The 288358-nt window shown below is 38.2% G+C and overlaps 6 protein-coding genes across 6 annotated transcripts; 3 read left to right on the top strand and 3 right to left on the bottom strand.

Moving 5' to 3' along the window:
- Positions 1 to 13120: 13120 nt before the first annotated feature.
- Positions 13121 to 77550, bottom strand: LOC130914340 (semaphorin-7A-like). The gene is made up of 14 exons (XM_057833418.1): positions 77283 to 77550; positions 66651 to 66790; positions 63304 to 63366; positions 59092 to 59187; positions 56254 to 56359; positions 51535 to 51642; positions 47670 to 47809; positions 47427 to 47605; positions 47233 to 47341; positions 46867 to 47074; positions 33965 to 34080; positions 28299 to 28471; positions 23980 to 24035; positions 13121 to 14633 (listed from the first exon to the last, which is right to left on the bottom strand). The coding sequence occupies exons 1-14, from the start codon at positions 77380 to 77382 to the stop codon at positions 14299 to 14301; spliced, it is 1929 nt and encodes a 642-aa protein (XP_057689401.1). The 5' UTR covers positions 77383 to 77550; the 3' UTR covers positions 13121 to 14298.
- A 16714-nt stretch (positions 77551 to 94264) lies between these two features.
- Positions 94265 to 139383, bottom strand: LOC130914341 (leucine-rich repeat and immunoglobulin-like domain-containing nogo receptor-interacting protein 1). Its single transcript, XM_057833420.1, has 3 exons — positions 139197 to 139383; positions 98265 to 98381; positions 94265 to 98193 (listed from the first exon to the last, which is right to left on the bottom strand). The coding sequence occupies exon 3, from the start codon at positions 98179 to 98181 to the stop codon at positions 96370 to 96372; it is 1812 nt and encodes a 603-aa protein (XP_057689403.1). The 5' UTR covers positions 98182 to 98193; positions 98265 to 98381; positions 139197 to 139383; the 3' UTR covers positions 94265 to 96369.
- Positions 139384 to 143847: 4464 nt separating this feature from the next.
- On the top strand, positions 143848 to 180171 carry LOC130915257 (cathepsin K-like). Its single transcript, XM_057835163.1, has 9 exons — positions 143848 to 143933; positions 166215 to 166351; positions 166471 to 166597; positions 173259 to 173381; positions 173453 to 173605; positions 176987 to 177205; positions 177277 to 177442; positions 179549 to 179657; positions 179727 to 180171. Exons 3-9 carry the CDS (start codon positions 166472 to 166474, stop codon positions 179824 to 179826), a joined length of 996 nt encoding a protein of 331 aa, XP_057691146.1. The 5' UTR covers positions 143848 to 143933; positions 166215 to 166351; position 166471; the 3' UTR covers positions 179827 to 180171.
- An 81-nt stretch (positions 180172 to 180252) lies between these two features.
- Positions 180253 to 197288, top strand: LOC130915130 (procathepsin L-like). The gene is made up of 8 exons (XM_057834916.1): positions 180253 to 180457; positions 185545 to 185666; positions 185730 to 185852; positions 185919 to 186071; positions 186142 to 186366; positions 186476 to 186641; positions 194494 to 194596; positions 194668 to 197288. Exons 1-8 carry the CDS (start codon positions 180445 to 180447, stop codon positions 194765 to 194767), a joined length of 1005 nt encoding a protein of 334 aa, XP_057690899.1. The 5' UTR covers positions 180253 to 180444; the 3' UTR covers positions 194768 to 197288.
- Positions 197289 to 202186: 4898 nt separating this feature from the next.
- Positions 202187 to 211063, top strand: LOC130915101 (uncharacterized protein C1orf232-like). The gene is made up of 4 exons (XM_057834834.1): positions 202187 to 202410; positions 204007 to 204087; positions 204175 to 204281; positions 209961 to 211063. The coding sequence occupies exons 1-4, from the start codon at positions 202330 to 202332 to the stop codon at positions 210334 to 210336; spliced, it is 645 nt and encodes a 214-aa protein (XP_057690817.1). The 5' UTR covers positions 202187 to 202329; the 3' UTR covers positions 210337 to 211063.
- A 35766-nt stretch (positions 211064 to 246829) lies between these two features.
- Positions 246830 to 286976, bottom strand: LOC130915021 (protein FAM110C-like). Its single transcript, XM_057834689.1, has 2 exons — positions 286829 to 286976; positions 246830 to 255128 (listed from the first exon to the last, which is right to left on the bottom strand). The coding sequence occupies exon 2, from the start codon at positions 254692 to 254694 to the stop codon at positions 253420 to 253422; it is 1275 nt and encodes a 424-aa protein (XP_057690672.1). The 5' UTR covers positions 254695 to 255128; positions 286829 to 286976; the 3' UTR covers positions 246830 to 253419.
- Positions 286977 to 288358: the final 1382 nt, after the last annotated feature.

Below are 288358 nucleotides of genomic sequence, written 5' to 3'. Positions count from 1 at the left end.
AGTCATGTGTCGTGGTAAGCCAATCAGAGCCGGTGATTTCACAAGCAAACCGGAACAGCGCGTGCGGCAAACACACACACGCAAAACAGATGCACAGGGTCTGGATGGCAGAGCATTCAGAAGAAAAATTGTCCTTTAAGAGGTGGAGATATAGACACTATTTCAGGTTTGTCGAAATTAAAGAAAAGAACCTGCATGTAATGCGTAATTTATGTCCCGGGGCAAAGCTTTTGTCGACATCTGTTGTAAGCAATTCAAATCTGCTGAAGCACCTAACAAGTTAACTACCTGTCTGTTCTTCTCTTTTCTACTGACTCGAATACTGCTCAGAAAATTTCAAATTCTTTGACATACAACAAGTTCTTTTTAAAGTAACGGAAAAAGTTACTTTCCCTGGTAACTAGTTACTTTTACTATAGAGTAATTCAGTTACTAACTCAGTTACTTTTTGGAAGAAGTAGTGAGTAATGTGACTAATTACTTTTTTAAAGTACCGTGCCCAACACTGCTCATGAGGTAAAGGACTTCTTTTTTTTTTAAGGTAGACCGACAACTCTGAGTGTCATAATTGTTGCAGATTCTCAGGGGTGCAAATACTTCTTAACTCCAGTAAATTACAAATAAATAATTGAAAAATCATACAATGTGAGTTTCAGATTTTTTTTTTTTTAGATTGTCTCGATAAGTGAAAATGCATCTATGATTGAAACTTCAGACCTCTACCTATTTTCTAAGTGGGTGAACTTTCAAAATCACAAGTGGTGCAAATACTTCAGCTCCTCACAGTAAATTTATATTTTTTATTAAAAAACCCGATCCTTTTCGACCAATTCCAATCCTCTGAAAAATGGCGTGGTGATCTGATCGGGACATCCCTAATAACAACCCCTTGACTCACTGGCTGTCGTTGACGTGATTGACGTTCAATCAAAATGATCGTGAATGATCACTGCCCTCCCAGTCAAAATGAATAAGACAGCCATTGCCAGCAATTGCAGCTTATGATTAAAAAAAAACAACAACAAAAAAACATTAGCACTTGGAGTTAATGCATTTACAGTAATAAGGTGGATACCCAGGTATTACCCAAAAACAACAGTAGCCTTTATTTGTAGTCATACTTTATTGGTTTCCACCGCACATCTCAATAAGGATTTGTTACATGAATATCTATTGCACCAGATAGATGACCTTTTTAAAAATAATGGCATTATTAATATATAATGAATAATATGAATACTGCAGTAAGTGTTTGACACAAAAAACAAGACACTATGTTGGTGGGCACACATCATGTACATCACTCAAGACCTCAGAGCAACACAACAACGAGTGGTCCAACTAAACACGTCTCCAAAGTCAACATGAAAAAGATGGCTGGCCGGCGGCAGTCGATAGGAGTTCCAATAAAGCGGCTGTTAAAATACACGCCAGGATTTCGATTCGAACGCAGTAACAGAATCAACAGCGGGGAAATTCGATCGAGCTAATGTGTCTGTCGAGCAGATGTTTGTTTTGAAACCACATGCAGGTTGTGATGCGACTACTTCAGGGTTGCTTAGTTGCGATATGCTGGAAAAGAGCCCTGAGGCTTCGTAACTATAAAGGAGCTCGTATCAAAAAGCTTTTGTTTTCGTATATGAAGTTAGTCGACAGGCGGAAACGTGATGTTGGCGGGGGGTCGGTATGATGTCAGAGGTGGGAGGTCATATAAAGGAGGAAGTCACATACAGTATTCAGTTACTGTGACTAAAGTCAAGTCCTCACTAAATTTCAAATAATAACTTGTCACTGCTGTAACCACTGACGTCCAATCCATTTTGACAAGGGGTAGTAAATTTAATGAGAATTTGTTAAAAAATGAATCGCATTAATTGATTAACGAACCAGCCACAACTAATCGAGACTAATTTCTGAAAAGTTGCCATTTAAAAAAATCTCTTAACAGCACTTTTCACTGTAACTCTTTCTATATTCAGAAAAGCCCCCCAAAAATAATTGCAATGTTTTTACTCAGGTGAATATTTTCTTTGGTCAGAAATGAAAAGATTAATCGCATGAATTCACTAACAACACAACTGCAATTAGTCGTGATTATTCAAAGGGCATGTTGAAATTAATAATTCGTATTTAAAAAAATAAATAAATAAAATAGAACCAAGTAGAGCTGCAGCTATCGAATATTTTAGTAGTCGATTAATCGATGAACTAGTTTGTTCGAATAATCGAGTAATCGGATAAGGAACATAAAAAAATTAAAATACCTAAGCTGAGCCTCAAACAGTATAAAAAAATAAATAAAAAATGAGGATCTATGTACAACAAAAGAACAATAGGCTAACTTACATAGCAACAATCCGGTATCTTAAATGCTATCAAACGCTGACTATTTCTTTAAAATGCTCTAAACAAATGGTTCAGACACATATTCACACAAAAAAACGGCTAAATATACTTCTAAACTACTTTACGAATGCATTAAAAAACCATTAGCTCAAACAAAAATTTTGCTTATGTTGGTCTTAACAGGGAGCAGCTGGATTCAGACATGTGAAATGAAGCAGAATAGAGGGCAGTGTATCCACCCAAATCAATAAAACTATATGCAAAGACTTTCAAAACAAACCATTACAACGCCACTTTAATTAAACGAATACTCGAAGCAGCAAAATTTCATTCGAATCTTTTTTTCTAATCGAATTCTCGAGTGGATCAATTAATCGTTGCCTAAAACAGTATTTAAAAAAGATTAAATGATCTATGTACAACAAAAGAACAATTGGCTCACTTAAACAGAAAAAGTCCGTTAGCTTGAATGCTATAAAATGCTAAAGTTTTTTTATTTTTTTTATTTTTATTTTTATTTTATTTTTTTTTTTTTTACAATGCTCTTAACAAACAGTTCGGACACATATTCCCACAAAAAAAAAATAAAATGGTTGAATAAACCTATAAACTAAATCATGAATGCATTAAAAAAACATTTGCTCAAACAAAAGCTTGGCTAATGCTGGTCTTAACAGGGAGCAGCTGGTTTCAGCCATGAGAAATGAGTTATATCATATGCATTGTTGCCACCCAAATCAATAAAACTACACGCAAACAGTTTCAAAATAAACCAATACAATGCCAATTTAATTAAACGAATACTCGAAGCAACACAATTTAATTCGAATATTTTTTTCTAATCGAATACTCGAGTTAATCGATTAATCGTTGCAGCACTACTATATACTGTATACTGTTTTTTTATTGCTTTTTCATCACCTCCAGCCTGTTTCCTCTAGGTTGCAGGTTAGCATGTGCACGTAACAGCTTTAGGTTAGGAGTTAGTAAAGGGCATGCTCGCAAAGCCTGTAGCCTGTTGTGTGCTGGGCAGTGTTGTTAATCTTACTTTAAAAAAGTAATTAATTAGTTACAAATTACTTCTCCCAAAAAGTAATTGCATTAGTAACTCAGTTACCTGAATGTTAAAATAATTAATTACTCGGTTAGTAACTAGTGATAATTTTCTTGTATTTTTTTTCTCATGATTTTTTTTTCTCTCTCCAAAAAAAAAACAATGTTCTGAATTTATTGTATTAGTTCCCTTCTGTCTACTTTCGACATGTGTAAGTTTGAAAACTGTTTCATCATTTAAAGATAGATTTAACTCAAGAGTTTACTGATTTAGGAGCATTTTAGATAAAAAGTTACTTAGCTTCGCTAGGAAGGTTCTCTACAACAGAGCCTTCCTGAGAGGTCTACTGCTTTAAGATGGCGGCTGTTTACTAACGCATCTAGTTCAATACATATATATCTTGCTAATGCCATCGTGTCTGTCATTTGCATCTAGTTCTATAGTATGTGATATCTAACGTAGCATCGTGTGGGCAAGGCCGGCCCAGCCTATACACAGACTATGCAGCTGCTTAGGGCCCCTGACCAATAGGGGGCCCCCAATCTGGCAACCTCATTTTATACGTTGTTAATAGAGCATCGCGAATAAGGTGGCGCGCATTGCCGTTTATCCATGCAAACATCCATTTTCTTGTCATTACATGTCATTTGGGGTGAGAGGTTTGAAGTATGCAGTGCAACAAAATATGATTTAATATACAAAATATGGACGTATGGGTTGGATTGCATCTATGGGTTTCACAGTACACTGTGACGAAATGTTTGGCCAAAAATATGGGCCCCTTGACATTAATTTGCTTAGGGCCCCCAAATGGCCTGGGCCGGCCCTGCGTGTGGGAATAGTTTGTAGGCTATCGGCTACAATCAGGTATTATTGGAGCCACCTAGCATCGCGTTTGCAACGGCTTCCCCACTCCTGCTCTGCTCTCTCGTCTCCGTGAGTCCGTCTCTCTGACTTTTCTTGCGCATAGTAGCGCTTAGTAACGGACGCCTTTCCCGCATAATCACAGATTATGAATGAATCAAAATGGATTGGACTGCAATCACAATGGCACTGAATGGGTTAAATTCGTAACTGATGTGGATTGCGTTTGAGTCTCCCACCTCTGAGCGTGGTTGTCGTATTCATGCTGTAAAAGGCATAAAAAATGAAATTGGCTCAACGCAGCTTTTGTTTTTGGACGTTTTTTTGCTAGTCTTAGCCTCGCCGCGAGCAACGAGCGAGAGAAACCGTCTCAATCCGCACCGCTCGTAAAATGAAATTAATGTAGAGCGCAGCGAGCCGGTTCCTAATTAGCTATTAATGACAGCCGGGCCGCAGCGGACAGCCCGACACGACCGGATGATAATTTGTCGGCGCTCAGGAGAACATTCTAATCCGCTACACGACTCTCCTAGTTATGTTCTTTTTAAGCTAAACGTGAAATTACAGCATTCTTTCATTAGCCGGTTACTGCCGATAGTAGGCGAAGCACCCTTTCAGCGATTGGCAAGTCGGTTTGTATCACAGCTTTAAGACTCGGTAGGAAAAACAAACAGTTACGGATCACATTCCAGCTATGGCGTTTATAAAAAACAACAACGAAAGCATCGAGACAAATGTTCACGTAAAGAGGCAGCAATGGTAGGAATCAGCACTGGCAGCAAGAAAATACAGAACATCACAAATCTAAATACAAGCCTTTTTTTAACTCTCCTGGTAAAAATGTTTGCCCTTATGACGAGGTCAGCGAAAAGTTACTATGGTGACATCTTGTTCACAGATTTACGCTCCTTTGGACGCTATGCTAGCATGATAGATTGGAAGTTCTACGTCGTGAATTTTATGGCACTCATTGAACTCATTGGCTTCCATTGACGGCGATAGACGTCCAATTCATTTGAACTAGATTTTTTGATAATGAAAAGCGTGGCGGCCCGCCAGGCTCATAAAGCACTTTTATGAAGCAGTTTTTCGACATTAGCAAGCTAAGATTAGCTTTTTGTTCTCTTTTCCAATTGGGATTGACTTTACTTCTCATGATACCAAGCAGTTCTTCCCTAGAATGTTTAATAATTAATAATTTTCTTCCGTTGACAGCAATCGAGGTCCAATCCATTTGAACTGGGACTGCTGCCAATGGCATTAAGTCAACAACATGTACAAAGTATGTAATGTTTTAAAATACGGCAAGGATCAGTGTTGTTTTGTTCAACGATGACTATAATGAAAATATTTCGTCAATGTACAATTTTTTCATGACAATGATGAGATGATAAAATGTTTTTGGGGAAACTAAAACATAACGAGGCGAATGCCAGCTTTTGTTTGACAAGACGAAAATGCACAATAGTTTCCGTCACATGTTCACATTTTGTGAAATTTTATGTGTAGTTAGCTTGCATCGTTCGTAGCAGTGTCTGGTTGTGTCACTCATGTAACATGCTGCTGCTCTCCAGTCTCCAAGCTTGTACACATGGTAACATTTGTTTTCTTATCTTTGCCAGAGAGAATCTGTAATGTTGCATTTGCATTTAAAGGTTTGTGCTGAGTGATCATCACACACTAAATGTAACTCGTAGCGTTAGCATAACGTTCGCGTTAGCATTTGGCTAATGCTAATGGCGAGCGTCCTCCTAAACTCTCGGACAACTTTTTTAACGTACAGTTCGTGGCGTCCAGGCGGGTATAATTAATTGAAATGAATTGAATTGAAGTACTGTTTTCATAGATGCTACAATATGTGCTCATCCGTCAGTGTTCATTCAAAATAGTTGGAAGCCTTTGTTTATTTATTTTTGAAAATGAAGTGAAATTTTTACATTTTTAAAGACAAAAACATTGTTTATAAATGTCGACTACAACGACTTTCATTAACAAAAACTAAACGAAGACAAACATTTTGAGATGACTAAAATATGACTGTCTAATAAGTATTATTGTCCAAATGACTGACACTAAAACAAAAATTAAAAATAAAAACAACCCTGCCAAGGATCAAGATTTAAATCATTTTGATGTCTTATTTTTAGCCTCTCAAAAAGTAAAGGAAGTACATGAATAAAATAAGGCCTCCACAATAAAAGATTTGACAGTCGAATAATCGTTTAGACATTGTTGACATAGAAATTTGAGCCTTTAAGAGTAAATACTATTTTATTTTATATTTTATTTTTTAATTATGTAATTGAAAAAAATAAGTAATTTTCGGACTATACGCCGCTACTTGTTTCCCCTCATTTTGCATCCTGCGCCTTGTAGTCCAGTGCAGTTTATTTGTGGATTTATTTGGGTTAATTGGTAACACTTTATAGGACTGTCATAAAACTGTCATAATTATGACATGACACTATCATGGGCATTACTGAATGCTTATAACAGATGTCATTCAGTGTTATCCGGCAAATTATGTCACTAACTCAATTTATGTCTGGCTCGGATCGTTACATTCATTCAAAAGCGAGATAATATGCCGGATGACACTAATTAACATCTGTTATAAGCATTCATTTATGCTCATGACAATGTCATGTAATAATTTTGATTGTCCTAATGCGCCACTATCAAATAAAATGTTACCAAATACCATAAGTAGTAATTAAGGAAACAACTGGAACAGTAACTGAAGAAATAATTATCAGAGAACAGTAGCGCTGCAGTGCATGTTAGGAGGCATGTTGGACCTCAACAGTGTTGACAGCAGGAGGTTGACAAGGGAGCAGCGATGGCCAAATGAAGCTCCATGAAGCTTTGCTGCCAATTGGTTCAAAGCTTCGTGGTGGTTCATTTGGTCTTATGACAGTCTTATGAGGCAGCTGTCAAATAAAGTGTTACCGGTTAATATCTTTTGATGTAAATATCCCATAATACAGTTAGGACAGCTGCGGCTTATAGTCCAGTGGGGCTTATCAATGAACAAATGCCGTTTTCGTGTCAAATTTGGTGGGTGGCGCCTTATAGTCTGAAAATTACGGTAATACATTCCTTTTAGGGCTGTCAAAATTATCGTGTTAAGGAGCGGTAATTAATTTTTTAAATTAATCCCGTTAAAATATTTGACGCAATTAACGCACAAATGCCCTGCTCAAACAGATTAAAATGACAGCACAGTGAAAGCTGTACTTGTTGTGTTTTTCGGAGTTTTGCCGCCCTCTGCTGGCACTTGGGTGCGACTGATTTTATAGGCTTCAGCACCCATGAGCGTTGTGTAAGTAATTATTGACATCAACAATGGCGGGCTACTAGTTTATTTTTTGATAGAAAATTTTATTAAAACGAAAACATGAAGAGGGGTTTTAATATAAAATTTCTATAACTTGTACTAAAATTTATCTTTTAAGAACTACAAGACTTTCTGTCCATGGATCGCTGTAACAGAATGTTAATAATGGTAATGCCATCTTGTTGATTTATTGTTATAATAAAGAAATACAGTACTTATTTACCGTATGTTGAATGTATATATATCCATCTTGTGTCTTATCTTTCCATTCCAACAATAATTTACAGAAAAATATGGCATATTTTATAGATGGTTTGAATTGCGATTAATTGCGATTAATTACGATTACTTAATTTTTAAGCTGTAATTAACTCGATTAAAAATTTTAATCGTTTGACACCCCAAATTCCTTTATCAATTTTGAATGAACATTTTTCAAGTTTCCATTTTTCAATTTTCTATATTTTTTTTCCTTTTAGTTTTCCATTAATCTTTTCCATCAGAGTTCAAATGGACTTTATTTCTATCACTGTCAATGGCAATGAACGTGTTAATTTGCCCTTTCCTGATCGGGCTAACCTTCCAAAATCGCTGAGCTCAAAAAAATTGACCTTTAAAAGACCGACAGGAGGTGGCAGAGCCGTGAACAAGATGTCATGGCGTCTTGTTAAAAAGATGCAAGAAAAAAACGCCCTTGTTTGAGGAGGAGGCGCTGAGACACAGTGATGGTCGGCAACGAGCTCTCGCTCATCCTCGTGACTTCCTGCCGGAAGACAGATGACTTCCTCCCAGCCATGTTGCCCAAGTCCCAGCCAACGCGCGCTATTCTGCATGAACTGCAAAATTGTGCTTAGGAGTTGATGTCCCAGAAGTATTAAGGCTTTGATTTTTTTTTTTTTTTTTTTTGTCAAAACTACCAATGAGATATAAGAAGTGATGCAAGATGTCTGATGTAAGAGCAGTAGTAAAACTTCACATATCCACAAAGAAGCACAATCTAAGTCAGAATATCCAAAGAAATTGTCATAAAATACCGGCCTGGTATTGATGTTTGTTTTCAACCCATTGGATATGTTTAGCTTTTAACAGTGCGAGAGGAATGGTTCACTCGGAATCCTCATCATTGGTGATTGTAACGTACTATCAAACCCCTGATTTTCGCCTGTGTTACATTTTGTTCAGACAGGACGTGTTTTTTTTGTTGTTTTTTTTTAATTCTCTTTGCGTGATGGGTTCCCGTACAAAGTCAATTTAATCGCACATTGAAGCGCGACAGATGGTGTGACGCCTTGTCGCCAATTTGATCAGATAGGCCGCGCCCCACGTTGAAATTTGCGCCGCAGAGAACATGGCTGAGTTGATCTTTCTGTGACAGAGGAAGCAGCCAGTTAAATATGTTTTTACATTCACGCGACTTAAGTAGCAAAATCCTGAAGCTGGAGCTTCTCGTCATCAAAAGTCCCAAAAAAATAAAGAATAAAATAAAACTAGGACTACAAGAATAGTCTAAATATTTGGAATTAAAAGCTGCAATACGACTAGAATAATGTTATACATTGTACCGTATTGGCCCAAATATAAGACGGTGTTTTTTGCATTGAAATATCCTGGAAAAAGTGGGGGTCGTCTTATATTCGCGGTCTAGACATTATACCCGTTCACGACTCTAGATGGCGCCGGATATCATTGAAGCGTATGATGAACTTGAGGAGAAATGTTCTGTTATGACAGATCTCAGCTTCTCTCAAGTTTAACCAGTTTGCATTGTTTTATTGCAATGTTTTTTTCTTATTCAGATTTGTTTCAAGACTACAGTTACAGTTAGACCTCACTTTGATGGTTATTGCAATTTTGTTGTATTATCACAATAGATTGGTTTATTTACATTTCAAAAACCAGAAGCCATTCATTTACGAATGTGATTGCACTGTAGTTTACATATTTAAATGTTCAGATATTAAGATTTGAGTGAGGCAAAATAACATGCTCTTTCTCTCAAATATATTGTCATAATCATTTGTTTCAGATGTACTGTAATTATTTAATGTATAAAAATTGATTTGGTGTTCAAAAATGATTTTTTCAAACTTGAGTCTTGAAAAAGAGAGGGTCGTCTTCTAATCAGGGCCGTCTTATATTCGGGCCAATACGGTAATATTGCGAGAGAAAAGTCGTAATATTACGACATTAAATTCATGTTATCAATAGAAAAAAAGGACTACAAGAATAGTCAAAATATGAGGAAATAAAAGTCACAATACTACATGACCTTAATGTCGTTGTAATATTAAGAGACAAAAGTAATATTACGAGATTAAATTCGTAATATTATGATATTATAGCAACACTTGGTAACTTTTCAGTTTTGGTCGATTTTAGATACGCCGGTGGACAAAAGCCATAAGGAAGTCTGCGTTTCCCATGAGGACCAGCGCACACCCACACAGTGTCGTAAAATCATCAATCAATCAAAAATCAATCTCCCAGTCACCTGCAGATGGATTTAACCAGGGGTCTCCAAACCGGTCCTTGAGGGCCGCTGTGGGTCCTGGTTTTTGTTCATACCGATCAAGCACAGACCTTTTAACCAATGAGGTTTCTACTAAAACAAGCAGCACCTGGCTGCAATCAACTGATTACACTTATAAATCACCAGATTGGTGAAAAGATGTGGTCTTGTTGCGTTAGAGTGAAATCCTGCACCCACTGCGGCCCTATGTGGAATAGTTTGGAGACCACAGGATTAAACAATATTTTTGTTTCCAGCGGCTATATGAAGGATTAATAGTAATAAGGTAATTAATCCAGTTGTGGCTAAACAATAGCATATGATTTTTAGCAACCGTGTGGCAACCCCCCCACCCCAGCCAAACTCGTCAGTAATGATGAGTTCGGTTGGGAGGGGGGGCTGTCAAGCCAGCAAGTGAAAGCCGGGCCAATGTAAATTCTATATGTCCAGGTCGTCTGTTTTTTTTCCTCCTCAGACAAAACTTTTTGTCTCTTTTGTTGCTCTGCCATCTTTGCAGAATTCATGCGAAAGCGTTCGCATCAACTTCTGTCTTTATAAAGAATGGGGAAAGGGGGAAGTGACGTATGATGTAAAGCAGTCAGCATATTTGTAATTTTTTTGTGTGTGTGTGTGTGTGTGTGTGTGTGTTCCAGGCTTCCTACCACCCTCCTAAAAGTTAGTGCCGGTGAAAACGATACATACCCCCTTAAGATATAAAAGAGGTGTCATTCAACTAGTTGTCAGTTGATATATAATCACAAACGTTAAGAAAATATTTTATAAAGGTTGAAAAGTTACCTAGTATTTCTTGAAATTCCTAATATTGTGAGAATTAAGTCATATATATATATATTTTAATATTAACCCTTGCTCTCCCGTTGGTGTAATGCAGTAAAAATCGCAGTTGGTCTAGGAATCGTAGCAATTTTATTTGATTTATATAATTCTTATGTAATTGGAATTTATATCTATTTTTTTTTATTTAAAAAAAAAAAAAAAAAGGAATCGGTAGTGAAAGGGTTAATGGATTAATATTGTAATATTATGAGATTAAAGTCATTCCGTTGCTACATTTTGTATTGGAATCCATCGCACGAAGAGGAAGAAAATAAAAACGGCCGGTCTGAACGCAGCATTACGGACCAAGTACCACGAAGTGAAAAGGGGGGGATAGCCTATATTCATTGTTTTAAAACGAAATACAAGCACGATATGAGACCAAACGCTATCATTTAGTAGTAGTAATTGTAATCAAGTAGTAATTGTTACGAAATATATTGAAGTGTTTAAGAGTATGGCTTGTTTTTCATTCATGATTTAAAATAGTTTAAACTCTGGCTGGGCGATATGGTCTAAAAATCTCAGGGTTTTTTTCACCCAAAATTTGGTTTTACGACCCCCCCCCCCCCCCCCCCCGTTTAAAAAAAAAAAAAATCTAAAATTTTAGGGAGACAAGAACAAAAGACAAAGCTAAAAAATAATAAAGTGCAAAACTTCTGTCATAAATGTTTTTTCACCCCATATTTGTGCTGTCAACTCCCAAATACAAAGTAATAATTTCTGATTGTTTGACTTCCGAGCCGAGATGTTTCACCCAATGCCAATCCGATACCCATATTTTTAGACCAGAAAAAAAAAATGCAAATAGCATTGTCAGTAAACGACAAATCACATTTCTTGTATTAAAGTGAGCCCTGCTGCTGCTGTTACTTACTTTCTAAAGAGAAGTAGTAAAAACACGTGAATACTGGATTGGATGCGATTTTATGACCAAATCTGATACTCCCAAAAATACTAATATACAATAATAATAATAATAATATTGACTAATATATTTCTAGGTTTCCTTTTTGGGAAAAAAACAACAACACAAACTTAATATTTTTCTTAGCTTTTGCAGTAAAAAAAAAAACGAATCGATTCATAAAATTTATTATCGTCCAGGTCTACTAGGAACAAAGTTCACTCACTGGCTGCCTTTGACTCCAATTTTCATCTTTTTATCCAATGAAATTCAATTTATATTAATACATAATATTGATTATAAATCACATGTACTGTAAATGCCATACGAATTGTTGTAAACTGTAATTTTAGTATGTTGTGAATTTTCTTTGCCTGACAAGATCTGTCAAGGGACTACCGATGAAAACTAGCTTTTTGGCTAATTCAGATACATTTACAGTATGTTTCCTCAGAAAACTAACAAAATAAAAAATAATAATTGCCAATTTCCAATAGAAAAGACTTCTTATAATGGAAAATAAAAGACATTCTTGGAGGTGTCACTGTTTAAAAATATAATCCATCTAGTCCCCAGGTTACAAACGAGTTCCGTTTCTACGTTGGCGACTTAACCCGAATTTCCACATAAATCAGAATTAACCCTTCAAAAATAACTATCCAAAAAGTCCAAAAGTATTTTATTTTGTTTAATGATGGAGGATACACTGCCCTCTGGTGGCATCGTAACGTGTTGCTGGACTGTCGCCTTGGCTTCTATGACTGAGTAGGAGACTCGTCTGACATGGATATAGGACAGCTGCCTCCTAGTATGGCCTCTATAAGTTTTTTAAGCTAATATATGTTTGTGTATTCATTTGTAATAAAGTTTAGAGCTACAGTTTGTTGAGTTATGTGTGAGCGATTTGCTATGAAAACTGTAGCTGCGTTAGCATTTGTAGCATTTAGGCTGGCGGACTTTTGCTAGGCAAATTAGTCTAATTTAATCTACTAAATTTACATTTTTATCAGACGTTTAAACACCAATTGTTTTGTGTTTTTTTTTTTTGTTAAAATGCTTGTCGTTTTGAACATAAGTGTACATATGTGTGCTACAGCTTTACAAATTCTCAAAAGTGAAGGACGGAAAAAGCCCAAAAACCACAATTGCCTTAATTGCTGTCCGTCAAGCTGAACAACTTCACGTTTAGTCAAGTTAATAAAATTAAAAATAAGATACTGTATGGTACAATTAGGTACTCTTTACGTAGCTTAAAAAAAAAAAAAAAAAGACTGGAAACAATGGCGGACGAGACTCCGACGTCGTAAAGTCGAAATAGCGTAAGTCGAGTCCGTCGTAACCCGGGACTATCTGTAATAAAAATATACATAAATCTTCCATTAGAATACAGGTAGTCCCCGGGTCACAACATACTTGATTTACGCGATTTTAACTTTACGATGCCGGAGTCTCTTCCACCATTTTGTCTTCAGTCTTTTTTTTTTTTTTTTTGTCGCACAGTCATTACCTAATTGTACCTCACAGTATCATATTTTCTACTTTACTCTGATCAATATGTAAATTTAGTCAATTAAATTACCCTAATTTGCCCCACAAAAGTCCGCTAGTTTAAATGCTACGAATGCTAACGTATTTACAATTCTCATCGCAAATCGCTCACACGTACCTCTACAAACTGTAGCTCTAAGCTTAATTAAAAATGCATACACAAACATATATTAGCTGAAACAACTTAGTCTAATGTAGGCCAAACCGGAGCGCAGCCATCCTTTATCCATGTGAGATGGCTGAGTGCTCCTGTATGGAAGCATTAATGAACGACAGTCCAGCCAGACCCAACAATGCCACCAGATGGCAGTGTATCCTCCACTATTAAAAAAAAAAAAAAAAAATCCTTTTGGAATTTTTCGATTGTTTTTTAGAATTTTTAAAGGGTTAATTCCGCTATATGCGGAAATTCGGGTTACATCGCCTGCGTAGGAATGGAAGTAGTTTGTAACCAGGGGACTACCTGTAGTGTCTACGTTAGCTCACTGACTGCCATTGACGGCGGTAGACGTCCAATTCATTTTGACTAGATTGGACGTCTAGCGCCGTCAATAGCACTGACACCAGAGCTTTTGTGGGCATTTACATGTCACTTACAGTTGATTTAAGGGCATTTACAGGTTGCTTCCTATTGATTTTGAGTGATTTGGGGACGTTCTTGAGTCCCATCCTGTTCAGTAAACCAAAATTAACAGGAAGTGACCTAGCCAATGGCAGCCAATGAATTCAGAATGAAAGGTTATTTGGTATGTTGTTTTTTCAAACTAGGGACTTCAATTTGCGAATCACCCTTTTTTAAACGGTACCTCATTACCAAATGCCCTGTGAACCAAACCTCCCGCGGATTTCCTGTTAAGTGGGAGTCATTAAGGATACGTGGTTAGTGCTAGTTGCAGCTAATGAAGCCAGAGAGCGGCCGCGGCGAGCAGCAGTGACAGCCCTACGACGGAGGCCGGCGGCCGGCCGCCGTTGACCAGCTTGAAGGACACCACCTCCACCTTGAAGCCGTCCTCGGTGGCCATACAGCGGAAGATGCCCTCCTTCAGGGGCGTGTCTACCGCCGGGCCCAGGACGCAGAAGTCGCCGGAGAATAGGCAGGGGTAGTTCTTGATGCAGTTGTCCTTCTCCCAGCGATAGCTGGCGTGGAAGGAGCGCACCCGGCAGGGCAGGAAGACGGAGGTGTTGAACGGCACCACCACCTCTTTAGGGGAGGTGCGGCGTAGCTTAAGGGCTGGAAGAGATAAACAAATGGTTGTGTACTTCCCCGTAAATACACTGTACTAAGTAGGTGTACTTGAAAATCTATTTATATATATATATATATATATATATATATATATATATATTAGGGCTGTCAAACGATTACAATTTTTAATCGAGTTAATCACAGCTTAAAAATGAATTAATCGTAATTAATCGCAATTCAAACCATCTATAAAATATGCCATATTTTTCTGTAAACTATTGTTGGAATGGAAAGATAAGACACAAGACGGATATATACATTCAACATACTGTACATAAGTACTATATTTGTTTATTATAACAAATCAACAAGATGGCATTAACATTAACATTCTGTTAAAGCGATCCATGGATAGAAAGATTTGTAGTTCTTAAAAGATAAATGTTAATACAAGTAAGCCTGTCGCAATATAATTCCATTTATCGCGCGGTATATAAAAATGAAGATGGTAATTTTCCCGCTGCGATTTATCGCCTCGCGTGCACGTGCTTGCGGCAGATGTGTGGCAGACGTGCTTGACAGCGCTGTTTAAAGTTCAGCTTCCTTGTTGCCAACTACGCAACATGCTGCGACGAGGACTCTGTTTTATTGACTTCTGGGTATGTTCGTTTTACATATTTGAGTTTGAGTGACCGTCATTCAATGGAGGGAGGCAGGGCCGAGTGCACTGTCGGCGCACAGCAATGAGTGAGCGGAGTGAGGAAGAGGACGAACCAGTCTGCAAAACGGGTCTGGAGGTTGTTTCAACAAAGATGGCCAACAGAAAAAATCTACATGCTCATTTGAAACACTATCACCCTCTCCAGTTTTCACTGCTTAGTAGGAAAACTGCATCGCAACAAGCGGAGCCTCCTCGTCACGTTAATTGACAATTAGAGTGTTCGCCTGATGTGAGAAATACAGACGACACCGCGCAAAATAGGTTCCCTCACGGAAAGTGAAGTCTGCTACATTGCTGAAGTAATTTGGGAAAAGGACACAGACACTCGAAGGCGAAGGATGCATTTTATTATGAAATCTGAATGTCAAAAATTTGACATTTTTACAACCTTTATGGTATACTGGGGACGGGTTTCAATAAGCTTCGGCTTCTCCCGTCAGCCCTTTTCTTTTCGGGTTGAATTAATTGTAAACACATATAAATGCTGTATGTTTGTTTGGATTTGTCATGCCTGAAGGGAAAATAAATAAATAATGAGACCGTTTTACCTCTGTTTAGTGTTATTTGATACCTTTTGGAGCCAAATTTTTGTTACTGCAACTTAGTCTATTTTTCTCTGTTGTAGTTGAAGTGCAATTACTGTTACTGCAACTTTAGACCTGAGTGCCTAAATGCTTCAGTTATTAAGTGCAATTTTATTTTTTCTTGAAAAAAGACATTTTATTATGTGTTTCTGTGCGGTTTTAATATTGTTGAATTTTACTTGAAAGAGGCATGGTCTATTGTTTTTAGTTGTGATTTCTTAAAAGGTATTTTTGAATTTAAAAGAAAACATTTATTGTGTTTAAAGGGGAACTTTGAAGTAAGGTTGGCCAACCATGTTTTTGAATAATATCAATGGCTAAACAATTATAAGCATATTTTCATTATTTTTTTTAACGCAACCCTTCCAGATTCTTTGTTTAACCCATAGCAACACCCTTGACAACGAAAATGCTTTTCTTCGGCAATCTTCGGAAATCTTCGGAAATTACGTCACACCTAGACATGCGAGGGAAGTCCACCAAAGAACAGTATTGTTTGTTGCATTGCTTCTCGGTAAGATGCCACAGCGGTGTGTGGCGATGTTTTGTTCTCGCTCAAACGAAAAGTTGTATGAGTGGCCAAAGGATAGCAGGGCACGTAAATGGACATCTTTCGTTCGCACGAAGCGAATTAATTTCACGCCATCATCGAGTAGTGTTCTCTGCTGCAAACACTTCGAAGATGCCTGCTTCCTTAACCGGTCTGCTTATGATCAAGGATTTGCCAAAAAGTAAGTGTGATTTTTGGATAGATGACTGATGACTTTGTCAAAGCATAGCTGCCTACTGTTGTGGAATTGAACAGTATAAGCTAGCGACGTTAGCCGAAAGTTAACTCGTGGAAATCCCCGATCATAGTTGTTGTTGCGTTCGCTAGGTTAAGCGTGTTTAAATTGTGCGTCATCTACGATCATGTCCGAAAGGGTTAATCCACTGTCAATCGGGAAACGGGTGTGGATGTGCATATAAACGGGTCGGCGTCGCGGTAATTCACGGTCACGTTGCTGTAAGAGACGCACACCGCCGGTTAGTTTGTGCACATTTATTTGTATTTGTATTATGTATTTCCACCTTCATGCTTCAAGCATTGCATTGCTTATGGACGGTTCAGCGTTCACGGTGATCGCATGATAGGCTTCTAGTTTGTGTTTTATGAGAGCCGCTGACAGGTGACAGCTGAAAAATAGCGTGTTTGTTTAGTGTAGCCATTGAGTCAATCTCGCAGCGAATCAGCGAGCGCGCAGGTCACGCAGTGAATCATGGGAAATGTAGTCTCGGGACAACACTGAAGTGGTGCTTTGTAATCTGTTCGCTTGTGTGAAAAAACTACATTTCCTCACGCCATTAGACGCCAATTCCTGCCGAGAGCTGTGCCGAGCTGTGTTCTAACTTTTCCATAAGAACTGTTCCATGTGTTAAAAAAGAGACAAGGTTGTCAGCGCGTCGTGTGTTCGATACTTTTGTAAACAAAAAGCTCATAACAAGATACTTTGCACAATCCGTTTAAGAGACGCTGGAGTGGGAGGCGAAGAGATCGGCGAGAAGCAAAACTTTGCGGTCGAATGTGGCGGCAGTCCGCTATTATTTTGTTTTCTTATTGTTGCCACAATAAAGTGGAGAAAGCCATCGAAGACTCATCTCCTTCTTTCCCCCCAACATTTTTATATTATTATTTTATATGCAGGAGAGCTGCCGGATCTGCCAAAATGAACATGAAGTCTGATTATTATTTTTTTTAACGATGTCATCAGATAGACAAAAATATAACATTATGTGCAAATGCCTGCATCTTCAAATCATAAAAATAATAACAGTCTATATCTTACCAATGTTGTAATCTCGATGGGTCTTGTATCTATTCCATGTCAGGTAGTCTAGGCACACTGTTTGCATTCTGATTAGCGTCTGGCTAATACATGTTAGATCCAACATAAAATTCCAAGCTCCTCTTCTTCCTCCAACTCTTCAAAAACTTGGATCTCCTCCCTTGCGCTCGGTCTATCGCCTATATCGCTGTTTGAATCATTGTTTGAAGGGCTTTGTATGGCGGCCGTATGTATGGAGCTGCCAACGCTGTTCCCGGTGTGACGTATCACTTCCGGGTTCGTCCCCTTTCAGGCTCGAACTTCGGAAACGCGATTATTTTGTCAAATATACAACATATAAATTATTTTTTTCATGCTTTATTTGGTGGACAATGTTTAATTACTTTACTTGTGACCCTATTTGGCATGTGAAGAAATTAGTTCACACTACAGTGTAAATGTGTGTTGTTGGTCTATTAAAATATACTGTATTCTCACTGCGTTATTGTAAATCGTTTTTTTTTTTTGAGGGGGGGGGGCAATAATATCGCATATCGCAATAATTTATGAGATAATTTATCGCCCACTAAAATTTGTTATCGCAACAGGACTAAGTACAAGTTATAGAAATTTTATATTACAACCCCTCTTAATGTTTTCGTTTGATTAAAATTTGTAAAATTTTCAATCAAAAACTAAACTAGTAGCTCGGCATTGTTGATGTCAATAATTACACAATTCTGAGGGTGCTGTACTCATCAAGCGCCAGCAGAGGGCGGCAAACACCAAAAAACAAGTAACAAGCGGACCTTACACTGCTGTCATTTGAATCTGTCTGAGCGGGACATGTGCGTTAATTGCGTCAAATATTTTAACGTGATTAATTTTCAAAAATAATTGGTAATTAATTTTTTTAATTAATCACGTTAAAATATTTGACGCAATTAACGCACATGTCCCGCTCAGACAGTATTCTGCCTTTTGGTAAGTTTTACAGCAAGGCTTTTTGTGCTGTCTAACAGCGAACTCTTGTGATCGCTTTGCGACATGGTTTATTGTTTTCTTGCTTGTTCAATATGGCTGCACGACGTCTCGGGCTGACGCCTACGTTGCAATGTTGTACTTATATGATCCTTAGACAAGATTTGTCCGTAAGTATGGTTGTTGTAAAGAATGTACATATTATGTTAGTAAGCAAAATGTTATATTTTTTGTATGAGACGCGTTTTGTTTTTGTTTAGTGAACCTGTGTAGCGTGCTAAGCTAACGTTGTTGCTAATGCAATGCTTGTGTACTTTTATTTTGTAGTTTTACGACGGTCTAAAGAGGACAATGGTTTGAGGCCATTTTATTAATAAATCAGATGAAAAAGGAAGAAGTCTGATTATTAAGGCGTCGTTCACTAGCTGTCTAGCTTTGGAAAAAGTAGACGCTTCGGAGTGAGGACAGCATAGACAGATTTAAATGACAGTAGAGTGAAATGCCCACTACAGTCCTTATGTACCGAATGTTGAATGTATATATCCATCTTGTGTCTTATCTTTCTATTCCAACAATTTATTTTACAGAATATATATATAATTTACAGAAAAATATGGGATATTTTATAGATGGTTTGAATTGCGATTAATTGCGATAATTACGATTAATTAATTTTTAAGCTGTAATTAACTCGATTAAAAATTTTAATCATTTGACAGCCCTAATATATATATATATATATATATATATATATATATATATACTTATAGAGAGGTTTCTGAGGTACTACGGCAGATACTACTGCTTTACTTCCACATTTCTGCTCGTGACTTCCATTTTACACGTTCTCTAACCCAGTGTTTTTCAACCTCTTTTGAGTCACGGCACATTTTTACATTGGAAAAAAATCTTGCGGCACACCACAAGCCAAAAATGTTCCTAAATTATTTTCTGTACAGTATATTTATAAATTAATCTTTCAGTATGTATACTTACTCAGTGTGAAACTTGAGCCTGTTTAGATTCACACAAAGTTTATATCCTTCGTCAACAGCTCTCAATATTTCTCTGTTTTTATTTTTATTTTATAGCAGTTAGGGTTGAAAAAGCTCAGAATTAACAGACGGGGACTTGAGCAATGTCTTTAACCACATCAGAGTTGAGCATCTCGCAGACAATGGCTTTGCAGGCGGGTAGTATTAATGTCTTTTTCGTGGTTTGGGACGTTTTGGATTTAGCAACAAGTTCAGCAACATGGTAACTGGCTTTCTTATTTACCTTTGTAGTTTTTATCCAAAAAGTTGCCTGTATGTCTTTGTTTTCACGAAGGCGAACAAAATAGTCCATCGACTTGTTTTGAAGTGACGGGTGTTTCGTTTGAAGATGACGTTTTAACTTGCTTGGTACCATGGCAATGCTAAATTGCTGCACGTGTGCTGCTTGTTTAGCGTTCAAAAACTGCTCGGATTTCTATCCATTAGCCACCTTGCGCTCCTCAACAATGTGTTGGAATAAAACACAGGGGGGCGGTCGTCACATATGGATAAAATAGAAAGGACACTGTCGAGTATATCGACACATGACGAGTCTAACCATATGATGTGCAGTAGACGTGCTGGGGTCCACATTGTCGCGGACAGCAAGGTCGCTGATGGCTAGAAATCCGAGCCGTTCTTGAACGCGACACAAGCAATACCTCGCTCATCTGCACACGACGGAGAACTTTCTACCTACTCCTTCCTTCCTACTGCAACTCCGCCCGACGATTCGGGAAAAAAAAACAAAAGCAACATTGGATAATTTCTCGCGGCACACCTGACGATCTCTCACGGCACACTAGTGTACCGCAGCACACCGGTTGAAAAACACTGCTCTAACGAATATGACAATGGAGCTGGAGTGGCATTACTCATCAAAATCCCTCAAAAAAAGACTATTTGAAAATGCTGCATAAATTATAAAAAAAAAGATAAAATAACTTAAAATGGAAATAAAAAAAAAGACCTTTAAAAGAATCACTTATAGACGTCCAATCTATTTCAACCAGGAGCCTGGCAGCGAATGAACGAATCTATCGCACTCAATGGCGGCCATTGAGTCAAGACACTTGGGACCTGTATTGAATTGTTAAAAATAATGAATACATTCAGCTTTTGTATGACTAATGGCAAAAATTTTCCGGTGCTTCAACTAAATGCATTTCTCTCTTTTTTATGACTTATCACCTAAAAACAGAGGCAATATTTTCCCTTTAGCTTGAACAATAGTCTGCTATTTGTACAGACAGCTCTTTAATTGCTTTTCCTGCTCCGAACAGGCTTTACGGGCAGAAAAGAGTCATTGAGTTGAAGAAAAAGCAGTAGAGCAAATAAAGCGCCTTCGCTGTTTTAAAATACATTGACTTTAGCTGTCACAGCAACTGCAGTGCGTCAATATACAACGGGAGGACTGAACGCTGTCAATGAAATGTCTTGTTCAACTATAAAATAAAGACTATAAATATGAACGCGGAGTAGGGCTGGCTGACTCAAACGATTATTTCAATAGTTGATTAATTGCTGACCGTTTCCTTGATATTCGCTAATTGGTTCGTGAAAAATTAGTTCAAATCAGTTTTGTAATTGTGGGCTTTACAATTCGGCTAGAAAGGTGAATTGGAGCCCCAAATTTTTTTTTAAATTAGAAAATAAATTGATTCGGGGAAAAAAAAAAGAAGTTAAAAATATAAAGAAAAATTACTGTACTTGTGCGCTTTTTATTATTGCATTATTACATAAAAACATTTAAAATATGACTAAAAAGAGAATATAGAGTTTTTTTAAATTAAAAATGTTTAAAAATGCAATTAAATCAATATTAATATTAATTAATTAATATTAATTTCATATGAGATAAAATATATAAATATAAAAAAACATTGATAAAATAGATTTTAAAAAATACTATTTTCATTTAAATTATTCTAAAAAAAAGAAAAACTAAATATGTCAAAAAAAGTACAGGTAGTCCCTGAGTCATTAACAAGTTCAGTTCCAAGCTGGTGACATAAACGGAATTTCCGCGTAAATTGAAATTAAACCTTTAAGTTCCCCAAAATAACTATCCAAAAGGTAAAAAAAAAAAAAAATGTTTCATGATAAAAGATGCACTGCCATCTAGTGGTAGTGTTGAGTCTGGCTCGACTGTCACCTTATGACTGAGGAGCACTCTCGTCTAAAATGAAAAACAGACAGCTGTGCTCTGGTTTGGCCCACATTAGGCTGTAAGTTGTTTCAGCTAATTGAAGTTTTTGCATGCATTTGTAATTTAAAAAATTACAGCTACAGTTTGTAGAATTGAGTGTGAGCGATTTGCTATGAAAATTGTAAATACGTTAGCATTCTTAGCATTTAAACTAGTGGACTTTTGTGAGGCTAATTAGGCTAATTTAATCTAAGAGATGACTAGATGGACGTTTGAACACCAATTGTTTTGTGTCAAGTGTTTTATTGTTAAAATGTGTGTTATTTTGAACATAAGTGTACATACTGTGTGTGTTACAGCTTTACAAATTGTCAAAAGTGAGAGAAGTAAAAAGATTACAAAAGCCCAATTGTTTATGTCTGTAATGATGAACAATTTCACGTTTAGTGAGGACAGAACACGTCATTTTAATAAAGTGAAGTAAAATAAAATAAGATACTGTGAGGTACAATAAGGTACTGTTTATGCGACTTAAAATGAAAAAAGAAAAAAAAAAACGATTGGAGACAAAATGGCAGAATCCGGCGTTGTAAAGTTAAAATTGCAGAAGTCAAGTATGCCGTAACCTGGTACCTACCTGTACTGTTCATTTTCATATTAATTTCATAAAAGCATTCATGTTTTATTATTTTTTTTTATTAAGAGAATATTTACTGTTATTTCAATATTTTTTTAAATTAATAAAATAAAAGCAATAAAAATTAAGAAATAAATATGTACTATTTTGCCTTGTAGTTTTTTCTATTTTAAAAATAATGACTAGATTATTACAAATAGACAAAATTAAAAAATATATTCACAATCAGAAGTATAATGAAAAAATGTGGACTATTTTTATTATCTCAAAAGTTCAACCATCAGCAATATACAGTGGTACCTCTACATACGATCGCTTCGACACACGAACTTTTCGACATCCGACGTAAAATTTGACTCGCCATTTGTTTCTACATCCGACGACATGCTCGAAATACGACGACAATGGCAGCACCGCAGACGAATGCACGGCGGATTTTCTTGTGTGACAAATCAACACTGGTTTCAGAAAAGGTTGGTACAGGTGGTGAAACAAGGAAAAAGTTGACGCTTACCTTCTAAATGAAGATGCAAATGACAGAAAAATATGAGCGTAGGGTAGGCATCCGTGAAATGGCTCAAAAATACATCTCCACGGTCCTCCTATGACCATCGTTCGCCAGTCTTTATAAATTAAGCTGACAATTCCTTTTGTGGTAACATCTCCAGAGAAATCGCCAACTTCGCCACGTTTTTATCATTTATTTCACAACTTATTCAAAACAAAAACACCTTCTGTCTGCCGCAATTGAGGTGTTCTCAAGAAAACATTCAAAGTGAAAGTGAAACTCAAGCTCACCGGTCTGTCTCTGGCACGTGAGCCCCGCGGTGCGTTCAGGGTCAGCAAAAAACGTCCGCCACATTAGAACCCGATTCGTTACATTAATACAGGAATTATTATTATTATTATTATTATTATTCCGATTTTGATTTATAATTTATTTGTTTTGCTATGTGTAATTGCCATTTGTAATAGTACCAGCAGTATTTTTTAAGGATTTAGTGAAGGTTTTTGGGCTGTGGAACGAATTAATGGAATTATAATGTATTCCTATGGGAAAATCCTGCTCGACATACGACCATTTCGACTTACAAACAAGGTCCTGGAACGGATTAACTTCGTATGTAGAGGTACCACTGTAGTTGTCGATTAATTTAATAATTATTTTTAGATTTATCGATTAATCGTGGCTGCCCTAATGCGGCGTTCATGCAACAACTAAAAAAATATGATTCCTCTGAAGTAAGACGAGATATTACAGTAAAAGATTTGTTATATATATGTATATACATATAGATACAGTAGATTGCATATCGCCACCATTGAAGATTACAATTCTAGTCTCTGAAGTTAGCTTCTATGCAAGAAAATAAAATATCCCGCCTGCAGCTGTTTAGGACTCAATTAAGTGATAGTCATCTTTGGACCGCGTGGTTTAATTAAGATACAGAGAGCAGCAGAGAGCAGATAAAGGGCTCACCAGCAGCCTCCCCGCAAACCGACGAGTTGGATTGGTCCAAATTCTGAATAAGCGTCCTGTTGAAAGAGAACACACAGAGGACAAATAGCTCTTAAACACTCTCAGCAAGCAATTAGGTACCTGCAAGTACTCTGTAAAGCATGCAAATGAAACAAAAATGGGCATATTAGTGTCTCTTATAGCAGGAAAAATGCTTTTTAAGTGCTGCAAGTATACAGTACTTGTACTATTTGATATGTGGTGCACTAATACAATGAAACCCTCGGGGCTTGTTTGATTTTAATACCACTCAGATCTTTTCAGGCCAGAGTAAATTCCGATTTATTTTTTTTAACTGTTCTTTTAAGACTGGCAGTCAAAATCTGATTTTTAGCCTATTTAGATTGAAACTGGATGTCTCTTTTGTTGTCTGAAGAGTCATAAAGCACAGAAATCTGATTTTTGCAAGACTGATTGAAACCACATACGCGAGGTAGTTTCATATCTGAGATGGATAAGCTGTTTCTCAGTTTGATTTTGACTTTTCATGACATCTACACTAGATGACGCCCTTGTTGCCACGGCGGCCTGTCAGGTGGGTCAATAATGTGGCCCAGTCTGAATAGGACCAGATCTGATTTGGCCACTTACTAAAAAATAGTGTGAACAGACAGCCGTAGAAATCTGATTTGAGGAGGAATTCGATTGGAACCAGATATGCCTGCAGTCTAAAAGTGGAAGTTTTTTTACATGAGGCTTAATTTTCGAGTTAGCGGAGGTTTGATTGATCGGTGGAGTTGATTTCAACAAATTCGGTGCAGTTTGTTTGTTGCAGGGCTCTGGAGTGGCTAAAGTAGTGCGAGTCAATGGTGCTTGCTAGTGCCAAAAAAACAACATATGCACAAATGAGAATCACCGATGGATAAAAGTTATTAAAACTTACCATTGCATGTCAATTAGGGTTGTTCCGATCATGTTTTTTGCTCCCGATCCGATCCCGATCGTTTTAGTTTGAGTATCTGCCAATCCCGATATTTCCCGATCCGATTGCTTTTTTTTGCTCCCAATTCAATTCCAATCATTCCCGATAATTTTTCCCGATCATATACATTTTGGCAATGCATTAAGAAAAAAATGAATAAAACTCGGACGACTACATTCAGCATACAGTACATAAGTACTGTATTTGTTTATTATGACAGTAAATCCTCAAGATGGCATTTACATTATTAACATTCTTTCTAGTGTATTTGTTGAGCTTTCAGTAAATGATACTGCAGCCATTCAACCCAAATGTATGATGGGAAGTGGAACCATGACTGTGTGTAGTGCTACCAATTCATATATCTTCTCTGCGTTGGGAAATAACATAAGGTGTTAAGAAAAAGATCAATTGCTACCTTGCTTCCCCACATTGCTTCCCATGATACTTCTAATCGTAGGGAGAGGTATTGTAAGGCTTTAGCCTATTAAAAAGAGGCTCCAAAGGCTGCCAAAATTCACTCTACTCATTTTACGCTGCCTTTTAGCTCTATATATAGGTAAAACGGCGCCATTATAGATTGAAGGCGACAATGCGTGAGTGGGTCGTGCAACGTATGCATTAATTGCATTAAATATTTTAACGTGATACATTTCAAAAAAATTAATTACCGCCGTTATCGGGATAAATTTGATAACTACCTTACCTTAAGCCTAAACTAAAGACTCTGGATGAGTGTAACATATTATGTCTGTAACGTTAAATACAATTAGAAAACGATTTAATTAAAATATATATATATATTAAAAAAAGGCATGTCCGATATTTTTTTGCCGATTCCGATACTTTGAAAATGACATGATCGGACCAGATTGATCGGGATGCCGATCGATTGGGACATCTCTAATTGTTATATCATTTCCCATGTTATGTTAATCTCTAATGTCAATCATCATTGTATGAACAATAGCATTTGTAATCCAGCAGCTCTGCAGGGAACAGGCTGTCTAGGCAAGAAGGGCGAAGTGGTATCACATCGTTTTTTTTTTTCACTGCTAAGCATTGTTGTTTTCGTCGACCATGATGATTATGAAAATATTTTGTCAAAGAACACTTTTTTTCCTGACTATGATGAGACGCTAACGAGCCAAAAATGTACTTTGGGAGACTAAAACATAACTAGCCGAATGCAAAAAATGCGCATTAGTTTGAGTCAAATGTTCACATTGTGTAACATTTTATGTGTAGTTAGCCTGCATCGTAGCAATATCTGGTTGTGTCACTCATGTGACATGCTACCACCCCTCATCAGTGCAGTGTCCTCTCCAGTCTCAAGGCTGTGCCAATGTTGCTTTAGCCTTTAAAAGCCTGTGCTGATCGATCATCACACACTAAATATAACTCATAGCATTAGCATAGGGTTCGCGTTGGCATTATGCTAATTCTAACTGTGAACGTCCTCTTAAACCAGGGGTGTTGTTTGAACAGTTACAACTGTTAATGTCGTTTTTTATTGGCATGCTAGCAAGCACCATTGACTCGCGCTAGCTTAGCTAATCGGGTGTCCTGCAACTAACAAATAACTAACAAAGTGCCCGGAATTTGTTGAAATCAATTCCACCGACTAATTAAACTCCAGCCAACTTGAAAATTAAGCCATTAAATTATTGTGAAAAAATTGTGAACTTCCCCTGTAGCACAGCCTTAGTAGTATGAAGATTCCATTCACTTTTCTTTGAAAAATAAAATTGCCTTATTTCTTTGCTTCATAATCATCAATCATGTTCCAGCACCACTGACGGCGACTGACGATAGAAAAAGCTAATTTAGCTTGTGAATGCAGTAGAAAAGCCGCTTTATAAGCTTAGCGGGCCGCCAAGCTTTATTAAATACTGTAAGTGACTACAAACTAATAATAAATAAGAGATTTTTTAAATGGTTTTTAATAGGGCTATCAAAATTATCGCGTTAACGGGCGGTAATTATTTTTTAAAAATTAATCATGTTAAAATTAGGGCTTTCAAAAGATTAAAATTTTTAATCGAGTTAATTACAGCTTTAAAATTAATAAATCGTAATTAATCGCAATTCACACCATCTGTATAATATGCCATATTTTTCTGTAAATTATTGTTGGAATGAAAAGATAAGATACAACACGGATATATACATTCAACATAGGGTACATAAGTACTGTATTTGTTTATTATAACAATAAATCAACAAGATGGCATTAACATTATTAACATTCTCTTAAAGCGATCCATGGATAGAAAAAATTGTAGTTCTTAAAAGATAAATGATAGTACAAGTTATAGAAATTTTATATTAAACCCCTCTTAATGTTTTCGTTTTATTAGAATTTGTAAAATTTTCAATAGAAAAATAAATTAGTAGCTCGCCATTGTTGATGTCATTACACCATGCTCAAACCCATAAAATCATTTGGACCCAAGCGCCAGCAGAGGGCGCCGAACAACAAAAAACAAGTAACAAGTAACAACATTACACTGCTGTCATTTTAATCTGTTTGAGCGGGGCATGTGCATTAATTGCGTCAAATATTTTAACGTGATTAATTTAAAAAATTAATTACCGCCCGTTAACACGACAATTTTGACAGCCCTAGTTAAAATATTTGACGCAATTAACGCGCATAAAACGTGTGGGTTTTTTTTGTGTTTTTTTGCCCTCTGCTGGCGGTTGGGTGCGACTGATTTTGTAATTATTGACATCAACAATGGCGAGCTACTAGATTATTTTTTTGATTGAAAATTTTACAAATCTTATGAAAAACGAAAACATTAAGAGAGGCTTTAATATAAAATTTCTATAACTTGTACTAACATTTATCTTTTAAGAACTACAAGTCTTTCTATCCATGGATCGCTTTAACAGAATGTGAATGTTAATGCCATCTTGTTGATTTATTGTTATAATAAACAAATACAGTACTTATGTACAGTATGTTGAATGTTTATATCCGTCTTGTCTTTCCATTTCAACAGTAATTTACAGAAAAATATGACATATTTTATAGATGGTTTGAATTGCGATGAATTACGATTAGTTAATTTTTAAGCTGTGATTAAAAATTTTAATCGTTTGACAGCCCTAGTTTTTAATCAATACATTGAAATGATGGAAACATTAAATGAAAACTGAATATTTCATAAGATATGTGACTTAAAACCTGTATGAAAAACATCTATCTCGTAAATACATTGATACCTGTGCAAGCCCCCTCACTTAACCTTGAAACGTTATTTCTGGACCGTCGCACAACAAAATTTCAAAGAAATGAACCTTGTTTCCAATGATTGTGACTGAAAATCAATGACGATGTGTGCCAACATACCCAGACGTGACGTTATATCCTGGCGGAATGGCGATGCACCTCCTCCTGGCCTTGTCCCAACCGCAGTACGGATCCCGCGAGAGGATGCACTCGCGACACGTGTCGCCATAGCGACCGCAGTCGGCCAACGGCAGCCGCTGGACCTCCATCGCCGTGGCAACGTACAGATGCCCCTACGGCATAAAGGAAGCTTCTTACAGGGAGCATCAATCTCTTTGGAATAAATTAGATTTCCAATCAGGATAAGAGCTGTCTTTTTTTAGATTGTGTTTGTCTTGAAGCCTAGCCTAGATTAAAATGGGTACTTTTGTGGGGTCTTTAACCCTTTTAACATATATAGGCAGTGTTGGGAGTAACGCCGTTATAAATAACGCCGTTACGTAACGGCGTTATTTTTTCAGTAACGGGGTAATCTAACTAATTTTTCCGCCGTTACAATGCCGTTAGCTTTACTGACGGTCAAAAGCGGTGCGTTACTTACTCTGAATAAATTGAAGAAACTACCAGCCGCGTCGAGTCGACTCTCTGCTCTATTGATTTGTCATCCAAGACTTGGGGTGCGTTCAGGTTCGAGAATAGCGCACGTACTTTTGACTCCAAGCTGTTTGTCCCTGCTCATTCAATTAGACAATGCTTTCCAAAGTTTGGTTGTTTGCTACACCTGATGCTAGCCTCGTTCCCATCTCCGACTGTCAGCCAGCAATAATTCTGCTTCCATCTTGAGGACGGCAGACGCTTTGAAGGTAACGTGAATTGTCGGGAAACGAGCCTACCTGAATGCTGCCCCTCGAGGGATGTGATGGAAGTGATTGTGATTGGCTGAGGGTTGGAGTCATGTGTCGTGGTAAGCCAATGAGGACGGCAGACGCTTTGAAGGTGACGTAAATTGTCGGGAAACAAGCCTACCTGAATGCTGCCCCTCGAGAGATGTGATGGAAGTGATTGTGATTGGCTGAGGGTTAGAGTCATGTGTCGTGGTAAGCCAATCAGAGCCGGTGATTTCACAACCGGAACAGCGCGTGCGGCAAACACACACACGCAAAACAGATGCACAGGGTCGGGATGGCAGAGCATTCAGAAGAAGAATTGTCCTTTAAGAGGTGGAGATATAGACACTATTTCAAGTTTGTCGAAATTAAAGGAAAGAAACTGCATGTAATGTGTAATTTATGTCCCGGGGCAAAGCTTTTGTCGACATCCGTGGTAAGCAATTCAAATCTGCTGAAGCACCTAACAAGTTAACTACCCGTCTGTTCTTCTCTATTCCACTGACTCGAATACTGCTCAGAAAATTTCAAATTCTTTGACATACAACAAGTTCTTTTTAAAGTAACGGAAATAGTTACTTTCCCTGGTAACTAGTTACTTTTACTATAGAGTAATTCAGTTACTAACTCAGTTACTTTTTGGAAGAAGTAGTGAGTAATGTAACTAATTACTTTTTTAAAGTAACGTGCCCAACACTGTATATAGGTGATCATTTTTAGGCCAAAGAAGGAAAGCTCAAAGATCAGCCAGCACCTTGGCACAATGTCATTCTCAGCTAAAAATTAAGTCAGAAATCTTGGCGTAATTATTGACCCAGACCTAAAATTTGGCAGCCATCTAAAGTATTACTACCTAAAAAAAAATATAGCCAGAATAAGGGGATTTTGAATAAACATGAAATTGAAAAGCTTATTCATGCATTCATTTTTCTTAGATTGGACTATTGTACAGTGCCCTCCATAATTATTGGCACCCCTGGTTAAGATGTGTTTTTTAGCTTCTAATATATATTTTTAAATTCAAATAATATGGGACCTTAATGGAAAAAAAGAGAAAAATCCAACCTTCAATACAAGTGCATTTATTCAGTGGGGAAAAAATCCCACATAAAGAAATAATTATTTGACATCAAATAATGTGTGTCACAATGGCGTACCGCACGCATAATATTTTTAGACTGTGACGTCGCATCGTAAAGCGGAAGTAGAGTAGAAGTGGGACATTTTAGACCCGCCCTCGCATAGAAGCAATGGAAAATCTGCTACTTTTCTCCGGTAATCTTTCAAAAACAAGCATGCTGATCACACATTGCTTTTTTGGAACTTGTAGAAACGACTCTAGACATTACGACATATGAAGGATGTTTTCTTCATACGTTTCCCGAAACTAAAAACTCAGAGCAGAAAATGTGAAGACTGAATCAACTTGCGCGGACTTTTAACGCCAGCTCGGCAGTAAACATTTATGCAGTAAACACTTCGTTGGGTTGGCATTGTCTTTCAGAGGACAAAGAGGTAAGCCATTTTGATATTTTTAACTTATTTTTTGGCGTGACATGCCGGGCGCTGCTTCTGTCTGACAATGAATGACCTAAGAAGAATTAAAATGGTATCTGACTGCCACTGTGACATTTTCTGTTGTAAAAAAAAAACTAATTTAGTAAGGAAGAAGTGTAAATAAGTTAAAGAATTAAGATTTGTTAACAATGGAAAAAATTAAAAGTGTTCGATGGCTGTCACCGAGTAGCATTTGCGATCGCTACACAAAGCTAACTAAATTACCCCCAAGAACGGTAAGAGACGTAGGACAACCAGAGGATATATATAAGAAAGACAGGGCTGATGGTAAAGGATAGCTTGTTGAAACAGGAAAATGTCATTGTCAGTCGCGTCGATAAAAAAGCGAAGGCTATCCTTAGGTCGGCTCGTTCTTTTAGTCTTTTTCAGCCTTCAACACTCAAGCCATCTCTTTAACTGAACATTTTTATGTTCGACCACATCATCATTGCCAGTGAATTAGGAACCAGGCACATCATTTTCGGAGAGAATTGGTAGGTTTAGCTCTGTAAACATCTCCTTCGTACACGATTCCCATTCATTTCCTATTAGGGACAAACGGTTGAATGTCCCTACTTAGCAACAGTAGCTAATGTCATGAATATTAATGAGCGGAAGTGACGTGTTGCTTGCGGTACGCCATTATTAGCACCCCTGGTTAAGATGTGTTTTTTAGCTTCTAATATTTTTTTGTTATTCAAATAATACGGGACCTTAATGGAATAAAAGAGAAAAATCCGACCTTCAATACAAGTGCATTTATTCAGTGGGGAAAAAAATCCCACATAAAGAAATAATTTTTTGACATCAAATAATGTGTGTCAAAATTATTAGCACCCCTGGTGTTAATACTTTGTACAACCCCCTTTTGCCAACAAAACAGCACCTAATCTTCTATAATGTTTCACAAGCTTGATTTTGTGTCTGGTGAACCATTTCTGTGTAGATTTGGCCATATGTTTAGGGTCATTGTCTTGCTGAAAGACCCAGTGACGACCCATCTTCAGCTTTCGGGCAACAGATTTTGATTGAAAATGTCCTGGTATTTCAAAGCATTCATGATGCCATGCACCCTAACAAGGTTCCTAGGGCCTTTGGAAGCGAAACAGCCCCACAGCATCACTGACCCACCCCCATACTTCACAGTGGGTATGAGGTGCTTTTCAGCATGCGCATTTTTCGTGGCACGCCAGACCCACTTAGTGTGTTGTTGGATTGATTATTTATCATTTAACATATCGGGGAAAATGCGACAGAAACAAAAAAAATACAATTAAGCGATAGTTGTGAGGTAGATATCCGTGACTTTTTTACAGACGCCAACTTTTTCATTGTGACGTAATTAATTTAAAAGTTTAAAATATGCGAGTGAATAATTTTTTAAAGTCGTTTTTTTTTTTAAACTAAAATTTAGACATCAATTAATGATTCTAAGCTAAAAATGACAGACATTTTGAATAATAAATATAATTACTTAATTTACTTACCTTCTTTTTACGGCTAGGTTGAAACAAAAGCGGTTGCGCGACGTCTGTAAACGGGGGTTTTCAGGGTAAAACGGACAAATTAAAAATAGTTCGAAGGCTTAGTGCGCCATGAATCTGCTATGGCAGCATATGGACATATTGTTCTATCAAGCACAACAGTTCTTCTGGCTTAAAATACAGCAGTTTATTTTAAAGAGGGTTGCAAGAGCAGGTTGTTTTCCATTTCTCCCTCCTCCAAGACACCTGACTCAAATAATCAGGATCATTATCAGGCTCCTGCAGAGCTTGCTGATGAGCTGATAATTTGATTCAGGTGTGTTCAAGGAGGGAGACATGGAAAACAAGCTGGATAGGGGATCTCGAGGACTGGACTTGGGCACCCCTGGTTTAGAGACGCGAACGCGTCATGTCCTTCAGCAGCATGCTTAGGTCTGAAGGGGTTAAAAAATAAAGATTTACTAGTTTTTACCTTGTTTTTTGTTTTATTTTTTTTTTTAATTCAATTTATTTTAAGTAAAAAAATTATATTTACATATTTTTTTCTTTTTCCTGTTTTTTTTTTTTTTTATTTAATTTAGAAATTTTACAAAGTTTAATTAAATGGGAAAATGCTGACACGTAACTATTTAAATCACATTTACTTTTTCTTAAAGTTTTTTTTTTTCTTCAAAAAGGATTAGGATCAGTGTTGTTAATAACGGCGTTACAATATAACGGCGTTACTAACGGCGTTTTTTTTTTAGTAGTGGGTAATCTAATTAATTGCTTTTCTCATCTTGGCAACGCCGTTACCGTTACTGAGGACGGAAAGGCATGCGTTACTATGCGTTACTATATTGGTCGAAAAGTCTGAGGGAGACGGACTCACCGATACGAAAGAGCAGAGCAGGAGCGGGGAGGAGGCAAGAAAGTTGTGACGCCGAGCAAACGCGATGCTAGGTAGCTCCAATAATACATTTTGTAGCCGATAGCCTACAAACTACGCCCGCATGTTATGGTAGATATGGTAGAAATGGTAGATATCTCATGTACTGTACATAGATATAACTAGATGCAAAATGACAGACATGGCACTAAATGAGTTAGTAAACAGCCGCCATCTTCAAGGAGTAGACTTTTTAGGACGGCTCTGTTGTAGAGAACCTTCCTAGCGAACCTAAGTAACTTTTAATCTAAAATACTTCAAAATCGGCAAAATCTTGACTTGAATCTATCTTTAAATGATGAAACAGTTTTAAAACTTTCATATGTCGAAAGTAGAGAGAAGGGAACTAATGCAATAATGGGAGCAATTTTAACAACTTTTAACAGTTGATTCAGGGTAAAGGGTAAATTAGGGTAAAGAATTGGGCTCGGGCCAATTGTACCAAAAACCTTCACAAAAAACTTCCCATCGTGTGGCCAATGTTTTTTTTTTTTTTTTGTTCCCCTCAAAAAAAAAAAAAAAAAAAAAAAGTTATGATCACCAATTACTTTGCCAAGTAACTAATTACTCTTACATTCAGGTAATTGAGTTACTAACGCAATTACTTTTTGGGAGAAGTAATTTGTAACTATAATTAATTACTTTTTTTCAGTAAGATTAACAACACTGATTAGGATACTGTTTTTTTTTTCTTCCTTTTTTTGTTTTATGTTTTGTAAAACATACATTTTCCTTTGTTTGTGTTTTAACTTTGGAAAAAAAAAAAATAAAAGAATAGATTTCAAAATGCGATAACTGTTTACGAATAAACAAATGTTTATTCGCCTTTCCCATTTAAAATCAGTGGCCTGTAAAGGGTTAATGGACTAGCAAGTAGTATCATTCATTTGAAAGAAAAAAACAACAACTGATCAATGATTCCCTGCGTACCTTTTGGGGGTTGATAGCCATGTTCAGGACGGGCCCCTCGTTGCGGAACATAGAGTACTGGGAGATGATGAAAACCCCTTCGCTGCTGTGAAGAACTTTCAAGACTTTTCCTTGTTCTGTTAGGACAAAGATGACAAAATCTTCAAGAATGAACAAACAAGCTAGAAAGTGATCTGCGTCCTGCGCTTTCTCACATTTACCATCACTGAGCTAAACCTGCCTGGCAGAGACGGAAACTGACCCAGTTTCTCATGGTGCCGTTGCCGAGAATAAAGATTAGTGGCGGAGCAGTTGATTTTCCCTTTGCAGATGTGTTGCAGGCTGGAAAATAATCCCTGAGGGAATATTTGTGTAGGCCTTTTATCACATCCCTAGCACGGTTCCCTTTACTTTTGCTGCCACAACTTCTTTTCCTCAAACTTCAAACCCTCTTTCGTCAAAGATGGCGATTCTTTTCATCTGGTTTATTTGATGAAATAGTCTATTTTCAGCTGGGCTATCGAGAGAGCGGATCAGCAGCAAGATGGCAGCAGCAGGCGGCACTGCGGGGTGAAAATGGGTGACAGTGCAGAACCTCAGCTGCTGAGTGGGCACGTTGGTTTTTCTCTGACAATGGTCTTTATTTGAAAGCTTGAGCAAAAAAGTTGTGCTGCTGGGGCAGGAACTTCAGAAATAGTTGTGTAGTAGGACATTAAACAGTCAATTTTCACAACATGGCCCCTGTCAAATCTACTTAGTTTAATTTAGGGCTGTCAAACGATTAAAATTTTTAATCGAGTTAATTACAGCTTAAAAATTAATTAATCGTAATTAATCGCAAATCAAACCATCTATAAAATATGCCATATTTTTCTGTAAATTATTTTTGGAATGGAAAGATAAGACACAAGACGGATATATACATTCAACATACGGTACATAAGTACTGTATTTGTTTATTATAACAATAAATCAACAAGATGGCATTAACATTATTAACATTCTCTTAAAGCGATCCATGGATAGAAAAACAGGTAGTTCTTAAAAGATAAATGTTAGTACAAGTTATAGAAATTTTATATTACAACCCCTCTTAATGTTTTCGTTTTATTAAAATGTGTAAAATTTTCAATCAAAAAATAAACTAGTAGCTCGCCATTGTTGATGTCAATAATTACACATGCTCACTAATGGTACTAAGTATCTGCCGATCTCGATATTTCCCGATCCGATTGCTTTTTTTTTTTTTTTGCTACCGATTCAATTCCAATCATTCCCGATAATTTTTCCCGATCATATACATTTTGGCAATGCATTAAGAAAAAAAATGAATAAAACTCGGACGAATATATACATTCAACATACAGTACATAAGTACTGTACAGTGGTACCTCTACATACGATCGCTTCGACACACGAACTTTTCGACATCCGACGTAAAATTTGACTCGCCATTTGTTTCTACATCCGACGACATGCTCGAAATACGACGACAATGGCAGCACCGCAGACGAATGCACGGCGGATTTTCTTGTGTGACAAATCAACACAGGTTTCAGAAAAGGTTGGTACAGGTGGTGAAACAAGGAAAAAGTTGATGCTTACCTTCGAAATGAAGATGCAAATGACAGAAAAATATGAGCGTGGGGTGGGCATCCGTGAAATGGCTCAACAATACATCTCCACGGTCCTCCTCCGACCATCGTTCGCCAGTCTTTATAAATTAAGCTGACAATTCTTATTGTCTCCAAAGAAATCGCCAGCTTCGCCACGTTTTCATCATTTCTTTTACAACTTATTCAACACAAAACGCCTGCTGTCTGCCTCAAATGATGGTGTTCTCAAGAGAACATTCAAAGTGAAAGTGAAACTCAAGCTCACCGGTCTGTTTCTGGCACGTGAGCCCCGCGGTGCGTTCAGGTACACAAAAAAACGTCCGCCTTATTAGAACCCGATTCGTTACACTATTACAGGAATTATTATTATTCTTTTTATTACATTATTCCAATTTTGATTTATAATTTATTTGTTTTGCTACGTGTAATTGCCATTTGTAATAGCACCAGCAGTATTTTTTAAGGATTTAGTGCAGGTTTTTGGGCTGTGGAACGAATTAATGGAATTATAATGTATTCCTATGGGAAAATCCTGCTCGACATACGACCATTTCGACTTACAAACAAGGTCCTGGAACGGATTAACTTCGTATGTAGAGGTACCACTGTATTTGTTTATTATGACAATAAATCTTCAAGATTGCATTTACATTCTTTCTGTGAGAGGGATCCACGGATAGAAAGACTTGTAATTCTTAAAGGATAAATGTGACTTTGTATATTGTGACTAAATATTGCCATCTACTGTATTTGTTGAGCTTTCAGTAAATGATACTGTAGCAATTTAACTGTTCTGCCCAAATGCATGATGGGAAGTGCAACCATGACTGTGCGTAGTGGCACCAATTGATATATCTTCTCTGCGTTGGGAAATAACATAGGGTGTTAAGAAAAAGATCAACTACTACCTTTCTTCCCCACATTGCTTCCCACAATATTTCTAATTGTTGAGAGAGTGATTTTAAGGCTTTTGCCAACTAAAAAAAGGCTCCAAAGACTGCCAAAATTCACTCTACTCATTTTACGCTGCCTTTTAACTCTATATATAGGTAAAACGGCGCCATTATAGATTGGACGCGATAATGCGTGAGTGTTGCCTGGTACACCAGACTCAACGCTGTTCCAGCTATTGAGTCTGGCCACCATTCCCACGGATACAATTTCCAGGGCGGAGCAAGCCACAGCAAACAGACAGCGGAGTGGACCAATCAGCGACGGGCAGACGTGACGTTATTAACTGACGACAGAAGGACGAGGGACTTGCGCGCAGAAGTAAACATACGAAGAGAGCGGAGTTTATGCAACATGGCTAGCGCGAGACAGACTATTGTCAATGACTCCTGTCGCTGTGTTTTTGGTAATTTAAAACAGAATTTACCGCGGATTGCAACATGTTCTCGGTTATCCCGTTGACCATCTGTGTTGTGGAGACGACTTTCGGCGCGCAAGAGTGACGTTGCTCGAGAAGAACACGTCACGCAAATAAACAAATCTGATTTGTCGATTGATTTTGTACCTGCTCGAAAAGGCCGTTAATGGGATGGTTCCCAGACTATTTCTCTCAGTGTTTGAAAAATACAGGGAGAATAGTCTGGCAGAGCCAGGCAAGCGTGAGTGGGTCGTGCAGCACATGCGTTAATTGCGTTAAATATTTTAACGTGATTACTTTAAAAAAAATTAATTACCGCCATTAACGCGATAAATTTGATAGCCGTACTTTAAGCCAAAACTAAAGACTCTGGATGAGTGTAAGACATTTTGTCTGTAACGTTAAATACGATTAGAAAACGATTTAATTAAAAAAATATATACTGTATATATTAAAAAAAAAGGCATGTCCGATATTTTTTTGCCGATTCCGATACTTTAAAAATGACGTGATCGGACCCGATCCCGATCGATCGGGACATCTTTAGTTGTGTACTAAGACATTAAAAAGTCGCTTTTCAAGATATGGCCCCTGTCGAATCGACTTAGTTTAATTTTAAGATTTTCAGGATTCCAAACGACAAACTACAATGCATGTTTTCCACCCACATAGTCTGAAATAGTGCGGTATGATATGACTATACAGTTGTACCTCTTCTAATGAAATTAATTAGTTCTGGAAGTGGAAATTCCGTAAGTAGAGATGTGTTTTACATGTAAATTCCCTAATCCTTTGCAAGCCCCCCGAAATTTAGACATAAATCTTTTATAAAGCATAAAAATGCAACGTGCTTCTCTCACCCTGCGGCCAGAAGTTCTGGATGTTCGGGAGAAGCTTGATTGTATGTACAGTGGGGAGAACAAGTATTTGATACACTGTCTTGGCAGTGTATCAAATACTTGTTCTCCCCACTGTATATACTTTTGATAAGGTGATGAGTGCAATACCTAACCTCACAAAGAGATATCCTCTAAACCCTTTTTGTGTTAGATGACATATACAGTCATGTGAAAGGACACTCCATTAAATATTCAGTTTAACTCATTTGCTCCCAAAAATGTATAAATATGTGCTATTTTTAATTGTTTCAGTGTCCCAAAAACGTAAAAAAAAAAAAATGGTAAAAGACGTATAAATAAAACGTAAAAGATGTATAAATATGTTTTTTTTTTTTCAAAAGAGACATCTCTCGGTTCTGATTCAATTTAGCTCCAAAGCACAAAGCTGAAAATCCATTTTAAAGCAATAAAACTGGCCACTGGAGGGCAGTAGCGCATTTGGTAAGACCCGCAACCCGATTCAACAGCAACGAACGGCCAAGTCGCACGGCTGGGGCGCCGGCGGAAGACGACCGAATAGATGCCAGGCAGCGGACGACCGAGCAGAACGACCGGGACCACTAGCGTAGCGGACGATGCCTTTGAGTCCGTGCTGCTCGCAAGCAGAGCCCGCAGAGACTCAAAAAAAATTCATCTTAATAAGACAGGCGGCGATGAGGGAGAAGTTTAACCGGCTGTCGCAGCCGGAACAGCGTCATCTTTCAGTTAGTTATGTGTAAATAAATTGTTACTTTGCTATTAAAAGTAGAGATGGCCGATCGATCGGGTCCGATCACGTCATTTTCAAAGTATCGGAATCGGCAAAAAAATATCGGACATGCCTTTTTTGAATATGTATATATTTTAATTAAATCGTTTTCTAATTGTATTTAACGTTACAGACATAATATGTTAAACTCATCCAGAGTCTTTAGTTTAGGCTTAAGATAGGGTTATCAAATTTATCCCGATAACGGCGGTAATTAATTTTTTAAATAATGTATCACGTTAAAATATTTAATGCAATTAATGCATGCACTGCACGACCCACTCACGCATTGTCGCGCACAATCTGTAATGGCGCCGTTTTACCTATTTAGAGAGCTAAAAGGCGGCGTAAAATGAGTAGAGTGAATTTTGGCAGCCTTAGGAGCCTTTTTTTAATTGACTAAAGCCTTACAGTCCCTCTCCCTATGATTAGAAATATCGTGGGAAGCAATGTGGGGAAACAAGGTAGCAATTGATCTTTTTCTTAACACCCTATGTGATTTCCCAACGCAGAGAAGATATATCAATTGGTAGCACTACGCACAGTCATCGTTGCTAAAGGCGTGTTACATCCACCCATCATGCATTTGGGCATGGCCACAGTATCATTTACTGAAAGCTCAACAAATACACTAGATGGCAATATTTAGTCACAATATACAAAGTCACAAGTCTTTCTATCCGTGGATCCCTCTCACAGAAAGAATGTTAATAATGTAAATGCCATCTTGAGGATTTATTGTCATAATAAACAAATACAGTACTTATGTACTGTATGTTGAATGTATATATTCGTCCGAGTTTTATTCATTTTTTTCTTAATGCATTGCCAAAATGTATATGATCGGGAAAAATTATCGTGAATGATTGGAATTGAATCGGGAGCAAAAAAAAGCAATCGGATCGGGAAATATCGGGATCGGCAGATACTCAAACTAAAACGATCGGGATCGGATCGGGAGCAAAAAAAACATGATCGGAACAACCCTAATTAAAAGCTCTATTTGTCTTGTTTATCTTATTTTGTAAAGGGAAAACATTATTCAGATGTTTGGGATGTAACTAAAGCAAAAAATTGCTGTGTTAAAGTCAAAGTTATGTTTGAAAAGTATGCTTTCACAAAAAGCTCAATTTCTCAGTTTTTTCATCAGAAATAGGAAAATTGCTCAAACTAAGCTATTTTCTAATGCTGATTTCTAAAGAATGGAAAAAGATATGATCTAACTTTTTTTCTGCTGAAAGAAGAGAGAGTCCAATCTTTCTTTTGGTGGGTTCCATGTTTACATAGCAATAGAATAGAATTTTCTGTGGGCCTTGCAAAATCAGTCAAAATCCAGTAAAACGGCCGGGAGTGAAGGGTCTTGCTCTGGTGAAAATGGCTGGGAGTGAATGAGTTTAGAAATGTTCACTCTGATCTTGCTTTTCTTTATCTCTGGAAAAGAAAGTGATGTAATTGCAGGTCAACCACAAAATATAACATTGTTTTACTCATTAAACCAAATATATGAACAAAAATGCATATTCTAACTGAGGAAAAAGTTTGGACAACCTACCACCTAGTGGCTAGTGTTACCCACTTTGGCTGAAATAACTTCAGTGAGACGCTTTTTGTAGCCATCTACCAGTCTTTGACATCGGTCTGAAGAAAGTTTGTCCCACTTTTCAACGCAGAATACTTTCAGCTGTGAGATGTTTGCGGGGTTTCTTGCATGTAATAGCCTGTTTCAAGTCACCCCACAGTATCTCAATGGGATTAAGATCTGGGCTTTGACTCTGCCATTCCAGAACTCTCCATTTCTTCCTTTTCCGCCAGTCCTTGGTGGATCTTTTGGGTCATAGTCACGTTGCAGGGTCTAGTTTCGCTTCAGCTTTAAATTTTTCACATATGATCTCACCTGTTCCTCAAGCACCCTCTGATACGCGATAGAATTCATGGTGAATTCTATGATGGTGAGCTGGCCAGGTCCGGCTGCATCAAAGCATCCCCAAACCATGACACTTCCACCTCCATGCTTCACAGTTGGTATGAGGTTCTTTTCCTATAATGCTGTACAGCAAACATACCAGCAATCATAAAGAAAGCTCAGCAGCGTCTGCACTTCCTGCGAGTCCTCGGGAAGAACAAGCTAGATAGGATGCTGCTGCTGGCCTTCTACCACTCATCCATTGAGAGCCTGCTAACATACTGCATTTCCACCTGGTACGGGAGCTGCACTGCTGCAGACAGGGAGAGGCTTCAGAGGAAAGTCAATTATTGAGGATCATTGGCTGTCCTCTCCCCTCCCTGATGGACATCTAGTCCTCCTGGTGCCTCAGCAGAGCTCTCAACATCCTCAAGGACAGCTCACATCCTGGTTTCCAGCTGTTTGAACTGCTCCACTCTGGGAGACACTATTGGTGTTTAAAAGCAAGAACAAACAGACCCAGGAACAATTTGTTTTCTAAAGCCATCTCCACCCTGAAAAGCCATATGTAACACCACATCACCCAATGTCTAATATTCATTTACATGCAATATACTATGTGCAATACTTACTATGTGCAATATTCAATGACTCACTGTCAACATCTGCTACTTAACTTCTATTCACACATATTCTATGTGCAATACTTATTTACGTGCAATATTCAATGCCTTCACTGTCAACTGCTGCTACTTCACATCAATTATTTGCACTGCCTGAACATAGGACTACCTCAAACACATTTTATATTTATTTAGATTTTATACTTTTATTCTTGCAAGTCACTCTTGAGATTATTACTTGTCCTGCACTGTAAAGGGAGATGCTCCACAATTTCATTGTACGACTGTATAACGAAAATATCAGGGCTATTCTATTCTATTCTATTCTATTCTATTCTATTCTATTCTATTCTATTCTATTCTATTCTATTCTGAATTGGGTTTAGGCCAAATATCCTCTGTTCTGGTGTCCAAAAAATTCAATTTTAGATTCATCTGTCCAAAAAACATTATTCCAGGAGTCCTGGTCTTTGTGTACATTCACCCTGGCAAACCTCAGTCTGGCCTTCATGTTCTTCTTGGAGAGCAAAGGTTTCCTCCTTGCACACCTCCCATGAAGGTTCAACTTGTGAAGTCTCTTTCTGATTGTAGAGGCATGCAGTTTCACATCAACAGTAGCAAGAGCCTGCTGTTGGTCCTGTGATGACATTTTAGGGTTTTTGGAGATTTCTTTTAGCATCTTGTGGTCTGCTCTCGGAGTGAACTTGCTTAGATGGCCAGACCTGGGCATGTTGGCAGATGTTTTGAATGTCCTCCACCTGTAAACTATTTTCCGGACAGTGGGATGGCTGATTTTATATTCTTTTGAGATCTTTTGAAATCCCTTTCCAGACTCATAAGCGTCCACAATGTTCTTTCTGAAGGCCTCAGACAGTTCTTTGATCTCAGCATGGTGTTTTCTCTCACTTCAACAGTCAGGGGCACACCAAACTGAATGTGAGGTTTAAATAAGGCAAGCCAATTTTCACTTTTTCACCATAGCAACACTGGTCCATACTGTGTGATAAATCCATCCAGCGTACTTAAAAAAAAAAAATCATAGAGAAGCCCTGATTTTGAGGTTTATGTCTAACAAACCTTGGCCCCAACAACTCGGCACAAGTTTTATGCCCAGCAACACCAGGCTTTACTGCAAGTTTCCAAATAAAAGCCATTGATTGATTTTCCCAATGTTGGCCCAATCTTAAAATGATCTATTGTTAGTGATCACTTTTTAACAACTGCATCCAAATGGTCGTACATTTGAGGATTGCACGAAGGGACAAGCTTTGGGTTAAAACTGCTTCGTGGAGTTCACTGATTAGCCTCATTATTGCGACCGAATTCTGAGCGATTAAAATAGTCCCCCCGCTGGTTCCCTGTTTACGACAATCTAACAGCCTGCTGCTTTTTCAGTTTTTTTAGCCATCTCGAGCTGCTGTGAAAGATGAAGCGATTTCATCTGTGCCGAGAGTCACGAAGGGCGACGGGGGAGCACTTTTATCCTCCTTCAGACGTCAACGTGCTCCAATTTCTTTTCAGACCATCACGTCGTGTCCCTCCTGTTGGTGACGACAAAGAGAGTCCATCCCATTGTTCTCTCTCAATGGTTTTCTGCCGCTATTTATAGCTTTAACCAAGTCAATCATATTGGACTGAATCCAGTCGCGGAGACTCTTAAGTCAATAGATGTGACATCTCCTGTGAACATGGGAGAGTGAGAGAGTCGTGTGCACATATGACTTGTGACGGTTGCCATGGAGATCTCCCTTAGGCACTAGGCAATTTTTGGAGGTGCTCCTTGAAGCCGCGGCAGCTGCGCGGCGTGCATAGTTGATCACAAAACGGCTATGTGTGGACAGACTAGTAACGATGTCATTTGAAACATTAATTATTCATCAAAAGAATGGCATTGTTCTTCGCACTCGTAAAAACGTGAACGTAATGTAATTTTTGTTCTTCGTTTCACACAAAAGCCATTCAGTGCCAGATACAGTGAGAAAAATAAGTATTTGAACACCCTGCGATTTTGCAAGTTTTCCCACTTAGAAATGATGGGTGGGTTTGAACTTGTCCACTGTGAGAGACAATCTAAAAGTAAATCCAGAATTTTTAACAATGTATTTGTATTATAATGCTACAAATAAGTATTTGAACAATTGAGATCATCAGTGTTAATACATGGTACAGTGGCCTTTGATGACAATTATTGAGGTCAAATGTTTCCTGTAACTTTTCACTAGTTTGCACAGAGTACAGCAGGGATTTTGCACCACTTCTCCACACAGATCCTCTCTTGATCAATCAGGTTTCTAGGCTGTCACTGAGAAACATGGAATTTGAGCTTCCTCCAAAGATTTTCTATTGGGTTTTGGTCTGGAGACTGCCTAGACCCCACCAGAACCTTGCTTTTCACGAAGCCACTCCTTGGTTATTCTTGCTGTCTGCTTCGGGACATTTTCATGTTAGAAGACCCAGTCACAACCAATTTCTAATTCTGTAACTAAGGGAAGGGGATTATTCTCCAATGTCTCACAATACATGGCCCTGGTCATCCTCTCCTTAATACAGTTGAGTCGTCTAGTCCATGCAGATATGCAGAAAAACACCTCCAAAGCATGATGCTACCACCCCCATGCTTCACAGTAGGGATGGTGTTCTTGGGATGGTACTCGTCATTCTTCTTCCTCCAAACACTGAGTGGGATTAAGACCAAAAAGTTCCATTTTGATCTCATATGACCACGACTTTCTCCCATGACTCCTCGGGATCATCCAAATGGTCTTTGGCAAACTTAAAACGGGCCTGGACATGTGCTGGTTTAAGCAGGGGAACCTTATGTGCCATGCAGGATTTTAAACCATGATGTCTAAGTGTATTACCAACAGTAATCTTAGAAATGAAGGTCCCAGCTCCTTTCAGGTCATTGACCAGGTCCTCCTGTGTAGCTCTTGGCTGATTCCCTACCATTCTTAGGATCATTGAGACGCTACGAGGTAGATCTTGCATGGAGCTCCAGTCCGAGGGAGATTGACAGTCATGTTTGGCTTTTTTCATTTTCTAATAATTGCTCCAACGGTGGATCTTATATAACCAAGCTGCTTGGCATTTGCCCCGTAACCCTGTCCAGCCTTGAAGAGGTCTACAATTCTGTCTCTGGTGTCTTTGGACAGCTTTTTGGTCTTGACCATATTAGGAATTGGAGTTTTCCGTATTGTATAGGGTGGACAGGTGTTTATATGAAGCTAACCATCTCAAATGGGTCAAAAAAGTCCACCCCCAGTCCACTTTTTTTATTGGACTTTTTAAAGTTGACTAACAGGTCTTTGAGGCTTACAATTCTAGATAGTAGACAGGTGTTCAAATAATAAAATTGTTTGCCTGGTATACCAGACTCACCGCTGTTCCAGCGATTGAGTCTGGCGACCGTCCGGCGGATCAAATTCCGAGGGCGGAGCAAGCCACAGCAGACAGACAGCGGAGTGGACCAATCAGTGACGGGCAGACGTGACGTTGTTAAAGCGACAAGTAATTAGCGTGAGCGGAGAATGGAGAGCTTTATTCAACATGGCTAGCGCGAGCCATGTTGACTGTTCTCAATGACTTTTTTTCAATGTGTTTTTGGTAATTTAAAACTGGTTTTACCGCGGATTGGAACATATTCTTGGCTCGCCCATTCGCCATCTGTGTTATCGTAGAGACGACTTTTGGCACGCAAGAGTGACGTTACTCGTTCAGAACACGTCACGCAAATAAACGAATCTGATTGGACGGTTGCTTTTGTACCTTGCTCGAGAGGCCGTTAATGGGCTGGGTCCCAGACTATTTCTCACAGTGTTTAAAAAATACAGGGAGAATAGTCTGGCTGTTCCAGGCAACCTATTTGTAGCAGTATAATACAAATAAATTGCTTTATTTTTTTAATTTATTTTTTTAAATCAGACACTATGATTTCTGGATTTTTTTTTAGTTTGTTTCTCCCAGTGGACACGCACCTACCATGAAAATTTCAAACCCATCCATCATTTCTAAGTGGGAGGACTTGCAAAATCGCGGGGTGTTCAAATACTTATTTTCCTCACTATATCAGGGTACCCGCGGGTTATTAAAAGTATTTTAAAAAGCATTGAATTTAGTTGTCCATTATTAAAGGTATTAAAAGTATTAAATTAGCTGTCGTAAGTCTGGAATTTTTTCACCGTGGTTTTAATTTTGAAGAACATCTCAGTGCAACCTAAATTATATCCGTGACGAAGTTTTTTTTTTTTTTTTTAAATCCATAACGAAGATGACGCGTAGAATTTTTACGATGCACTGCACTACAAATCATAATGCACCTCATGCGTGCGCGCTGTTAGCATCATTAGCATCAACATCACAACAGCAAGCAATCACACAGTACTGTGTGCTAACGTAAGGAACTGCTTAGATGCTTTAGTTGTTATGTTCGACGAAAGCCTCAACAAGACAACCAAGTCCAAACAGTTGGACCAGCATGTGAGGTATTGGATTGGCGACCAAGTCGCATCCAGATACTTTGGGTCGCAGTTTCTGGGTCATGCGAAGGCAGTGGACCTGCTTAACATTTCAAAGTAAGTTGCCAATTTCTCCAATTAAAATGTGTTCGATGCAATAATGTATTTCTGCATGGTTTGCCTTTCGAATGAATGTGAATTTCGTAGTTTTAACTCAAGAGTTAGCCATGTTCAATGGGGTATTGGCAGGTGCACTAGCCTTAGCATGGATAAACCGGAGTCATAGATCCACCAACACCCTCAGATACACAACACGGTTGACACTATTATTGGAACGAGTGCGGGGTAACGTTGATCTGAATAACATGGCATGGTGATAGGCAAATTATAATGTAGGTGATACTAAAACACCTCCTGGTATATTTAAATGTTTTTCTTGATTGAATAAATGTATGGATTTTCTCTATCTGATTAGAAGAAATGTCTTCAATAGCTAACAAAGGATTAACATGTGTTTTGTATACTTCTTGTAATGTGATTAGAAAAAAACAATTACCAAGGGAAATGGTCATGTGTAGCTTTTTTATTTTGTGGTAATTAATGGTAAACTACTGCCATTTAGTGGCTGTTTTTTAAAGTTTCATTACCAATTGCAAGATTTTCCCAAGCACTTTACAGTTAAGGTGACCAATTTGACAATCACCAACCTACCACCTTGACTCGATCCTCTTAAAAGGGAAACCTGTTGTATTGCAAATGTAATTTCTGAAGTTGCTTTACAAAAATAGTGTAAAATCCATTTTATCCTGGGAAAAAAAATCTGAAAGACCTTATATTTAAATGTTTTAATTGTATCTTCAGTAAATGTGCATTCTTTTGTCAAACGCACTTAGTAATTGAGGTTAAATTTGATGTTCAGTGCTTTATCTTTTTAATATGATTCAATATTATCTAAATAATGGGTGCGAGAAAAGTATTAATTTTCAGTTGAAATGGCATTAAAAAAGGTCTTAAAAGTATTGAATTTAGATTTATCAATCCTGGGGGGACCCTGTATATGTACCGTTCGGTTTGTCCCAGTGCCCAGTATATTTAGGTTTGGCCTGAAAATGGAAGGAAGCAAATCAGGGACTGGAGTGTGCTGGGTTTTTTCGTAAAATGGTGGTTAAATAGCGTTAGTGCTGGTCTGGCACCGGTTTTGCTCGTTTCAACTGAGAACTGCTAAAACGGCATCTAATGGTTGTGCTCATGAACATGAGGACACTGCACTTGTCTTCCCTTCTGAATCATCAAAGAGTTTCAGAATCTTACCTGTTCCGAGGTAGAGAACGCTGTAGTGCTCATCGTTGACGGCCAAAACGATGTCTGCAACCGTGTGCGTGATCTGGTCATCCGTCGGCAAGTCCAGCGGGGCTACGCCCACCGGCCGGATCACGTCCTCAATTTCCGGGTGGTATCGAATCACGCCCAGGTTTTTAATGTCGTTGTGACCCGAAGCTGTGGAATTCTTTCGAACGCACTGCGGGAAGAAACAACAGAATGAGAAACGACTGAAATGGAAGGACACCAGTTAGAACTAGACTAGAACTCGTCCTGGCTTGGAATTCTGTCAACTGCACCGTGAGTTAAAGAGGCTTAACCAGAAATTGTAGAGGACATTTTGCCATGTATGCTTACCATTCCTGGTCGATTCCCGGCGAATGAGCTGCTATAGCCTTTCAGCTTGGACGTTGAGAAAGCCTGGTCGATGTCCTCTATGGAGTACGCACAGATAACAGTTCTGCCCCTGATAAAAGGTCCACAAGACAAATTAACCCTCCGGCGGAAGGACCATAAAGCACGGAAGACATCAAGGTCGCAATCCAGCTCACCACGCGTTGGAAAACAGGCCATACAATACACCGGCCCGTTTGTCTTGCGCCGTCAGAACCACCGCCTGTTTCATGTTGTTGTACTGCTGCTGGGTATTTCCGGCACCGCACATGACACGCGCCTTCATGAAGGTGGTCCACGAGTCAGCCAACAGGGCTTTGATCCCGCCCTCGTCCACCTGAGGATGGAGAATAAGTGACTTGTGACCAACGGCACATCCTAGAAGCGATTTGCGTCATTACCGTGCAGATCCGGCCGATGCGGGCCCTGTACGGCTCTTCGTCCACGCGAGCTGTCTTGTTGATCTCACTGAAGAAGAAGTAGATCTCCTCCTTGTACTTAAGAGTAGACGGGATGATGGCGGCTCCAGCAAACTGAGGATCTGAGTTACAAGATGATAAAAATTGCCAAAACATTTTACATGTTTATTTTCATTATCGCCTCAAGTAGACCTGTTCCTGTAATACACATTTTGGCCAGCAGCTGACGCCCAATTTCCAGTGACTTGCTACATTATTTGAATTCCATATGTAATAGTAGTACTTCCAAGCAGCACACGGACAGCACAATTCGTTCCAGTAGCAATATGAATTTATTATTAATGATATGATAGTATGCAATAGTCATACATGGTTGGTAGAAATAGTGCAATTATTTTAAACACTGCAATACTACCGTAATTTTCGGACTATAAGCCGCTACTTTTTTCCTTCATTTTGATACCTGTGGCATATAGTCCAGTGCGGCTTATTTGTTGATTTTTTTTAGGTAACACTTTATTTGACAGCTGTGTCATAAGACTGTCATAAGATCATCAAAATTATGACATGACACCATCATGGACATTACTGAATGCTTATGTCATTAAGTGTCATTTGGCAAATTATATCACTAACTCAATTTTTGTCCATCTTGGATCTTTTGCATCCATTCAAAAGTGAGATCATTTGCCGAATAACACTTAATGGCGTCTGTTATAAGCATTCATGAATGCTCAGGACAGAGCCGTCATAATTATGATTGTGTAATGACAGTCTTATGGCCCCACTGTCAAATAAAGTGTGAGCAAATACCATAACTAGCAATTGATGAAACAATTGGAACAGTAACTGAAGAAATATTTAGCACAGAACATGATTTTTGATGTGGCAGCAGAGGTTGACTGTCTCCCCCAAGGGAGCAGTGTCAGCCAAATGAAGCTTCTTGAAGCAATAAAGCTTTGCACTAATTAGTTCAAAGTTTAATGATGGTTCATTTGGTCTTATGACAGTTTTGGTGTAAATATCCCATGATACAGTGAGGACAGCTGCGGCTTATAGTCCACTTCGGCTTATCTGTGAACAAATGCCGTTTTCGTGCCAAATTTGGTTGGCTGCGGCTTATAGTCAGATGCGCCTTATAGTGCGAAAATTAGGGTATTCATATCTTTACATAAATGCATATTTTTTGTATAAAGCACCTTACTATACATATTTATTTATTACTACTTTGGTTAAGTCTACTGTTTCTGCACTTTTAGCTTGCTGTTTCTCCTTTTGCAGCAAGATTGAGTCCAGTAAAAAGTTCCTCATGGGGAAAATAGATATCTTAAGCTAACTTAATATACAGCACTACTAATCACCTGTATTCAGTATATTTTAGGGGTGTAACGGTACACAAAAATCTCGGTTCAGTTCGTACCTCGGTTTTGAGGTCACGGTTCGGTTCGTTTTCGGTACAGTAAGAAAACAAAATGCAAAATATACTGTAAATGTGCTAGTTGTTTATTACGCACCTTTCAACAATAGGAACATTAGCCTATACAAAGGTATAATTATGCCAAAAAGTAGCGGGTATTTAAAGATAATAATCCAACAACAATTTGCTTTCCAGACCCCGCGTATTGGTCAGCTTTCTTTCTGAAAGAAAGAAGAAAAAAGAAGTCCTGTGCTAAAAAGAAAAGACATCCCAATGACAAAGATTTTAAAATGTACAGTGCCCTCCATAATTATTGGCACCCCTGGTTAAGATGTTTTTTTTTAGCTTCTAATCATTTTTTTTTTTAATTCAAATAATATGGGACCTTAATGGAAAAAAAGAAAAATCCAACATTCAATACAAGTGCATTGATTCAGTGGGGAAAAAATCCTACATAAAGAAATAATTATTTGACATCAAATAATGTGTGTCACAATTATTAGCACCCCTGGTGTTAATACTGTGTACAACCCCCTTTTGGCAACAAAACAAGGTCTGGGGACTGAGATCTTGCTGAAAGACCCAGTGACGACCCATCTTCAGCTTTCGGGCAAACACTCTAAGTGGGTCTGGCGTGCCATGAAAGATGCGCATGCTGAAAAGCACCTCATACCCACTGTGAAGTATGGGGGTGGGTCAATGATGGTGTGGGGCTGTTTCGCATCCAAAGGCCCTGGGAACCTTGGGGTGCATGGCATCATGAATGCTTTGAAATACCAGGACATTTTAAATCAAAATCTGAAGATGGGTCGTCACTGGGTCTCTCAGCAAGACAATGACCCTAAACATATGGCCAAATCTACACAGAAATGGTTCACCAGACACAAAATCAAGCTCCTCCCATGGCCATCTCAGTCCCCAGACCTTGTTTTGTTAGCAAAAGGGGGTTGTACAAAGTATTAACACCAGGGGTGCTAATAATTGTGACACACATTATTTGATGTCAAATAATTATTTCTTTATGTGGGATTTTTTCCCCCCTGATTAAATGCACTTGTATTGAAGGTTGGATTTTTCTCTTTTTTTCCATTAAGGTCCCACATTATTTGAATTAAAAAATATATATATTAGAAGCTAAAAAACACATCTTAATCAGGAGTGCCAATAATTATGGAGGGCACTGTATTTTACAAATGAAATGTCTCAATGAATCTTTTTTTTTTCTCATGAATAGTTTTCAAAAGCTGTATTGGTAGATTTTCTCAAGTTAAAGCGCTACACAGAAATTAATATATTTAATTGTGTAAGCAGGATCTGTGTATTATTCTTATTACTTAATTGCAGGTGTTTTAGCTCATTTCAATTTATTTTATTTAAATGGGCTATTATTTATTATATTACGTGTTTATATTTTACAAATGTGATGCAGTATTCATTTATATTGTATATTTTTAGTTCCTATGTGAATATTAGTTCCTACTTGTTGTGTTGTGGTAGGAGGGTTTTGTATTGAACACGGGGCCGTGTTGGTGATTATTATAGCAGAGAAGACAGCAGTAAATCAACAAAGACAAGTCAACTGTGCCCGGATCTACCACTCGAGATCTCATGGACTCAGAAAGTGGGTTACGATTGCATATTAGTTTGAAAATCGACCGGATCCACCGTATTTTTACACGAGTGACTTCCGGTCTGCCGGATCTTAGCTAGTAGTATTTACGCAGGAGGGCCGCGTCTCGCGTCAAATAATAAACTCTGCCATTCTTTTCACGTGTGTCGCGTTGAGTCGCTTCTGGGATGTGTCTAACACGCAGCCGCACTCCGACTGGTGTGCATTGGCTGATTGACTTTAACGCCCGCGTTTCACTGCGTTCTCACGGCGGCCAAGTTATCGCGCCGTTGACGTTTCTGGGTTATACTGTCCTACCGTGTTTGTCCTGTTTATAGTAGAGAAGACGCAGTAAATATAATCTACACAAAGAAACTGTAACCCGATCGACTCACAGCCTCGAAAAGTAAGGGTTACATTACGTCAGAAACTCGTTCGGTACGCCTCCGTTCCGAACCGAGCACCCCGTACCGAAACGGTTTAATACAAATACATGTACCGTTACACCCTTAGTATATTTACATCTGAGCAAAAATATGTATGCTACTGTTCTGTTTCTGTTACACTGGCTTATTTTAGGTTGTTGCACTACTGAGAACATTAAACATTTGTGGCAGGTCAGCTTAATGTTCATTTACAAATAAAGTGAATAAGGTTAAAGCTGTAATAACTGTGTATTTTTTTCACCTAATAATTAATGATATAAAGTGACTGGATAATTCTCCCATATCGTGTGGTACTTTCATATATATTCCTCTTAAAGGCTGACTAAAATTGGACCCAAAATGAGGTTTTGTTTCTGCGTGACTTTTCCCACTTACTAAGCAGCCAAATGTTTTCCGTCTTCAGGAGCTTTTGAGGCCCGAACGTGCGGCGGATGGAACCGGCGTGACCGCTCACTGCCGACATGGCCGAATACAGACTCCCATCTGGAGGGGGAAACAACAATGGTAAGAACAAAGGCCAAAATGGAAGCTGATGACTGATTGAGGGAGTATGATGATGCAGTGCAAGAACATTAAACACAGAACCAAGCTAGAAACCCTGGGGGTTTAATGCAATAAAGCTGAGGAAGAGGCAAAAAAGAGCCAGGATGAAAGCAGGCGCCTGCCAGCGACAAATATATCAGCCTCCTTTTCACTTGTTTCCATAGTGATCGTCGTTAAACCTGGAGTAATTAAGACCTCGTCAATTCAGGGTGAAGTACAGGATGATGATGTCATAAATCATATTTTTCAGGAGTAAGGAAAGCTTAAATGATCACAATCAGTTAGTTGAATGCCACGTATTTTTACTCTTTACATATTACATTTGACTTCTTTTTCAGGGTACCCGCGGGTTATTAAAAGTATTTTAAAAAGCATTGAATTTAGTTTTCCATTATTAAAGGTATTAAAAGCATTAAATTAGCTGTCGTAAGTCTGGAATTTTTTCACCGTGGTTTTAATTTTCAAGAACATTTCAGTGCAACCTAAATTATATCTGTGATGATGTTTTTTTTTTGTTTTTTTTTAATCCAAGATGACACGTAGAATTTTTACGATGTGCTGCACCTAGTGCGTGCGCGCTGTTAGCATCATTAGCATCAACAGCAGGTAATCGCACAGTACTGTGTGCTAACGCAAGGAACTGCTAGTTGTTATGTTCGACGAAAGCCTCAACAAGACAACCAAGTCCAAACAGTTGGACCAGCATGTGAGGTATTGGATCGGCGACCAAGTCACATCCAGATACTTTGGGTCGCAGTTAATGGGTCATGCGAAGGCAGTGGACCTGCTTAACATTTCAAAGTAAGTTTCCAATTTCTCCAATTAAAATGTGTTCGATGCAATAATGTATTTCTGCACGGTTTGCCTTTCGAACGAATGAGAATTTCGCAGTTTTAACTCAAGAGTTAGCCATGTTCAATGGGGTATTGGCAGGTGCACTAGCCTTAGCATGGATAAACCGGAGTTGTAGATTCACCATCACTCTCAGATACACAACACGGTTGACACTGTCTATTATTGGAACGAGTGCGGGGTAACGTTTATCTGAATAACATGGCATGATGATAGGCAAATTATAATGTAGGTGATAGTAAAACACCTCCTGGTATATTTAAATGTTTTTCTTGATTAAATAAGAGTATGGATTTTCTCTATCTGATGAAAAGAAATGTCTTCAATAGCTAACAAAGGATTAACATGTGTTTTGTATACTTCTTGTAATGTGATTAGAAAAAACAATTACCAAGGGAAATGGTCATGTGTAGCTTCTTTATTTTGTGGTATTTAATGGTAAACTACTGCCATTTAGTGGCTGTTTTTTAAAGTTTCATTGCCAATTGCAAGATTTTCCCAAGCACTTTACAGTTAAGGTGACTAAGTTGACAATCACCAACCTACCACCTTGACTAGGTCCTCTTAAAAGGGAAACCTGTTGTATTGCAAATGTAATTTCTGAAGTTGCTTTACAATAATAGTGTAAAATCCATTTTATCCTGGGGAAAAAAATTCTGAAAGACCTTATATTTAAATGTGTTTTAATTGTATCTTCAATAAATGTCAAACACACTTAGTAATTGAGGTTAAATTTGATGTTCAGTGCTTTATTTTTTTTAATATAATTCAATATTATCTAAGTAATGGGTGCGGAAAAGTATTAATTTTCAGTTGAAATGGCATTAAAAAAGTTCTTAAAAGTCTTGAATTTAGATTTATCAATCCTGGGGGGACCCTGTTTTTGCCAGTTTCACCCACTAAACGTCTTAACAATAATCACATAACTCCATTATACCAATCAGACGTAACAATAGTCACATGACCATACACAAGCTTGTAGTCAGAAGTCCTGTGATCACATCGACCTGTTCAATCGTGTAAAATTAACTATACCACATCGTCAACATGACTCAAAAGCGTAATGTTTATTAGTAATATTGTACAGTGATCCCTTGGTACTTCACGCTTCAAACTTCACGCCCTCAGTCCATTGTGGATTTTTTTTTTCAATAATAAAAAATAAATAAATAAATAAATAGAGCATTATAAAGAGATGTCCCGATCCTATCACGTACAGCCTCTCACCTCTCCCTTCTGCTGCTTTTCTTGTTCACCAAGCAGCTGCTTCTTAAAGTTAACAATGAGTGACAGCTCTGAAGCTTTGATCTTGCCAGAGAAGCTTAGGAGTGCTTACCTTGAAAGGTGCCGAATGAGCTTGTCGAGTTTGGTAAACACTAGCGATGGTGTGTTGTGGCGACACATCATATGTGTGTAAGTCAGCAGCCTGAGCGGATTTGAGTGGACTCACTCAATGAAGCATTTACCGTATTGGCCCGAATATAAGACGGCCCTGATTATAAGACGACCCCCTCTTTTTCAAGACTCAAGTTTGAAAAAAAAACTTTTTGAACACCAAATTAATTTTTATACAGAAAATAATTACAGTACATCCGAAACAAATGATCATAACAATATATTTGAGAGAAAAAGCATTTTTATTTTGCCTCATTCAAATCTTAATATTTAAATATATAAACTAAAGTGCAATCACATTCATAAATGAATGGCTTCTGGTTTTTGAAATGTAAATAAACCAATCTATTGTGATAAAACAACAAAATAGCAATAACTGCATTAACCATCAAAGTGAAGTCTTAACTGTAACTGTAGTCTTGAAACAAATCTGAATAAGGAAAACATTGCAATATAATAATGCTAACTGGTTAAACTTCAGAATAGCTGAGATCTGTCATGACAGAACATCGCTTCAATGATATCTGGCGCCATCTAGCGTTGTGAATGGGTATAATGTCTAGACCGCGAATATAAGACGACCCCCTCTTTTTCAGTCTTATTCAATGCAAAAAGCACTGTCTTATATTCAGGCCAATACGGTATTTTATTTTAAATTAATAATTTCAACAATCTTGCAACTAGCCTTTGTGGCGTTCTCTTTCGACTGTCGGGCCCTTTTGAAATACTGCTGCTGTAAAATTAAACTAGCTTCAATTTCTCGCTACGTACCTTCCCTGTAATCTTGTCTTACATGTCAACGTGTCTTGTTTGGTAATATCGCCTCACATTGAACTCTTTAAAAACAGCGACTGTCTCTTTGCAAATGAGGCAGACACAGTTTTTGCGTATTTTAGTGAAGTAATCGTCCAATTTCTACCTATTTTTTTAGCGCCGGCCGTCGCAGTCAACTTTTTTATTGTTGATTGTCGCCATTTTAGTAAACTGGGAGTAACGGGTCACACGGGGTACTGTTGCTTAGTGCTGCTGCCTAGTGGGTAAATGAGGAGCAGCATTTAGTGTGTAAGCTACTTCATGTGTTGTTAGCAGTACTGCTGACCAATTTATTAAGTCTGTGTGCGGGCCAGACGTTATTGATTTTATGACATAGGCTGGGGGCCGGATGAAATTTGACCACGGGCCGCATTTGGCCCCCGGGCCGGACTTTGGACATGTCTGCTCTAAAACATAGGCAACAGAATATGTGTAAATGTTTTCTCCATGAGCTTTTGAAAAATAAACATCTTTGTGAAAGTGCACTCCTGTGGAAAGAAACTTTTATCATATTCAAGTGCAAAGAATGATATTTATATACAAGTTAAAAAATAGCCCTGTGAGAAATTCATAGCAAAGTTAATTGAAAGTTCATAAAACTTAAAAAATAATCGAGAAGTTAAGAAATTAATATAAACGATGCAATTTTTTTGACCCTGCCTATTAAAAGAATCGGAATTGAGAATCGTTTGGAACAGGAATTGAAATGTAGAATCGGAACCGCAACCAATCAAATTCAAAAGATGCCCAACCCTGCATACAAATAGCAAGCAATTGTAAGCGTTGTTTTATATTACTAGCAAGTAGTTGACCAATTAGTGTCGAAGGAATTGAATAAATGTTAAAACCATTTAGCAAAAGTGCTACTTAGTTGTTCAGTCCCTTTCACGCTGCTCAATGAAGATGTCTCTGTTCACCACCATAGCGTCTTAATCAGCCCATCGTTACGGGACGTCCTGATTAGAAGCTCGGCAGCACGCTCGCGCATCGATCGCCTATTTACCAAGTCTCCGGCAGTGCAAACTAACTTGACTTGGTTCATTTGTGTGAGAGGGGGAAAATGTCTCTCTGAAGGTTGAACAAACTCTGAACTTATTTACCGCGATGGACAGCGCTGAATGTCCAATCACTTTTGACCAGTCTAAAAGGATGGTACGTCTAACGCGGTCCGTCAAACTGAAATATGATCATTTGCTGCTAGTCCTTCCAGTTGAAATGACATTGGTGTCTACCGCAGTGAGTGTCAGGCAATGAATTTAACAGCATCTTTCTAAGACCGTTTAAAAAATCTTGTCGCATGATATTGTTCAGTTAATGTGTGGGAAATGACTCGACAAACAAAAATGCTTTGACCTTGTGAGACTGGTAAGGAACAAATGCTCTTTATTCGCTCCGCTGGTGAAACATTAGCGCTTTTATACGAGGCTACGCAGCCCAACTGTGACGGCGTTGATGGCGCTCAGTGCTAGTACGGCGCACATGCTGGTTTACCTGTGGGCAAGCTGATGGACTTCTGCGAGGGGTACGGCGGGGAGATGTCGGAAGGTGACGCGATCTGTCCCACGCCCTGGACATCGGTCAGGACCGTGTCGTTAACCTATAGGGATATACACTTGGCATGTGGTCAGGAGTTCATTTTACACTTGAAGCTGTCTTCAAACTGGTAATAGGGACGATTCAATAGCTGTATTAGGTTCCGATACAGGTTAATTTCACAGATCCAATTCTAATTCGGATCCATGAGCCTTATCCCAGTCGGAAGTTGATTTGGTTTTTGTTTTCTAGCGTAAAACATGTAAGGGAACTTAACAATTATTCAGCTCCGGGAAATCCACCTCTCAGGGCTCCATTTTGGTAATTTTATGCTCAAGAAAATGAGTTTCGCTGAAGAACCAGGATTTGACAAAGACCCTTTGTCATGCCATGCCATTTCCTGTTTTATTTTGAAGGCTTCACCCTCCTCATGTCTGTGTACTTGCCCTTCCTCTTGTCACCTAATCGCCAATTGTTTCCACCTGTTCCCCATTACCTCGTGTGTACGTATATGTTGCCTGAGTTGCCCTTGTGTTGTGCAGAAATGTCTTACGACCCATGTTGGTCACGTCAGCTTTGTTTCATAGCAATCGTAGTTGTCTAGATTTTCTCCTCCATTTGGAGTGCTTTTTCTTTGAACTTTTGATCATAGTTATCTTGGCTTTTTCCTCCGTTTTGAGCGTTTTATATGTTTGTACTTTTCCTCCTTTTGGAGTGCTTTTGTTTGAACTTTTGATCGTGGTTGTCCTGGCTTATTCCTGCGTTTGGAGCGCATTATGTTGGTACTTTTTCCTCATCCCCGCATGCCATCGGAAGAACCTTTGTTTTATTAAATAAACTTTATTGCCAGAACTCCACAGCTGAGTTCGCCTCGTTATCACAGCCCTTACGTTGAGCTAAGCCTAAAATGGGGTGCGCTTGGTGACCCCGAAAGTGGGCATAGGAGCTGGAAGTCCCGAAATAAATTATTTTCCAAAATTAACTACATGACCCGGTGGGTTAGCGTCAGTCAGTCCAGCTCTCAGGGTTCCATTTTGGTCATTTTTAGCTCAAAATATGAGTTTCGATCAAGAATCAGGATTTGATACCGACCCTGAGCTGGAGCTAAGCACAAAATGGGGAGCCTTCAGCAGCTATAAAAGTGAGAAGTAGCAGGTTGAAAGTCCAAAATGCTTTTTTCTATTTGTTTTTTCCCCCAAAAAATGACAACTGGGTTAGCATCAGTCAATCCACTTCTCAGCTCCATATTTGGTAATTTTTAGCTCAAAATATGAGTTTAGCTCAAGAACCAGGCAGTGTTGTTTTTGGAAGCCCATTTAATTTTTGTCTTAGTGTTAGTCTTTTGGACGATAATACTTATTAGTCTTAGTCATATTTTTGTCATTTCAAAATGCGTTTGTCTTCGTCCAGTTTTTGTTGACGTTTACTCCAAATTTTCGTCTGTAAAATTGGAAAGTTTCACTCTAAAAATAAATAAAAGAAGAAAAAGGTTTCCAAATGTTTGGAATGAACATTGACATACGAACACATATTGTAGCATCTACAAGCATCTACAAATCTATCACCTGATAATACACACTCAGCCGGAAAACAGTACATCATTTTCAATTAATTATACCCACCTGGAGGCCACGAACTGTTTGTCAAAAAAAAAGTTTACCGAGAGTTTAAAAGGATGCTCGCCGTTAGCAATAGCCTAATGCTAACATGAACGTGAATGCTACGCTAATGCTACGAGTTACATTTGGTGTGTGAGAATCACTTAGCACAGACCTTTAAAGGCTAAAGCAACATTGCATATTCTCTCTTGCCAACATAAGACAGTTCTTACCGTGTGTGTCTCAAAACAAGCAATGGGGAGACTGGAGAGGACACTATTGGGTGAGTTGGGGGGGTGCAGCACATCACATGAGTGACACAACCAGACACTGCTACGATGCTTGCTAACTACACATTAAATGTCAGTCATTGTGAACATGTGACAGAACCTGGCGCATTTTTGTCTCGTTTTAGTCTCGTCAGATGAAAACTGGCATTCGTGTCCTTATGTTTTAGTCTCCCAACACACGTTTTTAGCTCGTTATGGTCTCGTCATTGTCATGATCGTCAAAATATTTTCATTGTAGTGATTGTTAACAAAAACAACACTGGAACCGGGATTTGACATCGGCCCTTAGCTATGTAAGCCCAAAATGGGGTGCCCTTGACATCCACCAGAGCTGGAGGAGGTGGAATACCAGACAAAAATTTCTTTCAAAAATGAGCAAAAACCTAATGGGTCACGCCGATCAAAATGTCATGTTAGCGGTACTCAATTCACCTCGTAGGGTACATTGTTAGGTCTTAAAAATGAGTTTCGCCTAAGAACTAGTATTTGACACTGACCATTTGCGTTAGCTAAGCCCAAAATGAATTGCCCTTGGCGGCCAAGAGAGCGGACGTAGGAAGTAGAAGTCCTGAAATGAGTGTTCCTCCAAAAATGACCACAAACAATTTTAATGTGTCACGCCTGGCATGTTAGCACCAGTCATTTTGCCTCGGGGGGTGCCATTTTGAGCTTGAAATTGCGTTTTGCCCAAAAACCAGTAGGCCTATTTGACACCAACTCTTTGCGGGTGGAAGTCCAGCGGGTGGAAGTCCAGATACAGTATGTTTTTTCTTCCAAAAATGACTACAAACAATTTTTTCCGAGAGACCTAGCGGGTTTGCGCATCAAGATTGAATCAGAAGTAAACATAAAAACAATAGACAGGTTTGAAATTGTTATAACCAATGTGTTTCGGTTGTCTCTCTTACCAGCATCCAACAACGAGGGCTGCCGGCATTGGTGCCGCACACGATGAAGGTGTCATTGACTTTCTCAATGACTGTGATGAAGTTGTCACACTCCAACTGCGAGACAAAGAGGCAGCGCCGGTGAGACGCCAACATGATGACGCCACTGATGCGATGATGCAAAGGTGAGGATGAGATTCACACCCACATGAATTGGAGTGAGATGCTGGTGTACATTGTAGCTACTGTTGATGCAAAGAAACACCTGAATGAATCATCACTAACAGATTTTTTTCATAACCCAGATCAGAGTAAATCCCCAACTGTGGCTACGTTTATATGGACACATTTATTCGGATTAATAGCCTGATGGGAATAAAAATGCTTCATATACACACCTTATTCCAGTGGGTCGCCGATCCCCACGAGTTTCAAATGTGCATTCAACAAACGCCTTGGAATTTTATGATTTTCAAATTCAAAACCGTTGTAGCTAAGCTAACGAGCTAATATCTACTAGAAGTCAACCAATATGAGTTTTCAAATGCCGATGCTAACACAAATATCCCAAATTAATTTCAGCCGATTGCCGGTATCCAAAGCCGATTTTGAGGCTGATGTATAGTTTTTAAAAAAAATGTAGATATGAAAGGCAATAAAAAAAATGCTTCAATAGCTTTCAATCTACAATGATGACCTGGGACTGAAAGGGTTAATTCGGTCTAATGCTTCCACACCAACCAACACAGAACTTTTTATGATTTTACACACTAAGCAACAACAGTATATTATTTTCAAATAATTAAACCCATCAGGACATCACGGCGTGATGTAAACAAGTGAGAGTGAGAGTTTAAGAGGATGCTCACCATGCTAAAGCTAATGCTAACATGAATACTAGGCTAACGCTACGATTTACATTTAGATTCAGTGATTCTTAACCTTGCTAAAGGTACCGAACCCCACAAGTTTACCTTGTGGATTCACCGAACCCTTCGGAATTAGATAATAAAATTCAAAACCGCTATATCTAAGCTAGCAGCTAATAATTTAGCAAATTCCCGTTCAAAATTCTTCTCATTTTGCTAGCATGTTTTTATAAACCTGAGACCGAACTGGTACATACAGTATATTAGAGACAAACACTTTGCCGGAGATTTTTTATTGTCTTAAAATTGTTGAAAAACTTGACGATAGAAAACCGGGATTTGAAAATAACGCTGACGTTTAAAGTAGAAATGCGATGTTATGTTGACATAATCTGTTCTACTACTATTTTCGGTATGTTTGAACAATCTGCCCACGTCAAAATAATTTGTTTCAACCGATCTAGTGCTGATTAGAGAAAAGCTTCGAATAAAATTTTGCTGCTCGAGTATTGGTTTAAGTTAAATGGCATTATAATGGTTTGTTTTGAAAGTGTTTGCATTTAGTTTTATTGATATGGGTGGATACACTGCGCACTAGTGGCAACAGTGAATATGACATAACTCTTTAACTTGGCTGAATCAAGCTGCTTCCTGTTCAGGCCAACATAAGCTAATATGTTTTTTTATGTATTAGTAAGTTAGTTTATTGTTAAATTTAGCTGATTTTGTGGGATCATTTGGGAGCATGTGTTTGAACTATTTTTAAAGAGTATTGTAGGAAAAATAAGTAAAATTAGCATTTTGTAGCATTTAAACTAGCGGACTTTTGCTATGCAAGTTAGCCAAGTGTTCTTCTGTTGTACTTAGATCCTCATTTACTTTTTTTCCTTTTTTTTTTTTTTAATACCATTCAAGGCTAAACTCTGGTGTTAGTATACAATGCCTTGGAAAAGTATCTGAACCTTTTAGAATTTCTCACATTTCTGCATAAAATCACCATCAAATGTGATCTGATCTTTGTCAAAATCACACAGATGTAAAAACAATGTCTGCTTGAACCAAAACCACCCAAACATTTATAAGTTTTCCATTTTTTTATGAGGATAGCATGCAAACAATGACAAAGGGGGGGAAAACAAGTAAGTGACCTTCTGCCTAAGGAGACTGAAAGAGCTATTAAAACCAATTTTTACCAAACAATTTTAGTCAGGTGTGTGCCCAATCACTGATGAGTGGTTGAAAGCTGCCCTGCCCACTATAAAACGCACACCTGGTAAGAACTGTCTTGATGAAAAGCATTGTCTAATGTGCATCATGGCTCGGTCAAAAGAGCTATCTGAAGACCTGCGAGCAAGGTTCATTTGTATAAAGCTGGGAAAGGATACAAAACCATCTCTAAAAGTCTGGAAGTTCATCAGTCGACAATCAGAGAAGTTGTCCACAAATAGAGAGAGTCTGGCACTGTTGCTTCTCTCCCAAGGAGTGGCCGTCCACCGAAGATGACGCCAAGAGTTCAGCGCAGAATACTCAGAGAGGTAAAAAACAACCCTAGAGTGTCTGCTAAAGACTTACAGAAATCACTGGCACAGTCCAATATCTCTGTGCACACATCAACTATATGTCAAACTATGGCCAAGAACGGTGTTCATGGGAGGATTCCACGGAAGAAGCCACTGCTGTCTAAAAAAAATATTGTTGCTCGTTTAATATCCACAAAAAGGCTCTTGGACACTCCACAGATGTTTTGGCAAAATATTTTGTCGAGTGATGAAACCAAAGTTTAAATGTTTGGGAGTAACACACTACACCATGTGTGGAGGAAAAATGGAACAGGTCACCAACATCAACACCTCATCGCCAACGTGAAGCATGGTAGAGGTAGCATAATGATTTGGGGCTGTTTTGCTGCCTTAGGGCAATGACAACTTGCAATCATTAATTGAAGAATGAATTCAAGAGTTTATCAGAATGTTTTGCAGGAAAACCTGAGGCCTTCTGTCAGACAGTTGAAGCTAAAAAGAGGTTGGACAATGATCCAACAAGACAAATGATCCAAAACACAGAAGTAACTCAACTTCAGAATGGTTTCAGAAGAACAAACAACACGTTCTGGAGTGGCCAAGTCAAAGTCCAGACTTGAACCCCATTGAGATGCTGTGGCATGGCCTAAAAACAGCGATTCATGCCGGACATCCCAGGAATCTGACTGAACTTCAGCAGTTTTTCATAGAAGAATGGGCCAAGATTAGTTCTGATCTATGCGCCAGACTGATCTGCAGCTACAGGAAATATGTGGTTGAAGTTATTGCTGCCAAAGGGGGGCCACAAAATATTAAATGTGATGATTCACTTACTTATTTTTTCCCCCATCTGTAATGTTTTTGAATACTATCCTAATGAAAATATGAAAACCGATAAATGTTTGGGTGGTTTTAGTGAAAGCACTGTTTTTTCATCTGTGTGATTTTGACAAAGACCAGCTCACATTTGATGGTGATTTATGCAGAAATGTGAGAAATTCCAAAAGGTTCAGATACTTTTTCATACCACTGTAGCTGCAGCCATAGACCGAAAGAGTGACGTTTGTACACGCAAATCCTAATCGGGTAAATATTTCCTTGATGTCCGTTTTGTTTTAGTTAAAACAAAGTTTTTTCATCTGTGTGATTTTGACAAAGATCAGATCGCATTTGATGGTGATTTATGCAGAAATGTGAGAAATTCCAAAATTTTCAGATACTTTTTCATACCACTTTAGCTGCAGCCCTAGACCGAAAGAGTGACGTTTGAACACGCAAATCCTAATCGGGTGAATATTTCCTTAATGTCCTTGAAACAGTGCATCCGATCATAATTTTCATCTGAATTTTGATCGGATTGTAGGAATTTTGTCCTTGTAAACGTAGCCAGTAAGCGCTTTTAAATTCCATGTGATTTACTTCAGTCGAGGAAATTTTATCAGGTTGCCCAACCCCTGACTCACTCATACAATCACAGACTCGCAAATCTCACTCCGACACCTTCACTGCTTAACAGACGGTTGGAATTTATAGAACTCCAAGAATTCACATAGCACGGTCAGTAGCAGGGTCACGGCAATACTTTATTGCAAAGCAGTATTTTCCTCTTGTGATTTATTTTTTAAGAGGCGTCGAAGGTATCTGCGTGTGATTGGATGAGTGAGTGAATAACAAACCGTGCTGATAACATCTCCTTGGCGGAGGTCATCGCATTCCAAACGCGACTGATGACATTGTTTCGTAATCATTTCCCATCTAAAAGCGCAGCACCAACCTCACGCGGACAACGATTATGATGATGATGATGATGAAGATGCACTTTTTAGGCTGGACAATGCTTCTACCTCGAGAGGCGCCGCCTTGGCTTTGCAGGTGTCAATGGCGGTCTGGTCCGACGGTGCTGGGATCTGCGAGAGGAACGTGGGAATTAGCCAAGTGCGCTAGTGAAGCGCTAGAAGTTCATTAGGAAGTACTCTCTTGCTTGCAAGGCTATTATTGAAGTATTGTTATTGAAATACATTTACCCTGAAAAATGCATTATAAATTTCCATTTTATTAATTTGCGTAATTTCCGCACTATAAGCTGCAATGGGCTATAAGCCACAGCTGTCTTGACTGTATTATGGGATATTTACAACAAACCATATTAACTAGTAACACTTTATTTGACAGCCGCATCATACGACCGTCATAAGACCAAATGAACCACCATGAAGCTTTAAACCAATTGGCTGCAAAGCTTCATTGCTTCAAGAAGCTTAATCTGGCCATCACTGCTCCCTTGGGGGGGGTGGCAGTCAACCTCTGCTGGAGCCTGCTGTCAACACTGTTGTCGTCCAACATGCCTCCTCGCATGCACTGCAGCGCTACAGATGTATATAACTATCAAAATTCATGTTTTATGCTAATTATTTCTTCAGTTACTGTTCCAGTTGTTTCATTAATTGCTAGTTATGGTATTTGGTAACACATTTTTGACAGTGGCGCCATAAGACTGTCATGACACTGTCATGAGGATTAATGAATAAGGGTGTAACGGTACATGTATTTGTATTGAGCCGTTTCGGTACTTGGTGCTCGGTTCAGAACGGAGGCTGACGTAATGAAACCCTTACTTTTCGAGGCTGTGAGTCGATTGGGTTACAGTTGCTTTGTGTAGATTATATTTACTCCGTCTTCTCTACTATAATGAGGACCAACACGGTAGGACAGTATAACCCAGAAACGTCAACGGCGCTACAACGTGGCCGCCGCCAGAACGCAGTGAAACGCAGGCGTCAATCAGCCAATGCACACCAGTCGCAGTGCGGCCGCGTGTTAGACGTGTCCCAGAAGCGGCTCAACATGACGCACACGATAAGAACGGCAGAGTTTATTATTTGACACGAGACGCAACCCTCCTACGTCAATGCTACTACCGGTAGCTAGGATCGGGCAGACCGGTCACTCGTGTAAAAATACGGTGGATCCGGTCGATTTTCAAACTAATATGTAATCGTAACCCACTTTTTGAGTCCATCAGATCTCTTGAGTGGTAGAGCGGGGCACAGTTGACTTATCTTTGTTGATATACTGCTTTCTTTTCTGATATAATTATAACCAACATGGCCTCGTGTTCAATATGAAACCCTCCTACCACAACAAAACGAGTAGGAACTAATATTCACATAGGAACTACAGTTATACAACATAAAATATAAATGAATACTACATCACATTTGTAAAATATAAACACATACCCTAATTTTCCCACTATAAGGCGCACCTGACTATAAGCCGCCACCCACTAAATATGGCACGAAAAGGGCATTTGTTCAGAGATAAGCCGCACTGGACTATAAGCAGTGGCTGTCCTCACGGTGTTATGGGATATTTACACCAAAATATATTAACCGGTAACACTTCGATTGACAGTGGCATCATACGACTGTCACAAGACCAAATGAACCACCATGAAGCTATGAACCAATTGGCTGCAAAGCTTCCTTGCTTCAAGAAGCTTCATTTGGGCATTGCTGCTCCCTTGGGATAGACAGTCAATCTCTGCTACCACCTGCTGTCAACACTGTCAACCAACATGCCTCCTAGCATGCATTGCACCGCTACAGAAGCAAATAACAATCAAAATTCATGTTGTGTGCTAATTATTTTTTCAGTTACTTTTCGAGTTGTTTCACTAATTGCTAGTTATGGTATTTGTTAACACTTTATTTGACAGTGGCGCCATAAGGCTGTCATTAGATAAGATAATTTTGACATTACACTGTCATGAGCATGAGTGAATGCTTTTACCAGATGTCATTTAGTGTTATCTGGCAAATTATTTCACTTTTGAATAGATGTAAAAGATCCAAGATTGACATAAATGGAGTTAGTGACACAATTTGCCAGATGACACTTAATGACGTAAGCATTCACCATTCATGATAGTGGCATGTTATAATTATCACGGTCTTATGACAGTCTTATGACGCAGCTGCCAAATAAAGTGCTACCTATTAACCCATATAAATCAATAAATAAGCCGCACTGGACTCTAAACCGCATGATTCAAACTGACGGAAAAAAGTAGCGGCTTATAGTCCGAAATTTACGGTAATAAGTTAAATAATAGCCCATTTAAATAAAATACATTGAAATGAGCTAAAACACCTGTAATTACATAATAAGAATAATACACAGATAATGCTTAAACAATTAAATTTATTCATTTCTGTGTGGCACTTGAGAAAATCCACCAATAAAGCTTTTGAAAACCATTCATAAGAAAAAAAAAAATCATTGAGGCATTTCATTTGTAAAATACGTGTTAAAATCTTTGTCATTGGGATTGCTTTTCTCTTTAGCACAGGACTTCTTTTTTCGTCTTTCTTTCAGAAAGAAAGCTCACCAATATGCGGGGTCTGAAATGCAAATTGTTGTTGGATTATCTTTAAATACCCGCTACTTTTTGATCAGAATTCTAGCTTTGTATAGGCTAATGTTCCTATTGTTGAAAGCACAAAAGTGTGTAATAAACAACTAGCACATTTATATTTTGCATTTTGTTTTCTTACTGTACCGAAAATGAACCGAACCGTGACCTCAAAACCGAGGTACGTACCGAACCGAGATTTTTTGTGTACCGTTACACCCCTATTAATGAACGCTTATAACAGATGTCATTTAGTGTTATCCGGCAAATGATCTCACTTTTGAATGGATGTAAAAGATCCAAGGTGGACATAAATTGAATTGGTGACATAATTTGCTGGTTGACACTTAAACATCTGTCATAAGCATTCAGTTATGCCCATGATAGTGTCATGTCATAATTATGATGGTCTTATGATAGTCTTATGACGCCACTGTCAAATAAAGTGTTACCTATTAACCAAAATAAATCAACAAATAAGCCACAGGATTCAAATTGAGGGAAAAAAGTAGCGTCTTGTAGTCCGAAAATTATGGTAAACACCTCGAAAAACAACTCGACAATATTGTCGCACGCCAATGTTAAGTCTTTTTTTTTTTCCCACTTTTACCCTTGAGAGCTGCTCTGCCTCCTCAACCAAATTCTTGTGTACGTCCCTACATCCTCCGCACCAATGCTCATTTAGTCGTAGGCGGCGCTGAAAAAAATTCTCTCCAAGGTTCTGAAGCAAGAAATGTCCATGCACTGTCCACTTTAATTATAAATTTCAGTTCCTACCAGCACATCGCGTACGCCTCGGTTGGTGAAGGTGAGCACGTAGATGACGGCCTGCCCGCCCACGTAGAGGGTGTTGCTGCCTTCCTGGTGGTACATGCTGATGTAGTTCTCGGGTTTGTCAAAGTGAAAGCGAGACGGTTCTGGGGAGGTCGAGAGAACAAGTGCGTCAGACGGAAGCTTGTGTTCGGGTGTGATGTTATGTAAGGGTGATTGTACTGGTGTAGTAAAATATAACACTCTGATAATATCATAATGTCATTTATTTGTTGAGAACGATAGACATTTATTTGAACTGGAAAGAATGGTTGTAAATGCTCATCAGTTGGATGTTTAGCGCCGTCAATGGCAGCCAAAAAGTCCATTTTTTTTCCAAACACATCAAGTGCCACTTCATATCAAAACTAGGGCTGTCAAACGATTAAAATTTTTAATCGAGTTAATTACAGCTTAAAAATTAATTAATCGCAATTCAAACCATTTATAAAATATGCCATATTTTTCTGTAAATTATTGTTGGAATGGAAAGATAAGACACAAGATGGATATATACATTCAACATACGGTACATAAGGACTGTATTTGTTTATTATAACAATAAATCAACAAGATGCCATTAACATTATTAACATTCTGATCCATGGATAGAAAGACTTGTAGTTCTTAAAAGAAAAATGTTAGTACAATTTATAGAAATTTTATATTAAAACCTCTATTAATGTTTTCGTTTTAATGAAATTTGTAAAATTTTCAATCAAAAAATAAACTAGTAGCCCGCCATTGTTGATGTCAATAATTACTTACACAATGCTCATGGGTGCTGAAGCCTATAAAATAAGTCGCAGCCAAGCGCCAGTCATTGTTTCTGTCTCTTTACTTCAATATTTTTACAGCATATTCTTTTTATCCAAGTATTTTCCCCAATTGCTAAATAAATGGCATGGTCATGACAAATAACAGTCTTGTACTGAATGGAATATGAAATAATAAAAATGCATTTATTCAGGACGACGTGGCAAAATTACTCCATAATGGTCAAAACTGTTGACTTCACCTTTACTGTCGCACCTCCCGAACGATATTTTATGACACCTAAATCGGACATATGTCATTTCCCTTTCCCGGCTTCGGAGAATGTAAACAAACCAGGAGGCGTGACAGCTAGCCGACATGCTAACCCGAACTGAGTGATGTTTCAAAGTCTTCGAAGCGGAAAATCACACATAACTAGCCTGGATTATTTGACATGACGACCCGGTTGTCGATTGTCTTCGCGGATCGGCAAACCGCCCGGCGGAGAGCAATTTACAGTCCGTTCCCCGGAGGAGGGCGGCTGGAGTTGTTGTGCAGCTAACATGCTGCTAATGAGCATGGGGAGAGCTTTTTACATGCCTGTCAATGATCAAACGTAAGTAGTCCTTTATTTAAAGGAAGTTTGAAGTGTTTACTTTGTAATCGATGTATTCGTATTTGACATAATACAAAACAAGATGTTTACTCACTTCCTCGTAAGTCCATTGGTCCCACAGTAAATATCCACGGTGAATGGGAACCTTTTGAAACTCCAAAAAGGCGCATACGCCTCTCCCTCATACAGAATGATTTTTCTGCAGCCATTTGGCTGGCGTGATGCGAAAAATAAACGTATTAATCTGCAAAATCAGCTGAATCCTTCGTCCTCATACACATCAGTACGCTGTATAGTGAAGAGGACGTCTTCTACCGTACACGTCACAGCGCCCTCCTACTCAATGCAAGACCGAAGCCGGAAGTCACTCATTTTCATGGCGAGGGATTCAAAAGACTAAATAAATATAGCGATCGCTTCCACACACATCCAAGCGGTCCATATCATTCAGGGGCATAAAACACCGCGTGTATTATGAAATAAACATGCTTTTTCGTGTCACATGCACTTTAAAGTGCTATTTCTAACATTTTGTGATAGATCAGCGCTAAAAAGAAAATTTACTCGCTCGCCAGTGCTCCACTTGACCCCAGTATTGTATCAGATCTAGTGATGCCCTTGTCCCCGAGGCATCATGGTAACAAAAAACCGACTCGCCATCGGCCTTGTAAGTGACGCAGGATGAGCGGTGGCTCACTCGCATGTGAAAAAAACAGTGGGTGGAAACAAGTCATTCATCACGTTGAAAGACCAGCCCCAAAAACGTATGGTGTTTTTGCTAGACATCATCTAATAAAACACATTTTAAAACAAATCCAATTGCAAGCCTTCTAAAAGATTACAAATGAGATATTTTATGATTTATGCGCTGAATAATTTCAAGCCTTGCAAATTAACACTTCAGAGTTAAGAGGTGGAAATGAATGTCCTGCTTGTCGGCTTGTTCTACTCATTAAAAACGTACAATGGTACTCGGTCTTAGCAGGAGCAAGTCTGCTGTTAATGAGATTCTCAAGAAAAAGTCCTAATTAGGCTGCGAGCGCAGCAAAGAAATCAAAGAAATGTTCTGGTTATGATCAGAAGTAATATCATTAAATGTGTGCTTGTAATGCTTCAAGGCTGACTGTAATAAATATACTGTATGGTATTGAGACATGGTCCAATATCGATCGTGTTTCAAAGAAAACTAAAAGCGCAGTACATATGCTTTATTTCAGTGACAGACTCCCATCGACCAGAATGTGTGAAGTCCTTATGACTCACCTACAGAGCTCTCAATAGCCAGACAACTGTTTATGGATTATTTCATTGTGTGTACGCCACATTGTGTGTCTTTCAGTGTCATTGAGTGTCTTCAGTGTCAATGATGAGAGTGGGAGGGTTGGCAGCTAATGGGGGCACAACATGTTGATGACCCCGAAACGCAGTGTCAGCAATAAAATTTATACGTTGACAATGAGCGTTTTTTGTTTCCTATCCTTTTAGAGGGGAATTCTAAATCAGGCTGCTTAGGTTCATCCATTAAATATGGTACGCCCGCCGGCGTCATGCCAATGTAGTTACCCCAGTCAAAAATTGTATCGCCTGGGCGGAGCCATATGGAGGTAGATTTGTGTCTTTATTATTCAATCCAAAAAAGTTGATTCTAGGGTTGTTCCAATCATGTTTTTTTGCTCCCGATCCGATCCCGATCGTTTTAGTTTGAGTATCCCGATCCGATTGCTTTTTTTTTTTTGCTCCCGATTCAAATCATTCCCGATAATTTTTCCCGATCATATACATTTTGGCAATGCATTAAGAAAAAAATGAATAAAACTCGGACGAATATACACATTCAACATACAGGTCATAAGTAATGTATTTGTTTATTATGACAACAAATCCTCAAGATGGCATTTACATTATTAACATTCTTTCTGTGAGAGGGATCCACGGATAGAAAGATTTGTGACTTTGTATATTGTGACTAAATATTGCCATCTAATGCCATGCCCAAATGCATGATGGGTGGATGTAACACGCCTTTAGCAACCATGACTGTGCGTAGTGCTACCAATTGATATATCTTCTCTGCGTTGGGAAATAATATAGGGTGTTAAGAAAAAGATCAATTGCTACCTTGCTTCTCCACATTGCTTCCCGCGACATTTTTAATCGTAGGGAGAGGGACTGTAAGGCTTTAGCCAATTAAAAAAGGACTCCTAAGGCTGCCAAAATTCACTCTTCTCATTTTACGCTGCCTTTTAGCTCTCTAAATAGGTAAAACGGCGCCATTACAGATTGTGCGCGACAATGCGTGAGTGGGTCGTACAGCGCGTGCATTAATTGCATTAAATATTTTAACGTGATACATTATTTAAAAAAATTAAATACCGCCTTTATCGGGATAAATTTGATAACCCTATCTTAAGCCTAAACTAAAGACTCTGGATGAGTGTAACATATTATGTCTGTAACGTTAAATACAATTACAAAACGATTTAATTAAAATATATATATATTTAAAAAAAAAGGCGAATATATACATTCAACATACAGTACATAAGTACTGTATTTGTTTATTATGACAATAAATCCTCAAGATGGCATTTACATTATTAACATTCTTTCTGTGAGAGGGATCCACGGATAGAAAGACTTGTAATTCGTAAAGGATAAATGTGACTTTGTAAATTGTGACTAAATATTGCCATCTAGTGTATTTGTTGAGCTTTCAGTAAATGATACTGCAGCCATTCAACCCAAATGTATGATGGGAAGTGCAACCATGACTGTGCGTAGGGGCACCAATTGATATATCTTCTCTGCGTTGGGAAGGAATATAGGGTGTTAAGAAAATGATCAACTACTACTTTTCTTCCCCACGTTAATTTTAATTGCTGAGAGAGGGAATGTAAGACTTTAGCCAAATAAAAAAAGGCTCTAAAGGCTATCAAAATTCTCTCTATTCATTATATGCTGCGTTTAGCTCTATAAATTGATAAAACGGCGCCTTTATAGATTGAACGCGACAATGCGTGAGTGGGTCGTGCAGCGCATGCGTTAATTATTTAACGTGATTAATTACCGCCATTAACGCAATAAATTTGATAGCCCTACTTTAAGCCAAAACTACTTTGGGTGAGTGTAAGACATTTTGTAACGTTATATACAATTAGAAAACGATTTAAAAAAAAAAATATATATATATATATATATATATATATATATATATATATATATATATACAGTGCCTTGCAAAAGTATTCGGCCCCCTTGAACCTTGCAACCTTTCGCCACATTTCAGGCTTCAAATATAAAGATATAAAATTTTAATTTTTTGTCAAGAATCAACAACAAGTGGGACACAATCGTGAAGTGGAACAACATTTATTGGATAATTTAAACTTTTTTAACAAATAAAAAACTGAAAAGTGGGGTGTGCAATATTATTCGGCCCCCTTGCGTTAATACTTTGTAGCGCCACCTTTTGCTCCAATTACAGCTGCAAGTCGCTTGGGGTATGTTTCTATCAGTTTTGCACATCGAGAGACTGACATTCTTGCCCATTCTTCCTTGCAAAACAGCTCGAGCTCAGTGAGGTTGGATGGAGAGTGTTTGTGAACAGCAGTCTTCAGCTCTTTCCACAGATTCTCGATTGGATTCAGGTCTGGACTTTGACTTGGCCATTCTAACACCTGGATACGTTTATTTTTGAACCATTCCATTGTAGATTTGGCTTTATGTTTTGGATCATTGTCCTGTTGGAAGATAAATCTCCGTCCCAGTCTCAGGTCTTGTGCAGATACCAACAGGTTTTCTTCCAGAATGTTCCTGTATTTGGCTGCATCCATCTTCCCGTCAATTTTAACCATCTTCCCTGTCCCTGCTGATGAAAAGCAGGCCCAAACCATGATGCTGCCACCACCATGTTTGACAGTGGGGATGGTGTGTTCAGGGTGATGAGCTGTGTTGCTTATACGCCAAACATATCGTTTTGCATTGTGGCCAAAAAGTTCAATTTTGGTTTCATCTGACCAGAGCACCTTCTTCCACATGTTTGGTGTGTCTCCCAGGTGGCTTGTGGCAAACTTTAAACGAGACTTTTTATGGATATCTTTGAGAAATGGCTTTCTTCTTGCCACTCTTCCATAAAGGCCAGATTTGTGCAGTGTACGACTGATTGTTGTCCTATGGACAGACTCTCCCACCTCAGCTGTAGATCTCTGCAGTTCATCCAGAGTGATCATGGGCCTCTTGGCTGCATCTCTGATCAGTTTTCTCCTTGTTTGAGAAGAAAGTTTGGAAGGACGGCCGTGTCTTGGTAGATTTGCAGTGGTCTGATGCTCCTTCCATTTCAATATGATGGCTTGCACAGTGCTCCTTGAGATGTTTAAAGCTTGGGAAATCTTTTTGTATCCAAATCCGGCTTTAAACTTCTCCACAACAGTATCTCGGACCTGCCTGGTGTGTTCCTTGGTTTTCATAATGCTCTCTGCACTTTAAACAGAACCCTGAGACTATCACAGAGCAGGTGCATTTATACGGAGACTTGATTACACACCGGTGGATTCTATTTATCATCATCGGTCAATTAGGACAACATTGGATCATTCAGAGATCCTCCCTGAACTTCTGGAGTGAGTTTGCTGCACTGAAAGTAAAGGGGCCGAATAATATTGCACGCCCCACTTTTCAGTTTTTTATTTGTTAAAAAAGTTTAAATTATCCAATAAATGTTGTTCCACTTCACGATTGTGTCCCACTTGTATTTGATTCTTGACAAAAAAATTAAATTTCATATCTTTATGTTTGAAGCCTGAAATGTGGCAAAAGGTTGCAAGATTCAAGGGGGCCGAATACTTTTGCAAGGCACTGTATATATATATATATATATATATATATATATATATATATATATATATATATATATATATATATATATATATATATGTATATATATATATAAAAGGCATGTCCGATATTTTTGCCGATTCCGATACTTTGAAAATGACGTGATTAGACCCGATCATCTTTAGTTGATTCGATTAAAAAAAAGTTGCTTCAATCAAAATATATATATTTTCAATTTTTTTAAAAAGTCACTTCAATTTTTAAAAAAATGTGTTTGAATGCAAAAATAAATCTGAAACTCAAAAAAAATGCATGTGAAAGCTATTTTTGATTTGTTTTTTAAATTTTTTTTATTTTTATTGAAGCAACTTTTTTGATTGAAGTCATGTTGATATGTGTTCGGGCCACATTTAGGCTAGGACGTTTTTGTCTTTATTATTCAATCAAAAAATAAGTTGCTTCAACAAATATATATATTTTCAAAAAACAAAATCAATCAAAAAAATAAAAAAAATCAATCACAGAAAATGTTATTGAATGCAAAAAAATATTTGAGATTGAAAAATTTGCATTTGAACACTTGATTAAAGCAAACATTTCACTGTTTGGGCCATATTATGGGTAGAATATTTGTTTTTTCTAAATCATTCAATCCCCCAAAAATATTTTCAATCAAAGAAAAAAATCATTTGAAAAATAAAATTGCCCTCACCTAATTTATTTATTTATTTATTTTAATAATATGCAAAGAAAATGACCATCTAAGGTGCTCGTCACATGATCTCTTCAAAAAAATAATTTTTAGCCATTATAAAAATACATGTCTTTGTTCATTTCATTCATTTTTGTTTGTTGCAGTTTTATTGCTTTACAACCTCTATATACAGTGCCCTCCATAATTATTGGCACCCCTGAAAAAGATGTATTTTTTTAGCTTCTAATATTTATTTTTTTATTCAAATAATATGGGACCTTAATGGAAAAAAAGAGAAAAATCCAACCTTCAATACAAGTGCATTCATCCAGTGGGGAAAAAATCCCACATAAAGAAAAAACATATTTGACATCAAATAATGTGTGTCACAATTATTAGCACCCCTGGTGTTAATACTTTGTACAACCCCTTTTTGCCAACAAAACAAGGTCTGGGGACTGAGATGGCCATGGGAGGAGCTTGATTTTGTGTCTTGTGAACCATTTCTGTGTAGATTTGGCCATATGTTTAGGGTCATTGTCTTGCTGAAAGACCCAGTGACGACCCATCTTCAGCTTTCGGGCAGAAGGGCAACAGATTTTGATTGAAAATGTCATGGTATTTCAAAGCATTCATGATACAATGCACCCTAACAAGGTTCCCAGGGCCTTTGGAAGCGAAACAGCCCCACAGCATCACTGACCCACCCCCATACTTCACAGTGGGTATTAGGTGCTTTTCAGCATGCGTATCTTTCGTGGCACGCCAGACCCACTTAGAGTGTTTGTTGTCAAAAAGCTCAATCTTGGTCTCACACAAAAATACACACGGTCCCAGGCTTCAACTGAGACCGTGTGTATTTTTGTACCCACTGTCTAGTATGGGGGTGGGTCAGTGATGCTGTGGGGCTGTTTCGCTTCCAAAGGCCCTGGGAACCTTGTTAGGGTGCATTGCATCATGAATGCTTTGAAATACCAGGACATTTTAAATCAAAATCTGTTGCCCTCTGCCCAAAAGCTGAAGATGGGTCATCACTGGGTTTTTCAGCAAGACAATGACCCTAAACATATGGCCAAATCTACGCAGAAATGGTTCACCAGACACAAAATCAAGCTCCTCCCATGGCCATCTCAGTCCCCAGACCTTGTTTTTGTCACATTCTGTTGCTGGTTAGATTGTGTTTTGTTGCAGAGCTGATTGTGGGGGCGTTCCCGACGTCGCACCTGCAGCCGATGCAGGCTCATAAACACTGCATTTAAGCACGGGAGATCTCAAAGACAGCTGTCGAGATATTTGCTTTGCTGATCGCTATTTGACATCTCGCACTATAGTCTCTCGTCTTTATATTACGTATCCGCTGCCTAGGATTTTTGTTCGTCTGCTGCCTCCTTTTGAATCTCTACCTTGTGCAGGTATTCGAGTATTGTATTTTTTGCCTTTTTCGGCTCCGTGCCTATTGTCTTAGTTTACCCTCAAGTTTGTATTTGAGCCCCGTCGACCTACCGTCACGGCCCCTTTTTGTTTTTTCTACCTTTCCGCTATCGCGTGTTGTTTTTCGTTGTGATTAATAAACCTTTGTACGCCATCCCCGCTGCATGCATGGTCCAACCTTGCTTCCGCATTTGCGGACCTAACAGTTTTGTTGGCAAAAGGGGGTTATACAAAGTATTAACACCTGGGGTGCTAATAATTTTGACACATTATTTAATGTCAAATAATTTTTTTCTTTATGTGGGATTTTTTTCCCCACTGAATCAATGCACTTGTATTGAAGGTTGGATTTTTCTCTTTTTTTCCATTAAGGTCCCATATGATTTGAATTTAAAAAAAAATTGAAGCTAAAAAACACATCTTTTTCAGGGGTGCCAATAATTATGGAGGGCACTGTATGTTAAATATTGCTATAGATCTTGAAAATATGGGTGATTATTTCTGCATTTGGTGATTTTTTTTTTTTTTTTTTTTGTGCATTTAGCATAAAATCTGAGAATTTTATAGCCATTTTAATTTTTTTTTTATACTTATATGAAAAAATGATTAATCAGGATTTTAGTATGGAACGACTTTGATTTTTTTTCAGGAGACTCATTTGCCTAAGGGAGGTGCCTGTTTTGGTTTGGGGTCGCTAGTGGCTTTGAATTTTACGTTTTTTAAAAATAGGCCCCCTATGGATCGGCCCCGAACGTCGTGTCCCATCAACTGATAGTAAAGTCTATGGATTAACCTATTTTTGGCTTGGCTATGATTAAATGTATGATTGCACATATAACTGATCAGTTTTTGTTAGCTGTTTGTGAAGTTTTGTGTTTGTACGCTACGTTCGCTTGCATCATGTGTAACACCTGGGGGCTAAGCCCCCCTGTTCTTAAAACCTAGTGACGCCCCTGGTAGGGTCCAAATCAGGGTTTGTGTTAACGGCGTGGGTCCGCCATCCCTGCAACGCAGAAGCATAAATGAGCCTTTACACTCCAATTTGATGTCAAATTAGGGGCCGCACATTATTATCCCGTGGGACCCAATTGCCTACCCAGACTGCAAATTTGAGACCAATGCTTACCATTCTCATCTGGGTTTTTTCTACTTACTTAATTATTCATGTTATACATGCACCACTGATGCTACAAAATAGTTACATTAAATTCCACACTGAATATATTCTCTTGTGTCCTCTTTCTCTTTCTAATCTAATTCTTAGAGTATTCCTCAACCGCCTCATGACCTCCTCCTCAACCGGTCAACCACTGAGGACATGCGAGGACATGAATCAGGACCTCACACCTCCCGCTTTAAGGCTTTCACCTTGTTGTCTGCCTGTCTGCTGAAATCCGTGCGGCGCGATGCGTGAGTGTGCTCTGCATCACAATGACGTGATACGTCATCTTTAGTACCGTGTTTGTTCAGGCCATTTTTTGTTTTTTTTTAATCCGACACACACGTACGTCACCTCTCTATTACGCACCCCCGCCTACATTACAAGGATGTGTGAGGTTTAAAAAATGTGAGTGGAATAAATAATGACTCAGGGAGGGAATTTTCCACGCAATCCCTCCTCTTTTTCGTGCACGCTTGCGTTATTCGACGGACGGTTGCTGCAGCCTCGCCGGTCCCCGCATTGCAGCCCCGCAAGGACGCGGGCAGCTGCGCGCCGCCTCCGCTCGGCCATATTTCACGTCAAGGGTGCAGTTTGTATGTGGAGGATGCGAGTGTGACTGACAGGAAAAGCGCTCACGCTCCGGACTGGAGTAAATCATCAGAACCAGATGGGTTTCTTGTTTAATTTTTTTTTTTTTTTATTACTTTGACTGCATGTTAACTTTGACATTTTAACATGAAAACTGAGACAACACATGTACAACCTTCCTACTATTAAAACAGCTTTAATTCTATTTCAGCAATTAAAATTGGCTGCCATTGACGGCAATGAACGTCCAATCCTTTATGACTGGGAGTGCTAGCAGTGATCCTAGCCCATCCCATTCAAAAGTATTGGACATCTATCACCGTCAAAGGCAGGAATCATAATGTGTCAGTCAGGGGAGTGAATGAGTTAATTTAATTGACTTCAGCAGCAGCGGGGGAGGGGACGTTTTAAGGACTAATCCATTCATGCGCTTTCTAAGCATCCAAATTAGCAGGAATCTGGCTTAAAAAGTGGTCTTAATATTCTTATTATGATGAATCAAAACCAAGCTGTGCTTACCGTGCACCACAAATTTCAGTCTGGCCGGTTTTGCCGTCACGGCAGCGGCGAAAAGCCCCACGAGGAGGAGGAGGTGATGGAGGAGCGCGTTGGTCTTCATGCTCGTGATAAAAAGACCCCTAAAATTTGGAGATATTTTCCCAAAAGGAAAAACAAAGAATTTTATATTTGAGTCTGCTAATTGCTTGCTTCCTCAGTGGCCGACGCTCGTTCGCTGCTGGCTGGCTGATGACTTGGATGAGTGGCGCCGGGAAGAAGATGAAGAAGAAGCTCCTCCTCGCAGCAACCAGGCAACAATTGGCTGCAACACACACATGCATACACGCACGCAGACACACACCACCTGTTGGGGAGTTTTTTTAAAGTCAAATCGGGGACGGCGGGTTTGCAAAAAAAAAAAAAATTGGGTTTTTAAAAATTTGTGGGCAGGAACAAATTTTGTGCACTTGCAAAAAAACATGCATAATATTGTAATCTATGTGCTTGCAAAAATATTTTTTACACTTGCAAATTACGGTACTTTTTTTTGTGAGCGCAAACATTTATTTTTTTATATGGAGTTTTTTTTCAAAACCCATTTTACAACTAAAAAAGATTCATATTTAATAAAAAATAAATAAATACACATATTTTTTTGTCTGAGTATTAGAGCCACTAAAAGGGCCAAATTTTTAAAAAATAAAAAATTGTGTTTTTTAAAAAGTTGTGCGCGGAAACAAATTTTGTGCACTTGCAAAAAAAAAACCATGCATAATATTGTAATTATGTGTTTTTTGTTTTGTTGCAAACCCATTTTTTCTACAACTACAAAAAAATATTAATATTTGTTTTTAAAAAAGGAAATTAATACATATTTTTTTGTCCGAAAATATATTTTTAGTGTGAGTATTAGAGGCACAAAACGGCCAAATTTCTAAAAAATGAAAAATTATGTTTTTAAAAAATTGTGCACAGAAACAAGTTTTGTGCACTTGCCCCAAAAAACATGCATAACATTGTAATTTATGTGCTTGCGAAAAGATTTTTTACACTCGCAAATTAGTTGGGTTTTTTTTTGTGTGAGCGCAAGAATTATTTCTTTTTATGTCTTTTTTTTTTTTTTTTTTTTTTTTTTTTACAAACCCATTTTTTTCTGCAACTACAAAAGATATTTATATTTAAGAAAAAAAATAAATAAATACACATATTTTTTGTCCGAAAATATATTTTAGTTTGAGTATTAGAGCCACAAAAAGGGCCAAATTTTAAAAATTGTATTTTTTTTAAAAAATTGTGCGCAAAAACAAATTTTGTGCACTTGCAAAAAAACATGCATAATATTGTAATTTATGTGCTCGCAAAAATATTTCTACACTTGCAATTTGTTGTTGGGTTTTTTTGTGTGTGTGTGTGAGTGCAAATTTTTTTGATGTGGGTGTTTTTTGCAAACCCATTTTTCTTCAACTACAAAAAAATATTGATATTTGATAAAAAAATGACTAAATAAAGAAATACACATTTTTTTTATTCGAAAATATATTTATAGTCTGAGTATTAGAGCCACAAAAGGGCCATATTTCTAAAAAAAAAAAAAAAAAAAAAATTGTGTTTTTAAAAAAATTGTGCGCAGAAACAAATTTTGTGCAATCGCAAAAAAACATGCATAATATTGTAATTTATGTGCTTGCAAAATTTTTTTACACTCGCAAATTAGTTGTTTTTTTTTGAGTGAGCCCAAAAACAATTTTTTGTGTGTGTTTTTTTTTTTTTTACAAGCCATTTTTTCTGCAACTATAAAAATATTAATATTTAATAAAACATAGATAAATAAATGCACATATTTTTTTGTCCGAAAATATATTTTTAGTCTGAGTATTAGACACACACACACACACACACATGCACTGACCTGACGAAGACCCGACGAAGATGTCATGTCGCCAACATGCCTCCTCATCCGCCCCCTTCAAAGAGGTGGGATATTAGAAGTTTTTTTTCAGCCAGTAGCAGCCAGTGTAAGTAATGTAAAAAGACAACAATGTTATGGAGGTGGGGAGCACACCACTAAATTTGCTACTGAAATTTTGCTACAACCTGCATCAGAGTTCGCATAACATTAAACTGTGTGAATTTGCTAACCTGCAAAACTTGAGTAGGAAGCTGCTTAGAGAGAAGTGTCCTCAACTTTTGTATGTATTTTCTGCTGTTAACCTTAATTAAACTGTGAGAAATGTAGTGAAGAGAGGTTTACCCCCTTCTACCCAATTTTTATTTTTGTTTTGTTCATGTGGACTTAAAGCAACACTTTTCAGTTTTGGTCGATTTTCGCGACGCTGGTGGACAAAAGTGGTAGTTTTTTGAAGACTGCGTTTCCCATGAGAACCATAGTATGGTGTCTTCCTATGAGGGGCGTAACAGAAAATAATTGAGAAGCACTGGTATAACTCAATTCTAGGGCTGTCAAACGATTAAAAATTTTAATCGAGTTAATTACAGCTTAAAAATTAATCGTAATTAATCGCAATTCAAACCATCTATAAAATATGCCATATTTTTCTGTAAATTATTGTTGGAATGGAAAGATAAGACGGATATATACATTCAACATACGGTACATAAGTACTGTATTTGTTTATTATAACAATAAATCAACAAGATGGCATTAATATTATTAACATTCTCTTAAAGCATCCATGGATAAAAAGACTTGTAGTTCTTAAAAGATAAATGTTAGTACAAATTATAGAAATTTTATATTAAAACCCTTCTTAATGTTTTCGTTTTATTAAAATTTGTAAAATTTTCCATCAAAAAATAAACTAGTAGCTCGCCATTGTTGATGTCAATAATTACACCATGCTCACTCATGGTACTAACCCATAAAAGAAGTTGGACCCAAACGCTAGCAGAAGGCGCCAAACACCAATAAACAAGTAACAAGCGTACATTACACTGTACTGTCATTTTAGCCTGTTTGAGCGGGGCATGTGCGTTAATTGCGTCAAATATTTTAACGTGATTAATTTAAAAAATTAATTACCTGCCCGTTAACGCGATAATTTTGACAGCCCTACTCAATACAGATTTATCTTGCAATGATCACTTAGTCCAGGGGTCCCCAAACTACGGCCCGCCTCCACATACGGTCCGGCCCCCTGAACAATTTTTTTTTTTTTTTTAACTTGTGTTATTTATTTTCTGGCTTTTTTTGGAAAGAACCCAGAGGGTTATTTGGTTATTATGTATTTAATTGTGTGATATTATATTATATTATATTATATTATATTATATTATATTATATTATATTATATTATATTATATTATATTATATTATATTATATTATATTATAATTGTATTGTGCAAGTTTTGTGCACTTGCAAAAAACACGCATAATATTGTAATTTATGTGCTTGCAAAAATATTTTTACACTCGCAAATTAGTTGTTTTTTTTGTGTGTGTGAGAAAAATGTACTTTTTGTGTGCGTGTTTTTTTTTGCAAACCCTGAGATTGTACTTTCAAAAGAGCGTTATATGTGAACACAAAATAAGTGTTTCTTCAAACCATGCAGAATTGCTTTTTCATTTAAAAATGAATTAGAATACTTAATCTTAGCCTCAAATGGTATTTAAAAATAAATAAATGAGGATCTAAGTACAATAAAAGAACAATTGGCTAACTTTCATAGCAAGAGTCTGCTAGCTTAAATGCTATAAAATGCTAAAGTTTTTGTTACAATGCGCTTAACAAATCATTCAAACACATATTCGCAGAAAAACGTCTAAATACCCCTATAAACTAAATTAGGAATGCATAAGAAAACATATTAGCTCAAACAAAAACTTACCTTATGTTGGTCTTAACAGGGAGCACCAGGATTCCGCCATGTTAATAGAGTTGTGTCATATTCACTGTTGCCACTAGAGGGCAGTATATCCACCTAAAGTAATAAAACTAAATTCAAACACTTTCAAAACAAACCGTCACAACGCCACTTTAATTAAAAGAATACTTGAAGCAGTAAAATTTAATTCGAAGCTTTTTTCTAATCGAATTACTTGATTAATCGTTGCAGCACTAATATTTTGAATGAAGAGGAAAAACGTAAAGACTTGTTATATTATATTATATTATATTATATTATATTATATTATATTATATTATATTATATTATATTATAATTGTATTGTGCTAGTTTTGTGCAGTTGCAAAAAACATGCATAATATTGTAATTTATGTGCTTGCAAAAATATATTTACACTCGCAAATTAGTTGGGTTTTTTTTTGTGTGTGTGAGAGCAAAAATGTATTTTTTGTGTGAGTGTTTTTTTTTTCTTTGCAAACCCTGAGATTGCACTTTCAAAAGAGCGTTATATGCGAATCCAAAATAAGTGTTTCTTTAAACCATGCAGAATTGCTTTTTCATTTAAAAATGAATTAAAATACTTAGCCTCAAATGGTATTTAAAAATAAATAAATGAGGATCTAAGTACAATAAAAGAACAATCGGCTAACTTTCATAGCAAGAGTCCGCTAGTTTAAATGCTATAAAATGCTAAAGTTTTTGTTACAATGCGCTTAACAAATCATTCAAACACATATTCTCAAAAAAAGTCTAAATACCCCTATAAACTAAATAAGGAATGCATAAGAAAACATATTAGCTCAAACAAAAACTTACCTTATATTGTCTTGACAGGGAGCAACAGGATTCAGCCATGTTAATAGAGTTATGTCATATTCGCTGTTGCCACTAGGGTGCAGTATATCCACCTAAATTAATAAAACTAAATTTAAACACTTTCAAAACAAACCGTCACAACGCCACTTTAATTAAAAGAATACTTGAAGCAGGAAAATTTAATTCGAAGCTTTTTTCTAATCGAATTACTTGATTAATCGTTGCAGCACTAATATTTAGAATGAAGAGGGAAAACGTAAAGACTTGTTATATCATATTATATTATATTATATTATATTATATTATATTATATTATATTATATTATATTATATTATATTATAAGAATCCAGAAAGGGTTATTTGATTGGGGCTTTCTGAAAATCAATAAATTTTTACATTTCGGCACTCCTGCAACCGTCACACTTTTTCTGTTACAAACTGACCCCGGCCCCTCATCAAAGAAGGGAAAAATTATGTGGCCCTCACAGGATAAAGTTTGAGGACCCCTGACTTAGCCTATCAATAAATTAGGTTCATATTCATGAGAAATGTAGCCCTGACTCCCGTTTACCCAATCTGTTTGGTTTTATTAATCCCGTCCCCAGCAAAAAATGTACATGAATCTTATGCAGTTACATCGTCCCTACCAATGTTGAACCTTGTCACGCGGTACTACCCACCTCTGACATCACACCCTTGTAGTTGCTTCCTGGTCACGTTTCTAGCTCCCTCTCGTGATTGGTTTGGTCATTAGATGGCTGCGAAGTGATTAGACCAGACATGTCCAAAGTCCGGCCCGGGGGCCAAATGCGGCCCGTGGTCAAATTTCATCCGGCCCCCAGCCTCTGTCATAAAATCATTAACATCTGGCCTGCACACAGACTTAATATATTGGTCAGCAGTACTTCTACCAGCATATGAGGTAGCTTACACACTAAATGCTGATCCTCATTTACCCACTAAAAGGCAGCAGCACTCTAAGCAACATTACCCCGTGTGACCCTTTAGTCCCAATTTTCTAAAATGGCAACAGTCACAAAAAAAAAAAAAGAAGAAGCAAGAAATTGAAGCAACAGTTAATTGCAAGATTGTTGAAATGATTAATTTTTAAATAAATTAGTGCTGCAGCTAGCGATTATTTTAGTAGTTGATTAATCAATGAACTAGTTAGTTCGAATAATTAAGTAATCGGATAAGCAACATGAAAAATTAAAATACCTGAGTTGAGCCTCAAAAGGTATAAAAAATAAATAAGGATCAACAAAAAAAACCCAGCAACTTACATAGCAAAAGTCTGCTAGCTTAAATGTTCTACAACGCTAACGCTTTTTTTGTTACAATGCTCTTGACAAATGGTTAAGACACATATTCCCACAAAAAAACAAAAAACTGCTAAATATACCGATAAACTAAATAATTACGAATGCATTATATATATATAAAAAAAAACATTAGCTCAAACAAAAACTTGGCTTATGTTGGTCTTAACATGGAGCAGCTGGATTCAGCCATGTGAAATGAGGCAGACTAGAGGGCAATGTATCACTTTAATTAAACGAATACTTGAAGCAGCAAAATTTAATTCAAATCTTTTTTCTTTCATCGAATACTTGAGTTAATCGATTAATCGTTTCAGCACTAAAAAAATAATAAAACAAATGTGACACACAGAATGACTTGCTAAAATTTGCTTAAATATATTGTTCTACGTAAAGTCAGCCAAGGTCGGCCCCCCTCATTTTTACCACACCAAATCTGGCCCCCTTGGCAAAAAGTTTGGACACCCCTGGATTAGACACTTGAGCTTTGCAAGACAGTACTGCATGATGACTGACTGAATCAGGCAGGACCTTTTCGCTTGCAAAACTGTGCAGTTTGTATTTGCAAAACAAAGTGTACCCTTTTTTGAGTGATATATTTCATTTGAAAAATTCTTTCTTCATATTTAGTTTTGGATGATTCAACCTCCATATCATAGTTCCACAGTTCACCATTAAGACACATCAGTGACGTCATTTAGGCTCATAATTGCACGTGAGTTTTTTAGCCACCAGATGGCGGCAGCGCCAAGTTTTTGTAACCTCCACACGAGTCCACCTTCTGCCTCCTCTGATTGGCTGCTGAACTGACTGTTCCAAACTGTTAATTGAATATCCTGACAGTGAATGCTCATGTCTTTGGGATAGTCAGCCCTCCCAGTCAAAATGGGTTGGCCATCCATCTCCACCAATAGCAGTCAATGGGTTTATTTGTGTCTGTCCTCCTCTTTTTGAAAAAAGAAAAATCACTCTCTTGACCCGTGAATAACCCGGCAGGGACACCACGAAGCCGTAACGTGACGAGCGAAGCCGAGGCCACTCTAATCCGACCTTCGGGTGTAGCGTCCAATGAAATCGAGAGGTCGTCTTAAAAATAGGCGATATGCGGGCTGGCAGACAGACCTATATAGCAGATTGAGACGGTTGCGAGGTAATCCAAAAGGCTTTAATTCTGCATTTGTGCATGTGATCATGCAATGCTTTTCTTTTTATGGCTCATTCTAGACAAAAAGAAACAAGTAGAATAGTCATAATATTGCTCGATTAAAATCGTATTATTACGAGAATAGTCATAAGCCTACATAGAAATACGACTGTGTGTTATTGGAAAAATTCCAAACGTTAGGAGATTAAAGTCCTAATATTATGAGAAAAAAGTTGTAATATTACGAAAAAAATTTGTAATATTCCGAGATTGAGCTCGTAAAAATTTGTAATTGTACGTAATATTACGAGAAAAAAGTTGTAATAATCCGAGATTAAATTCGCAATAATTTGTAATAGTACGTAATATTATGAGAAACTCCATCAGCTGATAAAGAGATGCGTCACACCAACACCAGTGACTCTCTGATGAAGTCGGAAGTGTCTATAACTATTGTCTGGGATAAAAGAAAAATTCAAGTAATTATGAGAAAAAGTTGTAATCTTACATAACATTATGTAATATTAAGAGATTAAAGTTGACATATTATGAGATTGAATTTATTATATAGTCTTTGTCGCATGTTTTGATGCAGTGTGACTAATTTAGCTAAATTGATTATGATGTATTTTATGTAGTGTTTCACCGCCTCTGGTACAAACTGGTCAACATTAGCATTATAAAGCATTTAAGCTAGCAGATTTTTGCTATACAAGTTAGCCAATTGTTGCAATAGCGTACAGCACGTAAGACGTCGCCTCGTTAATATTGTTAATATTGAGGACATTAGCAACTGTTGCTAGGGGGTTGTCAAGTTCAAAAATAGATCCTTAGGTAGACATTATAAAATTACCCAAAAATAAGGAGAGAAGACACTCAATTTTCTTGGCCAAAGAGAGCAAAAGAGTGACTAGTGACAGTCACCAAAATTGATCTAAATTAAAAATCCTCCTTGGTATTTTATTTAGGGGTTTGTCCTAATACAAAATGGATGCCGCCCTGAGGGAGGGGGAAAGCAAGCTGGAGACACCCATGTGATTTTTATTGGATATGTGTGTGCATGTAGGCGGAACTAAGTGAGTACACGTGTGTAAGCAAAGGCTCATGTAAACAATCCTAAACAGTCAAAATGACCCAGACACTTCAGTTATGCAACGCTGCGGCCATGGAAGGTGTCCTCGGATGGAAAATTGTTCCTCGAAGGTCTAGACGGAAGTCCAGACACCAGGTGCTGAAGATGTCTCGGAAGGTCTAGTTACGCAATGATGCGGCCATGAAGCAAGGCAGTTGTCACCCCGACCCTCTTTTACTCTTTGTAACACTTAAGCATTATACTACAACCTGGTATAGCAAGCAATAATCATTTACTGGTTATATTAATAAGAAAAATATGGCAAAATGTATTATTTATGGCACATGTGAGCACAAGCAAATATTCAATCAATCAATCAAGCAAGCAAATACTTAATCAATCAAACATCGATAATTACCTCAACAGGGGTCAAACTCACGTTTGTCCCTCATACTAGATGCATATAACTAGTGTACGAACAAGATGTTTACTGAGCAAAACCTACCAATTCTGTCTGAAAATGATGTCCCTGGTGCCAAATTCACTAGTAAAGATGTAGAAAAACATACAAATGTTCAGTTAAAGAGATGGCTTGAGTGTCGAGGGCTGGAAAAGAGCCAACCTGATCCAGAGGTAGTTTTTACAGTGCCTTGCAAAAGTATTCGGCCCCCTTGAACCTTGCAACCTTTCGCCACATTTCAGGCTTCAAATATAAAGATATAAAATTTTAATTTTTTGTCAAGAATCAACAACAAGTGGGACACAATCGTGAAGTGGAACAAAATTTATTGGATAATTTAAACTTTTTTAACAAATAAAAAACTGAAAAGTGGGGCGTGCAATATTATTCGGACCCCTTGCGTTAATACTTTGTAGCGCCACCTTTTGCTCCAATTACAGCTGCAAGTCGCTTGGGGTATGTTTCTATCAGTTTTGCACATCGAGAGACTGACATTCTTGCCCATTCTTCCTTGCAAAACAGCTCGAGCTCAGTGAGGTTGGATGGAAAGTGTTTGTGAACAGCAGTCTTCAGCTCTTTCCACAGATTCTCGATTGGATTCAGGTCTGGACTTTGACTTGGCCATTCTAACACCTGGATACGTTTATTTTTGAACCATTCCATTGTAGATTTGGCTTTATGTTTTGGATCATTGTCCTGTTGGAAGATAAATCTCCGTCCCAGTCTCAGGTCTTGTGCAGATACCAACAGGTTTTCTTCCAGAATGTTCCTGTATTTGGCTGCATCCATCTTCCCGTCAATTTTAACCATCTTCTCTGTCCCTGCTGAAGAAAAGAAGGCCCAAACCATGATGCTGCCACCACCATGTTTGACAGTGGGGATGGTGTGTTCAGGGTGTTGAGCTGTGTTGCTTTTACGCCAAACATATCGTTTTGCATTGTGGCCAAAAAGTTCCATTTTGGTTTCAGCTGACCAGAGCACCTTCTTCCACATGTTTGGTGTGTCTCCCAGGTGGCTTGTGGCAAACTTTAAACAAGACTTTTTATGGATATCTTTGAGAAATGGCTTTCTTCTTGCCACTCTTCCATAAAGGCCAGATTTGTGCAGTGTACGACTGATTGTTGTCCTATGGACAGACTCTCCCACCTCAGCTGTAGATCTCTGCAGTTCATCCAGAGTGATCATGGGCCTCTTGGCTGCATGTCTGATCAGTTTTCTCCTTGTTTGAGAAGAAAGTTTGGAAGGGCGGCCGGGTCTTGGTAGATTTGCAGTGGTCTGATGCTCCTTCCATTTCAATATGATGGCTTGCACAGTGCTCCTTGAGATGTTTAAAGCTTGGGAAATCTTTTTGTATCCAAATCCGGCTTTAAACTTCTCCACAACAGTATCTCGGACCTGCCTGGTGTGTTCCTTGGTTTTCATAATGCTCTCTGCACTTTAAACAGAACCCTGAGACTATCACAGAGCAGGTGCATTTATACGGAGACTTGATGACACACAGGTGGATTCTATTTATCATCATCGGTCATTTAGGACAACATTGGATCATTCAGAGATCCTCACTGAACTTCTGGAGTGAGTTTGCTGCACTGAAAGTAAAGGGGCCGAATAATATTGCACGCCCCACTTTTCAGTTTTTTAATCTTTATGTTTGAAGCCTGAAATGTGGCGAAAGGTTGCAAGATTCAAGGGGGCCGAATACTTTTGCAAGGCACTGTATATCGACACCTTTTTCCTGTGTGCATTGCCTAACGCCACTGACAAAGACATTACCACCATATACCCTGTCTTTCTTATATATTATATCCTCTGGTTGTCTTATGTCTCTGACCATTCTTGGGGGTTATTTATATTACTATTTTTGTGTAGCAATCGCAAATGATCCTCAGCGACAGCCAACGAACACTTTGAATTTTTTTTATTAATAACAAATCTCAATTCTATTAATTTATTCACACTTCACACTGGCTAATTTATTTAAATATTCGTATTTTAGAAAAATAGGCCAACATGACTGTTGTGATATAAATAAATAAATAAATATATATATATATATATATTAGGGCTGTCAAAATTATCGTGTTAACAGGCGGTATTTAATTTTTTAAATTAATCACGTTAAAATATTTGACGCAATTAACGCACATGCCCCGCTCAAACAGATTAAAATGACAGTGTCATGTCCATTTGTTACTTGGGTTTTTTTGTGTTTTGTCGCCCTCTGCTGGTGCTTGGGTGCGGCTGATTTTATGGGTTTGAGCACCATTCATGAGCATTATGTAATTATTGACATCAACAATGGCAAGCTACTAGTTTATTTTTTGTTTGAAAATTTTACAAATTTTATTAAAATGAAAACATTAAGAGGGTTTTTAATATAAAATGTATATAACTTGTACTAACATTTATCTTTTAAGAACTACAAGTCTTTCCATCCATGGATCGCTTTAACAGAATGTCAATAATGTTAATACCATCTTGTTGATTTATTGTTATGATAAAAAAATACAGTACTTATGTACAGTATGTTGAATGTATATATCCGTCTTGTGTCTTAACTTAATATGGCATATTTTGGAGATGGTTTGAATTGTGATTCATTACGATTAATTAATTTTTAAGCTGTGATTAACTCGATTAAAAATTTTATCATTTGACAGCCCTCATATATATATATATATATATATATATATATATATATATATATATATATATATATATATATATATAATGGGAAAACCCATTGGCAGTGTATCAAATACTTGTTCTCCCCACTGTATATATATATATATATTTTTTTTTTCCCCAGTTATTCATTGTCACACAGAAGCAGCACGGCAAAAGCCACGCTAAAAAATAAGTAAAAACATCGAAATGGCTTACCTCTTTGAAGCAGGCTGTGGCAGACAATGGATCAATCCCAACAAAATGTTCACTGCATATGAAGGTGAATGGCTTCACCTTGCTGGCGTTAAACTGGTGTTTTGGACGTCTGCACAAGTTGCTCCATATTTTACATTTTTTCCCTCTTGAGTTTTTGGCTTCGGGAAACGTATGAAGAAAACATCCTTCATATGTGGACGGTCGTAATGTCTAGAGTCGTTTCTACAAGTACCATAGCAGCAGTGTTTACTTGGCGTGTTCTTTTTTGAAAGATTACTGGCAGAAAACAAGCAGTACTAGCATGGGTTGTATGCGAGCGGGCTTCTATGTTGGCCCCCTTCTGGTTTACGATAGTGACGACACGCAGTCTTGCGGTCCAAAAATAGCATTTTGCGGTACGCTATTGAACTATCTTTAAACATTGGCATTATAAAGCATTTAAGATAGCGTACTTTTGCTATGCAAGCTAGCCAATTGTTGTAAACATTAGCATTATATAGCATTTAAGATAGCGTACTTTTGCTATGCAAGTTAGCCAATTGTTGTAAACAATAGCATTAGATAACATTTAAGATAGCGGAGATTGTTTATGGTCCGCGCCAGATTGCTTGAATTTATTTTACTATTGTTGCAATTGGCTAACTTGCATAGCAAATGTCCGTGAGCTTAAATGCTATATAATGCTAATGTTTATAACAGTTGGCTAACTTGCATAGCAAACTTCCGCTATCTTAAATGCTACATAACGCTAATGTTTATAAAAATTGTTTAACTTGCATAGCGAAAGTCCGTTAGCCTAAATGCTATCTAAATCTAATGTCTACCAGATAGTTTGCTCAATTTTATTTTATTTCTGTCTATGTCCCTTTAGAGGCTCTGTTAACATATGACCAAGACTAAAAAGTATTTTCTTCCAGAAGACTTAAGACAAAAATTAAAAGGGCTGCAAAAACAACACTGATTACAATGTATGAATTCATTCTTATAATTACACAAAATTATGTTGTATTCTGACTTTGTTTCGTGATATTATAACTTTTTTCTTGAAATATTGTCATTTGTCGTAGTAGTATAACATGTGACTTATAATATTACGACTAAGATCTAAATTCTCGTAGACCTATTTTTTTCTTTCTTTGTTCGACCTTAATACTTCATCAGACAGACAAGTCCGTGAATGTGTTGACATACAAAGGCACCTTTTGATGCAATAGAAGTGCAGAAAGTCTCACTCAGAGATTAAAACGTCAATTTTACGTAATATCTCCCCTTTAAAGTGCATTTGTGTGAAGAAATGTTACAGAAACACCTACTAAAGCATTTGCAGGTGCGCATGTAATCCACACAGTTGCATTGTCTTCCAAGCAGGCCACTTTGTGTCTCGATTGCAAGTCCTGGGAGTGCAGATTAAGTGCTTTGGTTATGTAAGCTTGTGCGCTTCTTCTCTTTGTCGCTAACAACACAAACATCATACTGCGTGAAGATTTGCTTTTAAGATGATTAGATGTGATTCTTTGTTTCGTTTTTGGATCTGTTGTTGGATAACAACAAGAAGCCAAGGCAGGAAACACTGGTGGGAGACTCAAGAATCAGCTTATAATCATATTTTAAAAAATAAAGTGAGGCTTTTCTACATTTTCACTTATTTTCTGGACTATAAATCGAACTGGAGTATAAATCGAAAGTCTGAAATTGAACAGTAAATATTTTGTTACACAATTATCCTTGAAAATATTTTCATACACTTGGGTTAATTTACTTTTAGCCTACTGTCATGGAGGACCAAATTTAAAAATTAAATAAATAAAAGTAGGAATCCGGCTATAAATAAAAAAAAAAGATTAAAAATAATTACAAAATAAGTAAGAAAGTTAATTGGGGAAAAAAAGAAATATATGTAGCCCGTAAACCGACATCCACAGGAATATAATCAATTGAAGCAATCTGGTAAACATAAGCATTATATAGCTTTTCAGATAGCGGATTACCATTATACAGTGCCTTGCAAAAGTATTCGGCCCCCTTGAACCTTGCAACCTTTCGCCACATTTCAGGCTTCAAACATAAAGATATAAAATTTTAATTTTTTTGTCAAGAATCAACAACAAGTGGGACACAATCGTGAAGTGGAACAAAATTTATTGGATAATTTAAACTTTTTTAAAAAATAAAAAACTGAAAAGTGGGGCGTGCAATATTATTCGGCCCCCTTGCGTTAATACTTTGTAGCGCCACCTTATGCTCCAATTATAGCTGCAAGTCGCTTGGGGTATGTTTCTATCAGTTTTGCACATCGAGAGACTGACATTCTTGCCCATTCTTCCTTGCAAAACAGCTCGAGCTCAGTGAGGTTGGATGGAGAGTGTTTGTGAACAGCAGTCTTCAGCTCTTTCCACAGATTCTCGATTGGATTCAGGTCTGGACTTTGACTTGGCCATTCTAACACCTGGATACGTCTATTTTTGAACCATTCCATTGTAGATTTGGCTTTATGTTTTGGATCATTGTCCTGTTGGAACAGATACCAACAGGTTTTCTTCCAGAATGTTCCTGTATTTGGCTGCATCCATCTTCCCGTCAATTTTAACCATCTTCCCTGTCCCTGCTGAAGAAAAGCAGCCCCAAACCATGATGCTGCCACCACCATGTTTGACAGTGGTGATGGTGTGTTCAGGGTGATGAGCTGTGTTGCTTTTACGCCAAACATATCGTTTTGCATTGTGGCCAAAAAGTTCCATTTTGGTTTCATCTGACCAGAGCACCTTCTTCCACATGTTTGGTGTGTCTCCCAGGTGGCTTGTGGCAAACTTTAAACGATACTTTTTATGGATATCTTTGAGAAATGGCTTTCTTCTTGCCACTCTTCCATAAAGGCCAGATTTGTGCAGTGTACGACTGAGTGTTGTCCTATGGACAGACTCTCCCACCTCAGCTGTAGATCTTTGCAGTTCATCCAGAGTGATCATGGGCCTCTTGGCTGCATCTCTGATCAGTTTTCTCCTTGTTTGAGAAGAAAGTTTGGAGGGACGGCCAGGTCTTGGTAGATTTGCAGTGGTCTGATGCGCCTTCCATTTCAATATGATGGCTTGCACAGTGCTCCTTGAGATGTTTAAAGCTTGGGAAATCTTTTTGTATCTAAATCCGGCTTTAAACTTCTCCACAACAGTATCTCAGACCTGCCTGGTGTATTCCTTGGTTTTCATAATGCTCTCTGCACTTTAAACAGAACCCTGAGAGTATCACAGAGCAGGTGCATTTATACGGCGACTTGATTACACACAGGTGGATTCTATTTATCATCATCGGTCATTTAGGACAACATTGGATCATTCAGAGATCCTCCCTGAATTTCTGGAGTGAGTTTGCACGCTCCACTTTTCAGTTTTTTATTTGTTAAAAAAGTTTAAATTATCCAATAAATGTTGTTCCACTTCACGAGTATGTCCCACTTGTTGTTGATTCTTGACAAAAAAATTAAATTTCATATCTTTATGTTTGAAGCCTGAAATGTGGCGAAAGGTTGCAAGATTCAAGGGGACCGAATACTTTTGCAAGGCACTGTATAGCATTTCAGCTAGCAGACTTTTGCTATGCAAGTAAGCCTATTGTTGTAAACATTAGCATTATATAGCATTCAAGCTAGCATACTTTTGCTATGCAAGTTAGCTTATTGTTGTAAACATCAGAATGATCTATTGTGATAAAACAACAAAATTGCAATAACTGCATTAACCAAGTGAAGTCTAACTGTAACTGTAGTCATGAAAAAATCTGAATAAGGAAAAACAGCAATAAAATAATGCAAACTGGTTAAACTTGAGAGTAGCTGAGATCTGTCATGACAGAACATCGCTTCAATGATATCTGGCACCATCTAGCGTCGTGAATGGGGAGAGTAGCTGAGATCTGTCATGACAGAACATCACTTCAATGATATCTGGCGCCATCTAGCATCGTGAATGGGTATAATGTCTAGACCATGAATATAAGACGGCCCCCTCTTTTTCAGTCTTATTTCAATGCAAAAAACACCGTCTTATATTCGGGCCAATACGGTATTTATTTATCCATTTATTTATTATTTTATTTATTTTTTATTTTTTGGGCAGCGTTGGTCCTTTATACACTGTGATGTCACAATTTAGCTGAATCCAAGTTATTTCTAGCACAGTGTGGCAATTGCCAGTTTACAAGGATGTCAAGGAGCTTTTTTATATTAGTGTGGGATTCTTCAAATTTGAAATAATTTCACGATCATGTAAAAATAAAAGAGAATAAGGAAAAAACAACAGCACTTGTTCAATTTTAAAGCATTTATTAGTTGTCACACATCAAAAGTAATTGTGAGACTAATGAGAAAATGTTAGCTTAATAGCATAATTGCTCAAGTTGTTTTTGAAAATGGTTATTTGCCTGAATCAACACCAACATCTAGAAAACACATTTTAAGCTAGCATATTGGCATTTCTATTGATATATATCCAGTAATGTAAAAACAACTTCAGTAATTATGCTATTAGGCCCACAAAAATAACCTAGCATCCACTTTCAAACGTTCTTGACCTACATATTTACAACAATGTGACACTCAGGAGCTTATTCTCATCCCAAAAGAAGAAAGTGAGGCACATATTCACCAGTGTGACGCAGGTACAAAATCAAAAGTAATGCATGGTTTCTTGCTTATAAAAACAAAAAGAGTGTCATAACAAAATAAGAAAAGACCTGGTTAAGCATCAAATGGTAAAGGGCACATTCCTATGTACATGAAGCGTCCGAGCTGCTACCGATAGCTAATTGTTGCTACCTATTTATTGCGTTTATCTGACTAGCGTTCACAGTGAGCGAGTCTACTCGTGTTGGCAATGAAAATCTTACAAAATAGAAGCTGAAGCAAGCACTTTTTTTGTTAATCGTAACTGGATGTTGATGACAAGCAGCTAAGTTACACATGTTGAGCATGGTGTAATGTTCGATGGATTAAAATAAGCAGCGGTTCTCAAACTGGAGTCCATTATTTCTCATCAATTCTGTTGATGCCGCAAGATGGCCGATCCACAGAATGTAATGATAGGCTTCCAATCATTCTCTGATGTGAATTTCAATGTTTATTTCTAGTGGACATCCAACCCATATGAAGTGGGAGGGTGGCAGCGAATGAACGTTCGTTCATTCGCTGCCAACCCTCCCACAAAAATGTTTTATTAGTTCATTAATTAATTAATATATTATGCATAGTACAATACTATAAATATTATTTTCATTATTATTATTATAGTTACAGGCAGAAGGGACTGTCAAGTCACCACTCTTTTTTGTTGTTGGTGTGTACACTAGGGCTGTCGAACGATTAAAATTTTTAATCGAGTTAATTACAGCTTAAAAACTAATTAATCGTAATTAATCTCAATTCAAACCATCTATAAAATATGCCAAATTTTTCTGTAAATGATTGTTGGAATGGAAAGACACAAGACGGAAATATACATTCAACATATAGTAGATAAGTACTGTATTTGTTTATTATAACAATAAATCAACAAGATGGCTTTAACATTATTAACATTCTCTTAAAGCGATCCATGGATAGAAAGATAAATGTTAGTACAAGTTATAGAAATGTTATATTAAAACTAGGGTTGTTCCGATCATGTTTTTTTGCTCCCGATCCGATCCCAATCATTTTAGTTGGAGTATCTGCCGATCCCGATATTTCCCGATCCGATTGTTTTTTTTTTTGCTCACGATTCAATTCCAATCATTCCCGATAATTTTTCCCGATCATATACATTTTGGCAATGCATTAAGAAAAAAAAGACTAAAACTCGGACAAATATATACATTCAACATACAGTACATAAGTAATGTATTTATTATGACAATAAATCCTCAAGATGGCATTTACATTATTAACATTCTTTCTGTGAGAGGGATCCACGGATAGAAAGACTTGTGACTTTGTATATTGTGACTAAATATTCCCATCTAGTGTATTTGTTGAGCTTTCAGTAAATGATACTGAAGGCCATGCCCAATGCATGATGGGAAGTGGAACCATGACAAGTGAAACCACGACTGTGGGTAGTGCTACCAATTCATATATCTTCTCTGCGCTGAGATATAATTCAAGGTGTCAAGAAAAAGATCAATTGCTACCTTGATTCCCTACATTGCTTCCTATGATATTTCTAATCATAGGGAGAGGGATTGTAAGGCTTTAGCCAATTAAAATAAGGCTCCTAATGCTGCCAAAATTCACGCTACTCATGTTACGCTGCCTTTTAGCTCTCTATATTGGCAAAACGGCGCCATTACAGATGGAGCGTCACAATGCGTGAGTCGGTCGTGCAGCGCATGCATTAAATGCTTTAAATATTTTAATGTGATACATTTATTAAAAAAATAATTACCGCCGTTATTGGGATAAATTTGATAACCCTACCTTAAGCCTAAACTAAAGACCGGATAAGTGTAACATATTATGTCTGTAACGTTAAATACAATTAGAAAATGATTTAATTAACAAATATTTATATATTAAAAAAAGGCATGGCCGATATTTTTTTGCCGATTCCGATACTTTGAAAATGAAGTGATCGGACCCGATCGACATCTCTAATTATAACCCCTCTTAGTGTTTTCGTTTTATTAAAATTTGTAAAATTTTCAATCAAAAAATATACTAATAGCTCGCCATTTTTGATGTCAATCAGTTGGACCCAAGCGCCAGCAGAGGGCGCTAAACACCAAAAAACAAGTAACAAGCAGACGTTACACTCTGCTGTCATTTTAATCTGTTTGAGCGGGGCATGTGCGTTAATTGCGTCAAATATTTTAACGTGATTAATTTAAAAAATTAATTACCGCCCGTTAACGCGATAATTATGACAGCCCTAGTGCACACCATCATTTTGGGTCATTCCGTTCTCATTAGTGGACAGATCACAATGAAATTTGGTAGGTATATTCTACGGGTGTATGTATACGCACCGGTCCTCGAAGCTTAATTTTTTATTTTATTTTTTGTATCAGGGCTGATTCACTAATTGCGGAATTGGAGTTAGAAGCCAAAACCAGTAGAGGGCAGCCTTCTGTAGGTTAAGAATTTGCCAAAAGAAGGCAAGCACACACATCACATGGGTTTATTGGTGCCTGTGTTGCCTCTAGGTTCTGACTTAGCCATTAGAGGGCAGCCTTTATCCTGTAGTACCATATACTGGATACTACAATACTACATGTATTGGCCCAAATATAAGACGACCTCCCTCTTTTTCAGTCTAATTTCAATGCAAAAAACACTGTCTTATATTCGGGCCAATACGGTAAGTGCTTTTTTGAATAGATTAAAATGTGTATTTTCTCAGATAATACATCTTATTTTGTGAATTGAATAGAATTTTTCAGTTTACTTTGACTTCCAATTCCATAATATTACAGCTTAAGCCTAGCACTGTCAATGGCAGTCAATGAGTTTGAGAACCCCTGCTTTTAAGTTGGAGGAAGTCCAAGAAACTGTCTCTGAAAATGTTTCTATAGTAGCAGTTGACTTTAGATAAGTTTCATGGTGAACCTGCTGCCATCCCCGCCGTCCCCTCCACCACCCATGGAGGAGCGAGGAACAAAGTCGATGGTGGCTGTGTGTTTGATTTGGCCTTTGCTTTGGCTCCAGAAGAACATGAAAATAAAGCAAATGGCCACCGAGCTGAGGAAGGATAGGAAACCCATGGTGGTGGCGATGATCAGCGTCTTTGCGTCAAAGGGGTATGGCTTGGCCATTTGGGCTGAAGAGTTAGTAGCTTGGGGGATCGGAGGCTCCGACCAGTCCTCTTCGGTGAAGAACGGGATGGTCCGGTTGCGCGAGCCTCCCTTCACATAGAGGCCAACTGATATGCTGTCATTCCCAGCAGCGTTGCTGGCCTGACACTGATAGATGCCGCTGTCGTGGACCTGCGCAAACCGCACCTCTAGAGTACCGTTGGGTAGGACTCTGATTCTTCCCACCGGCGTAACCACATTCTTGTGGGAGGAGATCCAGGTAATGGATGGAGCGGGATCCCCTTCGGCCTTGCAGGAGAAGAGAACCGTGGTTCCGTCCTCCACTCTGGCCTCCTGGGGCCTACGGTCCAGGATCCGAGCGGGCCGGCAAGTGAACAGTCTTGGCAGCTCTTTTTCGGAAAAGTCTCTAAATTCTCGCTGCCTTACCGTCTCGGGGGATGAGCACGTGGGCTGACGTCCGTCAAAGTTCAAGCGTAATCGCCGACGGACCACCCAGAGCAGACGGCAGTCACAGGAAAGAGGGTTTCCGTCTAACCTCAGCACCTGGAGGTTCCCCACCGAATGCAACGTGTTTTCCTCGAAAGTGGTGAGCTGGTTGGATGTCAAGTTGAGCATGCGGAGTGAGGCGAGGCCCTTGAAGGCTCCAGGATCTATCCGCAGCAGGTTCCCCCCAGCTAAGTGCAACTCCTGGAGTCTGACAAGGTCCCGCAATAGATTACCTTGAATAACGGTGATTGGGTTGTAGGACAGATCCAGGAAGCGCAGGTAAACCAAGTGCCGCAAAGCCGAGTACGGCACCGTGCTGAGGTTGCACCCGCTGATGACCAAAGCGGTCAGGTTGAGTCCGACCAGGCTGTTGCTAGCCACCGTGTCCAATGATGGCCAGTTCGCCAAGATGAGGGTGCGTAGCCGGTGCAGGCGGCGGAAAGCGTTGTTGGGCAGTGCGGAAATGGTCAGTCGGAGCATGCGGAGATACGTGAGGCTCTGGAGCTGAGACAGCGCCTCAGTAGGAATGGAAGTCAAATTACTGCGATCGATGTGGAGCTCCTGCAAACTCTGCAGACCGTAAAAAGCTCGCTGCGAGACAAACACCAAGTCGTTCTCGTCGGCATCCAGCGTCTGCAGGTTCACCGTTTCTCTGAAGGTGTAGTCTAAGAAGACGAGGAGCTCATTCTGGCTCAGATCCAAAAACCGTAGATCGGACAGGCCGGAGAAAACTCCAACAGGGAGGATTTTCAGTCGATTGTTCTTAATCCGAAGCGTCCTGAGATTCTGGAGTCCTTGGAAAGCTTCCACCTCGATCATAGAGATCATATTCTCACTCAGGTCCAGATCTTGAAGTTCATGGAGGTTATAGAACTGGCGGCGTCCCACGGTCCGAATCTTGTTGTAGGATAAATCCACACGTCTCGCATCGCCAGAAAAGCCGTCTGGGATGGAGGTGAAATGTTTGCCGGAGCAGATGACTTCCTTCGTTTCTGGCCGACACGAACAGCGAGGAGGACAACCTCCTGCGGTGACGCCCAGTCCCGTCTGGATCAGGATGCCCCACGCCGCCCATCGAACCACAGACTCCACAAACATCTTGCCCCCTTTCTGAAAAAGACACTACAAATCAGTCGAACACTCCAAGAAAAATTTCACTGACTTCTTCTGAACATAATTACCGTGTAAGTGCGTGAGTGCACAGGATCATAACCAGCTGTAGTGGAGTTTGAGTCAATCTCGTGTCTGGTGGTCTCGTGCTAGTCCGGTCCAGTTCGTATCTCCTTTGTCATAGTCTGCTGTAAATAAAAAAAGCATATCTTCAATAATTTCACCAAAAACTGAACAACTGACAAAACTAACACTTATTTTGAGCTTTCATGAATAGTGATTAGGAGAGATATACCATATTGGCCGGAATATAAGACAGCCCTGATTATAAGATGACCCCCTCTTTTTCAAGACTCAAGTTTGAAAAAAGACCTTTTGAACACCAATTTTTACACAGAAAGTAATTACAGTACATTTGAAAGAAATGATTATAACAATATATTTGAGGGAATGTTATTTTGCCTCATTCAAACCTTAATATCTGAACATTTAAATATGTAAACTAAAGTGCAATCCCATTCGTAAATGATTGGCTTCTGGTTTTTGAAATGTAAATAAACCAATCTATTGTGGTAAAACAACAAAATTGCAATAACTGCATTAACCATCAAAGTGAGGTCTAACTGTAACTGTAGTCTTGAAACAAATCTGAATAAAGAAAAACATTGCAATAAAATAATGCTAACTGGTTAAACTACAAAGAGTAGCTGAGATCTGTCATGACAGAACATCGCTTCAATGATATCTGGCGCCATCTAGCGTCGTGAAAGGGTATAATGTCTAGACCCCAAATATAAGACGACCCCCACTTTTTCAGTCTTATTTCAATGCAAAAAACACTGTCTTATATTCGGGCCTATACGGTAATATTAATCAGGCATTTTGTGTTATTCCAAAACACATTTAAGCAACAATTTTACCTTGTTTATTTGTTAAAGCTATATATTTCATTCATTAGGGCTCCAAGGAGGGTCAGGACGTTCCCATCTCCTGTGCATTGAGCCGACCATATACAGTGGGGCAAATAAGTATTTCGTCAACCACTAATTGTGCAAGTTCACCCACTTGAAAATATTAAAGAGTCCTGTAATTGTCAACATGGGTAAACCTCAACCATAAGAGACAGAATGTGAAAAAAGAAAAACAGAAGATCACATTGTTTGATTCTTAAAGAATTTATTTGCAAATCATGGTGGAAAATAAGTATTTGGTCTACACCAAAAGTTCATCTCAATACTTTGTTATGTACCCTTTGTTGGCAATAACGGAGGCCAAGCGTTTTCTGTAACTCTTCAGAAGTTTTTCACACACTGTTGCTGGTATTTTGGCCCATTCCTCCATGCAGATCTCCTCTAGAGCAGTGATGTTTTGGGGCTGTCGTTGGGCAACACGGACTTTCAACTCCATGCACAGATTGTTTATGGGGTTGAGACCTGGAGACTGGCTAGGCCACTCCAGGACCTTGAAATGCTTCTTATGAAGCCACTCCTTTGTTGCCCCGGCTGTGTGTTTGGGATCATTGTCATGCTGAAAGACCCAGCCACGTCTCATCTTCAATGCCCTCGCTGATTTAAGGAGATTTTCACTCAAAATCTCTCGATACATGGCCCCATTCATTCTTTACTTTACACGGATCAGTCATCTTGGTCCCTTTGCAGAAAAACAGCCCAAAAGCATGATGTTTCCACCCCCATGCTTCACAGTGGGTATGGTGCAATTGAGTATTCTTTCTCCTCCAAACACGAGAACCTGTGTTTCTACCAAAAACTTCTAGTTTGGTTTCATCTGACCATAAGACATTCTCCCAGTCCTCTTCTGGTTCATCTAAATGCTCTCTAGCGAACCGCAGACGGGCCTGGACGTGTACTTTCTTCAGCAGGGGGACACGTCTGGCAGTGCAGGATTTGAGTCCCTGGCGGCGCATTGTGTTACTGATAGTAGCCTTTGTTACTGTGGTCCCAGCTCTCTGTCGGTCATTCACTAGGTCCCCCCGTGTGGTTCTGGGATTTTTGCTCACCGTTCTTGTTATCATTTTGACGCCACGGGGTGAGGAGGGAGTTGAAAGTCCGTGTTGCCCAACGACAGCCCCAAAACATCACTGCTATAGAGAAGATCTGCATGGAGGAATGGGCCAAAATACCAGCAACAGTGTGTGAAAAGCTTGTGAAGAGTTACGGAAAACCTTTGGCCTCCGTTTTTGCCAACAAAGGGTACATAACAAGGTATTGAGATGAACTTTTGGTATTGACCAAATACTTATTTTCCACCATGATTTGCAAATAAATTCTTTAAAAATCAAACAATTTGATTTTCTGGTTTTTTTTTTCACATTCTGTCTCTCATGTTTGAGGTTTCCCCATGTTGACAATTACAGGCCTCTCTAATATTTTCAAGTGGGAGAACTTGCACAAATAGTGTTTGACTAAATACTTATTTGCCCCACTGTAAGTCCGTCTCTCTCAGACTTTTCTCGCGTCATTCAACCAACATAGTAACGCATAGTAATGCACGCCTTTCAGTAACGGTACCAGCGTTGCCAAGATGAGAAAAGTAATTAATTAGATTACTCACTACTGAAAAAAATAACGCCGTTGTACTCTAACGTCATTATTAACAACACTGTTAAAACCAAAAAGTGAAATTTGCATGCAACCTTTTCATTTATGGCTTTAATCAGCCACAAGATGAACTACAAAACGTCAGAGTGGCCTCCTTTTGAATGCAGACAAATGTGATATTTACTGTTTAATGTCTCCGCTCAGTTGATGATAATATTAGTTGTTTGATTATGCAAATTTCAAGCGTTCTGCTGATTAAATGTCAAAGTCAGCAAACAGCGGGTAGAATCCAAATGTTGAGTGAATGACATTCTCTTATTTAACTCTTCGCAGGACAAGGGTTCAAATGTGGACACTAAAGACATTTAAGCCTTAATAGGGCAAAAAAAATATTTTTGCTTATTAAAAAATATATATTGGCAATCATTATTATATATTTTTAATATTTAATCATTCATATATTGTTTTTAATAATTAAAATTTTTAGTTTTATATACACATACTGTAGAGTCAACATTCACAGACCTCTTAATGTGCTTGGCTTATTAAACATTAAACCACATCATTTTAACTATAAACCAACGATAGTGAACATTTACACGCTATATCCCTTCAGAACAATGCATTCACTCACATTAATTTTTTTTTTTATATGGTTTCCAACAGTCGTAGCCGATTAAAAAAAAAAACAAGCTAACAACTACAAAATTACGAGTGTTTTGATATGATGCTAACAATCGTAGCCGATAAAAAACAAGCTAACCACCGAGCACTGTGAGGAATGTTCATGATATATGTGCTGCTCCTTTAATTCACATTACAAGGCAAACTCACATCATCAATGAATGAGCCGACGCATGAACCGGGAAACACAGAACTGGAAATAAAAACACGATCCTCTGATGAAGGCGGAAGTAGTTGCTGAAACATGTCAGGTAAATAAAACAACCTAAAACACATTGTCTGAGATAAAAGAAAAAAAAATCAACTAAAAAATCGAGCAGTTTCCAAAATAAGAGTCGCTCTAAATAGAAAGTATATTCATGAAACGGCTAAACTGTTAAAGGACTTGAAGAATTCTTAACAGACCCTAATTGAGTGACACTGTTAAATAGAGGTGGGAATCTTTGGGCACCTAACGATTTGATTACGATTCAGAGGCTCCGATTCGATTATAAATCGATTATTGATGCTGCCCCTCTTTTAATGTTTTGTACATTAGTTCCAAAATTGTTAAAAAATCCTCTCTGGTTAAACCAAACTACTATTTTAGTATCAAATTAACAGTTCAAAACAGTAAATAAAATATTCAAGTCTCCATTCTGTATCAGCAGCTTTAAACTACATTCAATTAATTTAATGTTGTGAATCAACCGTTAACGTTAAAATTGCTCCCGTTCTTCCATAATTTGCCTTCTTTCTACTTTTGACATAACAAAGTTTTAAAAATGTTTCATCATTTAAAGATAGATTCCAGTCAAGATTTTGCAGATTTAGGAGGTTTTTTTTTTTTTACATAAGAAGTTAATTAGGTTAGCTAAAACAGAGCCTTCTCGAGAAGTCTACTGCTCTAAGATGGCGGCTCTTTACTAATTGTGGCCGAGTCTGTCATTTCGCATCTAGTTCTCTTATACATGTTCTAACAACGCCGTTGTCTGTCATTTTGCATCTAGTTTTACATATATGTGATATCTACAATAGCCGTATGTTTGTAGCAACTAGCAACTGGGCGTTGTTTTTTAGTGGCTGTTGGCCGCAGTCAGGTATGATTGTTTTTTTTTTATCTAGCGGCATGAATTGAACATGATATTTACTCTCGGTCCGTTCCTCATTGCGTCCCGAAGACCGCGCCGACTGTGTTTTAGTTCCGCTTTACCTGGTATAATTCAATAATCGGAATTTGGATGTTTGTGAATCGTCCTCGAATCTTCCACGGCCGAATCACGAATAATCTAAGAATCGTAAATTTCGCACGCCTCTCCTGTTAACTGATCCAATCACCGCTCCCACCTCCTTCTCCTTGTGGTGTTACGTGTAGACGGTAACTGCAGTCTGCAGGGGGCGTCGTTGCAATGCTAGGGGCGACAATTATAATAGTAGACACTTACTCGCATGTACATAATGCACGCGCCCCTAGCAATTTGCCACCATGGGCGACCGCCCAACCGCACCGTGCCAGAAACCGCCATTGTATTTAAGTGTTGATATGCTCAACAAATCAGAGCGCAGCATCATTCTCTGCTGGCCCCGCCTTCTTTAACACACAGCATCTACCAAGTCAGTCAAACCACCATTCATTCATTTGAATCATCTATAGTCTGAATGTTTCCGTCGGAGTCTAAACGCCGTTTAAGCCAGAGGAAGTAAATAAAGGTAAATTTTACTTGGATGAGGTTCTGTAATGTTCAACAATTCATCAGGTCCGGGTTCGGCAACCTAAAATGTTGAAAGAGCCATATTGGAGCAAACAAACAAATATGTCTGGAGCCGCAAAAAATTTAAAGCCTCATAATGAATGCAACACATACTGTATGTATCGATCTTAGCTATATTAGCCTACTATCAAAATGACTAAGTTGGATACTAATTACGGTTGTTCCGATCATGTTTTTTTGCTCCCGATCCGATCCTGATCGTTTGAGTTTGAGTATCTGCCGATCCCGATATTTCCCGATCCGATAGCTTTTTTTTTTGCTCCCGATTCAATTCCAATCATTCCCGATAATTTTTCCCGATCATATACATTTGGCAATGCATTAAGAAAAAAATGAATAAAACTCGGACGAATATATACATTCAACATACAGTACATAAGTACTGTATTTGTTTATTATGACAATAAATCCTCAAGATGGCATTTACATTATTAACATTCTTTCTGTGAGAGGAGGGATCCACGGATAGAAAGACTTGTGACTTTGTATATTGTGACTAAATATTGCCATCTAGTGTATGCGTTGAGCTTTCAGTAAATGATACTGTAGCCATGCCCAAATGCATGATGGGAAGTGGAACCATGACTGTGCGTAGTGCTACCAATTGATATATCTTCTCTGCGTTGGGAAATAAAATAAAGTCTTAAGAAAAAGATCAATTGCTACCTTGCTTCCCCACATTGCTTCCCATGATACTTCTAATCGTAGGGAGAGGGATTGTAAGGCTTTAGCCAAATTCAAAAAAGGCTCCAAAGGCTGTCAAAATTCACTCTACTCATTTTACGCTGCCTTTTATCTCTCTGTGTAGGTAAAACGGCGCCATTACAGATTGAGCGCGACAATGCGTGAGTGGGTCGTGCAGTGCATGCAATAATTGCGTTAAATATTTTAACGTGATACATTTTTGGAAAAATTAATTACCGCTGTTATCGGCAGTGTTGTTAATAATGGCGTTAGAATATAACGGCGTTACTAACGGTGTTATTTTTTTCAGTAATGAGTAATCTAATTAATTACTTTTCTCATCTTGGCAACGCCGTTACCGTTACTGAGGCGGGAAAGGCGTGCGTTACTATGCGTTACTGAGTTGGTTGAATAAAAAAAGTCTGAGACAGACGGATTTACGGAGACGAGAGAGCAGAGCAGGATTGGGGAAGACGCCGTTGCAAACGCGATGCTAAGTAGCTCCTGACTGTAGCCATAGCCTACAAACTACGCCCACATGATACGGTAGATATCACATATTATAGAACTAGATGCAAATGACCGACACGGCTGCATTGGCAACATGTTTTAAGGGCTACATGCGTTAGTAAACAGCCGCCATCTTAAAGCAGTACACCTCTCAGGAAGGCTCTGTTGTAGAGATCCTTCCTAGCGAACCTAAGTAACTTTTTTTTTTTTTTTATCTAAAATGCTTCCAAATCGGCAAAATCTTGACTTAAATCTATCTTTAAACGATGAAACAGTTTTAAAACTTACACATGTTGAAAGTAGACAGAAGGGAACTAATGCAATAACGGGAGCAATTTTAACAACTTTAACGGTTGATTCACTACTTTAAATGACTTCCACACATAGCAAAGTTTACAAATCTAGTTATCGCAATACCCTTGTGTCTAGTTAAGTGGAGGGTAAAGGATTGGGCTAGGGCCAATTGTCCCTGCTTATCGGGATAAATTTGATAACCCTACCTTAAGCCTAAACTAAAAACTCTGGATGAGTGTAACATATTATGTCTGTAACGTTAAATACAATTAGAAAACGATTTCATTAAAAAAAAATATATATATATATATTAAAAAAAGGCATGGCCGATATTTTTTTGCAGATTCCGATACTTTGAAAATGACGTGATCGGACCCAATCGATCTGGATACCAATCGATCGGGACATCTCTACTACTAATACATAATGAGCCTTCATAATTACCATATTTTCCATACTATTTGGTGCACCTGAAAGCCTTCAAATATCTCAAAAGCCGATAGTGCACATGATAATCCGATGCGCCTTATATAGAGATCAATATTGCTGAATCATGGCATGACATTCCATTTAGCTCAGCTCCATCTTGTGGATGCATCACGCAATGCACCCAATGCCAACCTCTACTATTACTGAGCCTTATACGCTTTTAGTATGCTGTTTCTTTGTGTTAGCTTGCCATGTGTGTTTTTCCTGTTAATCCGGTCAGTATTTCCCTTTTGAGAATACATGCACATAATTTTCCCACGTGACTCCCCCACCTGTCAAAACCCACTTTAACCGCTGCCCACAATACACCAGTGCGTTTGAATGAGAGGCACATTTGCTATTTAGTCTTTGCAAATTCATCTCTGACACTCTGCGTGTAAGCTGACTCTCAAGAGTTTTCCATGCAAGTTCTTGAGCTAAAACCCATTAGAGTGTTGCCTCCAACTGTGCACATGAGGCCTCCAATGGGCCCCTTGAGGCAGGCATCTGGAGAGCGCCATGTGCCATACATTTGCCGTAATTTTTGCACTATAAGCCACTACTATTTCCCTTAACTTTGAACTGAATAAGATGTATGTCATGAGTAGGATTGTCAAAAGAATCCAAGTATCGATATTGAGATGCTGTATCCAGATAACTCAGTGTAACTGAGGATATTTTATCATTTTCATTGTTAAAGCAACACTATGTAATTTTTCAGTTTTGCTTTTTTTTTTGCCTTATGGAAGACTGTGTTTCCCATGAAGACCAGGGCTGCGTTTCCCATCAGGACCGACGCACACCCGCAGTGTCATAAAATCATCAATCGATCAAAAATCAATCTCCCGGTCGATTGCAGATGGATTAAACAATATTTCTGTTTCCAGCGGCTGTGTGAAGGATGAATAGTAATAAAGTAATGAATCTAGTTGTGGCTAAACGATAGCTATGACGGTTAGCAATTTGTGGCTTAGTGTGGCTAACGCCTTCACCCCACCTCATTTGGGGGGGGGGTCATGCCAGCGAGTGAAAGCCGGGCAAAGGTTTATTCTGTACACCCTGGTAGCCCTAACCTTTTTTTTCCTCCTCAGACAAAACTTTTTGCCTCTTGTTGCTCTGCCATCTTTGCAGAATTCGCGCGAAAGTGTACGCATCGACTTCCGTCTTTATAATAAATGGAGAAAGGGAGAAGTGACGTTGGCCGTAAAGCAGTCAGCACATTTGTAGTTTTTTTGTGTGGCAGGGTTCCTGCCACCCTCCCCAAAGTTAATTAGTGCCAGTGAAAGCAATTTTGGTGGGTGCAGCTTATAGTCCACATTTGTAAACCTTTTTATAACGTTAGTTACACATTTGTTCCACTCATGGTAAGCAGTTTAAGAATTTGTCCGAGAGTCATCTTAATCTGTGTATTTAAAGGGAACCTTGGACTTAAAGGGTATGAAAACGCAAAGGGGGTGTGAGACATCAATAGACCCGTTATGTGCCAAGATAACAAAAATTGATAAAGTTAACAAAAAAATCAATCACATTAATGAGCAATTATCGAAAATGACGAACATTTCTGAAAGTGTTCCGGAAACAGCCAAATGGGGCGGGGACGTCACTACAAGTGAATGGAAGTCGAGGCGGAGCCAGGTGGCATTGTTTTTTATCGACGAGAGAGTAGCGTTCGGGTTTGTTTGACCAAAACATCACTAAAATGGTTCAAAACTGCTGTGCTATGTGGTGTACAAATAGCTATTTATCGGAATATAGTATCCATGAGTTCCCGAACGCGAAAAAAAAAGCTGGACTATGCAGACAATGGTTAAAGTTCGTCCGTGCAAAGAGGGCTAATTTTCTAGACCCAGCCTCCGGCACGGTTTTCTGTGGTGCGCATTTTCCACCTGAAAGCTTCTCGAACTATGGACAAGTGAAATCGGGTTTTGCTAAAAGATTGCTGCGCAAAGCAGATGCGGTGCCCACCATACACGCGCAGCCACCTAAATGTCCCGAGATATCAAGAAAGAGGACGATGACTGGCAAAGGAGGCTAAGGCTAAGCAAAGGAGGGGAGCAGCCAAGCTCGAAATGGCCAGAGTGAGTACTCTTTTATAATAAAAAATATCACGCATTGGATACAGGACTGGACACATGTATAAATTATCGCTCGTAAAATATATAGAACAAATCCTCTGATCCCATTCATATTTGTGTCTGTTGGCAGAGTGAAAAGCTATGATAGCGCAATAAATGATAATTATTCTAAACATTACTTTATTTTGCGGTCACGGTGTATCAGCTTCACAAAAAGAAATGCAAAACAAATCATTCGGTGTTTCCCACACGATATGCTGCCAATGTTTCATCAGTGTCATTGCTCCCCTCAATGACCGTTTCATTACGCTGCATTGGCGTTCGTTTGGGCTCAAATTGGTGACCTAAAACACCAGTTAAAACTTCGTAACTCTCCTCGTCACCATTAGATGAACATTCGTTACGTCCTTCTACGTCGGATTCGTCGCTGAAACTAGAAACGAAATTGTGTGCCATCATCGCCGCCATTCAGTATTAAAGCACTGAGCCTTTTTCTTGTTGAAGAAGCACCCCTCACTGTCAATTCTGAATTCTCTTTTATTGACAACGAGGGGTATTTCTTCATGAGGGAACCTGGAATATGTGCAGAGCAGGACGAACACAATGCAACAGCATAAACAGCTCAAAACACCCCTAATTCTCCCCTCACTATAAGGAATTATATTGATGCAGACAGGCGCTGCCCCCCTAGTGGCCGGTGGCGCTCTCTTCACTTGTAATGACGTCACGTACACAATCTGCCAGATCTCGGGCACTGGTCGTTTTCGCTTGACAATCGAGCCAAATTTCTCTCATTTTCTTGTGTGTAATTACACGAAGTGGCATGATATGAATACAAAAGGCATGCGTTTATGGATAAATGATGGAATATTAACATTTCCCCAGGGGTTGACATACCCTTTAAAGACTTGTAGGCGCTAATGAGCCGCAATTGTTCTCTTTTACTAAAATATGTGGTTAGAAACACTTATATTATTGCCATAGATTTAAAAATCTATAATATTTAGTACATGTTTTGACCTACGGAGGGCGCCATGTTTTACACTCGCAATGCACGCTGCGGTTGATGACACGGTTGGCCAAGACTGGTAGAATAGCTGTGCTAACCAGCTAGCGAAGCTAGTATGACAATGGCATGATTTTGTGACATTCTGCTACTGGTCAGATTGTTTTCTATTTTTTAATTTATTTTATTAATTAATTATTATTATTTTTTTTTTAAACCTGTCCTGTTCAGCTGTATGACACGGAGAATGGACGTCTAAGTGCCCGGTTGGTCTGAACAGTTTCAATGATTCACAATGAGAGTATGACATACTCCCATTGTGATCATTCAACATACCTCTTTTATTATGACAAAGCAGCGAATGGGAAGGGGTTTTGGGGAAACAGAAGAAAAGAAACACAAGAGAAGAAAGAAAAGAAACACAAACAACAACAAAAAAATACATTGAACGTCTACATTAACTACTAATATGTTGGTGGTATCGTCAGCTAGATTTATTTCCGGTTGACACCGTGTGGGGGGCTTGTTGACCAGGGAAAGAGGGGACGGGGGTGGGGGAGTCTATCAGCTAAGTGATTGAAAGGGGTAGAGTGTACACAAATCAGCTCTGTGATCTAGAACCCAGTAATCGTGTGAATCCGTTGTGAGTGTAAGCCCTTTGGCGACCGACCCTACGCCGCCCCATCGCCAGTCCCGGTCAGATTGTTTTCTTACAGAGCTGTGAAATGACTTCCCAATGTCGTACCTGCATCCAATTCCATCTTATCATCATTGTCTTTAAACCAATCCTAGGCGGCTTGCCGAGATGAAGACTTGCTGGCATTTGATAGTTCGTATGTCCTTTCGTTCTGCCTCTGCGTTTTTTTTGTTTGTTTGTTTTGTTTTTTTTAATGAATGAATGTTTCCATTTTCGCAATTGCGTGGTTTTTTTGTGTGTGTGTGTTCATTAAACCCCTTTTACGCAATCCCTATGTTATCGTTGACTACTTGCTGTCTGAAGTGAGCCGCGGTAATTCCGTGGTCAAGCTAGCCGCACTTTATTTTCAGTTGCATTTCCCTTTAGGTTTTACCGCAAAGAAACAGATGACGCATGTGAGTTGCGATTGCTTTATAAGAAAAATCACAATTCCAGCGTCCCGCGAAGGTACTGTACTTTGGTCTGCGCGCTCGTCTATCTCACAGCTAATGCAGGTTCAAATCCCGCTGGAGATCTTCATTTAATTGCTTTTGCTGCTCGTTTTGTGAAATATCAACAGTGCTGTCCTGCTCATCACTTTTCCGCTCGGGTTCTTATTGGAATGGCATAACCAACGGCATGTTTATGTAGCTAAAGACTGACACTGTGATAGCTCGACAGCGACCCCCAGTGACGTCACCGCCCAGAGGGCATTGCGTCGTCAACAACAATGGTGACCTACTAGTTAAACGAATTCTACAAATGTATTAAAACGAAAACATGAAGAGAGGTTTTAATATCAAACTATTATAGCTCATACTAACATTTACCATTTAAGAATTTCATGTCTTACTATCAGTGGTATCCTTTTAAGTTTTCAAATAAAATCTAAATTGGCTTTGGTTTGACAGTGTCGGGTTGTAAAGCTGCCACAATGACGAACGGGCCAAGTGGATCACACGTCTAGCATTGCACATAAAGCGCTAACGTCGTTGTTAAATTAGTTTTAAGGACGTATTTATTCCTTGTGTTCTATTTTAAATTATTACATGATGTCATTCGATGTGTTACAGTATTACATGCACTTTAAAAATATTGTCAGGCTTGTTCTATTGTTAGGTGAACTTTCGATACCAGCCATAACACGTTTTGGTTTAACTCATTGGCTGCTATTGACAGCGATAGGCATCCAATCCATTTAAAGTTGGAGGGCTGGCAGCGCTGCCAGCCTCCTAATTGGACGTCTGTCATCATCAGTAGCAGTAAGAGAGGTAAATTAATGTGACAAAGTCGTTCGACTTACTAAATAAACTTAAATTACATTATTTGAGATGTTACTAATGTTTAATAAACCACAGCGAATCCATCTAACCCTGATTTAAACTAGGAGGACTGGCACATATTTCAATGCTATTCCCCTATTACAGGGAGGGGCAGAGAAACTTGCTTATTTAAATTTGGCGCCCTGAAGCGATGGTTTCTCTGAGGATGGTAGGGATGGACTTATTTGAGAGGGTGGGGCTTAAAGTTTGGTTCAAAGTTAAAGTCAGGAACCCCAGTGAGCAACATGGAGTGGACGAAGTTGGAACGCGCTTTCGCTGTTGGGGCATTTTTTTCAAGCGGTCGCTCAGTCGTCGCAACCAACGTGCATTCGGTAGACATTTCAGTATTGCCTCGCGTGGTCATGTTCCTCGCCGGCAGTAGATTGTTTCATTGGTAAACAACTTTAGGGAAACGGATGGGACAAAATTGAAATGTCTACGGAATCCAAGTTGTGTCACGACAATTGAGTGACCGCTTGAACAAAATGCTTTAACAGCGAACGCGTGTTCCAACTTCGTCCACTCCATGATGCTCACTTGGGTTCCTGAAAAATGAACACAAAATAATGCACATTAAGAACCAAACATTAAGCCCCACCTTCTCAAATTTGTCCATCCCTACCATCCTCAGAGCAACCCTCGCGTCAGGGCGCCAAATTTAAATGGTGTTATGGTGTTATACTTATATATAAGCAAGTTGCTCTGCCCCATCCTGTATCATTGATTTTCAAATTCATTTTCCCGTTTATTATTTATTTTATTTTAAAAAAAATATGTATATTGATTCATATAGTTTAATTTACACTACATTTTCACTAAGGGCTGCAGAAATCTTTTTCAAATTTTATTTTAGCGAGAAAAATGAAGTCGGTACGAACATTGTAAAGTTGTGGGCCACACAAAATGGACGTGGCGTCCCGGATTTGGCCCCCGGGGCACCTGTTTAACACCAGCGATATCACAGAAACAAAGGTAAACATTGAACTGTTCAAAAAAAGTGGAAATACATGACATTACGTCGTTAGATATATTGTCAGAAACAAGGATGTTCTATTAAAAAGATATATATTTTTATCCTTACTATTTTGTGTTTTAACCTGAATTAAGAATCACTTTCGTCATTTATATAACAGTGCCTCCTTCAGGACAAACTTTTAGACACCACATTTTTTTCGTCCGCGTCCAACTCTGAGACGGACATTCCCAGATTCCCGCGGTCCGAAGCGGTGATTCCGTCTGATCCGAGCTGGTGAGAGACACCAACTGACAGGTGTGCGACGTCCCAAGCGCGTCCAATCAGAGATCCCCGGCGGATCAACCCCCACTAGCTATAGGTCACGACCCGGGGTGTGCCACCCCGTGTCGACTGAGCTCATCCATCAAATTGGAAATCCCTCGCATGCGTTGCATTCGCGTCGCGTCTTCATGACATGAGAGCTATTTGGGATTACGCGTGTAAGCAATAGGCCGCCTGGTCGACACTTAAAATGATTCCCGAGTTTACATAATGTATCAAATCATCCTGACGTGTTATTTAAAATGATTTCGAGAGCACATTGATTAGCCCTATATTGGACACTCATTGGCTGCCATTGACGGCCCTAGACGTCCAATCCCTTTTGACTGGGAGGGGCGAATGAACGAACATTCTAGTGCCTTCAATGCATTTTACTATTGCATGTAATTCTTCTTTTACTAGTTACCACAACACATAGTCTATGAATGCTTTACATCAGGGGTCCCCAAACTACGGCCCGCTAGGGTTTCGCTGTTTAAATTTTTTTTTTCCAAATGCCCTCCTGTTCAAAATTTTTCTTCCGCCAGAAAATTGATATTTTAAGCTTTCCAATAATGTATCACACATGCATAAAGGACAATTTTGAAATATGGCAAAATTGGGGGTCTTAGAGTGGATCTTCAAGTCACCTGAGTGTTTTCCACCATATATATATTAACCCATTAACCGCGAAAAACAAGGGATCGCTGTACAACTAGTTCGTGCGTCAAAAGGCCATATGGCAGATAAAATGCAACTTTGCAAACCGTGTGATACGACAACAACTAGGGCTATCAAATTTATCGCGTTAATGGGCGGTAATTGATTTTTTAAATTAATCATGTTAAAATATTTAACGCATGCGCGGAACGACCCACTCACGCATCACCACAAACAGACTACAACGGCGTCGTTTTATGTATATTGAGAGCTAAGAGGCAGAGACAAGCGAGTGGAGTGGACACAGGCATTCATTAGAGCGGCGCTATTTATTGGCAAAAGCTTTGGCATCTTTTCCACAATAATTATAACTATTGTGACGAGCGACGTTGGGACGAATTACAGGATATTATCATTTTCTTAACACCCTGTATTGAACACAAGGCAGAGAAGATATATCATTTGCAGCCACCACTGAGAGTCATGGTTGCCCAACTTCCCATCATGCATTTGGGCAGAACAGTTAAGTCGCTACAGTATCATTTACTGAAAGCACAACAAAAATAATATTCCTATCTATCAAAAAATATAATGTTCACAAAAAAGAAAAGCGCTCAATGTAAAGAGAACTGGCAATCCCAATCAAAATAGCGATGCAAAATGATACTCAAACTCTATTCAAACATTTCGTTTAGCTCAACAAATACCCTGGATGGCGATATTTAGTCACAATATACAAATTCACATTTAGCTTTTAAGAATTACAAGTCTTTCTATCCGTGGATCCCTTTCACAGAAAGAATGTTAATAAAGTTAATGCCATCTTGTGGATTTATTGTTATGATAAACAAATACAGTACTTATGTACATTATGTCGAATGTATATATCCGTCTTGTCTTATCTTTTCATTCCAACAATAATTTACAGAAAAATATGGCATATTTTAGAGAAGGTTTGAATTGCGAATAATTATGATTAGGGCTGTCAAACGATTAAAATTTTTAATCGAGTTAATTACTGCTTAAAAATTAATTAATCGTAATTAATCGCAATTCAAACCATCTATAAAATATGCCATATTTTTCTGTTAGTTATTGTTGGAATGGAAAGATAAGACACAAGATGGATATATACATTCAACATACGGTACATACTGTAAGTCCTGTATTTGTTTATTATAACAATAAATCAACAAGATGGCATTAACATTGTTAACATTCTGTTAACGTGATCCATGGATAGAAAGACTTGTAGTTCTTAAAAGATAAATGTTAGTACAAGTTATAGAAACTTTATATTAAAACCCCTCTTAATGTTTTCGTTTTAATAAAATTTGTTAAATTTTCAATCAAAAAATAAACTAGTCGCCCGCCATTGTTCATGTCAATAATTACACAATGCTGATGGGTGCTTAAACCCATAAAATCAGTCGCACCCAAGCACCAGCAGAGGGCGACAAAACTCCCAAAAACATAAGTAACAAGTAACATTGCACTATGCTGTCATTTTAATCTGTTTGGGCATGTGCGTTTATTGCGTCAAATATTTTAACGTGATTAATTTTTTAAAAATTGATTACCGCACATTAACGCGATAATTTTAACAGCCCTAATTATGATTACTTAATTTTTAAGCTGTGATTAACTCAATTAAAAATTTTAATCGTTTGACAACCCTAACAACAACACATGACTGTGGAAACTTTGGCTTGTAGCACCTCACAAGGGGGATGCAGACAATAATAATAATAATAATAAACAGTAATCCAGAAATACAATGGCATTTCCATAAGAAACAAAAAAATATACATTTTATCCTCTGCAACGTTCTCAGTAAAAGAGAAACAGGAAATACAGTACTGTAACATGTTTGGAAATGGGTTTATTATCTACAAGGTGTTAACTTTTGAAAAGCTGTCCACTTTAATGACCAATCTCCCTGAAAAGGTTAGTCATATCCATATATGCAAATAAACTAGGGCTCTCTAAATTATCGCGTTAAGGGTGGTATTTAATGTTTTAAATCAATCACGTTAAAATATTTGATGCAATTAACGCACATGCCCCGCTCACACAGATTAAAATGAGAGCAAAGTGCAATGTCCACATGTTACTTGTGTTTTTTGGAGTTTTGTCGCTCTCTGCTGGCGCTTGGGTGCGACTGATTTTATGGGCTTAAGCACCCATGAGCATTGTGTAATTATTGACTTCAACAATGGCGGGTTACTAGTTTATTTTTTGATTGAAAATTTTACAAATTTTATTAAAACGAAAACATTAAGAGGGGTTTTAATATAAAATTCTATAACTTGTACTAACATTTATCTTTTAAGAACTGCAAGTTTTTCTATCCATGGATGCTTAAAGAGAATGTTAATAATGTTACTGGCATCTTGTTGATTTATTGTTATAATAAACAAATACAGTATTTATGTACAGTATGTGAAATGTATGTATCCGTCTTATCTTTCCATTCCAACAATAATTTATAGAAAAATATGGCATATTTTATAGATGGTTTGGATTGCGATTAATTACCATTAATTTTTAAGCTGTAATTAACTCGATTAAAAATTTTAATCATTTGACAGCCCTAAAATAAACATATATGACGTTTTATATACAAACAGTACTGGAACTGTCTCTAAAAACTACATTTCTAGGCCATAACACACAAACACACAAACATCCACGTTCAAGTGGCCATAGTTTTATACCTCTTTTGGTCTCTGTGCCGTCTCACTCCTCTGTCCGATCGTCATCTTGCTCAAAAAAACAATAACAACCATTCCCACTCCTCCGCTCTTCGACTTCCTCTGCTGTCGTCGCCGAGCTGCGGCGCGATGAAGCCTCGCCGGCAACAGGTGCCGCGCGTATCGCCGTAACCGAGCGGCCGTCCTTCAGGCCCGGCGTACGTCCCAGTTCTGTTCCGCGACACTTGTCGCCGCCGGAATATTTTTAGCAAATCGCGGCGAGAAGGACAAGAGCCTCAAATCCCCAATTAAAGTGGCTGAAACACTCTGCGTGCGTGCGCGTTTGTGTTGGCGTGCCTGTTTTTATGAGCCCGTGGCACCTGCCGCAGTATGGCGGCCCCCCAAGGCCCGGTGCGTGCAAGCGGCAAATATTCAGAAAGGTTTGCCTGCAGAACACAAGCACAAGTGAACAGCTGCTTTATAAGCGACACAAAAAAATCTTTTCCCTGAGGTCTGACTTTTACCAGCCTGCTGCTTGATGTTACAAAACAGCAACAAAGACTTTTCAACCCCCGCGTCCCCGTAAAAAGCTTAAGAGTTTGCAACGGCAGGATGACAGCGACCCAAACATTAGCTTTCTTCAATGGCACCGCTAGTAAACAAACCCTTCTATGGAACGGTCGACCGATATACAATGGTGGGTCGTGATGCATTACAATTCTTCCATTACTTGAGTAACTTTTTTGACAAAAATGTCTTCCTACGAGTACATTTACTGGAGTAGATTTGTGAAGGAGAAACGCTACTCCTACTCAGTGGCGCCACCAGGGGGTGGCCAGGGGTGGCCACGGCCACCCCTATAAATTGGTTGGCCACCCCACTGGCCACCCCGCTTGCCAGTATATCGTTAGATTGTTATGGCATCAGTTATGGATTTCATCCAAAATAAATGCATTTATTTTGTTTTGTTAAATGTAGGGCTGTCAAATTTATCGCGTTAACGGGCGATAATTAATTTTTAAAAAATTAATCACGTGAAAATATTTAGCGCAATTAACGCATTCGCGGTACGACTCATTCACGCATTGCCGCAAACAGCCTACACGTTTTACTTATATACAGAGATAAGAGGCAGTGTCAAGTGAGTGGAGTAGATACAAGCATTCATTGGGGCCGTGCTTTTAATTGGCAAAAGCTTTGTCATCTCTCCCACAGCAACTATAAATATTGTGGGAAGCGACGTGGGGAAGAATGACAGGAGTTTCTTTTTCTTAACACCCTGTAGTGTACCCAACGCAGAGAAGATATAGCATTTGCAGCCACCACACACAGTAATGGTTGCACCACTTCCCATCATGCATTTGGGCAGAACAGTTAAGTCGCTACAGTATCATTTACTGAAAGCTCAACAAATACACTAGATGGCAATATTTAATCACAATATACAAACTAACGTTCATCCTTTAAGAATCTATCCATGGATCCCTTTCACAGAAAGAATGTTAATAATGTTAATGCCATCTTGTGGATTTATTGTTAAACAAATACAGTACTTATGTACAGTATGTTGAATGTATACATCCGTCTTATCTTTCCATTCTAACAATAATTTACAGAAAAATATGGCATATTTTAGAGATGGTTTGAATTGCGATTAATTACGATTAATTAATTTTTAAGCTCTGATTAACTCGATGAAAAATTTTAATCGTTTGACAGCCCTAGTTAAATGTACACCTTATGCCTAATACAGCATATACAATAGGGAGAACAAGTATTTGATACACTGCCAATGGGTTTTCCCATTGGCAGTGTATCAAATACTTGTTCTCAAAATGTTGACTGTACAGTTATGGACAATAAATTATTAGTAAAATCAAATATTACTCAACACACCAAAGTATATCAGTAGCCGTGTCCTTAAGTCTTTCTGATAGTTTTCCCTGACCTTTTTACTGCAATAATATAATGAAAACCTGAAATTATGGCTTTTAGTTTTGGTGTGCCACCCAAGATTTTAGGTGACCCCATCTGGCCACCCCTATGAAAAATTTCTGGAGGCGCCACTGCTCCTACTCCCAGACTGAAATTTTCATCGTAGGTTAGGGTGACCATATTTTGATTTCTAAAAAAGAGGACACTCAGCCCGGCCTCAAGATACTTGAATTTTACTCAAAGTTCACTCAAAGATGCCTATATCACTTTAATATATTTAAAGTGTGCCCCCTCACTCTGGATGGAAAAATGCAGTTTGGAAAAAAAATAAATAATGACTTTAAAAATATATATATAAATATAAAATGCAGACCCATAGAAATGTAGTCCAGTCAATACACATACACACAGTAGGCTATGTGCCAACTAAACATTTTTATAAATTACTATCACGACAATTGTCCTTGACAAATTGTTATTCCCATTCAATTGATGTTCTCATTCAATGTTCTAGATTGCACACAAACAAAAACCGAAATAAACTGACAAACTATTCAATCAGCATGTTTCTAAACGTAGCAGTTCAAAACTACGTTTCCCATAATGCCTTGCGCGGTTTAGCTTACTGATAGCTAGCTGAGGCAAAAATCAAACTTTGCTATAAAAGTTAACAATCATCGGCAGCGCGCCGATGCGACACCAAACGGGATTTTACAGTCAAAGCTCTGACAGAAGTCAACAGTTGCCATTATATACGTATTTATCATTAAGAAAAAAAAAACTTCAGGCATTGTGGCCAAATCGTCAACCCAGTAGATGGCGGTAATGCCTCATGATAGGGCTAAACTGCCAACAAAAACAAGAAGAACTACTTTACTTCCCTCCATTCTCATAGGAGCCATGTCAACTGCTGCCACCCAGCGGTCAGAGGGATTCTCTTCAAATTGGTCCCGTGAAAAATCCTTAAAAAATCATAAAAACCGGACATTTTTATGAATTTATAAAACTCGCCCGGACCACGAGGACGCTACGTGAAAGTAGGACTTGTCCGGGCAAAAGAGGACGTTTGGTCACCCTATCGTAGGTGCATGTCCACTGTGAGAGAGATAATCGAGAAAGAAAAATCCAGAAATCACAATGTATGATTTTTTTTTAGCAATTTATTTGTGTGATACAGCTGCAAATAAGTATTTGAACACCTGAGAAAACGATTGTTAAAATTTGGTACAGTAGCCTTTGTTTGCAATTTAAGAGGTCAAATGTTTCTTGTAGTTTTTCACCAGATTTGCACACACTGCCACTCAAAAAAATGGGGTGTTGAACTGACATTAAAAAAAATTATGGAAAGAATTTGCACCTGATAATATTGCTTTCCTTCAGCATTTAGCAATTGTGTCCTTTTAACATAAAGCACACATGTCTAGCCAATATTAGGCACTCATGTTCACCCTAAAATACATGTTGAACCGACAGACACAATTTGCACCTGATAATATTGCTTTCCTTCTACTACTACTCTTTGGAAGCGCGTTCACATTTACAAAACGAAGCGGACTATCTGAGGAAAAAAACTCTGGTCTGGTGTGAAAGCACCTTAAGAGAACAACTTCAAATGAAGTTATGGAAAACGTGCCTATATTGCACCACTAGTCCATATAGTGTATTATCAATCAGTTATTCCCAAGAGGCATTTTGTAGGGCTTTTTCACAGATTTTTATAGTTTCAGTAGGGCTGTCAAAATTATCGCGTTAACGGGCGTTAATTAATTTTTAAAAATTAATCACGTTAAAATATTTGACGCAATTAACGCACATGGCCCGCTCAGACAGATTTAAATGACAGTACAGTGAATGCTCACTTGTTAATTGTGTTTCATGGAGTTTTGCCGCCCTTTGCCGGCGCTTGGGTGCGACTGATTTTATAGGTTTCAGAACCCATGAGCATTGTATAAGTAATTATTGACATCAACAATGGCGGGCTACTAGTTTATTTTTTGGTTGAAAATTTTACAAATTTTATTCAAATGAAAACATTAAGAGGGGTTTTGATTAGGGCTGTCAAAATTATCGCGTTAACGCACGGTAATTAATTTTTTTAATTAATCACGTTAAAATATTTGACGCAATTAACGCACATGTCCCGTTCAGAAAGTAATTGTATTTAACGTTACAGACAAAATGTCTTACACTCATCCAGAGTCTTTTAGTTTTGGCTTATAGTAGGGCTATCAAATTTATCGCGTTAACGGTGGTAATTATTTTTTAAAAAATTAATCACATTAAAATATTTAACGCAATTAACGCATGCGCTGCTCGACCCACTCACGCATTGTCGCGTTTAATCTATAATGGCGCCGTTTTATATACAGTGGTACCTCTACATACGATCGCTTCGACACACGAACTTTTCGACATCCGACGTAAAATTTGACTCGCCATTTGTTTCTATATCCGACGACATGCTCGAAATACGACGACAATGGCAGCACCGCAGATGAATGCACGGCGGATTTTCTTGTGTGACAAATCAACACTGGTTTCAGAAAAGGTTGGTACAGGTGGTGAAACAAGGAAAAAGTTGACGCTTACCTTCTAAATGAAGATGCAAATGACAGAAAAATATGAGCGTAGGGTGGGCATCCGTGAAATGGCTCAACAATACATCTCCACGGTCCTCCTCCGACCATCGTTCGCCAGTCTTTATAAGTTAAGCTGACAATTCTTATTGTGGTAACATCTCCAGAGAAATCGCCAGCTTCGCCACGTTTTCATCATTTCTTTCACAACTTATTCAACACAAAACGCCTGCTGTCTGCCGCAATTGACGATGTTCTCAAGAAAGCATTGAAAGCGAAAGTAAACTTTCACCCGCTCCCCTCCCTCTTTGTCACGTCAGCGCCGCGGTGCCTTCAGGTACAGAAAAAAACGTCCGCCTTATTAGAACCCGTTTCGTTACACTATTACAGGAATTATTATTATTATTATATTATTAATCCGATTTTTATTTATTATTTATTTGTTTTGCTATATGTAATTGCCATTTGTAATAGTACCAGCAATATTTTTTAAGGATTTAGTGCAGGTTTTTGGGCTGTGGAACGAATTAATGGAATTATAATGTATTCCTATGGGAAAATCCTGCTCGACATACGACCATTTCGACTTACAAACAAGCTCCTGGAACGGATTAACTTCGTATGTAGAGGTACCACTGTATATATATATATTAGGGCTGTCAAAATTAACGCGTTAACGCGCGGTAATTAATTTTTTAAATTAATCACGTTAAAATATTTGACGCAATTAACGCACATGTCCCGCTCAGACAGTATTCTGCCTTTTGGTAAGTTTCACAGCAAGGCATTTTGTGCTGTCCAACAGCGAACTCTTGCGGTCGCTTTGCGACATGGTTTATTGTTTTCTTGCCAGTTCATTATGGCTGCATGACATCTCGGGCTGATAATGTTGTGCTTATATGATCCTTGGACAAGATTTGTCCGTAAGTATGGTTGTTGTAAAGAATGTCCATATTATGTTAGTAAGCGAAATGTTATATTTTTTGTATGAGACGCTTTTTCTTTATGTTTAGTGAACCTGTATAGCGTGCTAAGCTAACGTTGTTGCTAATGCAATGCTTGTGTACTTTTATTTTGTAGTTTTACGACAGTCTAAAGAGGACAATGGTTTGAGGCCATTTTATTAATAAATCAGATGAAAAAGGAAGAAGTCTAATTATTAAGGCGTCATTCACTAGCTGTCTAGCTTTGGAAAAAGTAGACGCTTCGGAGTGAGGACAGCATAGACAGATTTAAATGACAATAGAGTGAAATGCCCACTACAGTCCTTATGTACCGTATGTTGAATGTATATATCCATCTTGTGTCTTATCTTTCCATTCCAACAATTTATTTTACAGAATATATATATAATTTACAGAAAAAGATGGCATATTTTTTAGATGGTTTGAATTGCGATAATTGCGATTAATTACGATTAATTAATTTTTAAGCTGTAATTAACTCGATTAAAAATTTTAATCGTTTGACAGCCCTAGTTTTAATATAAAATTTCTATAACTTGTACTAACATTTTTCTTTTAAGAACTACAAGTCTTTCTATCCATGGATTGCTTTAACAGAATGTTAATAATGTTAATGCCATCTTGTTGATTTATTGTTATAATAAACAAATACAGTCCTTATGTACCGTATTTTGAATGTATATATCCATCTTGTGTCTTATCTTTCCATTCCAGCAATAATTTACAGAAAAATATGGCATATTATATAGATTGTTTTGAATTGCGATTAATTGCGATTAATTACGATTAATTAATTTTTAAGCTGTAATTAACTCGATTAAAAATTTTAATCGTTTGACAGCCCTAATTTACAGTATTTGCCCAAATATAAGACGGTGTTTTTTTGCATTGAAACATGACTGAAAAAGAGGGGGTCGTCTTATATTCGTGGTCTAAACATTATACCCATTCACGACGCTGGATGGCGCCAAATATCATTGAAGCGATGTTCTGTCATGACAGATCTCAGCTACTCTCCCCATTCACGACGCTAGATGGCGCCAGATATCATTGAAGCGATGTTCAGTCATGACAGATCTCACCTTCTCTCAAGTTTAACCAGTTTGCAATTTTTTTTATCGCAATAGTTTTTCCTTATTCAGATTTGTCTCAAGACTACAGTTACAGTTAGACTTCACTTTGATGGTTAATGCAGTTATTGCAATTTTGTTGTTTTATCACAATAGATTGGTTTATTTACATTTCAAAAAGCAGAAGCCATTCATTTACGAATGTGATTGCACTTTAGTTACATATTTAAGTGTTCATATTTTAAGATTTGAATGAGGCAAAATAACATGCTTTTTCTCTCAAATATATTTTTATAATCATTTGTTTCAGATGTAATTATTTTCTGTATAAAAATTAATTTGGTGTTCAAAAAGTCTTTTTTCAAACTTGAGTCTTGAAAAAGAGGGGGTCGTCTTATAATCAGGGCCGTCTTATATTCGTGCCAATACGGTATTTCTTTTCTTGGTGACTATTTCTGTCTAATAGTGGTTCATTTAGGGCAGGGGTGGGCAAACCGGTCCTCAAGGGGCATAGTGGGTTCTGGTCTTTGTTCCAACTGATCCAGCACAGACAGTTTAACCAATGAGGTTTCTGCTGAAACAAGAAGCTTCTGACTTTGATCAACTTATAGCACTTGCAAGTCACCAGATTGGTGAAAAGGTTTCCTCTTGATGGGTTTGAACAGAAACCCGAACACACTGCGGCCCTCTGTGGAATACTTTGCCCACCCCTGATTTAGGGGGTGCTTTTGCAGTGTGTTGTTCAAGACCATGACGAAAACCGGATCAGAATTAATCAGAAATAACTTAGACAACGTCAAGATCAAGACTTGGAATCAAAGACAAAACCAAAACAAGATCAAGAAACCAAGGATTCTTTAGGGAATCAAGTGTGAAACCAGACCAAAATTAAGGAAAATTTCTTGTGGTTTTGCTACGATCAAGAATTCCAGTTCTTTAAATGAAGGTTTCTAGCAGTTCTTGAAGATTTGATACAATACAATTTTCCACAATTTCAGTGTTCCTCTTGGTTTCTAATAGTGGTTCTTTGAGGGAGAGCTTTTGCAGTGTTTTGCTCAAGACCACGACCAAAACCAGACCAGAATTGACCAGAAACCACAAAAAACTTAGACCACCTCAAGATCAAGACTTTGGAATCAAAACCAAAACAAGATCAAGAAACCAAGACTGTCTTTAGGGAATCAAGTGTGAAACCAGACCAAAACAAGGAAAATTTCTTGTGGTTTCGCTACGATCAAGAATACCAGTTCTTTAAATATAGTTCTCTAGCAGTTCTTGAAGATTTCATACTATACAATTTTCCACAATCTCAGTGTTTGTAGAGGTTCTGATCAAATCAAGTTTCTAGTGCATCAATGAAAGCGTGTTTGTTGACAAAGGTTTCTGAAGGTAGGACTAGCTTTCCAAGCCACACTAAATGCCACGTCGGCAATTTTAATAATAGCCGCCATAAATGAGGCAAGGGAATTGGTCTCGGCGCAGCGCCACCTCGCAAATTAGGTCGACGCTGAGTGTCCGTTGGGAGGGGGCGGCTTGATGCTAATTGACAGGAGAACCCAGGCTCTTAACCCTGCAAGGGTTGGAATTTCAAGGGCAATTCGATATGAAGTCAAGTGTTGGCGTTTGTTCTCCCTGGTAGAAGGTTTTAAAAGATTCTCCTTTAAAGTGTCTGTGACACAAAAAAACATGTTTATTTCATATTACACGCGGTATTTTATGCTCCTGAATGAAATTAACTGCTTGGATCTGTGTAGAAGCGATCCATATACAGTGGGGCAAATAAGTATTTAGTCAACCACTAATTTTGCAAGTTCTCCCACTTGAAAATATTAGAGAGGCCTGTAATTGTCAACATGGGTAAACCTCAACCATGAGAGACAGAATGTGAAGAAAAAAAAAACGGAAAATCACATTGTTTGATTTTTAAAGAATTTATTTGCAAATCATGGTGGAAAGTAAGTATTTGGTCTATACCAAAAGTTCATCTCAATACTTTTTTTATATACCCTTTGTTGGCAATAACGGAGGCCAAACAGTTTCTGTAACTCTTCACAAGCTTTTCACACACTGTTGCTGGTATTTTGGCCCATTCCTCCATGCAGATCTCCTCTAGAGCAGTGATGTTTTGGGGCCTTCGTTGGGCAACACAGAATTTCAACTCCCTCCCCACCCTGTGGTGTCAAAATGATAATAAGAACGAGGAGCAAAAATCCCAGAACCACCAAGGGGGACCTAGTGAATGACCTACAGAGAGCTGGGACCACAGTAGGAAAGGCTACTATCAGTAACACAATGCGCCGCCAGGGACTCAAATCCTGCACTGCCAGACATGTCCCCCTGCTGAAGAAAGTACACGTCCAGGCCCGTCTGCGGTTTGGGTGATCCAGAAGAGGACTGGGAAAATGTGTTATGGTGAGATGAAACCAAAATAGAACTTTTTGGTAGAAACACAGGTTCTCTTGTTTGGAGGAAAAAGAATACTGAATTGCACCATACCCACTGTGAAGCATGGGGGTGGAAACATCATGCTTTGGTGCTGTTTCTCTGCAAAGGGACCAGGATGACTGATCTGTGTAAAGGAAAGAATGAATGGGGCAATGTATTGAGAGATTTTGAGTGAAAATCTCCTTCCATCAGCAAGGGCTTGAAGATGAGACGTGGCTGGGTCTTTCAGCATGACAATGATCCCAAACACACAGCCAGGGCAACAAAGGAGTGGCTTCGTAAGAAGCATTTCAAGGTCCTGGAGTGGCCTAGCCAGTCTCCAGGTTTCAACCCCATAGAAAATCTGCGGAGGGAATTGAAAGTCCGTGTTGCCCAACGACAGCCCCAAAACATCACTGCTCTAGAGGGGATCTGCATGGAGGAATGGGCCAAAATACCAGCAACAGTGTGTGAAAAGCTTGTGAAGAGTTACAGAAAACGTTTGGCCTCTGTTATTGCCAGCAAAGGGTACATAACAAAGTATTGAGATGAACTTTTGGTATCGACCAAATACTTATTTTCCACCATGATTTGCAGATAAATTCTTCAAAAATCAAACAATGTGATTTTCTGGGTTTTTTTCCTCATTCTGTCTCTCATGGTTGAGGTTTAATCATGTTGAAAATGACAGGCCTCTCTAATATTTTCTAGTGGGAGAACTTGCACAATTAGTGGTTGACTAAATACTTATTTACCCCACTGTATTTATTCAATTTTTTAAATCCTCCACCATGAAAATGAGTGACTTCGTGCTCGAGTTGAGGAAAAAAGCGAATGTGACGTCAGCGGTAGAGATTATCCTCACAATACAGCCATTACTATAGCATGTGGAAGGACTGTGGATTCAGCTGATTTTGCAGATTATTGTTTTTATTTTTTTGGGCGTCACAACAGCCTAATGTGCTGCATGCTTTTGTTGCTACACCATGGAGAGTGGTGTGAGGCTTTTTGGATTTCCAAAAGAGCGGGTTCATCGCGAAGAATGGGCAAAACAAGTCTGACAATCTAGAGACCATTGGACGGATTACGAAGTGAGAAAATTACGTGTTTTATGTAGGACGTCTGCTATCGAATATTTTCGTCGTCGATTAATCGACGGACTAGTTAGTTCGAATAATCGAGTAATCAGATACAGAACATGAAAAATTCAAATACATGAGCTGAGCCTCAAACGGTATGAATTTTTTAAAAAATGAGGGTCTATGTACAAGAAAAAAACAATTGGCTAACTTACATAGAAAAAGTTCACTAGCTTAAATGCTATAAAATGCTAAAGTTTTTTTTTATTTCTCTTAACAAATTTTTCAGACACATATTCCCACAAAAACGGTTCAATATACCTATAAACTAAATTATGAATGCAATAAAAAAACATTAGCTCAAACAAAGACTTTGCTTACTTTGGTCTTAACAGGGAGCAGTTGTCTCATTTGTTCAGCCATGTAAAAAGAGGCTGACCAGAGGGCAGTGTATCCACCCTAATCAATAAAACTGAATGCAAACATTTTCAAAATAAACCATTACAACGCCACTTTAATGAAACGAATACTCGAAGCAACAAAATTTAATTCGAATATTTGTTTCTAATCGAATACTCGAGTGAAATCGATTAATCGTTGCAGCACTAGTTTTATGTTTTGTCAAATACTCGGATCATGGCAAACGTTTTAATAAGAAGGTGCCTTACATTTTGTGGGTGACAATACTCCCTGTCCACCAAGAAGGCCACTCGGGCAACGACCGGCGGTTTGTCACACACCATGGTCGCCAGCCGATAAAGGCGTGCCTGCCTGCAGAGCGCTTTTCTTGGTTTGGCCCCGAGCAGCCCCCCGCTCTGGTCTCCAGTTCTCGATTGTGTAAACTTCCACCCACCCTCGGTCCTCTTTGCGTGCCCGCCTCTAGAGCGCTTTCCTTGGAGAAGCCCCGAGCAGCACCCTCTCTGACGTCAGCCGTTTTTTTTCACTGAAAATGTGCTATTTTCAGCGTTCATTCCACTCAGCGTCCTCGCCTGCCTGCCTGTCGGGGCTGCAGCAGAATGACGAGCTGTAACTTGCTTGCCGTCAGGGGCTGGCCGATCGGTGAGGACAATCACCCCCACCGCAGTGTGTGACATGCGCCGGTGTACTTTTGTGGGATTTTTCGTTTTTGAAAGACGAGAAAGAGACTTGGAAGAGGCGCTCGGTTCGGGTTAGCATGTCGACTCCTGTTTTGTTTATACCCTTTCAGTCTCCAAAGCCGGGGCAAGGAAATGACAAAAGCCAGTGGCATAAAATAACGTTCGGGGTTTTAAGAAGTCCAGTTTTGATCATTATGCAGTAATTTAGCCCTGTCATACTGAATAAATGCATTTTTAATATTTCCTCTTCCACAAGACTGTTTGACATGACCATACAAATTATTTATCAATTGGGGAAAAATAATTTGATAAGAATATCCCGTACAAATATTGGAGTAGAGAGATTAAAACCAATGATGACATTTTGCTGCTCTCGGTCGCATTTTCCTCCTTCTGAAGCTTCCCTCTCAATGGGCTGAATTCTAAATCAGCTGAAATCGTTACTTTGCTGACGTCATCACCCAGATGGAGGCGCTAAAGCGCTATAATGGCAAGCAGGGCTAAACGGCAGATTAAAAGACACATTTCTCGTCATCTCCGCTTTGCCCAATTATTGTATAATCGAATCGTCTCAAAGTATGATTTTAATTCACATAATAATGCTATTTAAGATTGTTTTTATCGTGTCATGGGCACTTTAAGGCTGTGTTCTTCAGTCAGGAAGGTTTTTGCATTGTTTTTTGGGAGGTTGTTCCTCTTTGAATGTTTCATTAACTCCGTTAGGGGGTGAAATCTACCAAATGCGGAGGTTATGTACATACTTGGTTTGTATGGAATAATCAATCTTGCGTGCCTGAATATAAAAGTGCTGACTCTACCAAATTCAGTGGGGCAAATAAGTATTTAGTCAACCAACAATTGTGCAAGTACTCCTACTTGAAAAGATTAGAGAGGCCTATAATTGTCAACATGGGTAAACCTCAACCATGAGAGACAATGTGGAAAAAAACACAGAAAATCACATTGTTTGATTTTTAAAGAATGTATTTCCAAATTAGAGTGGAAAATAAGTATTTGGTCACCTACAAACAAGCAAGATTTCTGGCTGTCAAAGAGGTCTAACTTCTTCTAACGAGGTATAACGAGGCTCCACTCGTTACCTGTATTAATGGCACCTGTTTTAACTCATTATTGGTATAAAAGACACCTGTCCACAATCTCCGTCAGTAACACTCCAAACTCCACTATGGCCAAGACCAAAGACATACAAGACCACTGATAATCTCCCTATATCTGGGGCTCCATGCAAGATCTCACCCCATGGCGTCAAAATGATTACAAGAACGGTGAGCAAAAATCCCAGAACCACACGGGGGTACCTCACGAATGACCTACAGAGAGCTGGGACCACAGTAACAAAGGCTACTATCAGTAACGCAATGCGCCGTCAGGGACTCAAATCCTGCACTGCCAGACGTGTCCGCCTGCTGAAGCCAGTACACGTCCAGGCCCGTCTGCGGTTAGCTAGAGAGCATTTGGATGATCCAGAAGAGGACTGGGAGAATGTGTTATGGTCAGATGAAACCAAAATAGATCTTTTTGGTAGAAACACAGGTTCTCGTGTTTGGAGGAGAAAGAATACTGAATTGCATCCGAAGAACACCATACCCACTGTGAAGCATGGGGGTGGAAACATCATGCTTTGGGGCTGTTTATCTGCAAAGGGACCAGGACGACTGATCTGTGTAAAGAAAAGAATGAATGGGGAATGTATCGAGAGATTTTGAGTGAAAATCTCTTTCCATCAGCAAGGGCATTGAAGATGAGACGTGGCTGGGTCTTTCATAATGACAATGATTCCAAACACACAGCCAGGGCAACAAAGGAGTGGCTTCGTAAGAAGCATTTCAAGGTCCTGGAGTGGCCTACCCCGTCTCCAGATCTCAACCCCATAGAAAAATGTGGAGGGAGTTGAAAGTCCGTGTTGCCCAACGACAGCCCCAAAACCTCACTGCTCTAGAGATCTGCATGGAGGAATGGGCCAAAATACTAGCAACAGTGTGTGAAAAGCTTGTGAAGAGTTACAGAAAACGTTTGGCCTCCGTTATTGCCAACAAAGGGTACTAAAGGGGAAAAGATATCGTCATCGCACACACCATACATACACACAACACATATTTAGTCTAACACATACATATGGTACAGGTTGGCACCGTCTAACTGTTTGCATTACTCTAACACACGTAATATAATTAATCAGGAAATAGTATCAGTTTCATATTTACGGTAGGACTACACTACTAATATAAAATAAATAGCACACCATAGTTTAATGAGAAGAAAATAGAAGAGATACACAATGCCGTCTTATCACAAGATTGACGCACCAACTCATGCAATTAGCTCTCCCAGCAAACTCCAAGGACAAAGCGCTTTGTCCTAAAACAAGAACAACCAGCCCGGACAGCAAAGTTGATAGCGGGCGTCTCAATCCGCGCACGAACCTAAGCCGCCTAAAACCGGCCACCAAGGGGAGTACCCAAAAGCAACGCCCAGACCCACCTTCGGACACGCCTTCAACATGACCCGCGTCAGCAAAGACTTTAAAAAGACTGGACACTGAGATAAGACAGATTTTTTTCTGCTCGGAAACGTATAGCCTTGTTTTGGATCCAGAATTGTCCCTCCGTCGTCTGTTTTTGCCTTGTTTTTACCATTGTCGACGAATAAATTGTCAACCTGTTTTCGGTGAGTGTTCTTCAAGCTTTTGAAACATGGAGTCAGCACAAAGGGTTAAAATAAGAGGACGCGCGAGATTCGCCCTTCACGGCGGGCGCACGCGGGGCAGCGTCAGCCGAGCGGCACTTGTTTTGGTTGGTGCTGTCCGTGGGTGCGTCTGGGCCGGGGGTGGGGGGCGAATTTCAACAGTACATAACAAAGTATTGAGATGAACTTTTAGTGTTGACCAAATACTTATTTTTCACCATGATTTGCAAATAAATTCTTTAAAATTCAAACAATGTGATTTTCTATTTTTTTTCCACATTCTGTCTCTCATGGTTGAGGTTTACCCATGTTGACAATTACAGGCCTCGCTGATATTTTCAAGTGGGAGAACTTGCACAATTAGTGGTTGACTAAATACTTATTTGCCTCACTGTATGGGTCTAATTGTAACTTTTCTATCCTGGTTTTTGTCGTTTCTGATTTTCTGATGGTTCTCTTTGCTCTTTTTTAAGAACTGTTTCTTACAGTTCTTGAGGGAAAATAACTCCATCTGATTTATAAGGGGATAAAACTGACTTCTGATTAACATCGCTGTTTTGACGCTGTCAATCACAGCAGAAGCGTCTGGTGGTCACCACACCGACACGATTGGCAGCTCCAATCCCTTTTAAAAAACGGATTACTGTAACGTGCTTTTGCCAGGATCTTTTATAATCTATTGTTTAATCATTTCAGCGTATTGCTTTTTAGAGAGCCCTTCATAATCCTCTTAGTTCATCGTTATTTTTGTGCCTCCTGTGCGAGAATGCCCTCCGTATCCCGATGACATCATTGCATAGTGATTAAGTATGAATATTTGTTGAACGCAAGTAGATTTTTCTGAAGATTGTGTTACAGATACACGTTTTGAAACAGATATCTTGACGTCTCAAATTTTGGGGACTGTTTTATCCTCATAATTTGTTTTATACAGCTAACAGCGGAGAACACTTGGTCATCTTCATCATCTCCTGAGTCCCAAGGCTCTGTCGTCATGCCTGGGAGCCAGCCAAACGTTCCATTTAATCAGAGAGCTTTTTATGAGCGGGAAGTGTTAGCAATTCGTCGGGAGCATTAAGGTGTACATGGGGTGTATGCGCGCTAACAGCTTCCTGAGTGCTAACGCCGTTCTTCGATCCGCCGCTTACAAATGGCGAGAACTTTGACTCCTTTCCCAGCTCGCGTGCGTCACAGAAACAAGGTGACATCGGTGAATGTATCACTCATTGGCTGCCGTTGACGGTGCGTCAATGGCATAGAAACTTGATCATTCACAGCTAGTCTGCAAACTACAGTTCTTGTCAGCTTCACATATTCCGAAACGAATCACAAAATCAAGGAGCAAAATATCAGCTAGTTTTTGGCAAAAAACTAAAAAAAATTAAAGATGTCCCGATTGATCGGTATGATCAGGTCCGATCACGTCATTTTCAAAGTATCGGAATCGGCAAAAAAATATCGGACATGCCTTTTTTTTAATATATATATGGCGGAAAACACTCAGGTGACTTGGAGTTCTGCTCTGAGACCCTCAATTTGGCCAACTTTCAAAATTGTCCGAAATGCATGTGTGATACATCATTGGAAAGCTTAAAATCTCAATTTTCTGGGGGAACAAAAATTTTGAACAGGAAGGTTTTTTTTTTTTTTAAGTTTTTTAAACAGCAAAACCCTAATTGGAGGCGAGAACACACAAGAGCAGAATTAAAGACGCCACAATTTTAACGAGATATTATTGCGTATTTACCTTGTATCGATCCAAAAACTCCATGTAGCATGTATCAAAGAGTGTCAAGACACAGCTGTGAATGGCCACAGCCGGATATTTTTTTAATTTTATGGGTGAAACATGGTGATATAACAACGGTCGCGATGCAGAAATCGCAGACAACAAGGAGTGGCTGAGATTTTCTTTTTCATATAGTTACCCTTTTAAAAGTTATTTTACATTTTTTTTTTTTTTGTTTGGATCAATTATTTATCATCTAACATACCAGGGGAAATGCAACAGTAACAAAAAATATATAATTAAACGATAGTTATGAGGTAGATATCCGTGATTTTTTTACAGACGACAAATTTTTCATTGTGACGTAATTTGTTTAAAAGTTTAAAATATGCGAGTAAATAATTTTTTAAGTGGTTTTTATTTTTTAAACTAAAATTTAGACGTCAATTAATGATTCTAAGATAAAAATGACAGACATTTTCAATAATAAATATAATTACCTTCTTTTTCTGGCTAGGTTGAAACAAAAGCAGTTGCGCGACTTCTGTAAATGGGGGTCTTCAGGGTAAAACGGACAAATTAGAAATAGTTCGGAGGCTTAGTGCGCCATGAATCTGCTATAGCAGCATATAGACATATTGTTCTATCAAGCACAACTGTTTTTTTGGCTTAAAATACAGCAGTTTATTTTAAAGAGGGGTGCAAGAGCCGAAACTGCTTTTTCAGTCTCATCTGTGTTTTCCGCCATATATTTTTTAAATTAAATCGTGTTCTAATTGTATGTGACGTTACAGACAAAATGTCTTACACTCATCCAGAGTCTTTAGTTTTGGCTTAAAGTAGGGCTATCAAATTTATCGCGTTAACGGTGGTAATTCATTTTTTAAAAATTAATTTTAAAATTAGGGCTGTCAAACGATTAAAATTTTTAATCAAGTTAATTACAGCTTAAAAATTAATTAATCGTAATTAATCGCAATTAATTGCAGTTCAAATGATCTATAAAATATGCCATATTTTTCTGTAAATTATTGTTGGGATGAAAAGATAAGACACAAGATGGATATATACATTCAACATACGGTACATAAGGACTGTATTTGTTTATTATAACAATAAATCCACAAGATGGCATTATTAACATTCTGTTAAAGCGATCCATGGATAGAAAGACTTGTAGTTCTTAAAAGAAAAATGTTAGTACAATTTATAGAAATTCTATATTAAAACCCCTCTTAATGTTTTCGTTTTAATGAAATTTGTAAAATTTTCAAGCAAAAAATAAACTAGTAGCCCGCCATTGTTTATGTCAATAATTACTTAAACAATGCTCATAGGTGCTGAAGCTTATAAAATCAGTCGCACCCAAGCGCCAGCAGAGGGCGGCAAAACTCCATAAAACACAATTAACATGTGAGCGTTTCACTGTACCGTCATTTAAATCTGTCTGAGCGGCATCTGCATTAATTGTGTCAAATATTTTAACGTAATTTAAAAAATTAATTAACGCCCGTTAACGCGATAATTTTGACAGCCCTAATGTATATGTATTTTTTTAATTAAATCGTTTTCTAATTGTATTTAACGTTACAGACAAAATGTCTTACATTCAGTCTTTAGTTTAGTTTTGGCTTAAAGTAGGGCTATCAAATTTATCGCGTTAACGGTGGTAATTTTTTTTTTTTTTTAATTAATCACATTAAAATATTTAACGCAATTAACGCATGCGCTGCTCGACCCACTCACGCATTGTCACGTTTAATCTATAATGGCGCCGTTTTATATATATATATATTAGGGCTGTCAAAATTAACGCGTTAACGCGCGGTAATTAATTTTTGTGCAGTCACCTATTGACATGTGCGAGGGAAGGTTGATCTATATGCGTCCATAAATGAACGTGAGTATTTTTCCTTCATTCTGGAGGCTTCCAGCAATAGGTTGGAACTGCTACATGGCCGTTTCGTAGCTTCATCAGCGAGCATTGTTTACATCATGTTCGTGTAGCACACTGTGACGTGTTCGTTTAGCCTCTTTGGGATGTGTTGTAAGTTCGATTGAGTGTAAAGTGCTTAGTTGCCGCCACGTTTTGTGGCCAAACTGACCGCCTGTGTGTACGCCGTACTTCCGGTTTGTGTGCGCGCGTTCGCGCCTGCCTCAACCTTTGCGTTTATTGCACAATTTGTTTGTGTGTTGTTGATTATTGTGCAGTCAATTTGCATTGTTTTACATTGGCACTGATATGCTGACCCTAACCCGAAGTTTAATTAGTCAGTGGAGTTGATTTCAACAAATTCCATGCAGTTTGTCAGTTATTTTTTATTTTATTCTTTATTTTTTTTATTTTAACCTGTCCTGTTCAGCTGTTTAACACGGAGAATGGAAGTCTAAGTGCCCGGATAGTCTGAGCAGTTTTAATGTTTCACATTGAGAGTCTGACATACTCTCTTTGTGATCATTCAACATACCTCATTTATTATTGCAAAACAGCAAACAGGAAAGGGTTATGAGGGAACAAAAGAAAAGAAACACAAGAGAAGAAAGAGAAAAAACACAGACAACAACAAGAAATACATTGAACTACACTAACTACTAATATGTTGGTGCTATCATCAGCTAAATGTATTTCCGGTTGACACCATGTGGGGGCCTGTTGACCAGGGAAAGAGGGGGAGGAAGGTGGGGGAGTCTATAAGCTAAGTGATAGAAAGGGGTAAAGTGAACACAAATCATTGCTGTGATCTAGAACCCAGTAATCGTGTGAATCCCTTGTGAGTGTAAGCCTGTTGGCGACCGACCCTACGCCGTCCCATCGCCAATCCCGGCACCAGGACCCCCCACCCGAGCAGGGCCAATAATATCCAGCCTTACGCGAACCCATCCGGGCACGAAGCAGCCACACAGACGAGCGGAGACGCCACGCGGGCGCCGACACGGGGCCACGGCCCCCGCCCAGCCAGCCCGGAGAGGGAGGGCAGTCCCGGGGGAGTTTTTCAGTTATTTGATAGGTTCAGGGCTCCGGGGTGGCTAAGCTAGTGCGAGTCAATGGGGGTTGAAATCAACTCCATCGACTAATTAAACCCCCGCTAAAATTTGAATATTAAGCCTTATATGAAAAATTCTGATCTTCCTCTTTAAATTCAATTCCCTGGAAGTTGATTACTTCCGATGGCATTTTTCTATTGTCATTTTTACTATGTTGAGACAGCAAAGGGAGAAAAATTGCGCTAAATTACTTTTAAAGTAACTTACTTACTTTGATAAAATAATCAATAGTGTAACTAGATTACTTTTTTTAAGGCGTAATCAGTAATTAAATGTATTTTTCAAGTAATCTGTGACAACACTGCCTGTAAATTGTAATCTGTGACAACACTGCCTGTAAATACCACCAAATTTAAAAAGTGACCCAAAATCAACAGGAATTGACCCAGAATTGCCCCAAAATCGCCAGGAAGTGATGCATAAATAAACATACAGTAACCTATAAATGCTTCAATCAACAAGAAGTGACCCATAATTCGCCAAAATGTGCAGAAAGTGACCTGGAAATACCCCCAAATTAACAAAGTGACCTAGAACCAACATCAAGTGACCCAAAAATATCCAGTAAATAATAGTGAGTTACCCAATTGCCGGTCATTATTTTTGACCCCCCCCCCTAAAAAAAGAAAACTTTCTTAAATAATCCCCAAATCAAGAGTAAATGACTTACATTGCCTCAAAATCATAAGACACCCAAAATCAACAAGAATTGATGCAAAAATGTCCCGATCTCAAAAGGAAGTGATGCAGGAATAAACAGAAAGTGACCTGCAAATGCTCCAAACAATAGGAAGTGACCTGGGTGGCCCAGAATATACGGGAAGAGACCTTTAAATAACCCCAAATTAGTGAGAAATTGACCCAAAATCAACAAGAAGTCACCTGTAAATGCCCCAAAATTTGTAGAAGGGACCCAGAATTGCCCCACATCACAAGAGGAGACCCGAAATCAACAGTGATGCAGAAATGCTCCAATAACAACAGGAAGTAACCCTAAAATGCCACAAAATAAGTAGGAAGTGGCCAATTGGCTTTCATTATTTTTGACATTAAAAACCAAACCAAAATCAACAGGAAGTGTGCCAGATTGGCATCCAAAATCATTAGGTGACCCCAAAATCGACTGGAAGTGATGTAAAAATGCCCCTAGATCAACAGGAAGTGGCATGAATCAAAATCAATGTGACCTGGAAATGCTCCAATCGACAAGAAGTGACCCAGAATGCCACAAAATGTATGGGAAGTCACCTTAAAATTCCGCAAAATTAGCAAGAAAGTGACCCAAATCAATGAGAAGTCATCTGAAAATGCCCCCAAAATTTGTGACCCAATTGGCGATTGGCAATTTTGACCCAAAAAAATTTCCTAGGAAGTGATCCAGAATTGCCCTCACATCATTAGAAGAAACCCTAGATCAACAGGAAGTGATTCAGAAATGCTCCAATAACAACAGAAAGTGACCCAAAATGCCCTAAAAGTTACTTGCAAATACCCCAAAGTGGCCAAAAACGTACAGGAAGTGATCCCAAAATTATTAGGAAGTGACCCAATTGGCAGTCATTATTTTTGACAAAAAAGTTTTCTCGAATTGTCCCAAAATCAACAAGAAGTGGTGCAGAAATGCCCCAATGTCAATAAGACGAGACTTGAAATAAATAAAAAGTGACCTTTACATACCCCCAATTTAACAATTAAGTGACTCAAAATCAATAGGAAGTGACCCCAAAATTATGTGAGCTTGGGCTGCAAATAACCATTATTTTGATCATTGATTAATCAGATAAATGTACATTTTTTTCCAATTACCTTCACAATTCAACTTGAAGTTGTGTAAGGGATGTTGTAAAAAACAATGAAGACAAAATGGAAGACTATTTCCTGAAATAATATCTTATGGCACTGCCCCCCGGTGGCCGAAAAGTGTCATTGCATGTAGTTGACTTTCCTATATATGATTTTAAAATTAAGAGTTTTCCGGTAAAATATTGTCTATAAAAGTTGTAAAGCAATAAAACAACAAAAATAAATGAAATGAACAAAAAAAAGATATTTTTATAATGGGTCAAAATTATTTTACGTAATTTTTTTTCAAACCTAAGCTTTCAAAAGCGACAACAACTACTGAGCAAGAACCAAGGATTGTAAATGTGGACCATGAAACGCCAGAAAGCACGGCCAAAATGGAGGAGGGTAATTCAATTTACCCCACTAAAGACGCTAATTGTACAACAGAGCCACCACCGGTGTCTTGCCAATGTAGTTACCCCCATCGAAAATGGTATCCCCTGGCCGCGGGAGCGCGCACACACACACACACACACACACACACACACACACTAGTTATGAGTTATGGCAACTTAAACAATTAATTGAAGCCAGAAAAGAACCACAGTTATGTATTTTTGACATTGACTCTTATTGGAGAAACTCCATACAGGACTTGAATTACAGTAATAACAGTTATAGGTCATTCTAAGAGTTAAACATTGCCTTTTTTTACATTCAGTACTTTTGTTACGTTATACAACAGGGGGAAAAAGTTTTTTTTTTTTTTTTTTTGATGGGACGGAAATTAAAATCAGCACAGTGGCTCCGCCCAGGGGATACAAATTTTGACAAGGGTAACTACTAGGGTTGTTCCGATCATGTTTTTTTGCCCCATCCGTTCCCGATCGTTTTAGTTTGAGTATCTGCAGATCCCGATATTTCCCGATCCGATTGCTTATTTTTGCTCCCGATTCAATTACAATAATTCCCGATAATTTTTCCCGATCATATACATTTTGGCAATGCATTAAGAAAAAAATGAATAAAACTCGGACCAATATATACATTCAACATACAGTACATAAGTACTGTATTTGTTTATTATGACAATAAATCCTCCAGATGGCATTTACATTATTAACATTCTTTCTGTGAGAGGGATCCACGGATAGAAAGACTTGTGACTTTGTATATTGTGACTAAATATTGCCATCTAGTGTGTTTGTTGAGCTTTCACTAAATGATACTGTAGCCATGCCCAAATGCATGATGGGATGTGGAACCATGACTGTGCGTAGTGCTACCAATTGATATATCTTCTTTGCGTTGGGAAATAACATAAGGTGTTAAGAAAAAGATCAATTGCTACCTTGCTTCACCACATTGCTTCCCATGATATTTCTAATCGAAGGGAGAGGGATTGTAAGGCTTTAGCCAATTAAAAAACGGCTTCAAAGGCTGCCAAAATTCACTCTACTCACTTTACGCTGCCTTTTATCTCTCTATATAGGTAAATCGGCGCCATTACAGATTGAGCGTGACAATGCGTGAGTGGGTCGTGCAGTGCATGCATTAATTGCGTTAAAAATTTTCCCACCGTTATCGGGATAAATTTGAAAACTCTACCTTAAGGCTAAACTAAAGACTCTGGATGAGTGTAACATATTATGTTTGTAACGTTAAATACAATTCGAAAACAATTTAATTAAAAAAAAATATATACATATATATATATATATATATATGTGTGTGTTAAAAAAAGGCATGGCCGATATTTTTTTGCCGATTCCGATACTTTGAAAATGACGTGATCGGACCCGATCGATCGGGACACCTCTAGTAACTACATTAGCACAGTGACACCAGCGGGCGTACCATATTCAATAGATCACGATCTTGGCAAAAACTATAGCTGTCCTAAGCAGCCTGATTTAGAATTCAAGAATGATGGGACACAAAAAAAACTCTCATTTTCAACTTATTATTGTAAATATTCTTCTAAGTAAATTGTATTGCTGCAAAGCGTCTTCCCCAAAAGTCACACCCTATGTTCTAATTGCATAAAACGTGTTAGTTTTATGCAAGTTTTTAATAAAGGCTCTGTGTATAAAACATAAAAATAATTTCTCAGTACACAAATCAGGCAAAAGTCTGTACATTCAAATTAAAAATGTGCTACTGATTGACATTTTTTTTTCTTGTGGGCATAGCGCTGATATCAATTGTGTCAATGACATGGTGTAATTATTGACATCAACAATGGCGAGCTATTAGTTTATTTTTTGATTGAAAATTTTACAAATTTTAATAAAACGAAAACATTAAGAGGGGTTTTAATATAAAATTTCTATAACTTGTACTAACATTTATCTTTTAAGAACTACAAGTCTTTCTATCCATGGATTGCTTTAAGAGAATGTTAATAATGCTAATGCCATCTTGTTGATTTATTGTTATAATAAACAAATACAGTACTTATGTACCGTATGTTGAATGTGTATATCTGTCTTATGTCTTATATTTCCATTCCAACTATAATTTACAGAAAAATATGGCATATTTTAGAGATGGTTTGAATTGCGATTAATTACGATTTATTAATTTTTAAGCTGTAATTAACTTGATTAATAATTTTAATCTTTTGACTAAATTTTATAGACAAATGATACTTTTTACAGTGGCGGCAGTGAGTTGGGGGGGACGTTTTAGTCTTCTTGGGGGCGCGTAACTTAAAATAATGGAGAAGCACTGCGGTACAAGAATCAGGAAACATGTATATATATGTATATATATATATATATATATATTTTTTTTTTAATGAATTGCTATTACTTCTTCTGTTTTCTAAATATACTATAACTTTAATATAAATTGAGGAAAACAGTGCATTAAAATACAATATTTTTTGGACAACAAAATTTGAAAATGAAAAAAAAATTACCAATTTTGAAATGAAAATATTTTTTTTTAATAGAAAAAAAAATGTGTTTAATTTAGAGAATGTCATTTATCATTTTAAATTAGAAAATGTAAAAATAAAAAACTAATTATTGATGACTTCCTCCATTTTTGTTTTTGAACATTATATACTTATATATTATTTTTATTTAATTTTAATTTTTGTTCTATTTTAATGTTTTCTTTGTAAACACGAAAAATGTTTTAATATTTTTCTGTATTTTCAAATATGTTTTAATATTTTTTCTGTATTTTCAATGAAATTTTCTATATATGTATGACTACTATTCTTTTTAGGTATTTTGTATGAGTACAATTTTTTTTTAGATAATTTTACTTTTCCTTTTTAGTCTTTTTTACTATTACGATATTCTTTATATCTTGCTTTTTCAATAAAATTTTTACATTTAGTATTTTTTTTAAACTATTATACGATATTTTTCATTAATTTATCTTTTATTTTTTAAAAATCTTTTTTAAACATTGTTTTTTGATTTTCGTATGTTTTGCTGCATTTTAAAATTTCTGTATTTTGTGTGTTTTTTAGTATTATTTTTGGATATTTTTTAAATTAATTTTACTTTGTTTTTTTTATAAACATTTTTTATAATTTTAAGATTTTCTAATATTTTGCTGTATTTTCAATTAAAAAAAATATCAATACAAATGCTTTTTTTCCAATGTTTTATGCGTATTTATTAAATCTAAATCCATGCACCTTTTAACTACCTAAATTCAAACCTGAACGACAACTTGAGTCCAACGCGACCGACGCTTTTATTGTTCATTCAACCTTGAGAACTATTTGGATTAAACGCAAAGTAGATCAAGTACTGTCCCAGTTTCGACTCAATCAAGCGTAACACGGCCACGCCGTCCATAAAGCTGATTTAGTAGAAACTCAAAACAACACGACGGAAAGCTGTCTGCCCTGCCAGGTGCATTAAAACAACAGCAACAATAGATTCTCTGTCATAAAGAGTGAGTAAACATACCGGTTTTGACAAGCTTCCATGGCGACTTTTCATTCCGGTCTGAGTGCTGTAAACACACGCTTCCGTCCCGTCCTTTTTTCTTACAACCTCAGAGAGTTGGCATGATGGGACCGTCCGCAAGAATTCAGGTTGACTTTGTGCGCGCGTGTGAGCGAGAAAGTTGCTGCTGATGCTGCATCTTCAGTTCTCCTCCCACCCTCCCGTCCGTTCCTGGCGGGAAGCACGTGATCCCTTGGGGACAGCCATAATAATGTATCGCACACAACAACGCAGTGCATACAGCGAGAAGGAACATTTTAGGTACAAAAAGCCACTAGAAAGCTACTATTTCTATTTATTATTATTATTATTATTATTATTATCTTTTTATTATTATTATTGTATTAGACAAGGGCGTAGGTTTGGTCTCAACATTGGTAGGGATGATATAACAGCATATGAATATATAATATATATGTGTGTATTCTGTGTTGCATATTTGACTACTTTTAGTAGGCTGTGCGCCTGTGAATAGGTGCACTCTCTGAGTTGTAACCTTGGCTTTACATAGTTGGTGAATTCATGAGCTGCATGAGTGAACTATGTAAGGTCGCGATTCCTATTCAGAAAGTGTACCCACAAGTCGGTGCGCCTGTGAATGGTGCAAAGACTTGGGGGTGCACCTTCCAAGTGGCAATCGTAACTTTACATAAATGGTCAATTCATATGTGAGTCTTGTTAACAAACACACAAAACAGTGAGCCTGTCCTGATTTGCCTACGAGAAGGAAGTTCTTCTTACTTAAATCTTGCAAGTGGCCAAAATAAACTTGAAACGAATAATAATTTATTCAATATAATATTGAGCCGCATTAGAGGGCTGAAAGAGACCCCTGGGCTAGGTGATCAATGCAAAATAAATCTTATTTTAGTTACATTTATATATATGATTTTTTTTTTTTTTTTTTTTTTTTAGAAAACACAAAAAAAAAATCAAAAAATATTTTCTTATTTTTCTTTCATAGAAATGTTTACTATTTAAATTTTTTAAAATTAATTCTTATTGTTTAATTTAATAATTAATTGATTGGTAAATTAATTTAAACTATATATTAAATCTGTAAATGTTGTAAATATATGTATGTATGTATATATAATATGAAAAAATATTAAGTAAAATGATTTGGTAAAATATTACACTGATATATATATATTTGGTATTTTATAAATGATAAATTTTAATTATTATAATAATTATTTTTCTAAATTTGAACAAACACTAAAAGGAAACAAAAAGAAATATTTTCTCATTTTCATTTAATAAATTTTTTTTCATTTCCTAAATCTAAAATATATATATTTTTTAATTTACTAATTGAATTAATTAAAGTTAAATATTTAATTTTTAATTGTTAAATGTTTTTCATATTTTTTGTATTTTATAAATCTTTTTTTTTTTTAAACAAACACTGAAAACAAACAACAGCAAATATTCTCTTATTTTTAATTTAATAAAAGTGTTCGTTAATATAATTTTTTTTCATAAGGGAAAAAATATGTATGTATATATAAAAAAAAAAAAAAAAAAACTCCGGAAAAAAGCAGTGCACACTATTTTTTAATTTTATACCTTTGTTCATTTATTAGAAAAACTAATTTAATGTCATTGTTAATTTTTCTTTTAATTAAAAATTAAACAATAGGAAACATTCTCTTTTTAGTTTTATATATTTTAATTTTTGTATTTACAGTAAAAAAAAAATTAAAGGGAAAATACTTGTAAATACACACACACAAAAAAAACCAACTGGTGATATTTCCTTTTTAAAAAAAAAAAAAAAATTAATTTCAAATATACAGTATATACATATTCTATATACTCCACAATTTTTCATGAACAAATACAGAAAGTTATTTTAACTTTTATAGAACTCATTGGCTGCCATGCGATGGACGTCCAGTCCATTTTGACAGCGATCGAATGATGATCAATGAATATAGTCAATGCACATAATTTACCGTTGCTGGCCTCGCAAAATGATGTGAGGAGCCAAATCTGGCCCCCGGGCTTTAAATTTGACACCCGTGTTGTAGAGAAAGATGCCAGATTTAGCTCTCGTAGCAGTATCACTCTGAGCAAGCTTCTCTGATCCTCCGACACGTCCGTGATGGTGGTGGAGATAATCAGAATATGGACGGAAAAATCCCCAAGCTGTTAGCTCTGAGAGGATTTGAGACTTTTTTTTTCCGGATGTTTTTGTTTCTGCGCGTTGGCGAGCCGCCCAGACGCTATATTACCGCCCGGCGGCGAGAGTCGGGACGGCCAAGTCTCGGGATCGGACCACGGTGGCCGTGCCATCTAGAGTGACGTGTCCTGCCGGGAATATTGCTCTGGCAGGGAAAGCTCCTCTGTTAAAAACAAGGATCATTGGAAGTTCTCTCACATTAATTCATCAAAGTAAGCCTTGGAATTTATCCAAAATGGCTGAACAAAGTTTAAGATTTATGAATTCTTAAACGTTTTTGTTGCTTCTCAATACTAGATGATGATACTACCAATGCCTGCATTGTAGGGCTGCAGCTATCGAATATTTTAGTAATCGAGTAATCGACTGAAAATTCTATCGATTAATCGAGTAATCGGATAAAACAAATATATTTTTAGGTGAAGAGCAATTATAGATATACATGAGAAAACAAGACATTTTATCATTTTCCGTCAATCAATGTCTCTATTTTTTATGTATATTGTTGAAAACAGCCAACAATTGCATCTCAGACGTAACTAGAATTAGGAAAAAAAAAAGACTAATTCACTGCTTTCACTCAAAAAACCTTTAGATCTTATTTTTAAAAAGTATATTACATATATATATATATATATATATATATATATATATATATATATATATATATATATACACCTAAAAATGCCTTTACGCTTGATAACACTCATCACTTAAAAGTTAGGATTTTTTCCCACGTTTTTCAATTGAATTTCTATTTGTGTCAAGCCATTTTTAAGTTCTAGTTAAGTTTTAAGTTAGTCTAAACTGTAAGTCCTGATAGGATTTTGAGTTTTTGCACTGTTCAAAATAAACGTATGATACAGGCTGTATTGGAGCCCATTAGGGACCAGTGCTACTTGGTGTTTTATCCAGCAATGACTACTAAGCTAAAATTGATAGTTAGCATTATTGAGTTTTTATTTTACACCCTCATCACTCACAAAGCTATGTTATGTTAAAGCCTGTACGTAAGACACGTTAGCCACGCATCGAAAGTGGTCATAATTAATAGAAACCTAGCCCTCCGCAGGGGTAACGTTACGTGAGCTAGTGACTCAGACAGTTACGTTAATCTTAGTTATTAGCGTTTAGCGCTTTTTATTAGCGCTTAGCGCTCTACTGCTTTAAGATGGCGGCTGTTTGCTAACGCTGCCCAGACGCGGCCTAGTCTGTCAATGCGCATCTAGTTCAACATACATGTGATCTCTATGAGACTCATCAGACGCTAGCTGCAACTAACGTAGCATGTGCTAGCTGCAACTAACGTAGCATGTGCGGGATAGTATTTAGCAACGTCGGCGTCGTTTGTAGCAGTTGTCGGCTGCAGTAAGTTTTTTTTTTTTGCTTCTTCCTCTACGCACGTGACATCAGCGCGTTGTCCCGCATTAAAAGTAGTCTGAGCAAAACGTGATGCTTAGAGCTGTCAAAATAAACCATTACTCGAGGTGAATAAAATTACTCGGATCAGTTTTTAAACTCGAGTTACTCGAGTTGCTTGAGTATTTGTTTCAGCTCTACTGCATTGTAATGCTTTTTCAGGCCTCCTTCCAATACTAGTATCAGTGTTGGTGCGACACTATAAAATACGCTTAGACAACATTTATATGACAACGATATTACACAATAACGCAAAAGAGGCGTTTTGCCGTTATTTTAATTCCACGTTCACACGACCATTTTGCATGGGGAAAATCGCATGTACACGGAAGTGCCAAAGTGCATGAAGCCTCCAATTTGCCGATGTAGTATGCATTCCCAATGTTTAGGTGGCGCACCACCAAAACTTGATTCCTGTGTGTAACAGTGCCCTTCTGCTGTTTCCTTTTTCATCCTGGTCATCACCAGTGTTGTCTCTAATGCGTTACTGAGTGACATGTTATTGCAATCTGATTACTTTCTTTCAGTAACGAGCAATCTAACTCATTCATTTTTCCAAACCAGGAACCTTTTTGACCGAGAGAGCCAAAACACCCAACATATTTTAAAATATGATTCCATGAGAGCCATACAGTCTCTGTGTGTCTATACACTGCATACATAAACAGTGGGGCAAATAAGTATTTAGTCAACCAACAATTGTGCAAGTTCTCCTACTTGAAAAGATTAGAGGCCTGTAATTGTCAAAATGGGCAAACCTCAACCATGAGAGACAGAATGTGGGGAAAAAAAAAATCACATTGTGTGATTTTTAAAGAATTTATTTCTAAATCAGAGTGGAAAATAAGTATTTGGTCACCCACAAACAAGCAAGATTTCTGGCTGTCAAAGAGGTCTAACTTCTAACGAGGCTCCACTCGTTACCTGTATTAATGGCACCTGTTTTAACTCATTATCAGTATAAAAGACACCTGTCCACAACTCAGTCACTCACACTCCAAACTCCACTATGGCCAAGACCAAAGAGCTGTCGAAGGACACAAGAGACAAAATTGTGGACCTGCACCAGGCTGGGAAGACTGAATCTGCAATAGGTAAAACGCTTGGTGTAAAGAAATCAACTGTGGGAGCAATTATTAGAAAATGGAAGACCACTGATAATCTCCCTCGATCTGGGGCTCCATGCAAGATCTCACCCCGCGGCGTGAAAATGATCACAAGAACGGCAGTGTTGGGCACGTTACTTTAAAAAACGTAATTAGTTACATTACTCACTACTTCTTCCAAAAAGTAACTGAGTTAGTAACTGAATTACTCTATAGTAAAAGTGACTAGTTACCAGGGAAAGTAGCTATTTCCATTACTTTAAAATGAACTTGTTGTATGTCAAAGAATTTGAAATTTTCTGAGCAGTATTCGAGTCAGTGAAATAGAGAAGAACAGACAGGTAGTTAACTTGTTAGGTGATTCAGCAGATTTGAATTGCTTACCACAGATGTCGACAAAAGCTTTGCCCCGGGACATAAATTCCACATTACATGCAGGTTCCTTCCTTTAATTTCGACAAACTTGAAATAGTGTCTATATTTCCACCTCTTAACGGACAGATTTTCTTCTGAATGCTTTGCCATCCCGACCCTGTGCATCTGTTTTGCGTGTGTGTTTGCCGCACGCGCTGTTCCGGTTTGCTTGTGAAATCACCGGCTCTGATTGGCTTTCCACGACACATGACTCTAACCCTCAGCCAATCACAATCACTTCCATCGCATCTCTCGAGGGGCTGCATTCAGGTAGGTCGTTTCCCGACAATTCATGTCACCTTCAAAGCGTCTGCCGTCCTCAAGATGGAAGCAGAATTATTGCTGGCTGACAGTGGGAGATGGGAACGAGGCTAGCATCAGGTGTAGCAAACACAGAAACGTTACCAAACTTTGGAAAGCATAGTCTAATATAATGAGCAGGGACAAACAGCTTGGAGTCAGAAGTACGTGCGCTATTCTCGAACCTGAACGCACCCCAAGTCTTGGATGACAAATCAACAGGGCAGAGAGTCGACTCAACACGGCTGGTAGTTTCTTCAATTTATTCACAGTATGTAATGCACCGCTTTTGACCGTCAGTAACGGTAACGGCGTTGTAACGGCGGAAAAAGTAATTAGTTAGATTACCCATTACTGAAAAAATAACGCCGTTACGTAACGGCGTTATTGATTACGGCGTTACACCCAACACTGAAGAACGGTGAGTAAAAATCCCAGAACCACATGGGGGCCCTAATGAATGACCTACAGAGAGCTGAGACCACAGTAACAAAGGCTACTATCAGTAACAATGCACCGCCAGGGACTCAAGTCCTGCACTGCCAGACGTGTCCCCTGCTGAAGAAAGTACACGTCCAGGCCTGTCTGCGGTTCACGAGAGAGCATTAGTGTTGAGGTAATTTTTCTGATCCAGAAGAGGACTGGGAGAATGTGTTATGGTCAGATGAAACCAAAATAGAACTTTTTGGTAGAAACACAGGTTCTCGTGTTTGGAGGACAACGAATACTGAATTGCATCCGAAGAACACCATACCCACTGTGAAGTTGAGAGAGAAATTGAGCATTATCTTAAAGAATTGCAGGGGTGCCAATACTTTTGGCCTTTGGTCATCGTACTTGATGACCCCGAAACGCAGCATCAGCGATAAAATTAACTTACAAGAATATTTATAATAATTTGAAAATGAGCGTTTTTTTTTTTTTTTGTTTCCCATCATTCTTGAGGGGGATACTAAATCAGGCTGCTGGCAGGACAGCTATACTTTTCGCCAAGAACATCATCCATTGAATATGATACGCCCGCTGGTGTCGTGCCAATGTAGTTACCTCCGTCAAAAATTGTATTCCCTGGGCGGAGCAATATGGGGGTAGATTTGTGTCTTCATTATTCGATTTAAAAAAAAAAAAAAAAAAAAAGTCACTTCAATCAAAAAAAGCGTTTGAATGCAAAAATAAATTTGAAATAAAAAAATTTTTTATTTGATTTTTTTTTTTTATTGAAGCAACTTTTTTTGATTGAAGTAATATTGTTTTGTGTTTGGGCCACATTTTGGCTAGGACATTTGTGCCTTTATTATTCGATCAAAAAATAAGTTGCTTCATACAAAAAAATATATTTAAAAAAAAAAAAAAAAATCACCTCAATCACAAAAAATGAAAAATTTCAAACATAGACAAAAAAGTTTTTGAATGTGAAAAAATATTTAAGACTCAAAAATTTGCCTTTGAACACATAATTTTTCATTAAAAAAGTTTTCTTTAATTTTAGCAATCCTTTTTGTGTTTGGGCCATATTATGGGTTGGGTATTTGTGTCTAAATCGATCAATTCCCCAAAAAGTTGCTTATCATATATTTTCAATCAAAGAAAAAAATAATTTGAAAAATAAAATTGGCCTCCTTTTTTTTCTTTTTTTCTTTTTTTTCTTTTTTAAATAATACGTAAAGCAAATTACCGTCTAAGGTGCTAGTCACATGATCTGTTCGAAAAATAAATTTAACCCATTATAAAAATATCTTTTTTTGTTCATTTAATTCATTTTTGTTGTTTGTTTTCTTGCTTTACAACTTTTATATATATAGGAAAGTCAATTACATGCAATGATACTGTTCGGACACCAGGGGGGGCCTGGCTCCCCCTAGCCCCCCCTCAAACTCCACTTATGCCCTTAACACTAACCGAAGTTCAGAATTTTTTACTTTAGGCTTAACCTTCGAGTTAGCGGGGGTTTAATTAGTCGGTGGAGATGATTTCAACATATTCCATGCAGTTTGTCAGTTAGTGTACCCGAAGGATTTAGTGAAAGTTTATGAGCTGTAGAAGGAATTAATCGAATTATAATGTATTCTTTTGGGAAAATCCTGCTCGACATGCGATTATTTCGACTTACAAACCCTTGTTATACATCTTGATTATTTCACAAATAAACAATTAGGTCCTACATGTTCTTCTAATAAAAATTAAACATGTTGTTTCATCCAGGGCGAGTCCAAACGCTCTCCGGTGGTTTTCCCATTTTATCAAGCGCAAATCCAGCGGGGCTCAATTAGACTGGCCGGATTAAGAGTGAGCGTTAGAATAGTGAACTTTCACCTTTTCTGTCAGGATCTTCAAACAAACAGCAGTCAGCTAAAGACACGACAACTCAATAGGGAGCCAATTAGACGGAAAGCGAAACACGCAACGCGTGCTCGTGTCAGCGTTGTGCTCCGGTGTTTTAGCCTCAGGACCGGTGGAAGAGTTGTTCCGTCAAGAATTTACATTATTAACCCTTTCATGCACTAATTATGATGTTTTTTTTCCCTGTTAAATGTTTTTAGTAGGGTTGTTCCGATCATGTTTTTTTGCTCCCGATCCGATCGTTTTAGTTTGAGTATCTGCCGATCCCGATACTTCCCGATCCGATTGCTTTTTTTTTTTTGCTCCCGATTCAATTCCAATCATTCCCGATAATTTTTCCCTTTTGGCAATGCATTAAGAAAAAAATGAATAAAACTCGGACGAATATGACAATAAATCCTCAAGATGGCATTTACATTATTAACATTCTTTCTGTGAGAGGGATTCACGGATAGAAAGACTTTATTTTTTAAAAAATATTTATTTAGTATTTCATTTTTAGTTGTATTTTTCAAATGAATCTTCTTTATATACACTATTATTATTACTTATTATTATTAGTAGTAGTAGTATTGTTGTATACATTTTGATTAGGGTTGTTCTGATCATGTTTTTTTTTTTTGCTCCCGATCCGATCCCGATCGTTTTAGTTTGAGTATCTGCCGATCCCGATATTTCCCGATCCGATTGCTTTTTTTTTTTTTTTTTTGTGCTCCCGATTCAATTCCAATCATTCCCGATAATTTTTCCCGATCATATACATTTTGGCAATGCATTAAGAAAAAAATGAATAAAACTCGGACGAATATATGACAATAAATCCTCAAGATGGCATTTACATTATTAACATTCTTTCTGTGAGAGGGATTCACGGATAGAAAGACTATCATTTTGAAAAAAATCTTTATTTAGTATTTTATTTTTAGTTGTATTTTTCAAATGATGATAATGATAATTTTTCCCGATCATATACATTTTGGCAATGCATTAAGAAAAAAATGAATAAAACTCTGACAAATATTCAACATACAGTACATAAGTACTGTATTTGTTTATTTATTTATTATTTGTTTATTATTTATTATGACAATAAATTCTCAAGATGGCATTTACATTATTAACATTCTTTCTGTGAGAGGGATCCACGGATAGAAAGACTTGGTTGTTCCGATCATTTTTTTTTTTGCTCCCGATCCGATCCCGAGCGTTTTAGTTTGAGTATCTGCCGATCCCGATATTTCCCGATCTGATTGCTTTTTTTTGTTTTTTTTTTTTGCATTTGATTCAATTCCAACCATTCCTGATAATTTTTCCCGATCATATACATTTTGGCAATGCATTAAGAGAAAGATGAATAAAACTCGGACAAATATGTACATTCAACATACAGTTCATAAGTACTGTATTTATTTATTATGACAATAAATCCTCAAGATGGCATTTACATCATTAACATTCTTTCTGTGAGAGGGATCCACAGATAGAAAGACTTGTAATTCTTAAAGGAAAAATGTGACTTTGTATATTGTGACTAAATATTTCCATCTAGTGTATTTGTTGAGCTTTCAGTAAATGATACTGTAGCCATTTAACTGTTCTGCCCAAATGCATGATGGGAAGTGCAACCATGACTGTGCGTAGTGGTACCAATTGATATATTTTCTCTGTGTTGGGAAAAAACATAGGGTGTTAAGAAAAAGATCAATTACTACCTTTCTTCCCCACATTGCTTCCCACGATATTTCTAATTGTAGGGAGAGGGATTTTAAGGCTTTAGCCAATTAAAAAAAGGCTCCAAAGGCTGCCAAAATTCACTCTACCCATTTTACGCTGCCTTTTAGCTCTATATATATGTAAAACGGCGCCATTACAGATTGAACGCGACAATGCGTGAGTGGGTCGTGCAGCGTATGCGTTAATTGCGTTAAATATTTTAACGTGATAAAAATTTTTTTTTTTTTAATTACCGCCGTTCACGGGATAAATTTGATAACCCTACCTTAAGCCTAAACTAGACTCTGGATGAGTGTAACATATTATGTCTGTAACGTTAAATACAATTAGTAAACGATGTAATTAAAAAATAAATATATATTAAAAAAAGACATGTCTGATATGTTTTTGCCGATTCCGATACTTTGAAAATGACGTGATCAGACCCGATCGATCGCCATCTCTAGTTTTTATTACATTCGTATAGGGCGAGGGTCTCGAAGTGGCTGACCGAGGGCCAATTGAGGCCCACGGGACAATATTTTGGAGCCCCAGTTTGACATCCAATTGTATGACTAATGTTGCCCACTCATTTATTTATTTATTTTTTTTTTTTTTTTTTTGCGACGGTCAATTTAAAAAAAAATTAAAATACAATAATTTTAAATGAAATGAATAAATTAATGGAGGAGAACTTTTTTTAAAAAAATCATCAATTATTAGTTAATTATTTTAAATAAAAACATTTCGATAAATTATAAATAAATATTTTTTCAAACAATATTTAAATACTAAAAAATTACAATATTTTTTTTTAAAAACTCATATTACAAAAAAAAAAGTTATGGCTAATGAAAAAATAGAAATAAATAAAAAAAAAAACTCCTTTAGAATAGAAATCATTCTTAAATGATAGAATCCAATAAAAAAATAATAATAATCCAAATTTGAAAAATAAATTAACCCCTTGTTAGGTATCGACTTTTGCCCACTGTTGTGACCACAGTTACGAAAAGGGTTAAAAAATAAATTTTAATAATTTTTGGGGGAAATTTTTTTTCAAACCATTAAATAATTGTGGCCTTTGTGTATTTTGCTGTAGGAATTTTGTTGATTGTTTACATTCGATTGGAACGTTTTGAAGTCACAACTTGTAGTGTAAAGCGCTTTGAGTACCTTGAGAGGTAGAAAAGCGCTATACAAGTATAACACCATTTACACCATTTACCCTCCAAGCGGCAGATTTCCGACTTCCAACCTTCCACAAATGCAGCGTGAGCACAAGTGGCTGAAGCACTCCTCTCTATTCTGGTCGTATTACGCATCTAAAAAAAATAGTCCTGCAGAATAAAATGAATTATGGCAGTCTTTTTGTGACATTGTTTTGCCTGCATGTGTGTTTTGGAACAATGATCTGCATGTTCAATTTATTTGACTATTTTGGATCTGTTCGTAGATCTGTATCATTTTTTTATTGGCATGCTAAGTTGGTCCCAATCACTCGCGCTAGCTTAGCCACTCCTGAGCCCTGAAACGATCAAATAACTCACTAACTGCACAGAATTTGTTGAAATCAACTCCAACACCTAATTAAACCCCGGATGATGTGAAGACCAAGCCAAAAATTCTGAATTTCAGCTCTAACCGTCGAAAGTATGATGTGCTCGTCAACGCATTTGCAGTGGGGCAAATAAGTATTTAGTCAACCATCAATTGTGCAAGTTCTACCAGGACCAGGACGACTGATCTGTGTAAAGGAAAGAATGAATGGGGCCATGTATTGAGAGATTTGAGGGAAAATCTTCCATCAGCAAGGGCATTGAAGATGAGACGTGGTTGGGTCTTTCAGCATGACAATGATCCCAAACACTCAGCCAGGGAACAAAGGAGTGGCTTAGTGAGAAGCATTTCAAGGTCCAGGAGTGGCCTAGCCAGTCTCCAGATCTCAACCCCATAGAAAATCTGTGGAGGAAGTTGAAAGTCCGTGTTGCCCTACGGCAGCCCCAAAACATCACTGCTCTTGAGGAGATCTGCATGGAGGAATGGGCCAAAATACCAGCAACAGTTTGTGAAAAGCTTGTGAAGAGTTACAGAAAACGTTTGGCCTCCGTTATTTCCAACAAAGGGTACATAACAAAGATGTTGAGATGAACTTTTGGTATTGACCAAATACTTATTTTCCATCATGATTTGCAAATAAATTCTTTAAAAATCAAACTGTGATTTTCTGGGGATTTTTTCCACATTGTCTCTCATGGTTGAGGTTTACCCATGTTGACAATTACAGGCTTCTCTAATATTTTTAAGTGGGAGAACTTGCACAATTAGTGGTTGACTAAATACTTATTTGCCCCAATGTACATCATCGATGATATTGACTACGTCGACTAGTCGGGACAACTCTATTTACCATAAACTTTGAATTCACAGAATAACTGTTTGCTTAGCTAAATGAGAAGCAGTGAGTACTACTATGTTAAGTGTAAGGATGGTGAGAGGTGAGGCAATGGGGGTTGCGCGCAAGGAAGTAACATCTGGCCGTCCTGCTGCCATCCGCAGGCTCCGCCTCCCTAAAGAAAGATGAATTATACGTGGGGATTAGCTTCTGGTTTGTCCTTCGATGTCTCATTGCAGAAAAAAATGGAGGATGCATAAGGTCACTTGTTCTACTATTCTGTTATGTTTTTTGTTTTTTTGTTTTTTAAATGTTGATAGATAGATAGATAGATAGATAGATAGATAGAATCAAATACAGTGAAACCAAATGTCATTTTGTAAATTACTGTCACACAGGCGTTGGTTTCCAGAAGACGTAAAAAAATTATATATGTTAACCTCTTGATGCCAGAAACAAATAACAACAACAAAAAAAATCATATTGTATATAACAATACTAATGATATAAATAATAATAGAAGTATATATTAGGGTTGTTCCGATCATGTTTTTTTTGCTCCCGATCCGATCCCGATCGTTTTAGTTTGAGTATCTGCCGATCCCGATATTTCCCGATCCGATTGCTTTTTTTTTTTTTTTTTGCTCCCAATTCAATTCCAATCATTCCCGATAATTTTTCCATTTCATATACGTTTTGGCAATGCATTTAGAAAAAAATGAATAAAACTTGGACGAATATATACATTCAACATACAGTACATAAGTACTGTATTTGTTTATTATGATAATAAATCCTCAAGATGGCATTTACATAATTAACATTCTTTCTGTGAGAGGGATCCACGGATAGAAAGACTTGTAATTCTTAAAGGATAAATGTGACTTTGTATTTTATGACTAAATATTGCCATCTAGTGTATTTGTTGAGCTTTCAGTAAATGATACTGTAGCCATTTAACTTTTCTGCCCAAATGCATGATGGGAAGTGCAACCATGACTGTGCGTAGTGGTACCAATTGATATATCTTCTCTGCGTTGGGAAATAACATAGGATGTTAAGAAAAAGATCAACTACTACCTTTCTCCCTCACATTGCTTTCCCACGATATTTCTAATTGTTGAGAGAGGGATTTAAAGGCTTTAGCCAACTGAAAAAAGGCTCCGAAGTCTGCTGTAATTCAGTCTACTCATTTTACGCTGCCTTTTAGCTCTTTATATAGGTAAAACGTCGCCGTTATTGATTGAAGGCGACAATGCATGAGTGGGTCGTGCAACGCATGCCTTAATTGCGTTAAATATTTTAACTTGATTAATTTTTAAAAATTTAATTACCGCCATTAACGCGATAAATTTGATAGCCCTACTTTAAGCCAAAACTAAAGACTCTGGATGAGTGTAAGACATTTTGTCTGTAACATTAAATCCAATTAGAAAACGATTTAATTAAAAAAAAAATATATATATATATATATATATATATATATATTGAAATCATGTTCGATATTTTTTTTGCCAATTCCGATACTTTGAAAATGACGTGATCGGACCCAAACGATCGGCGCCAATGTCAAAATAAAAGCATGTCATTCTCTATGTACGGTATGAATGAGCTACAAGAAAGACGGAACAACCCCGCGGGCCGCATTGGACCCCCTAGCGGGTCGCTAGAATGTTCATTCTACACCCAACCAAGTTACTTTTTCACCCTGTCGTCTAATCACTTCATGTCAACGAGCACATGTGCCATCGTATTTACCGGGATTACTTGGGTTCGGGGGCGGTTGAGAGAGAAACCCCCCCGCAATCACGCGCGGTTAAGTCAAACAACAAGCTGCCGACACACATTCATAATTTCCCCGACTCTTGATCCGCCTCATGCTCATCCGCCTCGGACCGGGTTCTGCGGGGAGGGATTAGCAGCTGGCGTGCCCTGGCTACGCTACACTCCTGGCCTTTAATTCATATTTTTAGATCTGAGAAAGCGCTGACGTGCGCGAATTATACACGTGTGGGAGTGCATGTGTATGCACGGGGGTCTCCGTTATGCCCACCCTCATTAGAAAAGGCAGCAGCTGCGATCGTGGATTTAGTATTTGAAAGGTCCATTTCTTGCCGTATTAGCGCCACTTCTCTCCAGAGCCACTGGGCTTCATTCATGAAGGCAAGATTAACATTAGGGTTGCACCGATACCATGTTTTGCCCGCCAATGCCGGTTAGATTTGTGACAAAATATCGTTCAAAAGTGGTACAGTGGTATGAAAACTAGCTGAACCTTTTGGAATTTCTCACATTTTTGCAAAAAATCAATATCAAATGTTATCTGATCTTTGTCAAAATCACACAGATGAAAATACAGTATCTGCTTTAATTATAACCACCCAAATATTTATAGGTTTTCATATTTTAATGAGGATAGTATGAAAACAATAACAAAAGGGGGAAAAATAAGTGGTGAACCCTCACATTTAATATTTTGTTGCCCCCCACCCCTTTGGCAGCAATAACTTCAACCAGACGCTTCCTGTAGCTGCAGATCAGTCTGGCACACCGATCAGGACTAATTTTGGCCTATTCTTCTCTACAAAACTGCTGTAGTTTAGTCAGATTCCTGGGATGTCTGGCATGAATCGCTGTCTTTAGGTCATGCCACAGCATCTCAATAGAATTCAAGACTGGACTTTGACTTGGCCACTCCAGAACGTGTATTTTGTTCTTCTGAAACCATTCTGAAGTTGCTTAGTTCTGTGTTTTGGATCATTGTCTTGTTGCAGCATCCATCTTCTTTTTAGCTTCAACTGTTCTGACAGACGGCCTCAAGTTTTCCTGCAAAACATCCGAATAAACTTCTGAATTCATTTCCATTAATGATTCCATGTTGTCCAGGCCCTGAGGCAGCAAAACTGCCCCAAATCATGTTGGTGAGCTGTTCCATTTCTTTTCCACACGTGACGTTGTGTTTTACTCCCAATTCAACTTTGGTTTCACCAGTCCACAAAATATTTTGCCAAAACTTCTGTGGAGTGTCTAAGTGCCTTTTCGCAAACATTAAACGAGCAACAATGTTTTTTGTTGTTGTTTTTTTTAAAAAAAATTTAAGACAGCAGTGGCTTACTCCGTGGAGTCCTCCCATGAGCACCATTTTTGGCCATAGTTTTACATATACGTAGTTGATGTGTGCACAGAGATATTGGACTGTACCACTGATTTCTTTAAGTCTTTAGCAGACACTCTATGGTTCTTTTTTACCTCTCTGAGTGTGTCGTCATCAAATTTTATGATGGTGTTTGATGAGTGGACAGGTGTACAGTCATGAGTATACAAGGAATAGAGAAGCGGGCTCAGCACGCAGCCTTGAGGGGCTCCGGTGCATATCGACATGCATTGTGTCGTGAGTTATCCCTTATAGCGATGCTTTTTTTTGTTTTGTTTTTTTTTTAATATATGTATTAGGGCTGTCAAAATCATCGCGTTAACGGGCGTTAATTCATTTTTTAAATTAATCCCGTTAAAAAATTTGACGCAATTAACGCACTTGGCCCAGCTCAGACAGATTTAAATGACAGAGGAGTGAAAGGCCCACTTGTTAATTGTGTTTTGCGGAGTTTTGCTGCCCTCTGCTGGCGCTTGGGTGCGACTGATTTTATAGTGTAAGTAATTATTGCCATCAACAATGGCGGGCTACAAGTTTATTTTTTGATTGAAAATTTTACAAATTTTATTAAAACGAAAACATTAAGAGGGGTTTTAATATAAAATTTCTATAACTTGTACTAACATTTTTCATAAAGAACTACAAGTCTTTCTATCCATGGATCACTTTAACAGAATGTTAATAATGTTAATGCCATCTTGTTGATTTATTGTTATAATAAACAAATACAGTCCTTAAGTACCGCATGCTGAAGATATATATATATCCATCTTGCGTCTTATCTTTCCATTCCAACAATAATTTACAGAAAAATATGGCATATTATATAGATGGTTTAAATTGCAATTAATTGCGATTAATTAATTTTTAAGCTGTAATTAACTCGATTAAAATTTTTAATCGTTTGACAGCCCTAATATGTATAATAAAATTATTGTAATACTAAATTACTGCCTGATCACTTCAATAATAAACTCATCAACGGGAGGGTGCAGGCCAAGGGAAGAACAAATTTTGTTTTTGAACTCAATAACTGATATTGACGGCGTTAGATGTCCAATCCATTTGAAGCAGGAGGGATGGCAGCAAATACACGAATGTAGACCACGTCTACTTGTGATAAACTCATTTCAATTCACAGAAGGATCATTTACACCATGGAAACCAATCATTGTCTAGGGCCCGAGTCAAATGGATTGGATGTCTATCGCTGTCAAAGGCAGACAAGTAGTGAACATAGCAACTCTACAATAAAAACACATACCTTTCAGTCGAATCACAGACGTCCCGAGATGCTCCCGACACCAGACCCATTTGGAACGCTGCCGAAGACTGAAACGGGTTTGCTGATGAACTCTCAAGGGCGATACCTCACTCGCAGCCTGCCTCGCTGGCTTCAAAACGCCAATTAAAAAGCTCCTTTTGGGAAATAAAACTTTCCCAAATATTCTGAAAATGAGTCGCTTTGTTCCTCTCGTGAAACAGGAGAGAGACGTTTAGAAAAGCTCAAACAGGAGCGTTTGGATGATGTTTAAAAAAAATTTGAACTCCGCCGGGAACCGCGGCGGAATGATTAATTTGTTCTGGGACTTGTTGACGTCCCTCAAAGCTGTGAAATACCAAAGCATTTTTCATTGTTTTCATCATGAATCAAAGAAAGAACCGCCATGTTGACCTGGGCAATCCCACTTTTGAGAAGTTCCAACAGGACTCTGAGGGATTCTTAAACTTTATGGAGCTGTTTAGGTTCTAAGAATTCTTAATTGACCTTTTGCAAACTCCGTCCCTCAAAGGGCAATTAACCAATCATACATCCTAGCAACGTCGTTGAGCGAGCATGATCCGTCAAACTCTCGGATGATCCATTGTCTACAGTGCCCTCCATAATTATTGGCACCCCTGAAAAAGATGTGTTTATTAGCTTCTAATATTTCTTTTTATTGAAATAATATGTAACCTTAATAGAAATATGGGAATTACGCTGGCCCAGGTCGTTGGAATTGTTGTCCTTTTAGTCTTTAGACTAGTTTTAGTCTTGTTTTATGGCAGTTAGTGATCTCAAAACCACCAAATGAATCAGAGACCTAATGAATGAGACCTAGACCTTGTTATGTTGGCAAAAGGGGGTTGTACAAAGTATTAACACCAGGGGTGCTAATAATTGTGACACACATTATTTGATGTCAAATAATTTTTTCTTCATGTGGGATTTTTTCCCCACTGAATGAATGCACTTGTACTGAAGGTTAGATTTTTCTTTTTTTTCCATTAAGGTCCCATATTATTTGAATTAAAAAAAAAAATATTAGAAGCTAAAAAACACATCTTTTCCAGGGGTGCCAATATTTATGGAGGGCACTGTAAGTGAATGTTTTGGCTACTCTAGTGCTCTTTTTTGGCTTTGTGCCGCTCTCCCGACATTAAAAAAAAAATTCTCTCGCCCCCCCCCCCTCCAAAAAATTTCTCCTCGGATCTACACAATTCATGTAGGTCACCCTTTTTGACTTCAAAATGGCAAATTTCGCCGACAGGTGAGTGATTTTAATGCCTGGTTAGAGTAATACAAACAGTCAAACAGTAAATACGAGAAACGATACTATTCCTTTTAATAGCATTTATAATTTATAATAGCAATAGGACTTTTGCTATGCAAGTTAGCCAATTGGCTAACTTGCATAGCAAAAGTCCTCTAGCTTAAAGTGTATGTGACACGAAAAAACATGTTTATTCTATATTACACGCGGTATTTTATGCTCCTGAATGATATGGACCGCTTGGATGTGTGTGGAAGTGATCGCTATATTTATTTAGTTTTTTTGAATCCCGCGCCATGAAAATGAGTGACTTCTGGCTTCGGTCTTGCATTGAGGAGGAGGGCCCTGTGGCGTGTACAGGTGAAGGCGTCCTCTTCACTAAACAGCCGTAATGTTGTGTATGAGGACTAAGGTTTCAGCTGATTTTGCGGATTAATACATTTATTTTTCGCATCACGCCAGCCAAACGGCTGCAGAAAAGTCTTGCTTTATGAGGGGAAGGCGTGTGGGCCTTTTTGGAGTTTCAAAAGGTTCCCATTCACCGTGGATATTGTCCAAAACAAGCCCTACTACTGTGGGACCATTGGACTTAAGAGGAAGTGAGTAAACATCTTGTTTTGTATTATGTCAAATACGAATACAGCGATTACAAAGTAAACACTACAAACTTTCTTTAAATAAAGGACTACTTACGTTTGATCACTGGTAGGCATGTAAAAAGCTCTCCTCATGCACATTAGCTGCACGTTAGCAGCACAACAACTGCAGCTGCCCTCCTCCGGGGAACGAGCTGTAAATTGCTCTCCGCCGGGCGGTTTGCCGATCCGCAAAGACAATCGACAACCCAGTTGTCATGTCAAATAATCCGGGCTAGTTGTGTGTGATTTTCCGCTTCGAAGACTTTGAAACATCACTCAGTTCGGGTTAGCATATCGGCTAGCTGTCACGCCTCTTGTTTGTTTACATTCTCCAAAGCCGGGGAAGGGAAATGACATATGTCCGATTTAGGTGTCATAAAATATCGTTCGGGAGGTACGACAGTAAAGGTGAAGTCGACAGTTTTGACCATTATGGAGTAATTTTGCCATGTCGTCCTGAATAAGTGCATTTTTATTATTTCATATTCCATTTAGCACAAGACTGTTATTTGTAATGACCGTGCCATTTATTTATCAATTGGGGAAAATACTTGGATAAAAAGAATATCCTGTAAAAATATTGAAGAGACAGAAACAATGACATTTTGCAGTTCTCTTCGTCGCGTTTTCCTCGTTCTGAATAATTCCCCCTCAATGTGCTGAATAGTAAAACCGATGAGCCCAGTCACCCGCTGACATCATCCACCTGTTGGGTACGCTAGAGCCCTGTAATGGTAGGCGTGGCTAATAAAAGACTAATTTCTTGTCATCTGCGCTTTGCTAAATTGTTGTATATAGTCAAATCGTCTCAAAATACGATTCTAATTCACATAATAATGCTATTTAAGACTTTTCTCTCTCCTGTCGTATGCTCTTTAAATGCTATATAATACAAATGTTAACAACAATTGGCTAGTATCGGTACAGATACGGCGCAAAATTATGTCATCGGTATTGCCGACTACCAATAAACAACTGCGCAATATGTATTTTCAAGATCTACTGTATTTTCTGTCCATTAGTTGGCCTACCCAAGATGGCTGCCAACTTGGCACGCCACTTTAAAAACAGGAGTACTTGTCGCCCTTGCCAAGACATTGCAATCGCAACACACGCGTCTTTCGCTCAAAAGACAGCGCTGTCGTCTCCACAATCAGGGATTTTTTTAATGCTAATTTTTGGAGTTTAGAATTACTGTAATTTTCCGCACTAAATGGAGAAGAACACTCCCTGAAACATAAAATATAACTGTGAAATTTTGTCTAAATCCGCCAAGCCGTTTCAGAGTCCATAAGGAACAAACACACACAAAGTTCTAGTCTTAAATAAGTATAGATAGATATATAGATTCTCAACAATTCCTGATTTTGGCCATTTCTCGGTTGGGTCGTGGCTCAGAAGACATTTTCTAGTCACGTTTTGTTTTCTTTACCCTTCTTGTGACTCTTTGTCCGAGAACAAAATGTTTTCAACGACACGAGGAAAAAAAACATGTTTTCAAGTAGCGGGAAAATGAACTTGATCTTCTTAGCATTTTAATCCAGACAGTGAGTCTGCAAGTGAACAAAAAGTACAGTTAGTACGGTATTAAGCAGATTTAATCGTTGGGCCATGATGCCGCCATGTTTTGGGTCACAACCCCGTTTATTCTCATCATTGTGCTCCCCAAATTGTCTTTTTTTCTCGATTATGTCTCAAATTTTTTACGGTGTTCAAAAATGTATTTTTAATTTCCTCAATTATTCCTGAGTGATGCATTCATTGCCTAGACTGTTGGTGCGGGGAACTTCCCATGATGCATCTCTTGCTTCCTTTCCATCAGGCGCTACTTTATCATTTTTGTAGTATAAATGTCCATCAGTGAAACATGAGTCATTTGGGATGTTTTTCCCGAATCTGAGGTCAAGGGGGCAAAAAGGCGAGCGGCCGTAATCCGCCCGAGTCCGAACAAGCCTTAAACCCTCTTTGGTGTCTGCGGCCGTCGTTAATCTGGCTGCCGGGGAAAAGCGCCGTCGGTAAAGCTTACGTAAAGTCCCCGGCGACCGCTCCTATGGATCGAGATGGTATATGGATGACTTTTGAGTGATGTAAGAGGGATCCCGGTACTCGGAGAGAGGGAGTCCGGCACGGCTCGGCCTCTCGCTTAGGAACAGGAAGCAGATTGCAAAGTAAGGAAGATGAGGAAATTGCACCTGATCTTTCCATCTGGATAAGACAGTCACAGGGTCAGAACAGGAAGTAGTTTTTGGGACATGATAAAAAGAATAACATGAATGAACCCTGTTTTTTCACCTCTTTTATCAACACCGTCGTTTTGGGGCTTTTTGAAGAAACTTCGGACACTCAGTTGCCTTGACATTTTTCAGAGTAAGGCCAACGACGTCATGCATCTGTTATGAACGGCAAGCCGTTAATGTGGATCCAAAACACAAACCAGGAGATCAGTAGAGTAAATGTTTGTATTTAATAAGTACAACAAAGGGAGCACGCTAACAAACGCGAGTTTAACAAGAACAACTAAGAGAGCACGCTAACAAACGCGAGTTTAACAAGAACAACTAAGAGAGCACGCTAACAAACGCGAGTTTAACAAGAACAACTAAGAGAGCACGTTAACAAACGCGAGTTTAACAAGTGCAACCAAGAGAGCACGCTAGAATGCATGAATATAACAGAGTACAAGAATCTAACTACAATGCCCAAAAGAGCACTAACGTAAAGATGACCAAACCAAAATACAACCGTAGAACGTCGGGAAACTCGAAGGCTGACGATGAACACACAGGCGGTAAGCAAGGCAAGTAGCAAGCAATAATCCGACACTTGCAGATGGTGACAGGCTTCCTTAAATATTGAGCCTTCCTAATGCAGCACAGGTGTGTCACGTTACCCCGCCCAGCTGGCTCAATCAGGTGCTGAATACAGGAAAATGAACTGAGAATACAAACAATCATGACAGCATCAAGAGAGACAATAGCTAATTAATATGCTCACTCGCCACCCTGTGGTCTGGGGTATGAATTGCGTCCTGTCAAAATGACAGATGGACTTCAGTTTTTTCCATCACCGTTTTAAAAAATCGGTCAACGACGGAAAATATTCGGTTAATGCGACCCCTGGTAAGAGCAAACCCTCATGAATGCCTGCTCCTGATTATCATTTTTGGGCCAGCCAGACTTTCTATGCTTTGCCTCTGAGTTGTTCTGGAACTGTAGTTGTGGTAATTTCCCAGTCCGGAAATTAATACTGCATGTGTGATGGTAAACACTATCCGGAGCATGTAGATCACGGGCATAAAATTCAATTCTGCCCTTGACGGTGATGGCCCATTCATCGGAGCGACTCTCACAATACTCAAGAATGTACTTGACGAATGTATCTGTCTTAACATAGCTGAAGTCTGCACTTCCATGTGTCACTGTAACCCAGTGCTTCTCAATTATTTTCTGTAATGCCCCCCCCAATGGAAGACGTAAATGTTTTGCGCCCCCCTAACTCTCTGCCTCCACTGTAAATGTCGTATCATTTTTCAATAAGATTGTTATTATAATCACTACACCTCTGAATAACATTGTGTCCTTTTTAATATTAAAGAAAAAACTTAATATAGATCAACTTACAATAAAATACAATATGACTTTACTAACATTGTTTTGTTTTTAACAGAAAAGACTTCAAGCACATCAATTTGCCTATATTAAACAAACAAAATCACTTCCAAACTGTAAAAAATACACTCAAGGCACATTTGTTGACCGTTTGATACTGAAAAATAAAATTGAGTAAAATAAAAAAAATATTATAAATTCAAATTGATTAGCAACATTAACTCTTGAGGAGTAAATTATTACTTAATACTTAATTAAATACTTAATTATTGATAATAAATCATCCATATATGTGTTTTTTAATATAGACCAAAAATGGCTAAGATTACAACAAGAAATGAGAAAATGTGAACAATTTTTAAATATTTAAAAAATAAAAAAAATATTGTAAATGGAGAAAAAAAGGGAATCATTAAAAATAAAACTGGAATTTATTCTTTTTAAAAATTCTTTAAATTTTTCAAGTTTTTTATTCTAATTTTTTTAATGTCCAATTTTCTATATATATATATTTTTTTACATCTCACACCTGTTTTTTTTTTTTGTTTTTTTTTTTTTTTAAATTTAATTTAGACCTATTTTTTTTTAAATTGGACAATTTTCATCCATAATAATTTCTGATTCATATTCATTTTTTTCCCATTTAATTTTATTTTAATTAAATTGAGATGTCTAATGTCTTTATGTGACCCCACCATTTGAGAAGTACTGCTGTAACCCCACAAAATAAACAGTCGGTTTGGCTGTTGAAGGGACCAGTTGTTACTCTGGCACTTCTCGTTGGGGGCTCTACTTTGGTTTTGTTTTGCCTTTGAATGTTTTTGGGATTTACATACTGTTGTCGACATTTTGAGTGTACTTTTTCACCAGCCGAAATGACTATTATCCCCTCTTTGGACACTTGCACTACTGATTCCATCAGCTCCCTTCTGACGTACTTCAACCATATCTGAAGCATCTTTTTTTTCTTCATGGCAGATTTTGCAAGCCTTTTTCCATCAAGAAAGAATAATAATAAAAAGGATGGACATTTTTTTATCATTAGTTTATATACCTTAAAATTGGTTATCATTTTAAAGGTTTCGTGAAATTAATATAGCAAAATATATAATTTCCATATTAACTAATTGTAAATCAGAGTCCTTGGTCCCAAAGATATAGGGTTAGACACAAAAAGTTAGGCTATTTTAATGTTTTTTTGACCATCTTGGATGCCATCTTGAAAATAACATCTTTCCAGTGGTCATATTTTGGTAAACTTTTGATATGTTATTAAGTACACCTAATACTACAAAAAACAGTTGAGAACCTTTTGTTGCAATATTTTTAGGGTTAGGTGCCTTTTTTTCATAACTGCGCCCGTCTAAAATAAACATGCTTTTTCGTGTCACTTTTTCGTGTGATAACATACTTTTGCTATACAGTACTTTTATTACGGTCTTTAAAAAAATGCATTAACACGTATACCTGATCAACTGTCCACTAGCCCAGTTTTGCGTGTTGGTTGATGTGTCAGCACACACATGACCAAAGCAGGCCATTTTTCTTGTATATTTAGACATGATCATATACAAATGACTCATGTTGTGAGGAAGTGCCAACCATAGCTTGCGGTCTCCATTTTGTCTTCCTTCTATAAATGTGTTTCCTTTACGTGATGACCACCTGAGGACATGAATCGGCTGACATTGTCGCATATACGTTTAATGGATGACCAATTGCGTACGCCATTAATTGAGATCCGATGTGAAGTTAATATTTCACCGATCCGCGCACAATTATGTGATTATTTCTATTCATCTATCTATACAAGGGGCACAAAAACAAAAAAGTCTTGAGGGATGGAAGGTTACCATGAGAAAAACTATGAGAAAAATCCCAGGCTCGGAAGGAAATCTGCTGCATTTTAAAGGTTGTTTTTTTCACCTCAGAAGTTCTTGCGACTAGCTGGGATAGGCACCAGCACCCCCACGACTTTCGCTCTTCATAACATCATTGAAAAAATATATGTGGGTCAGTCACTTCCTAAAATTTCGATTCATTTTTTAATTAAAAAATACTATATTTTAATTGAGGCAGTGGGTTTTGACTTAAAAACAAAACATAAAACCCGATATTAGGAGAATTTTACATACACAATGTTGTATTGCTTTCACTCTGTTGTGTAATTAGCTGATAAAAAAAATGCCTTCCTAGTGTGCCATATTGTACGATGACGTGTTATAGCAGAACAATTAAAATATATAGCTATGAGAATAAAGTAGTTATATTTACAAGATTAAAGTTGCAATACTGTTATATTAACAAAGTTATAACGTCATGTCAATTTACGTAATATTACAAGAAACAATTGTACGTAATATTACGAGATTAAAGTCGCAATACTACGTTACCTTTATGTAATATTATTAAGAGACCAAAGTTGTAATGTTAGTCATTTTACGTAATATTATGATATTAAAGTCGCAATACTACGTTCACGTAATATTATTACGAGACCAGAGTTGTCATGTTATGTCATTTTACGTAATTGTATGAAAATAAAGTCGTAATTTTACAAGATTGAAGTCGCAATACTACGTTAATTTAACGTAATATTATGAGATTAAAGTGGCAATACTACGTTCACGTATTATCATTACGAGACCAGAGTTGTCATGTTATGTCATTTTACATAATTATATGAAAATGAAGTCGTAATTTTACAAGATTAAAGTCGCAATACTATGTAATATGTAATATTAACCAAGTCATAACGTCATGTCAATTTACGTAATCTTACGAGAAACAATTTTATGTAATATTATGAGATTAAAGTCGCAATACTACGTTAACTTTACGTAATATTATTACGAGACCAGAGTTGTCATGTTATGCCATTCACGTAATTTTATGAGCTTTGAATTGTAATAAAGTTGTTACAATTATATGTAACTTTACGAGGAGAAAAAGTCATATTACGAGGTTAAAGTCACAATACTACGTTAATTAAACGTAATATTATGAGATTAAAGTCGCAATACTACGTTCACGTAATATTATTACGAGACCAGAGTTGTCATGTTATGTCATTTTACGTAATTATATGAAAATAAAGTCGTAATTTTACAAGATTAAAGTCGCAATACTATGTAATATGTAATATTAACAAAGTCATAACGTCATGTCAATTTACGTAATATTACGAGAAACAATTTTACGTAACATTATGAGCTTAAAGTCACAATACTACGTTAACTATATGTAATATTATTACGAGACCAGAGTTGTCATGTTATGCCATTTCACGTAATTTTATGAGATTTAAATCGTAATAAAGTTGTTATAATTTTACGTAACGTTACGAGGAGAAAGTCATATTACGAAATTAATGTCACAATATTACGTTAATTTTACATAATATTATTACGAGACCGAGTTGCAGTATTATGTCATTTTACCTAATATTAAGAGATTAAAGCTGTAATACTTCATAACATTACAGGACTAAAGTCATATCAAGAGATTAAAGTCGTAATACTACGTTAACTTTACGTAATTATTATTACAAAAACAAAGTTGTAATGTTATGTCATTTTACTTAATATTACAAGATTAAAGTCGTAATACTTCGTAACATAACAACAATAAAGTTGTAATTTTACGTCATATAACAAGCAAAATATCACGAGATTAAAGTCGCAATATTATGTTAACGTTACATAATATTAGTACGCGACCAAAATCGTCATGTTATGTCATTGTACGTAATATTATGACATTAGTCGTAATACTTCGTAAATTTACAAGAATAAACTTGTAATTTTACGTAACATTACGAGGAGAAAGTCATAATATTACGAGATTAAAGTCACAATACTACGTTAACGTTTTGTAATATTATCACGGGACAAAATTCGTCATGTTATGTCATTTTACGTAATATCATGACATAAAAGTCGTAATACTTCGTAACATTACAAGAATAAAGTTGTAATTTTACATAACATCACAAGAAGAAAAAGTCATAATTGCACGAGATTAAAGTCGCAATACTACGTAAACATTATATAATATTATTACGAGACCAAAGTCGTCATGTTATGTCATTGTACGTAATATTATGACATTAGTCGTAATACTTCGTAAATTTACAAGAATAAACTTGTAATTTTACGTAACATTACGAGGAGAAAGTCATAATATTACGAGATTAAAGTCACAATACTACGTTAACGTTTTGTAATATTATCACGGGACAAAATTCGTCATGTTATGTCATTTTATTATGACATTAAAGTCGTAATACTTCGTAACGTTACTAGGATAAAGTTGTAATTTTACGTAACGTTACGAGGAGAAAAAGTCATAGTATTAAGAGATTAAAGTCTCAATACTACGTTAACGCTACATAATATAAATACAAGACCAAAGTCATCATGTTATGTCATTTTACGTAGTCATTTTACGTAATATTATGACATTCATGTCGTAATACTTCGTAATATTACAAGTATAAAGTTGTAATTTTACTTAACGTTACGTGGAGAAAAAGTCATAATATTATGAGATTAAAGTCGCAATACAACGTTAACGCAATATTATTGCGAGACCAAAGTCATTTATGTCATTTTACGTATTATTACGAGAAAAAACTTGCATTGCCACGTAACATTAGAATAAAGCGTAATTTTTGCATAATATTATGAGATTAAAGTCCTTATATTACATATATTTACCTAATATAGATTGACGCAGTGCCGCTAATTTAGCTAAATTAGCAATTGCATACTTTACGTAGTAATATTACTTTTTTCTCTTAGTATTAGAATGTCTGGTTTAATTCTCTGAGTAATGCAACTTTAATTTCGTAATATTATAGAGTTATCTCGTAATATGACTCCATTTTCATAGTCCTTTTTTTCCCCTTAAGCCCTAATGCTTCGTCGCAGTTGTACTTCAAGCAAATTCAGTTTTATATTTAATTGCAAAGTACTGCATGTTCTTCAGTCGGAGCCATCAAAAATCCGGCAACAGACCAAAGTAGGAAGAGGAAATCACGATGCGTTCTTAATTCAATCCTGCTTGTGTTTTTCCAGCCGTGTCAGGAGACTTCCTGAATAATGAAGTGACATCACGCCGGTTCTCCGAGTGAAACCAGATGTCTCTCAGTCTTTTTTGTTCCTCTGCACAGCTCCTCCCCAGACCCTCAACCACTTTTTGGACTTCCCCAAAATTCCAGTATATATAAACCACACGCTGACCTACTTGTGCATTGGATCCGCCTGGCGTCAAAACAACACTATTCGAGCAAACCTCTAAACTTTTAAGGTACAGAAACCTTTTACCCTGTAATTCTGACTTTAAAGTTCTTTTTCTGATCGACAAGAGTTGTTTTTTGTACTACTAGGATGAAGATTCTACTTTGTTTTGATGTGGGTTTTTTGCAGAATGTGGCTGAGTTTTGTTAGCGTGTCGCTGCTGGCCGTTTCGGCCTTGGCCCATCTGGATCAGGTGACCTTGGACAGCCAATGGGAGCAGTGGAAGATCACACATAGGCGGGAATACAACGGCATGGTCAGTGTTTCCAGACAGATGTGTGTCGCCAAATTACCAAGTAATACTTTCTTATGACATTTTTGACCATAACGGCTAATAATGGTGTTAGAGTATAAAGGCATTTCTCACGGCGTTATTTTTTTCAGTAGTGAGTCATTTAATAAATTACTTTTCCCATCTTCCCAACGTAGTTACCGTTACCGAGGATGTGAAGGTGCGCATTAGTGCATTACTACAATTTGGTTGAATGATGCGCAAGTTGTCTGATTTTGTCACAAATCCGCCTGCATGCCTTCCCTGGAAAGTGCAGAACGGGAGTGGGGTGTAGGGAAAGGGGTGGTGACGCCGTTGCGAATGCGATGATGTTTGGCTAGGTGGCTCGGAGTGTTAGCATAGCATTCGCGTTCTCGTTAGCATTAACATTTAACATGGCGAACGTCATCTAAAACTCTCGGGCAACTTTTTTTTTTTTTTTAACATACAATTCGTGGCTTCCAGGTGGGTACAATTCAGTGTGTAGTTTTCCTGCTGAGTGTGCATTATCATCAGCAAGTTGGCGTTGTCCTTGTAGATGCTACAATATGTGCTCGCCTGTCAATGTTCAGTTCAAACAGTTGGAAACCTTTATTTATTGATTTATTTATGGACTAAAACTTTTTAATTTTTCTGGTGAAAACATTTTGAGTATGCGTCAACTAAACCTAGACGAAGACGAACACATTTTGAAATACAGTGGTATGAAAAAGTATCTGAACCTTTTGGAATTTCTCACATTTCTGCATAAAATCACCATCAAATGTGATCTGATCTTTGTCAAAATCACACAGATGACAAAACAGTGTCTACTTTAACTAAAACCACACAAAAATGTATAGGTTTTCATATTTGAATGAGGATAGTATGCAAACAATGACAGAAGAGGGAAAATTTGTAAGTGAACCATCACATTTAATATTTTTTGGCACCCCCCCTTTGGCAGCAATAACTTCAACCAGACGCTGCCTGTAGCTGCAGATCAGTCTGGGACATCAATCAGGACAAATCTTGGCCCATTTTTCTCTCTAAAACTGCTAGAGTTCAGTCAGATTCCTGGGATGTCTGGCATGAATCGCTGTCTTTAGGTCATGCCACAGCATCTCATTGGGGTTCAAGTCTGGACTTTGACTTGGCCACTCCAGAACGTGTATTTTGTTCTTCTGAAACCATTCTGAAGTTGAGTTACTTCTGTGTTTCGGATCATTGTCTTGTTGCAGCATCTATCTTCTTTTTAGCTTCAACTGTCTGACAGACGGCATCAAGTTTTCCTGCAAAACATCCTGATAAACTTTTGAATTCTTCTTACATTAATGATTGCAAGTTGTCCATGCCCCGAGGGAGCAAAACAGCCCCAAATCATGATAATCCCTCCACCATCCTTGACGATGGGGATGAGATGTTGATGTTGGTGAGATGTTCCATTTTTCCTCCACACAAGACGTTGTGTGTTACTCCCAAACAATTCAACTTTGGTTTCATCAGACCACAAAATATTATGCCAAAACTTCTGTGGAGTGTCCAAGTGCCTTTTTGCGAACATTAAACGAGCAACAATGTTGTTTTTTTTTCTTCTAGACAGCAGTAGAGTGGAGTCCTCCCATGAACACAATTTCTGGCCACGATTTTACATATAGTTGATGTGTGCACGGAGATATTGGACTGTGCCAGCATTTCTGTAAGTCTTTAGCAGACACTCTAGGGTTGTTTTTTTACCTCTCTGAGTATTCTGCGCTGAACTCTTGGCGTCATCTTTGGTGGACGGCCACTCTTTGGGAGAGAAGCAACAGTCCCAAACTCTCTCCATTTGTAGACAACTTCTCTGACTGTCAATTGATGAACATCTAGACTTTTAGAGATGGTTTTGTATCCTTTCCCAGCTTTATACAAATCAACAATCCTTGATCGCAGGACTTCAGACAGCTTTTTTGAACGACCTATGATGCCCATCAGACAATGCTTCTCATCAAGACATTACTTACCAGAGGTGTGTTTTATAGTGGGTAGGGCATATTTAAACCACTCGTCAGTGATTGGGCACACACCTGACTTAAATTGTTTAGTAAAAAAAAATTCAGTTGCTCTTTGAGTCTCCTTAGGCAGAGGGTTCACTAAGGCTACGTTCATACTACAGGTCTTAATGCACGAATCCGATTTTTTGTCATATCCGTTTTTTTGGCGTGCCCGTTTAGACTGCCTTTATCCATTGAGACCGTTCAAGTATTACGCATGCGCACTAATTCGCGGTCCGACACGCGCTGAGCAAGACGACCCGCATGCGCAGAAGCATCAAAACAAATGACACACGTCATCCGTCATTCCAGGGATATCATATTTTGCTTTTCAAAAGGAGGACACAAATAACAGACATAAATAATCCCCGTTTAGGCTTATATTCAAAGTTTATATGGATCGATAGCATGCACGCACGGTCCGTGCACGTCACACACACAAACGGGCAGTTTGCCCCGACCTCGGCCGTGTAGGCGATGTTGAAATATTGCTCACTTGGAGCAGAGAGAAAACTGAGCATTCTCAGGCTTATCCTCAACCCATTTTTATTTTTTATGACTGTTGTCAAGCTCAGCCCTTCCCCAAAAGCCATGTTCACTGCAAGCTAGGCGCTAATAACGCACAGCGGCACCGCTACGGTAAGCGTCTCTCTCGCTATTTGATGACGTAATTGCTGCATGAAATCCGATTTGGGAGAGTGGACAGTACAGACCGCCGCGACAGTCTGGAAAAATGTGGCCCAGATCGGATTTGAAGCACATACGAAAGTGACCCAGATCGGATTTGAATTGGTCCAGTTCTATGCGACTTGTCACGTTCAGACCGTCAAGTTAATGCCTGACTCGAGTCGGAAAAACGCGAAAAAATCGGATTCGTGCATTAAGACCTGTAGTATGTACGTAGCCTTATTTATTTTCCCCTTTCTGTCATTGTTTGCATGCTATCTTCATTAAAATATGAAAACCTATAAATGTTTGGGTGGTTTTGGTTAAAGCGGACACTGTTTTTTTCATCTGTGTGATTTTGACAAAGATCAGATCACATTTGATGGTGACTTTATGCAGAAATGTGAGAAATTCTAAAAGGTTTAGTTACTTTTTCATACCACTGTAACTAAAATTGCACCGATAAGTGATTTAAAACAAAAGACTAATACGAAAATAAGAAGCAATGCAAAAAAACCCACTTATGTTGATAATGACTTTGAAAGTGGAACGTTAGCAGCGAAACGTCAAATTGATTGGATGTCTACTAGTGACTATTTGGGTTACTTAGTAGGAAGTGACCCGGGAATTTCCACAACTGAATAGGAAGTTACTTAGGCCCTAAAATAAACATGAAGTGACCTATAAATACCCCACAAAACCGGGAAAATTGGCTGCAAATGCTCTGTTTCAGTGCCATTGACAGCACTAGACGTCCAAACTGTTTTTGCCAAACTGTTTTTGACCCTCTCAGTCAAAATAGATGCATTGATTTGGCACCGATAGACAACGGAAAACCAGAGATATGATAGTTTTCATTTCATATTTTCTCCAATAAAGGGCACTCATGCTCTTTGGTTAGATGATGTTTCATTTCTGTAGATTTTTGAAGGCGGAATTTGATGATTTTTGTAAATTTTGGGGTGGCGAATATGGTCATCTGATAGGTTAAGTACGGTTCAACAGTTCATGTGCGAATACTTTTTTAATTGTACTTGAGTGAATTTTTTTATGACTACTTTTCCTCTTACTTTGAAGTAACAGTACTCTTACTTAAGTAAACGTTTTGGCTACTCTACCCACTTCTGTGCAGTTGTATACTGTACATATTATCTCAAAATTAAAGTCATAATGTTACCAACGTTCATTCAGACCGAGCGGTCAAAATGGATTGGATGTCTAGCACTGCCAATGGCAAATAATGTGTTCAATGAGTATACTTGTACATGAGTGAAATTTGTAGTTTAGTTTTGTGTCAATGTCACACATTTGGCGAGTTTTGTGGCACTGAAGAGGGTGGATGTCCCGAGACCGCAAAGTGATCTGCTTTTAATCGTCCTGATTAAAGAAACCAGGCTGCGCCGTCGAAGAGCCGTTTGTGGCTAATTAAAATGGCAGTTTGACCTATTTGCACAGATGGATGACTTTCAATTTGTCGGATTTACTTTCTCTGCTCTGCTTAAGTTATCTGTGACTTTTTTTTTCATCAATATGTTAAGACAAGTTTACTTTATTAGGTACAGTACATAAGTTAATTATTGAAGAATGATATGAGATACTACTTCAAACCAAAATGGCTGATTTCCTGTTCAATTTAGAGCTTGGGTCCTTGAGACTTTTTCGAGAGTCTTGCTATGGTAGACATGATCGTCCAATTTTGTGTTGATTGGTGCAACAGGAGTCAGGTTCTGATTTTTTTTTTTTTTTTCAAAAGTGGTATTTGCCATGTGGCAAAACGGATTTTGCCATGTGGCTTTTTTTTTTTGCCATGTGGCAAAAGGAATTTTGCCATGTGGCATTTTATTGCCATGTGGCAAAATGGGTTTTGTCCTATGGCATTTTCGTTTTTGCCATGTGGCAAAAAGGATTTTGCCAAATGGCATTTTTTTGCCATGTGGCAAATTTGATTTTGCCATGTGGCATTTTTTGTTGTAATCTGACAAAATGGATTTTGCCAAATGGCATTTTTTTGCCATGTGGCAAAATTGATTTTGCCATGTGGCATTTTCTGTTGCAATGTGACAAAATGGATTTTGCCATGTGGCAAAATTTTTTTGCCCTGTAGCAAAATGGGTTTTGCCATATGGCATTTTTTTTTGTTGCAATGTGGCAAAAAGTATTTTGCCATGTGGCATTTTTTTTGCCATGTGGAAAAATGAATTTTGCCATTTGGCATTTGTATGCTATATGTACATGCTATATGCCATTTTTTTGGCCATGTGGCAAAATGGATTTTGCCATGTGGCATTTTTTGTTGCATTGAGACAAAATGGATTTTGCCATGTGGCAAAAAAAAAATTGCCTGTAGCAAAATGGGTTTTGCCATAAAGCATTTTTTTGCCATGCGGCAAAATGAATTTTGCCAAATGGCATTTTTTGCCATGTGGCAAAATAGATTTTGCCATGTTACACTTTTTGTTGCACTTAGGCAAAAAGGATTTTGCCATGTGGCATTTTTTTTTTTGCCTTGTGGCAAAATGGGTTTTGCCATTTGGCATTTTTTTTTGCCATGCGGCAAAATGGATTTTGCCAAATGGCATTTTTTGCCATGTGGCAAAATAGGTTTTGCCATGTGGTACTTTTTGTTGCAATTTGGCAAAAAGGATTTTGCCATGTGGCAAAAAAATTTGTGGCAAAATGGGTTTTGCCAAATTGATTTTTAGTTTGTGGCATTTTTTGAGGGGTATATGGTAGTTTTGCAGGCCATGCACATCCATGCCATTGACGGCCATGCACATCCAAATTTTCCATTCATTTTAAATGACAGAAAAACATTTTGCTGTGATTTTTGGCCATCCACTTACCATTATAGCGCATTGACATTCAACGGTCACCCAAGTCAGGCTATGCCATTGATGGCTATGCACGTCCAAATTTTCCATTCATATAAAATGGCAGAAAAACATCTGGTTGTGATTTATGACCATACATTTTACATTAGAGCGCATTGACATTCGACTGGCAACCAAGTCGGGGTATTTTGCCACTTGGCAAAAAGAATTCCACATGGCAAAATCCATTAAATAATCCACTTTTGGTTCTCAGCCCTGCTAGAGAGAATGGCCATAAATTATTTGCTTCAATTCAAAATGACTGACTTCCTGCCAAATTTAGGGCAAGGGTCCTTACGACTTTTAGACATGATCACGCAATTTTTTTTTTTTTTTTCGTGAATTACCAAAAGGACTTTTAAGTTAGCTGCTTTCAACCAAAATGGCTGAAATCCTGTCCAATTTAGGGCATGGGTCTTTGAGACTTTTTCGTGTGTCTTTAACTTTGTGTGTTTAACTATGTAACTATTTTTTTTTTTTTTTTGATTGAATGGTCCAACTGGAGTCGGGGGCTGATTATATTTTCTTTCTAATTTGCATGAATGATGAAAATGGCCCTAAATTGACTGCTTCAAACCAAACTGGATAACCTCCAGTTTCATCTTGAGACTTTGCATTCGATCATTTGGGCTACACTTTTTCGTATATATTAAATTTTATATTATTTTTGCCAGAGATGCCCACAGTGGCTCTGGCAGTTTCACCAAAAAGACGTTGCAAACAATAATAACATGACTCCGTGATACGGTCACATAACCACACAAGCTTGTTTTTGGCAGTCCTATGATCACGCTGGCGTGTTCAATCGTGCGGCGTCTTAAAGCGCTGAAAATAAAAAATAAACTACTTGACATAGAGCCGAGCGCTACCATCACCATTATTGGAATGCGCGGAGTTTTTTTTTAGAGTTAAGCTTTACTTTTTTTTTCAGCAATGTGAGATGGGGAACCCACTCTTTTGTCATGATAGCATAGATTTTCTTGAGAATATGAAACCACATTTGCAAAGGCATAGCAACCATATCAAATAGACACCGTTTGACGAGTGGGTGCCGCATACCAGCTGTGAATCACTCCGTGTCCTTTGACTACGTGTCAGGATGAAGAGAGCATCCGGCGGGCCATCTGGGAGAAGAACGCGCTGATGATCGAGGCCCACAACCAGGAAGCAGCGTTGGGCATGCACTCGTATGAGCTGGGCATGAACCACTTGGGCGACATGGTGAGGGAAACAGGAACATGTTAACAGACGTCATCCGAGTCAGGGGTTGAGACATTTTACTGTGTGTGCAGACGTCTGAAGAAGTAATGGAGAAGATGACGGGGTTGGAGATGCCCATGACGCGGGAACGCGGCTTCACCATGAGTCCCGAGGAGAAGGCCTACCCGTTGCCTAAGTCGGTGGACTACCGCAAGATGGGCATGGTGACGTCGGTCAAAGATCAGGTGTGTCATCAGCGACGCGTGATACCATGAATAGATTAATGACGTGAAGATTGCACAAACTAGCTTGATTGTGTTCTTCAAGATTATGTAATTTTTTAATAGATTTTTATTACTTTTAAATTTCAAGTTCACCCCCCCCCCCCAATAATCCATTTAAAAAATCAAATGTTTTGATATCTCAGGTTTTAAAATGCATTTGAATCAGGCAAAAAAAAAAAAAGTTTAATCAAATAGCAATGGGTGAATACATAAGTACTGTACATGAGAATACAAAAAAAAAAATTGGAAAATTCTCAGTTGAAATAATAAAGAAGTGGAATTTATTCATGCATTTTTATTTTCAATTTTTTTTTAACTCACTTTTAATTTGTATATTATATATTTGAATGAATTTTCCGTATTTTTGCTTCATTTTTTAATTATAGCATTTGCCAAAGTTGAGCTGTATTTCCTAATTTAATTTTCTATATTTAGATTTTTTTTTAATTAATACTAATTTTGTCTACTTATGTATTTTTCTTTAATACTTAATGTATATTTTTTAAATGTAAATTAGAGAACAAACTAATAGTAGTAAAATTCTGCCATCAAGTGGACAAATAAAGAACTCACATTGATGTTCTTGCAACTATATTTCGACTATTTATTTTTTAGTTGATCGGAATTGATTTAAAATTCGTTCTAACTAATAATTATTATTTTATAAATATAAATTCATCATTTGTCCAAATAATTTTAACGGTATTTCTGCAAGGTTTGTAAAAATGAATAAAAACCTAAGAAACATGAGTAAAATACAGTGTTTTTCAAGTTGGTGAAACTCTTCCACTCAGTGGTCAAACAGAAGAATGCATCATAATAAGGTTGACTCGTTTGAGAGAAGCAGTTGTAGATTTATTTGATGGTATCTTTCAATGCAATCCAAAAAGCTAACCAAAACGACCGGAATTCTCGCGGGCTCTCTTTCTTTTGACACCCTACAAAATACCGTTCACCCAAAAACACATTTTTTTAATTTATTTTTTTTGACAAAAAAAAAAAAGCGGAATTTTCGAAACGCTACTCGTCCTACAATTTTTGTCAGTCTCATTATTTATACATTTTTTTTTTTTTTAATCAGGATGCTCCGGGGCACAAATGTTCTGGTCAGTTTTTTGCAAAAAAACGTATGGTTCGGCCAAAACTTGCCAAAAACACAAGCATTCATTTCTATTGGCCCAAATTTCCCATTGATTTTCCAATGGCCTTATTCGCGATTCAAATGTCCATTCACTCCTACTGATTTCCAAACCAAGTGACCCGATATCAACAGGTAGTGACCCTGAAATGCTCCCAAATAAATAGAAACTTCACTTCCTGTACATATTGGATCACTTCCTGTTGATTTAGAGGTATTCGGGGTCACTTCCTGTTGAATTTGAGGCATTCCAGGTTCACTTACTGTAGGAATCGGGTCTTATCAGGTCTTTTGAGTTGGAAATTAATAGGAGTGAATTGTGCATTGAAATGAATGACAGGCAAATAGGTCCATTGGAAATCAATGGGAAATTTTGGCCATTAGGAATGAATGGGTATGTTTTTGGTTTAGCCAATTTTTTTTTTTTTTTTTTTTGCCAAAATTTGTTTTGGGCAAATGAATGGGTATATTTTTGGTTTGGCCACATTTTTGTCCGAACCAAAACATACTTATTCATTTGCCAAAATTGCCTGAGTAAGTTTTTGGTTTGACCAAAATTTGTTTTTGGCCAAAATATGCTTTTTGCAAAACTTGCCCAAACCAAAAACATACCCATTTATCCCCCCCCCCCCCCCCCCAAAAATGTGGGTGTGTTTTGTCCAAACCAAAAACATACCCATGCCCAAAATTTGTTTTTAGCAAATTTTGTCCAAACCAAAAACATACCCATTCATTTGCCAAAAACAAATTTTGACCCAAAAAATTTTGGCCAAACCAAAAACATACCCTTAGCCAGAATTTGTTTTTTTGGGGAAAATTTTGGTAGATCCAAAAACATACCCATTCATTTTTAATGGCCATAATTTCCCATTGACTTCCAATGGCCCTATTTGCCTGCTATTCATTTTACTAGCACAATTCACTCCTATTAATTTCCAACTCAAAAGACCTGATATGAACTGGTAGTTGAAGATATTCCCCCAAATCAATAGGAAGTGACCCTGATTTTTCGGGTTCACTTCCAGTTCATATTGGATTAATTCCTGGTGATTTTGAGGCAATGCAGGGTCACATCTTGTAGATATTGGGTTACTTCCTGTTCATTTGGGGGCATATCTGTATCACTACCCGTCTTTGAGTTGGAAATCAATAGGAGTGAATTGGGCTATTGAAATGAATGGCGCATAGGGCTATTAGAAATGAATGGAAATTTTTGGCCATTAGACGTGAATTGGTATGTTTTTGGTTCGGAACAAAATTGCCAAAAACATTCCTATTCATTTCTAATGGCCAAAATTTTCCATTCATTTCCAATGGCCCTATTTGCATGCCGTTCATTTCAATGTTTTTGGTCATTTTTTTTGACAAACCAAAAACATACCCATTCATGTCTAATGGCCAAAATTTCCCATTGATTTCAAATGGCCCTATTTGCCTGACATTCATTTCAAGTTCGCCATGCATTTCAGTAGCACAAAAATGTCCATTCACTCCTAATCATTTCCAACTCAAGTGGCCTGAAATCAACAGGAAGTTTTCAGGGTCACTTCCAGTTCATATTTGATCACTTCCTGTTGATTTGCGGGCATTTCTGAGTCACCACCTGTTTATATCAGGTCTTTTGGGTTGGAAAAAAATAGGAGTGAATTGCACTATTGAAATAAATAGCGAATAGGGCCATTGGAAATGAATGTGAAATTTTGGCTATTAGAAATGAATGAGTATGGTTTTGGTTGGCCGAAATTTGCCAAAAATATACCTATTCATTTCCAATGGCCCTATTTGTCTACCATTCCAATAGCACAAAAACTTCCATTCAGTCCTATTGATTTCCAAATCAACAGGAAGTCACCTGATATCAATGGAAAATGATCTGATATCAAAAGAAAGTGACCCCAAAATGCCTCCAAATCAACAGGAAATGACCAGATATAAACAGGAAGTGGCTCTGAAATGCCCCCAATCAACAGGAAGTGACCTCAAGGGGTTTACTTGCCAAAGCAATTTGCATTTTCAAGTCCCATTTATATTTCTTTATTGCACTTGGTTGATTCATTTTCATATAATTATGCATAACCATACATATTAATCCATTGCTGTTCTGTTACTCAAATATATGATAGTGGGGGACATAGGAAGGTATTGTTTACACTTTGTATTTTTTTTTAACGTGTATGAATGTGTTTGTATGTTTTGTTGTTTAGGGTTCGTGCGGTTCATGCTGGGCCTTCAGCTCGGCGGGAGCTCTGGAGGGTCAGCTGGCTAAGACTACGGGGGAGCTGCGGGACCTTAGTCCTCAGAACCTGGTGGACTGTGTGACGGAGAACAGCGGCTGCGGCGGCGGGTACATGACCAACGCCTTCAAATACGTCAGGGACAATGGCGGAATTGATTCGGACGAGGCCTATCCCTACGTGGCCCAGGTAGAAAACGTGATCTGACGACTTCTCCCGCTGAATTTCTTGAATTTTTATTTTTGTACCGCCCCCCGTAGGCACAGATGTGTCGTTACAACTCTTCGGGCTCGGCGGCCGAGTGCCGTAGCTACAAAGAAATTCCGGAAGGCGACGAGCACGCGCTAGCCGTGGCGCTCTCCAAGGTCGGCCCCATCTCTATCGGCATCGACGCATCCCAAGGGACCTTCCAGTTCTACCAGAGAGGTCAGCGAACGCAGCACGACACTTCACGCCGTTTCGCCACGCATTGTGCTAAATCAGTGCAAAACATTACGTCACGGCCATATCATACCACTTCACATCATGTCATCTTATCGTTGAAGTATCCAAACTAAAGGCTCGGGGGCCAGGTCTGGCCCGCCACATTATTTCTAGCGGTCCGCAAATGTGAATGAAAAATTTAAATAATTCCCCACCCTTTTTTTAATGAATAGACATTTTTTTAAAAATAAGTTTTAGTTTGTTTCGTAATTTTTTCAAATATGTATATTTTTAAACATAACTAATAAAAATATGTATATAATAATTAGGGCTGTCAAAATTATCGCGTTAACGGGCGGTAATTAATTTTTTAAATTAATCACATTAAAATATTTGACGCAATTATGCATGCCCCGCTCAGACAGATTTAAATGACAGTACAGTCAAATTCCCACTTGTTAATTGTGTTTTGTGGAGTTTTGCTGCCCTCTGCTGGCGCTTGGGTGCGACTGATTTTATAGGCTTCAGCACCCATGAGCATTGTGTAAGTAATTATTGACATCAACAATGGCGGGCTACTAGTTTATTTTTTATTGAAAATTTTACAAATTTTATTAAAACGAAAACATCAAGAGGGGTTTTAATATAAAATTTCTATAACTTGTACTAACATTTATCTTTTAAGAACTACAAGTCTTTCTAGCCATTGGATCACTTTAACAGAATGTTAACAATGTTAATGCCGTCTTGTTGATTTATTGTTATAATAAACAAATACAGTCCTTATGTACCGCATGTTGAATATATATATATCCATCTTGTCTTATCTTTCCATTCCAACAATAATTTACAGAAAAATATGGCATAATTTATAGATGGTTTGAATTGCGATTAATTGCGATTAATTGCGATTAATTACGATTAATTAACTCGATTAAAAATTTATATATATAAATATATATATATAAAGATAAAAAGAAATTTGTCCACGAGAGTAAAGCATGAAGTTCATATTTCTCGCCAAAATAAAATGTAAATATTTTTATTTTATTTTAATTCTTAAATGATGACGACAGATTTAAGAGAATGTTTACCTTTTTTTAAGCTAACGTTTTTAACAATAACAAAAAGTATAAATTGAATATTTAAAATAAAAAAAATTAAACAATGAATTTTTAATAATATCAATATTAATATATTATTTATTAATATTAATATTATTTCATGATTATTATTTTATCATTTTTTTTACTGTTTTGCAAAAAATAAACCCCCCCTTTTTTTTTTTTTGTTCAATAAACGTTTTGTTTTTTGTTTTTTTTTTTAAATAAATTTTTGGTCTGTTTTGCAATTTTTTTTTTAACATTAATTACAAAAATATGTATGTAATAATATCCCCCCTTCATTTGTTTTTTTTAAATAAAAAATTGAAAATTTACGTTTCAAAATGTTCCTCTTTTAAAAAAAATATATATTAATAATATATTTTATATATTAATATATATTAACAATGAAATATTTACTGAATAATATTAATAATTATTTCATTATTATTATTTTATCTTTTTTACTGTTTTGCAGAAAAGGAAAAACTGAAAAAAAATTGTATTTTAAAACTTGAATTTAAAGAATATTCTCCTTTAGGAATTTTTTTTTTTTTTTTTTTTAAAGAAGCCGACATAAACTAAAATTTCTGTAGTCCTCTATAAAAAAAAAAGAACAACAAATTTCACTGAATATTGACTACTTTTCTTTTCTGATTTGTTTTTAAATATATTTTCCAACAATAACATATTTTTTTTAAATAAATAAATATAAAATAAAAATATATAGTGTATATATAATAGTATTTAGTTGTATGAATTTTAACTATTTTTAAATTACCAAAAATTAGTCACTAGCTCTATAAAGGATTAAAAGTCTTAATAAAAAGAATCTGGTGTATTTTCAGGTCCAAAATGTCTCTGAAGAATTAAGCGACTAGCTAAATAGTTATTGGTTCCTTTGACCATCGATTCATTTTGATTAGTCGATTAATCGTGACCTGCGAAAATCATGTGTTTGACACCCCTGTCACTTCACACCCCTCGCCCTCCATCACATAACCAGGCATCTACTACGACCCCAACTGCAACAAAGACGATGTCAACCACGCCGTGCTACTGGTCGGCTACGGGGTAACCGCCAGGGGCAAGAAGTACTGGCTCATCAAGAACAGGTGCGACATCTTAGTCACCCTTGTGACATCATCAAAAGGTGACGTTTTTTAACTGTGTGTTTTTTCCAGCTGGAGCGAGAGCTGGGGCAACAAAGGCTTCGCCAAGATGGCGCGTAACCGCGGAAACCTGTGCGGCATCGCTAACTTGGCTAGCTACCCCGTCGTGTGAGCCGTTTCCGTGGCGACCGAGTTTCTATTTTTACTGTCTTTGTGGTTGTTAGCTGCTGTTAGCTAAAATGTTTTGGACTTGAAAGCAAGCGCGTCGTGGCGTCGCTGGACGACGCAGTTTCACGGAAGCCCAAACATGATATAGAAATATTAACAGTGTATTTTTAGGCGATAGACGTCCAATTCATTTCTGGTCGAAATATATTGGATGTCTATAGCTGTCAATGGCACAGAATAAGTTAATAGTGGAATGTCATGTCTGTCTTCCGTAACATTCAGCACTTTTATTCTGATCATTCTTGTGTAAAAATAAAGTTTTGTATGACATGAAATTAAATAAAGTTGTCAAGGCAAGTTTTATGATTTGAATGTAATTCACTTTATGGCCGCTGAAGGCCGCTGTTGTTCGTCTATTCAACAAACTTGACCGTGAGCTGGTCTTGAACTTCTTTTGCACGTTTTTGCTGGCTTTGTGTTGTGGTTTTTGTTTTCACGACTGTTTTATTACTATTTTAAAAACATATTGTAAGTAGCTATACTCGGTTGGTACAAGAGGAAATTGAGCAACACTTTCAACACCGTCTTGAAGAATCAGGAAAACACCTACACAACCTCTCAGATGTTTCATGCAGGCAAGTTTGAACAACTTTACATTATCATTCTGTTTTAAAAGCATTATATCGTTAAAAGAAATTTGTGGAGAGGACAGTTTTGTCATTTTAGTTGAAATGTGTTAACTTTCCAAAAATTTTTTACGTCATTCCAAAGTCCTCAATGCAGGAAATGACCCAAATTTACTTTCATTTTTGTCGTGATGATGAATAACTGCCGTTGACAAACTAGAGTTGCTTTAAAAATGAGCTGTTTTTACATTAACCACGCGGTGACTTTTTCATATTAATACTTAAACACTGAAACTAAGGAAACATCAACAACCTTCCTTCTCTTTCTAACGGCTTTTATGTTATTCCCTAATCATTGGGTCCCACTGACGACGGTAGAGGTCCTGTCTATTTTGACCTATGGAGGGTCCTTTCAGTGCCTTCAGAGCGGGACTAAAAGCTGGGCCATTGAAAAATGTAGTAAACATAATACGAGTAATACATTTTTTAAAAATGAGTGGCTCAGCGGTAAAGTCGTTGTTCAACTTTTATGTTGTCAAAATTGTTCAACAACTTTGTGGGACTGATTCCCTGCCCTGGTGAACTCCACGTTGCTGCGTCATTAGTAGGTAAATGAGGATATAACGTCAAATCTTGTTGACTGCCTGAAAAAATGGAAAGGTAAGGTGCAATAAAGGTGTAACTCCATTTACCATTTAATCCTTTTCGTAATACCAAGTACATCAACGCACTGCCTCCTATCTCTGAGCTAAGATAAGATAATTCTTTATTGATTCACCATAGGGGAAATTCAGGGATACAGTCAAAAAGTATATTAATAAATAACCCCTATATTTAAAAAAAAGGTATGTACAACTAAAATCAGTACAAGTGCAATCTAAATTGGTATAGCCATGTGAACTAGTCAGGTTTACAGGTGACGCCTCATTGTTTACGGTTAATGGGGACCAGAAACCGCCGCGAAGTAGCGCCCCCCACCCCATTTTAATTTTTTTTTTTTTTTTTTTTAAATTATTCATTGTATTTATTCAGGTTTATCATTGAAAAGAGATACATACAGTGGGGAGAACAAGTATTTGATACACTGCCAATGTATCAAATACTTGTTCTCCCCACTGTATAAGATGTTTTTTTCTCTCTTTTTTCCCCCAAAGTATAATTTTAAAAGTCTATACAGTGATCCCTCACTACTTCGAGCATCAAACTTTGCGCCCTCAGTCCATCGAGGATTTTTTTTCAATTAAAAAATAAAAGCAGATGAGCTGTCCCAAGCCGATCGCGTAGTCTCTTCCTCCCTCCCTCTCCCCGCTCGTTATTGGTCAGGCAGTGAGTCCACTGGAGTTGCTTATTAAAGTTAACAATGATTGATAGACGTTGATGTTTGATGTTGCCAGACGTCTAGGTTTCAAGTGCCGCATGCGTCAATCATCATTTAACTTGTTGCTGTGGCTTATTGTAACTTATTGTGTGTAGTGAGCAGCTCTGAATTTGAGTGGACTCACTCAATGAAGTATTTAATAAAGCCAAGCATTTTTCTGCTTTATTCCTGTTTAACCGTAATTCGGTGGGACAGTAACATGTTTAAAAGTTTTCATAGTTTTTACATTTGAAGTGCTTAAAAACCATATATTTACATTAGGGCTGTCAAAATTATCGCGTTAACGGGTGTTAATTAATTTTTTAAATTAATCACGTTAAAATATTTGACGCAATTAACGCAGATGCCCGGCTCAGAGAGTTTTAAATGACAGTACACATTGAAACGCTCACTTGTTATGTTTTATGGAGTTTTGCCGCCCTCTGCTGGCGCTTGGGTGCGACTGATTTTATAGGCATCCATGAGCATTGAGTAAGTAATTATTGACATCAACGATGGCGGGCTACTAGTTTATTTTTTGATTGAAAATTTTACAAATTTTATTAAAACGAAAACATTAAGAGGGGTTTTAATATGAAATTTCTCTAACTTGTACAACATTTTTCTATTAAGAACTACAAGTCTTTCTATCCATGGATCGCTTTAACAGGATGTTAATAATGTTAATGCCATCTTGTTGATTTATTGTTACAATCAACAAATAGTCCTTATGTACCGTATGTTGAATGTATATATCCATCTTGTCTTATCTTTCCATTCCAACAATAATTTACAGAAAAATATGGCATATTTTATAGATGGTTTGAATTGCGATTAATTGCGATTAATTACGATTAATTAATTTTTAAGCTGTAATTAACTCAAAAATTTTAATCGTTTGACAGCCCTAATTTACATATATATGCATAAATAAGGTTTTTTTATATATATATACTTTGGTGGGAATATATATATCTTTCCAATGCTAAATCTGAATAAATACATTGAACACACACACACACATACACACACACAAAATACATATATATATATATATATATATATATATATATATATATTTTTTTTTTTTTTGGGGGGGGGGGTACTTTGAGGTTTTTCACTTATTGCGCGGGATCAGGTCCCCATTAACCCATAAGCGGATTTTAAGGGGGGGCCAGGCCCCCCTGGTGGCCGAAAAGTGTCATTGTATGTAATTGACTTTGCTTTATGTATAAAAGTTGCAAAGCAATAAAACTGCAACAAAAATGAATGAAATGAACAAGAAAATTTTTTTTATAATGGGTCAAAATTATTTTTCAAACAGATAATATGACTAGTAACTTAGATGATCATTTGCCTTGCATATAATTTTCAAAAAAAAAAAAAAAAAATAGGGGAGGGCAATTTTATTTTTCAAATGATTTTTTTTCTTGAAAATATTGTTTTGATTGAACTTTTTTTGGGATTGAATGATTTAGACACAAATGTCCTACCCATAATATGGCCCGAACACAAAATGGATTGTTTCAATGAAAGAAAACTTTTTCAATGAAAAATTAAGTGTTTAAATGCAAATTTTTTTTATCTCAGATATTTTCGCATTCAACAACTTTTTCTATGATTGAAATTTTTCTTTTTTTGATTGAAGTGATTTTTCTTTTTGAAAATATATATTTTTTGAAGCAAATACTAAAATAATAAAGACAAAAATATCCTAGCTACAATGTGGCCCAAACACAAATCAACATTACTAGTGATGCACGATAATGCATTTTTCAACCGATACTGATAATTACCTCCTCGTTCCAACCGATAACTGATAATGTCAAGCAGATAATTCTATTAAAAGTCACATGCCCCGTAGTTTAGCTTATTTTATGTGTGTTTAGCTTTAGCATTAGCGCTAGCAGCAGTCTCGTATTCGTTCCAAAAATCTTTGTGATGCAGTTTTAAATGGCTGATCGGGTTAGTGGTCTTGAATGAGGATGCTTTCTTTCCGCCTCGTGGAACATCTGCAATGCATGTTTGCAGATGGCGAGAGCGTCGTTTGTTTCAGACTCGGAAAAAAAATCAACCCACGCTAGTAACAGAGGTGCCATGATATCACCTCAACCCTGTAGTGTGACGCCGCCTCATCTATGACGCCATACTCCTCAACCCCTCCTCCATCAGGAGCTTCAGAGAGAGGAGGGGTTGAGGAGGCGTTAGTGGAGAAGTGGACAAAACTGCTTCGGATGCGCACATTTGGAGGCTAAATCAAGATATAATTATCGGATTGCATTATCGGTTGATTTTTTTCAAAATCTGGATTATCTGTGTGACGTCATAATTGCCATTTTCGGCCGATAATTATCGGTAACCGATATTATCGTGCATCTTTAAATGTTACTTCAATCAAAAAAGTAGTTTCAATCAAAAAAAGCTTTCACATGCATTTTTTTGAGTTTCAAATTTATTTTTGCATTCAAACACATTTTTTTTTTTTTTTTATTGAAGCGACTTTTCTTTATTTGGCTGAAAATATGTATTTTGATTGAGGCAACTTTTTTTTTTTTTTGGGAAGCGACTTTTTTTTATTGAATAATAAAGACACAAATCTACCTCCATATGGCTCGGCCCAGGGGATACAATTTTTGACTGGGATAACTACATTAGCACGACACCGGTGGGCGTACCATATTCAGTGGGTGACGATCTTGGCGAAAACTATTGCCTACGCAACCTGATTTAGAATTCCCCTCAAGAATAATGGGAAACAAAAAACGCTCGTTGTCAACTTGTAATTATAAATATTCTTGTAAGTTATTTTTATTGCTGGCACTGCGTTTCGTGGTCATCAACATGTTGTGCCCCCCCTACCCCAAAAGTCAAACTCTGCCTATGCATTAACCGCGAAAAACGAGGGATCACTGTAACGCTCTTTTGAAAGTGCAATTTTAGCAAGACTTTTTTTTACATCTCCTAAAATTTATCCTGCAACACATTAAATGTTCCTGTGTCGATTACTTGATTATTTGAGCTAGCTAGTTAACGGATTAATCGACTACTAAAATAATCGATAGCTGCAGCCCTACTTCCCAAAAACAATAACGTCATTTTTTGTACAGTATCGGTACCGATACTATCAATGTCAATTAGCGCTGCAACGATTAATCGATTAACTCGAGTATTCGATTACAAAAAAATAAATGTTGAATTAAATTTTGTTGCTTCGAGTATTCGTTTGATTAAAGTGGTGTTTTAATGGTTTATTTTGAAAGTGTTTGCAATTACTTTTATTGATGAGGGTGGATACACTACCCTCCGGTCTGCTGCTTTTCACATGGCTGAATCCAACTGCTCCCTGTTAAGACCAACGTAAGTTAGGTTTTTATTTGAGCTTTGTTTTTTTATGCATTCTTAATTGAGTTTATAGGTATATTTAGTCGTTTTTTTGTGGGAATATGTGTCTGAACCACTTTAGCATTTTTTTAGCATTTAAGCTAGCGGAGTTTTTCTATGTAAGTTAGCCAGTTGTTCTTTTTTTGTACGTAGATCCTCATTTTAAAAAAAACGTGATACCGTTTGAGGCTCAGGCTCAATTTTTCATGTTCCTTATCCGATTACTCGATTATTCCAACTAAGTAGTCCATCGATTAATCAACTACTAAAATTTTCGATAGCTGCAGCCCTAGTCCATGGCTTTCAGCCCAAAATGTGGCACTTTGCAGCAGTTTGACCTTCGGAATCTCGTTCGCAGGGTTGACTCTAACGAGCTTGCTGCTCGTCTCGCTGGCCTTGGCGGCTGCCACTTTGGACATTGATCTGGACAAGCATTGGACGATGTGGAAGAAGACTCACAAGAAGTGGTACAGCAGCCAGGTTAGTTGTGGTTTTTGAAGTATTTTGTCACCTAGGTGTGACGCGTGACATCTTTACATCTAGCTGGAAGACCTTCACCGGCGAGGATTGTGGGAAAAGAACCTGATGCTCATCACGCTGCACAATTTAGAAGCTTCCATGGGCCTCCACAGCTATCAACTCAGCATGAACGTTCTGGGAGATCTGGTGAGGCGCAATTTGATTGGACTACGCCGTTTTCCAGCATTTCTGACAAATTCATCTTTTGTTTAGACGCCAGAAGAAATCCGTCAGTCTTTCGCTAACTTAACTCATCCCACCGACTTCCACAAGCTGTCCTCTGATTGGTCGGGCGGCCAAATGGCGGACATTCCAGAGTCAATCGACTGGAGGGATCAGGGATACGTGACAAGCGTGAAATTTCAGGTTAAGAGAAGACCTGGAGAAACTCTATTCAACAGTTGGAGATGTCGTCTTGACTTTGGTGTTCGCACAGGGCTCCTGTGGTTCTTGCTGGGCCTTCAGTGCGGCGGGAGCTCTTGAGGGCCAGCTAGCCCGGACCACGGGCCGCCTTGTGGATCTCAGCCCCCAGAATCTGGTGGACTGTTCGGGCAAGTACGGCAACCGCGGATGCTACGGCGGTTTTCTCGACGGAGCCTTCCGCTACGTGATCGACAATGGCGGTATCGAGTCTGAAAAATCTTACCCGTACACGGGACGCGTGAGTACAGTAGAATCCCTCGACTATGTTATTGTTGGGAACATGTTCCATGTGCAATTCTACTATATTGAGCAGAATACTAACATTTTTTTTAAATGATATTTTGTAGGCTGGACCATGCCTCTACAATGCTGCCCATCGCGCCGCCAACTGCTCAAGCTACCGCTCTGTGGCGCAGGGCGACGAGGGCGCCCTCAAGCGAGCGATCGCCCTGGTGGGACCCGTCTCGGTCGGCATCGACGCCTCCAAGCCCAGCTTCGCGTTCTACAGCAGCGGTACGTTGGCTTACTTGCAAAATGTTGAGTTACATACAGTGGTACCTCAAGATAGGGCAACTTCAGTACGCGAAAAATTCATTTCACGAAGTTTTTTGATTCATCATTTGTAACGTAATTAGGGCTGTCAAACCATTACATTTTTTTAATGGAGTTAATTACAGCTTAAAAATTAATTCATTGTAATTAATTGCAATTAATCACAATTCAAACCATCTGTAAAGTATGCCATATTTTTCTGTAAATTATTGTTGGAATGGAAAGATAAGACACAAGATAGATATATATATTCAACATGCGGTACAGAAGGACTGTATTTGTTTATTATAACAATAAATCAACAAGACGGCATTAACATTATAAACATTCTGTTAAAGCGATCCATGGATAGAAAGACTTGTAGTTCTTAAAAGATAAATGTTAGTACAAGCTATAGAAATTTTATATTAAAACCCCTCTTAATGTTTTCGTTCTAATAAAATTTGTAAAATTTTCAATCAAAAAATAAACTAGTAGCCCGCCATTGTTGATGTCAATAATTACTTACACAATGCTCATGGGTGCTGAAGCCTATAAAATCAGTCGCACCCAAGTGCCAGCAGAGGGCGGCAAAACTCCACAAAACACAATTAACAAGAGGGCATTTAACTGTACTGTTATTTAAATCTGTGTGAGCGGGGCATGTGTGTTAATTGCGTCAAGTATTTTAATGTGATTCATTTAAAAAATTAATTACTGCCCGTTAACGTGATCATTTTGACAGCCCTAAATGTAATAGATAATTCCAGCTCACAGCTATGCAAGTATGTAACAACTCTTAGCAATTGACCTCTTATCCACTGACTCCAAGAACACAAACTTTGATAATCTGACGAAAAACTCTTAACTTTCCAGAAGGTAGACAATTTATTCAGTCAGTTAGCAAGTTACCAAGAACCAAACAACGAAAAACTGCAGGGAACAGTGAGAAAAACTGGGCCCAGGGTCCCATTCTATCAGTATTCCCATACAGAGAACTAATGGCCTCTGACAGAAATGTTAAGTCTTTTTGAAGGTTCTGGGAGGCGGGGAGATGGATCTGAGAGGCTGTCGGGGTGTTGTTCAGGGGTGGCATCAGTCTTGGATTTGGCAAAAAAATTTGTGGTCACTATTGTCGGGGTGAGGCTGTTTTTCTTCTGTCAGCGTCAGCCGGGAGTGGGCGGCCTGGCTGATTGGGCGCACGACATCTTCTAGTGTAGTCTAGTGTCCATCAATTAGAGATGTCCCGATCCGATATTCGGATCGGATCGGACGCCGATATGGGCAAAAAAATGCGCATCGGATCGGATCACGGAAAAATTCCATTCCAGATTTCCGATCCAGTCTTTTTTTTTAAATCCGGTCCGGGTTTTCCAGCGCACCGATTTACATAATCCATTCCAGTTTTTGCTTCGGTTTCCCTAAAATCCGGTCCGCATTTTACGGCACACCTTCAACACACTACATTTACATTACCGTCACCCAATTTACAGAGAGACTTTATCGGTAAAAATGTCAGCTGTGTGGGATCATTTCACCTTAAAGGACGACAAAGACGAAGAGGCAGAGTGCAACATATGCCACAATAAAGTCAAGCGTAGTGGTAAAGCTGTAAGAAGTTTTAATTAGGGCTGTCAAACGATTAAAATTTTTAATCGAGTTAATTACATCTTAAAAATTAATTAATCGTAATTAATCGCAATTAATCGCAATTCAAACCATCTATAAAATATGCCATATTTTTCTGTAAATTATATATATATTCTGTAAAATAAATTGTTGGACTGGAAAGATAAGACACAAGATGGATATATATACATTCAACATACGGTACATGAGGACTGTAGTGGGCATTTCACTCTACTGTCATTTAAATCCGTCTATGCTGTCCTCACTCCCAAGCGTCTACTTTTTCCAAAGCTAGACAGCTAGTGAACGACGCCTTAATAATTAGTAAAAACTTTTACTGGAGATATCATATGTATATAGAACTAGATGCTAAACGACAGACTCGACTGCGTTAGCAACATTGAAGTATTGAAAACCAGATGCGTTAGAAAACAGCCGCCATCTTAAAGCTGAAGACTTCCCTAGTAGGCTGTTGTGAACCTTCCAAGCGAACCTAATTAACTTTTTATCTAAAATACTCCTAAATAGGAAACATCTTGACTTGAATCTATCTTCAAAACAGTTTTAAAACTTTCACATGTCGAAAGTATACAGAAGGGAAATTATGGAATAACGGGAGCAATTTTAACAACTTTAACAGTTGATTCGCAAAATTAAATGAATTGAATGTAGTTTAAAGCTGCTGATACACAATGGGGACTTGAGTATTTTATTTACGGTTTTAAAATGTTAACTTGATACTGAAATAGTGATTTATTTAAACCTGAGAGGCTTTTTATACAATTTTTGTAACTAATGCACGAAACATTAAAAGCATCTAATAGCTTGGGGGATTTGTGGGATTTTCCGCTGAGGTTGTTGGTGTGTTTTGCTTTTTTAAGACAGTTTACAATATTATTTGCACGTTTTACTGACTGACTATGCCATTTATAATGTTTTGTGTTTGTCACTGAATAAACAGGTCACTTCCTTGTTACCAACCGTTGTGTGTTATTCAAACTCACCTAATTCAGCTGGCTAGTTGTTATCAAGCGTACTAAAACCTTTTTCAACATGAGTCTGACAACTAAGTAAGGAGGCTAAATAACGTTAAACTTTCACACATGCTCAGATAGGTCGGTATCGGCCAGGATCTGTATCGGATCGGAAGTGCAAAACAATATCGGTATCTGATCGGAAGTGCAAAAACCTGGATCAGGACATCCCTACCATCAGTTATCATACGGCTAGGGAAATGGTTCTTAACCTGGGTTCGATCGAATCCCAGGGGTTCAGTGAGTCAGTCTAAGGCAGGGGTGGGCAATTAATTCCACAAAGGGCCGCAGTGGGTGCGGGTTTTTGTTGTAACCCATTAAGAGGACACCTTTTCACCAATCTGCTGTTTTACAAGTGCAATCAGTCGATTGCAGTCAGGTGCTTCTCATTTCTGCTGAAACCGCATTGGTTAAACTACCTGTGCTGGGTCAGTTGGAACAAAGACCAGGACCCACTGCGGCCCTCGAAGACCGGTTTGCCCACCCCTGGTCTAAGGGGTTCGGTGAAGGTTAAGACATGCCGGGGCCTATTTTTGGACACTGAAATCTAGGTAAAGTGGTGTTTTAGACCAGGTTTTAGACTGTTTAGTCCCCAATTTACATGTTTTATTCCAATTCTTTCAACTACTAGTCCTCTATCTGATGGGAGAAGAAACTGGTTAGCTCAGTGGAAGGTTGAATTTTAAAAAGTGCAACAGACCTATGGGTAACGTGTACTGTATTTACATGAAAAAAACATTTAGGTCACATTTTACGACATGAAAATAGTATGTTAGGCTAAATTATTTGTTGTAAATTCACATTGTTTATTGGATTTCCGAGAAGATTCATGTTTATTTATTTATTTATTTTTAACATGACTGTGTACAAATTTGGTGATCATTTTGTGCAAGGTTTTTCATTACATTTGAGATGTAAACATGACAGAAACTGCACAGTCAAGGTTAATGCAACCAAGCAGGTATAATGTTGAACAATATAAAATATATTCCTCTAAATTTGAATGAAAAATTCAAGAAATGTGCATTGGGCCAGTGTTGGTTTAGTGGTCTGATGATGCATAAAGATAAAAACATACATTTTGGCCTGTTTAAAAACAATTTGTCTAAATGAGAAGAAGATTGAATGAAAATTCACTTGGGTTTTACCTTGCTAGCTTAGATTTATCGATTTTGAATTTGAAAAAAAAGAAAAAGATTTTTCTAATTCCTAGGCGTTTGGTTAATGCGCGTGTGAAACTCAGGGGGTTCGGTACCTTTAGCAAGGTTAAGAACCACTGGGTTACGGTGTGACGTGGTTCGTCAACTGTTAGCATACTGGCCTTTTCTTATCACATACACCCTTTGAAAAATTGTGATGCTTCTCTAATTTGTGTAATTAACAGCACCTGTTACTTAGCTGTGGCACATAACAGGTGGTGGCAATAACTAAATCACACTTGCAGCCAGTTAAAATGGAATAAATTTGACTCAACCTCTGTCCTGTGTCCTTGTGTGTACCACATTGAGCATGGAGAAAAGAAAGAAGACCAAAAAAGCCTTGAAGGACTTGAGAAGCAAAATTGTGAGGAAGCATGGGCAATCTCAAGGCTACAAGTCCATCTACAAAGACCTGAATGTTCCTGTGTCTTCTGTGCGCAGTGTCATCAATAAGTGTAAAGCGCATGGCAATGTGGCTAAGCTCCCTAGATGTGGACGGAAAAGAAAAATTGACGAGAGATTTCAATGAAAGATTGTGCGGATGGTGAATAAAGAACCTCAACTAACATCCAAACAAGTTCAAGTTGTCTTGCAGTCCAAGGGTACAACAGTGTCAACCCATACTATCCGTCGGTGTCTGAATGAAAAGGGACTCTTTGGAAGGATACTTAGTAAGACCCCACTTCTGCCCACAGACATAAAAAAGCCAGGCTGGAGTTTGCTAAAACTTCCCGGAGAAAGCCAAAAACTTTCTGGAAGAATGTTCTACTGTATGGTCAGATGGGACAAAAGCATAAACATTGAGTTTACATGAGAAAAAAAACGAGGCCTTCAAAGAAAAGAACACGGTCCCCACAGTCAAACATGGCGGAGGTTCCCTGATGTTTTGGGGTAGCTTTGCTGCCTCTGGCACTGGACTGCTTGACCGTGTGCATGGCATTATGAAGTCTGAAGACTACCAACAAATTTTGCAGCATAATGTAGGGTCCAGTGTAAGAAAGCTGGGTCTCTTTCAGAAGTCATGGGTCTTCCAGCAGGGCAATTACCCAAAACACACTTCAAAAAGCACAAGGAAATAGTTTGAGAGAAAGCACTGGAGACTTCTAAAGTGGCCAGCAATGAGTCCAGACCTGAATCCCATAGAACGCCTGTGGAGAGATCTGAAAATGGCAGTTTGGAGAAGGCACCCTTCAAATCTCAGAGACCTGGAGCAGTTGGCCAAAGAAGAATGGTCCAAAATTCCAGCTGAGGATTGTAAGAAACTCGTTGATGGATACCGGAAGCGGTTGTTCGCAGTTATTTTGTCTAAAGGTTGTGCTACCAAGTATTAGGCTGAGGGTGCCAATACTTTTGTCCATCCCATTTTTGGAGTTTTGTGTAAAAAGATAATGATTAAAAAATTTTCACAGTCTCTTTTGTGTTTTTCATTGCAAGCAAAATCAATGAAGGTATTACTACCAAAGCATTTGTAGTTTCACTCATTTTCTGGGAGAAATTGAGCATTATCAGGGGTGTCAATACTTTTGGTCAGCAGTTTAATCACTCATTTTTTTTGCATACAATGCTCTTTTGTCTGCCCACTAAAATCCTTTCTGAAGCGCTCATATTTTAGATGTATTTTATTTTGGTTACACTTGTTTTAATACCTTCATTTTATAATGTACTAAAACAATAGAAGCAGACATGTGTACGATTATTGATTAGCATGTTAACAAAAAAACTGTTTTCCTTCACAAAGTTTGATTATAAATGTAAACGAACAAAATATGTGTGCTACACAATGCACATGTATATGACATAAAAGAATATAACTGGCAAGGGATGCTTTTTCAAGGCACAAACAGCGAGATGAACTAGTTAGCAAGCAATGGCTGCCGAAGCTAGCTCTTCTTTTAGCACTCCGTGTTTGCTGTGAGCGCAAGTAGTCATGCAATAACATCTGTAGATTGTCTAAATGCAATAGCTGCTGAAGTTAGCTCGTCTTTTAGCACTCCATGTTTGCTATTAGCTCAAGTAGTCATACAATAACATCTGTAGATCGACTGAGACAGGCAATCAGAGGACATGACAGCACATTTAATGTGGTGTTTAAGTGGAGCTTGGAACAAATTTGGTGATTTTCATACATGGAAACAAAATATGATATGAAAGGCACTCCGGAACAAATTATTTTCGTATCTTGAGGTACCACTGTTGAGAGATGTTTCAAAATTGGAGCTTTGCTAGGGAATGTACATTCACCATCTCCCAGTCCAAACGGATTTAACTTCTAGCACTGCTTATGGCAGTGAATGAGTTATTTGTGCAAAGTATATATTCTATTAACTGTAGTCTGAAATTAGATAAAACAAACATGAAATACTCATTTGTGTTGAAGTAGCGAAACTGATTAAACTAATGTACTACATGGGGGCAGGGCCAGTCCAGGCCATTTGGAGACCCTAAGCAAAATAATGCAAAGAGGCCCATATTTTTGGCCCACCATTTCCTCACAGTGTACTGTGAAACCCATACATGCAATCCAAGCCATAAGTCCATATTTTGTAAATTAATCAGATTGTGTTGCACTGCATACTTCAAACTTCTCACCCCAAATGGTTGTAAGTACTTACAGTAGATAGCGCCAAACCTTTTTCTAAAAGAGGAAAGAAAGAAGTTAAGGAAGAACTTATAATTTTTTAAGCTAGTAATCAAGTATCAAAACTCACAAAAGTCAAATAATGCAAACTGTAGTAAACAAAATAGAATATAAATTAAACAATTGCCAGATTGGGGGCCCCCTACTGGTCAGGGGCCCTAAGCAGCTGCATAGTCTGCGTATAGGCTGGGCCAGCCCTGCATGGGGCCCACATGGCCTAGAACAAAGGAAAGGCTGACTAGACAGAAGTTATCCTATCTGGTGAGTCGGTGGTGACTTATTATAATAAGGAAAGCATAAATGTTAACTGTGAGCACAATAATTTTAACAGGATACTATACAGTGCTGCTCGAAAGTTTGTGAACCCCACAGCGATGGTCAGATTTTTTGTAAAAAAAACTAAAATAACCTTATTAAATGTTAAGTTATACCCAAATCCACAATACTGACATTCCAAATAATGGACTGAAACAAAAGAAATAGTTATATTGTCATTCTTTATTTAACAAAAGTGGTTGATTTAAGAAAAACTCAGATATCATGTGTGCAAAAGTATGTGAACCCCTTCAGTTAATAGGATATTGCGCCTCCTTTTGCAGAGATTACCTCAACCAAACGGTTTCTGTAGTGACTAATCAGCCTCTCACATCTACTTTGGGGGATTTTTGCCCATTCTTCCTTGCAGAACGCAGTCAGTTGAGAGAGGTTTGATGGGCGTCTGGCATGAACTGCTCGCTTCAGGTCCCGCCACAGCATTTCAATGGGATTTAGGTCAGGACTTTGACTGGGCCAGTCCAGAACACGAATCTTCTTCTTTTTCAGCCATTCCTTGGTTGTATTGCTGGAATGCTTTGGATCATTATCATGTTGCATGATCCACCTTCTGCCAAGCTTTAACTTCAAAACAGATGGCGTCAGGTTATGTTCTAGGATTTGACAATATTCCTCAGAATTCATGATTCCCTGGACTATGTGGAGTTGTCCAGGTCCTGAGGATGAAAAGCAAGCCCAGATCTTGACATTCCCACCTCCATGCTTCACTGTTGGGAGAAGGTTCTTTTGGTGGTATGCAGTGTTGACTTTTCGCCAGACATGGCGGTTTTGGTTGTGACCAAACAGTTCAATTTTGCACCTACATCAGTTGATGAAAACTCTTTTTAATTTAGTCTCGACAACACAACTGTTAAAAAAACAAAAAAAAAACTACTGAATTGATTGATTAGGAAATCAGGTTGAAATAATAGAAAATTCCAAAATGTTGAGGGGGTTCACAAACTTTTGAGCAACACTGTAGGATACTTTTTGCGGTATTTTAAGCTTCTGTTTTCATCCAGGAGTGTATGACGACGCATCTTGCTCTCAGAGAGTGAACCACGCCATGTTAGTGGTGGGCTACGGAACCCTAAATGGAAAGCAATACTGGCTGGTCAAGAACAGGTTCTCAATTCTCAAACATTTTATTTGGTAAATCATCTAACTAAATGCTAATGAGGGTCTCTCTGCTTCAGCTGGGGTCTTTCATATGGAGAAAAAGGCTACATCCGGATGGTCCGCAACAAAAACAACCAGTGCGGGATCGCCAGTTTTGCCTGCTATCCTGTCATGTAGAGCCCTCAAACCCCACAGCATTGAAAATGGCTTCAGTGTAGTACTTTGATTAGAATATACTAGTATAACTCTGAGTATTGATAATTTTCTCGAAATGTTGTAGAAGGGATCATTTAAGTGTTATGCATTGATATTTAAATCAGTACCCTAATCATTATTACTACAACTGGGCAATGGTTATTCATTTTAATCGCGATGAATTGCATGAGATTAATTGCAATGAATCTGTATAATAATGAATTCAAAAGTAGTAATTAGCACACTTACATTAAATCTATTGCCGTATTAATGCATAATCGATATTGAATCATGGATTTCCATTGATAACAATAGATGTCCAATCCAATGGAACTGGGACGGTTTTCGTTCATGATCGCAGTCTGGATTGTATTGATTGAAATGTAGTATTTAGAACTATTTTATTTTGAATGTACAGTGGTATTAATGAAATATTAATCTATAATAACTTGGGCTGTCAAAATTATCGCGTTAACAGGCGTTAATTAATTTTTAAAATTAATCACGTTAAAATATTTGACACATTTAATGCACATGCCCCGCTCAAAGAGATTAAAATGACAGCACAGTGTCATGTCTATTTGTTACTTGTGTTTTTTGGTGTTTTGTCACCCTCTGCTGGCACTTGGGTGCGACTGATTTTATGGGTTTCAGCACCATGAGCATTGTGTAATTATTGACATCAACAATAGCGAGCTACTAGTTTATTTTTGCTTGAAAATTTTACAAATTTTATTAAAACGAAAACAATAATATAATTTTTTTAAAATATAAAATTTCTATAACTTGTAATAACATTTATCTTTTAAGAACTACAAGTCCTTCTATCCATGGATCGCTTTAACGGAATGTTAATAATGTTAATGCCATCTTGTTGATGTTTTGTTATAATAAACAAATACAGTACTTATGTCCAGTATGTTGAATGTATATATCCGTCTTGTGTCTTATCTTTCCATTCCAACAATAATTTACAGAAAAAATTAATATTAATCGGTTGTTTTCAAAGAGGCCATTTAGCTAATTTTGCTCAGACTCCAGGTTATTGTGATTGTCATTTTACAGTCGACCACTAGATGACAGCACATTTTCCTACCATCACAAATTTGACTGTAGACAAAAAAATAACCCCCAAAAAAACAAGAATTTCTGCTAACCCTAGCAATAGCTAAAGATACCAGTAGTAACGTTCAACTAAGGGCGGTTTGCATAGGGACGGTAGGGACATAACTCTACCAACTTTTCAGGATGCTCAAATTGTCACCACCAACTTTTAAGCAACCTTATATACAATATATAATGAGTTCAGTTATATAGGTAATTTAGACTGTCTTTCCATATTTGTATGTATAGAATTGACCCTACCATTATTAAGTGAATTATTTTTATTATGTTAAAACTTTTACCCCTTTTCACTTGCTGAATGTGCCAGTCCATTTTCCCCCTGCCCCTCAAACGCATATTTGATTGGCTGATGACTTAACCCACCTCCGACACACACGCACGCTCAAACTCACACAGACCCTGCACAATTACATTTGGACAAAATTGAAGTTTTTTTTCGGCCAGCAACAGCCATAGTAAGTAATTAAAAAAGATGCCAATGTTGTAAAGGTGGGAAACACACCACTATTTTTGCTACTGAAAGTCCGACCTGCATCAGAGTTAGCATAACATTAAACTGTGAATTTGCTAACCCGCAAAACCCGAGTATGAAGCTGCTGTTATATCGTCCCTACCAATGTTGAGACCAAAGCTACGCCCTTGCGTTCAACCATACGTACTATGTAAGCCAAAAACAAAAGGTAGCGACTGTAAGTTGATTTCATGATTAACATCTTTGGGAATTACGATTTATCTATATTTTCAGATGATTTGTTAACTTTTTTTGAAAACAGACTTCTTGTTTGAATCAATTTGACAAACTCAACCTAGATTTTGCTAACGGTTATTGAATGTCAATCATTTTCAATCTTGATTTTTATGAGAGCTGTGTTAATTTCCCACTTAGCATATTCTGTTATGATTATTGATGTATAATGTCTGCTCATAATAAATTTGTTTGGGAAAGAAAAGGCCTTGTTTATGTATTGTAGGTTTAACAACTCAACACAAAAGGATCAGTACACCCAAGGGTTAAAGCTGTAATGTGAAGTAATTTCATAACATGCCAAATAGGGTCACAATTAAAGTAATTAAACATTGTCCAACAAATAAAGCATGAAAAAAATAATTTATATGTTGTATATTTGACAAAATAATCGCGTTTCCGAAGTTCGAGCCTGAAAGGGGACGAACCCGGAAGTGATACGTCACACCAAGAACATCGATGGCAGCGCTCCATACGGCCGCCATACAAAGCCCTTCAAACAATGATTCAAACAGCGATATAAGCGATAGATCTAGCGCAAGGGAGGAGATCCAAGTTTTTGAAGAGTTGGAGGAAGAAGAGGAGCTTGGAATTTTATGTTGGACCTAACATGTATTAGCCAGACGCTAATCAGGATGCAAACAATGTGCCTAGATTACCTGACATGGAATGGAGACAAGACCCATCGAGATTACAAGATTGGTAAGATATAGGCTGTTATTATTTTCATGATTTGAAGATGCAGGCATTTGCACAAAATTTTATGTTTTTGTCTTTCTGATGACATTGTTTAAAAAAAATAATAATCAGACTGCATGTTCATTTTGGCAGATCCTGCAGCTCTCGTGCATATAAAATAATAATATAGAAACGTTGGGGGGAAAGAAGGAGATGAGTCGTTGATGGCTTTCTCCACTTTATTGTGGCAACAATAAGAAAACAAAATAATCGCGGACTGCCGCCAGATTCGACTACGAAGTTTTGCTTGTCGCTCATCTCCGCCTCGCCTCGTACTACCAGCTACTACTACTTCATGGGGCTATCGGCAGGAAGTGGCGTCTAATGGCGTGAGGAAATGTAGTTTTTTCACACAAGCGAACAGATTACAAAGCACCACTTCAGTGTTGTCCTGAGACTACATTTCCCATGATTCACTGCGGGACTTGAGCTGTCAACGTTCACATTTGACAGCATTCTGCCGCGGTCCTCCTCGCCAGCTGTTAGCTCGCCATTCACGCTCGTTTGCATTTGATCGCTAGTCTGATACACTCCCGCTTTTTTGGTGAGGTCTTTTGTGTTTATTCGTTATTGGATCGTTTTTGTTCACCACTGTAAATAAGAGCACTGAAGCAAGAAGGGGTAAGTCGCCATTTCTGTTCAACCCGTTTTCTCCTGGTTTTTTTTAGCGTAAGAAGCTAGGTTAGTGGCTATCTTTTCGTCGTTCTTTTTCATGATCAGGGTTTAGTTAGCGGTTGGGGTTCAAGTGTAGATTCCTTATGTTTGTTGTTTTGGCCTGGACTTACCCTGAAGGCGTGCTTCATCTACATTTTGTACATATTGCCTTGAAAGGTGGAAAAGCGCTATACAAGTATAAGACCATTTACCATATTCAGTGCGAGTTTGTTGTGTAAATTTTGTGCCACTTGTGAAATTGTGTGGCTCAATTTATGTTACGCCCTTCGCGAGCCGTCCTTGGGACGTAACACTAGCGAACACAACAACAACTATGCCACGACTATTGCCACGAGTTGGCTTTCGGCTAACGTCGCTAGCTTCTACTGTACATTCCACAACAGTTGGCAGCTCTGCTTTGACAAAGTCATCAGTCATCTACCCAAAAATCACACTTACTTTTTGGCAAATCCTTGATCATAAGTAGACCGGTTAAAGAAGCAGGCATCTTCGAAGTGTTTGCAGCAGAGAACACTACTCGATGATGGCGTGAAATTCATTCGCTTCGTGCGAACGAAAGATGTCCATTTACGTGCCCTGCTATCCTTTGGCCATAATTGTTTAGCCATTGATATTATTCAAAAACATGGTTGGTCAACCTTAGTTTACATTTCCCCTTTAAAGTCCTCCGGCTTTATGACGGAAAGCTGTCAGATGGGGGAGCTAGAAGTCAATCACGAGACAGTTTTACAGTTGTTGTTGAATCTTGTCTTGTAATATTTTTTTGCATATTTATAAAAGTTTGTTGTGCTCAAAACAAATACGTACAAAAACAAAGGATTTGGGCCAGCGTGTGCGTGTGTAAAACGGGGGTGTCATTTCCATTGAGAAAGCTGAGCTTCTCTTTGTGCGTGCATGTGCATTCATAATTCATGTTCACCTTAAACATCCTCACAGTAGCTCAGGATTAAACATCAAGGCGATGCGAATATAGCTACACACAACGTAATAGTATTGACTTCCACAGAGCAATACTTCTCAAAGTTATTTTTAACGTCATCGTTAACCATTCTTAAAGATTAAAGTGTATACGACACCTAAAATTAAATCAGACGTAGAATTATTATTAGAATCAAAATTCATATATTGAGACGATTCAACTATATACAACAATTGGAAATAGTGCCATTCCTCTGCTGCCGCCTTATTTAAACTCGTTTTCTTTCTCAAAAAATCCCAAAAGTATTGTACAGTATTATGTTTAATGATGGTGGGTTGGCAGCGTTGGGTCTGGCTGGACTGTCGCCTTGTATGACAAAGAAGCAGACTCAGACATCTGACATGGATAAAGGAAAGCTGCGCTCTTGTTTGGCCCACATAAGCCTGTAAGTTGTTTCAGCTAATATATGTTTGTCTACAGCTACAGTTTGTGGAGTTACGCGTGAGTGATTTGCTCTGACAATTGTAAATTCGTTAGCATTTGTAGCATTTAAGCTAGGAGACTTTTGTTAGGCAAATTGGTCTAATCTACGAAATTCACATATTGATCAGACTAGAAGGATGTTTGAACATTTGTTTTTTATTGTTAAATTTGTGTCGTTTTCAACGAAGGTCTTCATATGTGTGTTACAGCTTTACAAATTGTCAAAAGTGAAGGAAGTAAAAAGCTTGAAAAAGCACAATTGCCTTGTTTGTTGTCTGTCAAGCTGAATAACCACGTTTAGTGAGGACAGAACACGTCATATTGATAAAGTAAAGTAAAAAATAAGATACTGTGAGGTACAATAAGGTACTGTTTATTGTGACAAAAACAAAACAAAACAAAACAAAAAAAAAACGAAAGACGGGAGACAAAATGGCGGACGAGACTCCGGTGTTGTAAAGACGAATTCGCGTAAGTCGAGTACGTCATACCCCTGGGACTACCTGTATAGGGCGCACCGCATTATAAGTCGCAGTATTAGTTGTACTGTAATTTCTGGACTATAAAGTGCACCTGATTATAAGCCGCAACAACCAAATTTCATCTTAAAATTGGATATTTACATAGATGTTAGCCAGAAATATTTCATAGATCAAACATTTTTAACCAGATAAACACATCAACATCACCAACACATGTTATCTGAATGCTTAAAAACAAACTTTAAAAAACAGGTCACTACATTTGCAACCTTGCCTTCTAAACTTGAAGTGGATGAAATCCTCTTAAAAACGATTAACAGCTAGTGCTAAACCTTATATAGCAGCTATGTGGTAGCATACCATGGCAATAAAGTCCTCCGAATGCCAGTTGAAAACGGCTAATCAATGCTAGCATCGCATTTTCTTGTCGTAGCAAATAGTGGATGCCCTTCTATTTAAAATGGTTCGTTTGTAGCAGCATACAGTATCAGATGGAGCCATATTGATTAGGGTTGTTCCGATCATGTTTTTTTGATCCCGATCCAATCCCGATCGTTTTAGCTTGAGTATCTGCCGATCCCGATATTTCCCGATCCGATTGCTTTTTTTTTGCTCCCGATTCAATTCCAATCATTCCCGATATTTTTTCACGATCATATACATTTTGGCAATGCATTAAGAAAAAAAATGAATAAAACTCGGACGAATATATACATTCAACATACAGTACATAAGTACTGTATTTGTTTATTATGACAATGAATCCTCAAGATGGCATTTACATTATTAACATTCTTTCTGTGAGAGGGATCCACGGATAGAAAGACTTTTAATTCTTAAAGGATAAATGTGACTTTATATATTGTGACTAAATATTGCCATCTAGTGTATTTGTTGAGCTTTCAGTAAATGATACTGTAGCCATTTAACTGTTCTGCCCAAATACATGATGGGAAGTGCAACCATGACTGTGCGTAGTGGTACCAATTGATATATCTTCTCTGCGTTGGGACATAACATAGGGTGTTAAGAAAAAGTTAAACTACTACCTTTCTTCCCCACATTGCTTCCCACGATATTTCTAATCGCTGGGAGAGGGATTGTAAGGCTTTAGCCAATTAAAAAAAGGCTCCAAAGGCTGCCAAAATTCACTCTACTCATTTAACGCTGCCTTTTAGCTCTATATACTGTATGGGTAAAACAGCGCTATTATAGATTGAACGCGACAATGCATGAGTGGGTCGTGCAGCGCATGCGTTAATTGCGTTAAATATTGTAACGTGATAAATGTAAAAAATATTAATTCTCGCCGTTAACGCGATAAATTTTGTAACCCTACCTTAAGCTTAAACTAAAGACTCTGGATAAGTGTAACCTAATATGTCTGTAACGTTAAATACAATTAGAAAACGATTTAATTAAGAAATATATATATATATATATGTAAAAAAGGCATGTACGATATTTTTTTGCCGATTCCGATACTTTGAAAATAACGTGATCGGGACATCTCTAATATTGATCTATAAAATCCTGAGTTTTTGAGTAAATCTGACGAGCTTCTAGCAAGCTTTATCGGTGCTAGTTTGGCGGCTGAGAGCTATGTCATGGCAAAATTTGGAAATCCATTCTTTTAAAATGTATGGAATTATCCAATTTTATCATTTTTAACAGGAAAAACAAATCTCCACAAATAAGCCGCTTCCTTATAAATGCGCAGGGTAGAAACGACGAGCAAAAAGTAGCAGCTTATAGTCCAAAAAAATACTGTCGTAGTGGTTGGGGTTGCGTTATGCATCCACTAGATGGTGCTGGGCTAAAGGGAATGTCATGCCATGATTAACCAATATTTATCCATATATAACGTGCATGTAATTATAAGCTGCTTTTGATAAAATTAAAGGCTTTTAGGTGCGCCTTATAGTGCGGAAAATACGGTACTCCAAAAATAAGTTAGTCAGAAAAACAAAGACTTGGGAAAAATGTTTTAGGATGTGTCGTTTGTGAGACAGTAAATTAAATAAAAAAAAATTTTTATATATATTTTTTTGAATTAAAAATACTGTATTTGCTTGAGTCACTGTCACTGGAGCCAATGTTGACTTACAATGGACTGAGGCCGACTGTGTGAAATATGCATGATGAAATCCACACTTGTTTCCAGGTAACCCAGGCAGGCGTCCTCAAGCGTGACTCTTCCCTCCCTCCTCACAGGTAGTGCCACGCTTCACCTCCACAGGCTCTTCCGACGCTCGGATGTTGACGCCACGTCCGATCCTGCCCTCGGCTGCCGCTGACCGCTTGATGACGGCCAAAGAGGAAGAAAAAGTAGCCGAGTGAAGTCCGAGCACGAGCGTCACCACAGCAGCATCCGTCCATGAATCACACGTGGAGGCTTTATAAGAGCAAAGTCATGAAGACGCTCGATCCGGAGTACGTGGACGACTCGGCGGATGAGGTATTCGGTCAATGATCATGTTTCAGTCGTCAATAGCAGTCGATGAAGTAAAATGAGGGCCGCCGCGATTAATCGACGAACTGATTATTAAATAAGTATATAAATAAAGTTATTGTTTAGCTACTATTGACCTAAATTTTTTTAAATAGTCATTTCACCATTTTTTAAATAGAAAATAATTATAAAACAGTTCATATTTTTTATTTATTTAAAAATATATATTCAAATCGATCTTAAAAATATTGAAATAATGTGATTACTCAATTTAATAATTTTAGATATTCTCTTTTATATACATGTTGATTCTATATTTTTTTAATTGATTTTAAATCAATTCCCCTATTTTTTATAAATGGGGAAAATAGAAACAAAAGGGAAATAGAAAATAAATATAAAAAGGTTCATATTACTTTTTATTTTAAAAAATAAAATAAAATTATATAATTATTCAGTTTAACGATTTGATTTAGGATATTCTCTTTTTGTAAAATTTAAATCATATATTACAATTTTATTTTAAATCTGCTTTTTTCATTTTTATTCATTTTTTTAAATGGAAAATAAGTGTTCATAAAAAAATCTTTAAATTATGAAATTATTCAATTTAATAAGTTAATTATAGATATTCTCTTGTTTTATTTTTAATTATCTTTTAATTTTAGCCAAAATTCTATTTTCCGATTTTATTCATTTTTTAAATAGAAAATATGTATTTATTGAAAAAAATAATTTATGAAAATCTTTAAATAATTAATTATTCAATTTAATAAGTTAATTACAGACATTTTCTTATTTTATTCTTAATTATATCTTTTAATTTTATTTAAAATTCTACTTTCTGATTTTATTCATTTTTAAATAGAAAATAAGTATTTGTTCAAAAAATATTTTTTCAATCTTTAAATGTAATTATTCAATTTAATAATTTAATTATAGATATTCACTTTTTAAAATTTTTAATTGTTTTCATTTTATTTAAAATTCTCACCAATTTTATTCACTTTTTAAATAGATATTTATTTTAAAAAAAATACTTTTATTATTTTAAAAAAATGTTTAAATAACGCAATTATTCAATTTAATAATTTTGTTACATGTATTCTCTTTTTAGTTATTTTTAATTACATATATTTTGATTTTTTTTTTTTTTTTTTAATTAAAACAAACAAAAAAGTCCTCAATTTTCTTTGAAAAGCATCATTTTTAGCTCCAGTACACATTTGCAGCTAAAATGTAAAGACCAGAGGAATATAAGTCATAAAATTGATTCATAATTTAGCTGATTCACCGACCAATTGCAAAAACAGTCAATGTTTAATCGACCATCGATATAACGGTTTGCGGCAGTCCTAATAAAATCAATTTTAAATGCGAACTTCCGTGATTTAAAAATTTAAAGTTGAATACAACTGAACTTCACTTGAGCAGCTATTAATTCGCAAGGGGAGCCGCAAACTTTGCTTTCGAACAAAATTTTAAGTGACCTACATTTTTAAATGACAGGTAAGAAACACAATCTGGCAGCGAAGCACAATAAAGGGATCAGTTGCCACTGCTTAAGACTGACACGCATCATGTGTGTGGTTATGTATTCAGGTGAGTGAAGTGGAAGAAGACATGATGAGTCCAGTCCAGCAAGACGAAAGCCAAAACGCTGTCTTCCAGCTGGCCCGAAAAGTACGCCGTATGTCATCTCATTTCAACCTGTCTTTATTTTATTTATTTGGTTAATCTTTGACCCCTTTTGTACATTTTTGTGTTCAGATGCAAGGAGCAGGAGCCAAGAGCTGGAACAGACTATCAGCCCTCTTCAACAAAGATGATCAACACCAACTACTGCAAGAGCCAGAAAGTCCTCCAGTTGCAGACCAGTGAGTCTGTCTTTGTGTTTGTTTGCAATGTATGACCACAAGAGGAAGCAATTGTATTTCATTTTTTCTCAATTGCTTTGGTACGTTTCTCAGATCAGAATTGAAATTCCCAAAATTACTTGTTCAACCCTCAAAAGTAGCAAAACAACATGGATTTACCATTTTACCGTTTTTTTTGCTACATACTTAGTCTATTGCTCAAAATTTAATTTCTGGATTTTGGCATGAGGCATTTTTTTTTTTCCCCCGTATGTTTGGCATGAGGCATTTTTTTTTTCCGTATGTGGCAAAAACTGATTTTGCGATGTGGTATTTTTTTGGGAATGTGGCACAATTGATTTTTGCATGTGGCATTTTTTTGGGGTATGTGGCATTTTGGCACCGTATGTGGACATTCATAGCCGTCAATGGCATAGCCTTACTTGGGTGCCAGTTGCATGTCGGTGCGCTGTAATGGTAAATGTACGGTCAAAAATCAGAGCCACATGTTTTTCTGCCATTTAAAATGAATGGAAAATTTGGACGTTCATAGGTGTCAATGGCATAGCCTTATTTGGGTGCCAGTTGAATGTCAATGTGCTGTAATGGAAAGTGTATGGTCAAAAATCACAGCCACACGTTTTTCTGCCTTTCAAAATGAATGGAAAATTTGGGTGTGCATAGCCGTCGATGGCATGGACGTGTATGGCCTTGAAAAATGCCATACATTTTTATTTTTTTTAAATGCCACATACCAAAATACATTTGCCACATACCCAAAAAAATGCCACATACAAAATCCATTTTGCTACATACCAAAAGTGAGTCCGTCTTTGCGTTTGTTTGCAATGTATGGCCACAAGAGGGAGCAATTGCAGTTTTTTTTTCTCAACTGCTTTGTAATGTTTCTCAGATTAGAATGGACATTCTCAAAACTACCTGTTCAACCCTCACAAGTAGCAAAAAAACATGGATTTAGCTACAAAAGCCATTTTTTTGCGTAAAATACTTAATCTATCGCTCAAATTTTAATTTCTGTATTTTGGCATATGGCATTTTTTTTTTGTATGTGGCAAAATGGATTTTTGCACCAGGCATTTTTTTGGTAAGTGGCAAAATGGATTTTTGCATGAGGCATTTTTTTGAGTTATGCGGCATTTTGGCAACGTATGTGGACGTTCATAGCCGTCAATAGCATAGCCTGAGTTGGGTGCCAGTTTCAAGTCAATGCACTGTAATGGTAAGTGTATGGTCAAAAATCACAGCCATGCATGTTTTTCTGCCATTTAAAATGAATGGAAAATTTGAACGTTCATAGCCGTCAATGGTATAGCCTGACTTGGGTGCCAGTTGCATGTCAATGCGCTGTAATGGTAAGTGTATGGTCAAAAATCACAACCACACGTTTTTCTGTCCTTCAAAATTAATGCAACATTTGGACGTCCATAGCCGACAATGGCATGGACGTGCATGGCCTTGAAAAATGCCACATACCAAAATACATTTGTCACATACCCCAAAAAATGCCACATACAAAATCCATTTTGCTACATACCAAAAGTGAGTGTCTTTGCGTTTGTTTGCAATGTATGGCCACAAAAGGAGGCAATTGCAGTTTTTTTCTCAACTGCTTGTGTACGTTTTTCAGATCAGAATTGAAATTCTGAAAACTACTTGTTCAACCCTCACAAGTAGCAAAAAAACAAACAAACACGGATTTACCTGCAAAAGCCAGTTTTTTGTGCAAAAATACTTAGTCTATTGCTCAAAATCTGATTTCTGGATTTTCTGTATTCTGGCATATGGCATTTTTTTTGTATGTGGCAAAATGGATTGTTGCATGAGGCATTTTTTGGGGTTATGTGGCATTTTGGCAACGTATGTGGACGTTCATAGCCGTCAATGGTATAGCCTGACTTGGGTGCCAGTTGCATGTCAATGCGCTGTAATGGTAAGTGTATGGTCAAAAATCACAGCCACACGTTTTTCTGCCATTTAAAATGAATGGAAAATTTGGACGTTCATAGCCGTCAATGGCATAGCCCTATTTGGGCGGCAGTTGAATGTCAATGCGCTGCAATGTACAGTGCCTTGCAAAAGTATTCGGCCCCCTTGAACCTTGCAACCTTTCGCCACATTTCAGGCTTCAAACATAAAGATTTAAAATTTTAATTTTTTGTCAAGAATCAACAACAAGTGGGACACAATCATGAAGTGGAACAAAATTTATTGGATAATTTAAACTTTTTTAACAAATAAAAAACTGAAAAGTGGGGCGTGCAATATTATTCGGCCCCCTTGCGTTAATACTTTGTAGCGCCACCTTTTGCTCCAATTACAGCTGCAAGTCGCTTGGGGTATGTTTCTATCAGTTTTGCACATCGAGAGACTGACATTCTTGCCCATTCGTCCTTGCAAAACAGCTCGAGCTCAGTGAGGTTGGATGGAGAGTGTTTGTGAACAGCAGTCTTCAGCTCTTTCCACAGATTCTCGATTGGATTCAGGTCTGGACTTTGACTTGGCCATTCTAACACCTGGATACGTTTATTTTTGAACCATTCCATTGTAGATTTGGCTTTATGTTTTGGATCATTGTCCTGTTGGAAGATAAATCTCCGTCCCAGTCTCAGGTCTTGTGCAGATACCAACAGGTTTTCTTCCAGAATGTTCCTGTATTTGGCTGCATCCATCTTCCCGTCAATTTTAACCATCTTCCCTGTCCCTGCTGATGAAAAGCAGGCCCAAACCATGATGCTGCCACCACCATGTTTGACAGTGGGGATGGTGTGTTCAGGGTGATGAGCTATGTTGCTTATACGCCAAACATATCGTTTTGCATTGTGGCCAAAAAGTTCAATTTTGGTTTCATCTGACCAGAGCACCTTCTTCCACATGTTTGGTGTGTCTCCCAGGTGGCTTGTAGCAAACTTTAAACGAGACTTTTTATGCATATCTTTGAGAAATGGCTTTCTTCTTGCCACTCTTCCATAAAGGCCAGATTTGTGCAGTGTACGACTGATTGTTGTCCTATGGACAGACTCTCCCACCTCAGCTGTAGATCTCTGCAGTTCATCCAGAGTGATCATGGGCCTCTTGGCTGCATCTCTGATCAGTTTTCTCCTTGTTTGAGAAGAAAGTTTGGAAGGACGGCCGGGTCTTGGTAGATTTGCAGTGGTCTGATGCTCCTTCCATTTCAATATGATGGCTTGCACAGTGCTCCTTGAGATGTTTATAGCTTGGGAAATCTTTTTGTATCCAAATCCGGCTTTAAACTTCTCCACAACAGTATCTCGGACCTGCCTGGTGTGTTCCTTGGTTTTCATAATGCTCTCTGCACTTTAAACAGAACCCTGAGACTATCACAGAGCAGGTGCATTTATACGGAGACTTGATTACACACAGGTGGATTCTATTTATCATCATCGGTCATTTAGGACAACATTGGATCATTCAGAGATCCTCATTGAACTTCTGGAGTGAGTTTGCTTCACTGAAAGTAAAGGGGCCGAATAATATTGCACGCCCCACTTTTCAGTTTTTTATTTGTTAAAAAAGTTGAAATTATCCAATAAATGTTGTTCCACTTCACGATTGTGTCCCACTTGTTGTTGATTCTTGACAAAAAAATTAAATTTCATATCTTTATGTTTGAAGCCTGAAATGTGGCGAAAGGTTGCAAGATTCAAGGGGGCCGAATACTTTTGCAAGGCACTGTAAATTGTATGGTCAAAAATCACAACCACAAGTTTTTCTGTCATTCAAAATTAATGGAAAATTTGGCCGTGCATAGCCGTCAATGGCATGGGCGTGCATGGCCTTGAAAAATGCTACATACAAAAAATAAATAAATAAATGAAAAATGTCACATACCAAAATCCATTTTGCTACTTACCAAAAGTGAGTGTCTTTGCGTTTGTATGCAATGTATGGCCACAAGAGGGAGCAATTGTGTTACAGTTTTTCTTAACTGCTTTGGTACGTTTCTCGGATCAGAACTGAAATTCTCAAAACTACTTGTTCAACGCTCACATGTAGCACAAGTAGCAAAACAACATGGATTACCTGCAAGAGCCATTTTTTTTTGTACAGAAATACTTAGTCTATCGCTCCAAATTTAACTTCTGTGTCAATAAACGTGAGTGCTGTCAGATTGACAAGCCCTTGTTTCATTGTGTACAGACAAGACAGTCAAATTGCTTAGTGATGCTCTCAATTGAACAGTTACTCTAGGGGAAGGCTCTGATGCTGATGTGTGTGGGAGAGACTGGACAAGATTCACTTTACACTTTTACTGTTTTTACAATTTCCTGACTATGTCACTGCGATACAGAAAGCAAAAGACAGTACTGACTATTACAAACGGGGAAAAAAACAAAAGCAAAATTAGAAATGTGAACATAAGACAATCGGCACAACCAAACTTTGAATGCTACATGTCGGGACCTCACGATTCTCTCTACACATCTTGACATTCCTCCCTGTGGGGCCACAAATTTTCATCCATGTCAAAATGGAAATACTCTCTTGCTATACAGTCTTGAATGCCTTATCCAGGGAACGTACCAAAGCAATTGATAAAATCGGTAATATGACGTGTTCTGTCCTCACTAAATGTGAAGTCGAAACAAGGCAATTGTGCTTTTTTAAGGTTTTTACTTCCTTCACTTTTGACAATTTGTAAAGCTGTAACACACATACTGTAGGTACACGTCTGTTCAAAACGACACACATTTTAACAATAAAACACTTGACACAAAAAAATTTGTGTTGAAATGTCCTTCTAGTCTGATCAATATGTAAATTTAGTAAATTAAATTAGCCTAATTTGCCTCACAAAAGTCAGCTAGCTTAAATTCTACGGATTCTAACATATTTACAATTCTAAGCTGTAGCTCTTAACTTAATTACAGATGCATACACAAACATATATAAGCTGAAACAACTTACAGTCTTATGTGGGCCAAACCAGAGCGCAGCTGTGCTTTATCCATGACAGACAAGTCTGCAAGGCGACAGTCCAGTCAGACCCAACGCTGCCACGAGAGGGCAGTGTATCCATTATTAAACAAAATACAATACTTCTGGACTTTTTGGAAAGGTATTTTGAAAGGGTTAATTCCGACTTTCGCAGAAACTCGGGTTATGTCGCCAGCGTAGGAAGATTATCACATATAATGATAACAATCGTTTTAACTACAAAAATAACAAAACATAGCTAGACCGTGCTGACGCAGTTCATGAGAAATTGACAGAGTGTAAAATATTGTGTATGCATTTTTTTAAGAACGAACACATGCTATTTCAAAAGAGGTAATAATTGCTGTCTTACACAGAACTTATTATATAAAAATATATAATATTATATAATTATACCATATATTACAGAGTAGACTTTAACAGAGTTGACAAAATAGGATGTTTTGTTTCTCTCTGCAGAAGAAAAAACTAGCTGGCTTGTTTTGTGTGACCTTTGGCCTGTGACCTTTGACCTCACTACCTCAAAATTTAATCATTGATATTACAAGCATATCCTGCTATTTTAATAATTCCTTAATTTGTTCTTTCATAATCTAGAGGACATATTTTGAACCATGTGACCTTTGACCTCATGACCCCAAAATTTTATCACATTTTCTGTTTCATATGAAAAATGTTATTACATATTATCATTTTTCTTTTTAATGTATGCACGCATTTCAGTCCCCTTGCAGTAAAGCCTGAGGTACCTCCCCGTCCCACCAAAGCCCGCAGTGGATTCTGGGACAGCTTTGCCGCCAACTGGGCAGCCAGGAAGCAAGCGGAGGCTGACGCCGCCGCTCAAAAGGCGACAGAGGAAACGGAAGCGGGGACAGTGGTGACCAAAGAGGATGACGAGGAGAAGGCATCTCCAGGGCCTTCCGAGGAAGCCGAAACAGACGGCATGGAGGCGGCGGAGGAAGACGAGCGGCGGGAGAGCAGCAACGACGGCTTCTCTAAATACGTCACGCTGGGCGGCCAGGACGCTTCCTTCAAGTGGAACTTTGTCACCAGCAAACTGGCCGAGTTGAGGAGAGCCAGCCCAGCCGACACCGACTAACGCGGAAAATTCAGGTATCACAATCGATGTTACTGCCGTTAGCCGCTAGCTGAAACTGGAATGTAAACCAACTACGCTACTAGTTGGTGTTTTTGTCGGCTTTTGATATGTCATTCTGCATCAATCACAGAAAATTTACAGTTAATGCAAATTTACTTTGTTTTTTTGGTCTTTCTTTGGCGTGTTGTTGAACATTTCAGGACTAAATTTCCACTCTAAATTACTAGCTAACTCACAGGCCGACATTCATAATCTCGCTGGCTTCCATTGAAGGCGCTAAACGTCCGATCCATTTTAAGTAAGAGTTTAGCAGCAAATGAACATTCAGTTATTCACTGCCAACCCGCCCACTTCAAATGGATTGGACGTCTACTAGCGATGAAGTCATTTGACGTCTATTGCTGTCAATGGCAGCTGGCATTTTTGAGATGTCACATGACAAGTGTCGTATTCGTACTCAGGAATGTAAGCTCCAATAATGCAAAATTAGTAAATACTGGTAGTAAAGTGCTTCATCACTTGTGTGCTGCCAGTGATGGCAATAGACGTCCAATCCATTTCAACTTAGAGGGACAAAATGGACGTTTATTGCTGTCAATGGCAGTAAATGCGGAAAGGGAAATTACACTACTAATGATTTTTTTTTTCTTTGTGTATGTTGAACTGGGTTTCATTTTTATGTTATGCTGCAATAAAAAATGGATTTACTTGATGTTTACTGTAAAAGATGAACGAGTAAATAATTATATGATGATATAATAAAGACAATCATCTCATGTTTTCTCATGTTTTTTAATGAATACATCACACGCTTAACTACTTTATGTTTTGGGGTGATAGAGCTTTATTTTTTAGATTTTAAAAATCATTATTTTTTTATCATTCAATACTTTTTAAATGTGAGGATATTCCGATAGACATTTAAAAAATATATATATATACCTGTATATATTTTTAGGAGGGCTGTCAAACGTTAATTACAGCTTAAAAATTAATTAATCGTAATTAATGGCTATTCAAACCATCTGTAAAATGTGCCATACTTTTTTGTAAATTATTGTTGGAATGGAAAGATAAGACACAAGACGGATATATACGTTCAACACACGGTACATAAGTACTGTATTTGTTTATTATAACAATAAATCAACAAGATGGCATTAACATTATAAACATTCTCTTAAAGCGAACCATGGATAGAAAAACTTGTAGTTCTTAAAAGATAAATGTTAGTACAAGTTATAGAAATTTTATATTAAAACTCCTCTTGATGTTTTCATTTTATTAAGATTTGTAAATTTTCAATCAAAAAATGAACTAGTAGCTCGCCACTGTTGATGTAAATAATTACACCATGCTCACTCATGGTACTAACCCATAAAATCAGTTGGACCCAAGCACCAGCAGAAGGCGCCAAACACCCAAAAAAAACAAGTAACAAGCAGACATTACACTGTACTGTCATTTTAATCTGTTTGAGCGGGGCATGTGCGTTAATTGCGTCAAATATTTTAACGTGATTAATTTAAAAAATTAATTACCGCCCGTTAACGCGATCATTTTGACAGCCCTCATTTTTAGTTATTTATACATTTTTATTGTGTTTTGGGGGCTCTGCTTTCAAATATTAATTATTTTTTGTCTGTTGACAATCTGGTTCAATATTTTTTTTCCACCTGAGGGCGCTACTTACCTTTGCAGTGCGGTCACAAGTTGTCAAATGTCACTACAGATAGTGGTTACAAACGAGTTCCGTTCCTAGGCTGGTGACATAACCCGAATTTCCGTGTAAATTGGAAATAACCCTTTCAGTACCCCCAAATACCCCCTAAATCTCAAAATAACTATTCAAAAAGATGTATTATACGTCATATTAATAAAATAATGTAAAACAACGGATGGACGGCCAGATAGATAGATAGAATTTCCCTCTGGTAACACCGATCATGCCATAGTTCTTCTTACAACTGACATTTATTAACTTGTCACCGTCAAACTACGCACACACTATTAGAAAAATAAAATACAATAATGACAAAGAGTGTACAATAATGCTATAAAGTAAATCAATAGAGACATACTGTATTCGCTTACAAAAGCATACCTCAATGGCTGCACAATAATACCGAGGGAAATAAGGTCCAAATAAGATATGCATTGCAATTACTGTAGAGATCAACCATTTAGATTAATTTGACTGAATAAATAACAAAATTGAATGACAAATTATATACTGTAATTACCATCAATGCTGAGAGGTGGCAGACAAGATGCTGTTACGTGACCATAATAAAAAAAAAAAGACTGGAGAAAAAACTGCGGACGAGACACGCGTCGTAAAGTTGAAATCGCGCAAGTCAGGTACGTCGTTACCCGGGGAATCCCTGGACTGTATTTCATAACGCATCTCTGTCAGGCCCGGGGGCGGAACATAGGGGGGTGCTGGAGGTGTGACCGCATTTCTTCCGGTTTGCGGGCGTAAAGTGGGCATGGTTGGGCGAGGGTCAAACAGAAAGGTAAAATCATTCGCAGAGCTGAGGGGCCCGCAAAAGTGTAAAGGGGCCTGAGAATAATTGTCAAGTAGCACCCCCCAACCCTGGGGCCTGTTCACATTTGTTCCGCCACTGGTCAGGCCTATTTTTCTTCCGGAGTGACTGATCTCAGTCATTCTCGTCCTCATTGATGAAACCCACAAGACCGGATCTAACATACAAAAGTATTGTTTTTGACTCCACATCCTGTACAGTCATCATACTGTACTTCAAAACAATACTTCCTGTGCACGCTCACATCGTTTTAAATGTTTGACAACATCATCAACAAAATAAAAATTATTTTCCTGATTCTTGTACAGCAGTGCTTCTCCATTATTTTAAGATACGCGCCCCCAAGAAGACTAAAACGTCCCCCCCAACTCACTGCCGCCACTGTAAAAAGTATCATTTGTCTATAAAATTATTAATTTTTTAAGTGTACCTTTGCAAAACATTGTGTGATTATTTATATTTTAAAAAGTTCATACATACACAACATTATTTGAAAGCCAATTTTTCTGGATTTAGGTGAAAAATGACCATCTTTAGAGGTATTAGCTTAATGAAAACAAAGAGTAATATTTAATTCAAGTGGAATAATCTGACATATTAATACCCCCCAACTCACTGCCACCACCACTGTAAAAAGTATCATTTGTCTATAGAATTATTATTATTATTATTATTATATAATATTTATTATTATTATTAAGTATAGCTCTGCATTGTGTCATTTTTATATTAAAAGTCATACATATAACTCACATTAAAGTACAACTTTATTAACATTGTTTTGTTTGTAACAGAAAAGACCTAAAACGCATCAATTTGGAGTGACAGCGAGAACAAAAAGTGGTATTTTGTATGTGGCAAAACTGATTTTGCCAGGTGGCAAAATGTATTTTGGCCTGGAGCATTTTTTTTTTTTGCCATGTGGATTTTTTTCTGGTACGTGGCAGAAGGGATTTTGGCATGTGGCATTTTTTTTTTGTTTGTGGCAAAATTGATTTTTGCATGTGGCATTTTTTTTAGGTATGTGGCATTTTGGCAAAGTATGTGGACGTGCATAGCCGTCAATGGCACAACCTGACTTGGGTGCCAGTTGACTGTCAATGTGCTGTAATGGTAAGTCTATGGTCAAAAATAACAGCCACACGTTTTTCTGCCATTCAAAATGAATGGAAATTTTGGACGTTTACAGCTGTCAATGGCATAGCCTGACTTAGGTGCCAATTGCATGTCAATGCGCTGTAATGGTAAGTGTAAGGTAAAAAAATAATAGCCACACCTTTTCCTGTTATTTAAAGTGAATGGAAAATTTGGACGTTCATAGCCGTCAATGGCATAGCCTGACTTGGGTGCCAGTTGAATGTCAATGCGCTGTAATGGTAAGTGTATGGTCAAAAATCACAGCCATACGTTTTTCTGCCATTTAAAATGAATGGAAATTTTGGATCTGCATAGCCGTCAATGGCATGGACGTGCATGGCCTGCAAAAACCCATATACCATAAAATGCAACATACCAAAAAAAAAAATGCCACATACCAAAATCAATTTTACCACATACCAAAAAAAAAAAATGCCACATACCAAAAAAAAAAAAAAAAAATGCCACATGCCAAAATACATTTTGCCACATGGCAAAAAAAATGCCACATACCAAAATCCATTTTACCACATACCAAAAAAAAAAAAAAAAGCCACATACCAAAATCCATTTTACCACATACCAAAAAAAAAAAAAAAAATGCCACATACCAAAATAAATGCCACATACTAAAATCAATTTTGCCACACACCCATAAAAAATGCCACATGCCAAAATACATTTCGCCACATGGCATAAAAATGCTACATGCCAAAATCCATTTTGCCACATACCAATAAAATGCCACGTGCCAAAATCCATTTTGCCACACACCCCAAAAAAATGCCACATACCAAAATGCATTTTGCCACATACCAAAAAAATGCCACATACCAAAATCAATTTTGCCACACACCAAAAAAAAAAAAAACGCCACATGCCAAAAAACAGTACATTTTGCCACATGGCAAAAAAATGCTACATGCCAAAATCAATTTTGCCACATTCCAAAAAAAATGCGACATACAAAAAAAATTTGCCACATGCCAAAAAATGTCACATGCAAAAAAATGCCCCTTGCCAAAATCCATTATACCACATACAAAAAAAAAGCCACATGGCAAAATACATTTTGCCACATACCAAATACCATTTTTCGTTCTCGTCCCTGCTGTCAATCTGCCTGAATTAAAAACAAAAAAAGTCACATCCAAACTGTAAAAATATACCCAATGTTAATTTTTGACCATTTCATACTGAAAAACAAAATTTTATAAAATCAATAAGTAATAATAATTTCAAATTGATTAGCAACAATAACACATGCGCAGCACGTCACATGAGTGACATGCAAGGCAAGGCAAGGCAAATTTATTTATATAGCACAATTCAACACACGGCAATTCAAAGTGCTTTACATCACATGAAGACCATAAAAATCACATTTAAATCAACACAACGTAAAAACCAAGACAAAAGATCGCATTTAATCACAGAATAAAAATAAATAAATAAAAATAAAACAACAATAAAAATAAAGCAAAAACTACTACTAATAATAATCAGTGAAATCAGCAATGGAGATAAGCACAGGAGGAATAGAAGGCAGGTAGGTTGAAATATATAGACAGTTATGAATATGCAGTGCCAAACAAAAGCGTTTTTAGCCCTGATTTAAAGGAGCTAACAGTTTGAGCATACTTCAGACGTTCGGGTAACTTGTTCCAGAGGTGAGAAGCATAATAACTAAATGCTGCCTCACCCTGCTTGGTTCTTGTTCTTGGAACATGCAGAAGACCCGTTCCAGACGACCTTAGGGGTCTAGATGTCTCATAGGAATCTAACAAGTCAAGCATGTATTTTGGTCCAAAGCCATTAAGTGTTTTGTAGGCCAGCAGTAGTATTTTATAGTCTATCCTTTGACTCACTGGAAGCCAGTGTAGTGATTTCAAAACCGGTGTAATGTGGTCCAGCTTCCTTGTATTTGTGAGGACTCTGGCTGCTGCATTCTGTACTAGCTGCAGCTTCCTGACTGATTTTTTATCAAGACCTGTAAATATACCGTTGCAGTAGTCCAATCTACTGAAAATGAATGCATGCATAAGTTTTTCCATGTCTTGTTGAGTCAGAAGCCCCTTAATTCTGGTTATATTTTTTAGGTGGTAATAAGCGGATTTAGTGACGGACTTTAGATGGCTATCAAATTTTAGGTCTGAGTCAATAATTACGCCAAGGTTTCTGACTTGATTTGTAGCTGTAAGGGACATTGTGCTAAGTTGGCTGCTTATCTTTGACCTTTCCTTTTTTGGCCAAAAAATGATCACCTCTGTCTTTCCACATTTAACATGACTAAACACTGCTACGATGTGTGCTAAATATGCATACGATAAAAAAATGTCACACATTGTAAACTTACGACGGCAGCTACGGCCAATTTTTATCTCGTCTCGTCTGACGAAAACTGGCATCCGTCTCGTTATGTTCTCGTCTCCCAAGACACGGTTTTTAGCTCGTTATCACCATGAAAAAAATTTTGTTGATGAAATATTTTCGTCAACGTCATTGTAGACCATAACAACACTGGTAGTGTGTGTTGTATAATTAAACAGTGATACTTTTTAAAATATTATATCAATTCTTGGTGGGAGCATATCGATAACCTTCTAAGCTACAAAGTATCGCAATATATCACCATTTCGATACGTTGCCACACCCCTAATCCTGACACAGCTCTTTTGTCAAAACCTGCTAATTTTGGCATGTCATATCACTTTCCAAAGTGAGACACCTTTTACGGCGCTTTTGTGTTGAGCATGTCAACGTGATGTCTTTGTGTGCTTGTTAAATTAGTCACCGGGGAGAAAGGTGTGCTAAAAATCAGCCTGCGGCTGTTTTCGTTTTTTCCTGTCTTGTTTTGTCTAACTAAATGTCAGATTACAAGCAAAGGCGGGAGGGCAGATGCTCACACACGCGCACATAAACAGACTCGTATAGACAGAGATGTCTAGTGGCGTTCAGGTATAACCCTTGTGGGCGTCTCCGCGGTCATGAGTCACATCACATCTGGAAATTTCACACACACCAACTCACACCTAAAATGAGCTATGAGGGTAATTTTTTTTTATAGGGTGCTATCTGGACGTAACAGTGTAGACACTAACTAATGCTAAGGTTAGCTGTCAGCTTAGCTTTGCTAGCATATTAGCTAACATGACTATGGGTACTTGATGAGAAATCAATAATTTTACAAATAAAGCTTCTGAAATGATTCAATTAATTATAGCTTTGACAGAGTGGACATATTATGGTAAACCACACTAGATGTACTTTCTAAAATGGCAAAATATGATTTTTAAAGAAGGTGAAAAATAAAATTGCTTACCACAGTTGAGTTTCCCTCCACTGGTGTAATGTTTTTGCAGAAGAGTGATGTCATTGTTAAATGGGGAATTTTCTTAAAGAGACACAAACACAACCTAACAGAATAGACTAACCATGGGGATTATCATTAATTAATTAAATAATATTATTTTAATTTAAAAACAACACATGATTAAAGATAATTTATCCAGGACAATAAAATAATAATTATTTTTTATTTGCTGCTTATTTAACTTCTTTTATAGACTCAATTTGAATGAAACATTGTGGGGACATAGCAAAACTGCATCACAACCTTTAACCTTTAAATAATAATAATTTAGAAGCCTATACCCTTGAATTTATAATAGATGGCTATTGATAATACATAAAAAAATATTGTATGACTGGTATGTGTATTTGTCCAACTTTAGTGAAAATACATTGGGGACACAAATGGAACCCTTAAAAAAAAAAAAAAAGACCTATGCACGTCTGGCCAAAAGTATTGGCACCCCTGCAACTCTTTTACATAATGCTCAATTTCTCCCAGAAAATAATTGCAATTACAAATGCTTTGATAGTAATATTTTCATTTATTTTGCTTGCAATGAAAAAACACAAAAGATAATGAGAAAAAAATTAAATGATTATCATTTCACACAAAATTCCAAAAATGGGCCAGACAAAAGTATTGGCAAACTTTGAAAAATCATGTGATGCTTCTCTAATTTTTGAAATCAACAGCACCTGTTATTTACCTGTGGCACATAACAGGTGGTGGCAATAACTAAATCATACTTGCAGCCAGTTAAAATGGATTAAAGTTGACTCAACCTGTGTCCTTGTGTGTACCACATTCGCATGGCGAAAAGAAAGAAGACAACAACAACAAAAATTTAAACAGCGAAACCCTATCTGGAGGTGAGAGCATGAAAGAGCAGAATTACAGACACCATCACTTTAACGAGATATTATCGCGTACTTAGAGTGGGGCATATAAGTATTTAGTCAACCACTAATTGTGCAAGTTCTCCCACTTGAAAATATTTGAGAGGCCTGTAATTGTCAACCGGGGTAAACCTCAACTATGAGAGACAGAATGTGGGGAAAAAAACAGAAAACCACATTGTTTGATTTTTAAAGAATTTATTTGCAAATCATAGAGGAAAATAAGTATTTGGTCAATACCAAAAGTTCATCTCAATACTTTGTTTTGTACCCTTTGTTGGCAATAACGGAGGGCAAACGTTTTCTGTAACTCTTCACAAGCTTTTCACACACTGTTGCTGGTATTTTGGCCCATTCCTCCATGCAGATCTCCTCTAGAGCAGTGATGTTTTGGGGGTGTCGTTGGGAAACACGGACTTTCAACTCCCTCCACAGATTTTCTATGGGGTTGAGATCAGGAGACTGGCTAGGCCACTCCAGAACCTTGAAATGCTTCTTATGAAGCCACTCTTTTATTGCCCGTGCTGTGTGTTTGGGATCATTGTCATGCTGAAAGACCGAGCCACGTCTCATCTTCAATTCCCCTGCTGATGGAAGGAGATTTTCACTCAAAATCTCTAGATACATGGCCCCATTCATTCTTTCCTTTACACAGATCAGTCGTCCTGGTCCCTTTGCAGAAAAACAGCCCCAAAGCATGATGTTTCCACCCCCATGCTTCACAGTGGGTATGGTGTTCTTCGGATGCAATTCAGTATTCTTTTTCCTCCAAACACGAGAACCTGTGTTTCGTCCAAAAAGTTCTATTTTGGTTTCATCTGACCATAACACATTCTTCCAGTCCTCTTCTGGATCATCCAAATGCTCTCTAGCGAACCGCAGACGGGCCTGGACGTGTACTGGCTTCAGCAGCGGCACACATCTGGCAGTGCAGGATTTGAGTCCCTGGCGGTGCATTGTGTTACTGATAGTAGCCTTTGTTACTGTGGTCCCAGCTCTCTGTAGGTCCTTCACTAGGTCCCCCCGTGTGGTTATGGGATTTTTGCTCACCGTTCTTGTTATCATTTTGACGCCACGGGGTGAGATCTTGCATGGAGCACCAGATCGAGGGAGATTATCAGTGGCCTCTTATGTCTTCCATTGTCTAATAATTGCTCCCACAGTTGATTTCTTTACACCAAGCGTTTTACCTATTGCAGATTCAGTCTTCCCAGCCTGGTGCAGGTCTACAATTATGTCTCGGGTGTCCTTCGACAGCTCTTTGGTCTTAGCCATAGTGGAGTTTGGAGTGTGACTGACTGAGATTGTGGACAGTTGTATTTTATACCGATAATGAGTTAAAACAGGTGCCATTAATACAGGTAATGAGTGGAGCCTCGTTAGACCTCGTCAGAAGAAATTAGCCAGAAATCTTGCTTGTTTTTCGGTGACCAAATACTTATTTTCCCCTGTAATTTGGAAATAAATTCTTTAAAAATCAAACAATGTGATTTTGAGTTTTTTTTCCCACATTCTGTCTCTCAAGGTTGAGGTTTACGCATGTTGACAATTACTGGCCTCTCTAATCTTTTCAAGTAGGAGAACTTGCACAATTGGTGGTTGACTAAATACTTATTTGCCCCACTCTACCTAGTTTCGATCCAGAATCTCCATGTAGCATGTATCACCGAGTGTCAAGACACAGCTGTGAATGGCCACAGCTGGATTTTTGGGGGATTTTATGGGTGAAACATGGTTATATAACAAAGGTGGCGATGCAGAAATCGCAGATATCAAGGAACGATCGAGATTTTCTTTTTTGCATATTTAGTCTTTTTTTTTTTTTTTTTCTTTGTTTGGATCGATTATTTATCATCTAAAATAATGGAGAAAATGCGACAGTAACAAAAAAAATACAATTAAGCGATAGTTTTGAGGACGATATCTGTGACTTTTTTACAGACACCATTTTTTTCATTGTGACGTAATTTGTTTAAAAGTTAAGAATATGCGAGTGAATAATTTTTCAAAGTTTTTTGTTTTTTAAACGAAATGTTAGACATCAATGAATGATTCTAAGCTATAAATGACAAACATTTTGAATAATAGATATAATTAATTTCATTCGTTTTATGGCTGGGTTGAAACAAAAGCGGTTACGCGACATCTGTAAACGGGGGTTTCCAGGGTAAAAAGGACAAATTAAAGATAGTTCGGGGGCTTAATGCGCCATGAATCTGCTATGGTAGCTTATAGACATATTGTTCTATCAAACACAACAGTTGTTTTGGCTTAAAATACAGCAGTTTATTTTAAAAAGGAGTGCAAGAGCAGAAACTGCTTTTTCAGTCTTGTCTGTGTTTTACGCCATATATATTTGGCAACTGCTCAGGACTTAGTGCGTCCTGTCTTGCTTGGGTTACTGTTGCAACAGCTGCTTCTTTCCCTACATGTTGTTCTTTGCTTCTGCTCGTGCGCACACACACGCAGTGTGAAAAGCAGTAAAATGCAATGAGAATAGAAATAGTCCGTGTCAGGGTCAAACGGCAGCCGTTCTGGGGAAACCGCTCTTGACAGAAGAGGAAACGAGCGTAAAAAGAAGTGAAGAACTTTGAGTGTTAGGAAAAGTGGCACAGAATACCAATCATTTATAGTAGGTAAGGAGTTTTTTTTTTTTTTTGTACATTATTAAAAAAAAAACTTCTTGGTGGTCCGTGGCTAAGGTCATTAAATTGTCACATATTTCCCATATTTCCTTCCCTTTTCCAAGCTAGTTTTACCCTATGAGGCCTAATTGTTCCCGTTCCAGCAACATTTTTAGACTCACCTCAGAAATTGTACAGCGACACGCCTGGAGTTGGTCATCGTCATGCTTTACACACGTCACAGACTGTTGCGTAGTTTCCTGTTTCTTTTGCAGCCTATGTCTGGTTTTAACCAAATAATAGTTTTAGGGTTGTCAAGCTAAGAAGATGTTGAGAATCTTTATGTTATAATTTAAGGACTAATTGGCAAGATTATGATAGATCCAGAAACTCCTCATCATGGCTAGTAATATGACGTATTATTTGGTAGGGTTTGTTGTAATACTTTTTTCCCCGATAAGAATCGCTATTAGCATCAATAATGACAAATTTGTTTTTTGTCATTGTGCTGTCATTTGAAGACATTTCAACACAATTAAGTTAGATTCAGAATGCCCTTCGAAAGGCATTTAATATGAGGTATTACTCGGTAGGGTTTGTTGTAATATTTTTTCCCCCGATAGGAATCGCTATTAGCGTTAATAATGACAATCATGTTTTTAGTCATTGTGTTGTCATTTGAAGACATTTCAACAAAATTGAGTTAGACTCAGAATGACCTTACAAAAGCATTTAAAATGAGGTATTACTTGGTAGCATTTGTTGAAATATTTTTTCCCCCGATAGAAATCACTATTAGCTTTAATCATGACAATCATGTTTTTGGTCATTGTGTTGTCGTTTGAAGACATTTCAACACAATTAAGTTAGACTCAGAATGTCCTTACAAAGTTATTTAATATAAAGTATGACTTGGTATGGTTCATTGTAATATTATTTCTTTCAATAAGAATCGCTATTAGCATTAATAATGACAATCATGTTTTTAGTCATTGTGCTGTCATTCGGAGACATTTTAACACAATTAAGTTAGATTCAGAATGCCCTTAGAAAGGCACTTAATATGAGGTATTACTTGGTAGGGTTTGTTGTAATATTTTATCCCCCAATAGGAATCGCTATTAGCTTTAATGATGACAATCATGTCTTTAGTCATTGTGTTTTCGTTTGAAGACATTTCAACACAATTAAGTTAGATTTAGAATGCCCTTACAAAGTCATTTAATATGAGGTATGACTTGGTATGGTTCATTGTAATATCATTTCTTCCGGTAAGAATTGATATTAGCATTAATAATGACAATCATGTTTTTAGTCATTGTGCTGTCGTTTGAAGACATTTCAATACAATTAAGTTAGATTCAGAATGACCTCCGAAAGGCATTTAATATGAAGTATTACTTGGTAGGGTTTGTTGTAATATTTTTTCCCCGATAGGAATCGCGCTTAGCGTTTATAATGACAATCATGTTTTTAGTCATTGTGGTGTCATTTGAAGACATCCATCCATCCATCCATCCATTATCTTCCGCTTGTTCCGGGGTCGGGTCGCGGGGGCAGCAGCTTTAACAGGGAAGCCCAGACTTCCCTCTCCCCAGCCACTTCAACCAGCTCCTCCGGCGGGATCCCAAGGCGTTCCCAGGCCAGCCGAGAGACATAGTCTCTCCAGCGTGTCCTGGGTCGTCCCCGGGGCCTCCCGCCGGTGGGACATGCCCGGAACACCTCTCCAGGGAGGCGTCCGGGAGGCATCCGAACCAGATGCCCGAGCCACCTCAGCTGGCTCCTCTCTACGCGGAGGAGTAGCGGCTCGACGCCGAGTCCCTCCCGGATGACCAAGCTTCTCACCCTATCTCTAAGGGAGAGCCCGGACACCCTGCGGAGGAAACCCATTTCGGCCGCTTGTATCCGGGATCTTGTTCTTTCGGTCACGACCCAAAGCTCGTGACCATAGGTGAGGGTAGGAACGTAGATCGACTGGTAAATCGAGAGCTTTGCCTTTCGGCTCAGCTCCTTCTTCACCACTACAGACCGGTGCAGCGTCCGCATTACTGCAGACGCCGCACCGATTCGCCTGTCGATCTCCCGCTCCCTCCTACCGTCACTCGTGAACAAGACCCCAAGATACTTGAACTCCTCCACTTGGGGCAGGATCTCATCCCCGACCCGGAGAGGGCACTCCACCCTTTTCTGACTGAGGACCATGGTCTCGGATTTGGAGGTGCTGATCTTCATCCCAACCGCTTCACACTCAGCTGCGAACCGCTCCAGTGAGAGTTGGAGGTCACGGCTTGATGAAGCCAACAGCACTAAATCATCTGCAAAAAGCAGAGATTCAATGCTGAGGTCACCAAACCGGACCCCCTCAACGCTTCGGCTGCGCCTAGAAATTCTGTCCATAAAAGTTATGAACAAAATCGGTGACAAAGGGCAGCCTTGGCGGAATCCAACCCTCACTGGGAACGAATTCGACTTACTGCCGGCAATGCGGACCAGACTCTGACACCGGTCGTACAGGGACCGAACAGCCCTTACCAAGGGGCTCGGTACCCCGTACTCCCGGAGCACCCTCCACAGGATTCCCCTAGGCACACGGTCGAACGCCTTCTCCAAATCCACAAAACACATGTAGACTGGTTGGGCGAACTCCCATGCACCCTCGAGGACCCTGCTGAGGGTGTAGAGCTGGTCCACTGTTCCACGGCCGGGACGAAAACCACACTGCTCCTCCTGAATCCGAGATTCGACTTCCCGACGGACCCTCCTCTCCAGCACCCCTGAATAGACTTTACCGGGGAGGCTGAGGAGTGTGATTCCTCTATAATTGGAACACACCCTCCGGTCCCCCTTTTTAAAAAGGGGGACCACCACCCCGGTCTGCCAATCCAGAGGCACTGTCCCCGATGTCCACGCGATGTTGTAGAGGCATGTCAGCCATGACAGCCCTACAACATCCAGAGCCTTTAGGAACTCCGGGCGGATCTCATCCACCCCCGGGGCCTTGCCACCGAGGAGCTTACCAACCGCCTCAGTGACTTCAACCCCAGAGATCGAAGAGCCCACCTCAGAGTCCCCAGACTCTGCTTCCTCAAAGGAAGGCGTGTCGGTGGAATTGAGGAGGGCTTCGAAGTATTCTCTCCACCGACTCACGACGTCCCGAGTCGAGGTCAGCAGTACACCATCTTCACTATACACAGTGTTAATAGTGCACTGCTTTCCCCTCCTCAGACGCCGGATGGTGGACCAGAATTTCCTCGAAGCCATCCGGAAGTCGTTTTCCATGGCCTCACCGAACTCCTCCCATGTCCGAGTTTTTGCCTCGGCAACCGCCGAGGCCGCAGTCCGCTTGGCCAGCCGGTACCTGTCAGCTGCCTCCGGAGTCCCACAGGCCAAAAAGGCCCGATAGGCCTCCTTCTTCAGCTTGACGGCATCCCTTACCGCTGGTGTCCACCAGCGGGTTCGGGGATTGCCGCCACGACAGGCACCAACCACCTTACGGCCACAGCTCTGATCGGCCGCCTCAACAATGGAGGTGCGGAACATGGCCCACTCGGACTCAATGTCCCCCACCTCCCCCGGGACAAGGGAGAAGTTCTGCCGGAGGTGGGTGTTGAAACTCTTTCTGACAGGGGATTCTGCCAGACGTTCCCAGCAGACCCTCACAATACGTTTGGGCCTGCCAGGTCTGGCCAGCATCTTCCCCCGCCATCGGAGCCAACACACCACCAGGTGGTGATCAGTTGACAGCTCCGCCCCTCTCTTCACCCGAGTGTCCAAAACATGCGGCCGCAAGTCCGATGACACGATTACGAAGTCGATCATCGAACTGCGGCCTAGGGTGTCCTGGTGCCAAGTGCACATATGGACACCCCTATGTTTGAACATGGTGTTCGTTATAGACAAACCGTGACGAGCACAGAAGTCCAATAACAGACCACCACTCGGGTTCTGATCGGGGGGGCCGTTCCTCCCAATCACGCCCCTCCAGGTCTCACTGTCATTGCCCACGTGAGCGTTGAAGTCCCCCAGTAGAACGAGGGAGTCCCCAGAGGGGGCGCTCTCTAGCACACCCTCCAAGGACTCCAAAAAGGGTGGGTATTCTGAACTGCTGTTCGGTGCATACGCACAAACAACAGTTAGAACCCGTCCCCCCACCCGAAGGCGGAGGGAGGCTACCCTCTCGTCTACCGGGGTAAACCCCAACGTACAGGCGCCAAGCCGGGGGGCAATAAGTATGCCCACACCTGCCCGGCGCCTCTCACCATGGGCAACTCCAGAGTGGAAGAGAGTCCAACCCCTCTCGAGAGGATTGGTACCAGAACCCAAGCTGTGTGTGGAGGAGAGTCCGACTATATCTAGTCGGAACTTCTCTGCCTCACACACCAGCTCAGGCTCCTTTCCTGCCAGAGAGGTGACATTCCATGTCCCAAGAGTTAGCTTCAGCAGCTGGGGGTCGGACCGCCAAGGCCCCCGCCTTTGGCTGCCGCCCAACTCCCTACGCACCCGACCCCTTTGGCCCCTCCCACAGGTGGTGAGCCCATGGGAAGGCCATTTGAAGACATTTCAACACAAATGAGTTAGATTCAAAATGTCCTTATAAGGGCATTTAATATGAGGTATGACTTGCTATGGTTCATTGTAATATCATTTCTTCCGATAAGAATCGCTATTAGCATTAAGAATGACAATCATGTTTTCAGTCATTTTGCTGTCATTTGAAGACATAATTAAGTTAGATTCAGAAGGCCCTTACAAAGCCATTTAATATGAGGTATGATGTGGTATGGTTCATTGTAATATAATTTCTTCCGACAAGAATCACTATTAGCATTAATAATGACAACCATGTTTTTAGTCATTGTGCTGTCATTTGAAGACATTTCAACACAATTGAGTTAGATTCAGAATGCCCGCACAAAGGCATTTAATACGAGGTATTACTTGGTAGGATGTGTTGAAACATTTTTTTCCGCGATTGAAATCACTATTAGCGTTAATAATGACAATCATGTTGTCATGTTGTAATATTGTTTCTTCCGATAAAAATTGCTTTCAACCTTAATGGTGAGAAACATGATTTCATTCATTGTGTCGCCATATGAAGATATATCAAAATAATGAAGCAAGTGCCAGAATGGCCCGATAAAGGCCGTTAATATGTGGTATGAGTCAGTGTAACTTGTTGCAATCATATTTTTTCCCCCGTAAATTAATCGGAATATTAATTATATGTTAATATGAATGATGAACGTTTGGGTCAAACAGAAGGGTAAAATGTTGTAAACATGTACTATATACTATATATGTAATATACTGTTTAAGTGTTAAAATATCTCTAATCACACCATAACGACCCGCTCACTTTCACCTCGGGGGGCCGGTTTATACTTATCGCACCTGACACCCTTTTCACATTTGTACCGCCCCTGCGCGGACCTTAAAAGGTTAACATCCAGCATTTTGACTTTGTTAAAAAAAAAGATTGTTTAAAAAAAAAAAAAAAAATTCTAAATGTTACAATCTACTGTTTATCTTGTCAAATTGTGATTTATTTTAGAAGAAAAAAACATGATCTGCAACATACCATTCTCTATAAATCCATTTTAACATTCAGCATTTGTTTTTTCTCTCAACCATATTGTTATTGCTTTCTTCTAAGTGGGCATGCGCTGCAAACAAATTGCAGACTTTTGCCTCCCGCCACACGTCACATAGGGCGCCACGTGCGGTTTTGTCGCGGAGCAAATCCTCCGGGGAGGTCCGGCCCATCGCGGTGGCGCCTTCCCTCGCCCGGCGGGCCTTAAATGGGGAGCGGCCAAACCCCGAAAGTGCGGCAGAGCGGAGGCTGAGGTCGACGCCTTTGATGAAGATGACGATGATGTCTGCGACAGTAGACAGACTTCATCTTCATCTGGAGCCTCATCATACAAGAATATTATATATTTAATACAGAGCAGTGTAATTAACACAAATCTTGTAGAAAAGACTGTTTTGGATGTTTTTTTTTCCTTTTAATTTAGCTATTACTTCATTTGAAAGGCAGAGATGTCCACTTTTTGTCCTTTTTTTTTTTCTCTCCTCAAAGTATGGCTCAGTCAGTCTGTCTGCACGCTGGTCACGCCCCCAAATTGATTCTTCATGGGGATGAAAAGCTTTTCACCTGGGCTCCAGGCATCAATGTTTTCATGAAAAAGATTAGCAGCGGCAAAAGGACATCAGCCACATTGACGCCACATGGCTAGCACTTTTTCATTTGAATGTAAAATGTTGTATTTTCTGTCTCGTACTTTTTTTCTATGAAAACATTTTTCTTGTAATTTTTGGTAACCTTTCTACAAGTGATGCATTTTTCTTACTTTTTTTATATACTGTAACATTGGGATTAATTCCATTCACGTTGCATAGTTATTTCTTATAACTACTGTTGTGACCGATACTGATAGTAGTATCGGTACCAGTGTTGTTTTTGGCGGCTGTTTCAATTTTCGTCTTAGTCTTAGGCAGAGGTGGGTAGAGTAGCCAAAAATTTTACTCAAGTATGAGTAGCATTACTTCAACATAATATTACTCAAGTAAATTAAAAGTAGTCGTCCAAAAAATGTACTCAAGTACAAGTACAAAAGTATTTGGTAAAAAAAATACTCCAAGTAATGAGTAACATGGTAAGTAACTGCTTATATATATATTATTTTTTTATACAATGATATTTTTTTTCTGAGCACAAAGTTATCTATGTGAACTGTGATACTGTACAATAACCCATTACAGAACCAAATCAAGCCAAAGAAATACAAAAAACGAACAAACAAACAAACAAAAAAAATCATTGAATTCCGACGAGGGGAAAAAAAGATTACATAAATGAACCATTATTCGTACAAAGAGCTTGATTGCCCTCTGGTGGAGAAAATAGTTCCTAGTTTTAATAGTGAAAACTTCCTTCATAATTACTATTTTGAAATTAAAAGGATCATATCTCCGGTTTTCTGTGTTTAATCGGTAATAAAAGTATAATAAATAAAATAATGGTCAAGAGATTAAAATCTGCGCTTTCAGTCATGTTGACAGTAGCGCTCTATGTCAAATACTTCATTTTTTACAGTGGTTTAAAGACACCACGTGATTGAACAGGCTGGCATTATCATAGCAAGGCAAGCCTGTGTCTGATTGGTATAATGGAGTCATGTGATTTGTGTTGCGACGTTGTCAGGGAAATTCAACTTTGAACTCCTAGACAAGTGTTACCTCGATAGCTCGATTAGAGAAATGAATACGACCCCAACCATGGATTGCTTCGCTTCGAAGGCTTTACGAACAAGAGCTATCGGGTACAAAATGATGTGACTCAGCCAGGAGCTGTGATCACCCAGAAGTACAAAGAAGTACAATAGAGGCTGGACATTTATACTCTTGAAAGGGCGGTGCCGAAGCCCACCGTGAAACGAAACCTACTAAGAAACGAATCTCATCATCTCACAAACCTGGGTATTTTTCCATACAAAAACATCTCAACTTACAGAAAAAACATCCTCTATCAGGGGAAAACCACCTCAAGTTATGACCTTGAACAACATTACTTCATTTCTGGCTAGAAAGAAGATGAACTCAGCCTGATAAGCCACACTCCTCCCTTGTATTCATTCAGGTCATATTGAAAAACACAGGAACATAACAGTCCATATTTGGGCATATTGTGATACAGTCTACAATAGTCAAGGCTATGAGGAGGCACACTCAAACAGATTAATATAACAATAATGCTCTATGCTACAATGTTCTCATGCAAGCATAACAAAGCATACAAAATATAATGTACAATGCCCTCCATAATTATTGGCACCCCTGGTTAAGATGTGTTTTTTAGCATCTAATATTTTTTTTAAATTCAAATAATATGGGACCTTAATGGAAAAAAAGAGAAAAATCCAACCTTCAACACAAGTGCATTTATTCAGTGGGGGAAAAATCCCACATAAAGAAATAATTGTTTGACATCAAATAATGTGTGTCACAATTATTAGCACCCCTGGTGTTAATACTTTGTACAACCCCCTTTTGCCAACAAAACAAGGTCTGGGGACTGAGATGGCCATGGGAGGAGCTTGATTTTGTGTCTGGTGAACCATTTCTGTGTAGATTTGGCCATTTGTTTAGGGTCATTGTCTTGCTGAAAGACCCAGTGACGACCCATCTTCAGCTTTCGGGCAGAGGGCAACAGATTTTGATTTAAAATGTCCTGGTATTTCAAAGCATTCATGATGCCATGCACCCTAACAAGGTTCCCAGGGCGTTTTGGAAGCGAAACAGCCCCACAGCATCACTGACCCACCCTCATACTTCACAGTGGGTATGAGGTTCTTTTCAGCATGCCACGAAAGATGCGCATGCTTATTCTCTCACAGGCATCTCATTGGTGAAATCGGTAGAGCTACTCTTAGCATCGCTGGCTAAAAAGATAATAAATCTAATACGTATGTAGAATAAAGAGGAAAAATGTAACGACTCTTGTTTAGCCCAAAGAACTCGATGCCGTCACATTATGAATTCTAGCCTCGGGTGGAAGCCAGCAAGCTGTGGCGGCTAGCTTCAAACTGGAGTCGAGCACTGGGTCCAGCGTTTTGTCCGAGGTCTGCAAAGAATTGTGGCCAGCCCTCTAGCCCGATTTTTTTGCTGTGTCCTACAACCAGCCAGTGGGAAGCCATAGCAGATTAAACATCAAAACAACTCTTTGGACACCAAACAGGTGCTTTATTCTTCATATACTTGAAGTGTGACACCTAAATAAGTCACAGACTCACAGCAAACATATGTACACAATAAATGATGAAGTGCACCAACCAAAAATACGACATAAAGTGATAAAAAGCTGGCAGTTTTTGGCTGTCTGGGTCACCGCTTCTCTTCGTATGGCCATTCGATTCCGAACACACACATACTTGTCTCAGTGGTTCTTCCATTTTTTAGTCTCCTCCCACGAATTGCTTACCATTTAGCAATCTTTATAATGTCTTGATGAGACATTGTAGAAGTTGTCGTACTTGTTCTTAGTTGATACTCTCGCCGGCTTAGTCCATTTTTGCATGTAGCAAAGATTTTTGACAGCGGCCATAGGTGGAGTTTGACTTTTGGGGCAGGGGCGGCACAGCATGTTGATGACCCTGAAACGCAGTGTCAGCAATAAAATTAACTTACAAGAATATTTATAATAATAAGATGGCAATGAGCATTTTTTGTTTCCCATCATTCCAGAAGGGAATTCTAAATCAGGCTGCTTAGGCAATGCTTTTCGCCAAGATCATCAACCATTGAATATGGTACACCCGCCGCCGGTGTCGTGCCTATGTAGTTACCCCAGTCAAAAATTGTATCCCCTGGGCGGAACCATATAGAGGTAGATTTGTGTCTTTATTATACAATCAAAAAAAAGAAAAAAGTTGCTTCAATCAAAAAAACGTCGCTTCAACCCAAAAGAAAATGTGTTTGAATGCAAAAATAAAGTTGAAACAAAAAAAAAAATGCATGTGAAAGCTATTTTTTGGGGATTGAATTTTTTTTTTTTTTTTTTTTTTTTTTTTTGATTGGACTCAAGTTTTTTTGATTGAAGCAACTTTTTTGATTGAAGTAATGTTGATTTGTGTTTGGGCCACATTTCGGCTAGGATTGTCTTTGTTATTCAATCAAAAAATACGTTGCTTCAAAAAATGTATATTTTCCAAAAGAAAAATAACTTTAATCAAAAAAAGCAATTTAAATCTTAGAAAAAAATTTTGAATGCGAAAAAATATTTGAGATTGAAAAATTTGCATTTGAACACTTAATTTTAAGTTAATTAAGTTTTCTTTCCTTTTTGTGTTTGGGCCAAATTATAGGTAGAACATTTGTGTCTAAACCATTCAATTCCAAATAAAGTATTCAATCAAAAAAAAAAAAAAAAAAAATTCATTCAAAGAAAAAAAATCATTTGAAAAATTAAATTGCCCTCCTCTATTTTTTTTTTTTTTTATTATATGCAAAGAAAATGACCGTCTAAGGTGCTAGTCACATGATCTGTTCAAAAAATAATTTTGACCAATTACATATATAAAAAAAATTTTCATTTCATTCGTCTTGCAGTTTTATTGCTTTACAACTTTTATATACAGTATATAGGAACGTCAATTTCATGCAATGACACTTTTCTGCCACTGGAAAAGCGTAAATGTCTAAAAGTGGAATTCGCAGGAATTTTTCAGATTCATTTGTTAAAGGGATCCTTTATTTTTAAGATAAGTAATTCTTAGAATATAAATGTTAGTATGAGTTATAATAATTTGATATTAAAAACCCTCTCAATGTTTTTGTTTGAATAAAGTTTGTAAAATTATTTTAAGTGATAGGTCGCTATTCTTGTTACGTCGCAGTGAGTGACGTTACCTGTCCCGTTGCCGAAATTCCAGCATGTCACTCGTTAGCTTTCCCAACATGTCGTCAGTTCTACCTATTTGAACCAGATCTGAAAAGTGAGGAGCAGGACAGCACTGTCGGTCGTTCACAAGACGAGCTTCAGGGAAAAATGCGTGCAGCAAATACCTGATAAGACAAAAGTTGGGCAAAAGTCTCAATGACAACAGAACAAGAGAGAGTGTATGCTGTTGGGAACTCCGGTTTTATTAGCAGATATTCAAGGTAAGCATATTGCGTTTTCAAACTTATCCCAATATAATTACAGTAATTTTCGGACTATAGGCCGCTACTTTTTTCCCTCATTTTGAATCCTGCGGCTTATAGTCCAGTGCGGCTTATATGTTGATTTATTTGGGTTAATAGCTAACACTTTATTTGACAGCGGCGTCATAAGACTGCCAGAAAACAGCCATAATTATGACATGACACTATTATGAGCATCAATGAATGCTTATGACAGATGTCACTGTCATCCGGCAAATTATATCACCAACTCTATGTCCAGCTCAGATGTTTTACATGCAGTCAAAAGTGAGATAATTTGACATCTCTCATAAGCATTCATTAATGCTCATGGCAGTGTCATGTCATAATTATGATGGTCTTATGACAGTCGTATAGCGCCACAGTCAAATAAAGTAGCTAACTAGCAATTAATGAAACAACTGGAACAGTAACTGAATACATTATTAGCACAGAACATGAATTTTGAATGTTATTTACATCTGTAGAGCTGCAATGCATGCTAGGAGGCATGATGGATGACAACAGTGTTGACAGCAAGTGGCAGCAGAGGTTCACTGTCTCCCCCATGCGGGAAGTGATGGAAAAATGACGCTTGTTGAATTAATGAAGTTTTGCAGCCAATTGGTTCAAAGCTTCATAATGATTCATTTGGTTTTATGACAGTCTTATTATGCCGCTGTCAAAAAAAGTGTTTCCGGTTAAGATTTTTTTATGTAAATATCCCATAATACAGTGATCACAGCTGCGGCTAATAGTCCAGTGCAGCTTATCTATGAACAAATGCCTTTTTTGTGTCAAATTTAGTGGGTGGCGGCTTATAGTCAGGTGCGCCTTATAGTCCAGAAATTAGGGTACGTAGATTGTTAGGATCCAGAGCTGTCGTGTGCTTTACATACAGTACAGGCCAAAGAGCACACCTTGTGTAATCCATGTCTTGTACATTGTAACACGTGGTAGCTAGGATACGTGTATAAAAGTACCAAAAAGAGGAGAAGCTTCCACTTATGCACATTTATTCTCAAAAAATAATATTTCCACCTTGACCACTCTTCACTCGAGAGCTCAGCAGTACGCAAACACGCGTTCCCTGACGAACTCCAACATTGTTGTAAGGTCCACGTCGTCAGAGTCACTGTCGTCACTGTAGCGTGCCATTGTGCTTTAATTATATAGTATGATTTGGGGAAAACTCCCACAAAAAATAGTCAACAAAAAAGATAGCAATAGTAATCCAAATCCGCGTTTATTACTCACTCGAAGATCCAGGAATTAGACCGACCCCATTGCAATGTTGCAGCCGCGATTAGACCGTCGATTCCACAAAATAGACTGATCCGAAAAGCCGTTGTGGAACCGGAGAAAAAAAAAAAGACAGATCCGAAACCAATATTGCAGACGCGGTGGGACCGTCGGATCCAGAAAATAGACGGATCCCTTACTTGACTGAGGATCCAGGAAAAATGTTCAGGCGCCAGTAAATGCGTGGTAGGTAGGATACATGCATACAGGGACCAAAAAGGGGGAGAAGCTTCCACTTATGCACATTTATTCACTAAAAATAATAATTCCACCTTGACCACTCACTTCACTCCCCTTGTTTCCATTTGACTGTAATTGCATCCAAAAGCAGCACATCATGGCATTATACTTGGTGAGTTTAGGCAGCAAATAAGCAATTGTTGAACACGCTACAGATTTGGAAAGATCCCAAAGACGTCATCACTGCGAGCCCGCAAACCATGGCGCCAACTAACGGTCAAAATATGGACTAAATATTATAAAATATTGCCATTGATTTAACATTTTATGTGTTTCTAACAACATATTTTAGTACAAGAGAACAATTGTGGTTTATTAGAGCCTACATGTATTTAAGGTAGAGGATCACTTTTAATAAAACAAAAAATTAAACTTTTTTTGATACCGGTATTTGATTTTTTTTTTATACACCTGTACATATTTTTGTGATATCGGTGCAGTAAAGGCATTAGTGTATCGGCTTTTTTTTTTTTTTTTCCTAAAAAAAAACAAACTTGCTAGCTTGAGCTAACTAGCTTTTGTACAAAAGTCTAACATAACAACTTTTCTTTCTAAAAAAAAAAAAAAATCTACTTTTTTGTCTTCTTTCATTGTTACGACTATCTCTTTTCCAATAGGCTTGATTACCCAGTCATTAATTTTAAAATCGTGTCCTCTGTGTAACCCTGAAAGCGAGCTAAACTCAACAGGAGGGTCCTTTTTTATTAGCTGAAATATTTTTGCTCAATTTTTCCTATTTTCCAGCAGCTTAGCAGGATAAGTGAGGTATGTAGGACTCTTGATTTAACCTACTTTCAAGTGAGAACATTTTTCTTTCCAGTAAATCCTCCTCTTGGGCGTTCTGAGCAGGTGAAAACAAACGTAGGGATTACGTCGGTGGCTACTGTCGGGTTCTCAGACGCTCGCTCTCGACCGAATGCGGACTTTTTGTCAACACAAAATACTTGGCTAATCCCGTTAGCGTGCTAGCATGGCTGTCGGGAGACTTTTGCATGTGAACAAATTTCAAATAAACAAAATGTAAGTCGACGCCAAAAAGCCTTTTGAATTAAAAACAGTTTCCTTTCATGTCAAGTTAACTCATTGCCTGCCATTGACGGCGATAGACGTCCAATCCATTTGAGTAAGTGAATGTGAGAACAGCGGTATGGAAGCTAAAACATACATTTGAAAGTGGAGGCGGTTCATGAGCGCCAATTGCTGGTGTGGCACTCAAGGCTTTCATATGTATGTACAGTGGGGCAAATAAGTATTTAGTCAACCACTAATTGTGCAAGTTCTCCCACTTGAAAATATTAGAGAGGCTTGTAATTGTCAACATGGGTAAACCTCAACCATGAGAGAAAGAATGTGGAGAAAAAAAAAAAAAAAACTCACATTGTTTGATTTTTAAAGAATTTATTTGCAAATCATGGTGGAAAATAAGTAAAGTATTTGGTCAATACCAAAAGTTCATCTCAATACTTTGTTATGTACCCTTTGTTGGCAATAACGGAGGCCAAACGTTTTCTGTAAGTCTTCACAAGTTTTTCACACACTGTTGCTGGTATTTTGGCTAGGGTTGTTCCGATCATGTTTTTTTGCCCCCGATCCGATCCCGATCGTTTTAGTTTGAGTATCTGCCGATCCGATTGCTTTTTTTTTTGACCCGATTCAATTCCAATCATTCCCGATAATTTTTCCCTATCATATAAATTTTGGCGATGCATTAAGAAAAAAATGAATAAAACTCGGACGAATATATACATTCAACATACAGTACATAAGTACTGTATTTGTTTATTATGACAATAATTCCTCAAGATGGCATTTACATTATTAACATTCTTTCTGTGAGAGGGATCCACGGATAGAAAGACTTGTAATTCTTAAAGGATAAATGTGGCTGTGTATATTGTGACTAAATATTGCCATCTAGTGTATTTGTTGAGCTTTCAGTAAATGATACTGTAGCCATTTAACTGTTCTGGGCAAATGCATGATGGGACGTGCAACCATGACTGTGCGTAGTGGCACCAATTGATATATCTTCTCTGCGTTGGGAAGTAACATAGGGTGTTAAGGAAAAGATCAACCACGACAGAGCTTCCCCACATTGCTTCCCACGATATTTCTAATTGTTGAGAGAGGGATTTTAAGGCTTTAGCCAATTAAAAAGAGGCTCCAAAGACTGACAAAATTCTCTCTACTCATTTTACGCTGCCTGTTAGCTCTATATATAGGTAAAACGGTGCCATTATAGATTGAACGCGACAATGCGTGGGTGGGTCGTGCAGCGCATGCGTTAATTGCATTAAATATTTTATCGTGATTAATTTTTTAAAAATTAATTACCGCCGTTTACGCGATAAATTTGATAGCCCTACTTTAAGCCAAAACTAAAGATTCTGGATGAATGTAAGACATTTTGTCTGTAACGTTAAATACAATTAGAAAACGATTTAATAAAAAAAAAAAAAAAATTATAAAAAGGCATGTCCGATATTTTTTTGCCGATTCCGATACTTTGAAAATGACGTGATCGGACCCGATCGATCGGGTCATCTTTAATTTTGGCCCATTCCACCATGCAGATCTCCTCTAGAGCAGTGATGTTTTGGGACTGTCGTTGGGCAACACGGACTTTCAACTTCCTCCACAGATTTTCTATGGGGTTGAGATCTGGAGACTGGCTAGGCCACTCCAGGACCTTGAAATAGTTCTTACGAAGCCACTCCTTTATTGCCCTGGCTGTGTGTTTGGGATCATTGTCATGCTTAAAGAACCAGCCACGTCTCATCTTCAATGCCCTTGCTGATGGAAGGAGATTTTCACTCAAAATCTCTCCATACATGGCCCCATTCATTCTTTCCTTTACACAGATCAGTTGTCCTGGTCCCTTTGCAGAAAAACAGCCCCAAAGCATGACGTTTCCACCCCTATGCTTCACAGTGGGTATGGTGTTCTTCGGATGCAATTCAGTATTCTTTCTCCTCCAAACACGAGAACCTGTGTTTCTACCAAAAAGTTCTATTTTGGTTTCATCTGACCATAACACATTCTCCCAGTCCTCTTCTGGATCATCCAAATGCTCTGTAGCGAACCGCAGACGGGCCTGGACGTGTACTTTCTTCAGCAGGGGGACACGTCTGGCAGTGCAGGATTTGAGTCCCTGGCGGCGCATTGTGTTACTGATAGTAGCCTTTGTTACTGTGGTTCCAACTCTCTGTAGGTCAATCATTAGGTCCCCCCGTGTGGTTCTGGGATTTTTGCTCACCGTTCTTGTTATCATTTTGACGCCACGGGGTGAGATCTTGCATGGAGCCCCAGATCGAGGGATATATCAGTGGTCTTGTATGTCTTCCATTTTCTAATAATTGCTTTGATTTCTTTACACCAAGCATTTTACCTATTGCAGATTCAGACTTCTCAGCCTGGTGCAGGTCTACAATTTAGTCTCTGGTGTCCTTCGACAGCTCTTTGGTCTTGGCCATAGTGGAGTTTGGCGTGTGACTGACTGAGGTTGTGGACAGGTGTCTTTTGTACCGATAATGAGTTGAAACAGGTACCATTAATACAGGTCACGAGTGGAGCCTCGTTAGACCTCGTTACCCCTCTTTGACAGCCAGAAATCTTGCTTGTTTGTAGGTGACCAAATACTTATTTTCCACTCTAATTTGGAAATAAATTCTTTAAAAATCAAACAATGTGATTTTCTGTTTTTTTTTTCCCACATTCTGTCTCTGATGGTTGAGGTTTACCCATGTTGACAATTACAGGCTTTTCTAATGTTTTCAAGTAGAAGAACTTGCACAATTGGGGGTTAACGAAATACTTTTTTGCCCCACTGTAACTGCCCGTTTTTTGCTTTTAACCAAGAATCTAGACTGTTTCACATTTATTCTGCATGCTTTCTTCAAGTATTAAGTTTCTGATATGAAAAGCGAGTGATTTATTAGCAGGGGAAAACTTGCACTGAATTAAAAGAAAAATTAAGTTGCTATTTTGGGCGAAAACTTATATGATATGTTAAATATTGCTATTGATCCTGAAAATATAGGTGATTATTTCTGCATTTGATGATTTTTTTTTTTTTGTGTGCATCTGGCATAAAATTTGAGAATTTTATAGCCATTTTAAGTTTCGTTATACTTGTATATAAAAAATAATCGGGATTTTATTAGGGAACGACTTTAAATCTTTTGATGACACTCGTATATGCCTAAGGGAGGTGCCTGTTTTGGGTTTAAGTCACTAGCGGCTTTGGTTTTTTAAATATTTAAATTTTAAGTTTTTAAAAATAGGCCACCTATACGGATCGGCCCCGAGCCCCGGGTTCCGTCAACTGATAGTGAAGTTTATGTGTTGAAATAAATGAATAAATAATGAAATACATAAAAAGAAATTGAAATTAAAAAAAAAACAACAAAAAAATAAATAAAAAATTCAAATAAATAAAAATTGAAATATATAAATAAAAATTGAAATAAATAAATGTAAATTTAAATAATCAAAAAAAATATTGAAATAAATATTCAAGTAATAAATATTTAAATGGAAGAATTTTAATGACACACTTGATCATTTATTTAATTGTGTATTCATTTATTTAATTTTTGCACTCCTGGTCCTCCATATTTACAGGTCAATTGCTGTTCAATTTAGAGAATTTACAGGTTACTTTCTGTTGATTTTGAGTCATTTTCTACTCATTTTGGGATATTTCAGTCACTTCCTGTTCAGTAACCCGAAATCAACAGGAAAAGACCTGTTAACGCCCCCAAAATCAGGAAGTGACCCGTAAAAGACAATGTAAGTGTAGCCTCCAGCACCACAGTTAAAAACCTAGGAGTTTTATTCGACCCTGACTTATCATTTAAAGCTCACATTAAACAAACCTGCAGAACGGCCTTCTTTCACCTGCGCAATATAGCCAAAATTAGAAATATTTTATCTAAAAGCGATGCCGAAAAATTAATTCACGCGTTCGTTACATCGAGACTGGATTACTGCAACTCCCTACTTGCAGCTTGTCCTAAAAGTTCTCCAAAAGGTCTTCAGCTAGTCCAAAACGCAGCAGCAAGACTTTTAACTGTAACCAATAGAAGAGAACACATCACCCCTGTGCTCCAGGCCCTTCACTGGCTTCCAGTCGAGTTTAGAATTAAATTTAAACTTAACTTAACTTACATTTAAGACCATTAATGGGTTGGGGCCATCTTATCTCGCCGATGCTCTGGTTCCATACCGCCCCAACAGAACACTCCGCTCTCAGAATGCAGGTTTACTGGTAGTTCCCAGGGTTTCTAAAAGTACTGTCGGAGCTAGAGCCTTTAGCCACCAAGCCCCTGTTTTATGGAATCAGCTCCCAGCTAATATTAAAGAAGCCGATTGCATCCATTGCATCTTTACGGACTGTAATTTCGCCTGCTAATTCCCATTAGCAGTCTTGGGGCTTCCTGTCAATCCGTCCTGGGAGTGGATCTCTCCTGACTGTGGTACTCCCCAAGGTTTCTCATTTTCTCCGAAAGACTTTGGAGTTTTTGGAGTTTTTCCTTGCCAACATGGAGGGTCTAAGGATGGGGGATACCCAGGACTTGAACTTTATTTATTCATCTTTGTTTCTTCATTTGCTGTTTCTGATTCTGTATCATATTGCCTCTGCAAAGCCCTTTGAGACAACCTTGTTGTGATCCAGGGCTATACAAATAAAATTGAATTGAATTGAATTAAAAGTGACCAAAAATGACATGAAATTCCCCCAAAATGAACTCATTGCCTGGCATTGGCTGCCATAGTTCGAATGGATTGGACGTCTCCGAGTGATAAACTCATTCCAATCCACATTAGAAGAATGAAAAGAACTTGTTTTTTTGTTTATTAGTTGATTTGAAGAATATCCTAGAATGATTTCCTGACCCATGTATCGCCTTATCGTGAGATCATCGTTATCATGAGCTTTGTATCTAAAATCCTATCGTATCGTGTCACATAAATTTAGCACTTAGACAGGAAATAAGTAGTAAGAGAATAATTATATTTAATAAAATCTGGCAATATAATATATATAATCTAATAATATATAATCTGTTGTTCAAGAACAGTTGCTCGCAACCATCAGGATGAATTTTGGACCACTCCACTTTAGTGCAGTCCAGCAAGATTCCTGTCTGGTTTGAAGAGCTCTCTTGAGGTCATGGAATGTACCGCTGCTAACCAAAATCTCCACAGAAGCCTTGTTCCTCCTCCCACCGTTGAAAAGACAGCACTTCATCTTCAAACATTCGGTTTCGGTTGAGCCCATCTGCTCAATAAAGACAAAACTTGTCTTCTCCCTCCGTGTAACCCCTTCTCCCCCTCTCTCTGACGTCCTGCTCAAGTTTCCCACCAGGCCAAGACCCTCTTCATCCCCCACTCTTGAAGCAGAGGTCACATATGAGAGCGAAGGCAATGAAAGGGTCCACCGGTGTGATTTATGACCCTTCGCCGTCATCCGATACCGATGAGGGGATGCTTCTCGTTACCTGAAACCTTTTGGCCAACGTCAGGTGCAAAATTTCGGGCAGTGGCGAGTACAATCTTTTACATTTTTAAAAATGTAATTGTCTGCTGGCTATCTGGCATTGGCCAGGTGTGATTCATCTGTTAGATTTTGGGGGAAATTCTTACACAACTGCTTGTATAAGTGGTCTCGTCGTACCGTGGACTCGCTTGTCATTTATTTGGTCTGCTTCATATCAAGCCTGTAGGTCAAGCTCTAGTTTTATAGCTTTGAAAGCATGTTTTTTTAACCTTTACTTTATACAGGTAGCCCCCGGGTTACTACGGACTCGACTTGCGAGATTTCGACATTAAGACGCCAGAGTCTTGTCCGCCATTGACTCCAGTCGTTTATTTATTTATTTTTAAGCTGCATAAACACTAAGCAATACGTTTTCAACCAAAAAAGTCCCTTCAATCAAAAAATATGTGTTTGAATGCAAAAAATTTATTTGAGATTGAAAAATTTGCATTTGAACACTTAATTTTTCATTAAAAAAGTTTTCTTTGATTGAAGCAATCCTTTTTGTGTTTGGGCCATATTATGATTAGGACATTTGTGTCTAAATCATTCAATCCTCGTAAAAGTTGCTTCAATCAAAAAAAAACATTTTCAATGAAAGAAAAAAATCATTTTTAAAATAGTTTTTTCTCTAACATATACATATATATATATATTAGGGCTGTCAAATGATAAAAAATTTTAATCGAGTTAATTACAGCTTAAAAATTAATTAATCGTAATTAATCGCAATTAATCGCAATTCAAACCATCTATAAAATATACCATATTTTTCTGTAAATTATATATATATTCTGTAAAATAAATTGTTGGAATGGAAAGATAAGACACAAGATGGATATATACATTCAACATACGGTACATAAGGACTGTAGTGGGCATTTCACTCTACTGTCATTTAAATCTGTCTATGCTGTCCTCACTCCGAAGCGTCTACTTTTTCCAAAGCTAGACAGCTAGTGAAAGACGCCTTAATAATTAGACTTCTTCCTTTTTCATCTGATTTATTAATAAAATGGCCTCAAACCATTGTCCTCTTTAGACCGTCGTAAAACTACAAAATAAAAGTACACAAGCATTGCATTAGCAACAACGTTAGCTTAGCACGCTATACAGGTTCACTAAACATAAACAAAAAGCGTCTCATACAAAAAAATATAACATTTCGCTTACTAACATAATATGTACATTCTTTACAACAACCATACTTACGGACAAATCTTGTCCAAGGATGATATAAGCACAACATTATCAGCCCGAGACGTCGTGCAGCCATAATGAACTGGCAAGAAAACAATACACCATGTCGCAAAGCGACCAGAAGATTTCGCTGTTGGACAGCACATTTTTGTGCTGTCCAACAGTGAACTTGCTGTAAAACTTGCCAAAAGGCAGAATACTTTCTGAGCGGGACATGTGCGTAAATTGCGTCAAATATTTTAACGTGATTAATTAAAAAAATTAATTACCGCGCGTTAACGCGATAATTTTGACAGCCCTAATACATACATATATATACACACATATATATATATATACAGTGCCTTGCAAAAGTATTCGGCCCCCTTGAACCTTGCAACCTTTCGCCACATTTCAGGCTTCAAACATAAAGATATAAAATTTTAATTTTTTGTCAAGAATCAACAACAAGTGGGACACAATCGTGAAGTGGAACAAAATTTATTGGATAATTTAAACTTTTTTAACAAATAAAAAACTGAAAAGTGGGGCGTGCAATATTATTCGGCCCCCTTGCGTTAATACTTTGTAGCGCCACCTTTTGCTCCAATTACAGCTGCAAGTCGCTTGGGGTATGTTTCTATCAGTTTTGCACATCGAGAGACTGACATTCTTGCCCATTCTTCCTTGCAAAACAGCTCGAGCTCAGTGAGGTTGGATGGAGAGTGTTTGTGAACAGCAGTCTTCAGCTCTTTCCACAGATTCTCCATTGGATTCAGGTCTGGACTTTGACTTGGCCATTCCAACACCTGGATACGTTTATTTTTGAACCATTCCATTGTAGATTTGGCTTTATGTTTTGGATCATTGTCCTGTTGGAAGATAAATCTCCGTCCCAGTCTCAGGTCATGTGCAGATACCAACAGGTTTTCTTCCAGAATGTTCCTGTATTTGGCTGCATCCATCTTCCCGTCAAGTTTTGACCATCTTCCTTGTCCCTGCTGAAGAAAAGCAGGCCCAACCATGATGCTGCCACCACCATGTTTGACAGTGGAGATGGTGTGTTCAGGGTTATGAGCTGTGTTGCTTTTACGCCAAACATATCGTTTTGCATTGTGGCCAAAAAGTTCAATTTTGGTTTCATCTGACCAGAGCACCTTCTTCCACATGTTTGGTGTGTCTCCCAGGTGGCTTGTGGCAAACTTTAAACGAGACTTTTTATGGATATCTTTGAGAAATGGCTTTCTTCTTGCCACTCTTCCATAAAGGCCAGATTTGTGCAGTGTACGACTGATTGTTGTCCTATGGACAGACTCTCCCTCCTCAGCTGTAGATCTCTGTAGTTCATCCAGAGTGATCATGGGCCTCTTGGCTGCATCTCTGATCAGTTTTCGCCTTGTTTGAGAAGAAAGTTTGGAAGGACGGCCGGGTCTTGGTAGATTTGCAGTGGTCTGATGCTCCTTCCATTTTAATATGATGGCTTGCACAGTGCTCCTTGAGATGTTTAAAGCTTGGGAAATCTTTTTGTAGCCAAATCCGGCTTTAAACGTCTCTACAGCAGTATCTCGGACCTGCCTGGTGTGTTCCTTGGTTTTCATAATGCTCTCTGCACTTTAAACAGAACCCTGAGACTATCACAGAGCAGGTGCATTTATACGGAGACTTGATTACACACAGGTGGATTCTATTTATCATCATCGGTCATTTAGGACAACACTGGATCATTCAGAGATCCTCACTGAACTTCTGGAGTGAGTTTGCTGCACTGAAAGTAAAGGGGCCGAATAATATTGCACGCCCCACTTTTCAGTTTTTTATTTGTTAAAAAAGTTTAAATTATCCAATAAATGTTGTTCCACTTCACGATTGTGTCCCACATGTTGTTGATTCTCGACAAAAAAATTAAATTTCATATCTTTATGTTTGAAGCCTGAAATGTGGCGAAAGGTTGCAAGATTCAAGGGGGCCGAATACTTTTGCAAGCCACTGTGTATATATATATATATATATATTTTTAAACTATATGCGAAGCAAATGACCATCTAAAGTGCTCGAAAAATAATTTTGACCCATTATAAAAATATGTTTTTTTGTTCATTTCATTCATTTTTGTTGCAGTTTTATTGCTTTACAACTTTTATATATACAGGAAAGTCAATTACATGCAATAAGACTTTTCGGCCACCAGGACCTGGCCCCCCTTAAAATCCGCTTATGCCTCTATCCACCACTGCCGGTAATGAATGATCGCTACTGATTGGACGTCTAACATCGTCGATAGCAATGAATGAGTTAAAAGTTCACTGTGTCTGTCCCTTAAGCCATTAAAACAACATAGACATTCCCGCTCTGCTGCAGCTACTGGTGCAGAAGAACTATGCCAGATTTGACACACTTCATGGGTCATACCAACCCTGACACACATTAAGATGACTCCTCAGAGAACGAAGGGAAGGGAAAACCCTGTGACAAAATACACGGGTGCAGTTTGAGGCCACGTGGATGTATGTAAACGGAGCTGTTAGATGTAAAGTAGCACCAAAAAGTGGAAGTGACAACTGGATTCCAGAGGCTTTTCTCATTAGAGTGCCACATTTAGGTCAGGTAGTAGGTCTTGGGACTCCCTGCGGAGGTTTTACGTGAATGAAAAGCCACATCAGCAGCGTGGAGTGCTTTCTCGCGGACTTTGCCAACCTTTTTTTCTGTTCCCTCAGACTTTGCTTGCTCAGCATTGAACCGATCTTTTCCGTCCCTGCAATTACACCACGGGAATTGTTCTCTGCCAGCTGCTGTCTTGTTTATTTCAAGGGTGTAGACTGGATGGACAAGATGGATGGGAATGAAAGCCAAACCTAAAACATGAACATATGTTCAAACCTTGTCCTGTGAACCCAAAACAGGATGTCACACAGCAGGTTATCCGGTCAGTCAGGCAGACACAGGAGGCTAATTGTCTTGCTGTTGCTGTTTTTGGGAAAAGATGGAGGGATGATGTTTTCTGTCTTTAGAATAAACAAATATGTCTGGTGGCGTCCAAATCCAGATGCTTGGCTCCTCAACAGTCCTGAAATTAAAGCATTTCGGTACCAACTGATACTACCGCCAATGCAGAGATGGTTGATAGCGGAATACTAACTTGTGGACTGCAATGACATCTACCGTATGTGTATTGGTTGAGTTATTCACTTTAAATTGGTAAGTAGCTCACAACTAATATTGCTTTCAGACCAGCCGTGTTATTTTCGGCGATAGGCAGTCCTAACGACTTGTTACACACATCAGACACCAGTTTGAGCCGTAGAGAAGATGGCTGAGTTGATCTTTCTGCAACAGATTTCAGCGACAATGAGCAAGCAGCCAATCAAATGTTTCCTCATTCACGTGACTTCTGTTGCAGAACGCTGAAGCTGAAACCATCGTCAATATCCAGTCAACAAGTCCAAACAAAGAGAAAAAAACCCCTACAATTTACGAGGATAGTCAAAATATTAGGATATTAACTTCGTAATATTACGAGAATGAAGTCCTACATTGTGATATTACAAGAGAAAAGTCATAATATTACGAGAATTAAAGCAACACTCGGTAAATTTTCAGTTTTGATCGGTTTTAGCGATGCCAGTGGACAGAAGTGGTTGTGTTTTGCTTTAAGGAAGACCAGCACACACCCGCACAGTGTCGTAAAATCATCATCTCCCTGTCACCTTCAGATGGATTAAATGACATTTGTTTCCAGCGGCTGTGTGAAGGATGAATATTAAAAAGGTAATGAATCCATTTGTGGCTTTTTCTGCTATTTAATAGGAATGGAAAATTTGGACGTGCATAGCCGTCAATGGTATAGCCTGACTTGAGTGCCAGTTGAATGTCAGTGCGCTGTAATGGTAAGTGTATGGTCAAAAATAACAGCCACATGTTTTTATGCCATTTAAAATGAATGGAAAATTTGGACGTCCATAGCCGTCAATGGTATAGCCTTAGTTGGGTGCCAGTTCAATGTCAATGGGTGTAATGGTAGGTGTAAGGTCAAAAATCAAAACCACACGTTTTTCTGCCATTTAATATGAATGGAAAATTTGGACGTGCATAGCCATCAACGGTATAGCCTTACTTGGTGCCAGTTGAATGTCAATGGGTGTAATGGTAGGTGTATGGTCAAAAATCACAGGCACACATGTTTTTCTGCCATTTATCAATGGCATCACCTGACTTGGGTGCCAGTTGAATGTCAATGCACTGTAATGGTAAGTGTATGGTCAAAAATCACAGCCACACATTTTTGTGCCGTTTAAAATGAATGGAGAATTTGGACGTGCATAGCCGTAATTGGTATAGCCTTAGTTGGGTTCCAGTTGAATGTCAATGCGCTGTCATGGTAAGTGTATGGTGTAAAATCACAGCCACACTTGTTTTTCTGCCATTTAAAATGAATGGAAAATTTGGACAGGCATAGCCGTCAATGGCATCACCTTACTTGGGTGCCAGTTGAATGTCAATGAGCTGTAATGGTAAGTATATGGTCAAAAATCACAGCCAATTTCTGCCATTTGAAAGGAATGGAAAATTTGGACATCAATGGCATGGACGTGCATGGCCTGCAAAAATGCCACATAACAAAAAAAAAATGCCACATGGCAAAATCCATTTTGCCACATACCAAAAAAAATGCCACGTGGCAAAAAAAATATACCACATGCCAAAATCCATTTTGCCACTTACAAAAAAAATTCCACATGGCAAAATCAATTTTGCCACATTCCACCCAAAAATGCCACATCGCAATAAAACAAATGACACATGCCATAATCCATTTTGCCACTTATCAAACAAATGCTACATGACAAAATCCATTTAGCCATATGGCAAAAAAAAAAATGCCACATGCCAAAATCAATTTTGCCATATACAAAAAAATGCCACATGCCAAAATCCATTTAGCCACATACAAAAAAAAATCCACATGGCAAAATCAACTTTGCCACATACCCCCAAAAAATGCCACATGCCAAAAGAATGCCACATGGCAAAATCCATTTTGCCACATACAAAAAAAAAATGCCACATGGCAAAATCAATTTTGCCACATACCACACAAAAAAATGCCACATACCAGAAAATTCCACACGGCAAAATCAATTTTGCCACATACCAAAAAAATGCCACGTGGCAAAATTAATTTTAACACATACCAAAAAAATGCCACATGGCCAAAAAAAAAAAAAAAAAAAAAAAAAAAAAGTGACATTCCAAAATCCATATTGCCACATACTAAAAAATGCCACATGGCAAAATCAATTTTTCCACATTCCGAAAAAATGCCACATAGCAAAAAATGCCACATGCCAAAATCAATTTTGCCACATTCCAAAAAAATGCCACATGGCAAAAAATGCCACACGCCAAAATCAATTTTGCCACATACCAAAAGAATGCCACATGGCAAAATTAATTTTACCACATACCAAAAAAAATGCCAAATGCGAAAGCCATTTTGCCACATGCCAAAGACCACTTTTCGTTCTCGCTGTCTCTATTTTTTTTCTGTTGAATGATTATCCTAACAAGTTGAAAAAATATTTTCAACCTTCAAAACCATTCGTTGAGCATATTTTGTCAATCGGTCATCAATATTACAAATTTTGACCCCCCAAAAAAAGGGATTTTTTTGTTGTTGTTGTTGTCTGTTTTGGTCCAAAATATTGGCTACAATTGGTCAGTGAAGAAAACAATTTGGACATGAAGGTTATGGTGTCCTGAAAAAGGGGACACAACCAGGCTAACAATTTTTTCATTGAAATATAAAGGCAACATTAAAGCTATGCAAATTTGGACAAAATACGCCCGGGTGTTAAAGAGGTAAACTATCTTGACAATGTTCAGTATAACATGAGGTGCATGGAGAGCTGCTGGGTGTACAAAGTACACTTTTGGTGCTTTTTGGTGTCGGTATCAAAAAAGCGACAATTCAAAAAAACTGAGGCACTCAAGAAGTAGAAAAATAAGAAGCCTTTATTAAATCATGGCTTTGTTCAAATTTAAAAAGGCAATGACATCCTGACAATGTGTTCCCAAAGGCTTGGTACCAGGTTACCTTCTGTGAGATTAAAAAATAACAAACCATAGAAACCATGAAAATTAGTCATTATTTACTTTTATTGACTGTGGACATGACACACATCTGGAATTAAAGCAAAGTCTTTCATGTTACCAAACAATGAGACATTTTGTAAACATGCAACCAAATGCAAAATTAAGTCCAGTTGAAGGAGTGTGCCAAGAAGATGTTCAAAACAGGACAAAACTATCAACGCTATGAGTCATTCCATTGATTTACTGCATTAGTCATATGTTAGAACCTTGGTTTAACCCCCAGCATACCTCGGAAGACTCCAAAGTTTATGTTACAGCGAGGCCGAGACACAGAAGAAATAGTCAGTGATGAATAAAGTGAGGTAGAATCTGTGGTTTATCTTGGAGAATTTACCCCCGCATGCAGCTCATCCCGAAACATCTTGACTGTCTTTTTGTTTTAAGCCCCTTTCACACTGAGCTATCCCAATAAAACCATGTGTGCCAGTATGGAATGAAAGGTTGAGTTTGAAGTCAACCTGCGCATTAGCTTATTTATTACGTAGTATCAGAGGCTAAAGGCCACATCCCTTCTGACACTACTTGACATCTCCTCGCATTCAATTATCTGAATGTGCATGACTTTGTCAGGAGTGGGAAAGTAATTGCTTATTGTTATGCCTTAAGCAATGTGAAAGGGGCTTCTGAGTGCCGACTGTAATATACTGGAGGCTTAATGGAAGTTCATTTTTCAGATGTTCCCAGTAATCCTTTGTGGTAATCAATGTTGTCGCAAGCAATTATCAGGACAGTGTATAAAAATAAGGTCGAAGAGACCCCAGAAGACAAGTTTATATCTTAATCCTGCCTCTCTATGTCCGGTTCTTTATACGAACAACCCCACAGGGGTGTCTTGCATGTTTGTTCCAACGCCTGCGTTTAAAAAAAAATATATATATACAACACATTTTCAACTAAGCAATTCTTAATGAGGTACTCACGGTCACTTCACAAAGCATTTCCCGATTATTTCAGATCACGAAATTGCAGATTCATGACTAGCAGTCAGTGATAGCTAGCTATGTGCCCCAAGTATGCTTTAGAACCCAGTTCTCTATACAGTGAAGAAAATAAGTATTTGAACACCCTGCTATTTTGCAAATCTCCCACTTATAAATCATGGAGGAGTTTGAAATTTTCATCGTAGGTGCATGTTCACTGTGAGAGACATAATCGAAAAGGAAAAAAATCCAGAAATCACAACGCATATATATATATATTTTTAAACATTATTTTTGTGTGATACAGCTGCAAATAAGTATCTGAACTAGGGCTGTCAAAATTATCGCGTTAACAAGCGGTAATTAATTTTTTAAATGAATCATGTTAAAATATTTGACGCATTTAACACACATGCCCCACTCAAACAGATTAAAATGACAGCACAGTGTCATGTCCACTTGTTACTTATGTTTTTTGGTGTTTTCCCGCCCTCTGCTGGCACTTGGGTGCAACTGATTTTATGGGTTTCAGCACCATGAGCATTGTGTAAATTATTAGGGCTGTCAAAAGATTAAAATTTTTAATCGAGTAAACTACAGCTTAAAAATTAATTAATCGTAATTAATCACAATTCAAACATCTATAAAATATGTCATATTTTTCTGTAAATTATTGTTGGAATGGAAAGATACGGTACATAAGGACTGTATTTGTTTATTATAACAATAAATCAACAAGATGGCATTAACATTATTAACATTCTGTTAAAGTGATCCATGGATAGAGACTTGTAGTTCTTTAAAAAAAAAATGTTAGTACAAGTTATCGAAATGTTATATTAAAACCCCTCTTAATGTTTGCTTTTTAATAAAATTTGTAAAATTTTCAATCAAAAAATAAACTAGTAGCCCGCCATTGTTGATGTCAATAATTACTTACACAATGCTCATGGGTGCTGAAGCCTATAAAATCAGTCGCACCCAAGCGCCAGCAGAGGGTGGCAAAACTCCATAAAACACAAGTAACAAGTGAGTGTTTCACTGTACCGTCATTTAAATCTATCTGAGCATGGCATCTACGTCAAATATTTTAACTTGATTAATTTAAAAAAATTAATTAACACCCGTTAACGCGATAATTTTGACAGCCCTAGTAATTATTGACATCAACAATGGCGAGCTACTAGTTTATTTTTTGATTAAAAGGTTTACAGATTCTAATAAAACGAAAACATTAAGAGGGGTTTTAAGATAAAATTTCTATAACTTGTACTAACGTTTATTTTTTTAGAACTACATGTCTTTCTACCCATGGATCGCTTTAACAGAATGTTAATAATGTTCATGCCATCTTGTTGATTCATTGTTATAATAAACAAATACAGTACTTATATACAGTATGTTGAAGGTATATATTCGTCTTGTGTCTTATCTTTCCATTCCAACAATAATTTACAGAAAAATATGGCATATTTTATAGATGGTTTGAATTGCGATTAATTACGATTAATTAATTTTTAAGCTGTGATTACCTCGATTAAAAATTTTAATCATTTGACAGCCCTAAGTTGAACACTTGTCTGTCAGATAGAATTCTAATCCTAAAAGATCTGTTAGTCCGCCTGTTAACTCGTTTGCTCCCAAAAACCTGTAAATACGTTCTATTTTTAATTGTTTCAGTGTCCAAAAGACGTATTTATACGTGTTTTACTTTTTTTTTTGTCAAAAGAGACATCTCTGGGTTGTGATTCAATTTATTTCCAAAGCACAAAGCTGAAAATCCATTTTAAAGAAATAAAACTGGCCACTGGAAGGCAGTAGCGCATTTGGTAAGACTCGCAACCCGATTCAACGGCAATGAACGGGCAAGCCGCAAAGCCGGGGCGAAGGCGGAAGACAACCGAATGGATGCTAGGCGACGGACGACCGAGCAGAACAACCGGTAGGACGCCCGGGATGCTAGGCGCTGGATGACCGAGCAGAACGACCGGGACCACTAGATGCCGTTGAGTCCGTGCTGCTCCCGAGCAGTGCCCGCAGAGACTCAAAAAAACAAATCTTTTTGAGACAGGCAACGGTGAGGGAAAAGTTTAACCAGCTGTCGCGGCCACAATAGCGTCATCTTTCAGTTAGTTATGTGTAAATAAATTGTTACTTTGGTATCAAAAACTCTATTTGTCTTGTTGTTTCTGTTATTTTGTAAAAGGAAAACATTATTCAGATGTTTGGGATGTAACTAAAGCAAAAAATAGCTGTGTTAAAGTCAGTTATGTTTGAAAAAGTTTAAAATTTCTCCGTTTTTTTTTCATCAGAAATTGGAAAATTGCTCAAACTAAGCTATTTTCTAATGCAGATTTCTAAAGAATGGAAAAAGAACTTACTTTTTTTCTGCTGAAAGAAGAGTCTAATCTTTCTTTTGGTAGGTTCCATGTTCATATAGCAATAGAACAGAATTTTCTGTGGGCCTTGCAAAATCAGTCAAAATCCAGTAAAACAGCCGGGAGCGAAGGGCCTTGCTACGGTAAAAATGGCTGGGAGTGAATGAGTTAAGAGTCCACCTCCACGACACGTATGATCCTGAATCAGATGGACTTGTTTGAGGTTGATGGCAGCATAAAAACACCTGTCCATCCCATACACTCAGTAAGACTCAAACTTGTAACATGGTCAAGACCAAAGAGCTGTCCAAGGACACCAGAGACAAAATTGTTCACCTCCACAAGGCTGGAAAGGGCTACAGACCAATTGCCAAGCAGCTTGGTGAAAAAAGGTCTACTGTTGGAGCAATTAGAAAATGGGAGAAGCTAAACATGACGGTCAATCTCAATCGGAGTAGAGCTCCATGTAAGATGTCACCTTGTGGGGTCTCTGATCCTTGAAAGGTTAGGAATTAGCCCAGAACTACATGACAGGAGTTGGTCAATGACATGAAAAGAGCTGGGACCACTGTTTCCAAGGTTACTGTTGGTAACACACTAGACGTCGTGGTTTGAAATCATGCATGGCACGGAAGGTTCCTCTGCTTAAACCAGCACATGTCAAGGCCAGTCTTAGGTTTGCCTATGAGCATTTGGATGATGCAGAGGAGTTTTGTGATCAGATGAGAGTAAAATAGAACTTTTTGGTCATAATTCCACTAACTGTGTTTGGAGGACGAAGAATGATGAGTACTATCTCAAGAACACCATCCCTACTGTGAAGCATGGGGGTGGTAGCATTATGCTTTGGAGGTGTTTTTCGGCGTATGGGACAGGACGAGTGCACTGTATTAACGAGAGGATGACACAGGCCCTGTATTTTGAGATTTGGGGCAACAACCGCCGTCCTTCAGACAGAACATTGAAGATCGTGCCTGGGTCTTCCAACATGACAATGACCCAACTCATCACTAGGAAAATAACAAATAGAATCATGGTGTGGCACTGCATATTTTTCCTGGAAGTGGAAACCGCAACCAGGGATCACGACAATTTTGACAGGTGAAAAAGTCATGTAAGTCATACTGATTAAGGACCTCTATGACTTGAGGTACCACGGAGTTCACTTCGGGGTTTAATTTTCCCCTACGCATTTTTATATACTCCAGATTGCTCGGCATTGATTTGGGAGGGGCCAGCCCAGTACTGTACTAACGCCCATCTCCGTGCAATCGGCGACGGGAGGACCACCAATGGCCACTGAATTGAAGCATATTATTGCAACGTATGTTTGAAGGTCCCAAAAAAATGTGTGAATAGACCAGGGGTCGCGTTAACCGAATATTTTCCGTCGTTGACCGGTTTTTTACAACGGTGACGGAAAAACTGAAGTCCATCTGTCATTTTGACAGGTTGCAATTCACACCCCAGACCACAGGGTGGCGAGTGAGCATATTAAGTAGCTATTGTCTCTCTTGATGCATGACGTCGTTGGCCTAACTCGGAAAAATGTCAAGGCCACTGAGTTTCCGAAGTTTCTCCAAAAAGCCCCAAAACGACGATGGTGTTGATAAAAGAGGTGAAAAAAGAGGGACTGATGCAGTGAAGGATGACAACGAATCAAGTGAATCGCCGGTTCACTCCTCACTGCGGCGAGCAGTTGAAAACGTCGCCAATTACCAAGAAGGGCAGAATTGGTAACACGGTGAAAGCGGCATAAAGCCAAAAAAGCGGACCAGACTAGCCAGAGCCTGAAATTATTTCAAGGAAAATATGGAGGGTGCCACCACTGTGTGTACTCTTTTTGCTAAGCTGAGCTCGCATACCACGGTAGCACGTCGGCTATGAACGAACACTTGACGCGCCGTCACCCAGGTGTATTTCGGAAGACAACAGGAAACAACAAACTAGCGGATTGTAAGTCCATACAACTTTCTAACGATTTTTTAAAAAATTGGAAGTTGCCTTTATGTGCGTCGTATCAACGTGCATTTTTATTTAATAATAATAATAAATAAATAAATAAATAATATATATATATATATATATATAATGGAATTATATAATATTTATTATTATTAAATGTATTAGGATCATGGAAGGTCCCACTTGGGGGGAGGGGGGATAAATATATATATATCCTGTATATACATAACATATTAAAAATATACCAGTATATGGAAACACAGTACTGGCCTGCTTACTGTAATCCATGACTGCACTAATGTTAGTTACTTTATATGATAAAGTATTAGTGTATTATTGTGTATATACATATAGTGACTGCATCAAGATATAGTCATTTTAAAAATTTAAGTGACGGGTAAAAATAAGATTATGACCGGATTTTTATGACCCTGTCAGTCAAAATGACAGACAACGAAAAAGTCTAGCATAACCTCTGGAATGGCCTATCAGCTCGTCACAGCTCGTTCATGTCAAACGAGTCGGACGGTTCCACATTTAAAATTACGGGTTGGCGGAAAGCCAGATGCACTCATCAAAAGAGCCAGATATGGCAAGCAAGACATAGGTTCCCCCAGGTCTCCAGACTTAAACCCAATAGAAAACCTTTGGAGTCAGCTTGATCTCTGTATTTCTCAAAGACAGCCCAGAAACATGATAGGTGGGCCAAGATTCCTCCTGCAGTGCGTGCAAACCTGGTGAAAAACTACAGAAAATGTTTGACCTCTGTAATGGCAAACAAAGGCTATTGTACCAAATATTAACATTTGTTTCCTCAGGTGTTCAAATACTCATTTGCAGCTGTATCACACAAATAAATTGTTTAAAAAATCCTACATTGTGATTTCCGGAATTTTTTTTTTTTTTAGATTATCACTCTCACAGTGGACGTGCACCTACGATGAAAAATTTCAGACCCCTCCACGATTTCTAAGTGGGAGAACTTAATAGCAAGGTGTTCAAATACTTATTTTCTTCACTGTACGTGGAATCAGTCCAATTGCATATGAGGTTTCCATGAGATAAATAGTTTGATAGGAGTCATTTGGCAAAAAAGTTTTTCAAAGACACTAACAAAGGATTGACGTGAATGCTACGCGTAAGAGAGCTACTGTACAGTTCTCTAGATTAAACTGTAGATTCTTTGGGTCCCTCATGAACAGCGTTCTTGCATCCGTAGAGCCATTTGATGACCCGAGCGTTCCTCTCTATGATGGAAACGCCGGTAGGGGGCTGATCGGCCAGTTCCTCCTGAAACAACCCGTCTCCGGAGTGGCGGGAGAATTCGCTTGGCTCTGTTCCGCCGTCCCCAGCCACGCTGCGCAAAGCCAGGGAAAGAGTGTCTATAGAGCTGGCCCCTGACAGGAAGTTCTCTCGGCCAAGCCGGTCGATAAGTTCGGCATCCAGGCCGCAAAAGTCAAAGAACTGCTCTTGCTCAGACAAGGCTACTGAGCAGCGGAGATGCAGATCCGATTTCGAACGGTGCAACCCTCTGAACTTGCTCCGTAAAGAAATTGGTGGTGATGCCCGTTTCCATGGATTGTTGTCTCCCATGTCGTCATCAGGGGTGCATTTAGACCCGTCATTGGTATGATCTAGCGTAGAACCTGGGATGGAACCAGGGCTATGTTCCTTGTCTGTTTTACTTGACCTCCTGCTTCCCAGCCCTCCGTCGGTTGTGTCCTTATCGTTAGTCCATGACATACGGGAGTCTCCGTCCCGCGAGGGTGCTTTGTCTTCGCTGATGACCATCTTCTGGAGTCCCCCGCTACCCTTCTCTCTCATGGAACCCTGGAAGAGGCGGCGAACGAAGCTATATCCTTTTAGTTCAATATTACCGTTCTCTACATTGGGACTCTTGCACTCTTTCTTCTGCCGGTAGATGACAAGCGAATCTGGTCTCAGCATGCGCTTTCCGGTGCTCCTGCGGAGGACAGGTGCACTGTGTGGAGCCACTAGAGTGGTGGTAAATGCAGGTGTTCTGGGGCTGGGTGGTTTCCCGTTAATCACGTTGTTATGGGCCTCAATGTCAATGGAAGTCTGTTGATTCTCCTTCCTGGAGTCGTCGTTTTCATTTTCGTCCCTGAAGGACCCAGAAAGAGTAGAGAATGGGGTGCCGGATAAACGTCGCGGGGGGAGCTGGGGGCTGAAGCTACCAGGGGTGGCGAAAACCCTTCGGGGTGGAGGTGGTGTGGCACACGGCACCAACACAGGTTCCTGTTTGGTGTTAATGACCTGCTGGCTTTTGACATATTTGGCCTTGTCTGCCTCCAGCCTTTCCACGGCGCTAATTGCTCGACCGTGGCTCCCTCCGTCGATCTGCCGGCGCAGATAGTCCGGACCCTTGTTAAGGAGCCGCAGGGGAGACGGAGATCCAATGGGGGTCAACGGCTTCATCTTCATTCAGCGAGAGAGGAAAGACATCCAAACTGTTGCCCCTTTTAGGTGTTGTCGATCCTTCACCACGTGACTTCCATTCCTGGAGACTGGAAGGCAGCACTTGAGGAAACCACAGCGTTTACGTTTGGTGCCTCTTTTTTTGGTGGGGGGTAATCTTAGCGCTTAAGCTAATTGATATCCAGTATTTACACAGTCTTTTTGGATAGGCGGGCTGCCCTTTTTTTGTCAGCAAGCACTCTCAAAAGAGACACTCCCTGGCCACAGTGCAGCCAAAATAGCAGCCAGAGTCCTCTTTGAAAAGTCGGCTTCTTTTCCTCCCCCGCGTTTTCCCTTAGCTTATCCTCTCGGCGACTTGTTTGCATCCGACAGCGAGGTACTCGACGCGTCGATTGACAGATGGGCTGGCGTCTCTCGCGGTGGCCTCACCTGTGCGGACCCTGGAGGGGGAGCAGGGAAAGAGAGAGAGGAGATTTTAGTTGTTTGAGTGAGCAGATGGCAGACGTCGCTATTGTTGCCAGTGCTTATTTAAAGCAGGAGGGAGTCTCATGTGCTCAGCAGGCTGCCATGCAAAGCTGGCACATGTCATTTATATGCAATGTGCGTAACCTTGTACACATGTGGCAAACAGGTCCTCAAATAAACATGAAAGATGAATAGAAACTTAATGTAAGTTCACCTTGCATCAAATTATCTGAATTTGGGAAGCCGAAATGACTGTGTGGGCATTTGATTTCCTGCTTTGTGAAGTCCACTTTTACGAGAGTTTCTCGACTTTCTCGAATCTACGACCATTTTTTGTAATACTAGTACCACCAATGCAGTGCTGCTTAAATAGAATAAAGCACCAATAAATATTTCACCGCGCTACTTAATGAGCACTGTGCTGAAATGCCGAAACCACAACAAACTTAGTAGGAAGACCCCAAGCTGTGTAAAATACAGCTTTAATCATACACATGTTTATTACTAGCATATTTATGGATCGCAGAGCATGTGTCTGCATTTAGTTTGTGTGTGATCATGAGTGCATTGGAGGTGACCAATAATAGACAGACGCTGTTTGTTGTCTGGTTGGTCTGCTAGCAAATGTTATTTTAGCGTTTTTCCTGTTCGGGCGAAACAATATAAATGACATCATGATTTTTAAAAAGTTACCAGGATGTCAAATCTTTATTTGTTGCTATTGACAAATGATATACAGTAGGTCACATTCACTTTAAAGTAGAGATGTCCCAATCGATCGGATCCGATCACGTCATTTTTAAAATATCGGAATCGGCAAAAAAATATCGGACATGCCTTTTTTTAATATATATACAGTGTATTTTTTAATTAAATCGTTTTCTAATTGTCTTTAACGTTACAGACATAATATGTTACACTCATCCAGAGTCTTTAGTTTAGGCATAAGGTAGAGTTATCAAAATTATCCCGTTAACGGCAGTAATAATTTTTTTTTTTTTAATTTATCACATTAATATATTTAACACAATTAATGCATGCGCTGCATGACCCACCCACGCATTGTCGCGCTCAATCTGTAATGGCGCCGTCTTACCTATATAGAGAGATAAAAGGCAGCGTAAAATGAGTAGAATGAATTTTGGCAGCCTTTGGAGCCATTTTTTAATTGGTTAAAGCCTTACAATCCCTCTCCCTATGATTAGAAATATCGTGGGAAGCAATGTGGGGGAGCAAGGTAGTAGTTGATCTTTTTCTTAACACCTTATGTTATTTCCCAACGCAGAGAAGATATATCAATTGGTAGCACTACGCAGTCATGGTTGCACTTTCCATCATGCATTTGGGCATGGCTACAGTATCATTTACTGAAAGCTCAACAAATACACTAGATGGCAATATTTAGTCACAATATACAAAGTCACATGTATCCTTTAAGAATTACAAGTCTTTCTATCCGTGGATTCCTTTTGCTGAAAGAATGTTAATAATATAAATGCCATCTTGAGGATTTATTGTCATAATAAACAAATACAGTACTTATGTACTGTATGTTGAATGTATATATTCGTCCGAGTTTTATTCATTTTTTTCTTAATGCATTGCCAAAATGTATATGATCGGGAAAAATTATCGGGAATGATTGGAATTGAATCGGGAGCAAAAAAAAAAGCAATCGGATCAGGAAATATTGGGATCGGCAGATACTCAAACTAAAACGATCAGGATCGGATCGGGAGCAAAAAAACATGATCGGAACAACCCTAAATGTTATTTTAGCGTTTTTCCTGTTAGGGCGAAACAATAGAAATGACATCATGATTTTTAAAAAGTTACCAGGATGTCAAATCTTTATTTGTTGCTATTGACAAGTGATATACAGTAGGTCACATTCACTTTAAAGTAGAGATGTCCCGATCGATTGGGTCCGATCACGTCATTTTTAAAGTATCGGAATCGGCAAAAAAATATCGGACATGCCTTTTTTTTAATATATATACAGTATATTTTTTAATTAAATCGTTTTCTAATTGTCTTTAACGTTACAGACATAATATGTTACACTCATCCAGAGTCTTTAGTTTCGGCTTAAGGTAGGGTTATCAAACTTATCCCGATAACAGCGGTAATTAAAAGTTTTTAAAAACTGTATCACGTTTAAATATTTAACGCAATTAATGCATGCGCTGCACGACCCACTCACGCATTGTTGCGCTCAATCTGTAATTACGCCGTTTTACCTATATAGTGAGCCAAAAGGCAGTGTAAAATGAGTAGAGTGAATTTTGGCAGCCTTTGGAGCCATTTTTTAATTCCTTTTTTAATTAAGCAATTAATTAATTAATTAATTAATTTTTTAAATTAAAAGCAAACAACAGCTCTAGATGCTAACTATCTCCATAATAATATTGCAATGAGTTGGATCACACAATAGCTTACCGTGAAGATCTGCAAACAGTTTTTGGCACCTCTCTCCTGCTCTTGTCACTAGAACAGGGGAGTGCTGTCACTAGTGAACTTGACACGCGAACACTACTCGTCTCATCCCGTCTTTCCTGTTCGTTTTGCTTTTGCTGTCCTTCTCATTAATGTTCCACTCGGGTTCAAATTTGAAGGGCAGAACTGATGACATGTTTATGTAGTTGAAGAGTGACACTGTGGAAGTCCGACAGCGCACCCATGTGACGTCACCACCCTGCGACGTCAACAACAATGGTGACCTACTAGTTAAAATAATTTTACAAATTTTGTTAAAACGAAAACATTAAGAGGGGCTTCATATCAAATTATTATAACTCATACTAATATTTATCTTGGAAGAACTACATGTCTTTCTGTCCGTGGAACCCTTTAACTGAGACGGCTAGCAGTGTCACTACCCTTATCAATGGCCGTATATTAGTTAAATTTATGTCCAATTTGCACTTACATCGGAGTTACATTAAAATGTAACGTTGTCTTTTATGTTTTCTCAATCACACTTCAACAGGCTACCTTTCCACTTTCACATGACCTTTTGCTTCCGCATTACAAACGACGTACTGCTGTAAATCCTCTAAGGGCTGACAACCTGGTGGTTACGCCCCCCCCCCCCCCCCCCCCCAGATGTCAGGGTACTAGCTATGGGAAAATCTTTGTTGGGGATTAAAAAGAGCAGAAACAAAATGAAAACATGACTACTGCAGAGCTGGGCTAGCAATCAATTCTAGCGATACATTTGAGTAGGGATACGAGGGAAAAGATCGACATCATTTTTGCCCTGAAGCTTCGCAGGCATGCTGTTTCCAGCAGATGTGTAAGGTCATTCCTAGGACTTATGACTTAAAACTGTTTCGAAATTCATTCAAACTATCATTTGTTTAATAAATGTGAAGGTGTCCGAGAAAGCTAACATTTGTGCTTAGTGTGTGCAAAAATAACAACCCAGAAAATAGAACATGAACTCGTTTTCTGGTGAATTATTTTTGTTTTCGTTGCATTTTTATCTTTTTTACCTTAAAGTGTAATTGCTAGCGTGCTAATGCAAACCGTGATTGCTAACTGGTTGGCGTAGTCTAATTTTTGTTGATGTCAGATAAATAATGTGTATAAAAGATATTAGGGGCTAAAATTTTGAACTAAATTTGCGTAAAATGTCAGTAGATAACGAGTGTTAGGCGGGTAGTAACGTGTTACATTTACACCGTTACATTTACTTGAGTAACATTTTGAGAAAAAAATATGCTTTTTTGAGTAATTTTACCTCGCCATACTTTTTATTTTTACTTGAGTAGCTTTGTGAAGAAGAAACGCTACTCTTACCCCGCTACTTTGGGCTACGCTAGCTGTTACATTTTTCTTCAGTAACACTTTACAACAGGGTTCACTAAATCCGGACCTCGGAACCACTTTTCCTGTCGTATTTTCCAGGTCTCTCTCCCCTAACACACCTGAATCACATGATTATCTCATCAGCAACCTCTCCAGAAGCCTGATAATGATCTTTTTGATTATTTTGATTCAGGTGTGTTGGAGGATGGAGACATGGAAAACACGACAGGAAAAGTGGCACCGAGGTCCAGATTTAGTGAACTCTGCTTTACAATAAGGGTCCCTTAATTAACATTAGTTAATGCATTTTTAGACAGTAACTCATGTTTAAGTAACATGACAATAATTCATTTAATCCCTTATCTAACATTTATTAATATATTAATTAACATGAGTTAATGCACTTTAAGACAATAACTAATGGTTAAGTAACATTACAATAATTAATATAATAGCTTATCTAACATTTAATAATATATTAATTAACATGAGTTAATGCATTAGTTAATGCATGACCAGACAGTAACTTATAGTTTGGTCAAATTAAAAATACATATAGGTTTATATAGGGTTAGGGTTTAGGGTTAGGAATTTCTTAGTTAAGGAACACATATGCTACACTTTACAAAAAGAGGTCCAAAAAGCATTCAGTAATGGTTAACAAAGGTTAAGGGGGGGTAACTTAAGCATTTATAATTTCTTAGTTAAGGGACACATATGCTACACTTTACAATAAGGGTCCAAAAAGCATTCAGTAATGGTTAATAAAGGTTAAGAGGGGGGAACTTAAGCATTTATAATTTCTTAGTTAAGGGATACGTGTGCTACACTTTACAATAAGGGTCCAAAAAACACTTAGTAATGGTTAATTAAGGTTAAGTATACTTAATGTACCTCATAAGTATTACTTAACCTTAATTAACCCACATTAATTAAGAAATTATAAATGCTAAGTTAACAAACCCTAACCCTAAACCCGAACCCTATATAGGCCTATATATATTTAATTTTACCAAACCATTACTTACTGTCTGGTTATGCATTAACTAATGCATTAACTAATGCATTAACTCATATTAATTAATTAATAAATGTTAGATAGGCAATTTTGAATTATTGTAATGTTATGTAAACATTAGTTATTGTCTAAAAATGCATTAACTAATGTTAATTAAGGGACCCTTATTGTAAAGTGTTACCTTTTCTTCTTTATTCTACAGATTTTGCTTTTTTTGTTTGCGATGCCAACAGTAGCTCTACCAGTTTCCCCAATGAGACTTCGCAACAATAATCACATGACCCTATTAAACCAATCAAACTCAAACTTGCCGTTCTGCAATGATGCCAGCCTGTTCAATCATGAAGCACCATAAAAAAATAAGTATTTGACATCGAGCATTGCTCGTAGTTTTTATTTGGCACAGATTGACCACGGAAAACCAGAGATATGATCCTTTTAATTTCATAATAGGAACTGTGATGGAACTATTCACTATTCAAACTAGGAACTATTTTCTCCACTAGAGGGCACTCATGCTCTTTGGATGAATAATGCTTCCTTTCGATAGATTTTTTTTCTCTCTTGCCGTAATTCAAAATATGGCGGAAAACACAGACAAGACTGAAAAGCAGTTTCTGCTGTTGCATTCCTCTTTAAAAGAAACTGCTGTATTTTAAGCCAAAACAACTGTTGTGTTTGATAGAAAAATATGTCTCTATGCTGTCATAGCAGAATCATGGCGCATTAAGCCCCCGAACTATTTTTAATCTGTCCGTTTTACCCTGAAAACCCCCGTTTACAGACGTCGCGCAACCACTTGTTATTCAACCCAGCCATAAAACGAAGGTAATAAATTATATCTATTATTAAAAATGTCTGTCGTTTATAGCTTAGAATCATTAATTGATGTCTCATATCTCGTTTAAAAAAAAAAAAAAAAAAAAAAACGACTTTAAGAAATTATTCACTCATATATTTAAACAAATTATGTCACGATGAAAAAAATGGTGTCTGAAAAAAGTCACGGAGATCTACCTCATAACTATCGCTTAATTGTATTTTTTTTTTTTTTTTACTGTTACATTTTCTCTGATGTTAGATGATAAATAATGGATCCAAGCAAAAAAAAAAAAATGAAAAAAAAAAAAAAAAAAAACGTTTAAAAGGGTAAATAAATGTAAAAGAAAATCTCAAACGCTCCCTTATGTCTGTGATTTCTGCATCGCGACCCTTGTCATATGACCATGTTTCACCCATAAAAACCCCCAAAAATCCAGCTGTGCCATTCACAGCTGTGTCTTGACACTCAGTGATACATGCTACATGGAGTTTTTTGATCTAAACAAGGTAAGGGCGCGATAATATCTCATTAAAGTCATGGCGTCTGTAATTCTGCTCTCGCGTGCTCTCACCTCCAGATAAGGTTTTGCTATTTAAAAAATTTGTTTGTTTTTAAAATGCCCTCCAGTTGAAAAAAAATCTTCCCCCAGAAAATTGAGATTTTAAGCTTTCCAATGCTGTATCACACATGCATATAGGACAATTTTGAGTCTGGCCAAATCGGGGGTCTCAGAGCGGCACTTCAAGTCACCTGAGTGTTTTCCGCCATATATATTTTCTTTTATTTCTTTGGATTAATATGGTTATGTAATAGGTTATAGTACAGTATAATAATAATAAAAGTTCATATAGATAACATTGTGCTGAGAAAAAAAATACCAGTGTTTTAAAAAAATCAAACATTGTAAGCAGTTACTCACAATGTTACTCATTACTTGAGTATTCCTTTCATCAAATACTTTTTTGGGATAACTATATTTACTTGAGTAATACTATTTTTGAAGTTTTGACTCTCACTTGTGTCAAATTTTTTGCTATTCTACCCACCTCTGGAGTTGGAGGTCACCTGGTAGTACATTTCTTCAATCTAAGATTATTTTTTAAGGCTAATCACCCTTTCCCTTACATCCGAGGACAAACACAAACCCTAAAGAGCAACAAAATGTATCCTGAAATGTTGTGCAAGCGCATTCTAATCTCCATCCCGCCCGCTCTGCCAGGCGGGATGGCCCTCGCCCGGCAGGGGGGTTCGGAGGCTTAGCCAGGCGACCCCACGCTGGCTAAAGCAGAACCAGATGTTTGGTGTCGCGCCACTCCGAGACACTCCTCACGGACCCTGACAGTTTTAACTTTACTTTTTAATCACCGAGATAATTTCGGCTGTTTTGTAACAGAAAAAATAAACAGTGTGGCTTCATTAAAACTGAATTATGATGAAAATATATCTTTCTAATAGCTTGTTTCCAGGAGCCCTTGCCCACTGCTTCTCCAATAACATACAACAGCAAACAAATATTATGAGATGTGACATTAGGATACAATTGGAAACTTTTGAAATTGTGAAAAAAACATTTATTATGTCACAACATCAAGCATCTGTTCTCAGGTGGTGCAGAAATTGCTTCATCAGGGACGTCTCCATGAGGTAAACACCAGATAAGAGCCTACAAGCGCGCCAACTCTGTGAGAGCATTCAGGGCCCGTTACCTGTCAAATTCATCTTGAAACATGCTTGAGAGAACATCTGGCCTCGCCGCTAACGCGCTCGAATGTTCGTTCCTGAACCACGGTGTATAAACACATACCCTCATGCATCCAAAAGCTACAAATAATTCCTTTGGGGAGAATATACAGTGTATCACAAAAGTTAGTACACCCCTCGCATTTCTGCAGATATTTAAGTATATCTTTTCATGGGACAACACTGACAAAATGACACTTAGACACAATGTAAAGTAGTCTGTGTGCAGCTTATATAATAGAGTTCATTTATTTTCCCCTCAAAATAACTCAAAATATAGCCATTAATATCTAAACCCCAGGTAACAAAAGTGAGTACACTCCTTAGAAACTACGTACAGTACATCCTGAAATGTCCAAATTGAGTACTGCTTGTCATTTTCCCTCCAAAGTGTCATGTGACTCGTTACTGGAGTGCTGTCAGCATTGCTGCAGAGATTGAAGTGGTGGGGGGTCAGCCTGTTAGTGCTCAGACCATACGCCACACTCTACATCAAATTGGTGTGCATGGCTGTCACCCCAGGAGGAAGCCTCTTCTGAAGACAGTAATCCATGTGCTTTGTTGACATGTCTTCAGCAAACTGTTGGCGGGCTTTCTTGTGTACTGTCTTCAGAAGACGCTTCCTCCTGGGGTGACAGCCAAGCACACCAATTTGATGTACAGTGCCGCGTATGGTCTGAACTAGGGTTGTTCCGATCATGTTTTTTTGCTCCCGATCCGAGCCCGATCATTTTAGTTTGAGTATCTGCCGATCCTGATATTTCCCGATCCGATTGCTTTTTTTTTTTTTTGCTCCCGATTCAATTCCAATCATTCCCGATAATTTTTCCCGATCATATACATTTTGGCAATGCATTAAGAAAAAAATGAATAAAACTCGGACGAATATATACATTCAACACACAGTACATAAGTACTGTATTTGTTTATTATGACAATAAATCCTCAAGATGGCATTTACATTATTAACATTTAACATTTCTGTTAGAGGGACTTGTAATTCTTAAAGGATAAATGTGACTTTGTATATTGTGACTAAATATTGCCATCTAGTGTATTTGTTGAGCTTTCAGTAAATGATACTGCAGCCATTCAACCCAAATGCATGATGGGAAATGCAACCATGACTGTGCATAGGGGCACCAATTGATATATCTTCTCTGCGTTGGGAAATGAAATAGGGTATTAAGAAAAAGATCAGCTACTACCTTTCTTCCCCACATTGCTTCCCACAATATTTTCAATTGTTGAGAGAGGGATTGTAAGGCTTTAGCTAAGTAAAAAAAAGCTTCAAAGGCTGCCAAAATTCTCTCTACTCATTTAACGTTGCCTTTTAATTCTATGTATACGTAAAACGGTGCCATTATAGACTGAACGCGACAATGCGTGAGTGGGTAGTGCAGCGCATGCATTAATTGCGTTAAATATTTAAAAGTTATTACCGCTGTTAGCACGATAAATTTGATAGCCCTAGTTTAAGCCAAAACTAAAGACTATGGATGAGTGTAAGACATTTTGTCTGTAACGTTAAATACAATTAGAAAACGATTTAATTAAAATATATATATATCAGAGGTTGCGCTAGACTTTTTCGTTGTCTGTCATTTTGACTGACAGGGTCATAAAAATCCGGTCATAATCTATTTTTACCCGTCACTTAAATTTTTTAAATAATGATAATGACATTGTGGTGACCCTTTGTTTGGCATAATTCACCTTCCGTACTTGTGTGTCCATTTGGCCGAGCGCGTTAGCGGCTACGACGCAGTCACGTGACAGAGACACTTAAGAGTAAGCTTGAGAACGATAAACCGATACGACCGGATATCCGGTTTTACAGGTGAGAGATACAGCTGTATCGATAGTGAAGTTACCATTCGACAGTAATTACACATGAAATATTCAATGAACCGATTGTAGAGATAGAATTCGGGTATCGCGAGCACAAGAATCGGCTTCTAATGCTAAGTTCAATGCATTGCTTAATGGGATGATAATTTAGCTTTTACTTCACATGCTGCGCTTGTGTCATTCACCACACAGCGCACTTAAATTGAGCCCGCACGCATGATATAATATGGACAAGCACAACTTTCGGTCGTGGTTGCCTCAGAAGAACCGCTACTAGTCGCTGTCATTTTCCGATCGTCACGGGCGTGTCATAACAACGAGAGAGCAAAGAAAACCACTGTAACGCACGCTCCGTAGCGTTTTCTTCACAGCCCAAAACGAAACTAGTAGTGGCAAGTTTGGCAACGAAGCAACATGCTAAAACAATGGACAGTTTGAGCACCGACGCCAGCGACGTGCAGCGATTGATTTTCAACGCACCCAGGAAAACAAAAGTCGGACTTGGAAGTGAGGAAGGCAGCCAGATCTGTTCGCGTGGGACAGAGGTAGTGTGAAGTGTGGATCAGTGCAGAGATCGTGAGTTTTTAAACTTGAAAAATAACCCACTACAATGGTGGAAAGGGTAGCACGACCCTCTAGAGATTTTTTCCCACAAAACGCAGTCTTCTTAAACATGAACGTGTGGATTAGTTGATCTTCCTCAAGAAAAAATCTGCCCTTCAAAAAAGATATGGACAGTGATGAGGAGTAAATGTGGAAACACAGGCATAAGTGAAAGACTTTGCTGTGTATAAGGTTAAAGTAATGATTATTGACCTGTCTGTCTAAAATGCCATATTTTTATTCCCCCAATTATACCAGTGGTAAAGCATAATTTATTATTTATTTATGATAACATTGCAGGTTTAATTCTTTTTTTCTAGAGCTGCTGCATATAATTAATATTTTTTGTTTGTAAGATGTTTACGTTCAAAGTTTGCACTTAAATTACTTACCTCTTGTGTTCAAAACACCAGGAAATACAGTAATTGAATTACTGCACTTTATTGTTGTCTGTCACTGGAGTTTTATTATCAATCCCATCCAACAAAATGACGGTCATATAGTAAGCTTTAATTTTTTTTTCATAAAAAAAAAAAATAAAACATAACATCGGTATGAAATTTTGTTGTTTAATTTTGCTATTAGAAACTTGGTCTTTTTTATATGTTTAAAATACTGTACGAACACACACAACAAATGTTTACTATCGTATCGTTTTCACTCTGTATCGAACCGTATCGTTCTTAAACTATATCGAATCGAATCGAATCGCTCGGCCATAAAAATGTATGGTTTTTTAATCGAATCGTAACCTGTGTATCTAGATACATATCGAATCGGCTTCATGCCAGAGATTCCCAACCCTACTTAAGAGCCACGCGCGTTCCGGCTTGAATAGAGTTCACAGAGAGCAGCGGAGCTACAGCAGCTGGACACAGCAATTCGAGCTAACAAGACTCTTAACATTGCATACCGCAAGCAGATGAAGATGTAACTTTTTCTCAGCAGTGACAAAAACAGCTAACTGTGGCCCCAGTAGGTAAGGCTATATATGGAACAATGAAATTAACAGTTCACCTGCTGTGGCCTGAACGGAGTCTTACACCTTCCTCCTGGTGCGCATGGACTTGAATTGCGTGCCCGCTTGTGCAGTCCCTGTTTTTTCACCTCTTTTATCAACACCATCGTCGTTTTGGGGCTTTTTGAAGAAACTTCGGACACTCAGCTGCCTTGACATTTTTCCGAGTAAGGCCAACGACGTCATGCATCAAGAGAGACAATAGCTAATTAATATGCTCACTCGCCACCCTGTGGTCTGGGGTGTGAATTGCAACCTCTCAAAATGACAGGTGGACTTCAGTTTTTTCCATCACCGTTTTAAAAAATCGGTCAACGACGGAAAATATTCGGTTAACGCGACCCCTGATATATATATTACAACAAGGCATGTCCGATATTTTTTTGCCGATTCCGATACTTTGAAAATGACCTGATCGATCGGGACATCTCTAATATAAACTATGCAATTTTTTTTACCCTGCCCATTAAAAGAATCGGAATCGAGAATCGTTTAGAACCGGAATCGAAACGTGGAATCAAAATCGGAACAGTTCAAATTCAAATGATGCCCAACCCTAGGAAGGAGCTCATCGGCAGAAAGAAAATAAATGATATTATATTATATTATACTAAATTAAATTATATCATATAATTAAATAAAAAAGCAATCCCGTGCGCACCAGAAACAATCTGGTAAGTCGAGTCCGTCGTAACCCGGGTACTGGATACTCATTGGGATATTTGTTAAAAAGTCATTATCTGACAACTCAACTTGGTCAATAATTGTTGCAACGCAATGGGGACAACGATCTACCAACCTACCTACCACTACTATAAATAAAAACTACCAAAAAAACACCATCATTGAACATCATTTCAAAGCTTCTAAAAACTCTTTTATTCACTTTATGTGGTTTATTATTTTTCAGTTTGCCGCCCATGTTTGAAACAAAGCCCCCGGCTTTGTTGACATTATTAAAGGGGCACAACAAGTCGTCCTGGCTGTCAACCTCATTAGTCAGGGAGGGGCCCCCAAGCTGCCATAAAACATAAAAGACGTCATCAACTGTCCCCCACTCTTCAAAAGACAAAGAAAGCAGACAATAGTGTAAATCTTGCGGGTATTATCGCGTCTGAGCTGCTGGAGGTTGCTAATGACTTTCTCTCTGGTGACCCCCACCACTGCCAGCCCCCTACTCCACCCTTGAGACCCTCCCTAAGCACAAAATGGATAACACGGGCTCTTAACTGGCTGCTTTTGTCATTCAAAGACAAAGACAAGAGCAAGGGAGACAAGGCTGCTACTGCAGACTGATGAGGGTCACAAAATACAAGGTTTCAAGTGCCCCCGACTCTAAAAATACGTCACATGACTCAAAAAGCAGATACAGCAGGTTTTCATCTGATGGCGTGCGCGATGAACCACATCAAACGCTTGAACACTCTGTGGATCGAGAATCGATAGTGGCCCATTTAAAGATGGCAGCAGGCCATCAGGGGTGGAAACTGTCAGGTGGGAGGGGGGATTGTTTGGGGTGTTGTGACCTTACATTTGGGGCCAGAACACAGCTGGAGCAAACAGTTAGCAATCCTCACCAATACAAGCATTCGTATCTTTCTCAGTTTTAGTCACAACATGTAACACGTATCTCGCTACGCCGTCTCCCGTTATTAGCAAGGCTTTGCTTTTGAGGATACAGCAATTCAGGGTCCGCGGGTGGTATTCTTGACACCAAGACGCTTCTTTGGCGGCCTTTTTAGCGCCTTGTTAAAAGCACATCTGTCTGACAGCTTGGAGAGAGAAGGCAACATCTGGACGCTAAGCTTTTCCGAGTCACCTCCGTGAAGTTGGCCACCATATATAAAAAGCATGTCAATTGTTTGTGCTATGTTTGTGTCGGTTTGTGCTGCAACGGTTTTGTAGATATTCAACTTTTAATTTGTAGTAATGCTGTCACGCCGCCCCTCATCTAAGGCGGAATGGAACCGCAACGGAGCCATTCGTTTGTGCTACGTTTGTGCCGTAAAAAAATTTGTGAAGGTTACAAGCAGGTTTCGTTTCTACGCTGGCAACGTAACCCGAATTTCCGCATAAGTCGGAATTAACCCTTTCAAAAAAAATAATTCTCCAAAACGTCTAAAAGTATTTTATTTTGTTTAATGATGGAGGATACACTGCCCTCTGGTGGCAGTGTTGGTGTGGCTGGTGGACTGTCGTTTTGGCTTCTGTGACTGAATAGGAGACTTGTCTGACATGGATATACTGAACAGCTGTCCTCTCGTTTGGTCCACATAAGGCTGTAAGTTGTTTCAGCTAATATATGCTAATATAAGTTTAGAGCTACAGTTTGTAGACTTACAGTGCCCTCCATAATTATTGGATATATAATAATTATGTGTTTTTTAGCTTCTAATATTTTTTTTTTATTCAAATAATATGGGACCTTACTGGAAAAAAAGAGAAAAATCCAACCTTCAATACAAGTGCATTTATCCAGTGGGTAAAAAAATCCCACATAAAGAAAAAATTATTTGACATCAAATAATGTGTGTCACAATTATTAGCACCCTGGTGTTAATACTTTGTATAACCCCCTTTTGCCAACAAAACAGCACCTAATCTTATCTTATAATGTTTCACCAGATGGGAAAAGACAGAAAGAGGGATCTTCAGCCATTCCTCTTTGCAGAATCTCTAAATCATCCAGAGACCTGGGTCCTCTCCTCTGTACTCTCCTCTTCAGCTCACCCCACAGGTTTTCAATGGGGTTGAGGTCTGGGGACTGAGATGGCCATGGGAGGAGCTTGATTTTGTGTCTGGTGAACCATTTCTGTGTAGATTTGGCCATATGTTTAGTGTCATTGTCTTGCTGAAAGACCCAGTGACGACCCATCTTCAGCTTTCGAGCAGAGGGCAACAGATTTTGATTTAAAATGTCCTGGTATTTCAAAGCATTCATGATGCCATGCACCCTAACAAGGTTCCCAGGGCCTTTGGAAGCAAAACAGCCCCACAGCATCACTGAACCACTCCCATACTTCACAGTGGGTATGAGGTGCTATCTACACGCCAACAAGCTGTTTGGGAGGGATGCACGGAGAAAACCTTTCCTCACTCACAATCATAAACGCAAACGTCTGGTTTTCGCCAAGCGGTATTTGGGCATCAACTGGGACCATGTGCTTTGGTCAGATGAGACCAAGATTGAGATTCTTGGCAACTAACACTCTAAGTGGGTCTGGCGTGCCACGAAAGATGCGCATGCCGAAAAGCATTTTAGTGCTACATCAGGGCATCTTTCGATATTAGCATCGATATCTATACAACACTAGTAACGGATCATTATTCGAAAGTTCTTGATTTGAATCGGATCATGGCAGACTTTATAATAAGTATTAGCCAATATTGTTTAGTTTTTCAAAGAATCCGTTGTGAATTGTCATGAAATTGGTGATTCATACCCTTAAGTAAATGTAGTTAACAATTTGGGGTGTGTTGTATAGGCTGACAATTCCCAAGATGCATTTTGCTGGGCTTTTGCACAGATTTTTAATCATAAATTATGTGTTTTATTACTTTTCTTTGTGACTATTTCTTTCTGGTAACGCAGTTGTTATATGTAATGAGTTTATAATTCTTGTTTTTTCATTTTAATTGTGCACCATGAATGCAAATGGTCTTTGCTCAATTAAAAAATGCCAAGCATCTTAGTTTGGAGACATCTCGAGGTCATTCTATGTATGTGCTCAGCGGTGACAAGGTTCCTATTCACCGGTGGATATTGGCCAAAACAAGCCCTACAACTGTGGGACCATGGGACTTAAGAGGAAGTGAGTAAACATCGTTTTTTGTATTATGTCAAATACTAACACAAAGTAAACACTACAAACTTTCTTTAAATAAATGACTATTTATTGTTTTATCATTGATAGGCATGTAAAAAGCTCTCCTCATGCACATTAGCTGCACAACAACTGCAGCCACCCTCCTCCGTGGAACGAACTGTAAATTGCTCTCCGCCGGACGCTTTGCCGATCAGCGAAGACAATCGACAACCCAGTCGTCATGTCAAAAGTTCCGGGCTAGTTATGTGTGATTTTCCACTTCGAAGACTTTGAAACATCACTCGGTTTGGGTTAGCATGTCGGCTAGCTGTCACGCCTCTTGGTTTGTTTACATTCTCCGAAGCCGGGGAAAGTCGTCCTGAATAAGTGCATTTTTATTAGTTCATATTCCATTTAGCACAAGACTGTTATTTGTCATGACCATGCCATTTATTTAGCAATTGGGGAAAAAAATACTTGGACAAAAAGAATATCCTGTAAAAATATTGAAGGAGGGAGACAGAAACAATGACATTTTGCAGCTCTCTTCGTCACGTTTTCCTCGTTGTGAATAATTCCCCCTCGACGGGCTGACTGGTCCTTCTCAAGCCATTTATTAAGCTATTGGGGAAAAGTACTTGGATAAAAAGAATATCCTGTAAAAATATTGGCGTAGAGAGACTGACACAAGGACATTTTGCGGCTCTCTTCGTCACGTTTTCCTCATTCTGAATAATTCCCCCTCAATGGGCTGAATAGTAAAACTGATGAGCCCATTCTCCCGCTGACGTCATCCACCTGTTGGGGACGCTAGAGCCCTATAATGGTAGGCGTGGCTAACCGGCAGATTAAAAGACTAATTTGTCATCATCTGCGCTTTGCTATTGCTACATTGTTGTATATAGTCGAATTGTCTCAAAATTAGGGCTGTCAAAATGATCGCGTTAACGGGCGGTAATTAATTTTTAAAATTTATCACAGTAAAATATTTGACGCAATTAACGCACATGCCCCGCTCCAACATTAAAATGACAGCACAGTGAAATGTGTACTTGTTGTGTTTTTCGGAGTTTTGTCGCCCTCTGCTAGCGCTTGTGTGCGACTGATTTTATAGGCTTCAGCACCCATGAGCATTGTGTAAGTAATTATTGGCATCAACAATGGCAGGCTACTAGTTTATTTTTTGATTTAAAATTTTACAAATTTTATTAAAACGAAAACATTAAGAGGGGTTTTCATATAAAATTTCTATAACTTGTACTAACATTTATCTTTTAAGGACTACAAGTCTTTCTATCCATGGATCACTTTAACAATGTTAATAATGGTAATGCCATCTTGTTGCTTTATTGTTATAATAAACAAATACAGTACTTATGTACCGTATGTTGAATGTATATATCCATCTTGTCTCATCTTTCCATTCCAACAATAATTTACAGAAAAATATGGCATATTTTATAGATGGTTTGAATTGCGATTAATTACGATTAATTAATTTTAAAGCTGTGATTAACTCGATTAAAAATTTTAACCGTTTGACACCCCTACTCAAAATATGATTCTAATTCACATAATAATGCTATTTAAGACTTTTTTTGTCATGTTGTATGCTTTTTAAGCCAACATATATGTTGGCGCAAAAACAATGCCGGTATTTTCCGATATTATTTTAAATGACTGATATTATCGGACAAATCTCGTTTGAACATTAGTATTGCTTGTATTTTTTATTGCTTTAGATCAGGGGTGTCCAAACGTTTTGCAAAGGGAGCCAGATTGGGTGTGGTAAAAATGTGGGGGGCCGACCTTGGCTGACAACCTTTACATAGAACAATATATTTAAGCAAATTTTAGCAAGCCATTCTGTGTGTCACATTTGCCTCATCATCTTTTTTAATTACAATATTGGCCCTAATATAAGACAGTGTTTTTTGCATGGAAATAAGACTGAAAAAGTGGGGGTGGTCTTATATTCGCGGTCTAGACGTTAAACCCATTTCGAAACGCTAGATGGCGCCAGATATCATTGAAGTGATGTTCTGTCATGACAGATCTCAGCTACTCTCAAGTTTAACCAGTTTGCATTATTTTTTTTTGCAATGTTTTTTCCTTTCAGATTTGTTTCAAGACTACAGTTACAGTTAAACTTCACTTTGATGGTTAATGCAGTTATTGGAATTTTGTTTTATCACAATAGATTGGTTTATTTACATTTCAAAAACCAGAAGCCATTCATTTACGAATGTGATTGCACTTTCGTTTACATATTTAAATGTTCAGATATTAAGATTTGAATGAGGCAAAATAACATGCTTTTTCTCTCAAATATATTGTTATAATCATTTGTTTCGGATGTACTGTAATTATTTTCTGTATAAAAATTAATTTGGTGTTCAAAAAGTTTTTATTCAAACTTGAATCTTGAAAAAGAGGGGGTCGTCTTATAATCAGGGCCGTCTTATATTGGGGCCAATACGGTAATAATTTCAACAATCTCGCAACCAGCCTTGTGGCGTTCTCTTTCGACTCTCGGGCTCTTGCGAAATACTGCTGCTGTGAAATTAAACTAGCTTCAGGTTGCTTCAATTTCTCGCTGCCTGTAATCTTATCGTACAGGTCAGCGTGTCCTGTTTGGTAATACCGCCTCACATTGAACTCTTTAAAAACAGCGACTGTCTCTTTGCAAATGAGGCAGACACGGTTGTTGTGTATTTTAGTGAAGAAATAGTCCAATTTTCACCTATCCTTGAAGCGTCGGCGGTCGTAGTCAACTTTTTTTTGTTGATTGTCGCCATTTTAGAAAATTGGGAGTAAAGGGTCACACGGGGTAATGTTGCTTAGAGTGCTGCTGCCTTTTAGTGGGTAAATGAGGAGCAGTATTTAGTGTGTAACCTACTTCATATGCTGGTGGCGGTACTGCTGACCAATTTATTAAGTATGTGTGCGGGCCAGATGTGATTGATCTTATGACAGAGGCTGGGGGCCGGATGAAATTTGACCGCGGGCCGCATTTGGCCCCCGGGCCGGACTTTGGACATGTCTGCTTTAAATGAAATGTAACCGGTTGTGTTCAATATAAACCCATCAGTCTATTTAATCAATCAAAGGCCTAATAAATTCAATCAAATTGTGTCAGATTTTTGACTATCAGCAAATATCATATTGTTGTCATTAGAATCAATATTACATCACAACAGACAAGAAGTTCTAGCAACATGGAAGTCTTTAAATCATTTGGACAACTACTTTTGAGTCTTATGTAACGATGCCTTTCAGTGACGACAATAAACGCTCAACCCTTTTGAACTGGAGTGGACGTCTGTCAGTAAATCTCACTACGTGACTTCCCAAAATTCCACCAAGAATCCTTGAAAACTCTGTCTAACGTCAATTTTCTCTTGTTTTTTTTTCAGGCCGTCTGCCATGCACGCTTAGCCGTTAACCTCTTCTGAACCTGCCAGCTGTCTCGTCTCATTACACGTCGCTTCCTGACAAACGCCCCCCCCTTCCACCTCCTCCTCATCGGAATCACACGCCAACATCCGGCCGGCGACGTCGTCACGGTCGAACGGATCGCCGTGATGTGATGCGGCGACTGCTTGGAGCGTGAACAAACGATAGGATGTGCGGGCGGCCGTTCACAGCTGTCAGACGTACACCGGGGATGGAGATCTGTCAGGTTGGCTTTGGCTGATTTGAGAACCGGGCGTAAATAATAGATGGAATCATGACTCTGCGGAGGCGGTTGATGGAAACGACGTGACGAGAGCGGTGATGACAGTCCAGTCGGCGTGCTTCCGAAGTTGGACGTTAAAATTTGGGGCAGATTTTGACATTTACGGAGCACGGGAATCGGCAAAAGTGACAACAATAAAGTCATACAATCTTAGTAACACACACACACAAAAAAAAGCTTTCTATTCGTCGTGCTAGTTTGTGAGCTTAAATAGATGTTACTCATATTCTTACACAGTCTACTTACGAACGTCTTATGTCTCTGCATACAGAATTTTCAGGTTAAGACACGCCAATAGCGTGAATAAATTTAGTTACGAAAGAAATTTCAGGATACGAAAAGCAAAAATACAGTACGGCTGGTACTCGCAGCTCCCAGAGTTTACTGAACGTAACATACTTAATTGGCTAAGAGGGACTACTACTGTATGTGTATGTGTATGTGTGTATCCCAGCATCCTCTTTGTTCGCCCCTTTTGTTCTGACAGCTTTACATGAGTGTATTAACTTTTATTCTTTACCACAGTCAAGTTTTACCAAATACCCAAACTAACAATTAATGAAACAACTGGAGTAACTGAAGAAGTATTTAGCACAGAACATAAATTTTGATTGTTATTCACACTTGTAGTGCCGCAATGCATGCTAGTAGGCATGCTGGATGACAACAGTGTTGACAGAAGGTGGGAGTAGAGGTTGACTGTCTCCCCCAAGGGAGCAGTGATGGCCAAATGAAGCTTCTTGAAACAATGAAGCTTTGCTTTGGTTTTATGCTTCATGGTGGTTCATTTGGTCCTCTGACTGTCGTATGTTGCCACTGTCAAATAAATTGTTACTGGTTAATATCTTTTGGTGTATATCCCATAATACAGTGAGGACACCTCTGTCTTATAGTCCAGTGTGGATTATCTATGAACAAATGTTGTTTTCGTGTCAAATTTGGTGGGTGGCGGCTTATTGTCAGGTGCGCCTTATAGTCTGAAAATTACGGTAGTATTCAAATGCATCCATGTACATTTGCTGTGGTTTAGTACGATACGTTTATAGCATGACAACTTCCTAATTTTGTCACTTTTTTCGGGACTAGGAGCGACTTCACTCGGCTTGTTTGCAACTAGGATTCGGGCCACTTGCTTGGCTTTCGATCGATTTGACTTGTTGCACAAGAAAACACCAAGTCTTATTTTAATGAGAAGGCGACATTAGTCTCGTAAAGAGCTTTACTAGTTTCGGCAAGAACTGGATAGTTTTTTGTTGTTGTTGATTTTTTTTTTTTTTACTATTCGTGATTAAATGTGATTTTCATGTAAAATATTATTTCCTGTTTCGATTGTGGTTGTTTTGATGTTCTAGTGATTTAATGGGATTTTTATGATAATCGTGTGATGTAAAGCACTTTAACCCTTTAACACCTAAGCCTATTTTGGCCGAATTTGCATGCCTTTGATGTTGCCTTTATATTTCAAAGAAAAAACTGTTCATAATGGCCAAGTTGGGTCCCTTTTTTCAGAACACCTTGAACTTCATGTCCAAACTGTTGTTTTCTTCACTGACCAATTTTAATCCACATTTTGGACCCAAAAAGACAAAAAAAGAAATCCCAAAATCTTTTTTCAAAATTTGTAACGTTGATGTCCCACTGACAACCAAACATGCTCGACCAACCGTTTTGAAGCTTGATAATATTTATTTAACTTGTTAAGATAAACATTGAATTGAAAAAATAAGATTGAATAGTTTTGTGTTTGACAATTCAACACAAACAGCAGGTATGGTCATAGGCGTTTTGGGTCTTAACACATACTATGGTCAAAACAGGTTATATACAGTGCAAAATAGTGATTAAAGAAATTATATATATCATCCAACACAAAAAGGGTTTGGAGGATATCTCTTTGTGAATTTAGGTATTGTACCCATCACCTTATCAAAGGTATATATGTACATGCAATTAAGCTTCTCGAACACACATCTACAGTGCCTTGCAAAAGTATTCGGCCCCCTTGAATCTTGCAACCTTTCGCCACATTTCAGGCTTCAAACATAAAGATATAAAATTTTAATTTTTTTGTCAAGAATCAACAACAAGTGGGACACAATCGTGAAGTGGAACAACATTTATTGGATAATTTAAACTTTTTTAATAAATAAAAAACTGAAAAGTGGGGCGTGCAATATTATTCGGCCCCTTTACATTCAGTGCAGCAAACTCAATCCAGAAGTTCAGTGAGGATCTCTGAATGATCCAATGTTGTCCTAAATGACCGATGATGATAAGTAGAATCCACCTGTGTGGAATCAAGTCTCTGTATAAATGCACCTGCTCTGTGATAGTCTCAGGGTTCTGTTTAAAGTGCAGAGAGCATTATGAAAACCAAGGAACACACCAGGCAGGTCCGAGATACTGTTGTGGAGAAGTTTAAAGCCGGATTTGGATACAAAAAGATTTCCCAAGCTTTAAACATCTCAAGGAGCACTGTGCAAGCCATCATATTGAAATGGAAGGAGCATCAGACCACTGCAAATCTACCAAGACCCGGCCGTCCTTCCAAACTTTCTTCTCAAACAAGGGGAAAACTGATCAGAGATGCAGCCAAGAGGCCCATGATCACTCTAGATGAACTGCAGAGATCTACAGCTGAGGTGGGAGAGTCTGTCCATAGGACAACAATCAGTCGTACACTGCACAAATCTGGCCTTTATGGAAGAGTGGCAAGAAGAAAGCAATTTCTCAAAGATATCCATAAAAAGTCTCGTTTAAAGTTTGCCACAAGCCACCTGGGAGACACACCAAACATGTGGAAGAAGGTGCTCTGGTCAGATGAAACCAAAATTGAACTTTTTGGCCACAATGCAAAACGATATGTTTGGCGTAAAAGCAACACAGCTCATCACCCTGAACACACCGTCCCCACTGTCAAACATGGTGGTGGCAGCATCATGGTTTGGGCCTGCTTTTCTTCAGCAGGGACAGGGAAGATGGTTAAAATTGACGGGAAGATGGATGCAGCCAAATACAGGAACATTCTGGAAGAAAACCTTTTGGTATCTGCACAAGACCTGAGACTGGGAAGGAGATTTATCTTCCAACAGGACAATGATCCAAAACCTAAAGCCAAATCTACAATAGAATGGTTCAAAAATAAACGTATCCAGGTGTTAGAATGGCCAAGTCAAAGTCCAGACCTGAATCCAATCGATAATCTGTGGAAAGAGCTTAAGACTGCTGTTCACAAACACTCTCCATCCAACCTCACTGAGCTCGAGCTGTTTTGCAAGGAAGAATGGGCAAGAATGTCAGTCTTTCGGTATGCAAAACTGATAGAAACATACCCCAAGCGACTTGCAGCTGTAATTGGAGCAAAAGGTGGCGCTACAAAGTATTAATGCAAGGGGGCCGAATAATATTGCACGCCCCACTTTTCAGTTTTTTATTTGTTAAAAAAGTTTCAATTATCCAATAAATTTTGTTCCACTTCACGATTGTGTCCCACTTGTTGTTGATTCTTGACAAAAAATTAAAATTTTATATCTTTATGTTTGAAGCCTGAAATGTGGCGAAAGGTTGCAAGGTTCAAGGGGGCTGAATACTTTTGCAAGGCACTGTATATAAAAATTGAAATGATTCATAGTGAAGAAAAAAAAATATATAACATTGAAAAAAAGTATTTTCAAAAATATTGACAAGTAGTTCAGTTCAATTCAATTTTTTCAGGCATGCGACCAATTAAAAAAAAAAAATTTTTTTTATTTGCACACTCAAAATTTGTTTTTGAACAGGTCACTGAGCTGCGTCACATACAACGCCACACAGCCTACTCTTCTGCCGTTTGCGCGCTGCTGTCACTTCTACTCGCCGAGACGCTGACTAATCCGAGGAAAATGGCAAATACAGCTCATCCTATTCCTTGAGTTAATGAAATAATGCATTAGCTCGCGCTAAATTTAGTTTTCGATTCATTCTGCACGTTTCAAATTCGCTCGCTCAATCCAACCGGCCGTTGCTTACTTTGCGTGTCTCCTTTTCCTTAGTTGGTGCCTTGCTCATCAATTTATTAAAAATGTTCACATTAGGTTCGTCCTTCTTGACATCACAGCGGCTCTTGGGATATGTAGTCTTTTGTGCTGCTTTCGGTTTTGAAAAAAGGACAAGTAATGATGGAAATATGGAGATAGACACATGGTCTATGCTGCGTGTTACTGCATATTTATGAGTGCAATAAAACTATAAAACTCAAATGACATTATCTCCCGTTTTACTTGGTCGATTGACTTCAAATAAAAACTGGTGTGGACATCAACTTCCGTACTTTCAAATGAGAGCAACCAGGGGCATGTGGGTGACGTAGCTTCAAAGATGATATGCGTAAACGTGTCGCATCCGACATGTTCGGTGTTAAAGGGTTAAATTGCCTTGTGTTGAAATGTGCTATATAAATAAATTTTTCTTGCCTTTGCCTTACAGTTCCACACAAACGTACATCGAAGTCTCATTTAGCTTAGCAATTGGAGGTGTGAGACCCATTTTTCGAGTATCCCAAATTTGCCGCGACGTGTGTGTCTACGTCCACCGAATAGAATGCTATGATGAAGCCAGCTCAGTGTAGCCGGGAACGCACCCTCCCAGTGGCAGCTTTAACAGGGGGCCACAGGGGCACTGGCCCCCTCTCTAATTTAAATGGCCCCTGAAGTGCCCCGGTTCCAATTTTATTTGTAATCTGAAAATAATGAAATTAAATTAAATTATAAAAAATGAAATAAAATAATTATATGTATGTGTATTTTTCGGTTTTTCGACCAAGTGTTTCCAATATTCGGTTTTCGGGAAGAATTTTACCTTCGGTACATCCCTAGTAAAATCGTATAAGCTGCCCAAAGAAACAGTGGACTCAATTTCATTTGTAAATTTGCACCACCTTGGGAAGCCCAGAGGAAATTAACCCTCCCAGTCAAAATGGATTGGACATCTATCGCCGTCAATGGCACTGAAAGATGAGCTTTTACAACCAGTCCTCCCAGTTCATATGAATTGGATGATTATCGTCATCAATGGCAGGCAATGAGTTAAGAGCGTGATGGCTATTGGGCAGTAAGCTAGCGCGTTTAGCTCAGTTGTCTGGGTAATCCGCTGCCATTGTGATTGCCATTGAGGGTCTGATTCCTGCTACTTCAAATGTTGAGTACAGAAGTCAGATTTACTTAACAAATGTTTGATTTTGAACCGATAACGTTTAGTTTTCTGTGAAAACTTGATAATTAAATTGAAAGTAAAAACTGCAATTTCTGGATAAATTGCAATCGGGCTTTGCTGAGGTAGATACAGATCTATCATGTCACTTTCTGTTGATTTGGGGACATTTGGGGGACACACGGCTGTCAATGGCATCGACTTACTTGGACGGCAGTTGAATGTCAATGAGCTTTACTGCTAAGTTTTTGGTCAAAAATCGCAACCACACGTTTTTCTACCATTGAAAATGAAGGGGAAATTTGGACGTACATGGCCGTCAATGGCATCGACTTACTTGGGCGCCAGTTGCCTATCATGTTTAGTGGTCAAATAATGACAAAAAACTATCTTTTCCTGCCATTGAAAATAAATGGGAAATTTGGACATACATGGCTGTCAATGGCATTCCATTAGAAATGAATGGGCAGGTTTTTGGCGAATTTTGGGCGAACCGTAGGTTTTTGCCAAATTCTGTATACAACGTTTATGCTCCTTACCGTCTTAGAATTTTTTTATGTGTAAATTTTTTGATTTGGTGAAAAATTATAGGATGGGCCTACTTTGCCTTGCAAAGCCCCAACTAATTAGTTGACTTAAATTTTAGTTTCTGTCAACTGCTTTTTGTACAATGCATACGTTTAGACAAAAGTATTGTGATGCACTGATTAACCTCAAATTTTAAAAGCCATTTCGTTTGCATAACGTTTTTCTCACGGGGAAGTTCCCAGGAGCGCAAAGATCCAACAAAAACAAGGCGACAGCGAGCTGTAAAGTCAAATTATAAGGTAGGTAGGGTCCTAACATCTAACATCTCAAAGCAGCTGCTGCCCAAGCAGATTTTGCTTGGGGGTTAGGGGGGTGGTGGTGATGATGTCATTAGCGAGGGGTACCTTGCCCCTCTAATTAGAAACTTAAGCTTCTCAACATAACCGGAGAGGGGGGTCTTTACATGCAAACCTTTGCAGAAAGATTCAACAGCTCACTCTTTGAAGGTGATGTTTATGAGCCGCGGCTCCGAGGCGAACGCGTGACCGTGATACGAAACACATGGACGATCAATCAGGTCGATACCTCGGAGGAGTTATTGCGGCGTTACGCAAGATTCGTTCAACCCTTGAACAACTGCTACATCGGCTGTTGAAAATGGGTGTAATAGAAGCATGTCATTTCTTCCAATCAAAACACAAGGAACATGCTGTTGAAACTACAAATAGGATTTTTCCTCCTTTTTTTCTTCTTTTTGATTGCATGTATGTTTATGGTGTAGGCTCGTAGAAAAACAGGAGCCTTTAGATGTAACATGCAATTTTGGTCTTGCAGCGTACAAGTTTTATAGCTGTGAGCAAGTGAGCTTATCCCTGCCATCCAAAAAAAAAATCTAATTTAAACATTTAGATAATAGTCATTAATATTTGAGGCTAGAAATTCAAATTCAAAGATTTTTAAATAGTAACAAAAACAATAATAAAATGCGACAAAGGATTTTTTCAAGGCAAATGAAAATGGCATATTCAAAGGTATGTTAACATGCTCAAAAACTTACCAAAATTTGCATATACATGCGGCTTGGAAATTTTGCAACTTTGCGAAAAAAATGTTTTTAAAAAAATGGCTCAACATTTTTCAAAAAGGCCTCTCCTATTGGGTTTTTTCAACATAGAGCGATAAAATTCTTGGAGTAAATACCTTGTGCAAAACTGCTCCAAAAAGTCTCTTGCACCCGTATTTAAAACCCAACAGGAAGTCAGCTATTTTGGATTGAATGTGAAATTTATACCAAGTTACAGGGTGCATATCTGAGACATTACCACCTTGGACGTTAGTTGGATCCTCCTTAGAATTGGTGAGACTGTTCATGAGACATATGAGATCTTAGGTTATCAATATGGTGAGTTTTTATTCACAGGCCTGACCTGGGCAAGGTGCCAAAGTCGGCAATTTTATGGGGCAACACACCAAATTCCGTAAATGACTAATAACTCCCTAATCCAAGGTTTAGTCTTTTTTATAGCTGGCATGTATGAAAGGTATCCCAGCTTAAACACGACTGCATGAAATATTACACATTAGGCCTGGCGCCCCCATTTTTATGAGACAGGCTCCTCCTCCAAGGGGAAAAAAAAAATCCTTTGACCTCAAACCTGCATCAGGGGAACCTTAAGGCATGTGTTCAGATGCTTGATGAAAAATATTGAGGTTTCGTTGAAGCAGAGGGGTCCAACCGGAAAGTGAAAAATTACCATCGCCATTTTGTCTCGCCACAAATTTTGAACAGTCATAACTTGGCAGACATACAACATATCTGTGCCAAACTTGCCGTGCTTGGTGAGATTTGTACCCTGAAGGGTCCTATAGGGGATCATTTGCATCAACTCTGCACCGCCAACTAGTGGCAATAAAAAGTCAACAAGTCATGGTCCTGAGTTGGAAAAGGGTGGCGTGCCCTCTACTGGTCGGGGATGAGATCCTGCCCCAAGTGGAGGAGTTTAAGTCTCTTGGGGTCTTGTTCATGAGCGAGGGCAGGAAGGAACGGGAGATTGACAGGCGGATCGGTGCAGCATCTGCAGTGATGCGAACTCTGCACCGGTCCGTTGTAGTGAAGAAGGAGCTGAGCCCAAAAGGAAAATTTCTTGATTTACCAGTCGATCTACAGTGCCTTGCAAAAGTATTCGGCCCCATTGAACCTTGCAACCTTTCGCCACATTTCAGGCTTCAAACATAAAGATATAAAATTTTAATTTTTTGTCAAGAATCAACAATAAGTGGGACACAATCGTGAAGTGGAACAAAATTTATTGGATAATTGAAACTTTTTTAACAAATAAAAAACTGAAAAGTGGGGCGTGCAATATTATTCGGCCCCCTTGCGTTAATACTTTGTAGCGCCACCTTTTGCTCCAATTACAGCTGCAAGTCACTTGGTGTATGTTTCTATCAGTTTTGCACATCGAGAGACTGACATTCTTGCCCATTCTTCCTTGCAAAACAGCTCGAGCTCAGTGAGGTTGTTTGTGAACAGCCGTCTTCAGCTCTTTCCACAGATTCTCGATTGGATTCAGGTCTGAACTTTGACTTGGCCATTCTAACACCTGGATACGTTTATTTTTGAACCATTCCATTGTAGATTTGGCTTCATGTTTTGGATCATTATCCTGTTGGAAGATAAATCTCCGTCCCAGGCTCAGGTCTTGTGCAGATACCAACAGGTTTTCTTCCAGAATGTTCCTGTATTTGGCTGCATCCATCTTCCCGTCAATTTTAACCATCTTCTGTCCCTGCTGAAGAAAAGCAGGCCCAAACCATGATGCTGCCACCACCATGTTTGACAGTGGGGATGGTGTGTTCAGGGTGATGAGCTGTGTTGCTTTTACGCCAAACATATCGTTTTGCATTGTGGCCAAAAAGTTCAATTTTGGTTTCATCTGACCAGAGCACCTTCTTCCACATGTTTGGTGTGTCTCCCAGGTGGCTTGTGGCAAACTTTAAACGAGACTTTTTATGGATATCTTTGAGAAATGGCTTTCTTCTTGCCACTCTTCCATAAAGGCCAGATTTGTGCAGTGTACGACTGATTGTTGTCCTATGGACAGACTCTCCCACCTCAGCTGTAAATCTCTGCAGTTCATCCAGAGTGATCATGGGCCTCTTGGCTGCATCTCTGATCAGTTTTCTCCTTGTTTGAGAAGAAAGTTTGGAAGGACGGCCGGGTCTTGGTAGATTTGCAGTGGTCTGATGCTCCTTCCATTTCAATATGATGGCTTGCACAGTGCTCCTTGAGATGTTTAAAGTTTGGGAAATCTTTTTGTATCCAAATCCGGCTTTAAACTTCTCCACAACAGTATCTCGGACCTGCCTGGTGTGTTCCTTGGTTTTCATAATGCTCTCTGCACTTTAAACAGAACCCTGAGACTATCACAGAGCAGGTTCATTTATACGGAGACTTGATTACACATAGGTGGATTCTATATATCATCATCGGTCATTTAGGACAACACTGGATCATTCAGAGATCCTCACTGAACTTCTGGAGTGAGTTTGCTGCACTGAAAGTAAAGGGGCTGAATAATATTGCACGCCCCACTTTTCAGTTTTTTATTTGTTAAAAAAGTTTAAATTATCCAATAAATGTTGTTCCACTTCACGATTGTGTCCCACTTGTTGTTGATTCTTGACAAAAAATTAAAATTTTATATCTTTATGTTTGAAGCCTGAAATGTGGCGAAAGGTTGCAAGATTCAAGGGGGCAGAATACTTTTGCAAGGCACTGTATGTCCCTACCCTCACCTATGGTTACGAGCTGTGGGTCGTGACCAAAACAGATTCATCTTTTAAGGTCGCTTAAAAGTTGGTGGGGACAATTTGAGCATCCTGAAAAGTTGGTAGTGTTATGTCCCTACCGTCACTATGCAAACCTTCGCCCTTGGCACCAGGTTATATGTTACAATACCACCAATAAATTCATATTATTTTAAAAATTGAGTTTTATTTTTGTTTCATATTGCACGCTATATACAAAGTTGTAAGATTAGTCACCAATTTGTAAGGGCATACGTCACTATTTGTAAGATTGCCAATGGCCTCAGGTTACAGGTATGCTCAGATCCCTATTCTCAGTTTCTGAGCAGCTGAAGAGGACAGGATAATAAAATATATACAGTACATTTTTAAATAAATAGATAGTTTTTGATAACGTCTCCCCCTGTGTAACATCACACAACCTTTTGGGAAAAAAAAAAAACATTTATCCGGCCTCAAGGCACTTTGGACTTGGCGGAGGTAATAACATGCTCCTAGACAAAACCTAGCGTCACTCTCCCATTCAAAGACGAGATCTAACACGCCTCTAAACAACACCTGCAAAGTAGGACACTATCAACCGTGTCGACAATTGAGTGACGATTCACTGAGTCATGCCGGGTGATGTCATAGTCAATGTTAAAACTTTGTTTCATTCTAAAGTCACTTTTACTCAGGACTCTTTCAAATATACCCGTATTTGAATGATATTTAACTAGCAGAAGAAGCTGTGAAGCCACAAAAATCAATAATTAAACATTCTCTGCGGAAACACAGCCGTCCTCGAGGGGGGGTTTAATCCGGGAGAATGTTTACAACCCACGTGCGCTGTGTTTAGTCTGTCACGCCCGCGCTGATCGAACCCATGCAGAGTGTTTATCGGAACGCGAGAGCCCGATTGGACGCCGCGCTTCAACCGTGTCAATATTTGCGGATCGCTTGACTCTCGCTTTTTGGACTGGTTTAGTACACGTAGGCAAGGTAAAGCCATGGGTGTGAAAAATAAGGCACGGGGACCATTGGTAGTCAGTAATACATGTGAAATCAAAAAATTTTAGGGTTAGGGTCTGATCTAATTCATTTGCTGCCGTTGACGGCGATAGATGCTCTCCCAGTAAATATGAATTGAACGCATTGTTGTGTTCGTTAACGATGGCGACAACTAAAATATTTTGTCAAAGAATAATTTTTTTCATGACGGTGAGATGACAAAAACGAGTTAAAAAGGTGTTTCAGGAGACTAAAAGATAACGAGATGAATGCCAGTTTTCAGTTTCCATCATAAGTTAACAATGTGTGGCATTTTCCTATCTTTTATGTGTAGTTAGCACGCATCGTAGCAGTGTTTTGGTCGTGTCACTCATGTGACGTGCTTTCTTATCTTGGCTAGATATGCAATGTTGCTTTAGCCTTTTTAAGGTCTGTGTTGAGTGAGCATTACATACTAAATGTAACTTGTAGCATTAGCATAGCGTTCGCGTTAGCACTTAGCAGGGTGAGTGTCGTTGTAGTTTCTGTTCAAAATGAGACATATTCATATTTTACGTGTAGTACGTCAGCCTGCTTTAGAGCAGTGTTTAGGAAGTCCTTCAAAGTCAGTCGCAGTTCATGCTTGCTTGTTTTGAAACGCACGGTAGGATTTGTTTTTTTGTATTGACAAGACGTAATATGCAATGTTGCTTTAGATTTTAAAGGTCTGTGCTGAGTAATCATCATACATGAAATGTAACGTGTAGTGTTAGCATTAGCATTAGCATTAACATGTGGTGAGCTTCCTCTTAAACTTTTGGACAACTTTTTTTACATACAGTTCCCAGCGTCCAGATTGGTATAATTAAAAATAATGTAATGTTTTCCTACTGGGTGTGTATTATCATCACCAAGTTGACGTTGTCTTTGTATACATTACTACAGTATATGCGCTCGTCTGTCTATGTTCATTTGAAATAGCTGGAAACTAATTTATTTTTTGGTGAAAACCTTTGAATTTTATAGATGAAACAGTTTTAGTTTTCATCAACGAAAACTCGACTAAAATATGACTAGGACAAGTAAGTATTTTCAGCCAAAAGACTGAGACTAAGATAAAAATCAGAAGGGCTGCCAAGAACAATGCTGATTGGACGTCTACCAACATCAATGGGAGCTCATGAGTTAAGAATCCAAAAATCTTTTTTATGAAATAAAGTCTTATTTGGCTTTCTTTGTGTGTTTTTGTAAAATTAATTCCACTATAATTCCTTATTTATTTCTTTTCACTTATCATTAAATAAAAATCTAATTAGCACTAATGAATTGCACTAAACTTAATTCGGGTAATTTTTGTTGTTGTTGTTATTTTTTCTTGAAATACCAGGCAAGGTTTATTTTGACATTTTTATAACAGCATATTTAGAAGAAGAAAAAAATACTGGACTATACTCGATACATGAATTAATTAAATTAATAATAAATGAATTGTACAATAGCATTAAAATGAATTAGAATGATTTTTTATTTGACTTTTTTAAAGCTTAAAAAAAATATATATATACCAGTATATTTTCATTAGGGCTGTCAAAATTATCGCGTTAATGGGCGGTAATTAATTTTTTAAATTAATCACGTTAAATATTTGAAGCAATTAACGCATATGCCCCGCTCAGACAGATTTAAATGACAGTAGAGTGAAATGCCCACATGTTAATTGTGTTTTATGGAGTTGTGCCGCCCTCTGCTGGCGCTTGCGTGAGACTGATTTTATAGGCTTCAGCACCCATGAGCATTGTGTAAGTAATTATTGACATCAACAATGGCGGGCTAGTAGTTTATTTTTTGATTGAAATTTTTACAAATTTTATTAAAACGAAAACATTAAGAGGGGTTTTAATATTATTAATAATATATATTAATATTATATTTTAAATTTCTATAACTTGTACTAACATTTATCTTTTAAGAACAAGTCCCTCTATCCATGGATCGCTTTAACAGAATGTTAATAATGTTAATGCCATCTTGTTGATTTATTGTTATAATAAACAAATACAGTCCCTATGTGCTGTATGTTGAATGTATATATCCATCTTGTGTCTTATCTTTCCATTCCAACAATAATTGACAGAAAAATATGGCATATTTTATAGATGGTTTGAATTGCGATTAATTGCGATAAATTAATTTTTAAGCTGTAATTAACTCGATTAAAAATTTTAATCGTTTGACAGCCCTAATTTTCATACATGAAACTTCATATAAATTTCATTTTTACACATTTTATCCATGAAACTTTTATCTCTTTACACTACACATTAAAAGCACAAAATATGTTTTCATTATCTCAACATGATTTTTTTGGACACTTTTTGGACAGCTAAGAATGTTAAAATATCCATTCATTCTATCATCTTCTGAACTGCTTACCCTCGCGAGGATCACGGGGGTGCTGGAGCCTATCCTGTCCATCAACGTGCAGGAGGCATGGTTGACTCTTACTCGTTCTTTAAAAATATTGCTTTATGACAGCAGCAATTGTCTATATAATATTATTTTTGTTGCATTCTTAATGAACTCATATAGAAAAATCCTCCATATAGTCTGCAAAAGCAGTAACTATCATCACGTGCATAAAATTGCTCATTATCAAGGTGCATTAAAAGCTGCTACAAGTGTGCAAAAAAATGACTATTACAATGAAACAATCCACAAAAGAATGTCTAAAAAGCCTGTAATCCTTGAAATGAAAAAGCTTCATTGTGCTTACCTTTATTTGTTGGGGTTTTAATCCTCTCTTATAAATGGGACCTCTCCTAATATTGGCATCCAACGCACAAAGCGCGCAGCTCTCGTTCTGACAGATAGACGCTTCTCCTGCGTGGAGTTTTTGTGCAGTGAGGCAGCGTGGAGAGAGACTCCCACTATAGAGAGAGTGAGCAAGAGAGACAGAGTGAGTGAGTGCAGGGGGTTGGGTGTGTGTGTGTGCGTGTGTAAAATGACCCCCACGTGTAGCCTTAGGGGGGGTGACGTAGAAGGTAAACATGACACCAAAACGTGTAGGAGAGCAACATTTACTCCCCCCAAAAAACTTTGTAGATTTGGTATGTATTTAAGGATGGAGCATTACCTTCTTTGGGTATTGAAAAATCTGTCAAAATACGGTAAAATGTCATGTAGCTACATTTACTCTGTTACTTGAGTATCTTTTTGAAGAAAAGTGTACATCTAAGAGTAGTTTTACTAAGCCATACTTTTTATTTGAGTAGATTTGTGAGGAAGAAACACTACTCTAACGCCGCTACTTTAGGCTACACAAGCCATTTCTATTTTCCTCTTTATTCTACGTATAAGATTTTTTTTTTTTTTTTTGCCAGGGACGCCAATAGTGGCGCTACCAATTTCACCAATGAGACGTCGCAACAATAATCACATAACTCCATTATACCCGTCAGACTCAAGCTTGCTGTTCTATGATCAGGCCGACCAGTTCAATTACGTGGCGTGTTTAAAGCACCGTAAAAAATTAAGTATTTTACATAGAGTGCTGCTGCCAACATGACTCGAAAGCGCAGATTTTAACCTCTTTGCCAGTTTTTATTTGGCACCGATTGACCATGGAAAACTGAAGATATGGTACTTTTAGTTTCATAATAGGAAATATTTTTTCTCCACTAGAAGGCACTCATGCTCTTTGGACAAGTGATGCTTCATTTCTGTATTTTTTTTTTTTTTTTTTTTCATCTCTACGGAATTCAACGATTTTTTTTTTTTTTTAATTCTTTGGCTTAATGTGGTTATGTAGGAGGTTATCGTCTTATTGTTCAAAGTATAATAATAACAGTTCATATAGATAATGTATGTGAAAAATATGTTTATAGTCTCGTTTTTGTCGATGAAAACTCAAGACTAATTTCGTCTAGTTTTAGTCGACGTTTAGTAAAAATGTTTTCGTCCAAAAAAAAACAAAAAAAAAAACATACTCCCATAATAAATAAAAAATTCCAACTATTTCGAATGAACATTGACAGACTAGCACATATTGTAGTGTCTACAAGGACAACACCAACTTGGTGATAATACAGCAGGAAAACTTTAATTATACCCACCTGGATGCCATACACTGTATTCGAAAAGCTGTCAGAGAGTTTAAGCGGAAACTCGCCGTTAGCATTTACCTAATGTTAACCTGAACGGGAATGCTATGCTAATGCTATGAGTTACATTTAGTGTTTGATCATCACTCAGCACAGACCTTTAAAGGCTAATGCAACGCTAAATATTCTCTCTGGCCAAGAAA

Source organism: Corythoichthys intestinalis, chromosome 4 (genome assembly GCF_030265065.1).
Source record: "Corythoichthys intestinalis isolate RoL2023-P3 chromosome 4, ASM3026506v1, whole genome shotgun sequence".
In the NCBI taxonomy this organism is placed as follows: Eukaryota; Metazoa; Chordata; class Actinopteri; order Syngnathiformes; family Syngnathidae; genus Corythoichthys; species Corythoichthys intestinalis.
The sequence above is the reverse complement of the archived record's forward strand: the minus strand, read 5'-3'. Positions and strand labels throughout refer to the sequence as shown.

Excerpts from the sequence above, each read along its gene's own strand:
- LOC130914340 (XM_057833418.1), bottom strand. The coding sequence starts at position 77,382 with ATGAAGACCAACGCGCTCCTCCATCACCTCCTCCTCCTCGTGGGGCTT. Across the intron at positions 56,360-59,091 it reads GCCCTCGTTGTTGGATGCTG|GTTAACGACACGGTCCTGAC; the intron begins GTAAGAGAGACA and ends ATATCCCTATAG. Across the intron at positions 47,075-47,232 it reads CCGGGAATCGACCAGGAATG|TGCGTTCGAAAGAATTCCAC; the intron begins GTAAGCATACAT and ends TTCTTCCCGCAG.
- LOC130914341 (XM_057833420.1), bottom strand. The coding sequence starts at position 98,181 with ATGTTTGTGGAGTCTGTGGTTCGATGGGCGGCGTGGGGCATCCTGATC.
- LOC130915257 (XM_057835163.1), top strand. The coding sequence starts at position 166,472 with ATGTGGCTGAGTTTTGTTAGCGTGTCGCTGCTGGCCGTTTCGGCCTTG. Across the intron at positions 173,606-176,986 it reads TGACGTCGGTCAAAGATCAG|GGTTCGTGCGGTTCATGCTG; the intron begins GTGTGTCATCAG and ends TTTGTTGTTTAG. Across the intron at positions 177,443-179,548 it reads CTTCCAGTTCTACCAGAGAG|GCATCTACTACGACCCCAAC; the intron begins GTCAGCGAACGC and ends TCACATAACCAG.
- LOC130915130 (XM_057834916.1), top strand. Across the intron at positions 185,667-185,729 it reads AGAAGTGGTACAGCAGCCAG|CTGGAAGACCTTCACCGGCG; the intron begins GTTAGTTGTGGT and ends CTTTACATCTAG. Across the intron at positions 186,642-194,493 it reads CTTCGCGTTCTACAGCAGCG|GAGTGTATGACGACGCATCT; the intron begins GTACGTTGGCTT and ends GTTTTCATCCAG.
- LOC130915101 (XM_057834834.1), top strand. The coding sequence starts at position 202,330 with ATGAATCACACGTGGAGGCTTTATAAGAGCAAAGTCATGAAGACGCTC. Across the intron at positions 202,411-204,006 it reads TGGACGACTCGGCGGATGAG|GTGAGTGAAGTGGAAGAAGA; the intron begins GTATTCGGTCAA and ends TTATGTATTCAG. Across the intron at positions 204,282-209,960 it reads AGTCCTCCAGTTGCAGACCA|TCCCCTTGCAGTAAAGCCTG; the intron begins GTGAGTCTGTCT and ends CACGCATTTCAG.
- LOC130915021 (XM_057834689.1), bottom strand. The coding sequence starts at position 254,694 with ATGAAGATGAAGCCGTTGACCCCCATTGGATCTCCGTCTCCCCTGCGG.